This window comes from Cololabis saira, chromosome 7, assembly GCF_033807715.1.
Source record: "Cololabis saira isolate AMF1-May2022 chromosome 7, fColSai1.1, whole genome shotgun sequence".
Lineage (NCBI taxonomy): Eukaryota > Metazoa > Chordata > Actinopteri > Beloniformes > Belonidae > Cololabis > Cololabis saira.
Genome location: NC_084593.1, coordinates 34045040 through 34322912, shown reverse-complemented (window position 1 = coordinate 34322912; position 277873 = coordinate 34045040). Strand labels below are relative to the sequence as shown.

Genomic DNA, 277873 nt, shown 5'->3' with positions numbered 1-277873 from the left:
TCCTTTTACTGAAGACAGAAACGCTTGCAAAGTGTCAGTCAGGCGAAGCCATGTGGCAAACATGCACATCACAGCACAGATGTGTTGTTACTGAACGCGGCTTTATCCATGACCATGAATTGGAAAATGGACATGCGATCCCAGGGGTCAATGATTATACAAATTCAGCAACAAACAATCTATGTGCCCACAAACTACGTTCCCCAACTAATTACAGCCACAGGGAGAAATGTAACACTCCACAGCTCATTGAAAAATTCATGGCTATTTATTACAGTAAGAACATCAGCTTAGCAGTATTATAAATCACTGTGGTGGTGGGGTTCTTGCAGTTGATTAAAAACAGGGCGCTGCTCATTTCATTTTCCAATTTGGTGAGCTTATCATATTGGCAGCATCTCTGTGGAAGAAGCAAAGTGATTTGTTTGGATCATGATAACCGTATGAAACTCCAGGCTGCTCCCTCATTATTGTGGTCACGGCAACCACGAGCACGTACTCGCTGACTGAAAGCCTTGGCAGGTAAACATAGATACATGACTCGTTAATACATATGGCGTTATTGTGGGAAAACCAAGACGCACACTGCTTTTAACAAAGACAAGCAGCCTGGCTTACAACATCAGGCTCCTCTCTATTTCTCTCTCCTCCCAGCTGATTTATTAAGACAGCAGACGTAAATTCAATAACTCAAAACGACTGGAACATACGTAGGTGTGAAGTGAACCGTGTTCCTTCTTAAAGCATGTGAACGAAACTCAGGTCTGCTCTCTGTCATCTTTGCATTCATTAGATTGGATTCAACCATCTAATTTATTGTGTCAGCGTTTGTTTTCCCTACAACCACTGTGGATTATGCTGTTGGTGAGTCAGGTGATTAGTGACAAGGGTAGTTCCCCACAAAGGTTTAGGATGTAATCCAGAAACGATGTATGGATTGAAGAGACAGGGAAACCAGCTTTGGCGTAAGATCAATATTTTACAACCATTAAACACTTAACCATTTGGTAAATTCTTATGGCAAACAGTGCCTTCACAGATGGATAAGATCTTACCCAGGGGTCAACATACTCATGTGATTACATCTTTAACATTAACACTTGGTTTTTATTCATATCAACTAACTTTCTGAGCTCTAGTTGGGGTTGGGAAAGCAACACATTTTCACATTAAATCAGGGCCGTCGTGTTGCAGTTCCAGTTGTCCTTGAGGGTCGCTGTCCCGCATGTTTTAGACGTTTCCTTACTTCAACAAACCTGATTTACTTAGTCAATAATTACAGTAGGTTATCTTCAAGGTCTGAATAAGTCAATAATTAATGACACAGGCATTTGTATCAGGGTGTAAACATCTACAACACACGGAAGAGCGGCCCCTGAGGAATTGGACACCTCTACATTAAATAAACAAAGTACTTACAAAGCATTATCCTAAAAAAAAACTGTCATGAAGTAATGTGGACTGGGAAGCACATTTCATTATTAGCATGATAGTCCACACTGCAAGTTATGACACTGCATGTCTGACAATTGAGTGAAGGTTTAATTTTGCCACAGGCCCCTTTACATTTAAAACAAACATATTCTGTTGTGATTTTCTCTATTTCCATATTTTTCAGCTTTTGAGCATCCTGATGAAGATGACTTTATTACCTAAAATTAGCCTTGTTTCTTGGACTTTAATCAATATGCATCAGTATGTAGCCAAAACCAATATTGTAGTTATTTTTTTTCATAAAAAATTTAAAAAGAAATCCATTGGAGATGACATACTGATCAAGATGATCAACGGTGGCTAACTGGCATCAGTTAGCCACAGTTGAATTTGCCACATAATTGCTATTTAAGCATGTAAAGTATATCACTGAGGGCTCAGAATGATGGGTATATATATTTTTTTCCACAGAACGAATTTAAGAACTCGTTGTAAGCAACAAAATTGTTGCTGTAATAATCTGGCCTAGCAGTAATAGGAACTGCGGGTTACTGAATGAAAATCTCTTTTCAGGTGAACTTCAATCTTCCACAAGTATCACCTCACTTACATTGCTCATTGAGAATCTGCTAAATAGAGCGATTGAGACAGTAGTTATCACCATGCATGATTGTTGAACACTGTGCAACCCAGAAATTGTGTATTCCATTGATCATCTGTCGTAGGACTCCAGTATGATATTTTCTTTCTCTTCCGGGACCCTCTTAGGAATCTAAGGGTTTTGGGACTTTCAGCTTGGTGCCACCGTGTTTGCAAATATAGAGCAGGGCATGGAGAGTGTTCTGTCAGTCTTGACAAGCACACATGTTCATTTTGTGACAGTTAAACCCTATGCATTGTGTTAAAAACGGGGAGGAAAAAACAGGTAAAATACTTCTACACATTCAGTATATCCAGAAAAATACTTGCAATTTCATACAGTTCATTGTCATTCTCTGACATTTTTCTAATACCCTTATGAGTCTTTGCTTTTCTGAGTCATGCCCAGTGGAATGAGTATTGGAGCAATGACATTCAGATGCTACACTTTGTTAATACAAGTGGGATCATTTCTTCTTTCCTAGTGAGCTCTAAATCCTTCAGAAGTGTGTCAAAAATGAACAAACAGGGAGTGTAAACTTAAACATTGATTAACTTGAGCGCAACAAAATACAAGCTATGTTTTGAAGTCTTACATAGTAGTTACCATTTACGGTGAGACCTGACTAAAGATGAGTCTGTTTCAAAACGTTTGGAGTTTTAAAAAAAAAGAGAGCAAGAGAGAAGGGTGGAAGGTACAGGAGCTGAGTCAGTAAGTTTCAGAATCAGCAGCTTCAAAAAGGATAAGGAACTGAAAGGCAGTCGGTCCTGATATGGTACTTATGGAGGTTTAGGAGTGTCTAAGACAAAGGAGTGGAGTATTTAACTAGATTGTTCAACAAAGTCTTGCAGTGTGATAAAATGCCCGATGAGGCATTGAATTGAACATGAGCTAGCATCTACTTTCAAGTGTGAAGGTTTGAAGAAAGTCCATGATAAAGTACTGAGGTAGGAAGTGTGTTATTCAGGAATAAGTCTTGAGTGGCAAGAAAGTATGATAGTGTGATACAGGACTTGTGGACATGACAGCAGTGAGGTGTCAAGTAGGAGTAACGGATGGGTTTCACGTGGAAAAAGAAATACATGAAGGATTGGCCCTAAGCCCCTTCTTGTTTACCATCCTGACGGTTAGGATGACAGATGAGACAGACAGAAGTCTCCATGGACTAGGATGATTGCCGATGACAAAATTATGAACAAAATGGAGGGAAAATCTTCTTATCTCCACGTTGCAACTTATTAATACTTAGTCTTTTTTTTACACGTGGTATAGTAATATTATCCAAAAAAGCATAATATCCTTGTGCTGAGTGAACAAATTTTTGTTTCGTTCACTCAGGAGAGTAACTTTTTCAAATTGGAGGTTTTGCATTTCAGGAAAAAACAAGAGAGGAGACCGCACACTTTTGCTCCCTAGTGCAGATTTATTTAGCACATCAATACATCGTAATGTTTTGAGCGCATTTTCCTCTTCTTCAGACTGATTTTGGATACATTAGACGCCCCATTTTAAGCCTCCCCAGGGGTCACATGGTACAGAAAAAGAAAGAAATTCATTCACAACACCTGGTGTAAAATAAAATATAACATACAAAGTACATGTATCCAGATATCCAAGCATTTTATAACTAGATAAAGGTAACATCAGGCCAGTTGGCCGTCATACATATCTAGAGATAAAAAGAAAAAAAGAAAAAACAAAGGCGCCTCTTAGTTTTAGGATGGCTAAATTTTAAAGTTTGTACAAGGTTATATTTTTTTTTTAATTTAACAAATTTCTGTTAAAAAGACTTACTCATAAATAAGAGTTCAATTCCTTATATCCTTGATATGGACAAAGGACAAATCCACCCATAGGTAATCGACAATAAATCATTATATAGCGGCAACACATGCAAATGATCAATAGGTAAGATCCCCCCATGTGAAACAGAAATCACAACATTAGAGGTAATTACTCTATTGATCATATGCAGGGTAACCAGGAATCCCCTTGTGTAGGGGGAAGCCACAAAAATAATACATACAGATTACCGAAAAATAATGCATACAAATAAGGTTTTGCATTTCAGCCATTGATGGGTGAAAAGGAAACTGACGAAAGTGGAACAGTGTGGATCCAAGGACTTGATTCATGTGAAAATACTTAAATACTTGGATTTAACTGTGCAGAGCAGTGCAGAATGTGGAAAACGGATGAAGAAACAAGGGGCAGGCACTGTTGGAGTAGGTGGGAAAGGGTGTCTGTAGTTGTCACATATACAAGCACTTCTATGTGACTTGGAGACAGCAGCACAGGACAAGGACAGGGAAGATTTGGAGGTGGCATGCATTGGTAAAATTATGCTGCCTGCCAGGTAGTAAAAGGAAAAAAACCAAAGAAAATATTTGTGGATGTGCTGAAGGAGGATATGCAGCTGGTTGTTGACAGAAGGAGATGCAAAAGCTTGGGTAAGATGGAAACAGGTGATCCACTGTGGAAAAGCCTAAAGTGAAAAGCCAAAAGCAGATCTGTAACTAAAGTTGACTTTATTTTTGACTTTCAGCTGTTTAGCTTGAACAAAAAAAAAATATCTTGCTCTGCCTTCAACATTCACTGCATCAACCGCTCAAGTCACATGAAAGAATGTACCTTTGATAGAAATATTCTTTTGATATACACAGTTTCAGGCACTAATCCCCTGCACTCCATACCACGCCAACTTTATTTAGACAGCACTTAAAACAACTACAGCTGAAAAAAAATTGCTGCAAATGGCTGAATACTAAGAACTATAAGAGAATATAAGAAACATAAAATATCAGACATAAATAAAAGAAAAGAAAACATTTAACTAATCCTGAATAGTCTCAGTTGAAGTGATGGACTGTATATGAGCAGAAGTGCTGACCAAGGTAAAACACAGTAATGGTCTCCCCGTTACTGTCTCTAGTTTATATCAAACAGCTCATACTTCATCAGCATCGCCACTGATGGCTCAATTCCAGCTGCAAAATACAATCAGCGCCAACATTGACCAGCTGTCTGTGTGAAAAATATAGTGTTTAAAGGAGCGAGGCCAGTAACGTCCAGTTCCAGAGACTTCCAGAGTTAAATAGCTTACAGAATTTCCATCAAGATCATAAAATTGTTAAAGCGAATGAAATCAACAGCGTTTGAACTCCGGTACATCCCTGTTTACTGGATTCAAACATGTATAGCTGAAGATAACATTGTGATGCGTCTTCCTTGCCGAGCAGGACACAGGGCACAGTTACACACATGTCAACCTCAATCAGAGCAACTGCTCACTCAGAACCAGGTTTTCAGGCTTACTGGTGTATGAAATCCATTTACTTCACACCTCTTCTCAGACTTCATCTTAAATCAGTGGCCATTCAGCTCTGATGGACCGGTGGCATGTGGTTGCCTGCAGCAAATTTAACGGAGAACTCTGCACTCAAGAGGGAAATATTGGCAGAATTAGATGTAACGGTGGAATAAGATGTACTATCTTTGGAATCGAAAGACATTTCGGGACTAGTGTTTTTCTTTGTGTGCAGCAGAGACCAGAAGCTGAGCTTCAGCTTTATCTGCCTGTCCATAAACATTACTTAATTGTTGTTGCTGTTTATGTTTTCTTGTTTGCATTTGTGTTCCACAGTGAGTGCATTTGTTTGTTTTTTTTTTTAATATTTTTATCCACGATTTTTTTTCCCATTTTCATCACCCAGTGCTCCTACCTAAGTGACAGTTCATTGCCACACATTGCACAGTGGGTGCATTTATAACGATTTTAACAGACTGAAAAAATATTTTTCTCCTTTGCTTCTGTCTTTTTTCTGGTGTTGAGTTTTTATTTATAGCTTTTTTTTGTCTGCACAGTAAAACAACTGATTTAGGCAAGATTTGTGGCTGTGTATGAAATTCATAAACTTTTACAAATGTGTGGTTTATTTATTTATTTATTTATTTATTTATTTATTTATTTATTTATTTTAATTATTTATTTTATTTTTATTTTTTTTGCTATTCCCAAAGGAAAATTAATGACGATAACAGCCGGGGGAGGGATGGGGAGAGGGAGGAAAAAAAAAAGGTATGTTCATCTGTTTTGCTCTGTATTGTGGAAACAATCTGCCAGTAAAAACATATATAAAAAAACAAAAAAAACAAATGTGTGGTTATTTAAAAGTGAGCTCCACGTTCACTTAATTAACACACTTAGTCTGTAAAGACAACAGGATGCTGGGACATTTAAACTGAGGCATAGCCACAGCTAACAAATACTAGCACGTATACCTTTTTGGAGTCACGTGATTCTCACACACACATTTGTTCAAGCTGCAAGTATAGTGTCCTTTTTATCTATTACTTGCTGTAAAGCACTTTGGCACACCGAAAGGCTGTTGTTAAGTGCTATATAAATAAAGTACATTACATGTTACATTACATTGTATTGATTACTAAAGAAAATCAATATTAACATGAGAGGGAAAAGTAAGCTTTTATATTGCAGGTTGGAAGAAATGCCTCCCCTGAGTGTTGAGAGATGACAGGCTGATGTTACATCTACTGGGGGATGATGTTTTGAAATCTGTGAAGCCTAGATTGCAAAAAACCCACATTTGGTTTTGACTCGTAGCTTTGCCTCAAAGTGAATGTGGCTGCCTAAACAGGGCCACATCTGAACCAAACATCATTGTTTGGGCCACACCTGCCTCTCACAATATCTGCTGTGTCTCCTGTCAAAACTAGGTCATGAAATTTGGGCCATATTTGGGTCATAAAACACAAGCCAAAATCCAACTTTTGGCCCATTTCATGAGCTTCGTGACACGTCTGGACAACATAACACTTGGGAGTGCCATGACTGAGCCATAAGTGCCAAAATATGTTCCAGATTAATCCCAACTGTCTGCAATCAGGGAAACCAGATCTGATATATCATGCTCCCTAAACAGCTATTGTACAATTAAAGGCAGATCCTTGTCATCTTGGAATGTGAATGTGTCATCGATAAAAAAAAAAAATCTATTGATTAAACCACAACGTGACCAACAAAAGTAAGTTTGGATCATGATAATGATCTACCACTCTACCACTCAGGGCCAAACAGGGCAAATCCTGACTCAGCAAGCCTCATACTTTTTACTCATCCCTCCAGAGTCCAATCTTTGTGCTCCCAAGCAAATTGTTTTTTCTTTTTTCAATTACACTCACTGATAAGTTATTTTCTTATTGCTACGTGGCTATTTGGTTACTTTGAGTTCTCACATTTTCAGAGTGGAAAGGCTCTTACATTCACTAGGAAACAATTTCATGAGTTCTTCTGTTGTTTTGATTTTTTTTAAATTACTTTCAGCAAAAGTTTTAATGGCCTTGGTTCAAGATTTTTTGTCCAAACACATTTCTTCCTTAAAAATGATGCCTCACAACTATTCTTTTAGGTTTTAATTAAGACATTGACCCAATTTTCATAGTTTCGGCCATCCATTCAGTCATCTATCTATTATCTATACATGTTAGTTCCTGTTTAGGGTCACAAGGATCTGCTGGATCCTGTTTCAGTTCTGTTTGGGGAAATGGCAGGGGTACTGGATAGGTCTCCAGTCTGCTGCAAGGCAAGACATAAACAAACTAGAAAATTTCAGGAAATTTTGATATGGGCATGCCCTACCGCCCATTCGTCCCCTCTTGCTGCTTTGGTTTGGGGCTGTATTGGTTGTGTTCGGGGTGGTTCTATGTCCGTTTGAGTTATTTATGGTTGTATTGTATTCATTCCTGTGCTCCCCGCAGGGGGTGATGTTTAGGGTTGTTAATAAACCACAACCCCTGCTTCGGGGTTGTGTGCTTTAGGGTGATTAATAATGGCCAAGAAGTAGTTTAGGGTTGTTAATAAACCATTGGGGATGGGGCCATTTGGCAGGCATTTTGTAAATCACAGCTTCATGAAATTTGAATATGTTTTAGCCCGCAGTGAGGCGAGTTTTGAAACATTTGAATCACGTCCCTACGATAACCTGTTGCCTAACAACAAACGTCCAAAGTCAAATGGACATTTTTCTTTTAATTGAACGTTTAATATCTCAAAAACTGTAATAATTGGCATAATGAGGTTGAAAGATCTTTTGGTCCAACGTGAACCGAGAAAACATTTCAATGATGTCGCTACGATAAAGTTTGGCCGAGCAATAAGCGTCCGAATTTTCACCTTTTTTTTCCCGCTTCTTGGCATCTAGCGTTCCCATGGTAACACTTTTGGCTGAGAAAAGTATTGCCTTTCAAGGCACGATGGATCCACATGTGTTGATGTATGCCATGTGTGGGTGCACGTTGCGGTTCAGGCTACGTTAACGGATTGGTTTTTTTTTCACCATGGTAAAAAAAACCACCCGAATGAATGGGGCCATTTGGCCTGGATTTTGACATAAAATTTCCTTCAATCACAGCTTCATTAAATTTGAATATGTTGAAGTCCACAGCGTGCCGAGTCGGCGAACATTTGTACGATGTCTCTACGATAAACCGTTGCCTAGCAACAAGCGTCCAAAGTCAAATGGATTTTTTTTTTTAATTGAAAGTTAAAGGGGACCTATTATGGCATGTACTGTAATACCTATTTTAAACAGGCCTTGAATGTCCGAAAAACAAGCTTTTGATTGGTTTTGCTAAATAAATTAGAAATTCAGCCTCTGAGCCATGTCTTTATCTTCCCCGTTTCTAACCTCCTTCTCTATGCGGGATTCTTAGTGGGCGGGCGGCTATGATAATGAGCTACTGTGCTGATTGGCTGCCGGTACGAAAAAATGGCGGAAGCTCCGGCCGGCGGAGTTAGTTGTGAGCGTGGTTTCACGCATCGCTCCTGTCGTTACGTATCGACGGGCGCTGAATCTGAACGGCTCGTAGAAGCCACATGACACTGGATGGCTCATCTGGGCGGCTGTACAGACACTGCAGAATTTGGTTGCTTTCCTACTTCTCTGAGTTGGCAGGCTGAGGGGAGACCACTTTATATATGTTAAAGCAAGAGAAAACGTGTTTTTTTATAATAGGTCCCTTTTAAAAACTCCAAACACACTGGTCAGTAATCATAAATTTCCTTTTTCTAATAAATCTCCAGAAATAAGGAAAAGAAGACTAGATTTGGAAGCAACACAATCTAACTGATTACATTTGCATTTAGATACCAGCACTATAATGAATCAACTTAATAGATGATAGATTACTCATCATCAAGTAAGCGGTAAGGCTCCTCTGAATCGAGTTTGCTCTGCAGGTTGTTTTGTCCTCCTCCACCCAGCATCTCCTTGGGGCAAAAGCAATTCTCTACATATACTAACTGGTATTACATTTGGGGGTATGGGATTAATCCAGCAACCTAGCAAACACATGATGTCAGTGAATGCATGCAAAGGGAGGGCTACTTGATGTAAAATACAGTTTTACGATGATAAACTACAGTTGCCTACTTCTATTGATCAAACGGCTACTTTACCAGTTAATTTGCATATGAGGGAGGTGTATTTAACTGTAATTACTATGAAATACTGCAGTTAATCTGACATATATCTAAAGCAATGTTTAACAGGCCATTCTTTTGAGTTATGGTACAATTAGTCTGCTGGTTTTTAAATCTGGTGATTAATATACAACCAAAGTATTTGCTTTTCATGAAATGACAGTGTTCTAACCATGAATATTTACCTATTTGCTGCTATATCCGTAGAAATAGTTGTGGTTCTGTATTTTTTGTGACAGTAAATCATTTTTTTAAACTATTAACCTGGATTCTCTTGGGTCTTTTTTCTGGCTCACTAGTCTCAGAGCTCTACCTTCCAGACAATTAGCCTGGCAATGCTCCATATAGCAATCAAAAGGTAACCATAATATCCAGTGAGATACCAATTATACTGCAGTGCACGAATCTCAACCAGCAGGTTTCACTCCTGTGCACTCCCAAAGTTCATTAATAAAGCTGAGAGGCTCTCACACATTGAAATAGGTCAGAGGTTAGAAGATCAAATAATGCTTTGAAGGTACGGAAATTGAAACTTGTGCTCTGAAGCTGTAAACATAATTTAGTGAAAAATCAAGAGCCTGTGCTCTGCTCCACATATCATGTCATGATTCAGACTGTCACGAGGGGTTTTGCAGAGGTGAAGCTGCTTCTTCTGGTCCCCATATAGACGAACACAGCTTATAAAAAGCAAATTGCCTGAAAGAAAATGGACCCCCCTTATGTTTACAGCTTTTCACGCATGCCAATGCCATTGAGGGTCACCGAGGGGTCAACACGGTGTTTTTGGTAAGTGGAAGTGTCTGCTGGATGCTCACTGTGAAGGACAAAAACCATTTGGGTGGAATGGCTAACAAATGAGACTATAACTATGCTATTCAGACGCTGTCTGCAGGGTTGAGTTTCGTGTATACACCCGGAGGCGGTGAAAACGTTACTCTTCTCAGGTCATGTCTGACGAATATCTGAACCCGGCCTGCTATATACTTAGAGAGAAAACAAAACAGCAGGCAGCAAATATAGAGAGACGCTCTATGAAAATAACTCACATCAATAATATTGACAAAGAGACACATACAGAACATTTGCCTTCAAAAGTAACAAAAAGCACAGTTACAGTTTATCTTTTTAACAAATGCATTCAGATATATATCATGAGTCACCGCCGGGTCACTTATATCTTACCCTTCAATCTTAGAAGCGACTGTAAAAAAAATATGAACGTTGATAAAAAGCTACTGCTGTCAGTGTATGCTGTCTGTCTGCTGATAATCTTTGTGTTTATCTGTCTATAAAATCCATGAGAGCCCAAAATAACTGCTAAATGTATTCGTATTTCCTCCATCAGAAGCTAGTGCAAACACCATCAGCAGCCAGAGAAATTCACTTACATTTATTATAAAATGCTCAAGCAACATAACGAGGAAAGCCAGGTGAGGTGAGCATAGAAATCAGACTAAGACCAATGTTTCTTTACTTATCCTCCATGAATTCTGACCTTTTTTACCACGAAACAATTCGTCTGGAGGGGAGACTTCATTGTGGTTTAATGGGAATAAAAATACAATCTCTTTGATTGAAGGCATATGCAGTATTTGCATGATTTTCAGATCAGATCAGAGAAGAATTATCCAACTTTCAATATATGCTTCAGCTGGCCATGCTGTGTTTGAAGCCTTTAAAGATACAATTAGATTACCCTTTTTAATCATCTGCTTCTCTTATCTTTATCCATTTAAAATGTTCATTAAATGGATTTTGGTTTTGCTTGTTTGTTTAAGAGTCTTTTCGAGATGCTCCTTTTTGAGGACAGGCTTTGCGGTTATTACTTATATTCGGAGACTGAGCCTAAAAATATCTAGTCTCATAAATCCCACTCTTGTATAATTAAAAGAAAACAAATGCACGGATGGTCCTTGTCAGGAATGCAAGTTCAGCAGAGCAAGCAAACGACGCTCCCCTCGCGCCTCTGTGGTGTAACCCTGACAGCATGAAGTCTTCCTGCTGTTTCCTACCAAGATGTTCCTCCCCATCAATTTGAGTTTGGGATGAATCCAAGAAAAGTCGCTCAGGGTTCACTTGATCCCAGGTGTTTGAACCTCAACAGTCTCTTCTGAGCTTCAAAGTGCCTCTGATTCATTGATACTTTACACTGGCTAACTATCAAAAGAAGGTGCTGTGTCGGTCTGTGGAGCATGAGCGTTGCTGCTTTAAATGGAAAGTGGTGGAATTTAATATTCAACAGTGGTTCAATATCAACTGTGTGCAATGTAAGTATTTGGGCAGCGTTCTGCGAGAGAACTTTGGTGCACCCTTTCATAGCAGCAGAATTCCCTCAACCCTGTCGCTTTTTCCACCAGGATAATGCAACATTTCAAAACTTGAACAAAAATGCTTTCTGAAACACAAGTAAGGATTCTAGGTGTGTTTACTTTACCTCTACATTTCCAGTGTGTGAATTTCAATGGAATGTGCTTGAATAGTAACTCATATTAACTCAGGCTTCAAAGCACATCTTTTGGGGTTGATGCATCTGCTTTTAATGTCTTGGAGCTACAGGACACCTTAAAATGTCATGTGGTATTAGTACCTTGATGTTTTGGAGATGTTTTTGCACAGTATTAGGCAAGTGCTTTCAATCTTATGGATGACGTATTTAATAGAGTCTGTAGAGACACAGACATCTGATGTGGGTAAACTTTGCATCATTGAAACTTCTGTGACAAACGCAAAGGGACGAACACTGAACTTGCGACAGACGATCTTTGGTTTCGCCGTCTGAACCATTACAGTTGAGCTTCATCTGCAGACTGACGCAGCAAAGGATAGAAAAATTCCTCCAGATTTCATGAATGATAACACAATATGATGCATGATTTGTCTTTCGCCGCCTTACTAGATCTAAACTGCCTCGCTACCAACTCTTTTTGGAATGTGTTGCAGGCATGAAATGCAAAAATGAATGCGTAGTAACAAATTAAATTAAGTTGATAAAAAACTGTTGTTAGAGCCTGCAAAGAAATAAAGCTCAAAGTAAATCCAAGAATCGCTGGTTAATTTAAAATTGCCATTCCCATATCATCTCAACTATTCCCAATTAGGGGTTGTAAATGGAAAACTTGATTTTAATTTTTTAATTTTCTTTTTTGAGTAATGAGTTCACTCATTCCTCATTAGCGTGTAGTTTTGCTGCATGATCATACAGCATGATGGATGAGGGCAGAGCTTATCTGTAATCCAGAGGCAGTAATTGTAAGATTAGATTGTTTGTTCTGTCTTGCAGCCGGGGCTCATGTTCTGGGTAAGCAGGGGAAGTGATCTTTGTAATTGCTTTAAAAGGAATTTTCGCACAAAAGAAAAAAGGTTTTGCATCTGCGCTGGAGTATTTTCATCCATGTAAATGAAAAGATAAGCGAATGCAGTATATTTCAGCTAGTAAGACTTCTTTTAGTATTTGCCAAGCTGTTTACAGGAAGAATAAAACAGAAGTCGTGTTCACATTGTATGGACCGATCCTTAATTAGAATCTGTGGTATGTATTGGTATGTGATGATATTAGATGTTTTCACATACCAATACATACCACTGATTGTAAAGCCAATTTGTTTATCATCAGAAAAAATGAGCTGAAGTGATGAAGGAGGCATGAGTGCTGGTTTCCCAATGCGCACCGAGGTCATGGTCCCACACAAGCAGGATCAATAAGAGCTTAATGAAGCACAGAACTGCTGATGGGACAGACTCTGACATCTTGTGGTCCACTAGCAAAGACCTTCCACAAACTCAGTATTACACCTATGACCTACTTTGTATTCAGCTCTTGCAGGCCCTGCTATCTCGGCCCGTGCCTTTGCTGGGGTTGGGGCGTGGCCTTGTCTTCCACCTGTTTCCTGGTTGGCTGCGTGGTCTTCTCTCTGCTTCCTGGTCAGGTTGTATGCAGTGGTGGACAGTAACGGAGTAAATTTACTTGAGTACTGTACTTAAGTACATATCCAGAGGATTTGTACTTTACTTGAGTATTAGATTTCTTTGGTACTTATTACTCTTACTTGAATACATTTCCAAAACAAATATTTTTACTTTTACTCGAGTAAATTTCTAGGAAGGCGGAAAAGTACTCGTTACTTTCAGGTCTGCTCTTTTTTCTTCTTCCCTAAAATCCTATTGGACACAAGCTGTTTTTGTCAAAGGAGGAGACCTATCACAGTGCACGCTCTCCACTGGGATGTACATGAAGCGGAAATACAGTACGTCAAGCCTCCTCAAAACGATACCGCCAAAGTAGCCTGCAACAATTAATTTAGAAAGAATATAGTATTAATATAGTAAAAATATAGTAAAATATAGCATTTACTGATGTGGAAAATAAGAAATTTACTCTTACTCTTACTCTTACTTTTACTTTTACTTTTACTTTTACTTGTAAATTTAAAAGCATTTACTTTTGGATACTTAAGTACCTTTAAAAGCAAGTACTTTTCTACTCTTACTCGAGTAATATTTTGACTGAGCTACTTTTACTTGTAACGGAGTAAATTTTGACCAGTAGTATTTGTACTCTTACTCAAGTACTGGGGTCGAGTACTCTGTCCACCTCAGGTTGTATGTTGGTTGGTCTGGTCCTTACGCTGCTCAACTATTCATGTTTGCCCTCTGCATAAACCCCTGCTCTCCAGTCATCTACTGTAGCACGCTCCCGATTTGAGCAGCTTGCCTGTAACTTTTAAAAGCTTTGGCACCTTTGGTTTATACTTGTTGTGTTGTTTTGGGTTGTTCTTAACCATTCAGCAAATTTTTAGCTTTAGTCTCCATTAGTTGTTTCCGTAACCATAGTTTGTATTGGCTGTTTTTTGTAGTTTTTTTTTATATGGAATGCTTTTTACATTCAAACTACTCAATCTGGTACTATTGGTTATACTTCCCCTTTACCTTGAAAAAGCCAGGTTTTAACTCTCTTGTAGCCCGTGTGTATTTCAGCATTTTAAGAAGTCAACAACACATTTTGTCTGGTAGCAATTTCAAAGTCTGTTAACATGATTATATTTCTAGCTGGGAATTGTTTTTAAATAAAAAAAAAAGATTTTTTTCAATAAACTCTCACAACTTGTTTGGTGTGTGACACAAGGGTGAATAGTATCTCCAAGAAATTACATTTTTATACTGTTTGCTTTCTTGATTACAACCGTGGGGGACAGAGTGACTCAATTGTTTCTTCACAGGTAATGGGCAAGAACTGTAAAGCCTGAGAGTGTGTGTGTGTCTGTGACCAGCATTTTTATTTTTTGTATATTGTGAGCTGAATGGTTAACATAGGTGCAAGATAAATTGATAACATTTTCAGCGATTGCACTTTGACTTTCCGAGTTTAATTATCCTAAAGCACATAGTCCTTGAGTTTTCTTTAGGTTCCTGTCTTTATATTTCCATTTCAGAGAAGATGAACGTACACTTCCAAGGAATTTGAGATCTAGACACAGACCACACCACGGCCACGGTTACATGATGTTTTTTAGTTCGGAATTAATTATTCTGAATTAAATAATTCCGAATTAAACTATTTTCCTTCGAGTTTACATGGAAATAGTAATTCCGAATTGAGGTTTACATGGAAAACACGTTTGATCGGCTTTATCCAATTCCCCTTAAGGTCTGGGGGTTGGGAAGGGTTTGTTAGGGGGGGTGGACCGGAAGTTACGTCTACCGGAAGTTACGTCTATCGGAAGAAAAAAAAACGTATTTCCAGGTCCTCCAAGCTATTTATTAAATAAATGGTCTCTGCTCTTGACCCCCGTTTACTGCGTGCTGGCATCTTGAAACTTTGTTTGGAAAACAAGCCCAGCGCAGAAAATAAGCGTCATGGAGACAGACATGAGCAGCGCAGAAAGACCAGGATTAATTTAAAGCGGAATGAGTGTATACATGATCGCGGAATTATTCTATTCGGATTTAAAATTGGAATAAACCAGCCACTTACTTCGCATTAAGTTTAATTCGGAATGGTCATTTTCATTCGGAATTAGGTGTTTACATGGTAATTGTTACTCATTTTAAATCGGATTTAATTTTAATTCTGAATTAAAGAGGAATTAAACTTCCCATGTAAACACACTGAAGGAGACACTTCATTTTATCAAAGCTCTGGTTGACACCATCTGGCAGGAGCTGACTCTGTCTAGCCCTGATTGTTTCAAAAATGGGAAGCGAGTAGGAAGAACAAGGCTGGGAGTAGAAACAGGCCTATCCCTGCTCGGTTACCACAAGCTTGCTATTTTAGCTTAGCTTATCTCATGTTAACCTATGCTGTTAAGTAAATTCATCTGGAATCTTGAATTCTGTTATTTCGCTACTGAAAAGAAAACATGTGAACTACTAGGTTAATTTGGCCACTAGTCGGACCAAGCACAGCTAACTATGGTTGGCCCTTCCTGACCTTCCTGACATGGGAGGGTCCAGGCCGACAAGGTCCACCCAGACTCTTCCAGGTCATCCTAGCTAGTCCAACTTTTACTTGCTAGCAATCTTGTGTTGGACTTTTTATATCAAAAGGCATGTAAACGTATTCAGTAACTAAATCCTTGGAGTTTGCACCATTACTTCAATGTTTCCTGTTGATGAAAAAAGTTAGACTTAGAAAACTTAGACTTACCGGTAATCACTTTTCTTTCTGAATTTAACTCACTTAGTACTATGAAGGAGACAAGGGCTTATCCATGTATTTGTGCCACACTACAAACCAAGAATAGCCCCAGAAGATAAGTTTAACATCTATTGTTCTGTGCAGATATCTAATACGTACTATGACACAGCAAACCAGAATCTCATTTGTCCTGTCTGTCAAGAGTGTACATATTTCCAGGCACTTTTTGATTGCAGCAGCATCCTTCATTGTAAATCTCTCAGTTGCTGATTTTTCAACCACAATTATTTGTTGTTAGAGTATTGTTTGTGTTGGACCACCCCAGTGATCATGTGGACTGTTATAAAGGTTTATGAACATTTTGTGAATGTATACCGTATTCAAACGTTGAAACCCTGGTCAACCCCCCCCGGCCTGAAACTGGCTTTAATGTGCCTCATAAAATGGCGACTGTGCCATGAACTACAATCCCAGCATGCCTTGCGGGATGGGGCGGCGCCTGAGAGCGACACGCACCCAATCCCGAGCGAGGCACTGATGACGTCATCGCAGCGCGCGGAGATACAAAACTCCGTGCTGCACCGAGATTTTTCCTCTTCATCCTTCATTCAACTGGTGGGTCAGGACGTCTTTTTGGCTCCGGGCCAAAGGGACCACGACCCCCCCCCCCCCCCCCCCCCCCCCCCCCCCCAAAGGGGGGGATCTGCGGCGTGGTCTGGTCTGGGATCAGCGAGGACCCGCGGCGCAGACAGCGCCGGCTGCATCTCTTTTCCTTCTCCACTTCATCTCATCGGCACTGGATCTTGGCTCCAGGCCAAAATCTCCTTTTCTCCCCCGGCTGGGGGGAGGGGTAAGGCCCGCATCGGACCGGGCCCGCTCCGTGGGACCCGCGGTTGAAGCGGCGGTTCCCCGGGGAGGCTCCGGCTTCCACTAAAGTTTCTGCAGATCCGAGCTTCCGACGCCCACGCGCTCCCGGCAACCAGATCGGGACACAGCTGCGGCTGAGCGCTCAGACTGCACCCCCCCTCCCCGCTCCGAGCCCCTGTCTGCGAACCGCGCTGGGGATCGGGGACGGACGGCCGGCGTCTCGCCGGCGTGAGCTCTCCCGGGGCCCGGACGGCCGCGCGTCGGCGCCCGGCGCAGGGAAGCACGGCAGGAGAGACCGGTCCCCCGCCGCGCCTAGGAATGCGTGTGAGCCTCCGTTTGGTCCGGAACCACGGCCCGGCACGAGGCGGCCCCGCCGCTGTCTAATCCGTTTCAGGGGAAGGGACGGCCCAGTCACAAAACCCGCAGGCATCCGATCCGGATCCCCGAGGAAACGTGAGCCCGGGAACGGCAGATCAGTAGGACTAAGAACGGTTCAGAACTGTGTGAAGTCGGGATCTCTGTTTATCAGTAACTTAAGAACGTGTTACAGAGCTAAACCTGTGTTCAGAGCTGAGATTACATCATCATTGTTATCATTATAACATATATAACCTTTTCCATCATGGAATGGAACATATGTGAACTATTCCCATGATATGGAATAAATAAAAATGAAATGAAAAAAAAAAAATGAAATTATCATGTTTGATTATTTGGTAGTCGTTGTTTTCTGCCGTAGGCACGTTTTAAATGCTGCGTTCGCCATCCGGTCCGATTGCACGTGGCCCAGAGGAAGCGTCCATGCTTAAATACCACAGAGCTCCGCCATCTTTAAAATACCACCCTTTAAACACTGCAATATTTTAAACTGTACATGTTCGTGATATCATTTTTATTACTGCTTTGATTTCTTTTTTTCATTCCATGCATTTAACTTTAAGTTTCATTTTTATTGATTGTTGTTTTTCTAGTTAATTAATTGTTTTATAATACTTAAGTAGTGTGCCGTCAGGATTTATTGGGTATCTATTCACATCTTCTTTGATACCCGTATGTAAATAAATTCTGATTGATTTTTAACGAGTGGTCGTTGTTATTTCATGCAAGATTTGGTCACAAATTGATTTGTTTAAGCAGAGCCTAGTGTTCGGATATCACGCCTTCACTGTTATTCTGTAAGATATAGTAAGATTTGCTGTTCTGCAGGATAATTCAAATCATAATGAGACTGATTTTCTGCTGTTTAGTTATCACAATTTCCTCCGAAGTAAGGCATCGGGGGTGGTGCCCCTACGAGAATTATCATTTTTGATAATACAATTTGATAAATAGTCCACTTTATTAATTATTAATAATTCTTTAATAGAATTATCATTAGCCTTCGATAACTGGACAGCCAAGCTACCCGAGTTGCACAACATTTGTGTACTTAAAAAACTCAAATATGATGTGGCCCTCAAGCATGCAATTCTCTACGATAGTTGTGTCAAATGGCACTTTTCCACTAGTCTCGGCTCAGCCCGGCTCGGCGCGGCGCGGCTCTTCCCGGCTCCACCCGTTTGTTTTTCCACAGCCAGGGGAGAAGTGGGCAGGTTGGGGTGAACCTGCTGTGACGTACTCGATTGCGCAGCACCTTTGTTTGTGTCGGCGCAGATGAGAAATCAGCTGGAACTGGGAGCGGCTGAGAAGAAAACAGCCCGTCTACATCGCTTTTTAAATTTTTTCTCGACAGCCACCAGGTTTATGAACATCTGCACCTCAGAGTTGGATCACCAAACAGACGTTTTGCGCTTTATAATAAAATCGCTGCGAGCCGTGAGTCGCCTCGCGCTGACTCCCGCTTCCTGATTCAAACGTTTGACGCCCCCCCCCCCGACCAATCAGTGGCGTGGAGGGTGGTGACCTCAGAAATAGTCCCGGCTCAGCCCGCTATAGAACCTCACTAGAATGGTTACAGAAAAAGGTATCGGCTTGGAGCGGCTCTACCCGTCTCAGCCCTAATGCAAAAGCGCAAAACGGGTAGAACCGAGCTGAAGTGATACTAGTGCAAAAGGGCCAATAGATTAAGTGTAATTGGTGGTTAATTATTGAAAACTCTGTCTCAGTGTAGAATTCAATACCCTGAGATAAATTTATGAGCTGATGCCACACAACCCCACACACTACGAAGAAAAATAAAAAGGAGGGACCAAAGGGTTTTCCCTCTGGTGACAACTAAAAGTTAATAAACTGTAATCTATTCACTAATCCTATAATATATGCAACATTCAGCTGTTACATCGTCATTTTGTTGTAACTCTGGATCAGGGTAGCATGACAAACAGAGCAAAACAGATGCAATCAAAGTAAATTACCGGTAACCAAAATGAATAAAGCCAGAAATCAAATATGTCTTATTTCACCAATTAAAAAGGTAATAAACCATTTTATATCTAAAATCTATTCAATCCGTTGTTGTATAGTGAGCTCGCAAGACAACATCACTAAATATGAAATAAGTATCATGGTGCTGTTTGGATATAAGATTTGATGTGCTTGAGGAAGACTTATCCTCCAGCATTTGGTACCAATCAATCATCCGTTCACATCCCCCCGATGTAAACTGCAGAATGAAACTTCAGATGCTCAGTTTAGTAACTCTCAATACAGATGATGATGATGATGATGATGATGATGATGCATCATTGGAATCTTGAATAAAATAGTTGTTGATAAATATGGTTATTTATTTAGTAACATATTTCAGCTTTAAAATGATCACATTGTTTCAACTTTTACCTTGAGTCAGATGTTTTCCCTTTTTCTTAATCAGAATTGTGTTTATATCTTATACAAATTAAACAAATAAAGCCTTTGAGAGGACTTTGAGATAAACATAACATCACTTTGTTCTTTAGCTATGATGCTTTCTTGGTTGGTGCAAGTTAAGATTTTGGACTCATCTCAAAAAGTACCTTTTAAATCCTTTTTTTTATACGTAAGTCAGACGACCCGGGCCATACACGAGCCATCTCAGTCCAGCCCTGCTTACATAAAAATTATAAGACACACACTTTTATATGAAATAAAAGTGCATTTTAGTAAAGATTCCTCAGGTGACTGAAGTGTGCACTTCAGATTGCTATTTAACCACAGCAAACAACGCTGTCTACAATCAGACTAATAATGTCGTCTGCAGATGATGCAGCTGTTTTAGTGAAAGAAACGCTGCCTGGAATGAACTCTTTAGTGAAAAGGATAATGGTGCGGGTTTTAATGTTGGCGCTTTTATCCGCTTGATGGACACATCTGACACATGCTCCATTGTATTTTTTCTCTGTAAAGTTCATGCATCAGCATGAATCAAGTGTTGTTTGTGTAAACACATAACAGGAGAGTCCGAGAATTAGTACATTTTGATTAAATTCTATCTGCATTTGAGGCTGTAAGCGATCAGTGTCTCAGCAAAGATGATGAGAGAGTGTGAAATATACACAAAGGATTCATATTTGTTGATGAAATCCCTCTGAACACTGGCAGCCAAGGCAGAATCTGTTCCAGAGACACACACATATAATCTGTTAATGACTGTAACCTTCTCATCTGAAAACCAGTCAGATGGTTTAATCTGGCTACGATTACCCTGTTCACATGTCTGACTGGGTCCATTTAGTCTGCCCTTGCGAGGAACTCATGAGTTTTTTAATGGGGGATTACACACACTTCATCTCTCAGTGAAGAAAAAAGCTATTATTTCTGCTTAACAATAATCTGGTGTGACGGAGTAAAACATCCTCTGATTTCTTGTAAACACGATCTCATCAGTTCACAAACAGGCCACCACGGTGACTATGATCGAGTGATGGTTATTGGCAAAGTCCAGTCAAGGACAGCTTCTGTTGCTGGGATACTGAACTTTCCATTTGTGTACCATCCTGGACATAATGACATTTGGATGCAGTGCATAAGTCCATGTGCTATGCACTTCAGAACCTACTTGGGAATGCATAAGAGTTGACAATCTAATGAGAAAAGCTGAGGAGGTGACTTGGAAGGAGATCATATGAATGCACGGGGTGCTTATTCTGAATGCAACATACCCTGCTGTAGACATGTCATGCTGTCTTTGCTTAACACCAATTTATTTTGTGGAGGTAATCTCTTTTTCATGTTTCCGCTGGAATGTTTAACCATTAAAACTCTTCCAGCATAACAGAAAATCTACTTAAAAGACTATCTGACAGCTTGCTGTCCACCATTTACCCAATTCATGAAGATTTTCATTTCATCCACTTGAGAACATTTGTAATATATTTCAGCGACAGTGTTAGATAAAAAGATATTTTCCGTGGTTGGCCTGCAAGTATATTGGACAGGGTGCAGTTCTTGTAAAACCTTGTTTCGATTTGCCTTTGTGCACTCATGTGATACATCCAGAAGTCTGATCTTTGGGAACCCCCTATAAGCACGAGCGTAGTTACCTTTTTTGGGAGTCATTTCTCTTGTTGAAAAATGTCTTCTTGTGTAGCAGATTTCAGAGAGAATGCTAAACTAGAACAATATGAATAACTAGCAGGCTTTTGAAACAAACTTATTTCTGTTAGTTGACTGCGAAATTGAACAGGCTAAAAGTAAATGTTATTGATTATAGAATGAATGAATTGGCTACAGCCATGCCCAAATTAAGACAAATGAGGGAATTAAGTTAATTTTCCATTCTTTTTTCTTCATTGGTGTGTCCAGAAAACCCCTGCTCCTCAACACTGACCGCTATGCTTGACAAGCTTAAGCTGCAGCATCGCCTCTAATGGAACCAACTGTTTAAATAGAAAACCCCTGGATTTGTTGTTTCTCTGTTCAGAAGGAAACTGAAGAAGAAAAATAAAAGTGATTTTTTTAATTGATAGGCCCTCCAGAAAAACGTGATTACGCGATCGCATAATTCATTGCATAATCAGCCAAATGGCGCAGATTACGCGGGGATACATTTATTCCTAAAAGGGCGCATATTTCCCGCGATGATTGCATATGTCCTTGCTGAATATGCGAATTATGCGGGGCTTGCTTGATTTCACAATAGCCGCACATTTTCGCATAAAGTTTGGAAAAAGGGGGGAGTGTTGTGAGTGACATGTCGGGACGCCCGGTCGCGACGTGCGGGACCCGCCCGGGGACCTCCGCACCCCTCACAGAAACTGCCACCCCCCCAAACAGCAGCTCTCACCCGCGGGGGTGAGAGGTACAAGGGAGTGCCGTCTCCGTCGAGCCCCGCGCTTGCGCGGTGGGCGCGGCTGCCAGTGGACTCAGGATCCGCGCTGACCGCGTACCACTGCGCCTGCGAAAGCCAGCGGAGGCGGACGCACGCTCCCATCCACTTGGGGACCTTGGCGGCGGACGCGTGGGGTGACGGACTCTGGCTCGTCCCCTCGCCCGCCGGCGCGCCCGGCAATCACCCGAGCACTGAGAGGGAGAGAGACGGCTGGCCTCCGGGCCGCCCCCCCCCCCCCCCCCCCCCCCCCCCCCCCCTCCTCTCCACCCGCGCTCTCCTTTTTTTTTCGCCTACGACCGCAGATCAGACGAGACAGCCTGCTGAATATGCATATTACTAAGCGGAGGAAAAGAAACTAACAAGGATTCCCTCAGTAGCGAAGAGGGAAGAGCTCAGCGCCGAATCCGCAACTTCCTGCATATTTCGCATATTTTGCAACTTTCTGCATATTCCGCAATTTCACCGCATAAAAGCACACAAAAAACCTGCACATTTAATCGCATAATCAATGATTTTAGCCCGCAGAATCAAGGATTTTTGCCTGCGTTTTTCTGGAGGGTCTAAATTGATATTGAATATATATATATTGAGCATAAATTTCTCTCTGATATCTTAAGAACTGTTGATAACCCTGGAGGAGAATTCTCCAGTTTAGGATATCAGAGAGTAAATGCGTACAAATATATAATCCATGATCTCCAATGGTTACAAGATACATGTACAAGAAAAAAAAGACCTAACAATGCCAGAATGACACCCAGCTGCTTTACTTGTAAAGAAAGATAACAGGAAATTTCCAAACGAGAACTTCTGGCTTGCTTAGTGCAGCTGAGGATGTGAGCATCTAATTGCAGCAGCTTGCTATGAACCATCTCACCATCTGGGAGTTGACATGTAAGTGGGACTATTGCTCACTCGAGAATATTAATCACTCATATCATTAAGCATTTACAGATCCCTCAGGTCGGTACTTGAACTGCACTGATTCTGTCTTTCAACTTGAGGGATGTGTCATGGAAAGCTGTCTGTACGTCTTTACGTACGTCTGTAACGCTGAAGAAGCAAAAGGAGCAAATCCTGTTTACCAGTTAGCCCAACATTGAGCAAGCAAACTGAGCAAAATCCATTAGTCGAAGTTGGAAACCCTACAAATCACCACAAGCCTGAGGTAAGGGTGAAGTGTGTGTAATCCCCCACAACAAAATAAGCTTATTAAGGAAGAAATATGGCAGAAGCAACATTAAAGTGACATTTCAGTTGTTTTTTTTTTTTGCATTTTTATGATTGCATCAGAGCCATTTCATCATGTCTTTACTCCATGGTTTAGCACTTGAAATGGTGTGCAAGTATGAAAGATCAGCTATTTAGGTTTATGAGGATTAGGGTGATGATAATATAAACCTTGCAAATCCCTAGCTGAGATGCCAATGACATAATATAAGCAATCTGGACTATATATTTCACTCCTGTGATAAACTGTGAGATGTTAGACCTTTTCATTCATTTAATTTCCAAGATAAGCACATTAGCACCAAATGTTTTATGAGAAATCGAAACAAACCATTGGTATGTTGGACGGGTTTTGCCTCTAGTGGCTACTTTACTAGCAAAGTGGAGGACTTTCAATATTATCAGCAATTTCAACTCACTCATCCTGTAAAAACTGAAAGGGAAGCAAGGATTACATCTTTTATTACATAATTATCCAAAAAAGCTATTGAAAAACCTATATTGGACAGGTTTTTTTGAAGCTTTTACCTTACCCTACCACCCTCGGACCTGAACATCGTCAAAACATTCTATATAGGTGTAAAAACGTTGTGCAAGATGACACAAGATCTCACAGAAAAAGAAACCTTTTATGTGACGAAAGGGGTAACGAAGCTCCCACACAGAGGGCTTTTTTTAACCAGATGTGATATTTGCTATTACTAGGAAAGAAGGTACTAGGAAAACAAACAAAATATGAACCTCTTTTAATGTACTGATAGCTATTTTAAATACTAAATATATTTAATTTCACTAAGCAAGCTTACAGACTTACATAAATGTCCATCCAGTGTAAAATATGCTCCTGGTTAGTGTTACACATGTTCTGCACAAATTAGTCCTTTGTAGTTCCAATGTCATGCAATCCAAGGACAACTCATTCAACTTTATATTTAATTAAATTCAATCACCCCACCATCTAATATTCATTTGAATGTGTATTTATAGTGAATCTAATAAAGAGCCACAGGGGAATAATGACACCTGTAGAAGAGGATACGGACTACTGATATATGCAGAACATCATCTCCTTCCCTTTCTTTTCTTTGAATGAGACAAAAATTAAAAAGGACAAGAGACACCTCTGTATTTCAGGAGGTCAGAAATGCATATATTTGCATAAATAAAACAAATCTACCCCGTGCCTTTCATGTTAAATTGGATGGAGACAAGATATGAACCCATCAGAACCCTAATAGGAATTTCTGAGAGCTTGACTGACCTGTAAATTTACAAACTAATAACGTACAGCTTAATTCTTTGAACTCTAAAATTGAAATAAACAGAAACCGTCAATCAAGAAAAGTGAGGAAAACAAATGGATGATTATAACCATGCTGCTTTAAAGGCACAATTATCGAGAAGGTTCTTGTTGTTCCTTATATTCCTTATACTTTTTTAAGGTTTTTGTGGCACTAGTGGCCTTTTATTGAGAAAGTAGGTAGACAGGAAATGGCTAGAGAGGGGGGGTGGAGGGCCATTGCAGTACCAGACGCCTGGCCGGGACTCGAACCTGCAATGCCTGCAAGAGGACTACAGCCTCTACAAATGGCGCCCGCTCAACCTACTGAGCTCTCCAGGGCCCTTCATTCCTTATTTTCTTAACCTTTATCTTGATCTAGGGAACGTAATCTATGTTGAGCCTGGCTTGGCCTCTCTTTTTTTTTGTTCTTACGGTTGCTCCAAACACGCGAGTGTGTACTGTTGTTAGTACACCCCAAGGACAAAATAGAATACGACAAAAAATGCAACGTAATATACGAAATCCCCTGTCAATCATGCAATAAAACATATATCGGAGAAACGGGAAGGAGCTTCAGCACAAGAAGGAAAGAACATCAAAAGGAGTGTGAGAAGGAGACGGGAAAAATTCCCACAAGAGCAATAAAAGAAAAGGCACTGCAAGAGACCCACAAGTCGGCCATAACGGACCATCGCAAAAGGGAAAATCACATCATGAACTGGGACAAAGCCAGAGTCATCCACACCGAAGAAAACAGACACCAGCGCTGGATTATGGAGGCCATAGAGATTAGGAAACAAGGACAACATACTATCAACCGGGATGAGGGAGCGTACATGCTCTCACACACATGGACCAGCATCTTGGAGCGGCGGGAGGACAGCGGGGGGTGTGACCGACCTGTCAAACCTGACAGGTTGGTTACGCCCTCATAGTAACAACAGCTGATAAGGACGTGTCACATTCCACCATGTGACACTCTCTGAGGAAGGCGGAAGTTCTGCCGAAACTGTCAGTAAAGTTTGAAGGTAAGAACTCGGATCCTTGTCTGAAAAAAAGAAAACCACAACGATAGGGTACTGTTGAGTTTATTTACTGTCACTTGTTTTGCCTCATGCATCCTGCAACAACAAGTCACACAGTACATGATCTGACAGCAATGTAGTCACACAACTGGACTTATTATTGTAAAGCCATGTTTGTTAAAATCATCATGGCAAAAGTGTGTATTTATAAATTAAGTTGGGGAATTGTCAGCAGAGGAGTACAAGCTGCATGAGGTATCATTTGATTCAAACATAGACTTTAAAATACTTCCGTTAGTTTATAATTAACTGAATGGCTTAGGTCCAAAATACATCAAAGACTTGTTGTTGCCATATCAACCATCCAGACCTCTCAGGTGTTCTGGTGCAGGTCTGCTCTGTATCCCCAGAATCAGAACCCAACATGGAGAAGCAGCATTCAGCTTTTATGCTGTGCAGATCTGGAACAAACTTCCAGAAAACTGCAGGAATCCTGACACCCCTTTTTCCTTTTTAAATCAAAGTGGAAAACTAATTTGTTTACCGCTGCATCTGACTGAATTATTTAAGCCATCCTGAGTTTAACTTTAAACAATGCTAATGTCAATACTACACTGTAACTGTAATTTAGGTCCAGCTTTTCTTTATTATGCCTTTGTACTGTAACTCAATCTTTTTTCATCTTCTCTCTTTACGTTTGATGTTTTCAATATGTAAAACCCCTTGAATTGCCCTGTTGCTGAAATGTGCTATACAAATAAATTTGCCATGTCTATAATGAGTAAATGCCCACTGATAGTTTACATTAAACATCCAGAGTGACTTATGTTACTCAATCAGTCATCAAGAGATGTTGCTCTGTTGTCCAGCCTGTCCTGAATTTCAACGATCATTTTTTGTTGGGAAAAAACAAACACCAAAAAGCACTCCATCAGGAATAAAGTGTCACTGTGGGCGTACGCAACAAGATCCGTGTCTCTCTGCTCCGGTTACACCTCCATAACATTTATACTAATGTGATTGACTTCTTTTTTTTTTCATGCTGAGTGACTGTTTGTAATTAGAGCTGAAACCCATCAACAAAATGTGCTGAATGCTGAGATGAAGTACTACTTAGTTTTGTCTGTGTCCATGGAGACGCCAACTATACAGAAATGTATTTCATTGATGAAAAGCGTGTCGCTTGATGGAAATAATAGTCACTGTCATTGAGCAATGGTATTATTGGCACTCAGATTTTATTTTTTGTCAGAGCAGTTTATTAGAAAGATGTTAGTAATATTGTCATTCAAAAGAGAACACACACACACACACACACACACACACACACACACACACACACACACACACACACACACACACACACACACACACACACACACACACACAGACCTCCAACCACACCATACCTCCCCTGCCCAATAAATCATAATAAAAACTGTAAACTTAAAGTAAATTAAGAATGCTCAGATGATAATGTTGATATATATTCAGATAAGTCATTTTCAAGGAAAGGGAGGGTTGGGAAGTGAAAAACAGTTCAGAGAGATTTACAGTATTTTGAGAAAAAAGTCTGATTCTGATATTTTTCAGACGTGTGCATGATAATAATACAGATAGGTATAAATTTGCTGCTGGACTCAGGTTGATATGCTTAATGTTATGCTTAATGTGAGAAAATGTACCTTTGCCTCGTCATACAAAGAGTTGTTTTTCATAACTTGATATCCCCCACACAGTCACAGGCAAGAGTAATAACAATGTTCTGAACTGAGAAGTGGTGACTGTACAAGAACATGAGGGTGAGGCCTAAAGTGTCTGTAACAACTGAACTTATAAAACTGTAATGAAGGGACTGCTCCTTCAACTATTTGTGTGATCAATCCTTGATGTGCTGTGCTCCTTTTGCACTCTTGGAGATTTGTGGTGGATATTTCCAGTGTCAGTGCTTCCTCTTTTTGATGAACAGAAATTTCTGCAATGACTAAGGTACTTTTTAGAATCTTTATAGAAGCTGCCATCTTTTGTTTTAAACCAGTTTATAATCCTATTACTAATTATTATAATAAAAAATCGAACACAACTAACATGTAATGAGCCTAATTTAACACCACTTCTAACATTAAAAAATCCTGCAATGCTACTCTGAGCCGCAATGCAGTTAGACAAAGTAATTTATCTTAGAGATTCACTGTGTTGAATGTGTTAAGTAATTTTCTAAAATCTCAGTTTGCTCATTAGTTACCAGAAATTTCTCCAGAGGTCAAAAGTTAATTCTCTAAAAATGCTGTGTTACACACTGGGCTAAGCCCCAAATGCCTGGCTGATTTAGTGGGTGTTTCATCAATATATATATATATATATATATATATATATATATATATATATATATATATATATATAAAGAGCGGAGCGGTGGGCTGCTACTGCTGCTGTGACAGGAGTTGTTACCATGGTAACAACTCCCCCTCCCAACGGCAGGAAGTGCCGTGTGGCTCTGAGTAGTACGTCCGAATTAATGCATACTACTGATATTTACTCAAAAGTGTGTCGAACTTAAGTATGCATCTTGAGTATATACTGTTTAGTATGGCATTTCGGATGCACCGTCAGTCACCACGTGAATTTGTCAGCCACACACACACACACACACACACACACACACACACACACACACACACACACACACACACACACACACACACACACACACACACACTGACAAACACGTAGATGTAGACGTAGATAACCTGAAGTTTGTTTAATGTTTAGTTAGTGGTTTTTTATGTGTAGTTTAGCATCAGAATTTATCCAAGTATTGTTTCATTATCTTTTAACACTTGTGTAAATAAACTCTGATTCATTTGAATGAGAGAAGTTGTTTGTGTTTATTTTATACATATTTGTCAGAGCTGCTGGTTGCAAAGGTCTGTTATTCTGTAACCCCCCGGCAACAGGCTGGCACTATGGAATAACAGCTACTTTGAGACTGATTTTGCTGTTTAGTTATTTTCCTGAAAAAGTCAGGTGGTGCCCCGTTTTGATTGATTCATTTTGATGATCGTTAGACAATTATAACTCATAACTCTCTAATAACTGAACCCAGACCCCCCCCCCCCCCCCCCCCCCCCCCCCTTTGTGGCACAACATAAATGGTGCCCCGTGTGAGGATTTTAATATACCAGCTTTGTGTCAAGTCTGTGTAAAATAATCCAATATTAAATTTAACTTAGGGTGGTGCAGCAGGTAGTGCAGCCGTCTCACAGCAAGAAGGTCCTGGGTTCAATTCCCGCCGGGGACGCTGTGGGCGGTGAAATGCGTGTTAGTTCCCCCATGACTTCAGTGCCCACACCCTGGGTGGGGTTGGTGAAAGGGTCTTTCTGTGTGGAGTTTGCATGTTCTCCCCGTGTTCCCTTGGGTAGCTAATGTGAGCTACTCTCACAAAAACATGCACACAGTCCTGGGCTACACATGCCCCCTCTGGCCAACCGGGGCGCCAGATGGGGTGGGGAGGATCTGGCCGGAATAACGTGATCCTTCCACGCGCTACGTCCGGCCAGAGAATCCTCACCCTGGTGAAAAGAAGCGGCCTGCTCACTCCTCAGGTTAAGGAGGAGACCTGAGCTCAGTGCAGCAATAAGAAACAAAAAAAAAAAACTGTTACTTTGAGACTGATTTTGCTGTTATTTCCTTATAAAGTCAGGTGGTGCCCCGTTTGGATTGATTCGTTTTGATGAGTCATCTTCTTCATTAATTATAATTAAACATCTTAAACCAGACTGTGACTCAGTTTGAACCTGAGACCAGATCCTGGAGGACGGTGGTTTGAAGTCATCAGGATCATGTGACCGACAGCATCGAGGTCATGTGACCAACCACAGGAAACCAGTGGACGTTTATTAAAACCAACAGGACACAGCTTTTAAAATAACCTTTATATATATATATAATAAACAAGAAAATGCAAAATGCAACTGTTTTTTCTCAGGGTTTGAAAACAACAACAACAACCGTCTCATGTGAGGACAAGAACCTCAGAACATCTGGACACCCAGAGCCTCTTCTAGGAGGACGAGGACAAGGAAGACGAAGATGAAGAGGGCGAGGAGGACGAGGAAGAGGGCGAGGAGGCGGCAATCCTTGGGGCAATAGGGCAGGAATAGCATGGGGAGGAGAGACCAGGGGAGAAACCAGAGGAGAGACCTGAGGAAAGGGAAGAGGAGGAGGGAGATGCTTAATAGGAAGGAGAATTCTACGTCTCTTCCACCTCTCAGGGGGCGGCGCCCTGCTCCCACCAGGGGGGGGCAGCAGTCCCTTGGTCACCCCCTCCTCCTCCTCCTCCTCCTCCTCCTCTTCCTCCTCCTCCTCCTCCTCTTCCTCCTCCTCCTCCTCCTCCGGTGGCTCCCAGTTCTTCCTGGCTCGAGGACTCAGGAACCTGGACAGGGGACAAACACATCAAGGTTCACTTTATTGTCATTCCAAAAGTCCAAATACAAGTGGAACGAAATTTCGTTGCCACTGGCTCAAAGGAAGCAATAAAAACAATAAAAACACTAAAAACTTTAAACACTAAAAGGTAAGGACACTAGGCTAAAAACTAAAACGCTTCATACTCAAAAGTGCATAAGGATATACAGAGATTAAAGAGCTCGGTGCAGTACTGTATACAGACAATGGCCACGGTTACGTGATGTTTTTTAAGATCAGAATTAATTATTCCAAATGAAATAATTCAGAATGAAACTATTTTTCTTCGAGTTTACATGGAAATCTCGTGCGTTTCGCACGAGATTCAGCAATTCAGCAACGTAGATTCAACAGCGGTAACGGACATGAACGCCGCACACACACACACACGCACACACACACAAATAATAATCAATATCTAAACAAATTTGGATGTTCATCTGAGAAAAAGGAGGCTATAATTCTATAGTTCATAACCAAGATCATTCTTTCTTCCATCTTGATCGTCTCTGTTCTACAACAGTGGTCCTCACTCCTGGTCCTCGAGAGCCGCTGTCCTGCATGTTTTTGATGTTTCTCTGCTCCAGTAAACCCTGATACAGATGACTGTGTCACCAACGGCAGCTGTCGCTGGCTTTCCCATTCATTGTGTATGTGCTGCCGCTGCGCAAGGGCGCAGGGCTTTGCGCCGAGGTCGGTGGCGCGCAACAGGGCGCACGCCGCCAGGTTTGAGCGGCGGCATAGGGCGCAAGTGGACGCACGCCGCCGGGTTGCCGCCGGGTTGCCGTCGGGTTGCCGCCGGGTTGCCGCGGCAGCAAGGCGGCAAGACGGTGCAAGACGGCGCAAGCTGCCGTTGCGAATTGAACATTTTTTTATTTCACCGTGCGCCCTGTGACGGCATCTCGGCGGTGTCCAATAGGAGAGAAGGTGCTGGAGGGAGAAAAAAAACTTGCAGCTTGTAGATCAGAGACGATAAAGATGGAAAAAAGAATGATCTTGGTTGGCTGCGAGTCTGTGTGAGGAGCTGTGGGATGAGACTGCAGGCCTATCGTGACATCAATAAAAAGGGACAAAAGTGCAGAGAAATCTCCCAGAATTTGGACATACCTGGGGCCTCATCTATAAAGCTTGCTTGCGCAGAAAAAGCGCCTGAAAGTTGCGGAAGCCGCCTTCTACGCAAATCCTCGGATCTAAAAAGAAAAAACTAACCGAAAAATCTGCTTATCTTTACGGCAACTCGGACCCTCCCGTAAGAATTTACTTAAGACACGGGGAACTGGCGACGCAGGGATTGAGGTGGTGAAATGAAGCCAGATTCATGTCATACTCTTAATAATGTCATCACATATCACAACATATATCAGACTTAAAATAATAAAATAATAAAATAAAATAAAATAGCGCTGATCGTGTTCCTCTGTGTGAAGCTGTCAGTCAGGACTCTGGTGCTGCTGCTGCAGCCTCTTCTTCACCCGCTTTAGGACAGAACAAATGAGGGGCTGCGTTTAGGGAGCCCCACGGAGCCCCTAAAGGGACCCAGATTTTTTTTCATATATATGAGTTTTGCGCGCGCGTGAAACCTTTAGGTGCTGCTTGTATATGGTGCCTAAATTAGGGTCCCGCGTTAAAACGACGCAGAGCCTACGGCGTAGGGTACGCGGCGACGCGCAGCTATGCCGTAGGCTCTGCGTTGGTGACGTGGAACCATAAACCCGCCCTGAGCAGCTCTGAGGGGGAGAGGAGGAGGGGGAGCGGGGGTGAAGCGGGGCTGTGGGGCCGTTCTCGTATCGCTTTCATACAGTGTCTTGATAATTTGCAATTTAAGGCTGAGCCTACCGCTAGTTTTTAAACTGTAAAAAGTGGGGGGGACAAAAACATGATTTTGAAAAGACGGGGGGACGGGTGTCCCCCTGTTGCGCCGGGGAACTCACGGCGTTTAGCGCAGCAACGGCGTGTTGCCACTCACTCGCTTTATTTTATTGTATACTATTCATATAGTTATTCTAACTTTTACTGTGACCACCAAATAATGTGGTTTTCCTGTCCTCCACATCATCTACAACATCTCTGTCTCCATGAAAGTCAGTGTCACGGTGGCTGCTACCTTTCATTCATTCTGACGCACAAACAGGCTGCAGGAAGCCACTGCGCATGCTCAGTAGGCTCATCCATATGCATTTATGGGCGTGTAGAGGGCGGGATTAGAGGCGGATTCAGCTGCGCAGGTCTGTGATTCATAAAGGAACGTTGCGTGCAAATCTGCGTGCACATGGTTTTATTGATCCGGATTTTTTTTTGCGCCCGGCATTTTCGGCTTTTGAGCGTACGTGCACTTTTAGTATGACTCCTACGCAGTCCATTTTAAATGAGGCCCCTGGTGTGTTTAAAAGTGGTAGAAATTTGATATTCTTTTGCTCTTTTAACAATAAAATGTTAATTTAAAATAAAATATAGCATTTCCATGCCTCATATCAGGATCAATTGAATCATTTATCAATATATGGTTATGAAAAGACCACGTGTCAATACTTTTGCAAACTGAAGCACTACATGTCCACTCAGTACAAAATCTAGATGACTGACATGAGCTAAAAAACAACATAGTTCAGAAAGGTTTTTTAATAAAATATGATTCAGCCTGAAGTAAACCTGGCCATCATGGAGCTGTAGCTCCCGAACGAGCCTGTATTCCCCCAAATCCTGTCTTCTCATGAGGATTTCATGGACCCATCCCCTCCTTGCTGCTGCTGCTGCTCGTCTCCTCCTCAGAAGAACTAAAGCCAGGGCTTTTCTTTGAAGCAGGGACAGATGCATTTTGCAAACCGAGCTGTAGCTACTGTACGTCCAAACGAGTGGGAAAATGTCGCCAGACCGGAAAAACTTTTTTTTCGGTCGCCAAGCAACTTGCAACAAATATGTACGTGATGCGCGCAGTCGCGCCCTGCTCTGCTCCCTGCTCTGCGCCCGCTTGCGCCCACCTTGCGCCGTCTCTGCGCCCACATCGGCAGTGTGCGCGGCGCAAACTGCATTCTAGGTGAAAGCCGCTTTGCGCCGTCTTGCGCCCTTGCTGCCGCGCAAACTCAGCGCTGTGCGCCCTGTTGCGCGCCGCCGACCTCGGCGGCAGACCCTGTGCCCTTGCGCGACGGCAGCACATACACAATGAATGGGAAAGCTGTGCGCCCTCTGTGTGAAAACCGCTTTAGCCAATCAGTGATTGTTCACATGGGGGCTCGCCTGCTCGGCTCTCCCCGTGGGTGCTCGGCCATCCCCGTGGGTGCTCGGCCATCTATGTGGGTGCTCGGGCCCCGAAGCACCCACGGTTCCGACGCCTATGTTTCCTACCATCTGTTTGCAGGCAAGCACAATAATAAATGACGACTTTTCATACCCCGTTGTGTGTGGATCTCCACCGCGCGGGTCCCGTCTATCCACCGCGCTGGTTCCGTCTATCACCGCGCGGGTCCCCGTTAACGCCACTGTGTGATTCACCGGCATGTGGAACGTGAGCGGCACCCCGTCCATGTTGGTTATGTGGCTGGGCTGGATGCGTTTGTCGGTGATGTGTCGGCTGCAGAATGAGCGGAAGCTCTCCATCTTTTCCATGTAATGGCTTGCCTTTAGCCCTCCTTCATGCATACTGACTGTTTTACTTGATTAATTGTTTTATCTTTTGTATTGTGTTTTAATGTATTTTTGTGTATTTATATAACTTTGTTTTTCTTCATCTTAGCTCCCTCCCCTTACCCCCCTAGGCTGCACTTGTAAATAAGAAATTTGTTCTTAAATTGCTTGCCTGGTTAAATAAAGGTTAAATTAAAAAAAAGAAAAAAGTAATCTGCCGGGCGCTGCTGCTGCGCTGGCACCGTTTCATGAAGCGAAAGCACCAAGACGGACCTCCATGAAAATGTTCAATTTTCATTTCTTCCACCGGCTCTGTGCTTCACACCCCCCGCCCCCCTTCCCCCTTTAACGTCTGTGGATGGTCTCTATCACGGGTGATAACACGCCCCCTTCTCCCTACCGTTCTCATGGTGGCCGTCCGCCTTACATTACCGTAATACAGGTAATAGATACGACGCACCGTTTCATTGGGCACGCAGCACATTTTTAAAAAGAATTTTATGTGCGCCTTATGGTCGCGAAAATACGGTATATTGCAAAACTTCATTCGTAGTAAATTCAACTAAAGATGAAACAAATATATATTATTTCCCACTACATTGAAAGTGAGATATTTCAAGCCTTTATTTGTTATAATTTTGATGATTATGGCCCACAGTTTATGAAAACCCCAAACAAAAAATCTCAAAAATAGAATATTTTATGAAATCGATAAACAATTCAATCATCAAAATTATAACACATAAAGGCTTAAAATACTGTACTTTGCTTTGCATGTAATGAGACTATGTAATATATTAGTTTCACCTTTTAAGATGAATTATTGAAATAAATTAACTTTTTACATCATATTCTAATTTTCCGACCTTCATAGGCTATATTTATATTTACCTGCATACAGTACCATGTGAAAAAAAATTTTCAGGCCAGTTCATATTCCCCTGCCATCTATGCGCTGCAGCATACTTAAAGGGGACCTATTATGAAAAACACGTTTTTTCTTGTTTTAACATATATAAAGTGGTCTCCCATCACCCTGCCAACACAGAAAAGATGATACCCCATGAAAATCTGCAAGGTCTGCTCGCCCCCGCCTTACAGAGTCCCCCAGTGTCATGTGGTTTCTGTGAGCCGTTTAGATTTGTGCATTTTGACGCGGAACCATAAATCAACGCACACGTGGATGTCGGCGCCAGTGAGTATTTTCACCGGAAATTTTGACCGGAGAGATTATAAAATACCGGACTTCGGCATATTTTACCGGACAAAGTCCGGCAATTACCGGACAACGGAAACCCTGATATATATATATCCGATTCCTGATCGGCTCATAACGTCCGAGTCCGGATCGAGTCTGCAATCACGTGATCGGCCCCGATTTCTGATCACGTGATCGGATCGGGACAACTCTACTATTTAAATACTCGAGACCAATAGCATTTTATAGGAGGAAGGTGATTTTGAGCAGTTTTATTATTGTCAGTTTGCTTTTAATTTATAGTCCACATCAATTGGTGCAGTACTCTCATTAAAGCCTTTGGCCTGTTCTCCTAGATCTGAGTCAACCTGGTAAGCTGCACTTCTTCATCCAGTTTACCGGCTGCTCTGATGTCACTGCATTTGGCAAGGCTTTGGCCAAGGTGATGAAAGCATCCTGGACTGTTTCATGGACAATCAATGATGGTGTTAGTGCAGACAAAGAGATGATGATGTTATTGTTTAGAGGAAGGTTTTTCGAAATCACATCGCGTCAAAACCCCCGTGGGCCTTCGCAATGCTTTGTTTTAATTAAACAGTCGGATTCCCCTGGTCCACACCAGTTCTAAGTCAGCTGCTAGGCGCCAGCCGAGGCGACCCGCCGGGGGTCCCCGACGGGCGCCGCAGCTGGGGAGATCCGCGAAAAGGGCCCAGTGCGCGTCCAGAGTCGCCGCGGCCAACCGTCGTACCCGATCCCCCCCACCGGCCGGACACCGCCCCGCGAAAACCCCCGCCCGACGACACGTCAACGCAACCCTAGTTGTGTCGGTGCTTGTGGGAAGGGGCAGTGCTGATGCTGCTGGTGGGGGTTTAATCCACCGATCAAACGTGTGAGCTGGATTCAGAGGTTTTTCAGTCATCGCTCAACCGACAGATGTTTCAGTTAATTAATCTCCTGACGACATGCGCTTGCACGTTCCAAGCTTGTAACTGGCTGCTGCAGCTCGACAGCTCGTCCCCGTCACGTATAACCGCCCCTTTTCAAAAACATACAAACTCTTAAAGTTTGTGATTCCTGAAAAATGGAGGCCGACTAACCTTTGCACATGTCTATAAATCACAAACTCGGTCTGTTCATTCGTGTGTGTGATCAGGACTCACCTGGGGAACCTCCATGACCGGCTGCTGCGGGAACGTCACATGCCTCTTCATTCTTTACCTGTGAAGTATTTTATAGAAATATATCAATATGTATCAATATATAATATAATATTAACGCTGCCAGCAGCCCAGGTCCCCCCACATTCCTGGGTCAATAATACTATAAAAAGTGCCTTTGCTGTTCACATAAAACTCAACTTATCATCATAAGCATATCAGAAAATAACAACAATCTAAGGTTCTGGAGAAAATGACCAAACATTTGCACACGTGAGGAATTACAACATTTTAAAGCAGTTTCTTTGATTTGGTGTAGGCCCGGGCGATAAACCAAAAAATTAGATACATAAATTCACTGCGATGACTGTCGTCAATTTGCCCATGTTGGTAAATTCTGTGATTTGATGAAAAATAAGCTATTTTCTTTCCCCTTTAAGACAGTGTACACTGTGTGCGTTTCAGGGCTCCAGACTAACTTTTTTCACTAGGAGCACAGTAGCCCCTAACTGAAAATTTTTAGGGGCACAATCAGAAATTTTAGGAGCGCACATCGTTTATCGACACGCTAACCAAATGTTTACATTTCTACTACATTTCAGTGTATTAGTAATACGTATTTCATAATAGATTAATGAATTACCACAATGTGCTGTTTCAAATGCAGTGTTACATTTTATTGTGCATTTTTAAAGATGCCGCAACATAAAGTAAACTGACAGCACCATTGCTGTCATTATATATAAAAAAAACATACATTCACATGATAAAAAAAGTGCTTGGTAACAAAGTGCTTAGTAACCTTTCAGCCATGAATGTAACTGTTAAACACAGTACTTAACAAATGTACAAATATTGGGGGTACTGGCCAATAACATTTCCCTACTTGTGTCTTTACTAAAACCCTGAACTTACACCAGTCGACCAAATTCACTGCCTTCACTCAAATAACTAAGGATCTTACCAAGAAATATTCTTATGTCTAACCTAAAAATGCCATTACACCTGACAACACACATCACTTAAAAGGTTAGGTGTTTTTCCCACGTGTTAAAATTTAACTTTCATTTGTGTCAAGCAAATTTTAAGCAGTGTTCAAAATAAAATTATGAGACCTGCTGTATTGGAGCACATTTTCTTTTAGTTAAAACTGTAGCGGGGACAGATGTTTAGAGAAACCTATGTATGTACCGGGTGAAGGCTGATTTATGGTTCCGCGTTACAACAACGCAGAGCTCTGCGTCGATTTAAGGCGGAACCATAAATCAGGCTTTAGAGGGGGGACATATCGGAGAACAACCAGAAGAATATAGAGTGGATTAAAAATAAAAGTTAAGCACTGAGCTACATGTGTCTCCCGTCTGGGCCATTGCAGACTCATGGCCTGAGCATGATGTTACTAAAACCAAACATACCCGCCGCCTCTTTCTTCTAACTTTATGTGCGCGCCGCGGCGGCAGCGAGTTGTGTCGCATTAAATGTCGTCCGGGCGTAATACCTGCTTTGAGCTGGTGAAATTAAACGAAAAAAAAAAAATAAATAAATAAATAAATAGATCCCCCAACTCATTCCCTTTCACACTCATTGGCCTGCAAATATGGGGGTTCATTGAGGCACTCCTTCCACGTTTAACGTGTAAAAAAAAAAAAAAAAACACTGGCAAATTTACTGGTCGCACGTGTGCGAGTGGACATGAAATTCAGTCGCACATACTCAAATTTTGGTCGCAAAATGCGAGCATTTGGTCGCAGTCTGGAGCCCTGCGTTTAATCACGTGACTCCACCAATCCAGTCTGAACGAGAAGAAAAAAAACAAGAAAATGGCTGCAAATGAAATAACAGGGTTCTCAAAGTGTTATGCATTGAGCCTGAGAGTCAGGCATTTCAACAAGTTCCCACGCTCTCACGCCACACATGGCATTTCTCACGCTGAGAAATTAGACTTGGATTGCAAACATGCACCGAATTTGCACTGATGCACCCGTGGCCCACATGTACAAAACTGAATTTTTTTTGCGGCCCATTAGGTGGCGCTCGCGGCCCAAGTGTGGGCCGCGAGCGCCCTATGGTTAAGAATCACTGCTTTAGAGCACCTTTTATATTAAGACTATTGTAGGTGTAGGGACTGCACTGATTCTATATGTCTACATTAAAACATTCTTGTTCATACTGCATTAATATATACCAATTTCAAACTTTCATGCAAAAAGTGGGAATAAGTCAAATTTACCAAAACTGTATTTATTAAACATTTACTAAGCAGTGAGTGGCACAAACATAAAAAGTGTCATTTCAAAACAGAAAGTGCACGTTGCATCTGTCTGACTCCCCATTTGAAGAACATCTGCTAAGAACATCTTCTGGTCCCGGTTTTACCAGGATGAGCTGCTCTGAGCAGGAGGCCCTTTAGAGCAGGGGTTCTTAACCTTTCTGACCTTGGGGCCCAATTTTTTCAGTACAGAGTGGCCCGGGGCCCATTAAATATTAACACTGTATAGCAGGGGTATTCAACTAAAACTTTAAGAGGTCCATTTAGAGAAAATTTACTCAAGCGAATGTCCAGAACATCATTTTTTTATATATATATATTAGGGGTGTAACGGTATATGTATTTGTATTGAACCGTTCAGTATAGCGTGTTCGGTTCGGAACGGAAGCGTACCGAACGAGTTGACGAACATATCGACGTAGAGCCTACGCCGTAAGGTACGCAGCGACGTGCACCGTACGGCCGCTCGCTGCGTACCCTACGCCGTAGGATCTGCGTTGGTGTAACGCGGAACCATAAATCAGCCTTAACGATGCGAGTACCGCTGCTGAGAGCGCGGGCATATTATTATACATTATGGCATGTATAGAGTTTGTAGCCAGCCAACTATGGCGCCGGCCAAAAAAGAAGAAATATCGCGGGCGACAGACAACATGATATAAAGAAATGTTTCTGCAAGGTACGTGTGTTTGTGTTTGCAAGTGACGCTGCAGGGAAGCATGAAGGAAAACACCGCCCGACGACACACCATGCATCCGCGGGGTCCTAGCGCCAGCACACGTAGAGCCAATTTTGTGTGTGTAATACACAACTAGCACGTTTATATTTTGCATTTTGTTTTCTTACTGTACCGAAAATGAACCGAACCACGACCTCCAAACCGAGGTACGTACCGAACCGAGATTTTTGTGTACCGTTACACCCCTAATATATATATATACTGTATATATATATATGTATATATATATATATACATATATACATATATACATATATACATATATATATATATATATACATACACATATATATATATATATATATATATATATATATATATATATATACTGTATATATATATGTATATATTCAAGTAGCCTCATAGTTGTATCAACATCTGCATCTGACTGTTATATTAAAAAAAGTACATATTTGCCACTTACATTTTATTTTATTTTTCAAATGCTATCTTATTTTATTTCTCTACCAGCAGTTTGAATTTCCCGTTTTCTTTGTTAATTGTCTCAACACATTTTTATAATAAATGAATATGAACATTGGTGAGCCTGGAACGATATTTAGTTTTAATTATGTTCATTGTGGAGAAAGCTGCTTCACAGCTGTATCTGGACCCAAATATGGGCAGGATGTTTTAAGATGGTCAATTTATTTTCTGTGACTTCAGTTCAGACTTCAGTGGATATGTTTGATGAAAAACGTTGTGTTTTGTTTCAGTGGCGTTTCACTTTCGCACTTTGAACGCCACGGTCTCTGAACGTACAGTATGAGACACTGGTTTTGTCCCAGTGGGAAGACTGAACAAGGATGAATCTGTCCATTCCGGGTTGAACTTTCCTTTCCACCTGTTACGCTTCTCATCTCTGTATATAGTCAAGCTAATTACCGTATTTTGACGACCATACGGGCGCCGTGTGGAAAGACGCACCCTCAGTTTTGTGTGTCATTTCTGTAAAACACACACACAGCGCGCCGTGTGGAAAGGCCCCGTCAACACACACGGAGCGCCGCCTTACAACAACACACACAAGCATACAAGTGTGCATATTTAAAAATAGAGCGGGAACAAAACTTAGTTTGATTGTACTTTATTTAAGATATTACATTAATCAGTTGTCAGAGGACTCAGCGCGTCAGGTTTCATCCGAGCCTGATCAGCTGAGACGGCCGGAGCCCGCAGCTCTCTGGCTGCGGAGCAGCCAAGTCTTTCCGATGCTTTTGCGAAAGCCAGAACAGCAGTCCAATCCAGCAGACACGTCAGCCCACGCATCTACATGTACAATCCTTCAGCAGTAAACAACGGAGCCCGCAAGCCCGAGCGGCACCGACCTCCCCGGCCGCGGGGACGCGTCAGGATAAATGATCACGCCGCGCTCGCTCGCTCCCCGTTGGTGGGCGCAGACCAAAGTAATCGATCCCTGATCCTGGCGGATCTAAACGTACTCTGTGCAAAATGAAGGATTTACTCTGTAAATACACACCATTTCTCTTACTATTACACCTAGAGCTAGCTGAGTATCTTCTCCTCATTTGGTCGGGAGTTGCTATGCAGTCCCGCGGCCCCCGTGGCCCACATGTACAAAACTGAATTTTTTTGCGGCCCACTAGGTGGCGCTCGCGGCCCAAGTATGGTTAAGAATCACTGCTTTAGAGCACCTTTTATATTAAGACTATTGTAGGTGTAGGGACTGCAATGTTTCATCCTCTCCTCCTTTACTTTGCATCACTTTCACTTACTTTTAGAAATATGACGTCATATAGTCTTGTTTTACTTTGTTTCTATGATAGTGATTGATTTCATGTGGCCACATTTAAGCAACACTAGGTGACGTTTCTCAGCTCTGGAAGAGAGCTCGGCTCGGCGGCGCGCGCACGCGTGTCGCACTGAGCGGCAGTTGGAGCTGCATCGGCGTGGCGTGCGAGGAGAAAACATTCCCTCCTGTCTTTACTAAACCGTCCCAGTGTGGTTTGAAAAGAGTCCTATATATATATATATATATATATATATATATATATATATATATATATATATATATTTATATATATATACATATATATAAATACAGTATATATACACATATATTGTGTCTTGCAAAATAGCCTACTTATCTTACTCACATGCCAGAATATTTTTTTACTGTTAAGCCTACTATGAATATTAAAATACTCCAAATCAGTGTAGTATTCTGTGACTGACTAAATGCGCTGACACTCAACTGCGCAGCCAGACAGATGACAGAGTGGAGCGGTTGCCCGCTCCAAGATGGCGGCCACACTGAGTTGAGCGGGTGCCCGCCCCAAGATGGCGGCTCGTACGGAGCGCGTCGCCGCGTACCCTACGCCGTAGGCTACGCCGTCTATTTACTGTAACGCGGACCATAAATCAGGCTTAACGGTCGTAACTCCCGCCAACGTCAAGACTTTTTCCTTTACTTTCCTTTAATTTCCTAGAATCTATCGCCCAAATGTATGTTGTAAACACTACAGATGGAATAAACTCTTATGCTATGTCTCTCATTCACAATGATAGATAGATAGATAGATAGATAGATAGATAGATAGATAGATAGATAGATAGATAGATAGATAGATAGATAGATAGATAGATAGATAGATAGATAGATAGATAGATAGATAGATAGATAGATAGATAGATAGATAGATAGATAGATAGATAGATAGATAGATAGATAGATAGATAGATAGATCGATCGATCTTTATTGATCCCCCAAGGGAAATTCAACTGTCCAGCAGCTCCTCAAAACATAAAAATCAACCACACTTCCACTCAGACAATAAAAGTACATTTATATTAAAATAAACATGAAATATAAGGTTTTTTAAAAAATGTAATAGTAAATGTTTGTATTACAAAAATGTTTGTATTACAAACATTTACAATGCCAACTTACCGAAAATGACGATATGATTCTTCAAAACAGGAGAAACGTGAACTTCTCAGTCGTTAGTGGTTGGACTCTAGCTCCCCCTAGCGGCCGTTAGCAGCACCACGTGATGCAGATGGCAGTGCGCGCGCACACACACCCAGAAAACCCCAAAGAGTTGGTGGGCCGTTTGAAATCAGAGCAGTGGATAAAACAGAGTGGCGACACTTCCATAGGACTCTGTTGTAAACCGCACTTCCATTTTAAGTCTCTTTCTGAAATGTCGATGCTAAATGCCTTAAAATGCCTTAGTGTTCCTTTGTATTAACTTTACTTGTCTATCTAATTTTTGTTTATATGTCTCTTGTTTATGCAACCTCCCAAATGTTCTTTTTTCTTATTATATTTCCTCTACTAGCAGTTTGTATAAAGTGTGTTTTTCTTGTTTGAAAAATTGTGTTCAATTAAAAAAAAAAACAAAAAAAAAAAAAACAAATATAAAAGTAAAAAAAAAAAAAAAGCTACAATTCCTGGAACCTTTTGAGTCTGTAATAAAGTAGCTCATTGGCTGATGGCGTTGATCGCGTTGAATCCCGTTGATTTCAGTGGCAGCACGTCGAGAAACTCCAGAGGTAAGGCGATGAAATACCAACCAATTTTAAGTCATTATGTGTAGTTATTATATCGGAGGCGCTTTTTATGTTAAATATGATTTTTTTTTCAATTTTTAAATTCATTCATTCATTTAAATTCATACCAAAATCATAGGCCAAAACATTGCACAGTGGTTTAAACACTGCGGCAGTAGATCACCGGTTACCACTGAATTAATTATATTGTAAGGCTGCGTCCCAATCAGGGGCGGAGCAGGGGTCCCAGCCTAGGGGGGGCGAAGCATTCTAGATGGGCCCTTGTGGCCTAAACATCCCTGTTAGAACATAATCGCTAAAAATGCCACAGATCAGGCCCAACCAACCACAATTCCAACAGCAGCAGCGACACGGTCAGAACCATTCAAATGAGGTTTCAGCACCATGGATTTACCAGTTATGTCAAACCTAATTATAAGCCTAATGCAGACTTTAAGATATAAGTATCAAACTGGAGATAAAAATCAAATGACATCAGTGATGTCTATGGAAGCTCATTTCCGCCAGTAAAACAAAAAAATAAGATGAAATCTTAGCCTTAAAAATAAAAATATCCCCACGGTAAGTCATAATTATGAGAAAAAGTCATCATTTCGACTTTCTATCTCATAATTTCGACTTTTTTATCTCATCAGCCGGTTCTTCACCTTTCAATCACTTTGCTCTTATCAAAGGCGAAGTCCCTCTGGATTGAGAGCAAGGTGAGGTTGCCAGGTTGGGCAGGTTTCAGCCCAATTGGGCTAAAAAATATATATATTTGGGCTGCTTTTCCTGGGTTTTACTAAATATTTAGGAGAAATTATTAACAAAAAAAAAAGCTTCCATTATGGCAGAGAAAAGTAGAAATTTACACAATAAACTCACTGATAATATATTTGCTTTAATCTGCTCCATTTTATTGTAGTTTTTGTTTGGAGCCTGAACTTTTTTTTAGGTTATTTAGTAATGTGAAGATGAAATGTATTATGCATTTAATAATTTATGGTTTTAACAAGAGAATGTAAGATTCGGGCTGGTTTTTCATTATTTCGGTGGGTTTTACGTTGCATTTGGGCTGGAACCTGTCAGATCTGGCAACCTCAGCACTGGATTTCTTAATGAATCGTCTTTTTGGTCACAATAAACTTGCTCTCATCAACGGCGATGTCCCTCTCGATTGAGAGGAAGGTGAGGTTTGGTAGTCTGGCCCCATCCATGCAGCCCGGAGAGAGTTTTTAATCAACTTCAGCTGCTGAAACTCAGCATGAGTTAAGGCTCTTATGCGACAACTGGCTCGACGCATTGCTACGGCGTAGGTTACGCGGCGACGCGCACCCTACGCCGTAGGTTCTGTGTTGGTGTAACGCGGAACCATAAATCCGCCTTAAACAGATGCGCGTGCGAACCCGTGCATGACAGGCAGACACACACGGGGAGAAGGGACTATTTGTTTCATTTTTATTTTTTAAACAACTTTATCCTTATGAACGCAAGTGTTATACAGTCCAACTTTCCTTATTTTATTCAGAACACTTTTTTTTTTTTTTTCCTCTTCGGAGTGGGCCCCCCCGGAGCAGTGGGCCCGGGGCGGCCGCCCCCCCTGCCCCCCCGCCTGCTCCGCTACAGGTCCCAATACTCCCCCTCGCCCTCGTTTTCTTCACTAACCCTAACTTTTGCGCGTTCCCGTGAAGGTAGTGGTGTCCCAATTCCTCTTTTCACCTAGGGGAGGGGGCATAACGAGGGCTAGGGGCTGAGAATAGCCCCTTCACATCGAGGGATTTCAGATGCTGACTTGGCGAGCGAGGGGGTATGAAAATGTCCCAGAATGCTTTTGCCGTAGGCTCTGCGTCGATTTGACTCGCCGACCGAAGGCAAACAGGCAGACTCGTCTCAGAGAAATAGAGAGAAATAATCCTGTGACTCGTCAGATTTGTTTTGGATGTTTCTGATATAATAGTCTTCAGAAACCACAAAGTAATCCAGCTGTTATCTGGGTAATTTAAACACTTTCAGATAAAGTTGACGATCATCACGGCAGAATAAAAGGATTTATGGTTCCGCGTTACACCAACGCAGAGCCTACGGCATAGGTTACGTAACCTACGCCGTAAGGTCTGCGTCGATGTACGCAGACCCAAACTCCGGAGCCGGCAGACAGAAATCTCTAAATTTCGGAGCAAATTTCTTAACAGGCGTAGCTACAACTGTTAGATTTCATCTATTAAACCAACATCTTCCTAAATTATTTATTTCAGCCGGTGTAATTCTCAACAGAGCTGCGTCCCAGAGAGAGTTTCTCTCCTGGGGCGACGCAGCAGCTTGACCCGGCGGACACGTCTGATCTCGGGCTGTGAGCTGAGGCTGCTCCCCGGGGGCCGGTGGCTCTTCTCATCTCCGAAAACATCGGGTCAAATTTCTTAACAGGCGTTATTTGGATAAACTGAGCCCAGGTTGCAGATCTTAAGGTTACCTTTATGCCTGAAAAAATATTAAAACTTAATAAAGTGCCATATTAACAGCGCTACAGCTGAAATTAAAACAGCTTTTGGCTCTCTGCTTCCTGATCAGGTTAGGGATGAAAACGAGGGGGAGTAGGAGAAATGGGACAGGCACCTGGGCCAAGTGCCCTAGATCTCAAGTGCCCTAAAATATCCCCCTTCTTTTTTAGGGGTTAGGGAAGAAAAGAAGTGCGAGTGGAGAAAAGAAGGGCGAGTGAAGGAGAATTGGGATTGGCCCTTAACCTCTGATTTAAAATAAAAATTACATGTTTATATGGGATGTTGAGTTTAATTATTTTAAAGGTAATCCTGAAAGAGCCTTGTGAAGTTTCTGCTGTCAATAGACTCCACAAGTGGGGTAGCTATAAATTACATGAGCAGCAAAATAATTTTGTGGCTGTTCCTTTTATTAGTTGTGTATGCGAGTCATGTTTTCTTGCAGGGTTTGCTGTTCCTAAAGGTATGCCTTCTCCACCTCCAGGAATGGGAACAAAGTGACCACCCTTTTCTGAGTCACTTTTTGATTTAAAAGCATATGTCATCATCTGCTTGTCTTGCTTTTCTCACAGAAAAGCTTGTCTAATTACGCTTTTAGTTGTCATCCAGCCATTCAATACACGTAACTGACATTGATGTATTATGAGTTGTAAATGTAGCCTACCTGTGTACGGATTATTTTAATATTTACCGTTCAAAAGCTCACTGCTGTCTGTCCCATAGACTATTATTAACACGTTATTAACATGACAGCGCTGCTTTGTTTTGGAACTTTCGGGCTTACATGAACCACGTGACCGCTCTGGCGGCGAGAACAAAAGTTGTCGACACTGTTTTAACCACTGCTCTGTTTGAAATGAAACAAAAACAGAATGCAATGATTGGCTGATCTAGTTCACACATTTTATTCCTAATCGAATATAGGCAAGGCAAGTTTATTTGTATTTATGTATTTATGTATGTATGTAATTCAACACAAGGTAATTCAAAGTGCTTTACATCAACATTAAAGGAGCCGTCTGTAAGAAATGGCCAAAACTGGTACTGCAGTCACTTTCAAAATATTGTTGAGCGGCGTGGACCCTCCCCCTCCTCCCCCCGACCAGAGGTTGCCAGGTAGGCTGCAGAATGCAGCAGGAACGTAGGCTGCCATGGCTGCCATAATTAGAGCCGAGCTGGCAACCCGGATGACGAAACAATACTGACTTGGTGATTGGGAGATAGGTGGAGGGTGGAGCTTCAGAAACAATACTGACTTGGTGATTGGGAGATAGGTGGAGGGTGGAGCTTCAGAAACAATACTGACTTTGTGATTGGGAGATAGGTGGAGGGTGGAGCTTCAGGCCAAAACAAAAAATGACAACATAAACATCAGTTGAGGGCTGCAACTCCTCTTTTTAAACTGGAATATCCTGGCTTGAGTGCTGTTGTCAGTGACATAAGTATTTGAAATGAACATGATTTTTAAATGTCTGTTGACATATCGGGGTCATTTTATGATTCGTTTTATTATTGCTCTTACATACAGCTCCTTTAAAAGCAGCAACACACAATTAAAAAGTAAATAACCAATAAAATGATGAGGTAAAATAATAAAAAGCACAAGTTGTTAAAAGGTACGGGCAGTAAAGTACAGCAGGTAAATATTTAATTTAAGAGTACACTTCAGTAAACAGTAATGTTTTTAGGCCTGATTTAAAGAAGCTGACAGTTGGAGCAGACCTCAGGTCTACAGGAAGTTTGTTCCACCGGTGAGGAGCAGAATAACTGAACGCTGCCTCACCTTGCTTGGTTCTGGTTCTTGGGAACCACAACAAACCAGATCCAGATGAACCTCAGGGGTCTGGGAGCTTCATAGGAACTAACAGATCCAGCATGTATTTTGGTCCAAGACCATTCAGGTCTTTGTAGACCAGCAGTAAGATTTTAAACTCTATCCTTTGACTCACTGGAAGCCAGTGTAGTGATTTCATGACCGGTGTGATATGGTCCAGTTTCCTGGTGTTTGTAAGGACTCTGGCAGCAGCGTTCTGGATCAGCTGCAGCTGCCTGATAGATTTCTTGTTCAGGCCTGTAAATATGTCATTGCAATAATCCAACCTACTGAAAATGAATGCATGAATACGTTTTTCCATGTCTTGTTTAGACAGAATCCCCTTAATTCTAGCAACGTTTTTCAGGTGGTAATAGACAGATTTAGTGATAATAAATGACATATCTGATAAATGACACATCAGATGTTGAAACACAGATTTTGCCATATCAAAGAATACAATTAGCCTATTTTAAATTTAATGGCAGTGACGTGTTTCAAAAACGTTGGCGAGGGTTTGTCGCAAATCTGTGTGTCATTCTATCTATTTATTATTGTCAATCACAAAGTAAAAAGTGACGTTTTATTTTGTTTTTCTTCTTTTAATCTAACACAAAAAACTGTCTTGTTATGCATATTTCAATTTTAGACTTAGATAAAAATAAGAAATGGTAAAATCTAGCTCAAGAAAAAAACTTAGATTTTCCTTCCTTTTATTCAATGAACTTAAATAATCAGCTGATGGGCAAGAACCTGTGAATAGTATGTTTTTATTCTGTTCCTATTCAGAAACTATGTACGTCATCTTCATCATCATCACGGTCCAGTCAGAGTCTGTCCCCACAAACTGGTGCTGCTTCAACCCCCGAGGACCATCAGGACACAACTCATCCTGTCTCAGCACAAACACCGTCCTGGTCACTCTCTCCACCTGAAGAGGGAAGAAGAACGAAGAGAGGAGCTAAACGAGTGTTTGCAGAGACTCCTCCATCAGCTGTCAGTCAGTGATGCAGCACATCCAGGACTTCAGGTGTTCAGAGCTGCAGTGGAGCCTGTACATCCTGGAAGGCCGTCAGCTGGAATACGCCTTTATTTCTGGACACATGAACACAAGCACAACACTGGTCTACGACACACATCTGGATCATCTGATCCTGAAGCCTGTCACCATCCTCCTCTCACAGCTTCATGAGGAAAGCAGCCGCTGGGAAGCTGCAGCTTCATTGGAAACACTGGATCTTTGCTCTGATACCAACTGGTTTTAGTAGAAAACTGCTGGAAGCAGCAGGACCGACTCCGACCTCCACTGACCTGAGAGTGAGCAGCTGGTAGTCTGGACTCTCCACCAGATCAGACAGCTGCTCCACATCTGCATCCTGCAGGTTGTTCAGACTCAGGTCCAGAAGTTTCAGATGGAAGGGGTTGGACTTCAGAGCTGAGACCAGAGAAGAGCAGCTGATCTGCAGCTCTTATCAGCGCATGCAATTCCTCCAGAGCACGGACAACCAGGACCTTCTGTGTGTCTGGTGACGGAGACTTTGTGAGGTAGTAGGCAATTGGAGCTTTCCAATGACCTTGTATGCCTACCACCATAAAAACAAGCACCTCCGTGGCTACATCAGTCTCATCCATGCCATTCCCCATATCCAGACATTTTCTGGGTGTAGGAGTTGCACTGGATATGTTTTTTGATAGCCATGGCATCCAACATGAGGGCCACAGAGCCATATTTAGCAAGGTCTTCTTCACGTTTTCTCTGCAACATGTCCAACATCATTGTGTTGAGCCCAGGCTTGCCATCCACTGATTGCATCCACCTTTACAAAAAGAAAATAAAAAGCTATTTAAGTGCTTTAACCCTTGGATCCCTATTTTGGCCACTTTTTCATTTTTTCTAAGATTGTTCTTTTTTCCAAGACTTTCAAAAAATAGGGAAAATAGCACATACACACTCAAAACTTCTACATCAGTTCCCTGTTTGTTGTACATTATGTAGGGCTGAAGTTTTTTATGTATTTTAACAGGTAGGCTATAAAAGGTAAGTAAGGTAATATGTTTAAAACGTGTAATAAAAAAAACATGTACTACACCGTTGCAATGTATGTGGATGTGGCAGGGGAAGATGTAGAGAATCCCTCAGGTAGCTGTATGCTTTCGGACCATGGAGGTGCAGTGTGAGGGCAAACTCTCTCTGGTCCTTCCTGTATTCATGGCCCCGCTTTGAAAAGAGGTCTATCTGAAGATCTGAAATTCAGTTAATACAAACTAGTTAATAAGTTCCTTTCTGACAAAGAGTGTAAACAACATAAAATTCAAGGTTGTATTATCAATTTATTTTACCTGAGTGGAAGTCAAGCCTTGCTTTCAACTCCTCATTTATAAGGTTCTTTTTCTTCAGATCTTCCAGAAGACTCTTTACGGTTTTCTTTGCTCTCCTTTCTCAGGCCTTTGCATTTTTCTTCTCCCGCTCTAGACTCTCCACTCTAGCCAAAGCTTCACTGAGTCTGGCCTTTAGGCGAGTAGGAGAATTGGGCAATGCATAGGAGTGGTCCTAGTAGAAAGAAGGATGAAAATATTTTCAGTGATGTTAATTCGAGACACAGGGACAGTTTCTTCCCCCAAGCGGTTGCTCTGATGAACTCCCACAAATAATAGAGTCTCAGAGTAACCAATCACGTGGAAAAAAAAAATCATCTAGCACCTTCCTTGACAACCATGTCTGCCTCACTCGGCTGCACCCCTCACTGTGTATTTCTTTGTATTTCTTTGTATAATTTGTATAATCTTTTGTATTTTTTTTGTATAATCGCCATGTAAAATTGTAAATAGGTTATGTTTATTTTTATTCAGAACTGTCCCTTTTTCTTTTCTTTTCTCTCTCTACCTCAAACTGCACCTTAAATGTTTATACTGTTTATTCTGTATCATAGAAATACCACATTTGTTTTATTGTTTATTTTATTTTATCACCAAAGAGCGAAATTACCGGAGTCAAATTCCTTGTTGGACAAAGTTCGAACCTGGCCAATAAAGATGATTCTGATTCTGATTCTGATTCTGATATCATACCACTCACAGTTCTTTGGTGCATAGCACAGCATATGTGCAGGAACACATTCTTAATTTCATACCCATAATATCACTGCCAGCACCATGAGTGTGAGAAAGAGAGAAAGGGTGCGTGTGTGTGTGAGAGAGAGAGTTTCAGTGAAAGGGGTGTGTATGTGTTCACTTCACAAGTGTATTTATTTATTTATAACATATAAAAAGTGTATATGTGAGTATGTCTGAAAAGAGTTGCAGAAAGCAAAGGAGAGATTTTGATATGACCAGAGTCATGATGCTCACAGCTGTATGGGACATATCAAATAGCCTACAAATACTCACATCATTGGGCTGAGGTTCACTTTCAGGGAAATGCTGAGAAAGGTCCACTGGTAGGCTCTCTTCAGCTTGAAGTTTTTGTATTTCTTTTCACTACAGGCTAAAAATATAAGAAATGCAATACTTAAAAACAACTTCATTAAAAACACTTGAAAAAATTTTAGTATCCCACACAGTGTAATTTAATACACAATACATCACTAATTCCTAAACATGCAGAAAGAACTAACGGTAAAAAACATGTTTAGAAAAGTGATACTTGTTAGGAGTCCTCCTCCTCTGGCTGGGAGAGCCAGCAGCACAGGTGCTGCTGGCCCTCAGCTGCCACTAATCGCCAGCCCAGGCTTAAAAGAAGACCTGGACCTTCACTCAGTGCTTGATTGTACTGAACCCATGCGGTAACTAAATCAGGCCCTTCGAGAAACTTTCTCTAGCTTTTTTCAGCCCTCGAGTTTGAACCTTTGTGTCGTGCTTACATTAATCCCTCTTTGTTTTTTGTCCCAAGGCTTTTTGTTCCTGTGTCTTCATTGCCTCCCTGGAACCCTCCTCGACGCCTCTGTTCCCCTCGCAGCCATTCTCGTGGATCTCCGTGACCCCCCCCCCCAGCTGCCAACTCACGACTGACCCTGGTCTCCTGGACCCCCCAACCATCGCTCCCCCGTTTCCTCTGCCTTCCCCTCCGGATCAACCCCTGAGTCAGTTTTTTCCCCTTCACCTTAATAAACAGCCATCTGGCTCTTTATTTCAATTGTTTGGTCTCCTGCCTGTTTGTGGTTGGCTACTCGGGTTCACCTCAGGTTTTGGGGTTGGACCCTACAATACTAACTTTTGTTTTACATATGAATCATAGACATCTCTGTTAGCATGTACTGGTAGAGTAAAAATACACTTCCTCTTTGGTGATGAGATGGGAAGTTGAGGACAGATGGGGTTGCACCCTCTCTCAGCCTGACAGTCTGACCCGTCCCGTCAAAATCACCAGGTTTGAAGTGCTCACTACAGAGCTTTGAGGATTCAGTTGCACCAAAACCCTCCCCTCTAATAGCAACTTCCCATCGCCTCCTCAAGCCTGTATCACTGGGAAACCTTTAAAATGTGAAGAAAAACAAACAGCACCAGTACCAGTTCCTGCTGTAATAACGTTACATGTAAGTAACGTTAGTTACGATGATATAATATTATAAATGGTAAAAAAGCCTAAATTATTGTTCAATCTTCCTTGTGAAGTGAAACGTTTACATTTTCTTTTAATTTTGCCATTTTCACTCATGTTAAAATCTGTCAAATCTGCCATTTCTGGGGAAAATCATTGAAAAGGTCGTTTTGAAGCAAATCCATGCTTTTATGATGCAAAACAATCTTTTTAACGCATTTCAGTCTGGATTTCGGCCACACCACAGCAATGAGTCTGTACTCATCAAAGTCTTAAATTATATTGATCTGAATAATGATGACGGTGGAATAAACTTCCTGTAGACCTGAGGTCTGCTCCAACTGTCAGCTCCTTTAAATCAGAATAAAAACATTACTGTTTACTGAAGTGTACTCTTAAATTAAATATTTACCTGCTGTACTCTACTGCCCTTACTTTTTAACAACTTGTGCTTTTTATTATTTTACCTCTTTTCTTATCATTTTATTTCATTTATTTGTTACTCTTAAATCAGCAACTTGTGCTTTTTATTATTTTTCCTTCTTTTCTCATAATTTTATTTCATTTTATTTGTTATTTACTGTCTAATTATGTCTTGCCGCTTTTAATGTTGATGTAAAGCACTTTGAATTACCTTGTGTTGAATTGTGCTATATAAATAAACTTGCCTTGCCATGTGGCTCTCTGGCATTCATGACTGATGACCCCAGATGCATGTTTCTGTCCTTCTCATCTTTAGGAAAGTAAATTGGGTTTCCCATCTTTAGAGATATTAACACGAAGTTTTCGCTTTTTGTGCAAAAATATCTTCTCTCTCGTCGTCACATCCATCCATCTTTGATTTGTTATTTCGAGTTTGCTCCATGGATGTATTAATAGAATAGTTTAGTTTAGTTTAATTAATAGGGTTTGCTCCATGGATGTATTATAGAACGGTTTGCTCCTGTTGTCGCCACTAACCTCGCGAGAACTGACACCCCGGCAACAGCAGGGGGGGCAGTTCTCGCGAGGCTAGTGACAATTCAGTTTGCAGTTTCAAAATTTACGGGAAAATACTAATACGGGAGGACTGTCATTACCCGATGTGAGTCGCTACCCGATTTGAGTCACATATGCGCAAATAAGTTAGGGATATTATTATTTACATGATTGCTTTTCCTATTTGGTCTGAATTTTAATGAAATAAGTAAAAGTTCCCTTTGATATTACTAATGATTTTTTTTCATTAGTTTAATATTACCCCAAAAATTTAGACAATAAAAATAGTCTCTCACAATATCCCTAACTTATTGTGAGTAGTATATATATATATATATATATATATATATGATCATATCTAAACACACACTATATATATATATATATATATATATATATATATATATATATATATATATATATATAGTGTGTGTTTAGATATGATCATATATAGAGAGAGATGCATAGATATGTTCATATTTTTTCAGTTGGGAATGGTATAAACTAACACATTTTTAACATTACATTACAATCATTTACATTCATAGAGCTGGATTTGGATTTGCTATAAAATTTTTGGTGGTGAAAAAAGGCTGTTGAAAAGATGTTGGACGCGACTGCGCATGTGTGACTCAAATCGGGTAGCGACTCACATCGGGTAATGACAAGGACGCCGGGAAAGAGGGGTAAAATATGGTAAGTTTCCCGGCCAAAACGGGAGACGGGTATTATGAGGTGTCCCTTATTTATTTATTTATTTTTCAGGGAGTTGGCAATCATAGTTATGAGCAGTAACAGTTTTCTGAACTTATCAATATGACTCTGTCCTTCACAGGATAAGTAAAATGGATCACTGCAAAAACTCAAAATCTTAACAAGAATATTTGTCTTATTTCTAGTTAAAATGTCCCATTTTAGTAAAAAAAATCTCATTACACTTAAAACAAGAGTCATCACTGGAAAAACAACAATTTTCACCTGTTTCAAGTAGGTTTTCACTTGAAATAAGTAGAAAAATCTGCCAGTTGAACAAGAACAACAAAACAATTTTTTTGCCTGTAATAAGAAGATAAATCTTGTCCCATTGGCAGATTTTCCTATTTATTTCAAGTGAAAATTCACCTGAAACAGGTGAAAATTGTCACATTTTTCTGGTGTTATTTTTCTGGTGATGACTCTAAATGTTGAAATAGCAGTAAAACCACATTCATTGATGAAATGCCATAAGGGATGGAAAGGGGGGATGGCAGTTTTACAGGGGGATGATTTTGACCGTTTTTATTTCAGGGGGGGATGCCATCCCCCCTCATCCCCCCTCAACTCCAATACTGGTTATGAGGCGCCAAAACGAAACTAAAGCCTGATTTATGGTTCCGCGTTAAACCGACGCAGAGCCTACGCCGTAGGGTACGCGGCGACGCACACCGTAACGCGGAACCATAAATCAGCCTCAAACACCGCGCAGAAAGCACGTGGTCCCCTCCCGCTTGCCGTACTTGGCTTCGCCATTGTTTGACAGCACCTCGTTGCTAACCGGAGGGTTCCCTAGTTACCCCTCGCTGCAGCTCCCCGAGCCTCCTCCAGAGCCCTGCAGGTGTTTGTGAGAACTCAGGGAGCACAAGAAAGGGACAAGCGTCTGAAACAGGTACTTTCCCGTCCCGGGGGTCTCCTTCTGTGCGGAGTAACTTCACCAACTAGTTAGGGTTAGCTTGTATCTGCTGCTACAACACCACAACAAGTTTGTAGTAAACTTGTTGTGGTGTTGTGAAACCTTCACAGCCCCCTCGTTCACGAGTATGTTGTGTAAGGATGAATTTGGGTCGGTTACTTATGAAGTTGATCTCCGTGTCCACGTATTTGTGTGGGTGTTGAAGTAAACACAGGAGCAGGAAGTTGAGGCGTTGAAGTGGCTGCAGATGAGGACTGGAGCTCCTGCAACAGCATCTCCTACATCTGTTGGGATGCCTTTCACATCTGCATTCAGTCTTTCCTGTTGTGTTCACAAAAGAAAGCTTGTTTCCTGACGTTTTTAGATATCACTTTTTTGGGGGGCATTTCTGATCTTTGTGTGGCACGGAGTGAGGCTACAATGTGTCTTATAGTATACAGTTTATAGTCCATGGGCCAGACCAGATGTCAGCACCACTCAAGGTGACAAAACCTGCTTATAAGTTTTGAAAATATCTATGTCTGTAGATGATTTTGGTATGATAACCCTCCCTGAGTGGCAGCTGTATCATAGTTTGAGTGACATTTATGTTATCATTCTGTACTTGGTTAACCTTCTTAACACTATCTTAAGTACACACAGAACTTGATAGCCTAAGTATAATCAGATCTTCACATATTCCCATTAATAACTATGTTAATTTTGTTTACAATATTGTTATGTGTATAATGTTGTTTATAAAACTAAGCTGGTTCCTTATCTCATTGTGGTGTCCTTCTATGTTATAGTTTCATAGGAGCTTAATGATGCTCTTCTAGTTTAAGGCTCACAATGACCTGTAACAATGATAAAGTATGGGTATATTATACATTTCCTGAATCCTTATGGTCCTGTGAGTATTCCAGTTTTTGTATTTTGTGTGTATGTTGTTCCTAGGTGACACAGGGCTAAAAGATAGTATATCATTTCGGCGAAAATGGTGTAAAAATGTGTGTTGTTTAGAGTTTAAAGAGCTGCAGTGACCTCTATGTTAGTCACAAAGATTTACATCTTAGCTTGAATGAAAATGCTTAAAAGGTCCCCTTTAAAATGATAAGACAATTACTACTTCATGAGCTGATAACTATGATACAACTGCCACTCAGGAAGGGTTATCATAGGGTTATCATCATCTATAGATGTGGATCTTTTCAGAAATCATAAGTAAGTTTTGTCCCCGTGAGTGGTACTGACCAGTAGGGGTGTAACGGTACACAAAAATCTCGGTTCGGTACGTACCTCGGTTTGGAGGTCACGGTTCGGTTCATTTTCGGTACAGTAAGAAAACAAAATGCAAAATATAAACGTGCTAGTTGTTTATTACACACACACACACACACACACACAAAATAACATTGGCTCAGACTTAAAAAAAAATATCTCCCTGATGTGCAAAATTGAACAGTTGCAACACTGAACACTTTAAAGTTGTTGCTCAGATTAAATAACATTTATAAGGCTCAGACTTATAAACAACAAAATCTTAAATCTTAAAAACAAATCTTTTCTACATCAAATGTGCAAAATTGAACAAATGCAACACTGAACAGTTTAAAGTTGTTGCTCAGATTAAATAACCTTTATAACCCTGCGTTCACACTGAAAGCGTCACGGGCGTCCCGACGCCAGCATCTCGCCGCTTGGTGCATTCACACACAAAGCGCCAGTGCCTGCAGCGGGACGGGGGTGGGCAGGGTTTCAAGCTTCTTAATTTTCCTATTTCACCATAGATCACACTTTGGGACGCCTTCTTTATATTTTAGCGTTATTTCTGCGTAGATAAGAGTGAGTTTGATGCTCCTTAACAAGTTTGGTCCGCGGATCAACATCAACCCAGCGCGCCTTTGCTCCCGGTGGCTGATTTATGGTTCCCCGTCACACCAACGCAGAACCGACGGCGTAGGGTACGCGGCGACGCACACCGCACCGCGACCCTACGCCGTCGGCTACGCCGTCGATTTAACGCGGAACCATAATTCAGGGGAAGCTGCAGTCTGTCTGCGCTGATACTGACACACCGGGTCGGAGCGGATTTGGTCATGATGTTTAACCTGTGTTTTGTGATTAATAAGCACGGGTTATTGCCAATACTAACGGCATTAGCCATGACGTCGGCTACAACTGTTGCTTGTTGTTTCTCGGTGTGAGTGCAACTGCCTATGGATGTGCAGCTGCAGCAGCGCTCTGCTCCACAACGTGCGGTCCTTTTGAATGGTTTGACATAGAGAGTCATGGGTGGTGTCAAATGACTAAGTATCGAGTCCTTGACCTTCATGGGTGCATCCCGCGATCATCCGGCAGTAGTCCGTGGCACTTCAAAATTTCCCGGGAATTTTGTCTAGGTCCGTGTGGAAACTCGTTCGGTACGCCTCCGTTCCGAACCGAACACGCTATACCGAACGGTTCAATACAAATACATGTACCGTTACACCCCTACTGACCAGTGAAATTTTGGGCTCTGGCCCATGGACTACATCTGTTGTGATGCCTTTCCACATCTGCATTCAACCTTTCCTGTTTTATTAACAAAAGAAGGGTTGTTGCCTGACGTTTTTAGATATCACTTTTTTGGGGCCATTTCTGATCTTTGTGTGGCACGAAGTGAGGCTACAATGTTTCTTAATACAGCTTAATACAGGTTGGTATCCAGGTCCTTTCTTAGCTTTTTGGGGGCCCAGTGCAAGATTCAGTGATTTTGTAAAAATATACGATATAGGAAGTTGGATTCATCACTATATACAAGGCTGCAGTTTGTAGAGGGGGCTCAAATGTTGCTAATAATAACATAAACAACGTTATTAAGCATGAAGAAGCCATCACATGAGCAAGCACAAGTTTAAGATAAGATTAGATAATCCTTTATTTCTCCCTCAGTGGGGAAACTCACTTTGTTCAGCAGCAGTACACTTAACACACACATGTAGGGCAGGGGTAAAAAAAAAAAGTTAAAAATATATTTAATTACGAAATATAGACGGTATATACAGTACATTGAAATGGAAATAAAGTAGTGGGAAAGACAAAAAAGACAAAAAACAGTGAAAAAAGAGCAGGTAGAATGTGTGTGAGGTAGACAAACAGATATTGCACATCTAGTTATTGTTATTGCACGTGTTATTGTTATTAAGTTTAATAAAGTAGTAGGAAAGAGGTAAAAACGACAGACACAAAGTCTGGAGAGACCCTGTCAGAAATGAGAGGCAGAAAAAAGGGCAGACACAAGAGTAATGATGGAAACAACCGTAGAATTCACTGTCCTGGATGACCAGTTCTTGTTGTTTGTTGAAAACGTTGAATTTCACTGCATAAATGAACATCTAACAGCTGCTGTACAGCACCAAAGGTAGGAAATACATATACATCTCTAAAACTGCTCTTTTTTTAATTACATCTACATCTACTACTACTACTAATACTACTATTACTACTGTCATTTAGCAGACGCTTTTATCCAAAGAGAGAACAACACAAGCACAAAATCACATAGGAGGGTACAGCTGGATAAGTGCTGGTCAGACTGCTGAGAGTCCAGTTGGACACAAGTGCTGCTTACATTTTTTTTATTTATTTATTTTAATTTTTCTTTTTAATTAGATATTCATTATCTGATTCTAAGCAAAAAAGAAAATTTAATTTATTGTGTTATGCAGCAAAAATAGTGGCATGATCAATACTCTGTATTGGCAGATACCTAAATCCATGTATTGGAATCGGTATCAGAAAGAAAAACAATCAGTATTTAAGCATCTCTAGCAACTATAGAGTGATAATATCACATAAAGGACATGTGGCATACATGAATGTCTTGTATGCAGACAATAGTTAACAGTCGGTCACGGCTGGGTAAGATATTAAACAGGATGTGGGCCCGCATTTCTGAGTGATGTTACATCCAGTGTATACTGAAGCATAGCAACATGCAAAACAAAATAAGGAAACATCTGCAAATAAGAGGAAGATCAACATAAAGCCAAAACTGGGGCAGTGTATTTAACTGCTTTAGCAAAGCCACTTCTTCTTCATTGCAGCCTCCCACTCTGACTCGGCTGGCTCAGTCTCATCTGTGAATGTGTAACACTGGTTATATATAATAAGTCTGTAATTATAAATTGTAAAACTGCATTGCTGAAATTTCTAACATTAAAAAAGGATTAATAACTCCACAGGAAACGCCAGGCAGGCTGTAACAGCAGCTTGAACTGCTGTGGTGGTTCTTTCTATAGATTCTGTGTTGGCCACCCAAGAGCAGCATATTCTCCATAGTCAAGCGAGAGAAGATGATGGAGGAAAAAAAACAGAATTCACTTTGACAAATTCACTACCTTTCACTTTTGGTGGAATCTTGTTGGTTTAGGTAAAATGGTCTCCCCAGGCATGTGGGGTTGCATCAAGAAGGGCATCGGGCGTAAAATGTTTGCAAAATATACTTTTTTGAAGTCATACCTTTTCACATTAGTTTTAAATATAGAGATGACTATCAATGAGAGTGTCATTAAATATTTGCAGTATCGGTATCAATTCAAAACTGTTGACACCCATCCCTTGTAGCAATGCATTCATTTTTTTGCACTTAAAGAAGGAGAATGCTTACATTTATGAATCTAAAGTTTACATAAATGTTGCTAATGTGAGTGGTCTATTTAAGCCATTTGAGAAAAAAATGCATGGCAGGGAATGTGGTAAAATATCTCAAACAAAATTCAGAATTTCTTTATAAACTCACAAATTTGCAAGGGAAAACTCAAAACTTGTGTGTCTATATAAACCCTTTCAGATCATAACACAGAGGGTGTACGTTTAAGCCATAATTTAGGTTATCCAGAGTGACTTACGTAAACATTTTTATTTAGATGGCTACATATATAATAGTATTAATACAAAAAATAATGAACCTTCATCAGCTCATCTAAAAAGCTAAATTTTACCTGCAAATAATGAGTCACTACAAAAAGATTTGTTTTGTGTTTTTTGTGGTAATAAGATGCACATTTATATTTGTGAACCTCCTTTTGTTTTTTTAATAAGTCTGAATAAACCAAGCTCTTGAGAAGCTACTGTGTTCTTCTGCGTGACTGTCATTACTGTTGCATTTCCCAGGAGTGATGCTGTGTTGGGGAGAACAGTAGGAAGACACTTCTAAATGGTGGAGGCTGATCCACGGCAAAACGCCCCCTGATCTCAACAAAACAGGTAGATAGAAACCTATTGAACTGCACCCGCTTGTGTAGGAGAGAGTGTAGACAAGCAGATGGTGAGGAAGTTGGACAGAGACACTCCATCCCCCTTGCCTGTGGAAAGGTGGTTGAGGAAGCATGGCAGAAATGGCTGTTACTGTTTACAACTAATTTAAAATAAACTGCCAGAGTTTTCCACACTAACTAAAGTGGAATGTCATGCTTTATTAACAGCACAAAGTATTTTCTGTGACTTATTCACATAATGATCTCACTCTGTCTCACAAGCATAATTTGTGCTTCAACATTAAATCTACACTGTAATATAAACTGAGGTGCATTTTCCCAGAATTGTAGTCACTCTTCACTCTGACACACAGCAGAGCACTCGTGACTGGTCTGCTTGGCAATATTAACTACTTGTTAGTTATATGTTAGCTTAAAAATATACCATGCTTTGTTTATTCCACCTTACATTAGGGATGCAATGATTAGTTGATGTGGTCGACATAAATTGATAATAAAAAGTTGCAAACAAACTTAATTGTTGACTATTGTCAGCGAAAACTAAATTAAAAAAATCGGAGTGAGGCATCGCCTTCCTATTGTCTGCTGAGAGTTGCACATGCACAATAGTACAAAAGTACAGCGGCAGGTAAACAATATGACGGCGGCCGATGCAACACCACGGGGCTGGCAGAAAAGTTCATTAAAAGATGTAGGTCTGAGGTATTTTGAATTAAATGTCCACCTTTCTTGTCATTTTTTGTTCATCAGCACATCATTTAAACAATGTCATGAAAAATGTAAAAGCTGAGAGCTAAATAAGAGTCATTTGATAATTATGAAATTCATAGTCCGATTAGTCAACTAATCGTTTCAATCGATAACTAATCGACGATCGTAATAGTCGTTAGTTGCAGCCCTACTTTACATGAGGCTACAGTTTATGCAGTGAATTAAAAATGTATGATGAAGAGCTTAAGCTTAAATCAAATTAGAAATGGTGATATTTCTTATAGACTACAGTCCAGAATCAGAAGTTTTGCAAGTAATTATTATTCATCAGAATCCATTATAAATACACTTTAGCAGTGGCTCAACTTTTCCAACCTGCAAGTTACATCTGTGTTTTATATACGATCCTTGATATTTTTTGTGGTGAGTCTGGCAACCCTACCGCGGTGAGAGAGAGGTGGATCAGAGTTAAAGTAAGATTGACACTTTTTTGGGTGGAATAAATGCCATAGTAGTTGGCATCGGGTGCTTATAATGTTTAATTAGGGCCCGAGCACTTCCCTATTGTATCTGTAGGAATTTATTTTTTTTTTCCTCGGTTTATTTTTTTCCTTCCGACGAAATGAGGGCCTTTTTGCCCCCCTAAACGTCCCCCAAAAGTCACCAAATTTTGCACGCAAGCCATGCCTGGCGAAAAATTTGATATTTAATGGTTCGCATTAATGAGGGTGGCCTAATGGCTCAACAGCGCCCCCTAGAAAACTTTGTGAGGAGTGAGATTGAGAAACAAAACGACTGCAGGGTAGAGTGTGCAAACAGATGTGACTCTGTGGGAACTGTATGACCTCTCAAAGCCCAATAAGTTAAAGTATTTAGTAATTATTACTACAAAGTAATCAGTGTTATAAAGCAATTACTTAAATGCAAAGGAAATCTGCTTTTGTCCAGAAGTAGTGTGCCTGTCTCTAAAAATATGGAGCATCATTACCGTAGACGCCTCTTCAAATGGATTAAGTCCCACAAAGGCTCATGATAAGGCACATTTCCATGTAAAGATTTGAGGGATTAATGAGTCATTAATGATAACTTGCTATTATGCCCATAAGATATGGGGCATCATATAGGTCTAAAGATCTAAGTCTACTAATGAGCTAAAGCATGTCTTTAGAGGTATAATCGTACTTTTTTTTTTTCCTCTGAGAGATCTAGCTGATTTAAAAAGAAAATCCCCAGAATTAGTGAATACGGAGCATGACATTTGTTCTTGTCCTGTTATCTAAAATACAACAGAAATCTGGGCAGGAAATGGGGTGTGTGAGTGTTTTAACCATATGTAAAGTTCATATAGGAAAAAGCTTGGCAGTGGCATTAGTTTTTGTGTTCACATTTTGTAACTTGACGCGCAACCATTTCAAAAAGAAAGTAAAAAGTCTTTCAGCTCTAAGATTTAGTAGTAGTAAAAATAATAGTAATTATATTGATCTGGTCATCACACATCACAGCTAGGTCTTCATAAATTGAGCATGTTTAATATACTTATAATATATATCATAAGTTTCTAACAATAACATTTTGAAAAAGATTCAGAAAAATAAAAAAAAAATATAAATAAGAAAAATAGTTTTCTTCGGTGTGTTGGCAAGAGAAAGCATGCCCTCTCTAAAACGAATATTGCAGCACAGCTGCAAGGTTTTCAAAGTTGCATCTGGACAAACCACAACATCTCTTAAATAATGATTTATGGACAAATAAGACCAACGTGGAGATCTTTAGACAAAACTTCAAGTGAGGGTCCTACATTTCCTTCGTAAAGCTTTCTGTAGTATATCCTTGATAATGTGAAGGATTAGGTTCAGAAGTTTACCGGTCTGATTTATTCAAGTAGTGTTGAGAACAGCAGGACCAATATGTAATAGAGATGTCGATATTCGTCATGTCAGCAGACTGTGCGTCATTATTCTGTTTGATTGATCCTGCATCCATGTAGTTCAATGACCTTGCTTTCCACGAATAAGAAATACCCTCATCTCAGTGTTGGGTGATCTACTACTCTGCCGATGGATTTGTTTTTGACAAACTGAAGGCCCAGGACAGAGTTGCATGTACACACAGAATTTGGGAGCATAGGGAGCTGTGACTGTAGCGCTCGCAGCACGAAGGTGTTTGTTTCCATTTGAACCATTAGTGTGAATTCCTACCAGCAACGTGAGCTGATGCAGTTATGCTTCAACTGTTAGAGACATGAATCATCTGTCTTGCATCCTCAAATTACAATGTAAGCACACAAAACGCCTGGTCTGAGAGACTCACCTCAGTGCTGGATGGAACATACAAATCAGTTGCCACAGAGCTCCATTATTCACATTTAATAGCTTTTAATAGCGTTTATGTGTCTTCAGTTTCCATGTCGTTTAACTAGGTTTTAATTTGGCTGTAGCGTGCAGCCAAATGTAGAGCAGTCTCCATCATTCGTCATCTATTATGACTCATATTCCCAACTCACTGAATGGACTTTAATTACTACAGCATCACCTCTTCTCACCTATCAATAACCGTTACCTGGATATTGCAGATGCCAAAGGTAAACCCTAACATTAAATCTACTGATTATGCAGAAATGAATATTTTCACACATAATGTCTTCTTACTGTTGGTGTTGCCGCCTGATCATGGTGTAAGATTCCAGTGTATAACATTACAGCAATCCAAATGTTTTTATTGAAATAGACTTGAAACAATTCTGAAAATCTGAAAATTTTTATTACAAGAGAGTTAAGATTCTGAGTAGATGATTGGGTTGTACTATAAAGTCAGATATGTTCTGACTACAGAGAAGATTTCTTTGGTCACAAATGTGGTTCTCTTTTTCTAAATCACTATGTTCATTTATGTTGAATTTGTGACCTACAAATAACCTGTTTAAATGAGCTTAAATGGCTAACTTGTGGTGACTGTGGTAAGGTGTGCGTGTCTCAGCCAGGCTTGTTTTTTCTGCTCATTTGCCCACTGTTTGGATTAACTGAGGTTGAGCAGAGTCAGCTCAACAGCCAACAATCACATTTTCAATTCAATTCAATTTTATTTGTATAGTGTCTAATACAACAAATGTTGTCTCTAGGCGCTTTCCAGAGACCCAGAACATGATCCCCGAGCAATTATTACATAAACAATGGCAGGTAAAAACTCCCCTAGTGGGAGAAAAGCCTTAAGCCAAACAGTGGGAAAAGAAAAACTGTGAAGAAATCTTGAGCAGGGCCTGGATCATAAGGGGGGAACCTCCTGACCTAGAGCTTAAAAAAACAGTAAAAAATTAAAGCTGCAAGCAGCGATGAACGGGCCCTCGCACTCACGGCAAAAAATAAACATCAGAAATCTATGGGTTTGTCCATCTGCTTCTACACAGACAGCGACAAAGAACAGTCCAAGGCATTATTAAAACTTGTTAGATGATTAACCGTCATCTCTGGAGAGGAAATGTGGTTGGAAAAAACATCAAGTGACTGGAAGCAGGGATCAGATTTGACTCCCAACAGTCACAAAAGTAAAAGTAATCAGGAAATAAATGTTGTGACACATATTCTGTCTTTTGTTCTGAATACCTTGCACAGTCAGGCATGGAGAAGTATTGAGGTCACACTAGTGTTCAAGTTGAAAACATTTAAGGTATTGTTTGAGCAGTCCTGGCAATATTTGCTCTGTTGGCTTGAATCATTTTATTTTTGTCCTTTTTGGTCTGAACTTTTATTTGGTCCACACTTTTAAGTCTACAGTGGAAATGTCAGCATTTTTATGCCGCCTTTGATAATTGCAACCTGCTTCAGACGGAGAGAAAGAGGGGATTCAGTTTGCAAGGGAGTATTAAGGTTTTTAAAACTGAATAGGAAGAGAGGCTCATTACAACTTCTAAATGGCACAATGCACCAAACTTTCTTTTTGCTGGATGTGTTGACTAACACCTCAGGCTATAGATATCTGCATGCCCTGGGGCATCCAGATGTATGTATTTTTTTCTCCTTTGTCAACTCAGGAAAATAAGTTAATGAAGTGTATTCTGTCACAAGGTGTAGGTGTAGTAATCCACTTTCAGCTACTATGGTATGGTAGGCGAGTGGGATCTTTGTCAGATGGGGTTATAGAAGCTCAGAGAAAACAATGGTACATGCCTTCTGATAAAACTCTGAGATTGACAGAAAATAAGCTAATTTGTTGTTTTCTTTGGTTTGTTTCCTCGCCTGGCTCTTTACTATTGTCTTTCCTTTCCTCCAGTTTACATTCTGCACTTTAGAAGTAGTAAAGCAGATTAGTGAAACGATACTTCACTTTGGTATAGAAGCATGAAATTTGGCACAGATAATCTCCAAGATCTACACTTTAGGGAACAGGCGCGTGCCACTCAAAATTCCAAGATGGCGACCCCAAAATCCAAGATGTCCGCCCAAAAATGTGTTTTTTCCTTTATAACTCAAAATGCCTTGGTTTTAAGCCCCATAAATATATTGAAGTTGAATATAAACTTAGGTATTGTGGACATTTTGGTACCAAGTACATGTCTGTATCCATTACGGTTCTTGAGATACATCATATAGAAACTTGTATATACCCGGAAAAGTGAGAATTTTGTAAGATTGTTGTTACGAGAACATGGATTTATGAAAATGTTACTCTCATAACCTTATATTTTCAGTAGGGTTACTTACTTAATCTTAGATATCCCCATGGCCAACCCTCAACCTGGAGGCCCAGGGCGCTGCTTTGTCTGCCTCCTCCCCTTTTACCTATCCGGCTTAGTTAAACTTGCCAGGGATATAAATAAAATAAATAAAATCCCCACCGGCATAGCCCTCAGGATGATTGGAATACTCAAGCCTCTCCACCACGGCAAGGTGCAGCTTACAAAGAGGAAGGGCCACTTGTTTGGAAAATGGCCAGTAAATATTCAGGATGGGACCGTTTTTAAACATGTCTTCCTGTCCTATATTCATTGTCAAAATGCTTAAATATTGATGCAAGCATATATGCTCCAAATATTGTGTTGGCCACTCTTTTTGAAAAAGTGTATAGCCAGTAAAAAATCAAGATGCTGCCTTTTGCAAGATTGCAGGCATACAAAGGGCCACTGTTATCGCAAAATTCAATGACCAGCAAAAATTTAAGATGTTAATGTCCACACTGAATTTGAAAGGTTGTGCATTCGATCCCCTGCCGAGTCAAACAAAAGACCATCTAAAATACTACAGTTCTCCCTGCTTGGCACTCAGTATTATGGGTTGCATCAGGGGCATCATATCAAGGAAGGTGCACTTGTCATCACGGTACTCGATAGGCTCCAGGCCCACCACAAGGTTTTCAGTGTACTTGCTCTATTCACATTTGCAACCGCACAGTGCTGTGCAATTGAAACCCAACTTGAAACATTTGCACCTTCCACAACACTCTGATTTGCAGTTACACTTGGCCAGCTGTTCACAACTTTGAGCAACAGACGCATTTGCCGTCCAGTAGACCTGCCACTGTGCACCGACCTTTGTCCATCCCCAGTCAGCAGGGCTCTCTTCTTGTGGCTTACGCTGGGTTGCCTGACCCCATATGCAGCCTGCCTGATAGGCAGCGCGTTTAGTGTGTTGAAGCAGAGCTGCTCTTGTTGGAGGAATGGCTTCATATGGCCTCTGCTTTCGGGCAAACATATCAAGCCTAGCCTCATCTACACTAACGGCCGTACTCGATCTGTCGTACATGAGGACAACAAACTTCTCCAAGATCTCTAGCTCACCATCAGTCAATACAGGAGGGTATTGACCTAGTTTGCTGAAGATGGGAGAGGCCTCAGGGCAAATGTCCCAGGTTTGCCAGGCAGTCTTTTTGCCTTTGTTCCGAAAGGCTGATACAGTATCGCAACCTGTGAAGGTGTGAAAGAAGAGTATGCCTTTGGTCTTAACAGGCCCAATAGAATGGTACAGGTCATGAACACCAATCCACTTTAGGCTCACACCATGTCCAAATGCAACCCACAGTTGCTGCAGACCAAGTTCTTGGAGGGATGGAAAGATGTTAAGTGCGATAACAAGAATATCGGTGTCATTGGCTTTGATCATTATGGTTTTGCTACCCTCCTCAGTGGCATGTTTGGCATGTACAAAGATGCGGCTATCAGCTTCCTCATGGAAACATTTATCCAGACTGTCTAGACAGGTTTCAGAGGTCACCAGTGTGCCCTGGTTGTGTAGTGACATTCACTCTACTACAGGGGTTCTTAACCTTTCTGACCTTGGGGCCCAATTTTTTCAGTACAGAGTGGCCCGGGGCCCATTAAATATAAACACTGTATAGCAGGGGTATTCAACTTTAAGAGGTCCATTTAGAGAAAATTTACTCAAGCGAAGGTCCAGAACATCATTATATATATATATATATATATATATATATATATATATATATATTCAAGTAGCCTCATAGTTGTATCAACATCTGCATCTGACTGTTATATTAAAAAAAGTACATATTTGCCAATTAACATGTTTAACTTGAATTAAACATATTTTTTTCTCTTAAAAATAAAGTAGATTTTATTTTATTTTTCAAATGCTATCTTATTTTATTTCTCTACCAGCAGTTTGAATTTCCCCTTTTCTTTGTTAATTGTCTTAACACATTTTTATACTAAATTAATATAAACACATCTTAACAATTTAAGGTTCAGGTTCAGGTTCTCATATGCATGTGGAGGTGCTCATTGATGAGCCTGAAACGATATTTAGTTTTAATTATGTTCACTGTGGAGAAAGCTGCTTCACAGCTGTATCTGGACCCAAACATGGGTGTTTTAAGATGCTCAGCTTATTTTTCTGTGACTTCAGTTCAGACTTGAGTGGATATGTTTGATGAAAAACTTGTGTTTTGTTTCAGTGGCGTTTCACTTTCGCACTTTGAACGCCACGGTCTCTGAACGTATGAGACACTGGTTTTGTCCCAGTGGGAAGACTGAACAGGATGAATTTGTCCATTCCGGGTTGCATATTTAAAAATACAGCGAGGACAAAACTTAGTTTGATTTTACTTTAAGTTATTTACATTAATAAGTTGTCAGGACTCAGTGTGTCGGGTTCATCCGAGCCTGATCAGCTGCGACGGGCACAGCCCGCACCGCAGCTCTCTGGTCGCGCTGCAGCAGTTACTTTCCGATGCTTTTTCGAAAGCCCGAACAGTCCAGTCCAGCAGACACGACAGCCCACGCATCTACATCTACCATCCTTCAGCAGTAACGACGGAGCCCACCGCCCGAGCGGCAGCCTCAGCCGACCTCCCCGGCCGCGGGCACGCGCCGGGATAAATGAGCACGCCGCGCTCGCTCGCTCTGGGCGCAGACCCAATTAATCGATCCCTAATCCTGGCGGATCTAAACCTACTCTGTGCAAAATGAAGGATTTTCTCTGTAAAGACACACCATTTCTCTTACTATTACACGTACAGCTAGCTGAGTGTCTTCTTCTCCTCATTTGGTTGGGAGTTGCTATGCAGTCCCGCGGCCCTCGCGGCCCACACGTACAAAACTGAATTTTTTTTGGCGGCCCACTAGATGGCGCTCGCGGCCCAAGTGTGGGCCGCGGCCCTATGGTTAAGAATCACTGCTCTACTATACTCTACTATAATGAGAATTTGATGGCCATCTTGAAAAAAGGGCCGACATCTTTAACTAATAAGACAACCCCCAGGTTGTCTTAATAGTAAGTAACCCTACTGGAAATATCAGGTTGTGAGAGTAACATTTTCATGAATCCATGTTCTCGTAACAACAATCAATCTTACAAAATTCTCACTTTTCCGGGTATATACAAGTTTCTGTATGATGTATCTTAAGAACCGTAATGGATACAGACATGTACTTGGTACCAAAAGGTCCACAATACCCAACTTTATATTCAACTTTAATATATCTATGGGGCTAAAAATCAAGGCATTTTGAGTTATAAAGGAAAAAGCACGTTTTTTGGCGGTGATCTTGGATTTTGGGGCCGCCATCTTGGAATTTTGAGTGGCACGCGCCTGTTCCCTAAAGAGTAGACCTTGGAGAGTATCTGTGCCAAATTTCATGCTTCTATACCAAAGTGAAGTATCGTGTTGATAAAATGAGTTAATCTGCTGCACTAAAGCAAGTTTTGCAGCACTAATGATCATTTGGCTCAAACACAGTGGCCACTGAGGATGCAGTCAAATGAATAAAATGAACCTTTGATGCCAAGAATTTCCATTGATATATTTTTATTTTATTTTTAAGTTGATCGAATTTCTCCAATTGTATTTTCAGCTTGGGCCCTAATGCAAAGAGAGGTGCCCACGATCTGGAGGAGAGAGGTTTCTTTCACTTCAGGTAAAGACATTTCCCATTATACAATATTCACTTGATCCTCAAGGAACCTCACTAAGGTCCAGAATATTCTGGTAATATTGATCGGAGACATCATGTATCAATCATAACCAATATGAGTGTTCTCCACCTTTTGAAATGAAAATCGTCATTATACCAGGAATATTGAGAAAAGTATTCTGCTGTATTACTTATCAAAGGAAATATTACAGTAGTTCTTGTAAGGGGTAATAAGAAAATAGGCTGTTTTTTTTCTCAAGTGAACACACTTGAGTATGCTCACTCAAGTTTCAAACTCATGTGCACTGCAGACTTAGGAAGAGGGAGGGCAACGTTAATGTGCAGATGAAAGTGTTTAGTTGGCAAAGGAACTTCATGACCACCTTCATTGTTGAGGTCTTACGTTACCTCATTTTCCTTATCATCGAATTGCTGTTAGAAATATATCTGTGTCATATGTTTAGACATCACCAACCTTTCAGTAACCAAAATAAATCGGCTTATGTGACAGTATGGAAGCATATGATCCGTTCATCCCAGGAGGCTTAAAAAAACGGAGCAGCAAGCTCACATGCCTGCTGAGTATTAGTATTATCCAGTCTTTGAAAAACATGACTTATTGTGAAGAAAATATTTAATTTTGGGAATGTTGTTAAGGCAGTTTACTTTCACAAATTTGTTTGTGAATTTCTTTCATAAATCATAACTTAATTTAAATACCCCTATCAGAGGTGTTTTTAATATTTGATATGATAGTACATAGAGAAGTGAGATTGGACCCTGGTGGTCCATTTCAACAAAATAATGTATGAAAAGCACTGAAAGAACCCCCTTTGATGTCACTTCAAAGTTTTTCTGAAGAGCGAGTTTAAAATTTTTTTTCCCGCTTTCTCTGCACACCATATTGGAAAGGACTGGCACCTTTCAATCCCTGTTAATCCAAAAATGTACATATAAGTGGGGCAAGCAAGCCTGAAGCTGAAACAGGCTAACCTTATCTCAGTGACCAATGTTTCCAGAAGTCATGCTAATCAATGATTCAAATTAATCTCTGTCTATCCATCCTCCATGTCTCGACCAAAACCTCTTAAATTAGTTCTGCCAACACTGAAATAAGGCTAGAGGGGCTTCCTATCGAGCACCAGTGGGACTATTGGCTATACTGCACTTGGCTAACTGACCATAGCCGTTGCATGATTTGGGATTTTTAGAACTGGGTCCTGACAGGAGTCCAGACAAATCTAGTCAGTCCAAACGTGCCAGCTGTTCTGGCAACTGCCACAGCAACATTTGGCAATGAGCTAGAGGCCGTTCCCTATCCCGGGTTGCAGTCTTTGTCCTTGGACGAAGATAGTTGCTCCCTGCTGCTTTATCAAAACTTTGTCATTGGACCTTTCCAGCCCAACTCACAGCTGGTCTTTTATTACAATTACAAGTACAATCAAGACAGTGCTAATCTCTAAGTGGTTGCACCAGTGTTTCCGCTAGAAAAAATTGGCACCGGACAATGTGACCGGCAGGGTTTCAATTTACCGGACAAATGTTTGAAATTCCGGTCACATAGGCTATATGAATTTATTGAGGTTAAAAATAAATCATATGCAGTAGTACGATATCAATGCAAGTCATTTAATAGTATTTTTATTGAAAAACAGGGTATTTAAAATAAAATAAGTCCCGTCAATTGACTCGCGAGCGTAACCTCAAAAAATAAATAAATATCGCAGAAGCTGCGCGTAACCTACGGCGTAAGGTACGCGGCGACGCGTACTCTACGCCGTAGGCTCTGCGTCGGTGCGACGCGGAACCATAAATCAACGCACACGTGGATGTCGGCGCCGCAGCTCCGCTTCCTCCCTGCTCCCGGCACCGAGGCTCGGCGTGTCCCTCCGCCGGGGCTCGGTGTGTCCCTCCGTGGCACTCCCGGGGACTCTAGTCCCGCAGCACCAGTGAGTATTTTCACCGGACATTTTGACCGGAGAGATTATAAAATACCGGACTTCGGCATATTTTACCGGACAAAGTCCGGCAATTACCGGACAACGGAAACCCTGGGTTGCACCCAGCCATTAACCATAGCCAGGTGTCAAGCAAAAGGCCAGGGCTGAAATTTATTTAAAATTTGTTGCTTCATGTAATTTTTTGGGGATGTGGTACATAACATAGAACACTGTAAATATGTTCATTTGTTATGTATCTTAATTTAGAGACTCAATGGAAACTGCCTCTATTTTGGAGACAGCCTCCAGTGTTCAGTCGAGTTCACTTTAGTGTTTGGTTTAGATTGGCAACCTGGATGTAGTTCTTTGGTTTCCACACACCTGTGATATATTTGATTGTAAGTGGTGGCCAAATGTAAATAATCAATGTTTCTTAACTCCTGTGAGACAGCATTTCATCCAGGTTTTTTTGATTGTTTTTTTTTTTTTTTTTTTGCTCGGAAGAAAAGCCATTAGTTACGCAGGAAATAGGCAAAATGTGATTGAAACAAATCTGTGCAGGGTGTGCCTCTGCCTTTCACCTGAAGAGATCTGGGATAGACTCCAGCAGACCCCTGTGACCCTAATAAAAATAAATAATGGATGGATGGACAAGCAAAGAAGTGATGAATATGAATAATTGCTCATAAACTGGTAACAGATGTGTACTGATCTTTACTGAAGTTCCGACATGCTTATGGACAGAGTGCCACAATTAGTTATGTAAATTAATTGTAGGAGTCGGGTGCGTCTGTTTTCCACTTTGCACGTGGGATATGCCATAGACCTGTACAAGAATTTTGAAGATGCATGAAAACAATGAATTAGTGCCGTACATAAAACTAAATGTAATACTTTGGTTTTAATTTAAAGGAGCTTGAGGCAGGATTGAGGCAGGATTTATGAAAAAAATTCGTATACGTTTTAAGTTTTCTAGTAATAATGTCAGATGAAGCGTTCCAAACCAAAACGAATGAGCCCTCTAGTGTATCTCTCCGTTGCCTTGAACAGGCTGTGTGCTGCAAAATGTGCTACAATTCCGGGCCGGAATTTCCCGCGCTGTTCTGCGGATGTGACGTCACATGACGCTGCATGCACGTTCTCCCCGTCTCCCGTGCCGGCTTCACTGTTGGCTGCAGTACCCCCAACGGCCGTCGTGGCGCTAATGAGTCTCATTTCTTAAAAGTAGCCTCATGCTCCTTTTAAGGGAACACAACACTGCTTGATCATGGGTTCTCTTTTGTTAAAATATCTTTAGTACACCATCTATTTTCTCCTTTGGCAGATTTGAATTGCTGTTTATCAGCCTAACCATTTCTTACAGCATAATTCATCACTCCCTTTCGACAGTCATTTAAGCAATGTGGATTTCAGCTTTAGGCTATATCTCCTCATCAGATCTCAGTGGACACTGATCTTATGTGAAGTGTATGAAAGGTGTGAAGTAAATTCATTTCATACGCGAGTAGGTCTGGAGGCTGTAATGACATTGACAAGTACAGAGCTGATGGATGTGTTTTCAAGTTGATTGGGCAGGCTGGTTTTGTGATCATCATACCGAGCAGGTTCCAGACGTGCTTGACTTTTCTTGTTCACAAGTTGACCAACAAAGTCAACTAATGAACTTTGCTTCTTAGTTGTTATTGGATTATCTGAGGTCCCTAAAGCCTTATGGACATGTAAACTGGTTTAGTAAATGCCAGATTTGAGTAAATGACAGTGAAACGCACCCTTTATCAGGGAAATTTGAAAGTGGGTTTTTGCCTTAGTGATTGAGCTAAATTCCAGATACTAGTGATGACAAAAGATTGCTCAAAACATTGAGACATTGTTGAATATCGTCTTCCATAGTCTGTCTATATCACATCTACATATTTTAAGATCATACGAACTGGACTTGGTCTTCTTCAAGCCTGTGTTGCCTCGGTTCTTCATATTATCCAACCTCTGTTACACCCAGCAATAAAACTACAGCTGTCTGTCAGCCCGACGTCTTTGAGACACTAAAGTTTTGAACCGCTTGCACAACAGAAATGCAGCTTTATCCTGGTAGATTTTGTAAAGACATGCATGGTGCTGGCGCTGCAACTTTTTGATGAAAGATGGCTCTTGATTAGCTGTCAAGACATCTGTCATGGCTCCAGCTCCAAAGTTCAGATACAGTTCTGACTGATCTTTGTGTCTTACACAGCCATCCATATGGATTAATATGCAAAATGATGTGATTAGTTTCTCTCCTTAAGACCAAGTGCTGGAATGAGGTAGTTAACTTGGCCGAAGACCCAGCCATGATTAGAATACTTTTATTATGTACATTTTTTTTTAAATCATTCTCTTGAAGACAGCTCAGTTAAAGTTTGTGTTCTCATCTTTTCATTTTTATCGGTCTTAATCATACAAATTTCTTCTTTTTATCTGTCTTCATGTGTGTTTGGAGAGTTTTCTAATTCAGTAAGGTGTTTACTTCTACCATAGTACACAAACTATGAGTAATGTTGTTTGTCAGCTTTGTTGATGTTTCATTTCTGTTTGTGATCAAATACATTTCCCTCCTTCCTTGAAATACCAGCACTCCATACAAAGATTAGTTAAAGCTATTAAAACATGCTAGGTCTTCTGTGTCCACTGCCTCAGAGATTATGACTGTGTTTTGTAAAACATACATGTAAGCTATATGTATCTTGTAGTGTCCATAAAGGAGCTTAAGTCACTCTGCAGAAAACTGGGAGAAAATAACATCACCAATAAGAGGATATTAAAAGTGTGTATAGTATTGAGGAAAAGACACCCCTCTTGAGCCGAGTAGAAGAAATATATTTTGGTAAATATCAGAGGACTAAAAACTCTTCTTTCCCTAAAGAAGACTAAAAAGCCTCTTTGCCAAGCGACATCAGGAGTTTTACTCTTGCTGTCACCTTGGCTGTGTCTTGTGTGAGCCCTAACCTTCTCACCCGTATGAAAATTGTGCCGGCCTTGGTTTACTTGAGAGATGACGGACAGCTGTTTTGTATGAGAATGAAAAATGACAAAAGCAATTTAAGGCTGGCATACAGCTCAGTCTGACCTTCTGATCAATGTGTTCGTATTTGGAGCTGGCAGGTCTGGGAGCAGCAATCCTTTCCCAGTCTAATGGATATGGCGCAGAGAGTAGCTGCTGGGTGGACCGCCAATACTTTTAACACCCCTATCGATTCTCATTACTCTTAATGGTTTCTCTGCCAGTGTGAGGTGGACATTGAGGAGGCTGTGGGTGGACATGAGCGGAGTTGGAGGTGTGATCAAGAAGAGCAGAGATGCAATTTTATGACTTGATTAGTGTAATTTGTAGAATAGGTGCAAGTTCTCATTGTAGTTCTCATTGTACTGTAACTCCTTGTAGTTCAGTACCTAAAAGCGGACATCAAGTTGAGTCTGACTATTTCATAAACTTCACAGGAAACACAATAATATTTGTAAAATTATAAAAAAAAAAATTCAATTTATTCATCTTATATTCAACTTTTACTGGCAGATAAAAGAAAAAAATGCTGAACTCCATTAAGGCTGCTTTAAGGTTAAAGAGGCATGTCATTTTCATAATAAAATGAAGTATCTGGAAAAAATGCTCCAAATATGTATAAAATGATTGCAGCAAAGAGCCAATTTTCCATAGCTTGGGACAGAGACTATTAGGTTGCCTTTTGTAACAATTTTAGAGGCACTGAGCTACATTTTACAAGGTTTGGAATAAAATCATTTGACTTGTCTTTTTTTGTCATGTGTCTTATGAAATTTGATGACAGAGTGAGATTTTAACATGTCAAAAGAAAAGATTATTCACCCCATGGTCCCACTGGATGCAGAAGCCTCACTTCCCAGCGGTGTCATATAAGCTGTTGTGAACCACTGCTACTGTAATCATTGAAAGAGATCTCACCAGAGGTGCTGCAGTCTTTTGAAAAGCATCTGTGAAGCACCTCTCTGCTCAGCTTCACTACAGATACTGTATGTGCTGAGTCTGTTTCCATTGTTAAGTTGCGGCTACGTTGTGTTGGTTTACACAAGGCAGACGGGCACAAGATTGGCGTAAAGAAAACCAGACAATTTTCAAAACACTCGTGCTGTAACCCGCTTTAGAAGTTAAAAAGCTCAACATGATATTTCTGTCCTTTCTTATTAGGATAAAAGCATAAAGAATAAAGCCTGGCAGTTAACTGCTAGTTTTTGGAGTTGAAGATGACTATGACCTTATAATTACGTTTTGTAATCACACAGTCTTGAAACTTGTTAGAAAAACTTGTAACCTCATGCATCCAACCATAGAGGGAGTTTTCAGAAGCACTTTCTTTTTTTCTTACTGTTTTGTATTAGTGTATTAAAGTAATGTGCAAAATTAGTACTTTCTTTGTATTTTCTTGCTCTTGGAAGTAACACAAGGAGGGTAGATGGCTAATTTTATCTGCTTCAGTAGCAAGCCATTCTCATTTTCATTGCCTTGGATTTGGCAAAAAAGTGATGGATGGTGTTTCCATAGTTTTGAAATCATATTTGAAGTATTGCCTCCTCTGGCAGCTACCCTTCAGAAGCTCATGTTGGATCGCCTTCCTCTGCCAAGCTGTGGTCATCTGTTTTTTTCAGAACCACACAAATTTTTCAAGTAGCCAAATGAATCTTTTTCAGGGGGGAGAAAAGTTCAGCGGATTCATCTCCTTGGGCTATCATCCACAGCTGAGTGACTTCGCACCAGCAGCAGGGGGGTGTTACTTGACCCTGCACATGCCTTGAGGGATTTCTGTACTTTCTGTCTTTGACGAGTCATAACAGCTCATACTGGTGTGACGGACTATTTTGCTGGTTCTAAGAAATTGGCTTTTTAAAACTGCGACCTACCTTGAAACTGACCCACGTCTATTCACTTCCTATGTATCTTTATTTGAGTCTGTGTCGGAGAATCTACATTAAAAATGAAGTGTGTTTTTCTTAATTCCAGAGTGGACTAAATATACAGTATATAGCCATGTTAAAAAGCAAGTGCTCTCTTTAAATTCTGTGGTTTTACTGTTTATGTCAGGAACCAAATTATCAAAACAAAAACTGTTTCTTACTAGGTCTTCAAATTAGGTAAATGCAAATCAGAATTAGGTAGAGCAAGCCTGCTGTTTACTACATATGGTCTCATATAAAAGTCCTCTTCTTTGGTTGTGTACTGATGTGTTTCCCTCAACCTGTATATTACTTCTAGTATTGCTGTGTTTGGGATGTTTTGGGGCTGCAGCCCTTTGCCAGAAGGTATGTTTTCACAAGCTGAAGATGGAGTGTGTGTTTCAGGTCTGTAAAAATTGATCAATACATTTTTTTCATCAGCACCTTTCTTTCTTCTTTCTGCCTGTGCGTATGTCTCTGTTGCAAACACACGGTCATTCAACCGGACAGGTACATTAACTCAGGTGATGTAAGCAAAGATACGGATGTGCAGAATTGCACTGTATATTACTGTGAAACAGCTGTGAATTATTGTTTGTTTGTTTGTTTTGCGTTTCCTATTCACTGCTTTCTTTGCTTATCTTGGCATGTCCACCTCACCCTCTTTGCACAGGGAGAAGGGCCATGTTGGAATGCTCTTTTTGCAATTTGTAGCTGAGAAGTGTTCATTGTGTTATGAAAACCACTTTTGTGTTCTTCTGTTTTGCCCACAATGAGCTTTGCCTCCATTAGGCATCTTATGGCGCTTTTATACTAGTAACTACGCAGCGTGACTCGCCTCGTCTGGCCTCGTACCGCCTCGCCTCCACTCCACTCGCCTTGTCCTCGTTTGTTTCTAGACACCCAGATGAGAAGTGGGCGGGTTGGAGCGAAGCTGCTGTGACGTATTTGATTGTGTGATCTAAACGGAGACACTAAAGATGATGAAGAGAACATGGAGGAGATGATAAATGTGCTGCTTGGTCTGTGACTTGTGTTCAATATCAAGTTAAAAAATGAGAGTGAAAGAAGCTTCAAGCGGTGACACTTTTTTTTTGTTTGTTTGTGTCGGCGCTGTTGAGAAATCAGCTGGAGCCGCGAGCGGCTGAGAAGTGACAGAGCTCCTGGTAGATCTGGTCGTTCCTTATCGCCCGTCTACAGGTAGATCCCTTTTTCTCTCGTCAGCCACCAGGTTTATGAACATCTGCACCTCAGAGTTGGACCACGGAGCAGACTTTTGCGCTGCCGTTGCCTGTGGAATAAAATTGTCGCGAGCCGCTCTCGCGCTGACTCCCGCTTCCTGATTCAAAGTCTGACGGCCCCCCCGACCAATCACTGGCCTGTAGTGTGATGACGTCAGATCCAGGGCCGACTCAGCCGCTTATGCCCCTTTTGCATTAGTCCTTACTCTGCCCGACTCGGCTCGTCACGCCTCTACCCGTTTTGTCCCCGTTTGTTTTTCCACAGCCAGGGGAGAAGTGGGCGGGTTGGGGTGAAGCGGCTGTGACGTACTCGATTGCGCAACCGCTTTGTTCATGTCAGCGCTGATCAGAAATCAGCTGGAGCCGCGAGCGGCTGAGAGTAAAACAGCCCGTCTACATCCCTTTCTTAATTCTCTCCTCAGCCACCAGGTTTATGAACATCTGCACCTCAGAGTTGGATCACCAAACAGACGTTTTGCGCTTTAGAATAAAATCGCAGCGAGTCGCGCTCGCGCTGACTCCCGCTCGCGCTGACTCCCGCTCGCGCTGACTCCCGCTCGCGCTGACTCCCGCTCGCGCTGACTCCCGCTTCCTGATTCAAACGTCTGACGGCCCCGCCCCCCGACCAATCAGTGGCCCGAGGGTGGTGACGTCAGAAATAGTCCCGGCTCAGCCCGGATAAAACCTCGCTAGAATGGTTACAGAAATAGTATCGGCTTGGAGCGGCTCTACCCGTCTCAGCCCCTAGTGCAAAAGCGCAAGACGGGGCCCTGGCGGGTAGAACCGAGGTGAAGCGGGACTAGTGGAAAAGTGCCATAAGAACCTTGGCAGAATAGTTACAGAAAAAGTATCTACTCATAACGCCTCCACCCGCCTCGGCCCGTAGTGTAAAAGCGCAAAACGGGGGCGTGGCGAGTCAGGTCGCGCTGAGTCACCTGACCTTACTAGTGTAAAAGCGCCCTTAGTCCTCAGAAATGGGTGGGGTTTTTTTTCAACTCAAAAAAGCTTCCTTCAACATGCTGACTAATAAGAATTATAGTGGAAAGCACATCATTTTTATATTTAAACATTATAGTTTACGTTCACTAAGAGGAAATCAATGTTCTTAGGTATATATTCTGATATTTTGGAGCGAAACCTATAATAACCTGGCCACGCTGATAGTCTAATGTAGATGGAGCATCCACACTAGATAACTGCAAAATCAATGTCCAGTTGCTTCACATTTTCCTTTTGTTTTTGTTTAGAGCCAGATGTCTCGAGGGGAAGTCAACAGTCCACTGGATATCTTGAACTATCAGTTGATCTTTCTACAACTTTGACAGTAGTGGTGAAAAATGTTAACTGCTGTAGTTCATCTAATAAGGAATCTCAAACTGGATGAAATGCTGTCTCACACATTGATCATTTACATTTGGCCACCACTTACAAATCGAACATATCACAGGTGTGGAAACCAAAGGGCTACATGCAGGTTGCAAACTAATCCAAACACTGAAGCGAAGAAAAATTGCAGCCTCTCAACATTTAATCAGGAAATCAGTTATGGAGAGGGAAAAAAAATCCTGAGCGAAAGGCTGCATTAGTGTCTCGGTTTGGTTAATTTTGTTATGTCATCATAGATTTGTATCATGCTTTTGAGTTAGTCTGCATGAGGCTCCACTTCTGCTTATCAACTGCTATCAACCAAGACTGATTCCGCACATACCTGTCATGTACTTATGGTTTGATGCCTTTGTGTTTTGAGGAGGTTTTGAAGTTCCATCCATCCAGACTCTCTTTCAGGTTTGGGGAGAACATGCAAACTCCACACAGAAAGACCCCAGCTGGGAGCTGTGAGGCAACAGTGCTAACCACTACGCCACTGTGCTGCTCAAGTTTTGAAGTCTTTTCTAATTCAAATTGCAATCACTCTCATGAGGGATGTACGAGAGAGAGACTAAAACAATATTGAAATGATTTTGCTTGCAGGATATCTGCTGTTCTCCAGCCTCTCCTTGAAGCTCAGGTGCTGCTTGCCTCTCACAGGGTATTAATGCTGGAATTCGCCTTGAGATTCAACAGTAGAAAAAAGCAGCAATATCTCATCTAATTGTGTGCTGACTCTGAACTACTAACTACTGGGATTATGGGCCGGATTTATATTAGCCTTCCCAAACTATATTCTCTGTCTGCTTTTGGACTCGAGAACAAAAGTCTGCTACCCTTACATTTACTGTTACATCTGTGTCAAATTTCTTGTCAATTGGGACTTGAGGTGTGGAGCCTTTCAACAATTGTGCCTTTTGGATTTTAGGTACAGCCGGGTGCTGTGCTGTACATTTAAAACTAAAACAAAAACCTTTTTACAAACGTGTCCTTGAGCAAAGTACAGAGCCGACTCATTCCCAAGCACATTACAGTTGAGGACAATATACTGTATAAAAGTTGCAGAGTTGAGCATATCTGCAGACCAGAGTAAATAAAGATTGGTGCTCATTACAACTTTCAATCATTATGGTTATTTAAAACCATTTAAAAATTTAGTTACAGTTCTTGGTTGTGGTAGAAATGCTGTTAGGGGTCCTATTTTATATTGTATTATTAAAATTTAAGAAAAAAGTACATAAAATGTTGATGTAACACCACCAACCTTGTGTCATAATCAATGACAGCAGCCAGTTTAAACTTTACATTTTCGTTGTTTCCTTATAAAGAGAAAAAAATGACCAAAATAATCTCCATTGTTTTTGTTGGGTTTTCATATCCTCTGAGCCCAGAGAGACTTAACAATTTTTAGAAACAGCCATCCTCATTCCTGTTTTCATCGTTATTATATTATTTTTTTTAAATAAGGTTTGATTTCAGTGTACAGTGTAGATACAAAGTTTCAGCCTGCTTCTCGAGGTATTTGCCAAAGTTTCCAGATCAAATATCATGCTATGTATATTTAATTTCACCTGTGACGCTGCCTGTCCTCTAAAGTCAATATTATAAAAGGGTTTTCTGTCCACAAGCTACTCAAGGATAGTTTTTCAAACACTCCTGCTCCAGTTTGGTGTATTTTAAAATCTCACAAGGGTGTTGTCGTTGTTGTAGTTTTAAGTCCTGGTAAGACCTATATGTAATTTTATTTTTTTATTTCGTTTTTGTTAATCATGTCTTGGTGCCCAAAACTTTCCAATTGAAATGGGACGCCATTTCATGTTTATTCTTGCTGTGTCCCCCATCGTCACTCTCACCTCCATCTTCAGCCATTTCCCTTCAGAGATGCCTGCATGTCACCAGCAGTGTTAAACTCTAATAGTCATAGGAACATTTTTTGTGACACCTGCAGTAGGGCTGAACGATTAATTGCATTTGCGATAATATCGCGATGTGATAAAACGAGATTTTCAAACCGCAAAGGCTGCGATTTGACCAGTCACGTGATCTGGTCACGTGATCTGGTCACGTTGCCGGCAGGGAAAAAAAGTCAACAGTGCCGCATGTCCGCCTGTAACCTACTGTTTCTACCATGGCCTCAGTGTTAGGGCTCGGCCAGACAGGGCTTTATAGATATATGGGCTTTATACATTTATTAAATATATGACCGCGGAGTCGGCGTGGCGAGGAGCCGGGCGCCGGCGGACAGTGGAGCCGCGCTGTGAAGCCTGAATTATGGTTCCGCGTTAAATCGACGCAGAGCTTACGCCGTAGGGTACGCGGTAGGCTACGGCGTAGGTGTACGCGGCGTCGCGCGCCGTACGTACTGCGTACCCTGCGTTGGTGTAACGCGGAACCATAAATCAGCTTTAAACCACACCTGCAGCCCGTCGGAGGAGAGCGGGGCTGCGAGTTCATTGCTGGTTGGTTTTGTCAACTCTGAGCTTTGTTGGTTTGTTTGTTAGTTTGCTTGTGGGTTTTTTTCCATGTGATTTTTGAGTTATTTGTGAAGAAGTTCTGAGTTTCCTGTGAGGAAGTTTTTTTGTTCCCTGTGGGAGTTTTTCTGTGTTTTTCTATTAAACTACGCCTCGTTTTGGCTAAAGTTTAACCCGGTTTGGTGTCGTGCGATTGGGTTAGAGGTAAAGCCAGTACTCGAGTTGTAAAAAAAAAAAAATCACGGGGCATGGTGGATTTTATCATATGGGGACAGATAATTTGTGCTGATTACAAATAATATAATATATTACAAATAATAGCAGTGACCAAAACAGCTGCAGAAATACTACAGGAATGACATAGCAGCAGTTAAATGCAGCCTTCTGTAAGCTTTAAATATCCACTGGGCTTACATCAAATACATCAAAACACAACAATAAAAACACTTTTCTGAACTTATCAATATGACTCTGTCCTTCACAGGATAAATAAAATGGATCACTGCAAAAACTCACAATCTTAACAAGAATATTTGTCTTATTTCTAGTTAAAATGTCTAATTTTAGTACAAAAAATCTCATTACACTTAAAACAAGACTCATCACTGGAAAAAACAACAATTTTCACCTGTTTACAGTAGATTTTCAATTAAAATAAGTAGAAAAATCTGCCAGTGGAACAATATTTTTTTTACTTGTAATGAGAAGATAAAAAAAAGATTTTTCTACTTATTTCAAGTGAAAATTTACTTGAAACAGGTGAAAATTGTCAAATAAGTTATTTTTCTGGTAATGACTAAATGTTGAAATAGCAGTAAAACTACATTAATTGATGAAATGACATAAGAGATGGAAAGGGGGGATGGCAGTTTTACAGGGGGGATGATTTGGACCGTTTTTATTTCAGGGGGGATGCCATCCCCCCTCATCCCCCCTCAACTTCAGTACTGGGTAAAGCCACAGATTTGTTTTCTTTATTGTTGTTATCTGTGCTTTAAATAAATCTGACATTGTTTATTATAAAACAGACCAATTTATTGCTTGTGTAGTTGAAAAATACATGAGAACAGGACCTTGAAAAAATAATCGCATATTAAATCGCAATCGCAATATTGAGGAAAAAAATCGCAATTAGATTATTTTCAAAAATCGTTCAGCCCTAACCTGCAGCAAACATGAAGCCTCCCGGGCTCTGGGGTAACAGAGGGAGGTTTATCTGGCATGGCAGTCCTCGCCTCCCCATGTCATGCCACTGGAAACGGCAGCCCATAGAGTGCTCCTTCACAGTCCGATAAGGCCCCCAGACATAGAAACGCTGTGCTACACCACGGTTATTACATTGGAAGAAGGATAATATGATTTGTGAATAATAACCCTTGACACTTTGCTCCAGTTAAATACTTTACTTTTATTCTCTGAGTGACTCATCTGTACTTCGATTTTGAGTGTTGGTTACAAGTGTTAAAGCTCGGGTTATTCAGCTTACAAAACTAAAGTTTGTCAAAGAACTTAACTTGTTGTACACTTTAAATTCTGTTGTGCGTGTGTAGACTTTATTCTCTAATTTTAGAAGACCAGACTCGAGCGAGCCCCAGACGTATTTTCAGCTTATTTTTTTTGTTGTTACAGCTCCATTTCCAAACACAGATAATTTATATTTGTGCGATAAATAATAAAACCTGAGAAATCAGACTTAACATGAACATCAAACTGGCAGGATGTATTCAGGCGTCTGCTGCTTTGGGACTAGTCTTCAGCAGACTCTGTGTGAAGGCAAGATTAAACACTTCTGGTAATTTAAGATCAGAGAAGAATCTGCTGCTCTGTGTATATGTATAAATTTCACTGCAGAAAGTAACTGTCATCCAGTGCCAAGATCTTTATGATTGTATCCATAATGAATTTCCTTTTTTCATTATTGATGAGTTTCCCACAAAATCAGATTTTACTTGTGACACTTATTATTTACATGACAATAGAATCAAAAGAATGCCATCATTTTCCTCACACTGGCATTTATGTCCTTGTTTAACTATCATGTGTTAGAATATTTATCTGCCATAATTCCGTTTACGTTACAGTTCTGCACAGATACAGCTTCTTCTGACTGAAGCACAGCTCTCTTTCACAGTGAATGTACAGATATAAATACAAAACTTGATTCCCTTACAACCAAAAGCTGATTCTTCTCGCTATCTGCATTACAGAATGAATAACAACATAAAGGATATGTGTTGTGGGGACTATCATTGTGTTGAGATGTCAGGGGGTGAAACCTAGCTATAGACCGAGTCACATGCAGAGCCTTTTACACTTGTAAACTCTCTTCAGTACTGAAATGCTGGACATCATACATTGTGGAAGGTATTTTACCTTTTTCTCTTTAGTCATGACCACACTTTGAGCCTCAGACTAGAAAAATATATATATATTTTATACTATGTATGCTAGGCAGTGTTGAATAAACATGTATGGACCATCTATTGTGGTGTTTCACCATTAGCATTAAAAGTGGATTAAAACTCTTTTTTTTTTATGACTGAATTATGCAACTTTTCCTTGGAGATTAGGCGCTTCTTTTTAGCAAATGAAAGAAAATCTGTTTGTATTATTTATTATATTATTCTTTTCTTTTTGGTAGTATTTAAATTAATTTGGTGATCTTCATACATGTCCTTGATGACCTAAAATCCACATCACCATTTGATTATATAGCCAGCTTGTTTTATTTTTTTGTTTATTGTGTGTGTCAGCAAAGATTTTTGTGCTTGCTTGGCAAGAAATTCACTTTGTCACAATGCAGGCAGAAATTGCTGAGCCTAATGTAACACTTTAGGAACAGTGGAGTCATTTTGCTTCAGCAGACCACTTAATAGTTTTGGCTGTTGCAGAGTTTGGAAATCTGTCAGTCAATAGGGCCAGATAAAGAGGAGCAGTCTTAAAAGTCACTGTGTGCTTAGTGTTATTGGAAAGTGGTGGCAAGACTATTAAGCTATTCTCATAAGGATTTTAAAGTCATATAAAAAACATCTGGGAGTTTATTGTTGCTGTTGTTTCATCTTTGAAGTTCATTAACGAGCTACAGATTTGTTTTTACATTTATAGTATCCTTCCATTAAAAACAACCCTTAACCATCTCTCAAATAACTGAAAATGGAAAGTTGGACAGATGTTGTTTATTTAACTGAATACAGGAAAAAAAACGACAAAAAAACTGCATTGACAAAACTGATGCCATCTTCACCTCGATGTTTTGTTGCATAATATTGATCAGCAAGCAAAGTCTTTGGCTTTTAGTTAGGGTTAACAAAGGGTTTTTTGACCCGCTCTTCCTGAGTTAGTTGTTCTGAACAGGTCCTACCGGGTGTGAAATCCATGTTTTATGCTCCAAATGAATGCACATCCTACCGTTACCTGTTTGATTGGATTTATGAGATTACGAGTTCACATGGTATCATGTGAAAGACGCAGAGAAAGAGTGCGTAACACCTACTGAGAGAGGTCCACATGTATGTTATGGAGCGCATGTGGCCTGCATCTGCGTTACCTGAATTGTGGTTCACACTTACGACATAAAATAAGGGAAGTGTAAAGAGGGCTATCAGTCTGGAAAGGAGAGCAAACGAGTTGTTAATAGGGCTGAGACCACCCGATGAGTGCTCAACAGAAGTGTGCCAGATGGAAAATAACTTTTATGCCAGTGAAGAAAATATTTTCTAGAAATAAATTTACCAGAGTAAATTATGCCACACTTTTATGAGGTCTCTGTCATGCTTTTATTTCTCAGCACTACTGTTACAGTCTGTGATATTCACGGCCACAAGTGAGTGAAAGTCCTTGAACTGGCCGTTTGTGAAAGAATAAATCTAAATAAATGATCTGGACTTCCAATTTGAAGTTAACAAACAAACATTTGGATATCCAAGTATTTTGGGCCAGCCCTATCCCACACTGCAGTTTTGAGATATTCCTATAGATGTTTAACAGAGTTAAAGTCATGGTTTTTAGAGGGCTATTTAATGAAAGTGCAGTGTTCTTTTATCTTTCTTAGATGTGTTTAGCAGTGTGTGTATTGTCATCCTGTTGAAGGGTTCGTGACCTATAAGACTGAGATCTTTGTCTCTTGGCTGTTGGCTGTATGTTTAATGCCAGAATGTCTTGACAGACTTTTTTTTTCTTTCCCCTTTACAGATCCAAGACACCTCACGAGACAAAGCAGCAGCTGAACAACACAAGTCTCCCTCTATGTTTCACAGTGGGTATGTTGTTCCTTTTATTTGGCTTGCCAAGGTGCATCTTAGGAAAGTCAAGTGTGTTTGTTTTTTTGTTGAGTCCTCCTGGGTCTTCCTCCATGAGTGTCATTGTTGTTCAAAAGGCAGCAGATGGTGCGGTCAGACAGTGATTTACCTTGGCCTTGGAGTTTAGCTTGATTGTCCCTGGATGTTTTTATTGGCTTTTGTCTACCAGCTGTACTGTCCTTCTAATCCACCTACAGATACATTTTCTCTAGCAGCCATGTGCTGAAAGGTTGACTACAGTCCCAGACATGTTATTCTGTTATGTAATAGTAGTCACAGGAGCAGAAAACTGCTTGATATTGCCTCATAGTCTTTATTTTGATATTTTTTTATAACATTTTTTCAAAACCCATTAATTTCTTCAGCGCCTCTAGTCCAAATCATATAGTGGGAGGTTTTTTTCCCTTGTAAAAATATTGAAGTAATCTGTTACACTAATTCTGATACTATTATACATTTTAGAGGTATTAATAAATCAGTCCAGTCTAATCTTGTAAAATAAGCAATACCATTCGTTTCACACTTTTATTGGTTTACTTTATAACATTCTACAGGCCTGCAGTTATACATGTGACAACTTCTGTTACATTAAGAAACTCAGGAGGAGTGAAACGTTTTTCAAATTAATTAACATCCACACGTTAGATTTTGACATATCTTTTGTGTTTTTTTTTTCAAAAACTCCGTTTTTTTTTATTTGATAATTTTTTACTATGACAAAAATGTGATTTATATGCTGACTGATGAGTGAGTCAACAGGAAAATTGCCTGTTACATTTTTTTCATTTCTATCAAAAGTTTGTCATGGGTTTTTTTTCTGTATGGCATAATGCTAATGAGAATGAAGTAGTTTGTGTGAAAACTTCTGGTTAAATGTAATAGAAAGTAGAGTAAAGCCCTGCAAAATAGTCTTGCTGGGGAAGTGTTGCATGTGAGAAAATTTAAAAGTCCTATTGGCTCCAGAGGGAGCAGTTTGAAATCGAGTAAAGTCCTTGAAGTTATGTCGTTCAAGGCACTGAGTGATGCAACTTTGACCAAGATGAGCGGGGGAAAAAGAAAATCCTTCTTCTATCTATTGCCTGCTTCACATTTTTGCTTTAGGCTGTATTAGCTGCCATAAAACACCTGGTTCCTTACTGAACATCTGGAAACTGTTAGGTAGGGTGTAGTTTAGGCATTTAAATTCTGACTGTGCAGATAGATCCATCACATTGTGCCTTGTAATAACATAGATGATAATTAGAAGTACAAGATTTCAATTTACTAACATTAACGATTTAGAGCTGAATAATCTACATGGTGTATATTATCCAGGAGAATTTGAGCTTTGGACAACCAAAGAGCTCACAAAAAGCAGCTTGTTAAGAGCATAAAACGTCAGTTTTAGATATCACATTTCATAAATTCTGAACAACTTTTGAAAATAATTTGAAAAACACTTTTCCACCTAGGAAGACTTAATTAATAAGTCTTCACTTTGTTCATTTGCCTATGGTTGCTTTTTGAGTGAATTTAAGTCTCATGACTTTATATCATCACTTAAACAGAACATTTTTGCGAAATATAAATCAAAATCCTTCTTATTTCATTTATTTCTCATCATTTGAGTAGGACGGGAGGCAATGTAATACAGTAATGATTACTTTTCAATCTACAAGCCTCCCAGCACACCGTTTCCGCAGTCTCTGCTCGCTGCCTTGACTGGTAGGATTGCAGAAATATTTTTCTACCAGTGAATTACATGACCTTAAATAGCTTAATCAACCATGATGGTGTTACTGGGCAGTATGAAAAAACTGGTATGAAAAGGAATTATTTATATTCTCTTCAAGGTACAGAATAATTTGTTGGAAAATGAAGTGCTTTGGTGGAAAAGGAATGACTACAGAAGAGAACATCATGACTCAGTTAAATTAAATTCACCTTTTTTTTTGTATAGCACAAATTCACTTCAAAAGTCATGTCAAGGCACTTTACACAGAAATTACTCTCTTATATTCCAATAACTCCCCTTTCACTGTTATTAATTTAATCCTTTTCATTTCAATGGTGTTTAGTAGCAAAGTTCATCTTGTGCCAATTCATGAAAACTGTCTCTCTAAGGAACACAATGAAGGAACACAATGTATTGCATCAAATCTTTACTACGGTGCAGTCCCCCTTCCTGTACAAGCACAATGATAGTGGAGACAAAAAAACAAAACAAAAAAAACCCTAATTAAGAGGGCTAACAAACCTTCATCAGAACCGGACTCGGAGCTCGGCTGCGTCCCCCAGTTGTTATTCTGAGAAGATAGAGACTAAGAAACAAAGAAATTAGAATATCTCTGTATGTGACTCAAAAGAGAGCAATGTTCTTACAATAATTATGACATATACCTGTACATATAAACAGAGTGAAGAGAGCAGGAAAGAGCTCGGTGTATTAGTGAAGGTCCCCCAGCAGGCTGGACTTATCACAGGATAAATAAGGGATGTGCAAAGCACCCGACCCAAACGATTTTAGCGTCACAACAGCAGTTTTGTCCAACATTGTAGGTGGTAGATTTGAATGAATTGTAAGTGATTCCATTTTCTTCAGTTAAAACATCTAGTATGAATTATTTTGAGCATAAACAAAACAAATTCTATAATTTAAAAAATTTTTAATTGGATACATAATTGGTAATTGGATTTTTTACATGGAAATGAGATGGCATCAAGACTCGGCCCTGAGCCTGAAATGGAAATTTTTACCCCTAATAACCTCCTATGACATCTCAGAGACAGAACAGCACAGAAAGTATTTTTCAAGCCAAATACAAACTATTTTGGTTTTCAGGAATCGTCCCAGGACTTTATAGCCTGTGAAAGAGCTACAGTAGTTCACAGACAAATTCGCACTGGGTTATAACTCTTCCTTTGTTCATGGAAGACTATGCAGTGCCGCAGGTTTTTGTTGTTCTATTAAAATACGCTGCTGTGTCTGAACAGCTGCCTAATGATGACAGAATAAACTATACCTTAAAATTCAGACAAGTCTAACTCTTCATTTCACTCTCAACAGAAGTTTTAGCCGTCATGGTTTTAGCTTGAGAGATTTATAGAGTTCCACAGAGTTTTCCACAAGCCCTGTTCAGTTTGCCAATGGTGATGAACAGGTTGAAGGAAAAGGCCAGACAATTGTTGCTAATATTTAATGATGTCTGCAGATGATGTTGTGATCTATGATGAGAGTAGGGAGAAGGTGGAAGAAAACTGGCAAGGTACTGTGCCAGTGTTGAGGAATGAAGATCGGTCGCGACAAGACAGAACAAGTATTTAAATAAAATGTAAGCAGTCAGAGTGGTGAGGGTGCAAGTACTACAGGTGAGGAAGGTGCAAGAGTAAAAATGCCAGGGCTGAAATAGTTAATGCATCAGTTGAAGGATGCTGGAGATGAAGCTGCCACACTGGTGAGGAAGGGAAAGACCAAAGACCAGTTTGCTTGATGTGGTGAAAAATGATTTGCAGTTAGTTGGAGGGACAGAGGAAGATACAGAAGACCAGGTATGATGACAACAGGCAATCTGCTGTGGTGAGCTCTTATAGGGAAAATCAGAGAGAAAAAAAAGAAAATGAAGTAATGATATATTACTTTATTTTTTTTTTATACATCAGGCAATACTAGCAGCAACCATAGAAAAGCTATATTACCATGTATTTGGGGGATAAAATGCTTCTTAAGTTAGGCTAATGATATTTTCTCTGTAAGTCCCTTCCATAATATAGATAAGCATAAAACTGCATAGTTTGATAAGTACAATTCTATTGAGGTAGAGAATTCTGGCTTTTAGTTTGTGGCAAACAGCAGTCTTTCATAAAACTTGAAACATAGGGTTTATTCCAGAGATTTTGAAGCTACAGTTTATGGATGAAATCATCTCTTTTTTTTTAGTTATCACCATCAAACCTCTGATTACAAGCTGATTACTTTTGACAATCATTTTTCATCAAAAACCTTTTTCAACTTTTCCTTCATCCGTTCTCAAGGTTATAAGTATCAGCTTGCTGCACACATTTTTGTTACTCAGGCAGTTTATCAAGAGGCCAGGCAGGGTAGTGCAACAGTCCTGCTCAGAATTATTAGCATTATGTGCTGCAAATTATTATTGCTTTAGTAGTTTCATAAATATGTTATTCAGAATAGAAAAAAGATCAATGTAAGTCCATTTTTGTATATGGATGTTTTGATCAAACGTGTTTGAAAAATACATATCAGCAGTGATTTTATACAGTGAGGTAACAAAACCAGATATCACCAACAGTGCACCTGACTTTAAGAGTCAATTGTTTCTTTCTCCTTGTGTCAAAAACAGAAAAGTTGTCTTAGATGATCAGAAAAACAAATGTGTTATGCACTTTCAGTAAACAGTGTTTTAGGTTGTGGTCTATTTATATATACTACAGCACAAAATAACTTGAAACAGAAAGGATGTTCTGTATTTCAACATTTTAATGAAAAACAGAACGGATGCGAGCGGCTTCAAAATGTGGAAGATGTCAACAGTCGGGTCTCTTTTAGTGGGGGTCGAGGGTAAGATTGGAACGCTGGAACTGTGAAAGGGCTAATTCTTCAAGTCTTTTCAGCTCCATTACAGCGATGGAGTCGGAACGACCCATTGACTTAGCAAACATCACCCCATAGCACTTAGTGGCTGTGGTGTATTACTTTTTCTGTTTGAAGCACCAAAAAAGGGAAAAAGAAAGCAAACTAGAATGACAGGGTCAGAGATGGAGAAGCTGAGATGGTTGCTGCGATTCAGTTTTGTGTTTGTGGCCAAACATCATCTCAGATATAAATCAGTCGGTGCTGATTTCTTCAACCCAAGGTAGGCATGTGTTCTGGCCCTGAATAAGTGCTGGGGAATTCTTGTAGATGGCTATTCCTGGTGATGGAGGCATGCACCATGCTTGAGGCCGTTTTCTCACTTGCCCTATTTAATTCAACCCAAAGGAACTCTGCGGATGACTGGTTCATTTGGGGCAGTGTGAACACAACCACTTTCTAGTAAGCATCAAAAGATGTCATGTTTATGGTGAGAAAAAGCTCTGCGATCCCGATCTAACCATTTGCACCCATGTGCAGAACTCAAACATGTCGCCTACTCCACATGTTGGAGCTAAAACACCTTCCATAACAGACTGGACAGTGGGCAGTGCATTGTGGGTTGTAAAGGAGGATAAATAAACATGACAAAAGAAAGTATAAGTATAAATAAGAAAAAAAGGACAGCATTGGGGTCAACATCGTATATGTTGTGTTGCCAAACTTTTCAGCTCTTCCCGTCAGGCTGGTTGTCATGGAAACATGACGGATATTGACCAGTGATAGTACTGGCCGTTATCACGTGTGCTATAGTGTGACATTTGGGCTGTAGTTAAAACATTATATGTAGGGCTGCACGATTAATCGTTAAAAAATTGCGATCTCGATTCATGCTTGAACGCGATCTCATTTCCAAATGACGACGATTTAAAAAAAAAAAAAATAATAATAATTTTTTTTTTTTTTTAAAGATGGCTGCATAAAAAAATGACTAGGCCTTTGTTCTAGGTTGTTGTAGTCCTGTCATGGTCAACTATCATGTTGTCATGTTTGTTATATTTTGTTAATGATTGTGGATTACATTTGGAGAAACATCTACCTTTCTCATCACCTGACACATATTGCACATAAATATTGTTAAAATTGTTATTGTTAAAATTATTTAAAGACAAGAGAGATATTTATTGTTTTTATGTTCAATGTCAGCTGTTACAGCCAAAAGCAGCCAGAGGAATAATTTGTTGCCTCAGAACTATAGGATCTGTTACAAGTCCCCTTTCTGAAAGGGTGTTCAACTCAGGGAGGAACAAATATTGTTAAATTGTTATTATTGTTTAAATTATTTAAAGACAAGAGAGATGTTTATTGTTTTTATGTTCAATGTCAGCTGTTATAAAGTTGATGCCAGTCTTTTATCAGGCACCATCATATTTTTTGTAACGTTTACCTTTCGTATCGGCAGCTTCTTAATAGCAGCAAAAGGCAATGGGGGGTTCATCCCAGCCAGAGGAATAATTTGTTGCCTCAGAACTACAGGATCTGTTACAAGTCCCCTTTCTGAAAGGGTGTTCAACTCAGGGAGGAACAAATATTGTTCAAAATTGTTATTATTGTTTAAATTATTCAAAGGTTTGTGTAAAGAAGACAAGAGATGTTTATTGTTATTATATTTTTGTTCAGCTGTTGCAAAGTTAAAGTAATAAGTGCAATAAATTTTATATTGGAAAAAAAATCGTGAGAGAATCGTGATCTCAATTCTAAGCAAAAAAATTGTGATTCTCATTTTGTCCAGAATCGTGCAGCCCTAATTATATGTGAACATGAACTAAACTAACAAAAAAAATGAAATGCAATCTGGCGTTCAGCTGCATATGTGAAGATAACCTCGGGCCCCATCAAACTACCCTGGACCCCCGCTAATGGCAACCTGCCTATGAAAGGATTGACAGCTCTGACCTCGTCATAGACGGGACACCGCCCTACTGAAATAAGATTCGCCACCATTATAGTCGGGGGTCATTTCTGTAGATCTTCTGAAATATGTCTTTCAGATTAACTGTTGCCAGTTATTCTGATTAGAATTATATTTAGCTACTAGTAGAGGTGCATTACTTTAAAACATTGAAACTTTGGTTTTGAGTCACCTAAGTACATCGAACATGTTAGGATGCCTCGTCATAACTCATACAAGGAAAATATCACATTATCTCATCATTATTACTTTAGTTATAAGTGGTGGCCAAATTTGGATTCTTTAAAGCTGTTGGTCCTTGCCTCATAAAATGGATACTCTAAAGCAATAGACCCCAATTTTTTTAATCCCTTTATTTCTCATGACTTTTTCCTTTGATGTGGAGTATGAAAAGATGTGAAACGGAGTACACCCCACTCGTGTTGTGCCACAGGCAGGAGCAGACTATTAAAAGTGAGACAGCTGCACACTGTGCTTTCGCAGTGCTTTGGAAAGTAATTGAGGGAAATCTGACTATAAACATTTTTCTGTAACATTACATTACTAGTGAATAGGCAAAGTGACAGAGTTAACAGAAATAGAAAATTTAGTTTGGGTACGAGAGAATGCGTTATTTTGCCTTTGGTCATTTATTCACAGCATCCTCTACGTGCATTTTAATAATGCAAGACAACCCCCTCACCAGCAAGTCTGTTTTATTTACCTAAAACCATTTAAAACATTCACATCACTGCCACAATTGGTTGGTGGTAAATGAGGTGGGTTTATTCTGTATTTTTCCAGTTTCAAAGATGCTTCTTGACAAAATTATTCAAACCAGGAGAGGGTTGTTGACAGATATTGAACGTCTTACCGAAGCATTTCGGGTGCAGGAAGAACTATGTCTTGTTGTGGCCCCCAGTCCTTCTCTTTCTGATCTCTACATGGAACTTAGGCCGCCTCCTACATGATGAACCTGATGCAACCACTTGTGACGAGGAGAGCTGAGCCCCGTCTTATCTTTCACATGCAACACTCCTTTTTTTTAAATTGTTGGGTGAATGAAGATTGTTCCTCTTTTCTAGCAGTTGCACATATTGAAACGAGAAAAATATTAAGTACTGATGTTTTATGGGTCCTACCAGGAGGTGGCTTGATGTTTGGTGTGTTTGACGCTTTATGTTGTCCCTTGCTTACGCCTTTTGTCATACCAATCAACCAATTAAAATTCTTCCCACTTCTTACACAAGAAAGCTGGCTGTCTGTCAGGTTTGACACAGCTTTTATTAGAGCTGGGTATCCATTCAAATGTCAAGAATCGATTCCGATTCTTAAGATTCAGAATCGATTATCACCATTTGATTCGATCCGATTCGATATTGATTTGGGTTAGTGTTGCCTGGATTATATGACTGTAAAATAACTATTGAAATAATAATTTCACAATAATTATTGTGAAATAACGAAGAAATAAATAACTCAAATAGGCATTTCAATATCCATTTAAAGTGCAAAAAAAGAAAGAAATTGCAACAGCTCAAGCAGTAAACAAATTATTTTAGCTTGTCTGATTTATTCTGTCACCAGACACACAGCTTGCCATGAAGCACCCGGCATTTTTCAGGTATTTCATGACAAACCGTGTCCGATAACAGAAGAAACCAAACAAGCTATAGTAAATATAGATAATATGATATATTATGATAGTATTAATATACTTCATTGAACTAATATAACATTTAGAAATTTAAGCTGAAATGTCCAGCATTTTCTCTAAAGAAACGTTAATTTAGTTCAGGAGTTTTCAAAACTACTGGGATTAAAGTTCACCAGGCAAAAATGTAATGATGAGGAAAAAAAAATAAATAAATAAATCGATCTTTAGACATACAAATCGATTTTTAGGAATTAATATGAGAATCGATTTAGAATCAGAGAATCGATTTAGAATCAGAAAATCGATTTTTTTCAACACAGGCCTAGCTTTTATACATTTCCTCTGTGATAATAGATGGCATTTTTAGCGTGATGGTGATCAATGTATTGCATAAACAACATACTACCTGTCCGTTTGGGTCCATTCTGTTCATCAGAAACACTGGCAACGGTCAGTATCACAGACTTGTGGGACACCTCTGCTTGGCCGGTTTGCTTCGGATATAAAAGCTAGCTGCTAGTTATCATGCAATGTGGAAAAATAGCCTGTATCCTCAACCACACAAATACAAAACATACCAGATTCACCCACTATCCCTGCCACTTCTCTCCCAGCTTCACTGCTAAGGTTCATTTAATGATATGACCCCAAAGTCCGGGTTATATAACATGAGACTATTAAGGAGTTTTTATTGTCATTTCAGCACATGTGAGACATGAGATGTGACGCAATGCGTTTCCCTGGTCCCGGAGCAAGCCCTGTAAGAAGAGTAACAAAATAGAATAGAAATAAATAATGGAATAAAATATTGAAGCAGTAAAAACAGTAAACAACAGGTAGGAATGGGTGATATTTTACCGTTCACGATAGACCGTCAAAAAAATTCCTCATGATAAGAATTCTTCATCTCGCGGTAAAAACGATAAATTCCCGTTGATGACGTTTTTGTGTAAAGCTGATTTATAGTTCTGCGTTAAATCCACGCTTAACGTACGTGAAGGGAGGGAGGGAGGGAAGGAAGGGAGGGAGGGAGGAAGGAAGGAAGGAAGGAAGGAAGGAAGGAAGGAAGGAAGGAAGGAAGGAAGGAAGGAAGGAAGGAAGGAAGGAAGGAAGGAAGGAAGGAAGGAAGGAAGGAAGGAAGGAAGGAAGGAAGGAAGGAAGGAAGGAAGGAAGGAAGGAAGGAAGGAAGGAAGGAAGGAAGGAAGGAAGGAAGGAAGGAAGGAAGGAAGGAAGGAAGGAAGGAAGGAAGGAAGGAAGGAAGGAAGGAAGGAAGGAAGGAAGGAAGGAAGGAAGGAAGGAAGGAAGGAAGGAAGGGAAAAAAGAAGGAAGGAAGGGAAAAAAGAAGGAAGGGAGAAAAGAGGAAGGGAAGAAGGAAGGGAGGGAAAAAAGAAGGTAGAAAGATAGATAGATAGATTTATAGTTACAAAGACGGAGTTGAATTGGTATTTTTTTTATCGTCATTTTTATCGTTATCGGGATAAATGCCAGAAATTATCGTGATACATTTTTTAGTCCATACCGCCCATCCCTAACAACAGGGTAGTAATGAGGGAAGTGAGGGAACAACTGCATTCTGTGTATTGCAGTGCAAAGTAGCATTGTCTGTTGTTTTTGGAGGTGGGAGGGGGAGATCCGGACAGGTGTGGGGGGGCTACAAGGGTCCTCCAGAGTTCAGCAGTCTCACAGCTTCAGGGCAGAAGCTGTTCCTACGTCTGGAGGTCCTGCTCTTGATGCTTACCAGCCTCCTGCCTGAGGGAAGAGGGACAAACGGGGCACGTACATGAAGGGTGTTCTTCATGATGCAAGAGGACCGTTGCCTGCATCCAGAGGTGTAAATATCCTCTGTGCAGCTTCCACCACCCTCTGCAGAGCTCTCTTCTCTGCTGCAGAGCAGCTGCCGTGCCGCACGGCGACGCAGGAGCACAGGACACTTTCCACCACACCTATGTAGAAGGAGGCCAGGACTGAGCTCCTCAGGAAGCAGAGGTGCTGGTGTGCCTTCCTAATTGGGTTGGAAGTGTTGATGCTCCAGGTGAGGTCGTCAGAAATGTGTACGCCCAGGTACCTGAAGCTGGAGTCCACTTCCAACGCTGTCCCTCCGATGAGGGGAAGGGGGAGATGTCTGCCCCTTCTGAAGTTCACAATCATCTCCTTGGTCTCATCTCCTTCTGCCCGTTATTGGTCTGTCCAGCCTATGATTTGATTGGCTAGCACCTTAGCTGGATAGCTACAGTTTAATATGTTGATGCTTGTGTTGAATCCTGAAAAGTTTGAACTTTTCTCAAAAATGATGCAACAAACCCATAATTCATTTCAGCAACGCTTGATGTCACCCAATTCACAGTCAATGGACAGCAATGCCTCCAACGTTTATTTGTGTGCTTACGGTTACTAAAATGTGTGTTGATCAAAATACCACAGTAATGCACATTTGAAACCATATCTTTACATCAGCAGCTGGATTTAGGGGTTGGAGTTGGGATGCGGGGTGTGCTCCTTTAGAAATGTCCTCATTGGGGATGCTGGGTAATGGTCCTCTTAATCTGGGTCTGTGATGTCACAGACATCACAAATGCCCTCAGTGCAAGGTGTCCAAAAGCAGAGAAAAAATATTGCATTATATTGGAGTTTTTTTTTGTGTATTAGACACTTCAAACACTGATATGTGCTTTCAAAACAAGTAAAAACTGTGTGTTACATTTTTACTCGAGAGAATATAATTTTAATGCCAAAGTTATCAGCATTCATAAAGGTGTTGTGATTGTACAGGATGGATACAGAAGATAATTATTAAGACCTTAAAAGGGGCACGACCTTGTTTCTTCTTATTGGCATGCCTGTTGTTCGGTCATGTACACGAATTATACAAATATATCTCATTGTTATATCTATTAAACATCATAAACTAAAAGCAGGCATTAGCAAATGTTTTTTATTTCTGTTCTCAAAGGGAAATCCACAAAGTAATCATTTAGCCTCCTTAACATTTAGCTCTGCGTCTCCAGCTGATATCAAATCCAATCTCTCTTTTTTTATTTATTTATTTATTTTTTTGAATTTTTTTTTTGTTTGGCTTTTCTTTTTCTTTTTCTCCTTTTTAACCCAAATTTAGTTTCCTTACACACACAACGTGACATCCTGGGCTGTAGCTCTCCGTGTGTGTGAGTGAGTGGAAGAAAATGATTTCCCCAACCTCCTCATCAGCAGTGAATGGGAAGACAGCATGTGTCTACCACTGTTGAACAGCTCTAGCAGGTTCCCAGCCTGCTCGTAAAAGAAGGAAGAATGCCTCTCCGAGGACTGCCTTTAGCGAAACTATTCAGTCACCGTGGCTGTTTCCCATAACCATCACCACAACTGTCAGGTTTGTGGCTCAGAGGCCAGAACTTTGTTCACAAGTTATTAAATAGTATGCAGACTGCGTCAACAGTCTTTTAATGCTTGTATTTTTTTTATAACATTGTCTCAAATAATCCCTTTGGCTCTTAACTATACAATAGTACATTGAATCAAATATGTATCTAAATTCGGTAGGAGTGAATTAATTGATTTGATTTAGATAAAATAGATAATTCATTTTTAAAATTTTTTGTTTCTAAAATAAAGCCCACAAATATGTTTCAATGACATATAACAAGCATGTAACAGCTTTTAACATCTTTTGATCGTGGTTTTGCCACTTATTTGTTTTAGGAACTTATTTAATCTGTTAATTTGATTTTTATTATTTTGATTCTCTCTGCTTTTGCGTGCCTTTAGTTTAGTTTAGTTTGCTTTGCTGTTGCATTAATGGACGTGATTAATGCATGTTCCCGGGCTGGTGTTGATTCTCACCCGGGTCGTGTGAAATCTCAGTGGCTGGACGAAAGGCAACTTGACTTTGTTGTCTCTGTTCCTGATGTGTCACCTTCCATCCAGAAGGCTTTGTCAGCTCATAAGAGGCTGTTGTTACCTGTGTCCCTGCAATCCAGTGATTTCATCTGACTGGAACATATTGATCCCTGGATCATACAGTGGGCTTACCATATTTTCTTTTCAGCCATTGTGAAGACTTATTTGATGTGTACGCTGAAATGACGAAGATCAGAAAGGTGGAAATTAGGGCAGAGTGTCATGGTTTCCCAGTGTAGTTTTTTAGTTTTACTCACTCCCCTGTTTTTCCAGATCCTGCCACCCTAATCAGCCAGAGATCCACTCATTCCCTTCACCTGTGCTTCCCCACCCAGCTCCACACCTGGTTTCCCTCATCAGCAGTTCCCCTCATATACCGGCCCATTTCCACCTTCTTGTTTGCCAGATTGTCGTGTGCTTTTGCCTCGCTTTCCAGCCTTCCTGATTTCTGTCCTGTTCCTGCCTGCCTGCCTGTAACCCTGCATGATTCTTGGTTTTATGGATTTTTGCCTGCCCGTTTTGGTTTTGTTTGCCTGATCTGCCTGACTGCCCGGTTTGACCCCTGCCTGCCTTTTGACAAAGATTAAAGCCTCTTGGACTCTGATCCTGCCTGGTGTTGTGCATTTGGGTTCTCTGTCCTGTCTGAGCCGTGACAGTACAATCTGGCCAAGACTGAACCCAGCCAACATGGACCTACCACGTAAGGAAGAGGATTTGTGGGATTTTTTTTATGGGGACCAAGTGGCGTTCTACCACCGTACGGTGAAGGGGACGGGGACATGTCCCCAGTTCTGGCCTGTTGCTGTTCCCGAGGTGGTCCCAGACCCACCCCAGTCCCTTCCCCCTTTCTGGGGAACACGCCTGGCTCTGGGTGGGCCCAGGAGCCTGCAGGCTCAGGGGAGGCAACGACGAAGGCGTCAGCCCCAGCCCCAGCTTGCTCCAGCCCCAGCTCCTGCTCCGGCTCCTGCTCCAGCTCCTGCTCCGGCTCCTGCTCCAGCTCCTGCTCCGGCTCCTGCTCCAGCTCCTGCTCCGGCTGCTGCTCCGGCTCCTGCTCCGGCTCCTGCTCCAGCTCCAGCTCCTGCTCCAGCTCCTGTTCCGGCCCCCCGCATCCTGTCTGCTCCTGTTCCGGCCCCCCGCATCCTGTCTGCTCCTGTTCCGGCCCCCCGCATCCTGTCTGCTCCTGTTCCGGCCCCCTGCATCCTGTCTGCTCCTGTTCCGGCCCCCCGCATCCTGTCTGCTCCTGTTCCGGCCCCCCGCATCCTGTCTGCTCCTGTTCCGGCCCCCTGCATCCTGTCTGCTCCTGTTCCGGCCCCCCGCATCCTGTCTGCTCCTGTTCCGGCCCCCCGCATCCTGTCTGCTCCGGTTCCGGCCCCCCGCATCCTGTCTGCCCCGGTTCCGGCCCCCCGCATCCTGTCTGCCCCGGTTCTGGCCCCCCGCATCCTGTCTGCCCCGGTTCCGGCCCCCCGCCTCCTGTCAGCCCCGACTCCGGCTCCCCGCCTCCTGTCAGCCCCGACTCTTGTTCCTGAGGCGGTCCCGCAGCCCTCGGTTCCTGAGGCGATCCTGGGTGGATCTGCCGCAGTCCCAGACCGACCCCCTGACCAGTCTGCCGCAGTCCCAGACCGACCCCCTGACCAGTCTGCCGCAGTCCCAGACCGACCCCCTGACCAGTCTGCCGCAGTCCCAGACCGACCCCCTGACCAGCCTACCAAAGTCCCAGACCGACCCCCTGACCGGCCTGCCGCACTCCCAGACCGACCCCCTGACCAGCCTGCCAAAGTCCCAGATCGACCCCCTGACCGGCCTGCCGCACTCCCAGACCGACCCCCTGACCGGCCTGCCGCAGTCCCAGACCGACCCCCTGACCGGTCTGCCGCAGTCCCAGACCGACCCCCTGACCGGTCTGCCGCAGTCCCAGACCGACCCCCTGACCGGTCTGCCGCAGTCCCAGACCGACCCCCTGACCGGTCTGCCGCAGTCCCAGACCGACCCCCTGACCGGTCTGCCGCAGTCCCAGACCGACCCCCTGACCGGTCTGCCGCAGTCCCAGACCGACCCCCTGACCAGCCTGCCAAGCCCCCAGACCGACCCCCTGACCAGTCTGCCGCAGTCCCAGACCAACCCCCTGACCAGCCTGCCAAGCCCCCAGACCGACCCCCTGACCAGCCTGCCGCAGTCCCAGACCGACCCCCTGACCAGCCTGCCGCAGTCCCAGACCGACCCCCTGACCAGCCTGCCGCAGTCCCAGACCGACCCCCTGACCAGCCTGCCAAGCCCCCAGACCGACCCCCTGACCAGTCTGCCGCAGTCCCAGACCGACCCCCTGACCAGCCTGCCAAGCCCCCAGACCGACCCTCTGACCAGCCTGCCGCAGTCCCAGACCAACCCCCTGACCAGCCTGCCGCAGTCCCAGACCGACCCCCTGACCCGCCTGCCAAGCCCCGAGACCGACCCCCGGACCCGCCTGCCAAGCCCCGAGACCGACCCCCTGACCCGCCTGCCATGCCCCAAGACCGACCCCCTGACCCGCCTGCCAAGCCCCGAGACCGACCCCCGGATCCGCCTGTTACGCCCCAAGGGCGACCCCCCGAACTGCCTCACCGGTCTGCCCGGCACCGAGGACGGCCCCCGGAGCTTTGGCCGTTTGTTGGCCGGGGCCCTCCTCCGGACCCCCTCCTCCTGCCCTGGGTGGGGGGTTTTGGGACATCTGGAATCTGTCCCTTGAGGGGGGGGTTCTGTCATGGTTTCCCAGTGTAGTTTTTTAGTTTTACTCACTCCCCTGTTTTTCCAGATCCTGCCACCCTAATCAGCCAGAGATCCACTCATTCCCTTCACCTGTGCTTCCCCACCCAGCTCCACACCTGGTTTCCCTCATCAGCAGTTCCCCTCATATACCGGCCCATTTCCACCTTCTTGTTTGCCAGATTGTCGTGTGCTTTTGCCTCGCTTTCCAGCCTTCCTGATTTCTGTCCTGTTCCTGCCTGCCTGCCTGTAACCCTGCATGATTCTTGGTTTTATGGATTTTTGCCTGCCCGTTTTGGTTTTGTTTGCCTGATCTGCCTGACTGCCCGGTTTGACCCCTGCCTGCCTTTTGACAAAGATTAAAGCCTCTTGGACTCTGATCCTGCCTGGTGTTGTGCATTTGGGTTCTCTGTCCTGTCTGAGCCGTGACACAGAGTCACTGGCTTCATTGCAGCAGCTGCTTTTAGTGCACCTCCCTAAGAAGTAAAGCCCAACCGATGCAGGGTTTTACCGACCGATACCTCGGGCTACACATTATATTGACAATTCGCTGTCACCCACATGGCATATTGTGCTCAAAACAATAATGCATTGATCCTGTGAATGTAAGAGATATTGTTGACCAATAAAATAAACACTCAAGGTCCTATTTAAAAAAAAAAAAAAAAAAATTTTAGAATTATTTTTTTAACCTTTTGGTTAATTCTCCCCGTTACTGCAGAAAATGTCTCAAGCGAGCTGAAGATGTTACAACAAAATTATCAAGGCACTGCATTTTCATGCAGCTAGGTTGGTTCATTAACAATATAGCATTTGCTGGTAGGTGTATTTTTTTAAATATATATTTATATGAATAAAACCAAAATGTCACAATATAAAACATTTTTTGCATAAAATTTTTTTCCTTTAATATTTGAATTGGCTATTGACTGTCTGAGGTCCATGTTATCTGCAACAGAAAGATAGTATGTAACTAGTATTTATTTATGTATTTATTTATTTATTTTCATTTCAATTTAATTAAAAAAAATACTTAATTAATTCCCAAAGGGAAGTTTTATGTTGCAATAGCTGTCATTATTTACATTTTTTCAAAGAGCATTATTGATGGTTATAGCCGTAGGCAAGCAGGATCACCTGAAAGGCAAGTTTACCTGTTGTGTATGCTTCATGTACAAGACAATCAAAGGGCTTTAGATAAAAACATTTAAAAAAAGAGGAGTTTAAAAGCAAAATTAAAGACACACAGACATAAGTTAATAAGAATAGAACAAATGAGATGCAAGAGCGGTCTGTGTTGAAGTGTATCTGACTGAAGACACTGTTATTGAATTACAGTCTTATATTGCAAGTCATATCATCATTCCAATTTTCAGCGATCTTCCAGAAACATGAAACATTACAGATTCCCCTTACACTTATTCCATAAAAAATGCCATATAAAAATAAAGCTGTTTTATTTTCATAACAAATATCATTTGAGCAACAAAATATATAAAATCTCTATTTGTGTAAAGTTTGTGGAGTTTCAAAAAGCATCTTACAGCCAAATCGTTGCAGAGTGGACCAATTATGCAAAACCACACTTATAACATGGTTAAAGGATATTTTATCTCATCTTATCTTTCATTTTTTTATATTAATTTATTGGCCATTTAATGGCCAATATCAATGATACCAGCTGATATCAGAATATCTGCCTGCAAATAAGTTGGTCGGGCTCTAATAACGTGACTGAGATCCACCTCCTGTCATCTGCTGGTCCAAGCAATTATGTTGTTCAGTTGTGTTGTATTTGAGCAGTGATTGCTTGTGCTTCCCATGCTCGAATCACTGAGCACAGAAAATATTAATTCACAGCTGCATCTGAGAGTTTTCTGGTGATTAGTAGGATTCGCGCTCAGGGACATGTCAAGTGATTAAATATAGCTTCAGGTCAGACTTTGGACATCACATCAATCTCAGGGTGAGTAAGTTATTAGCTCAGATCTAAATAAACCTTCATGCCGTCAACCCAGAATCTAATGTGGATGTAAAGTATTTGCAGCATGAATAATTTTAGGAACATTTTTAAAGTGAAAAAATATTTTATGTCATGTTGAACAATACATTTTTGAGGGAGATGAATGATGAATATAGGATATTAAGGCCCTAATAGTCAATGCTCCTTTTAAAGAAATATGTAGAAATCCAGTTAGATCTAGACCCATGACACAACGCAATTCTGAATTTAAAGTTGAACCTTTACTTTAAGACAAAAAGGAAGCTGATAAAAGGTCTCGAGTTGATATCTGTCACTGAGCATTTGGCAGCGGTTGGACCGGACCTACCAAAATGAAGTCAAACATCTCAATCCAACTGAGAGAGGTCATCATTAGGCTACAGAAAGCAACATATCTGACTCTTCGCAGTTAAACATTTTTAATTTACTTCAAAACCTGCATGGCATATTATATTGTGCTTTCTGTAGAATCTCTGTCTTTTAACACCACTGCATAAATGGTTAAGAACAAACTATTACATAAATAGAAAATAAAAATTAATGGACAAGCTGACAGCATGGTAGAAATCTCCAGTAATTTTGTTATTAGCTCAGCAACAACAGAACTGCTGGCATCAAATACAGTGTCTGCAGGTAACCCAGACCAAATGAGACTCCCAACCAGCAGTTCAATATCTGACGTGTAAAAAGATGCACTTTCCCCCTTTTGTGGAGGCTGATGCACCTCATCAAGAGGGTTCAACAGCGTCTGCACTTCCTGAGAGAGCTCAGGAAGAACAACATCAGCCAGAAGCTGCTGACAACCTTCTACGATCCTCTGTTGAGATCATCCTGACCTGCTGCATCCCGGTGTGGTTCTCCCACTGCACAGAGGCAGAACAGAAGAAGCTCCAGAGAGTGGTCAACACGGCACAGAGGATCGTGGCCTTTTTTTTAATTTTTTTAATTTTTTATTTTTTTACATATTTATATTTATATCTTACTTACCTTACTATGCACTGTATTTATATAAGGACCAACACCTGTGATAAGGCACCTGTAATTTGTTGTGTATGAACAAGGACAATAAAGAATCTAAGCATGCAGGCTGAGGGACAGCCAGAGGAGAAAAGAGGCAGAGGAACACTACTTTTGAAATACTGGTCTTTATCAGTCTTTGTGAAGTTGGCCTAGTTAATCAAAGACTGTGACTTATTTCTGTGAATGATTTGGATGGTTCTGCCAGGCTGCTGTGGCCCTGCTGTGGAAAAAAAAGATGAATGAACCTACGTATTATATTATGGGGTGGTATCTCTGTTCTCCATCAGTTTAGAGGCCAGTTGACTGATAATCTTTTCCTCACTGAGGGTGCCCTCTCATCTCTGCCCCAATGCAACCCTGAAAAAGATGAATGCACTCGAGAAAGAATTAAAGTGCGTATAAAAATACATCAATACACACACGGGGTCTGAATGATAAATGTATGTTTGAAGGTTTGCAGCCTAAAATTTAGCATCCAATGACATTTTAAAACTCTTACCTTTCTCTTTGGTTGGTTTACTTTTCGTTGAATGATTGTGCACTGGTGGCAGCCTGTTGCAGTTACTCTTGCAGGAATGACACTCTATCTTGTGTTATTATTGCAAAATGATGCACAATATCACTTTGGATTTTCTACTCACCTTTTTTCAATATTTTTTTTTCTTTTTGAAACAAAAAAATGTTTTCTATGCTGGTTTCAATGCTGTGCTGCTTAAAGAGCTTTGGCTGGAATTCTGGTTCTCTTCAACATCTTTTTTGAGCAGTAACTGTAAAAGTTGTTTTAAATAACTTTCCCATTGTGGTATATGTAAACATCTATGTAAACGGGTTGTTTACATTGGTGAGTAACAGTTCTACACATTACATCTCTCTCATTGTGATGACCATGTCCATTTTTGGTGCAAGCAAACTATTGGCAATAGGAAGAAAACGTGATCAGTACACGGCCAGCAGCTACTGCATAGCATTGTGTTCATCGAATGATCCCAGTTTTCAGTTTTGTTTAGGTCCTCAGAGAGAGGAGGACAGTAAGAGGACAGATTGGTGGCTGCAGGTAATCCCCAGAGAAGATGTAACTGGAACCCAGTCAGCCGTTACAATGACTTTATATGTATGTACAGTTGTGTGAAAAAGTGTTTGCCCCTTCCTGATTTCTTATTTTTTTGCATGTTTGTCGCACTTAAATGTTTCAGATCATCAAGCAAATGTAAATATTAGACAAAGATAACACAAGTAAACACAAAATGCAGTTTTTAAATGAAGGTTTTTATTATTAAGGGGAAACAAAAATCTAAACCTACATGGCCCTGTGTGAAAAACTGATTGCCCACTAAACCTAATAACTGGTTGGGCCCCTTAGCAGCAACAACTGCAATCAAGCGTTAGCGATAACTGGCAATGAGTCTTTTACAGGATCAAGGAGGAATTTTGGCCCACTCTTCTTTGCAGAATTGTTGTCATTCAGCCACATTGGATGGTTTTCAAGCATGAACCGCCTTTTTAAGGTCATGCCACAGCATCTCAATGGGATTCAGGTCAGGACTTTGACTAGGTTTTGATTTAGTTTTTCTTAAGCCATTCAGAGGTGGACTTTCTGGTGTGATTTGGATCATTGTCCTGCTGCACAAACCAAGTGGCTTCAGCTTGAGGTCATGAACAGATGGCCCGACATTCTCCTTCAGGATTATTTGGTAGACGGCAGAATTCATGGTTCCATTTACCACAGCAAGTCTTCCAGGTCCTGAAGCAGCAGAACAGCCCCAGACCATCACACTACCACCACCACCGTGTTTTACTCTTGCTATGATGTTCCTTTTCTGAAATGCCGTGTTACAAAACTGAGACGAGCCTTTATGTTTATGTTCTTTTTGCTCAGCAGTGGTTTTCGTCTTGGAACTCTGCCATGCAGGCCATTCATTGAGGCAAGTGAGGCCTGCAGGTCTCTGGATGTTGTTCTGGGGTCTTTTCTGACTCTTGGATAAGTCGTCGCTGCTCTTGGGGTCATTTTGGTCAGCCGGCCTCCTGGGAAAGTTCACCACTGTTCCATGTTTTCTCCATTTGTAGATAATGGCTCTCACTGTGGTTTGCTGGGGTCCCAAAGCTTTAGAAATGGCTTTGTAACCTTTTCCAGACTGATAGATCTCAATTACTTTGTTTTCTCATTTGTTCCTGAATTTTTTTGGATGGCAGCATGATGTCTAGCTTTTGAGGATCTTTTGGTTTACTTCACTTTGTCTGGCAGGTCCTATTTAATTGATTTCTTGATTGAGAACCAGTGTGACAGTAATCAGGTTTGGGTGTGGGGGGGGATCACTTTTTCGCACTGGGCAGATTTTTTTTTACCCCTTAATAATAAAAACCTTAATTTAAAAACTGCATTTTGTGTTTACTTGTGTTATCTATGTCTAATTTAAACTTGTTTGATGATCTGAAACATTTACTTGTGACAAACATGCAAAAAAAAAAAGAAATCAGGAAGGGGGCAAACACTTTTTCACACAACTGTACTGTATGTGGTAATCTTTTCATCAAAGTCAAATCAAAAAGTGACTTTCAAATTTTCATCAGTCATTAGAACAAGTTTTGATTTCCAACTTTCAATTCCTTTGTGTTATTTTTACTGGTCTTTCATCTGTTTTTCTTTTTTTTTTAAAGGTTTTTTGTGCCTCTTGTGGTCTTTTTTTGTGAAAGTGGTTAGACATGAAGCTTGGGTCGAAATGTTTTAGTCCATTTTCTTTTTTGTTGTTTTGAAGAGAAGTCTCGTAGGACAAGATGTGGAGAGTTACATGAACTATGTTTAGTCAAAAAACACTGTTCAATGGAAACACCGACCCCCTGCAGCGCTACCGTATACACAAATTCAGATATTTGAGTTTCTTTTTGCGCAAAATTCTCATGGAAATGGGACCCGGAAACATGGAAATTCGCAAAAAGCATTTCCATTACGCTTTTACCGAGTGGATTATCCAGTCACCTGGAAAAACTACCTTATAAAAGCGAAAAAGGGTTTACTTGATATTTTTGGGAGTTTTTTTGTTTCAAATTTGTGCCATTTCCATTAAAGGATTTCTTTTTTGAAATGTGGTTTTGCGCAAATCTAGGGTTAATGGACACGGGCCTATTGACTTTTTATAAATTGGACTACTTTGGAACAAGTTGAACTTTACTATTGTTAAAGAGCCTTGAAATGACATGTGTCATGAGTTGCAATATAATGAACTATCAAGTAAGATTTCAAGATATGGTTTCTTTTAAGTTCTTGATAAAGCTTATATTCAGGAATAGTTTTATGATGACACGTATGTACTCTTCCTATATGTGACGGTCATTACTTTTGTCTCCGTTTCTTATCAACTCAGACCCCCAACTGCTCCCTGATTCCGGTTCTGCTGGAGCTTATTCGTTTATAAGCCCAGTTATTTAAGTTTGTACTCTCCACTGTCACATTGTGCTTGCTGAAGATTGGGGATAGCACCAAAGTAAGAGATTCATTGCAATCTGCCCCCCCCTTTTTTTTTTTTTTATGAATTGGCATTATAGGAATTTTGAATCTTGGACACAACTAACATGAACTGAAACTTCTGTCTAGTTCTCTGTCTTGATAGCTATTATTTTCTTTATTTACTTTGTTTACAGACTGTCAATCAACGTTTCAAAGGTCTCCTCACCTCATGTTGGCTTCATTCATAATTATTGGTGTACATATTTGCCCTAAGCCAGCAACCCGAGCTTTTTCAGAGCAGTGGAAAAAGTATCTTAGACTAAGCAGGTGGAAATGAAAAATGCTGGTAATAAATATGACAGGGAGTAAAGGGGGTGCCCTAAGAATGATTAATGCTATTTGTTTTTGTGGCCACAAAAGACCTTAAAATCCGATTTTCTTTGCACTTACCCCATTAAGGGTCCTTTTATTTTCCAAAATGAAAATGGCTTTTATTATTCTCCCAAAGTTATACCCAATGATACTCTGATGGTGACTAAGTAGCTTAATGTTCTTGTGTCACACTGGGAGAGTCACTTGTTGACCTTGATTGTGGTTTGTGATTGTCGTAGGGTGGTGAGTGGTCTGATCTCCAGCTCTGCAGGCTGTTTTACGCTTCCTGTCCAAATGCATGTCAATGCAACAGTGCACAGCACAGGACTACATGTTTGTATGTTGAGATTTATTCATTTCTTAAACCCTTGACTGGATTCTTCTGCCTCTCACCACTTATCCAAGCAGATGTCAGTTGTTTAATTTGAAAAAAAAGACTTGTTTATTTGAAAACATGCACTTCCTCTTTATTAAATCAGTAAAATTTCATTTCATGGATTCATGCTCCCTTAGCAATTTTGGATCTTTTATTATGCTTACAGCGTGTAAAAACATGTTGAAGTGGATCTGTTAAGAGGTGTACAGCTTATCTCTTTTCCCATTAGCACTGTGGCAAATTATTTTTTCAAAACACCAGTTATTTCATTTTTTGTTATTTTTTTGTTCCTTTGCAGATGGGTCTGACCGTACTCTTCTTCAATAAAGCATCTTTTGTAGCTGTTTAAGAAACAAAGTGTCCTGTTGACATACGCCATCATATTTGAGTATGGTCATTTGCATGAACGCTATGGTATCAACAGCACATTTCATTGCTTCACCGCCTGTCTCCTGGGACTCAAAATGAGCTGCACATCTAGGTTTGAGCAATTTGCAGGGATGTACAGGCTGAGCTGCTTACAAAGCAACATGAGAGTGTACTGTGTGCCGAGATCTAATTGCGCTTGTATATGTCAGCATAAATAAAGCAATATATTTTGCAATAAGCATCTTTTCTGTCTGACATGTGGGGTAGAGAATAACTGAAGCTTTGTACTAGACTCCACCTAGACTCCAGCATATAATGGTCCATTAATTTTACTTTATTACACATCCAAGCGAGATTGGTTGTCTTTCATATTTGATGCTCATCATTTATGAGTGTATAACAAGCTCTGAAGCAAACTGAATTGAAGAGGTGAGTAAAATGTCCTTGAACCAAATGTGAAACTCCAAGAATTCAAAGTAATGTCTTCCTCCAAGAACTCAGACATTGCTGTCTGCACTGTGGATTGAGGATTTGGGATCACTTTGACCTTCATAGTGGCATGAGAGTGTGTTTGCACGGCATGACTGATGCAGATTATCATAGCTGGAAAAAGGCAATTACTCTGGTCATCGCTGGTCCTTCAGGATCTCTCTTGCTGGAATGAAATGCATTAAAGAAATCTCTGTACACCCTTCTGGCAGTGTTTCGTAATTCTATGGTGATCCTCCCCGTATGAATGTTAATAGGGCGGTCAATGGGACCCACCCGTGCCTTTACAACCCTCTTTGGCTCAAATGAGCTTCTGCTCCACAAAGCAGGGAGGCTGTGCCGTTTGAAAAAGCAGACAAATTACATCGTCGCCTGTTTGTCCTCTCCCACTAGTCAAGACAAAGCCCTTTTATTTTGGTCCCTTCATTAAAACTTCTTTCAGTCAGTATCCTTGAACAATCACAGAATGAATAAGTTGGGGTTGAAAAGCTGTGGTGTTTTTTTCTTTGCCTTTTTCTTCTCCGTGTGAAATGAATAGGCGGCTGATCAGATCTTTGTTTTGTTTTTGTTGTCTGAAACAGGTTGTCTGAAACAGATTGGCTGCAAGACCAAAAAGCTGAGCTCACAGCCTGCACCGCTGCATCTCCAGGATGTACAAAAAGTACAGATCAAATCAAGTCACAGGTGAGAGGCTTTACTGTGTTATTGCCAGGGTGCAATCAATATCCAAGCTATTTCTTTACTCTGTTGCTTGGCAAAGCTGCAGTGCCAGTTATTTTCATGCAGAAATGTCACATTCTCAGCTATGTTTCCGTTATATGCTACATGCATAGCCAGCAGTCCTTCAAAGGTCATGTTTTATATGTGTGGCCAGTGACATCTTCTTTTTCTTTTTGATTTCATCGACATCAGAGCATCTGTCATATATTCCAGGATGTGAAATGTGCTCCTTTAATTGTGTTTACTCTTTTCCGTGCCGACTTTTCTTTCCGTTCAGACGCCCAAATCGGCTGCTTTCTTTGTCATTACTGCCAGAAACTCTGATTGAAAATATTCATCTCGCTCAAAGTCATTATGTATACAGATCTAAAGCACAGGGGGCAGTTACACACTGGCACAGTCGCAAAAATCACATGAAGGCATAGTTTAGTTTCCAGCCCATATTACGCTACATGCATTCACTTCGAGGATATGCTTATCTCCAGTAACTTGAATCAGTGGGATTAACATGCACATTCAGGGAATTCATAGAAAAAACTCAGTAAGGATCGGGTGCCCGATATACCACAACAAATAAGACTGATTCCTTTGATTTTCACATGGGGTGAGAAAAAAAAAAATAAAGAGATGTAACTAAGGCTGGGTCTTTGGGGCCAATTAATGGCCTTGAGTGGTTGGTGCAGCCACTCATCTTAGTCTTGTCCTTGGAAGTATGTGAAATTTCAAGTAATCAGGGGGCGTTGATTCATTATTACTAACATGAGCCTCCTGCTGTGGCCAGCTTTCTGTACGACCAAATACATCAAGACCATGGTCCCAAATCATGTCATTTACCAGATTGGAAAGATCTAATCTTCTATAAGCCACATCTAATGTTTTTATTTTTCCCAACAAGTTAAATTGCCTTAATTTTTTGTTGTTGTAAGGTTTCATAATTTGCTTTTCTTGTATTGATTATTGATTTATTTATCCGTGTGGTCTGGGAGAAGACACAATACTTGTGGGATGGGAGGGTAGCAGCAGGTGGGAAGTTGCAGACACGACTGAGAGACTGTAATTCTGCATTTATATAAATATTTATATGCATAAATATCTCCAGTTATTTACAGAGCCCAAATCATTTTCTGGATACCACCTATACAACCAGCAGATGAAAGATGATACAGCTAAACTTGTCATCACCAGTGTTGGAACTAACGCGTTATTTAGTAACGCGTTACAGTAACGCCGTTAGTTTTGCGGTAACTAATACTCTAGCGCATTACTTTTTAAATTCAGTAACTCAATTGCCATTACCAAACGGTGCGTTACTCCGTTATTTCTGGCTACAGTGACGTTTTTTTCCCCACATGCAGAGACCAGAGGAAACGTAGTGTGTGTGCATTCAAAAATATGACGGTCATGGCGAGCCAAGAGAAGGCAAGTTTCGCAACGTGGAGATCATTAGAGTAATCCCTGGTTTTTCGCAGGGGTTACGTTCCAAAAATAACCCGTGATAAGTGAAATTATTTTTACAATTATTATAGAAAGCTTCAAATCGCGGAGATCAGCACCGCCTCAGACGTATTCCACTGCTCTTCTGAGCCGCTGCATCCTGACTCTGTAGAGTCTTTTTCTCCTAAAGTCTGTGGTGCAGGTGTGTTTTTTCGAGAGAAGAAAATAGTTATGGGTCGTTGTTTTCGCTCTTTTTTCTTCTGGGCAAAAAGATTCTTAAAATCTATAAACCGACAACCGACACCATCGATTATATCTGAGACTGTAATGAACGATTCATCAAAGGCTCTTGTTCTTGAGCTGCTGCTGAAGCTCATTGGCCGTTCTCACCTTGTTGCTAAGCGACCAACGTTATTGACACAGGAAGTGAAGAAGCGGGGAGACTGTTTAGAATGCAGAACACGATGCACAATGTAAATCCATAGAGGGGCTAGAGGGGCATTAAATGGGAGCATTTAAAATAATGTTTTTATTTAAATTAACTAAAAGTTACTTTTCATAGTAACACATTACTTTTTGGTCTAAGTAACTGAGTTATTAACTGAGTTACTTTTTAATGAAGTAACTAGTAACGGTAACTAGTTACTATTTTTCAGTAACTAGCACAACGCTGGTCATCACTGGTTAGTTTTGGCAGGAGCCAAAGAAAACTACAGGGTCCCAGAGGTTTCAGAGAGGAGGAGGAGCTAGTGAGGTTAACAGGGAGAGACGCAAGTAATGAATTGAATTGGATATCATATGACCATTACTGGACAATAACAAAAACAGAGATGAGCCTCAGCAACAAGTCTCAGAGATTCTTTTGAAACCGTGTTTAAAAATGAAATTGCAGTAGTGGTATGAATGTAGCTTCAGAAGAACCTTCAGGAGACCCACACTTGATAATACATGATAATACTTGATAAGATAATACCAAACTTGGATTTTATCAGCAACTTAGAACGCTGCATTATAAAAACAACAACTTTTAATGGAAAACTGTTATCTGTTGATTTTACCATTACCGGTCCAATTAGTAAGGCAATTGAAAAAAAAATTAAAAAAAATAAAATGTCTCCAGCATTCAGTGTGGGATAATTCCACCCAACAAATATTTACCTAAAAAAGAATGAAACGGTGTCAACAGTTTGGGCAGCCACTGTGTAAACGCTGTAGCCTTTCTTCTGATTGCAGCCTCGACACAGAATTTATTGCAAAGGTTTGGTTCAAAATCAACAAATGCGGTCTTTGACAAGATGTCATTATTTGTTTCAAATATTAAAGCAAGAGACGTTAGGAATGAAATGGTTGTTTGTTCTGAATGACTCCCTTCTCCCCCAGAAAAATCTCCCATCCTGTATCCTCTCGTCTACATGCTATCTAATAATTGCAAAATGCCAACAAAATAACATCTAAAATACAAAAAACACCTGAAAAACCTGATATAGATGTTGGGTTACACTTCCATCAATGGCCTTTTTTGTATCACCACTATCTGGTCCCCATCTGTCAGGCTTCTTTTTTATTTTAATGCTGCTGAACATAATAAACAGGTTTCACAACGGTGGGAGGGGATTAATGATTTCCATTAAATGGATAATTACCTTTTGCATAATTATGTTCATTCTGCTTTACATTTAGCGAGATATTACTATGTTTTCCTCTCAGTTGCTGGTTTTGGAAGCAGTGGGTCTGTTAACGTGGAATGTAACCCTAGTGAGAAACTGGCTGATTGCTTAAGAGAAAGGAACAAGTTGGGGGAAATGAAAAGCCCCTTTATTGCTGCACTTTAGCCGATTAATGTGTCTTTACTTTTTACTTTCTCCCTGCACAAGGTGGAGGTGAGTCAGGTGGTTGTGAATGCTTGGCTTTTCTGCCTCCAGCATGTCTGGTCTGTGCTCTCGTTTATATCTCCTTTCTTTCATCACACTTGTACATTGAACATTCTCTGCAGTTCCTGTGTGTATTTGACTTCCACTGCTTTGGATCTCTATCAGTCAATCTCTTCTTCCTCTGTCCAGGAACATTTTACAATTGAAATCAGTTTTAAAAGGTCAGTTTGTGAGACAGTAAAAGTTCAGTTTTCTTTCTCTTTCCTCATGAACTAAGGAGCCTGACTTTAACCTTCAGGCACTTGCCTGAAAAAAAATGTTGTTTGTTTGTTTGTTTTTTCCAGTTTAAATGGTAAAGAAAGGTTGATGTCCTTTTATTTGAAAATAATTCCTTCACAGTGCACATAGCGAAAGTAACTAATCATAGTTCCTGCAATGTTGCTCTTTCTGCATGAGTATCATGCTTTCAGACACCTCACCAGTACTGGCCTCAAGGTGTCATAATTGATTGAAAAGAACTTTGTAAATTAAATAAAAATCAAAAGATCAATGGAACAGTGACGAGACAAAATTCCCGAAATGCAAATTACAGTCCTTCTTATTTCCTCCAGTTATTTGATCCTGGTGCTTTCGATGTTGCACAAGAGTTTGCTTTTATTCGTCTTGTATTTTTTCTTTGGAAGATCACTATTTGCCTAGCCATTAGTCATAAATGGCTCATAAATCATCACAAATAGTGCACACGAGTTGCATCTGTGAAAAGTGCAGACCAAGGCCCCGTTTACACGTAGCCGGGTATTTACAAAAACGGAGGCGTTTTCATGCGTTTTGGCCGTTCGTTTACACGGAAACGGAGGTCAAAGTCACCAAAAACGATCATTTCTGAAAACTCCGGCCAAAGTGGAGATTTTCAAAAACTCCGTTTTCCCGTTTGCGTCTAAACGGAGGAAAACGGAGGAAAACGGAGATTTAAGCTTCAGAACGTCACATTATGCACCAGAAACTCACCAGCGTCATGTGTGCGACCTGTGTTTACAATTAGTTTGGCCACCGTCAATATTTTCTTGTATTTTACCTGTTTAATATTCTAAAGTCACACTTAAAAGTAACTCCCCCCCCCCCCCCGTCCAGCTTCCTGCTCATTCAAGCCTGTGAGCGCGTCAGCCAGCAGCATGAAGCCTGAATTACGGTTCCGTGTTAAATCGACGGCGTAGGGTACGCGGCGACGCGCAAGGTACGTGCGCGTCGCCGCGTACCTTACGCCGTAGGCTCTGCGTTAATGTAACGCGGAACCATAAATCAGCCTTAACTGGAAGTTACACACGTGTCATTTGTTGATGTTTTTCCAGGATTCTGATTGGCTTGCATGACGTTAAGAGCGTTTTCATGCGGGTCCGTGTAAACGAGGATTTTTTTGAAAACGTAGAGGGGAAAATATCCGTTTTTGTAAATACCCGGCTACGTGTAAACGTGGCCCAAATCTGTTGATTTTAAAAAAGAAAATATATTTTCAAATGGAAAGTCAGTGGAAGACTACTTGAATTTGCACAGGTTCAGCGTTTCATGTGAAACTGAGAGGCTTTGCCACTTCCAGACAACCCAATAGTCCACAGCGACCGTTTCCTCCCATAAGACCTCACTGTACATATAGTGTTTTATTGTTTAATTAATGTTCAATATAAATATGCATTTATCCTCTACAGTCATCAGAGCTGCAGACAGTGTTATTGCCAGTATAACAAGAGAGTCAAACATGTTAGTTGACAAGTAGCGTTTATTTATTACCGTAGGAATTTAGTATGCAGACACTTAATAGACTTTTCTTTTCCTTTATAAACTGACAGAATAAACTCTTTTCTAACTGAAAGCGAATCAGACATCCATCTTATGTTCTCATCCTGCATTCATTTGCATTTTTTTCCCTGCAGTTTGCCGGCTCTAGGGAGCAGCCAAAGGTGTAATTACATGCCTTTACCTACGTTTGTGTTTGCGCTGTCTTCTGTAAACTGAAGTGTTGTGCATGTGTGAGGCCGATTCACCTAGTGCCAGGAATCACAACATGCTTGCTCTATTAAACACCTGCTAAAAGGCTTTGTTGTGCCCGCGAACTCGCATTCACAGATTTAGCTCCAATGATAAGCCTCTCTGCATCTGAATACATTGTACTACGGTTGTACAAACAAGCACAATTTGTGATCACTTCCAACAGAGGCTATTTTTGGGACAGTGTTTGAGTAGTATTCAATTTGAGTATCTGTCTTCAGTGGTGCAGCAGGGTTAATGGTTGTTGTGCTCTCTGTGTGAGACCCGTTTCCATCAATATTCATGCTGAGGAGAAATTCCCCAGAGGAAGCCCTGGCCTCCTTTTGGTTTTAGCCAACGTGCCTACAGTAGCTCTCTTCTCTAATATCTCCATGACAACGTTGGCAAGCGTTGTTCTCTGTCTCAAAACATGTTGGCTCAAGTTACCCGTTATAGGTACCTGTTACTCCAACACAACTCATTAAATTCATTCAAGCAGCAACACCCCCACGCGTGAGCTAGGACAGCGAGAGCTCACCTAATGAACTGTGACATCAACTGGAGAGTCAACTCAGCCTTTCCTGTCCAAATGATGATCCACTCGCAATCAGCAGGGATATGAAGAGAGGAAAAGAAGAGGCTGGTAATTAGAAAAGGGAGGAAAGAGGAAGATAAAGGTAAAAAGAAAAACTAAAACTCCCCGAGAGAAAACAACATTTCTATATTGATTGTCTTAATTTACAAGGGCCAATAGGGACGTGTAACATAAGAAGTTTATCTTTTTTTTTTTTTTTTTTTTTTTTTTTTTTTTTTTTTTTTTGGGGGGGGGGGAGGGGGTGGGGGGGGGGGGTGACGACATCCACTGCCAATCCAGGAAGCAGGAACACACGGAGACACACGTCAAGCACTGGAAATCTGCAACAAAAAAAAAAACCACAAACAAAGCACGAAACCGGCACGGAGCCAACCAAAACACGAACAGCAATCGACCTAAATCTTGAGATCTGATCGCAGTCTGAGCTAAGCTATCGCTACCGCTACCTAAACCCAAAAACTAGAGAGCCAGCATGCAGGTGAACAAGCCAGTGTGTATGTCTATGTGCACATATCTACATAAGAAGTTTATCAATACTGATATTGCTTATTGATATTTGGCGTGCGTGTCACTTGCATGAACAGGCACCATTAAGGGCACAACTGCACTTTTACAAGTTTATTTGTATAGCACAATTCAACACAAGGTAATTCAAAGTGCTTTACATCAACATTAAAAGCGTCAAGACACAATTAAACAGTAAATAACAAATAAAATGAAATAAAATGATAAGAAAAGAGGTAAAATAATAAAAAACACAAGGTACACATCACATTCTTACAATGGCAAGAATTACATTTCTATACGGTCAAAATGTACTAAGACCGGGTCAAATACAGTATTACAAAAGTAATCTGTGTACTCTATCAGTAATCTATCAGTACTCAACACCATCGCTAGAGAGTAGCAAGGGAAATTTACATTTTTCACTCTTGCCTAAGGCTCTTTAAATGTGTGGTCTTTTTGCTGGGCAGCCTTGCCAGATATCACCTTCCTTCCCTCTCCAGGGAGAAGCTGCTGTACCTGAACTCTGTCATTTGACCAAAAAGGGCATATCAATACAGAAATACGAAGCGAGAGCATGACTTTGGAATTTTCTTGATAAATCAATAAAAGCAGAGAACCAATGTTTACATCTCATTGGAAAAATAGTCATAAATATTTAGTGGAAAGTGCAATACTGAATTATAAAAATTGAATCCAACAATCTTTCCTTGTTTGCCAATTACATACACGGTTACATGGGGGATCTTTTTCTGATGCATTTTTTGCTGAATTAACTGAAATTCTGTTTACACATCGATAACAAAAAAAACAACTATATCCAATCATTAAGAGCGGTCCAAGTAAAGTCGTGAAACTACTGGCTTGTCAGTTAAACTCTTAAACAGTGGCCAGGAATTGCCCTATGTTAACTATAGCATTATTTCACTGAAGAAAGTCATCGCAGATTAAACAAAACATCTTTAAAAGTGTTTATGGCTGCCACTCACTCGCGGTTTACTTGCAATGCTCATCCCCAATCCAGATTTTCTTTCTTCACTTTGAAGGTAATTTATTTGACTAAAGATGGCCCCAATGTCTCCAAACACAGCAAACAATGTGGCTTTCATCTGGGGAGGTGGTGCTTAATTTCAAATCAGAGTTTGATTTGAATGTTTTTTCCAGAGTGAGCAGGCCTTACAAAACATTATTGTAAAATAAAGAACAAAATAAAAAAAAATGTAGACATAAGGCCAACATCATTCCCTATGGACAGTGAAATTGAATGAGAACGTGTGCTGGTTGTTTCTCATTACTACTGGCTGACAGGAGTAATTGAATTCTGCCTGGAAAACACTCTTTTCTGTTAAAAATGTGGACACTGTAAAAGCCAGCCATGAGTTATAGCTTTGCTTTTTTTTTATGTTTCTAAAATGAAGACGATAAATTTGAAACTTGTGGCTAATAGAAAGATGTTTGCATCTCTCGATTGTCCACTCTTTATTAGTTCGTCCGGTTCCTGTACAATATTCTCTGTATATTACCTCTTCTGACCTATGTCAGCATGCAGAGATGGAACTTACCTTTCAAATATTTTTCACAGACTACGTTGTTGTCCAGACGTAAGAGGAGCACGGCTACATTTATATTGTGCCGTGTGTCCAGATTAGAATATATTTTGCATAAACCACATTAAACATTTGGGTCACATGCCTCCAAACACTTGAGTTGAACTTTAATAAGACATAAGGATAGTTTGTGAGGGGCTATTTTGAAGTTTTGGCACAAGCTCTTGCAACAATAAACCTGCATACGATAACAAATGGAGTCATAAGCAAAGATGTTACTCCACACTTTTCTTTTTCTGCTGCCAGCAGTTCAGATTCTTGTTAAATTGTTCCTGCAGGGCAGAACTGGATATATAATATGTTATTACGCCATCTTTCACATTTGAGCTGAAACTTGTGGTATCATTGTGAAAACAAAACCAAATGCTTTATTTCTGTAAACAACCCCAGAGGCAGTGTGTGTGTGCACTAAGTACACTCTAACTACTTTTATAGTAGTTAGAGTGTATATTAAAAAAAAAAAAAAAAAAATCTTATCCATGCTGTACCTTCTTTCTGATTTCTTGCTTGTGTTGTTCTCTCAGATGCAAGTCCTTTTGGATAAAACTGTCTTCTAAAGGACAGCGGTAGTAATAATATTAAAGTAATTCTGCAGCAGCTTGTTTTTGTAACCCGATTGGACTTGATTAACAGCAAGCGTAATGACATTAATAAAACCAGAAACCATTGCAGTTTGCAGGTTAGAGACATCCAGGTGTGTAACACAAAACCAGAAAAAGGAAAAAGAAACATCAGCCCAGCACAATCTTGGAGAAGTAATAAATGTTGTCCATCAGTCCAAGTTTGTTTATAAGGCTGTTTTAAACAGTCTGAATTCCTTCATTTTACACAGAAATGTTGGCAAACGTCCACTTGTGAAGACTCTTCCAATGACTAGACTTTCACCCCAAATTCAGATTGTACAAAGTTTATAAGTTGCAAAAAAAAAAAAAACAAGTGCAACCATTCAGGTTTCTGAAGGTATAATTAGAAGAAGGCTTAAAAAGTATGGCTTGGTTGGGAGGGTTGTCAGAAGGAAACGCCCTCTCTCCAAAAAAAGAACACCGCAGCTTAGATTTGCATCCGAACGGACCACGAGACTTTGGACAGACGAGACCAAAGTGGAGAGGTTTGATTATAATGCATAGAACCACTTTCGGAGGTGTGATGATTTGCACTTGATTTGCAGCGACTCCTCCGTCTGTGCAGCAGCTAAAGCTGGTCCAGGTCTGATCATGTGATCACAACAACAAATCTTAAAGAGAATAGCTGATACAGAATCAGGGTGTTACAGTGGTCAAAGTCCAAACCTCAACTTGGTTGACAAGTAGTCGTGAGAACTTCAGCGATTAATAAAGTATCATCTCAAAAGCTATTTAATCATGGAGTTTATTTTTTTATTTTATTTTTCACTTGGCTGTAAAAGCAGACGTTAAACTTTGACAGGGACAGAACTCTACATACCGGTACCTTGAAGGCCTCCAGTAACAACAGCCCCTCTCAGGCAAACAATAGCTTGTGCTATTTCTGGATGAAGGACCTCAGCTATTCTTAATCCTGCCTCTTTTTCAAGATCACCTTCTATATCATTGGTCTGAATTCCTGCAAGGGCCAAAGTATGATCCCAATGAATCAGGACTAATACTCTGATCCCAATTCCTCCCTGGAATGTGGATGCTGAAAGATCTGGAAAGACGGTTCATCTTCTAGCACGTGACATTAACTCCTTGAAACGTCTAAATGTGAGGTTTTGTTTGATAAATAACTGTTATGAGGAGGAAATGTTTGTTGTTCACCTGAGGTTGTATTGACCTCATTTTCAGACCTGGTAAGGGCCAGTTGATTTTTAATCATGTTTAATCAATGCTGGGATAAGCAAACATACTTAAGGATCCTTACGTTTGTTTTCCACATGATTTTATGGCGTTTTGAATGCAGCCCGTGCATTTTACTTTAGCTTCCTCAAATACCTTTGGTCAGGCTAATAAAAAATTTGACTTTGATTTTTGTCTTTACTTTCAGCCTTGGACAGTTTATAGGTGTATTTATGTTATGTTTCTTCATTTTTATGACAGGAACCAGGTGCTAAATAGAGTTCTGGGAGAGATATTTTAGTCCTGAAAACAGCTCTGTTAGAGACGCAGTATTTATTTTTTTTTTTTTAACTAACCCGATCCTGGTGGTTGAGGCAACACTGATCATTTGTGACGGGTTCGGTATTCGCAGCGTTTTATTTCTGCTTTTCCGTCTCTGCTTGCTTCAAGTTGGGCTGCAGAAATAGTTATCACTGTTTTCTTACACAACATTCAAGTCAAACATTGGGGTCAGCTTTAATCCACCGAGAAGACGAACCCCAAGCTGTTTGAGAAGAGAGGGAGCGCTCAACGGGACAAGGAACGCCGTGAAAAACACATTTAAAAAGCAATGCAGTGTTCATCTCAGATTGATTTGTGATTGTGGTATTATAAGGCACAATTAAGACACCAACAACCTTGTAAGAGGGTGTAACATTAACCTTTTTTGAGTTGATATAGAAATGCACTTCATGGTTTCACTGTTTGTTGCTCAAGAACTGAAACTCCAGCAAAGAAAAATGTTCAACATCACAGGGGGGAGTAAATTTGGCTAACCTACCCTTTACCCGCACCTCAGTGAAAATGCAGGAGGTAAAAACTGGTGGGAGATTTTCGGGAGGGGGGGGGGGGGGGGGGGGGGGTATTTAGTCCTTGGTGCATTTAATGTGTTGGTATATTTCACCTTTGCTCAAATCCATCCTTCGTTTAATCAAAGCTGTCACACTCACCAAACATTCACATTTTGAAATCTGACAATAGACATAAAAATGTCTAAAATGAACACCCAGTTTATCACCTTAGTAATAATCATATTAGAAATTTGGTTACTGATAGTTATTGAATGAAATTTTCCAAGTGAGCGTGGGATGTCAGCGTCTTCATCAGCGAGTGGACTCAGCTAGACGCATATACTGATACTTTTTCTGTGTCTACTCTGTACACAGCTTGTGTCTGATTTTGTAAGCATCATAGTGTTTGCTCTGCTGTTTTGCTTGTTTAATTAATCTCTGGACTCCTGATCAAACCCAAACTGTTATTAAGCCTCATTCATTCTGAGCAAACGGATTGTTCACAGCTTGAGAATGACATTAGACAAATATTTGAGTGAAATATTTATTAAGTTTCATCTGCAATGTTAAGGGAAAGAAAGAGGCGAGTATAAATTGATGAAGAGGTGGAAAGGAGAGGTGGATAAATAGATAGAAACAGAAACAGAATGAAATGTAGACTGGCTCATTACATGCTCTTAAAAAAACAGGTACATGAGTTGAATCAGAGGATCTTCTTTCTAGATTTTCCAAAATTATGCTGATCAGGTGCTGCTCTGCCAAATAGAGTCTTTGTATCTTAAGCTTTTTTTAAAGCAGTTTTCCAGTTAAAACTACTAATCTGAAGCATTTTTCCATGCTGGTTTGGATGCCGTCCTCCCTTGGATGATTCCTACTGTGTGACATCCCCGGCAGGTGGGACGGATAAACTTGTAGCACTGGTTAGAAACGGCAGCAGAAGTGTTTTTCCAGATTTGGTTTCTACAGAAGTGGGATAAGGACTACTGCATGTCCTGTTAACAACAGATCCTGAACATGTCACTGTGAAGGATCTACTCTGCACCTCCGATGTTGAACTGTTGAGTATCTGGCAGCTTCTTATCCCATGTTTATTTTAGTTCATACACAGCAACATCATTTCCTTTTTGGTGATTAAAAAAAAAAAGAAAGACGTGTGCTCCAAGTGGAACATCTGCTGTCGTATTGTATTTATTACAGATAGCAGAGTGTGTTTTGAGCCTATAAGCCCCGGCAGGAGGGCCTGTCATCATTGTGTATGTTAATCCTGCTGGGGAAACAATCATCTGCATGCTTCTCCTCCTCCAACTGGCAGCCTGCAGAATGACACCTCCACAGCACTGTCAAAAAGTTTGGGATAAATCGCCCGGTTTGTTATTTTGCATTCAAATTCAAAAAGCACAAATTCGCACAAAAACGCAGCTCTTCTTCCCGAATCCGCGTGTTATTTCTGTCACGACCGCGTTGCGCGGCCGTGGGGAGGCGGACACGGCATCCTCTCCTGACAGAGTAAAGGCTGATTTATGGTTCCACGTTACACCGACGCAGAGCATACGCCGTAAAGTACGCGTCGCCGCGTAACCTACGGCGTAGGCTCTGCGTCGATTTAACGCGAAACCATAAATCCGTCCATCCACTCCAGATAAAGCGAGCAGCCACTCGCTCCCACGGACATCCTCCGGAGCGCGGAGCCGCGGAGTGGCTGCTGTTTTGGGGCGGGCTAAAAAAGCTCCCGCGTCGACTGGGCTGCTCTCATTTGTGCAGTCCGCTCCGCCGAGCGAACAGCCCCGTCTCTCCATTCAAGGATTAGTTTGATTCTTCTCTTGTTTTTGAACCTCGCACACTTTGAGCCCTGCGGCTCGGGACCGACGGGACCGCACTCTGCTCTTCTCCAGGACCATGTTTCTCTTGCAGTACACAGGTACATCTAAGTTTGGTGGTGTTGACCGCAGGAGAGGCTCGTTCTGCGTCTCCTGCACGCCGCTTTTATTCTGCCACTCAACCATTTTACATCTCATCGCTGTCATTTCTACCAACTTATAATAACAGCGGGGTTTAAAAGCAAGACTGTGCAGAAATGTCGGGCGTATAAGCAGCTGTGACTGCGGTGTACAAAGCCTGGCTGCCGTGTAGCAATTTATTGTAATTTATTACATTTTTAGGTGGGTCTTTTTTTTTTTCAATTTAATACTTGACAGATAATGTAATATCTAGGCTATGTTCATTTTCAGTCCAGAGCTCTACATTCTGTGTTTTAAGAATCTAAGAATGTTATATACACTGGATTTGAAACACTAGAATGACTATTGGGTTAAATTGCAGACTTTGAGTACCATGTAATAAATGATAGGGTGCTACATGCCGCTCACCAGTGAGGCAGCCAGCTTTATTCTAGTGTCTCGGCTTTTCTTGTAGATTGGTGTCGCTTTTTTTGTGGGAAATGATCACATTTTTTTTGCATCTGCTTTACACTTGTTGTCGGGTATGAACAGGATCTGATATGTTGACTATAACCCGCCTGCTGATGCTGAGTGAGGGTGGAAGTTTGCACAGCAGATGTCTCATCACTTAGAAAATAGAGCAAATGTTTATGTCCCTTTCTGATGGGTTGTATTTGTAATTTACCATGCACTGGTATGTCTAGCAGAGGTTGTAAGTTCTTTGTTCCTCATATATGGTTGCACTTTTCCCCATAGCTGCGGTATGGAGGTTTTGGGATTGATGTAGTTTATATGGGATATTTTCTTTACACTTTCAGGATGTAATTAAACCAGACGTTTAACTCTCACTTTGTTCTCCAGCTCTCTCCTGTTTATAGTCATGGCAAATTGACCTCATATGTTCCACAGCCTTTAATTTTGTTTTTGTTTCTCTGTTTGTTTGAACTCACAAAGCACGAACTTGACAAATATGAGTCTTGAAGCACATATTTGCTATTTTTCACTGCACCTCCCACCTTTTATCAAGACTGAATTTAAATATAAATGAGCTTTAATGGGATTTAATGGGATCTTTAGTGATTAGACAGTGGATAATTGATTGTTTCAACTGTAGCAAGAGGTTTCCTAAAAGAAGTTTAAGATAAACTTTGCTTTTTGACCTGAAAGCTGTTGACTTTAATGCACTATGTGAAGATGTGTTTCTGGTTCAGTCCTGTTTTGATAGTTTCCCTCTCTCTGTAGCACGCTGTTAATCTTGTATGGACAGACAAGATCAGTTTTCTTCTCTTCTATTTCCTGCCTTCCAGAGGCACAAACATGCTTTGAATCAAATTGAGTGAGTGGAGGTTGAGTGCCTCCCTATGACCACTGGGAGAAGAAAAAGTGCATCAGCCTTTGTGACAGCTATATACCTCCACCCCGTTGTTCTCTCTGATCAACTGGCAGAGCATCCTTTCACCGCTTTTAGTGGAGAGAGGGAGGGAGAGAGGAAGGGAGGGCGATCCTTTGCTGAGATCTGACAGAGTGATGAGATTTAAAGGTTGGACATGGAGTACTTGAGAAGGATCTTAAATATTTCAGTGCTTATTGGCGTAAGACGATAGTGCTGCAGGACAGATTCAGACTGAATTCAGACCCTTAATTGAGTAAACCTGGGATGTTCCTGGAAATTTGCACATTTGATGACTTTGTGTGGTTACGAAGCAGGTTTCTGCCCTTAGAGGCATTTGAGGTAAAGAAAACAATAGTGATGAAGGGAAAAATGAGTCATGCATTCACCATAATCGTTGGATTTTTTTGCGACTAAGCTGAAATGTACATGTATGGATCGTTTTTTTTAAATATAGTCCGTCATTACTGTGAAACCCAACAGACTGGATCCAAAACCAGACGGATGCTACAATCAGCACAGAAGTATTCAACTCTGTTAGATGACATTTAAATAATAGGGTTGGTTTTTGAATTAGTCAAAGCTGAACAGCAGTGATACATTTATCCTGGACCTGAACCACTAAATGTACCAACCAAACCCAGACTAGGAAATTCCTTCATCTTCATGCCACAAAGACAAGTTATTTCCAGTCTGTGTCTGCTCTTCTGTCTCCTGCTATGTTGCTGTCAGCTGACTGCCCAAAGCTTTTCTGCCAGTCAGGTAGAAAACTCCTTCAGATCACCGATGTGGCAGCTTTTACATTCAGAAGTGTTGAGCTGGCGATGTGTTGGTTATTATCTTTTAGTCATGCAAAGCTTGTCAAGGAAGTACTGCTCTGGCACACATGTGAAGCATGTGAAATATGAGTTGAAATATGAATATTTCGGTGTATGTTGGGTACTGGATCATTTGTAATTTTTCATTAGATTACAGCCATACTCAGATCTTCCTCTCCCCGGTCATCTTCTCCCGCCCTTCTGGGGTAATATGAAGGTGTTTTCCAGCCATCCAAGATGTATAATCTCTCCAGCGTGTGCCAGGTCGATCCCTAAACGCCTAACCAGGGTGGTGTCCAGGTGGCATCCAAACCAGACGCCTGAATCACCTCAACTGGCTCCTCTTGATGTGGAGGAGCAGGAACTCTACTCTCACACTCACTCCTGAATGTCAGAATGTATCACCCTGTATCTGAAGGAGAGTCCTGCTGCCCTGTGGAGGGAATTCATTTCAGTCGCTTTTAGGCTGCAGTGTCGTTTAATTGATCACTACCATCAGTTTGTGAACACAGATGAGCGTCAGATCATGGATCATCTGGTAAGCAGGCAGCCTTGCCTCTTGTTCTCTCTTCACCAATACAGACTCTCAGGATCTTAGTGATCACGTGCAGCTCACCGCCAGGCTGCAAGTTCTGCGTTTAGTTTTTTCTTTTTTTTTGAGCTTTTGAGCAGTGCAACCAAATTTTGTGAGCAGGTGCACAAGCATAGCTTCACAAAATGTACCCGGGTTTTATTCAATCTTAAGCGACACTGTGAGGGAGAACAATGTCAGCAGGTCGTGATTTATCTGTGTTTGTTTTGTAAGCATCCTCCTCCCATTTTTTTTTTTATGGTCTTTGAACTATGATTTCCTTTTTCCAAATTTCATTCAGGCCCTCCTGTGACTCAGCCGTCTGATGAAAAAGAAATGTGGAATCAGCAGTTGATCTCAGTTTGACAAAGATAAAACCCGACTCCTCCCTCCCACTCTTCCCAACAAATCCTTGTCACTTTTTTTGTTTGTTTTTGCTAAAGATATTGAAAAGAAGAACACGTATTTTCAGAAAGGTTTGTCAGCTCAAACTTAACATGAAACGTAAATGTCAACACCAGTGTGAACTATTAAGTATGTAAGAACAGATGAGCTGCAGCTCTTCCAACCAGGAACGCATTAAACGCACGCACGCACGCACGCACAGTCGCACACGCACACACACACACGCAAGTCTGCAGAAGAGACTGAAGTGTCAATAAAATTCTGCTTATTTGTAACTACAAACAAAGCTATTTGATTTTTCCCCTCCCTCTTAAACCAATCTTCCACTCATGTTATTTTCCACTTAACATAAAAGAGAAGTTTTTCTTTTTTGTTTTTTTCAATATCCTGAAGTGGTTACTTGTACATTTGGAGCTTGTGCTCCTTGAATTTTCAGTTCGGAGTGGGAAGCCCAGGATGTGAGGAAAAGGGAGTTTTCTCGCTTGGGGGAGGAGTTTCTGTTAACACTCTTCAGTGGTATTTTGCCACAATTTTGTGACAAAGTATTTTGTGATGTGCATTTCTCCTTTTTCAGGGCACCCTTTGTCTTGTTGTTTCATCAAAGTTTTAATGAGCATCCATATTTAATATATCAGCCGATGCTTCTTCCACAACTGACATGTGTAGATTTCACCACAAAACGTAGGAAATCTCCAAGCCTCTGGGTTTTTGTTATTGTTTTTAGATTCTTTACTGATTAAATGTGGTGACAGTATCTGGCTTATGAAGCTGCAATAAAGTCTTGCCCCCCCCCCTTTTTTAACCATCTCAGGTTGTTTCATGTTATGTTGAAGTGACGTTTGATTCTTCAGCTGCGTAGTTCTTTGTTCAGGCTTTTATACCGTCTCTTACGGCCACTAATGATGTAACTGCTGAACCTAGCGGTGCAGCTTTCTGTTGCTGGAAGGATGATCGTTTTAAACAAGGAAGCTAAAAAGCGTTTGTTGGTTGTGGTAGAAGTTTTAGAGTGTTGTTTTTTTCTTGTTAAAGAACTCCTTTGTTCAACTTTTAGAAAACTGAATACAAGAGTCTGCAAGTGTCATTATTCTGTCACCAACATAATTTGATCATCAACTCTGTTATGAAACGTTTCACTTCCTTCATTATAAAACACTTAACAAAGCTGTTAATGGGGAGTATGATTTTCATACCTCCGCCTGTCATTTAGTAAAAGATGCTTGGCTGTTTTTGTCGAGTCATTCTCCTTCATCTGCTGCCATCACTCCATCACACCATCTGTTAGGTTGTTTAAAACTGTTGGTGTAATAACTTGATAGTTGGCTGCTTCACCGCTGGACCTAAATCTGTGCAGCAGCCTCATGTAGGGTAATGATTGTTAATTCTTGTATCTTATGTTTTCTCGTATGTGAGCTCAGGAAAAATCTGAACCGATTTTGTTTAGTTTCTAAGCACTTGAATCACAATAGCTTTGTTAAAGACTGTTCAGGTTTGGGGAAAAAAAGTATACTGGCTCATGTGGAAGATCCCTGTGAAGATCAACAGTGTTGGCAACAGCTACAGTTGAACCTGCCATCTAGTATTGAGTATCCGAGAGACCTCAGAAGCCTGAAGCAAAACAAACTCTGGGACTCCCAACAGATCCCTGAGAGCTCTTCATTTCTAATCACTTCATGGTAAGCCAACACACGGTGAACCTTGATATTAGAGGTAAGGACTTTGTAACAGCAAGTTCAGTTCTGTATGACAGATGAAGGAAGTAGTCAGGCCCTTATTCTGCATTTGCTTTATTTGAGGACGTGTGCGAGACAGGATTACGTCAGCAGCCCCGCTGCTGTGTTAAACCCAGGTGACAGCCTCTTTGAGCAGAGAGACACATCTTGGTGAAGCTGGATTATGCTGAGCACCAGGGGGTTGCTGTAGACATTTTCTCCTGTTCATTTTCATAACTCGCCTTAAAAACATCACAATCCAACCAACCAACCAACCAACCAGCATCAGCTTTATGTATTTCAGTAGAATTGGGATATTTTTAGATCAAAAATAGTATTTAGAGGCAAGTGTCGTATATGTAATAAACCCAGATTGTTTCATGTTTCTTTGAAAGCAACACAAAGGACCTTTTGTCATTGTGAAATATCAGTTTCATGTACATTTGAAGGGATATTTTCTTACATTTATAATGCGTTGTCCAGCTCCCGCGATCTCCCGTCCCAACTGTGTCCTGCAACAAATACGTATCCCTTTATGATACTATGTACATGTCAGCAGAGATGACGGTAGCTCACAGAGCTAAAGTTGATGTTGCGTCAGTGGCAACTGAAAGGGTCAAGGGAGTAATGATTGGAGAGAAAACAAGAAAGTGAAACATAAATAAGTACATAATGTACTTATTAATCATAAGTACATCATAAGTTAATTATGCTGAATCAGTGTAAGTCCAGTCTGGTCCCATTCATCCCCTTTAGGAAGCAAGTAGTGGAGCATGTTCTCTAACAGAGTGGGGGCTTCATGTGATGGCACATCAAAACCTCTTTAAAACAACAGAGATGGTGACAGGATTTTCTAGTAACACCTTGATTCAACCATTTTTTCATATCTGGCTTCCAGACCTGTGCGACTCCAGCACTTGGTGACAGCATCCTGACTCGGTTGCATATGTGGTGTTTAAGTACATGTTTTTAGCAATGAGAATACCAAATACAGGTGCAGCAGGTAAAATTGTTGTTATAATGTGTAGAGTGTATGCCAGCACTTGGGGAAACAAAAGGCAGCTGCACTTGAAACAGTCAAAACAATATCACACTGACAAGGAAGTGTTTAGAGACATAGTCATTCTGAGTTTTTGTTGTTGTACTTTTATTTTTCCTTTATCCAGCCCATGAGAGGCACTTGAAAGCAGTAAAACATATGGATCACCAGAGGAATGTAGGGCAATCCTACTATTCGTCTCTGAAATTGTTTATTCATTGTATTTTTTGTAGACATTGTTGATGAATGGTGTCCCTTTTATGTGTTTTTTTTGTGCTCTACAAAAGCTTTTAATATTGAAATCAGCTGCTGACATACTGAGGATTCATTTGTGACAAAATCCAAATTTGTAAGGCATTTATTTAGACGTTAAAGCCATTTGCTGGTATCTTGTTAACCCCGTTGGCCAGTATGCCCCCAACCCCCTCATAGCTGATAGCTTGATTCAGTGATTTGGACCAGAGAAGAGCGGTGTCCAGAGATCGCTTGTCTGGAAAGCAGCCATCATTCTACGGTAATAGAGACTCGGAGCACAGATTTATACGGCTCCTACTTTAGGAGAAAGGAATTGCTTGAGGGAGGAAAGTGGCTTGAAAACAAAATGGTTCCAAAATGGATGAAAAGAATGCAACCAAGAATGCATTATTAATATGGGTAGCAGAGGTTCTTTGTATGCTGTCCGTCTTGTTGGGACATTTTTGCCTCTGAGTGAAAGTCCAGATGAATACAGATGCAGCTTTCATGGCTAGGTAAAGTAGTCCAGTTATGCTATGAACGTATTAATTCAAATCCTGTTTACATGTATCTTAGCTCTCTGAGGAAATGTGGTTGCAAGAGTTTGGTAAACCCCAAAACTTTCCACTCACAACAGACCATATTTTGAGGTGTTTTTTTTTTTTTTCTTTGGGGGTATTTTTTTCCATTTTTTGCATCAACAAACTCACAGATTCCCACTGTGAAGGTCCTTTTCATAGCCCCGGAGGGGAAAGAAAACATCTAAAAAGTCACCAGGAGAGCTCTGAAAACTGTGATGTTTGAACTAAAAGGAAGCCCTGTATGAGCTGCTGCTGCCGGATAAATGTAATGTTTTTGTTTGTTTGTTTGTTTTTTTTTTTTTAACTACTCTTGGCATATCTTATTGAGCAGTTTTAGCTCTGTGGCCCTTTTCTTCTGCCTCTCTTTGAGGAATGAGAGATCAGCATTTACAGAAGGACGACACAACACAAGTCTTACATTTTTCGCAGTGGAATGAGGTGTAATTTTGTCTCAGGTTCTTCAAATTATAGCTCTGTCTATTTTAAACAATTGGAATGCAGCTTGAGGTCAACATTTGGTCAAACTTCAGGGCTCTCAGTCTAACATGACAGCAGCGAGTTGACTTGGAGTAGGTGCCTAGAAGGTCCTACTAGTCTATTTTAAGTTAGGTTTAACATTATTATAGTTACTACATTTGAAAAAGAGCAATGTTTTGATGATATATTTTTGTTCCAGAGGTTAAAAACTGTAGTTATCATAGGGCTGGGCGATATGGACCAAAAGTCATATCTCGATATTTTCTAGCTAAATGGCGACACTCGATATATATCTCGATATTTTTTCTGTGCCTTAATTGGGGTTTCCCCCAAAGCATTATAGCATAGCATCTCTGTTAGCTTCATTTTTTTCCTGAGGCAAACCCTTAAAAAAACAGTCAGTTTTAATACAAAGCCTCGTGCCAAATGTCACACAGGTACTTTTGTTAACAGAGGTCTGCACAATATCAAAATGTATAAAACAAATGAAATAAAAATAAACTGCCTGCATATATAGAATAAAAATGCTTCTTGAATAAAATAAAACAAATATCCCTTTCCTGCATAACAATTAAATTAAAATACACTGTGCAATTAATACAATGTAGACAGTAACAGGCAGACTTTTCCACTGAGGTTGACAGTTGTGCAAATAACAAAACATTTGTGCAAATCTCAAATAAAACATTCAAGTCAATTTGTCACAAAATAAGCTATATCAAAATCATAAAAAAAAAAAAATGTAAAAAAAATAAAATACATTTATTTATTTATTTTTTTTTTTAAACCGATATAAACGACATTGTCTCGTACCATATCGTGTTTGAAAATATATCGATATATATTAAAATCTCGATATATCGCCCAGCCCTAAGTTATCATAAGGCATGCTTCTGATGTCAAGTATCATTCCCATGTTGCCAAATCACAGGTATGACATGCAGCACATTGTCCTCATTGTCATGTCAGTTCTTTTGTATCATCTGTTTTCATGATTCTTTCACAACAGCCATCTTTCATCTGAGACAGCCAAAGGCGTGCAGTGTGTGGGAGCCTTGAGAGATTGTGGTCTCAAGATGCACTGGCGGTGATCCCCTCTTCATTCCTCCCCCACTCTCCTGCTGAGCATTCGCAGTGATCCCACCAGGCTCCCACAGCCATTCCCTTCCCAGTGAGCTTTGACAAAGCATAACTGCGTGATGGAATAGGGAGACGGTCACTGTCCTCGTTCAGTCCTTAATGCCTCTGATCACAGGCTGCTCCAGTCAGTCAGTGCAGATTAAAGGCCAATCCGATACATTTATAGATTACAGTGAAAATGTTACATTATTCCACCTTAATTTCTTTCACATAGTACGTCATATTGGAATAAAGGCGCTACAGATGCAGAACGAACAGGCAGTGTGATGTCATCTGCAAATGTCCCCCTGATCCATCTTTATACCCGTGACACAAAGCATAGTCTGGGGGAATACAAATGTAACAGTTTCACTGTAAACAGACCTGCAAACGAGGCTGTAGACTGCTGTTTGAATGGATATTTTTCTAGTTTTTATAAACATTTCCCTCTCCCAGAGTTTCTCAGTGTGTTCCTTCAGTATATGATTAGTTTTGTTTTCATTATAAACATGACAACACTCATGGCTATGGCTAAAGCTCAAAATATGCAGCTAATCCTCAGGCAAGTGTCAGGCAAGTGCAATTTGTAAAGATAATGAGAAACAGCAGTCTGATGAGACAGTGAGGCAGCTGATGATTGCTACTCTACCTATTTGGCTTCACTTTGAGTTCCCATTCCTGACACAAAAAGTCATTTCATGAAACGCAAAGGAAAATGAAACACTTTTCAGTACGCAGCACAGAACACAGTGTGTTTCTCAACAGTGTAGGAGGCATCTGCATGTGATATAGTGAACTAAAGAAAGGATTTACTTGAGGCTCCATTATGTTTTAACTACTTCAAAATGCTACTATAGTATAACTCTTGAGGGTTTCTAACTGACAACACATAGTTAAATTTATTCCTTCTTTCTTTTTTTGCTTAGTCAAAAAGAGGGCTGATATAAAAGCTGTCTTTTCAGTTTCTGTCCTTCAAATTCTGGTCAAAGACTTTGCTTTATGGCACACCCATCCTTGTTCCCTTTCTATAAAGTTTTCAGTTTCATGGCAAAAATACTCCCCGATATCCCTGGAAAAAAGCTCAACTCGGCACATGATCAATATTTATCTGGATACGAGTTAAAATTGATATTTATGAGGGCAGGTAAACTTTGAATATAAATAATCAATATAACCAAGGATACATAAAAGTAACAGCTGGTATTGAGATGTCTGCTGATGTTTGCATCGTTTAATCAGAGTACAGTATAACATTTTTGACATGTTTATTTTAGATGTCCTTCTACAGATATACAGTGGTAGGACTGCACATCTTAAAATGCCTGTTCTTTCTTTCTTTTTAAGTTAATCAAATATCTGTCAGCCTCAACCCATCCATCATCCTGCACTGCTTTACATCAAGATATTTACTGATATGATGAGGAGTGGATGCTGCGTTAAGTCCGTGGCCTTAACAGCATATGCTGACAACTGCTGACTGAACACGGTGGCACTGAACATAGCCATTACCGACCGGGATGTAATTGGATTCACAAATCAGCTGTGGCCCCAGGTTTATCGTGGCACTGGCCTTTACGGGTCATATTTCAGTCTCCTGGGCAGAGCAGGCTTGTGTGAAGTGAAACTGCTGAATAGAAAACTGTACGAGGGGGATCTCAACATGCTCTTTCCATCGGAGAAAGTGAAAAGTGGATCCAGAAAACTGTGTTTTCCAATGAGATATTGTCAAATAGTATATCTGAGGAATGACCCCGTTTTTTTGGCTGAAATAGTTTCTTTCACCCTGTTGACCTTGCTCTCTTGTAACCATTTTCTTTTCTATTACACTGCTCCCTTTTCTTCAGTTCATGTGGAACCTATTCTGCTAAACTATTCCTATAATTATCTGTTGTTTCCCCAATGTGGTTGTATCTCCTCTTGACAAATAACATTGTTCCTACATTTCCTAAAGTATATGTTTGTGAGAGTGGGTGGGAGGATGGCAGCGTAGAATCTTCCTGCGATCATCCCCCCAGCAATCTGAACCGTACAGCAGGTTCTCAATCATTCTCTCTGAGCTTGTCCCGACAGAAGTCAGGGAGGTGGATCGATATGAAGATTAATTATTGTGTCCAAGTTGACGGTCGCAGCAACAACCTGCAATTTCTCAAGCCTCTAGTGACCGCCCAAATGCTTCTCCTGACGAGCTTTGAGCTTTGGCTTGTTAGTGTGGTCTCTGGACCAAAGCTGCCCTGGGAATTAATAGGAGAGGGCTCCCGGGGTATCACACCGATGCTCAGAGCAACCCCACTCGGCTCCACCAACAGACAAACAAGAAGTCCCACAGCTTTTTGCGGGTTTAATGTAAGCACCTGGAAATTGGTTATAAGATTAACTTTTCTCCGAGGCGTTGCAGGTGGAAGGGAATTCTGTAGGCTGCAGTGAAGCAATACATGTCTCATCAACTTCCTGCCTTCAAGTTACACATTTCCTCCCTTAATCTGCACAAGTTGTCAGAGTCATAGGAAACACCGTTACACCGTTACGTATACAAATGTGTGGAAATATAAATGGCCATGACTCCCTATACATACTGCCAGCTTGTCTGCATAGAGATTATTCAATGTGTTTGTCATTTATCAACGTGTCTCAAAGGAAGCTTCTTTATAGATTGTGTCTTGAATAGGGGTGGGTATTGGGAAGGACCTCACGATACGCATCACGATACTTGAGCCACGATACGATACACATTGCGATATCCCGATTATTATATTCTACATAGTTCACCGAAAAATTTAAAAATGCATTACACATCTTAAAATCCAAGTTGTATATATGTACATCAGATGATAGTGATGGATCTTAAAATCCGAGTTGCACGTTCATCAGATTATAGTGACAATTCATGGGACAAACTGAGTCAAAACAATGTTTTATTATAACTATACAAGCTAAAGTTACAACATATTTGTATATGTTTTTCATATTATTTACATCATATGAAATTAACATTAAATTTAGTATGAGGTTGCTTTAATTATGTGGCAAATGATAATAAACACAAGAAAGATGGGTACTAAAACCAAGGACAGGCACAGTAATCAGTCAGTATAGATATAAATCCATAAATAAATAAACCTCTGTCCATTATTTTTCATTTTTTAAGGACAGACAATTGTGTTATATAAAAAATAAATTATAAAATGAAATAAAACGTGAAATAAAACCTGAGCTCAGTGCAGGGCCCTCCCAGGGTTGGTAGAGAGTGGCAATGCCCAGGACTGTCACTTAGGTAGGAGCATTGGGTGATATAATGGGAAAAAGATCGGGGATAAAAAAAAAAAAAAAATTGATATTCAAATTTTGAATATCGATATTGAATCGGCTGGAAAAGTATCGCGATATATTGCCATATCGATATTTTTACCCACCCCTAGTCTTGAAAACTCCATTGTGTCATGGCAATAAATCAGTGCTGTTTGTTTAGTTTGGGGGCTGAACTGGAAAGATAGTACAAATTCGCCAACATCAGTTTGATACATTTCACTCCTGACGGCCACGGGAGGTTTTAGTTAGTTGAAGAATTTTCAAAATCATCATCAGCGCTCGAATCTAGCTCTACAAGGTGTCACTAGCAGCTTTAAAGGGTTATAATCGCTCTAAACCCTTGGTGTCATCCAAAAGGATGATAATTAAAATTGTCAAGGCAGGCTGTCTCTCTTGGCTGAGACCCCCGCCAAGAAAAAGATTCACCTTTAAATCAGTCTTTCAAGACTCCAAGTATCCAGTCAAGTGAAAAGAAAGTGGATTCTCTTTTTGTTATGAGGTTTTACTTACAAGGACATAATAAAAAGTAATCTCGTCCTTACCTGGGCTTAAAATTGGCTAAATAGGTCCTCAAATGAACAACAAATGACACTTAACTCTGTGTCATTAATAAACTAGCAATAATTAAGCCAAAATGCAGCATTATTTTAGTATATTTAAAGATTTGAGAATTCCTCACATTTAATTTTACTAGAAAACTCTAGGCAGGCACTGTGGTGGTGGGCACGGCCGTCTCACAGATAAGAGGTTTCAAGTAGAAATCTCAAAGCATACATGCTTGGGTATTACATCATGTAAGACGTGACTGTGAGCGAGCATGCTTGCTTGCTTGCTTGCTTTGTTCTTCTCATTGTGGTCCGGTCATGTACTGGGATTTTGTCCCATTTGTATTTGCATCCTGCCTCTCACCCAATTAGAGCTGGGACAAGCTCCAGCCCACCACGACCAGCAGGAAATACCACTATATATGCAGCTGGAATAAAAAACCTGGGTATTTGCTCTAAACTGATAGTTACAGCTTGTCTTTGTTTGCACTGCCCTTTAAAGTATAGCTTTTATCAGGACGAAAGACTAGAAAAATCATGTAATGATGAAATATATGTAATCACACACAACCCATTCAAAAAAATTGGGATTTTCACTCTCATCCATCCTTTACTACTACCGGTACTAGTTTTCAGGCTGAAAGTTACTCATCTAAGCACAAAGAACATGCTAAAAGCAGAACAGCCATTAATAAATGAACATCACTGAGATGATCGATCACAGATTTTTCAGGCTTAAACTTCTTTTGATCCCCCCTCCCCTTTTTCCTCCCTCATCACTTCAACCATTGACTACAGTGGGAAGTAAGTCCCCAGTTTGTTTTGCCCAATGGGGACATTTAAAAACCTCACTGGAGCAGAGCCAGACGATTATATCATTGTTTCTGGGAGTCCCCTGTTATATGATCTATGAAGCTTAATTTGTTTGTGCTGTTTTGGTAATTAAACAAGAGGAGGCCCACTCAGTGAACTGTGGCGGTTGACTTCTCTGCCCTGGCCTTCCCACAAGACCAGATAATTAACGTTAGGATGGAGGAGACCCAGGTCCGTCTGTTTATAAAGCTCATTACTTACATTTGTGATACTTGCTCCAAGCTTGGTCGGGGTCTCATGACTGTGCTGGTAAAAGACACGTATATGTTGCATCTGTCTTGTTCTGATGCAGATGGGAATATCGTCAGCTCCTATCCTGTGCTCATCTTTCTTTTCTGACTTTACAATCTTTAAATCACTTAACTGTGTTCATTATGAATAGTTTTACAAAAGGACCAAAATTAGTTTAGAACCAACTTTTGATGTCACAATTTACTTAAGACATTAGAAATATTGTGTTTTATATTTACATTTTTTTTTTCATTATTTTACCCTGAACATTCCTTTTAATAAGAGATTTTTTTTTTTTTGATACAAAATGAAGCACAGCATTGGTTTTCCTAAACGTAAGGGTGTGCCGTGCTTCTTGCCTGAAAACAGCTGGGATTTGCTCCAGCAGACCCCTGCAGTGCTGCAAAGGGTTCAGCGGGTTTAGATCACGGGTCTTGAACTCTAATCTTTGAGGTCCGCTGTCCTGCGTGTTTTAAATACCTCCTTGAATCAACACACCAGATTCATCATCATTAACTTGTCATCAAGATCTGCATAGTGTTACAGTCATTTATATGAACGTGTTGGAGCAGGGAATCATCTTAAAACATGCAGGACACTGGGCCTCGAGGACTGGAGTTTGAGACTCCTGGTTTAGATCATTGATGAATGGGTGGAATATACCGGTACATAAAAACATTTATTGTGTGGTGTCACTCATGCATTTGCAGAGCTAGATGCTTCTCTGATGGAACTGTCCAAGGTGTACTTTTGCCTTTCATCTGCAAAGGTGGGATAGGCTCCAGCAGACCCCTGTAACCTGAATAGGAAGAATAATGGATGGATGGATGGTGCTTTTTTGTTTTTGCAATATATGACATTTGTCCTAGAAGATCAAAATCCCCACATACATAAATAACCCACAGCCTCCTTTAAGTCTTTGTAAACTGTTCATTTCCTGCCTCTGGATTTCCTGCTGCTCCCTGTGACCAAAGGCTAAAGCCTTTTATCTTAATCCAATCCCTTTTATTGACAAGTGTCATACTGAATCTGGGCTGCCACTAATACGTCAAGGTAGACATGTAGCCTGCAGGTAAATGGATATTTGGAAATGGGAGCGATATTCCTGCTTGAACTATTACTGCGGTCAGCTCGAGCCGCTCGAGTACCTTTTTGTGACAAAGGCTTTCAGACAGCTGAGTTACCAGCATCTGCTACCTGACCAGACCTTCATTACTTCACGCCAGCACCAACAGACGAGATGGAGAGGATTCTTCAGCAGCACTTAAGAGAAAATACCTTACCAACTGCAAAAGCTGCTCATTTAATTCAGGAGTACCGTAGATGTTCATGGTGGGGAAAAAAAAAAGTGGGCAGCACTTGTGAAGGGGGATTTTTCTTTGAGTGATTTGTCACAGAAAGTTTCACGAATGTAGATCCAAAGAAAATCCTCAAGCGGTAACAGAGCAGTATGGGGAGGAGATCGCCTCATGGTAGACTTGAATTTAATTCTGCTTTTAGGAGTCTGAGCAGCGTCTGCCTTCAAAGCAGTTATTTGTCTATGAATGATATCTAGACCTGCGGGGCCCTGGAGAAGTGCTTCCCTGATTATCAAAATTAAATATGTGGCCTCTTTTTACCTTGATATTCTGTCACTGAGACTTTGGCTAATGAGTTTAAACATTTGGAGTATTACTTTTAAATACCTGAATGTACAGCATGTGATGGTTATTAACTTCTTTAACCAGAAAACTCAGCATGACATTTTTGGAGTTGATTAAATACGGAGTATTATGCCTTTTAGTGTTCTTGTAATAAAAGATTTTGAAAAAATAAAATATTGACAGGGTATTGACACCTTTATGTATTTTGTTGTTCACCTGCTTGTGAGGAAATCAAATGAACCCCTTCATATTAAAAATTAGACATGCTATATATTTTTTTTATTTCCTTTTTAAAATATCTTGAGGGTTTAAAAAACATTTCTGAGAACTTTATATTGTGAATTATGTATAGAAGTCAGTCACTAAATTATGAGGACCCCATTTATCTAGAAAGTCCCCAACTACATTACAAAGATGGTAAGGTTCACATCACCTTTGAATAATTAAGGGATTTTTCAGCATGTTTTTGAAGATGAACTTTTCAGATTTTTCAACATCTATATTCCCGGGATGAAGTAACATCAGTATTCTTCAATGACCTTACTTTGGCCCTTGCAGGATGTCAGATGTCGAAGTTAAATGAATGTATTAATGTATTTTTAAAAATGGAAAGAATTAAGGTTCAACCTGGCGCCATCATCCAGAAATAGCACAAGGTTTCAGCCTATCTTCAGCTGTTGGACAGATAGATTCACATTTGACTCTCGATACTTTGTGTACAGAGGAGTTACTAAGCTTGCAGAGGTCCTGTCCCTGCAAAACAAGCCCAAATAATGCCTTTTATTGAGAAAGAGAATCAGCTTTCACTGTTCAGCCATCACTAACAAGCCATACTTGTGCCGTCGTCTTCTTATCGTACCATCATGAACGTAAGCATTAAACATGTCAACAGAGGTTTGTAGAGACTGAGATCTTAGATCATTCTGACTGTAGAGTGATGAACACCAAGTCGTTTCACCTTGTAACCCTCTCTTGACTGATGGGCAGTGACAGTAGCGTCCCTGCTGACGTGATGTCACCCTTATAGTTCTAGTACCATATTAAAGTTTTATTTTCAGTTGTAAGTGCATGCTAGTGGCCAGTCCTCAACTAAAGTTCACTTTCATCTGCTCAGGCAAATATATAACTATTGTCACTGAATCAAGGAAGTGCTGCACTTTGCTTCATGTACCAGAAGACTTGCATCTGCTATTACATTTGTTCAATGCATTCGATCTCTTAATGGATCTTTCCTTCAAATGGAAGTGCTTCTCTTTATTCATTATGTTGGCTGACCAGCCTCTGTTGCTTGCTTGCTTGGTTGCCTCCTCAAGAGCTGCATAAGTGGGATCTATAAAGTGCTTGATTGCTTTTGTCCCGATCTCTTCCATGACAGCCCATTTAGTGTCTGCAAAGATCATTTCCTGTCCTATTTCTGAAGTATTCATCAGGGAGACTTAGCCACTGCAAAACAAAATATTATAGATGACATTGGTGCCGATATAATGTTTTGTTTGTCAGTCAAATTATCAAAAGCATCCCTTGAGAAACTGTATGGTATGTGCAAACAGCTGGGAATGCACAACCGATGGTTGTCTGAGTGCGTCATTTATCAAGGATGACCGGGACATTTTTGCAGATCAGCTCTTATAATAGGACAGAATGAGACTGTGAATGAGCTGTGGAGATCTCCCTGGAGAGCTGGAACTTGGCAAGAAAAGCAGGCCACAGTATCAGTGCATTTCTAGTCATATTCTGTGTACTATACGAGTGAGTTGAGTCCAATGTATGTAAAATATAGGCATTATCTGTACTACCATTTTCAATTGTACAGTTTTTCATTTTGTTTTTGTTTTACTTAACCTTTGGAGGGACAAGAAAAAGTTATCAGTTAATCACAATAATGCCATGATTAGCAGGGGCATCCATAATTCAAGTTAAATGAAAAGGAAAAAAGAACTGCCAATCCCAATGAGACAAGGCTAAAGCAAAGTGAATATTTTGTGTAGCTAAAACCAGGAGTTTAAATCTATGTAGAATTTGAAATGGCTTATGAATTATTTTGAATACTTACTGCTCCTCGCGGTAGGAGCGTAGTGTGTATTTAAGTGGATCAAAGTGTACGTGTTCTTGGTCCTCCTCAGTTGAACTCAACCACAGCTGATGAAATCTATTTAATGAACACCGTTTGCCCCTGAATATGTAATACTGAAACACAATGCGATAAAAATACTCGACTATCTGACTGGAGTTTTAATAAACGCTTTACGCATTTGAGATATGCCAAGGCATTTGAGGAAATCAAATAAATCTGTGCTCTTAAGTGGGTGTTTACTTAACTGAGTGGAGCTGATTGTGACCTCAACCTTGCAGGCTCCCAAAAGTATAACAAAGATATTGTTTTTTTTTGCTAATTTGGCCCACTTTGTCTTTTTTTTTTTTCTTAATTTATTATTAATTTCAGTATGGCAGCTTCTGTAATGGATCTTCTCATGTGTTATCTGGCCTCGATAGAAAAAAGTGCCTCTTGGGTCACTGAATAATTCCTTCTTGCACACTAAAGCCTCACGAACACCTTTCCTACCATTTTCCAGTGACATCAGGGAGACCTTGAACAATGAATGCTGACGTTCTTTTTTTTGCCACGGTGCCCATTAGCACTCTTGTGTGATTAAATATTGTTTTTTTTACTGACAGTTCCAGATGTCCACATGTCCTCACTTGGTAAGAGAAAAAGCAAGCAGGGGGGGAAAAAAAATGATATGCGATCACAGGCTTATCCCAATTCCCACCCCCCACTGTTATTGAGCCATATGTGTTGAGGAAATGAAACATTAATCATCCACCCAGTCACTGTTTACTGCTTAACCGGGTCTGGGTTGCAGACGCAACTGCTTGATCAGGGATCCCCGGACCTCTCTCCCCTCAGCAAGGCTTTCCAGCTTTACTCGGGGAACACCGCAGTGGTCCCATGATGACGGAGAAACGCAATCTCTCCAGTGAGTACTGGGTTTGCGCCAAGGCCTTTCTCCAACAGGACTTTGGCTTAAACATCTTCCCTGGAATGCATTTTCAAGCACCATAACCAGATTCTCAAACTGCCTTGACTGGCTCTATTCTTGGTGGAGGAGCAGTAATTGCATCTCCATTACCTCTAGATTTGCACACAACCTAAATATTGCAAAGAAAAACCTGGCAATGTCTACAGTATAATTTGAAAAAACTGCCAAATATTCACAAAAACCATTTCACGCTGTCACAAGATGGTTTGTCAGAAATGTCCATAATCCAGTTTATTGCAAATGTGCAATGGAAACACTTTGCACATTTCTGGTATCATTGGATATTCACATAGCTGGTCATTCAAAGTCATTCAAATCTAGTTACCAGTGGTTTTTTTAGTGCTACAACACTGCTTGATCATTATCCATAACTGCATTACATTACATTACAAGGACTTTGCCTCTGAATAATCATGCACATTTTCTGTTAAATATTTTGGCAGCAGTGGTAGTGGTAGTTGCAATAGTTTGTCCAAAACTAAAGATGTTTTTGTCCACCTTCTTTGAAGTTGATAACTCCTTTTTCTTTGTTTTGAAAAGATGTCACACAGGACGAGATACAATTTATGGCGATATGGAGAGAACTAGGAGAGTTGCACTCATGAAAATCAAAACACCATTCAATGGAAACACTGACCCCACCCCCCGCAGGGGTGCCTTTGTTGCAAATTCAGAGTTTCACTTTTGTTTTGGGAAAAGTGTAATGGAAATCCACCTTGTGACCACTCTGAGTCAGCTTATTGTGCGAGAGGGGATTGCATGCCCCAGTGACCCCCGTTAGTCCCTGATAGTGTTGCAGGGCAAGATGGTACTGGGAGAGGGGCCAGATAAAGTGAGATAAAGAAAACCGTGAGCAATGAGGCAATGAGGACCTTTTATAAATCAATGCTGATCTAAGGAATTACACAATTAACTTTCATCATGTGGCACAGATGAGATTTTGGATCTATGTCTCTAACTACAAATAACATAACCTTTCAAATAACTGCAAACGACATCCAGCTTATCTCAGTCCAAAATGTTAGTGGTCCTGTAAGTCTTGAGAAAAACGACCTTCACCAAGGTTTCAGCAGCCATGTTCAAACTGTTGATGGCCGTTTTAGTTGGACGCCAAGACTTGTGTCGTCGAGGCCCATAACAAACTGAACTGCTAAAATAAGCATGATGAGAAAATATCTTTCCAGGAAGGTATTTATGATGCTAAACTTAGTTTAGCAAGCAGTAAATAAATAAATAAAACAACTGACACAAGCAGTTCTGTGAACAATGAATAAAGAGAAAAGGAGAATTGGTTTTTTTCCACAAATCTATTGTTAAACCTCGTGTTTGTTCTTTGAATCTATTTTTAAGGTTTCAATACTCTGAGATCTAAGTGAGTGTTTTTGTGGCCTAACAGCTGATTACCAGAGCCTCTAAAATGATCAAGCTGTTGATTCTTTTGAAATCATTCTTTTCTAAAAAATGAATTGGAGATGTTTTCTGTTGGTCTTTTTTTTGTTCCCTCTTTCCCTGGTGCAAAACTTCTGATTCTACTCCAAAAGCTAAAAAATGGCCACTGGGACCTTTTTATATACAAGTTGTGACAAGTGAAATCAAATGACACTATTTGGCTTCAGGTCATTGATCACTAGACCTGCCTTTCGGCATTTCAACAGCAATTCTGGTGGAAAAGAAAAGCAAAAAAAAACACCAGCAGTGCTGGCACTATTCACTTACATGATTCAACTGCTATATTAGGGGCCGTGTGTCCCCCTGTTACATGATGATCACAGGTAGGAGACTTCAGTATGCTGGACCAGAGTTCACAACTCAGACCCTTGGAGAATGACAAGTGGCCACCTGGTTATTCTCTGCTTCAGACCTGCATGATGGCTTCATCCGAAAATAGGATCAAAGACACAATTGTCTTTTGAAAATGGGTTACTGCATCTAGAACATGATAAATCTCAACTGAATTTTCACTCAGGGGGTCTGCTACATTTAGATACAGATAGTGTCACTCACAGTTCTGTTTCCTCGTGGGGAAGATGAGGGAAGTTGGATCCGGACAAAAACAAACAACGAAGGGGAACTTTTTAACGATATTAATTGTCACACAAGGGATTAAAGCTTCTTATCACGTCTCCTTGAAACTAAGCGCAGCATCTGTTTGGAAGCATGCTAACAAGGTGTGGAAAACCTCTTCAAAATCAACTTCAAACATGGTTTACAAAGAGATCTGGGAAGTCAAGAAAACAATTACAGGACTTTTTGATGGGACTTTAATGATACTCATTCAAGCATCCCTGGCTGCTGCACCCAACCTCCCACATTTGTCTTGAACAAGTAGTTTTTCTTTTAACTTCTTTCCTGTGAAAGTGTATATCAACCAGAATTTGATAAATTAACAGCATTATTAAAATAAAAGTGCTGTTTTAATAGCAGTTATAAAAGTTCAGTTGTAGAGTTAAGTTAAACATTGGAATTGAGACGTTGGACATTGAATGACTCAGTTAAACTCACTTGCAGAAACCAAATAGATAAATGAGGTAGATGATAACATAAGTGGAAAAAAGTGAGTTATAGAAAGTACTCGATTTAGAATTACAGACCTCATTGCAAAAACCCTTTTCCTTCTGATTATTCCTTTCCTTTTCTAATATACTATTCATTTTCTTTAAAATGTTATATATTAAACAATAGCTTACTTTTGAATACAACTCAAGGCGTGCAATGCCTCAAAGTGCATCTCATATACTTGTACAACATTTTTAAAATTTTTTATTATACAAAGAGAGTCCGACTCCTGCGAAATCTTGCTGCTTTTAAAAGCGCTTGTCAATGATGGCAGCTGGCGTCATAAATCTCGTAGGCGGTGTGTTTCAGTCCATTCCCTCACAAGTGAACAACACTTGTACTTTGAAACTTATGGTTCACTTGGGATTTCAGCGCAGACATGAAATAACAAAATTAAATGACGCTACTCACTTCAAGGATGGAATTAGCATTTTCAAGAAAAGAAAGATGGGAGATCAATACATGGTGGTAAATAAAAGGGAGTTCCATGGATAATGGAGATTTAAAGCCCTAACTTAGCATGCAGTCCCCTCTCTTAATCAATACTGGTCCTCTTCAGTAAATGACTGGATCATTATTTTTAGGAAGCTCACACTTAAAAGTAAATTACTTAGTCCACATTCTTATTTTGAAGTGTTTCTCTGCTTAAAGACCTGCTGGATTCCCTTTACTTTGCCAGAGTTTTGGCAGCGATGCGTAATCACGTTTTAGAAAGTCAGGTTTAAAGCGAGCCTGCTGATGTGCTGGACTCTCCCGAGCCAAGTTTGTTTTAAAGCTGGCCGCCGACAGCCGTTGGTGTTGGCATCCGCGCTCCGGCACCGGCACACAGCTCTCTCTGTGTGTCGTTGCTGAAGTGTGTTGGAGCCAGTGAACGTCTCATTAACCGGGTCTCTGGAGTACAAAAACACATCAACACAGGCCGAATGTTTGTCTGACACGCTGCAAAAGGTTTCACCATCTATTTAAGGGAGCATTAAGCATTTCCAAAGTGATTAGCCTGAGAAGTAGCGCCAATCATAGCTAATGCTGCTCTGTAGTAATGATGCAGGAAAGGCCCACATAGTCAAGTATCCTTGGTACTGTTGATGGCTGGATGTAACCGTACCCCGCATACATTATAGTATCCTGCCTTTCAAAGAAGAAAACAGATGGTCAGAGCGGAGGCTTTTTCTTGCCTTGAGGACAGAAGAGAAGAATAGGCCTCCTGGGAAGAGCCTACATTTTAACTTTTAGTACCTCCCACGAGGGCTTTGTACACTTATTAGTCCAATGTTATGCATCGCTCTCAAAGGACATTGTGCATGAATGCGTAAGCTAACATGACCTTATCAAGTGCTGTGTTGTCACACAGACACAGTTGTTCTCTTACTTCATGGGAGAAAGGGTTTGAACCTTGAGCAGATTAGAGTACAAACCAGGGATTCTAGGTGAGTTCAGATGAAGAAGGAGGTATAAATTGGAGATTTAGAAGAATTAGCATTCATTGAATACTTTGAGATATGGAGAAATGATGTAGGAGGTCTGAGGAGGAATTATGTCACTGATGTAATGAATGATCAAGGTATCATAATGAAAATCTGCTCATGTTAACCTGAGATTGTGCCTGGAACTTGCCCGGGGATCATTGGAGGTACGCAGGAGAAATGCCCGAGAAATGTATCGCCCTCCCTTCATATTAAAATTCCTTTGCGTCAAGTGCTTCTGCAAAGTGTGCTCCAGCTCCATATGCCAGTGTATTGGTAGATGTCATGTGGCACGCAGACCAGTAAATGTTTAAATGAATATCGAGCTACTCCAATGCTAGTATCATTTCAAAATGTCAGTGTAACATCAGGGAATAGATTAACCTTTCACAAACTCCCATACGTAAAAAAAATAAATCTTTCTGCTCTGGTATCGTGATATTAATCCTGATTAGTGTTGCTGGCATTAAAAAATTCAGGAAGTGAAGTATTCTGGGTGTTATTCTCACCCCGGATCAGAAGGTAGTAACCATGTAATTAGGTCTGGTTGAAATTTTACGAGAGAATTTCAATGAATAGTCTGTGTCTCAGTATTTTCCAAGGGAATTAGAAAACAAGTGCATAAGAATAGGAACTGTTTGGAGTGCACTTCTTAATATCAATCCTCGTCTGATCAATCGGTCATCTTTACTCTTAAGAGGTGACGCCAACATGTGACTACATTTTTGGCTACGTTCATAAATCCTCGTCTACATATTTAAACTCTTTAACAAAACAATAAGGTTTGTTTTGTCTTTGATAAGGGAAAAGTTTCATCTTTGTATGATTACATATCAGGCGAAGGATCAGATATCCTGGTCAGTGTGTTGTAAGTTCACGTAGGACGGAGAAATCATCTGCTTGCTGTTCAGCCCGCTGCGAGGAGCACGCCAGCCTTGCTTTTTGTGAAAATGACAGTTTGACTGAACCAGGATGACGTCTGTCAGTCTTTTTGAGGAGCTTGAACAGGTGCCATAAAAAGTACTCAAGTCTTGACGATGATTAACTTAAATGTTCCTCAAAGCTTCATGAAACCCCTTTACAAAATAAAGTCAACGCTAGAAAGCCTATCTTTCAGTAATGTACAGTTTGGCATCATCTCTAATATGTGTAAATCTGTGTTGGCTTTCTTTAAAAGGATACAGTATTATAAGCCAGAGGCAGTAAAAATAAGCATTATGTTCTCAACTATACATTTTATTAAGAGATGAGCTTAACTAAACGATGTACTTACACAGACACTGATTCTGTCCTCGTGTTTGAAGTGCCTGTGCTTCTAACAGCTTTTTCTCTTCCTATAAATACATGGAAAGTGAAAAGCTTCACTATTAGTCTCTTGAAAATGCCACAGCGGCCTGGCATTCTTCACCATCCTTTGCTAAGCCACATTAATCGCACACCTTGTTTTTGCATCTGCTAGGGGCCAACCCTGACTTCACTATAGGTTACCTTATTAGATAGCTGCTGGATGGCGTCCACAGTGACATCTCATTCTACTGTGGTGAACAGAAACCTTTTTAATGATGGCTAATACAGGTCCTGTCACTTGAAACCTGGCAGGTTGCCGGCCTGCCACAAAGCAGGATCCCACATTACTGAAAGCTAAATTTGGATCTGGATCGTACCAGTTGCTACCGGACAGTAGGCTACCCAGAGTTATAGCCTGTGATTGACCCACAAGCCAAATGTTTAATAGCTGCAATGCACGTCATCATGAATCTCCTTTTTCAGACTTCAACCGATGTACCACAGAACTTACTCTGTCATTGTGCCGCATTGTCACGCATCAGTTTAACAATCGTTAGCATTCCCGGGTTCAGAGTTATTAAATATGAGCATAACAGACTTTGTTTTACGTAGATGAAGAAAATGGGCTTTTGAGAGAGCAGGGTAATCAGTGATTAGACTCTGGTAAACAATTACAATTTTGAAATTAAAGCATTTGAAATTAAATTAAAATAAAAGCAATTAGGATCTGCAACATCCAAAATGTCGCATAGTCCGTCTGAAAAAGTCTTTGCAGCTCTGATTAAATGGTTTGCTCACGGCAAATTCTTGGCATAGGCCTGCAGTATAGCCCATCTCTATTTCTATAGTTTTTTTTTTAAATTTTTTTGTCTTTTGAGTAACACAGATGTGGACTGCACTGTATAGAAGAGGGAAAAATAACACAAGTTATGAATGACTTCCTCCTTGTAATAAGATAGCGACTCTGGGAATTTTTGCTCCCAGTTCTCTTGCCTGAGTTAAATTTGAGTGTCATGGGTACATTTTCATATTTACAACTTAAATCCTTCGATTGCTTCCAGCTGTTCATAACTTTGTAAAACTGAAGCAGTCTTTGTTGAAGCTTTTTGTGTGGCCCTTTGTGCATATCTGTTCTCCCTTGTATGTTTGACCAGAATAATTAAAGAAATCCGTTGGATGTGAACATTTAAACATGGTCATGGACATCGTCATGAGGTCTGTAATATTAAAAACATGCAGCAGTCTCTCCGTGTGCACCATTTTTTATATTGCTCAGCTGGAAAAGTTCGTCTTCAACTTTTGGTTGTAATAGGTTCTCAATCAATTCTTCCTGATTGTTGATGCACATCAGTGGAGCAGGAAGGTCATTTTACAGACAGAGAGGGTTTAGTAATAAAGGAGAGGTCCGAAAATCTGATTTATTTCTGCCGTTTGGAATGTGTGAATTCACCATTTTTACCACCTCGCTCAGATGAATGAACACAGTAATCTCTGGGGCCCGTGTGGTTCTCACTTCTGTTTTCTAGTTCACTGTTCAGGCCATCTCCCAATGCTCTTCATCAAGGGATTAAGCACATGCAGATTTCCTTACGGTATCTGATATTAAAACTATAGTATTGTGTTGTTTTGGCTGTTAAGTTATATACGAAGCATGCAGGAGAACTAAATACGTTGGTAAAAATATGAAATAAAAATACTGTTCCAGCTGGCTCCCTGACTGACGGGTCATATTTCTGCCAGTAAGTGAAAGGCATTAAAAGCTAATTATAGAGTCATTATTTAATGGGTCTCATTTCATAATTCAGTGTTGGGGTTACCTGTTTACAAATATGCTCTGAAACTGCTGCGTCTTGTGTGGCATTGAAGTGAGCCGTGATTTGCAACATTTGTTTTAGGGGGCTTTAGAGTTTAATTACACTCAACAGGATCTTTTTTTGGTTTTGATTAAATAATAAATAGCACTTTCACTGCTGTGATTGTTCAGGTGCTTGTTTACGGATTAAGGTTCTAATGTGTAGGATTTAGTGATATTTAACGGTGAAATAACAGATTTCACCCCACTTAGTAGGTGGCTGTCAGTTATCCAAAAGGCCGTCTCTAGAGCTTGTTTGGTACATCGGCTCTGGGATAGTGGATCAATTAGGTGCTACGATATGGCAATCGATGGCCGATAAAAATGATGTACTTTATGCCTGTAGATTCTCAGTTTTATTCATGTCTACGGTAGTGAAAATAAAGTTATTAGTACGATGTTGCATTTCTAAGCTTACAAATTATGCAAAGATAACACTCTGGAACTTAAGGTGCTTCTATCTTAAAAAACCCCCCCATCATATTTGAAAAATACCATTGTCCCAAAAATTTCTATGGGAATTCACAATGTACACTCCAAAGTGTGTATGTATTGATGACCCGTTCCCTGATGATCAGTCAGCTGAAGTTGTCAGTCAGTCAAATATATGGACATTTTAATTGACGAGTCGACCACTGAGCCACAGGTTAAAGGGATTGTGACATGAAAAACACATTTTTCTTGATTTTTTGTGTTTTGTTGGGTGTCTTGACACCAATTACACCCAAAAAACAACAAACTTTTAACATTCAGTGTATTGTGTGCTTTCTGGGATTTTCCGCATAACTATGCAAAAACGGCGCATGTGGTTTGGTGGCGGATCGTTACATAACGGCCCGCTAAATCACCGCCCCCTCCACCCAGCTCCCTGTCTCCTCTCCTCTCCAGCGCACCATAAAGGCTGATTTATGGTTCCGCGTTACACCGACGCAGAGCTACGGCGTAGGGTTACGCGGCGACGCGCTCCATACGCTGAACCCTACGGCGTAGGCTCTGCGTCGATTTAACGCGGAACCATAAATGAGGCTTAACACGGAGCTGTTAGAGCCTCTTTTGTTCTAATCACCGGAGGAAAACTGCTAAGAAGACCCGCGGCCACTGACTGGACTTAAGATAAGGGGACAGTGCTGCTTGCATGCCTTTATTTTTATGATTGTTTGCTGTGGTTCGCCCTCCTGCTTTTCCGTGCATGCTTCGCCTGTCGCTCCTTAACTCTCCGACGCCGCTGTGAGCGTATGGTTGGAGGAGGAGGAGGTTTGGAGGAGGAGCGGAGAAATGATTGACAGGAAAGGGGGAAAGGAAGCATTTTTCACGGCGCAAAAAAACACTGTAATAAAAAGCCAGGAAAAGAGTACTAGAGTGAATATTTTCTTGTTACACTCTTTTAGACACATTTGAGGGATGTTGGCCAAGACTTTTAATAGTGTTAAAAGCATGTTAAAAATGATGTCACAATACCTTTAATGCTAGAATGCAAAAAAAGTACATCAGTGTCCATGTCCATATTTTAATCCTAAACTTTACATTTTAATTTAATTGATGATCTTTACATGAAAGGGACTTATTCATGTTTTATTGAGTCTGTGGTTACTTTTTAATTTTTCTCATGGTAGGGATTAATCAATGACAATGACCAATCCGAATGACCCGTACAAAGTCAGAACCTTGGAGAGAGCCTGTTCTGTCCCGGTCCATCAACACCATCCACGTTTTTTAGAGATTTTGCTGCTTCCCTGCAGTAGTAGATATAACGTGTGAGAGTGCAGCACTAATAGGGGAAGAACTCATTTGTTGCTGTTGCTGCCGTCCGTCTAAATACCGCAATTCTTTTTTTATTTTTTTTTAATTCTTATTCTTTTTGCACTTATCCTGTTTCTTACTATTGTCTTGATCAATGCACTTTTACACTTATACAGCTGGCTCTCCTGAGAACACTAAAGCTATTTCTGCTGTATTCTTGATTCCACTGCAGATGTATGGCTTGTTAACCACCGTGTTATGAATGCATCCTTGATCTTAGAGATCTTGGAGATGAGAATCATTCAGGAGGTTTCTTGTATTTCTTTCTCGAGCGATGAAGTTAGTCACTCACTTCAGCAGCGTAATGCTCTTACTTACGGAGCAACTCCATTCCCAGCTTCCAGGTATTTCTTTCCCTCCTCCCACGGGGAGTGATCCTCATTAATATCGCTCCTCCCCTGTAGCCAGATGTTGAAATTTAAACAGACCACTGATACATCCGCAGCAGCGAGACGGGACCGATGACCCGTCTGAGACATCAGGGTTACACTCACACAAATACACACATGCAGGATTCAATCCAATAGCTTTTTTTCTGTCCTTTATTTTTAAATCAGCATAAAATGCAGCATAAAATGCAGAGAACCAAGTATCTAAAGTGTGATAAATAGTACTTATATTCTTTTTCATAACACTGCCCTGACACTATTACTTTAGAGCCAGATGAGATCCTGACTATCACCTAACATTTATTTATCTATTAATTTGAGTTTTTACCTTTTTTTGGTCTTCATTCATCTTTGATTCAGTACTTAAGCTTTGTGCTACGATTAATTAGTCTTCCTTATTCCTTACAGACAAGATTTTGTGAAATCTTTTGAGTAAGTACTCCAACCCCAAGCAAAAGTGAACTTTCTGACCTTCTGCTTGAGCTGTAATGACACAATAATTTCTGAGGCTAAGTGTTATTTCCTTTCCAGCTGTTCAGTTTTGTCTCACTCTTTCCGTGACTTCTCTTTGCCTCTCTTGCTGTGAACCCTTCATGCTGTTCGTGACTGAAAGGCTGCTGTCCCCTTGAATGTAAACTCTAGCTGTTGACTGCTGACAGACTCGGACTTGGCAGAGAAATGGATTTCTTATACCTGAGAGAATTGTCGTTATCTATAAAGAGGTGTGTTACAGACGGATTTTCAGTAGAGATGGACATTAGATGTCTGTCTGTGAGCCCAGACAGAAGGTCTATTTCAACGGAGTTTGGAGCAAATGCAGACCCAACACATCCACTACTCACACTTGTATTGTACTTTAAACGTCTTATTCTCAAAGTGCTTGATCATTATCCTAATTTAGCCTCTTCTAAGAGAATCATTCATAAGACTTGAAAATATGTTTCCTCCAAAACTGCAGCATAACAATGACTACGTTTACGTGCAGTCAAAATTCGGGTTACGGTCAATATTCCGGTTACTGAAACATTCGGAATAATTGGGATATTTGGGATATCTGGATCAAACCAGCGACGTGCGGAGAACATCATGACGCAATTCCCGTCACTTCCGCTTCTTCTTTCTGTATCCAAATTCAAAACAACTGTGGCGGACACAATTACGGACCTCTTACCCATCAGGATTGTTTGGAAGGGGGGCTGGTCATGAGGAGATTTATGCTTAATTACACGTCTTCTCTGACAGTTGTCAGTTGTTATTCCGTTGTCTGGAATAAAGGCTTGACCAACCTCTGGAGTCGTGCTTCATCCTGCCACACAACAACAACAACAGCAGCACGGCGGATAATGAACAGCCCGGTAGAATTCGTCTTCTTTTGCACTTTGGCGCTGGTACTGACCCACCACCAGGACTTAACACAATTCCTCATCGCCTTCTTCATTAAGGGAAGGTGAGAACGTGAAGAAATGGCAAATGGAGCCGGAGCTGTGCCATCCATATCCACGCTACCCGTTTCCACCAGAGCACCCCGGACACTTTGGATGAAGGTGCAGTCAGAACTGGTGGGAACGGGGAGTAATGATGGAGTTCACCCACGCCGACTGGCTTGAGAATTTCCGTATGTCGCGTCGATCCTATACTAAGCTATCCCGGTACTTCCTACCGTCTACAAATGCCAAAATGTTCATATCTTTCCTTACATTCATAAAACGATTAGTCTCCTCCTCACTCCAAAAGTGTGGCGTGGTCTTGCGTTTCTCCGTGTTTATAAGAACTTCCTGGACTCAGAAGACCAGGATTCCTTGCGAACAGAGCATGCGCAGAAAACAAATTCCTGTTCCTTTTGATGGGGATATTCCGTTAGGCGTTTACATGACCAAATATTCGGATTAGAAAAGGAGTAACCCAGGGGTCATATTCGGGTTTTTAAAAACCGGAAAATGAGCAAATTCCGGTTATACAAAGGGGTTATCGGTGTTTACATGGCCGTGCAAAACCGGGTTATTGCTAATATTCCGGTTTTAAAAGGGTTATTGACTGCATGTAAACGCAGTCAGTTTAGTGAAAATATTCTTTCATAAGAAAGGAAATGAAGGCTTTTACTTCATAATGATTATATGGTTGATGTTTAGAGCTCGGTCTGAACTATATACAGATTGACTGGATTCCTCAGGCCTTTGATTGAGCTCCAGTGAAGTGGGGCTTCTGATCTGTTGTGCTGTGAGAGGAAAAGCAAATCTGGCCAGAAAGAAGTGTGATACATTTTTCATGAACGTACGATGATTCTCCAGGACCCTGCTCTGAATTATAAACAAATGTATGCCAAAAAAAAGCACACAAAAGCTGAAGTTCAGTGTTAAATCATTAATTACGACTAAAGGGCAGTCCCTGTCTCGTTTTTGTTTCATTTGCCATTCATGTCGATGTAAGTGTCCTCATTGTCTTATATTTATTCTTTAAATAAAACTACGATATAATAAAACCTTGCTTCCAGCTGAATGTGCGATGAATTAACCTCATTGAACAAAAGAGTCTTCATCTTTCATTCATCATGACATAATTAACATGATTTCTCCTGGCTGTCTGAGAAGATTCACTGTCTTTTTTAACACATGGAATAATACACTGTTATTATTTATGTAACACAAAGAAAACCAAAATACAAAAGCAGCGTGAAGGACCAAAGACACCCAATGGATCGATTCCTTGTAGAAATACCTTTTGGCATCAATAATTTGGAAGTAGCTTGTTTCTTTATTGTTTTATCAACCTTTCTCATGACCGTAAAAGGACTTTACAGTTTTTGTGGTGTTTCAGGCATGTGTTTACGCTTGGCTTTCCTAAGATCTTGCCACAGCATTGGGACTGGGTTGAGGTCTGGACTAAGGCCAGCCCATTGCTTCAGCGTGATTTACTTTTATTTTCCAACCATTCTGTGGTTGATTTGCTGATGAACTTGATTATCCTGTTGCATGAAACGTTTTAGGCCCAGCTTAAGCTGTCACATAGATTGATGCTCACTCCATTGTAGTGACTAGTTCAGTAAACCGAGGTGGTCGTGCTTGACTCGTCTTGATTGATTTTTTCACTGTGAAAGGGGCTTTGTTCCTGAAGTTTTTTGGTTTGTGAAGGTGCAGCTTTGCAAACTGAAGTTGTTTTAGCTGCGGGGTCAGTAGCCTAAACAAGGAAGGCCAGCCACTTCTCCGGGTCCTCCGGGAAGACACCAAAGCATTGCCTGGACAGCTGAGCATCCTGGGTCGTCTCTCGGCCAGTTTTGCCCGAAAAACCTCCTCATTGTGGAGTCCAGTTAAAGGCATCTTAGCAGATGCCAGATCGCCTCAGTTTGCTCCTTTCAATGTGGAGGAGCAAACTGTCCCTCCCATGACTGTACTTCTTACTCTTCTTAACCTACTTCTATCCCTAAAAGTCCAGAAACTCTGGAGGGAAACATATTTTAGTCGCCTACATTTGCAATCTCATTCAATTGGTCAGTACCTACGGTATAATCTGTGATGACAAGTGAGGGTAGGATCATAGACGATCTGGTAAACAAAGTCTCAACTCTCTACTCCGTTCATCCTTCGTTCATGGACAAGAGCCTGAGATATCTGAACTCCTTCCACTTGAGGCGCTTCTGTACCTCACTCCCAACACGCTTATTGTGACCTTCTGCTTCTCAGTTTGGTCCTAGACTCACCTTTCCAGTGGGTGATGATCATTTCCTGGCTCTCCTCACCTGCCCGCCACTCCCACCTCACCAGTGCAACCAGCTTAACCTGTGCTGCCTCACCAGATATATACCCACTCCTTCCACTCAGTCCTTGCCTGATTGTCTTAGCAAAGCCGTCTAGCAGTTTTCTCTGGATTGTCTTGTTGGTTTCACACACCCTTAATGTTTTGACTTACAATTTTTGGTTGCCTCATAAGGCCCAAAGTCAAATTTGTCTTTCAGATATCCTTCCAAGTAGCTGTTCAGGAAATGTCAGAAAACCTCAGTGTCAAACGAGAGCAGTCTGAGAGTATGAAATGCTGTATTGCTGTTAGGGATGAGGAAATTAGATCAACATCAAGTAATTACTTCTAAACTGAGCTGTGACTTAACTCTGGTAAAAACTGTCACACAAGTTTTGTATGTGTTTTGGATAAACCTGGTAAGAAGCTGTAATATCCTGGATGCTGCAGAACTTTTAATTAAATGTCATAATCTATAGCAGATTGATTTTTGTGTGTAATTAAACCACAATTGGACGTCCTTTTCATTTTATGTAGAGTTTTCTGTCTTTGTTATTCATCACTACTTCATTTAAACTAACGTTGTGTTGTTTGTGGTCTTGTTTCCAGGACTTAACCCTCTTCCCTTTGACCCGGCGACCAACAACGACCCTCTCCAGTTCAGCGGTTCCAGCGGGCCTCTGGTGACCGACTGTCCTCCCTTGGAAAACACAGCTGAAAACAACAAGAAGAGGAAAAGAGCCAGCCTCGCTCAAGGTACTGACAGCTACCTCACAAGTTTAGACCCAGCGCCGCAGGGTCGCGCCGTTATCTGAAATCGTCGCCACCTTCCTTCACGGCCGCATCGAGTTAAAAGTGTGAGAGTCTAAAACCACACGCGGAGATTGCCGAAACAACTGTGATATAACAGCTACATTTCCTACCCTGCTATTCCTGTCCTTTTCCACTGCCAACATGAAAGGACTTTAAAGGCAACTGTGGCATAATCCCACTTTTCGGTGGCACTTTGGACAAAAAGTAGCTTATTTCAGTCTTTGCTGTTTTCCATTACCTTACCATGTCCTGAGGCTATGCTTGTTTGGTGTGTTTAGAGGTCAGACAGCTGCAGCACCAAACTGCTCCATTGAGGTGTGTGTGTGCGTATACTAGTCTGTTACTATGGCAACACTGCCTGCCAATCACAGCTCTAGCACACCTTCAGTTGCTCACACAAACGCTGACCTGTCTCACACAGGAAACATGTCCTCGCGTTTATGTGAGCGCACGAATTAGACAGTAATTTGAGTAAAGGGGACGTCACCCGGTAATGTGTCATGCCACATAAAGGCTTTCTTATTAAAGAGTTAAAGAAGTACTGACTAATTAATAGCTTTATCAGTAGAGATATGATGGCCCTTCAGACAGAGAGATGTTCACTATTCTGTGCTGCCTTGGAGATGCTAATTGGTCTGGATTAATAGCCTTTATTAGCTCGGCTCTAATTGACTGTTCATCTTTTTTCACATCTTTACATGGATGAGTTCACAACTTGATGAGTTTAATTTGATTTTAATTTACCCACCTAGTTTAAGTGTACTTGGGCAGTGTATCACAGATGACTCTCAAACAAAGAACAGCACACAGCATTTGTCAGACTTTCACAATTTACCAAAACCCGTTTTTGTTTGTACATCCAGTGCGTGGACTCTTCTTTCCATGTTTTTTTTAGGGGAAATTAAAAGAGCAAAGGAAATTTGAATAGTAAGGGGTCAGCACTGTGCTAAAGTGCAATGTTTCAGTCAATGTTGTTAATATTGAAATGTTACATTTCTGCTCCAAACTTTTCCATTTGACAAATACTTGCTCCCCCGACAAGGACGACATCCAATCCACGTAATCATACAGCATTGCAATCAGTAACTTTAAGTGTCTGCTGTTTTTTCAACAAATCCCTGAACGTCATATACATCGATGTGTTGCAGTCGTTCCCAAACTCTTCCCGCCACATTGGTTCAGTTTGCAACTAACTTTGCGTAACGTGCATTTGCATAACGCGTGCACAAGTTAAAAAAGCAGCAAAAAATTACTCTTAGAGGGAAAAGCTGGGTGAGATCACATTAAAGTGTTAGGTTTAGCACCAGATTTTTTTTTCTATGTTCTGATAAGCAAATCTATAGAAATGACACTTCTATATATCTTTCCTTTTTCACCATTGGCATGTTGTATTTTCTCTCAACATTTTAATCCAATTCAGATGATTTTCTATATATACCAAAACTGGACTTGCCAAGATGGACAAGGGCTAATCGAGTGTTTCATTGTTCTCCATAACAACAATGACCCTGACATGTGTCTGCTGGCTCAGGATTCGACAAAGAATCTTAAAATTGGAGTTCTGTAGCTGGTGTTTGCTTCTGAAAGCAAACATGAGGCGTCCTACACGTACTGTGGTGATAAAAGATTTTTGGACTTGGTCTGTTGTGATCAAAGAGTCTGCCTTTGGTTATTGCTTCTTGCTTTAACCCTCTCAGGGATTGGCAGGTAAGTGGAGCTCCAAAGCAAATGAAGCAGTGAATTTATTGGAATATGAGGTCTGATTCTATTAAGCTTTTGACTGTCATCAAGCTCTCTTAAACAAACATATTGATTAAGTGCCACTAATCAATGCTAATGGATGGATTTGTTTTCTTTGCAGTTGCTTACGCTTCATGATCCCCTTCATGAACGTGTGCAAACATCCATCACAACACTTTAACATCAAACAGCTGCTTCTTCCAGGAACTAATACAAACTCTTCAGAGGGTAACAAACAAAGCTGCCTGTATGATGTGGTCCGTGAGGAATTTAAGTCATTCCAAGATTAATTCCCTCATAATTATTATGGGATTGTAAGGGATCATGGATGACTCTTATCCAAACCATTCTCAAATCCACTGCTTTTTTTTTTTTCTTCCCCGAAACCTGTGACAGATTATCTTTAAATTGCCCCACTAATACCAAACACGAAGAATTGATAAAGTAATTGTGACCAGTCTCGTCCAAACTCAGAAAGCATGATGAAATATCTCATTCCTGCAGGTGAAGTTACAGCCAGCCAAGGCTGCTAGGTTGGATATATTTGCTTTTTTGTGACCAAAAGAGGATCAGTGTTGTACTTTTCTGTGCGAGTTCTGTTTTTTTTATATATATATATATATATATATATATACATACAGTATATATACATACATACAGTACAGACCAAAAGTTTGGACACACCTTCTCATTCAAACAAATGGGGAAATGTGCCCAAACTTTTGGTCTGTGCTATGTATTTATTTATATATATATATATATATATATATATATATATATATATATATATATATATAATGTGTATATATATATATACACACATATATATATACACACACATATATATACACACATCAGACGCTGTGCTTTTCTCAAGCTGTACCCTCTAAATAGGCGACAGAATCAGCCACGGTCCTGTGTTTACGTGCACTCTGCATGTGCATGTCTGTGACGCTGTCTGTAGTTGCCTTTTAACAATCCACAATAAGTGGGGCCTTGGGGCGGCAGGCACACTGTTTCTTATCAGTTTTCCAGCACAGCCAGAGATGGATACTTTCCCCCTCAAGTCCTGCTGCAAATGGAGAGCAGTGTGAGCTTTAGAAATGATGTTCACGTTTTTAGGGAGGCAGTGCAGTGAATAAGAAATGCTACTCCGGAAGCAAACTGTCAAACTGGATTTCGTTATCTCACACTTGTTGTGTTAATGTTGGACTGATAATGTTTATATGTGGTTTTCAAAAATAAGTTAATGTGATTTACAGTTCATAGTAGGAATACGGAAGAATAAAAGAGGTCACTTGTCAAAGCGAAAATAAAAGTTTGATAAGTTCTCAAAGAACTTCTGGAAAAGTTTCTGAGATTTAAGAGCGGTGGTCATTTTTCAGGCCTGAGAGCAGGGGTAATACTGCAGCTGTGGGAGGTCCTGTCAGCTTTAGTAACTAGGAGCTTTTACTCACTGCACACAGACTGAGCTTGCAGCACTCTGTATTTCACATCCTGCACATATCGCTCTTTGATGGGTCAGTGACGGTGCAGCATTGCTTTCCTTCTTAAATAGCATCACATCGCCGCAACATGATCAGCATTAGTTTAACATAAGTCTGTCTTCCTGTGCAATAACAAATATCTTGGTGACGACTTGGCCATTGTCTAAATGAGTTTCATCAACCCTTGTAAAAAGGTAGCAAGACAAAAAAATTGAGCTTTGATGTCTTTTAAGACCCAAATCTGTATTTTGGATTCAACCGATCCATTTCCAATAGCAGCATTAAGTTTATGCAAATCAGTTAAATTTGAACACACATGCCAGCTCACAGACATCAGTATAGCCAATAAATAATTGTTCTTCGCCAATCAAATCTTTTATTCATTAACGTTTTATTGGGAGCACGGAGAGAGGAAGTGAATTAAACGCTATTGATTCTGCAAGCGTGTCATTGTAGCCGCGCCAGACAAGAACACATGTCGGACAGACAACTACTGTGATGCAACAAGGCATGTTGGTGTTTCTAGCATATGTATTTGCTCAACCCAGTTAGAGAATGCTGTAATGGCAATGGAAACAATGTTGTTCCTCCGTGAACTTTGTAAGCGGCCTTTTTTTTTGTATTCAATAATGCAAACCAGAACGCTTTCATGCCTCAGCGAATCTTGAGTCAGTGTTAAATACATCGTACATCTCACTGTACTCTTTAAACTCCATTCAAAGCCAGAATATGTCAGTACATTTAGGAAATACTGTCATACACCCAGTGGGACATTAACTCTATTTCACAATGTTTTTTGGTTTGTTTTTATGTTAAAACACATGGTGTTGCTCTCATACGCCCAGGAGGCCTGGTGGTTCAAATGTTTTGGCTGTGTAGTGTATCAAACCTTTTCCTGTAATTACTTAGTTTTGTTGTGTGGTTCTTGTCGTTAGTTTGAAATACAAATTGCAGTTGCATGGCCGCAAGGGTGCATGTGATGTAAAATTCATCTGCTTGCGTCCACAAAAGGTCGACATGGCCAGAAGTATGAAACAGTGTTCACCAAGAGAACAGATTAAAAGCTAACTCTGCATTCAGCTAATGTGGCATAAACAGAACTGCTCTTATGAGACACTGTATCTAAATTAGAACCACATTTAGATGCAATACAAACCTTTTGTATTTATCATTGCAATTGCCGTGACTTGTTGGTACAAACCACTGGGTGGGTTTTAGCATCTGATAAACACATTTTACAGGTGAGACCTGTGAGGGGAAATCTGTGCATTTAGTTTTTATTAGAAATTGTCAAAGCTATTTTACCAGTGAAAGCTCTGTGAGAGTGTATAGTTCATACCCTGTCTTGTCAGTCGGCCCGCCCTGTGATAAATGGTTTTCAGCATGAATGAGTTTTTCTTTTGCGGAGCATAAAACTCCAAAAAGCTCCTTCAGTGAAAGGAGTGTGGGTACACGTTTTAGACAGTAGGGGATAATGGCTTTCTGTATCACATGCACCAGTGTTCCTTTTGTGTACCCCCTTATTGTAAAGTATCTGAGCCCTAAACAATGTAACGTGATGTAATTCATCCATGACGAGCAGGTAAAGAGCCATGGAAAAGTAATTAATGTAACAAGCTAAGAAAACTGTCAAGAATGACAATCCGCCGAGTGTCATTGTTTCACAGTAGAAGTAAATGCAGTGTCATGATTGGTGAGGCTGAGGATCCACAGCTGGAATTTAGTCATCGCGACGCAGGAGGCCCCAAGAGACCAAAAGATATAAAATGATGCTGACGGATGAGTGGCGCAAAATTAAAGACTGGCTTTAGAAATGAACTCATTAGCTAACGGACTGGATGGCTGAAAGCAAGTGAAGCGTTGCACTTTAACTCAAGGACAGAATTGCATTAAAAAAAATGCACGAGGTCGAACCTGTTTAACCATCGAGGCTGCAACTCTGTCAGAGATGAAGACACGATGCCCTTGTTTCTATGAACAGTGTGTGATCACTGTACTTGTGCAATTAGGATGGCCTTCACTCCAGGTCAAAGTGTGGATATCAGCTCCTTTATGCTTAATCATGAAGTGAGGAAATTAAATTGGAATTCGTCCTTTAACCCGTCACCTGTTTGTCCTCGGTATATTGCTTTCGGTTCAATTGTGCCGTCTCCCTTCTTGACACTTTTCTTTATTTTGCAGTGGTCAGGAATTTAGAGCCATTTCACCTGGCCTTGCACAGCATACAGATGCAAGATCTAAATGATTCCTTCCCTAAAGGCCCTTCTCTTTGGTGTATCTTCAGGCTTGAACTAAAACTGAAGCACATCAGTCTTTTCAGAGCTCAAGCCACACTTAATATCTATTTTATTTTAATCGTTTTTTCTTTTTTATAATGAGCAATCAGCAAGGTTCTGCGTTGCCTCCTTCTACTTGTGTTTCATGTTAAGGAGTTTTCTGCCGTATTCCTAAGTTTCTGGTTTTGGTTAGTTTGCTCAGTTTTTATCTTCACATTTGCTGTATTTGGTTAATAATCAGCACATATCTTGGGGGTTAGATGTTGCAATCTGGCAGTGTTCGTACTGTTGTTCCACAAGATTTTAACCAATACAAGTTTATTAAATCCACAATATGTAGTTAATTTGCCAGTCATAGCTAGTCATGAACAAAAGTCTGTGCCCCTTCTTTTCATTTTTTTATTTTTGTATGAAAACATATAAATCACCTGATTGTACATGCCTTCCATGCTTCCATCTGATGAAATTACTCATCTTTAATAAATTACTATTAAACATAATAAATAAGTGAAAAGTATGCAAGAAATGTGCCTGTCTTCCTGGCACATTTACTGTGTAAAGACATCTCAGACCCTTCAGGACTTGACACCACAGTCAGTCAGATTGAACAAATACTGTCGTTTAGAAGGCTGGTAGGAGAAAGCCTCTTCTGTCTGACAAAAATACAGTAAATTTGCAAAATAAACAATCCACAAGAATCCCTGAACAACGTCCAATGGACAAATGTGACAGGGGAGTTCTTCAGCCCTAATACCTGATGGTCGTCATTGGGAAAACACCAAACACAGCAATTGAGCAGAAAACCCTCATACTCGTTGTCCAGCAAATTGCCAAATTGCAGTCATCAAGTCAACCATCAGCTCCTCTACAGCGAGTATTCAAGGGCAAATGTCAACCCATCTAGCTGAAATTAAAGCTTGCAACAGGAGAAGAACAAGAGTGAACTAAAACTTGTTAATTGAACCATCTTACTGAGAAGAATATACATACTAGTACGTTCATCAACTAGTAACAGTTAGTATCACTTACATTTGATATGAAAATATCACATTCATTGTTGGTGAAGTTAAAGCTAAAACCCCTATACATAGAAGAGTTGTAATCCTTTGTGTCTCAGGCTTCCAACCCCCATCCTTGTTTAGTTGAAAGGAGAAGCCTGATGCAAGCTCCAAGGGCTCAGCTGCTTCCATTACAAATCCAAGAGTTATTGAGAGGTTTTTATGTACACTGTTTTTCATCAAGTCACGAACAAATCTCAGAAATCAACCTGTCTGAAACTCCCCTAAACGCCGAAGAATCAAAACCGTCTCAGATTGGTTGAACTATTTTTATTTTAAGGTAGCAAAATAACCTTTTTTTTCCCCCCATTGAAGTTCTTTTTTTCTTTGCTATTTTGGATGGCAGGGGTTGTTGGCACAGTCAACTTTCTCTTTCTGCTTTGTCAGGTAGTTGTTTGTCAGGTTGTTTACCCAAACAAAAACTTTTAACATTTCCATTTTGTTCTTTATCACTTGTCCTCTGGCATCAGTTATCTCTATGAATCTCCAGGAATGTCCCTAGTTTTCAGCAGAATCAATCTCAATTCTTATTTCTTTTGAACTCTTCTATCCTGAGCTTTTTATTTTTTACTTCATAGTCTTCATTTCTTACTCTGAGGCGTCTCTCTGATGGGCATCAGAGTCACAACCCGCTCGCAACGACTGCCAAGACAATCTTAAAATTACATCATCTTTTATTCTGCACATATAGCAGAGTGGTAGAAGAGAAGAAAGTCCTCTACAGTCCTGGATATGTCTCTCTTTTTCCTTTCCCTTTCCCATGGTCTCATAGACATGTTAAAAAAACATAATTTATTTGATCACTTCCAGTGGTATTCTTACAATAATATTACATAGGCTGCTGATATGGGTCTCATTCTGTATATGGGAAATAAAGAGGACAGAGTGTACCTTTGTATTAAAGTATATCCTTGCATTTTTCATGTTTATCATGAATAATAAAACTGATCAAATAAGAAACACAAGACTTCCAGTCTCAGAGGAAGTTGGATATTATTGCATGATGGCAATGTGTTTTAAACCACCCCGAGAATGTCTCCTGCTTTGCCCAAGTTCTTCATCACATCGGGTCTTGGTTTTAGAGTCCATTCATATGGAAGCCAATACACCAGATGATTAGCAAAATTACCAAAGAGACCCCAGGTGACAGAACAATTAGATTTTCTTCAGATTTCATATTCATATGAAAGTGAATTTCCAGAGAATTCCTTGAAGATGGAGCAGAAAACACTTGGTCTTTTCTTCCAGGGTCTGTGGGCATCAGGTGCACGCAGCAGAAATGTCTCATGATCTCAGCTTACGCCTGCAAAATAAACAGCGCAAAATCACGTTGCAGTGAGACGATGGGAACTTTCCCAGAGTGGTTTTGTAAATGTAAATATCAAAAAGAGTCCATCATTGTATTGAATGGAGTGGACAGATATCACAGCATATTGAGACATGGCAGCTTTTCCTTGTTCAATACAGAGTATCATTGTTCGAACCCATAATTCCCGGGAGGGGTCATGTCATGCCATCATACTGCACAAGATGTCTTTGCTGAAATGCTGTTGCTATTCCAAGCCCGATGAAAAAGGGTTTACTGGATACTGATGTTTTGCTTTGCCTTAAGCTGAAGCTTTCCTGCTATTGAACCTTTCTTTTTGTTTTTCAATTCAATTGGTCGAACTGCACTATATTGTCAACAATGCTGCTCTGATAGAAAAGATGATCCAATGAAATAACTGCAATGACCTTCATGCATGTGGATCTGCCAAAGGAGGCACCAAACTGTGAGTCAGGCTTTCATTTAGTATTTCCCCAAGTAAGTTGTGGCCATAGCCTGCTAGTGTCTTGTAGTGACCTTAAGAGCAAGTTCATGCTAAAATGCCGCTCCATTACATTTCATGTCCAATGACGCAAATGATAACGGCATGTGACAGAAATGTGCCTGTCTGCATTTAGAGCCACTGGAGTGACACTAAAAGCATCATGTAGTGATATTTCCTCTTACGTTTCTCCAGTTTTGACTACGTCTTGCTTAGCAATAGGAAAATTTCATTACGTAAGGTGTCGTAAAATCAAAGAAACCCTACAATATGCAGAAACTCAGAACTGGTGCATTTGTTCTGGTTATGGATCTTCAGCTGCTTTGGTGAAGAGTTTCATGAGCGTGTCATCGATTCCTCTTTGGAGATTGTTACACATCTGCAAAGAGAGGTGCTGTACAGTATCTGGCTGTCATCCTTGTGAAGAGAATACAATCTTTTCAGGTGTAAAAATCTGAGAAACCTGTCCCTTGTCGTTCCACTGTGTTTCATCTAGTCCTTGTCACGGCTGTGGAGGCAGCTGTATTCATCCTGATATATACGGAACGTTTGGTTCAGAATGATACTTTCTGTTCAGTAGAGATTTGTTTTTCTCGTCTGAATAGATTGACACGCTTCATACTTGAACATATTTCTGTTGACAGCTTTTTACATTCTGGCTGTTTTACCATTTTTCTCAGAATGGTGTCCAAACGGTCACTTTCAAAGGTTTTCATTTTTCAAGAGGTGACAAAAAACGTGATAACTACCTGTTATTTTCTGTGTGGGACCACAAACTTTAGGTGCAACCAAGCTAGTCACCCCATTTGTACAAATTTATGTTTCGGCACATTTCAGTATTCAGTTGAGACACGGACCCGGCAAGAGTTGAAACTGAGAGAATTTTTTAGGATTCAAGTCATCAGCTGTCAAACGCTTCTTTATAACAGAAGAAAAAGGCACTTTTCAGGAAGTGGGGAGTTTTTTTTTTGAAAGCTTGCTCTTCTGAAATCTTTCTAGTCGCAACATTGCTCTGACAGTTGTTACTACACAGACTCAGGAATAGCTTCCTGGATGAGGAGGCGTGGCCTGATAAGAGCGCAAGCAAGTTCACAGAGCTGTTGACATTTACTCGCAGCAACTCCCCTGGTTCTAATTGGCTGATAAGATTGCTGTTTGCAATTGGCAGCCCCTGATAAGAGGATGTCATCTGCCACGGTGGTAAGGAGTTTGGTGAGATGACAGCAAGTCGGCAGTAACTGGGCCAAATCCAGGGAGATTGCAAAAAGAAACATACTCATAATATTAACTTAAACTTTTAATATGTAATTGGGGAACTTTTTGGTCTTGACTGATAGGTGCAAGTTGTCTTCTGTTGTTCGTCAACTGATGGTAAGTGTTTCTCTGTTGACCATTTCATCACCTCTGTCTTTTCAATGCTGCTTTCAGACTACAGGATTTGTAAATCCTCAGGGTAGGCAGCACAAAAACCCTTAGTTGGAGGGAAATCGAGGGGCAGGAGGTGCTCAAGAGCCAACCCACAATCATTATGTGTGAACTACTAACAGGCGCATCAAAGAGGCTCAGTGACACTTCACCGAGCCGTCTCCACCACCAGACAGATATCTGGCAGATTAAGTAACTGGAGCCATCCAAGACTCCACATCTGAGGCTCATCTAAAAGGAAAGAAACGTATAGGGTAACATTTGTGTGAAGGAGGAAAGCCCTGAAGCAGACATTGTTCACGAAGGCTCAACAATACAAAGTTGCTTCTTTCAGATTTTCCCTTTTGTAGGAGTTGCCAAAGTGGATAATTGTGCTCCACATATTGATTTGGCATTGTTTTGTTTTGCTTTGGAGGCTCTTGCTGACACAAATCTCCCCATTTATCAGAGTTGAGACCAGCGCTTTGAGTGTCCGTCTGAGCAATCTGGGGTTCAGTTTCCTGCCCAGAGACACGTTGGCACATGGCAGAGCTGGGAACAGACCGGGACACCTTCTGGTTGCAGGATGGAGTGGAAAACTACCCATTATCACATTGTCTTTTCCTTTGTCGTAAATCATCAAAACAAATGGCTAATTTCTTCTCTAGGTGTGTTTTCAAAGGAACAATTTGTTTCGCCCATTAAACACATTTTTTGCATCACTTCTCACTCTTGTTGACCAACCATAGATGAGTAGGATTAGTTGTAGTTTAGGTGATTATGGTGGCGTCTTTATTCTCTTGTGTAAAATGTCACAACTTTGGGGGCGTTATCATATTACAAGTAAAAGCCAGGACTTTTCTTTTCCATTGAAATTTTAGTCCTTTTGGTCATGTTTCAGCCATACTTGTATATTTAGCAGATGTTTTTGCTGGCAAAAGTAACCAGATCCCTCTGGGTAGTACGACCTGGAATCGCTGATGAAGACATTTTTGTTCCATTGTGTCCTCGGTCTATGAAGTCAGTTAATACACTCAAGTCCTTTCTTTTTACCCAAACCTTCCTTCCTCTGCCCACCTTGAACTGCACCATTCCTTAATGTCCATATCTTTTTTTTGTTTTTTGTTTTTTTGTCTTATTGATCCCAAGGAAGTAATTATGCTTCTGTTTTCAGTTAATGGAATCCACAAAAGTCTTGCCTGGCAGTCAAACCACTTGATGTGAAACTTGCTTCGTTCCCCCGAGTCTTTCTAATGGAAGGATGTGGGTGTGTGAGTTGGATGAAAAGGATATGAGACCGACGGTTTTATCCACACTTAGCACTGAGAGTCGGGGAGGAAAACCTGAGTAGCTCAGGAGTGTCAGTGTCATGCTCTCGGCGGGGGGAGCATGCAGCCTCGTTCAGGTTTACTTGCTGAGAACCTTTCATTTTCACACGCACAAGTTTATATATTTTTCCAAAGTTAGAAGTTGTGGGAGTTTTTTTTAAATGTGATGTAACAGATCGTACGAATCCCAATTAAAAGTTTACTTTACTTTAAATGTTATTCACTAGACATCCACTTTGCTTTCAAGAGTTTGAATTTTTGGGAAAAGCAGTGGATGTCAGACTTGTTGTTTTTTAACTGTTTGCTTGATTAAGCGTGACGATCTGAGATGTTTTCTCTCCCAGCACAGACTCGTATAACAAGCTATGAGTAAAATGAATGTTGTTACCAGAACAAAGAATGACAATCCCACATCTTTTTTTTTCTTATTTTTTTCTGAGGCCCAAGTTTCTTGACAATTTAGGCTTCAAAGAAAACAGAAAACAGATTTTTTAAAAAGCATTCATGCTTGCTTTTCCTCCCAGACTCTGTCGAACTGTTTTTCAGGCATCAGTAGGCACCTCCTGACACCTTGTGACTCCAGTACCAAACAAGAGATTTGCTTGTTAGAGATTTACTTTTGAGACAACAAGCTCTTTCGAGGTTGCAAACCAGATGTTAGCTGTCTCGGGAAAAAAAGAAAGAGCTTGTGGTGCTGAAGTATCTTCTGATATATCGGTGTTTAAGGGTTCAGGGTTAATTACTGAATTGTGTTATACATGCTAATAATTACTTAGTAAATCCCTATCAGCTCGGGACTCCGTATTTTGTAATGATTGCCCCTTTTACATGTTATGTATGCTATGTATACGTCTTAACCTTCACTTAAGTCACAATAAAAGATCTCCCTCTAGTTAACTGTAGATTTCTTTATATTATATCACCAGCTTCATGTGCTGTTTGTTTATATCACATCAATATTTATATAAATCCTGGCTTATTATTTATTTATAGATTTCATTTAATCTTGGTTTTATTCCGGCACTACTGAAGAAGAAAATTAATCAGCCCCTCTGAATTTGCTCCCTGCGAATCATGAGTTTAAAAAGCTGAGCATTTGTGTGATACTCCTTTTTTCTTTTGTACTGTAAGTGTCCCTCAAATTATGGAAAAATTAATCTCAAAAGCTGTCTTCAAGCTCTCAGCTTCTGTCATTAGTATAAACCTAGTTTAAGGACAAATTTAAGGCTTGTCGGGTGAAGTTGGGTAAATGTTGCTAGAAGGGTTGTGAACACTGGTGTGAAGCATGTTCACTTCTGTCTGAGAAGAAGACACACGCACGGCTGTTAAAGAGTGGGAAACTCAAGAAACCGGGGGAAGGATGTGAATGTGAAATGAAGCTTCCTTTGCCAGATTAAATTTCATTTTGTAATTGCGACTATTAGTGAGACAGTTGAAGTTAATGAAGGTTAGAACTACACCTATGATTGACTTCTTATTTGGCGCTTGACTAGTTTTGTCCTTGACAACACATGTGGGATCACTTATCCTGCACAGCTGTCGGGTTAGACATAAGGTTCAACCAGATTTTAACCGCAGGTAATGTTACAGTTTGGATCTTATGTGTTTTCCCCTTCAAACGTCTGGCTCCTCTTTCCTTTTCTTCCTCCAAATCATCATCTGATCCATCGTCAGTTGGCCAGCGGAGTGTGCAGCATTTTTACTGATCCATTGTTGGATCTTTTGCCACTAATTTTTGTTCATTAGAATCTTTTTTGGAAATACTATAGAATGCTGAACCAACTGGGAAAATGAAAGGCCCAAGATCAGTTGTACAAAGTATATAAACAAAGAAAATGATGCCCGCTTTAAATTATAAGGCTTTATGTGTCAGGACTTACTCATAAAAATCACATCTGGTCCTTTCTACGACTGAAAAAAAGCAAATACAACCGCAGATAGCAAGACATTACATATTACACCATGTACCAGATTAGACCTCTATAAAGATGAGTTTTGTCAGTTTTATTGTTGGTAAGTATCCAGTTCTAGGATAGTTCTTCTTGGGAATAGACATCCCCGCAAAACCTTAGACTCTACATCCCCAGGTAGCATGTCAAATGTTAATGTTCATGAAAATAAAATTGGGAAAAGACTTAAAATGTACAACGCTTTTGGAAGAGTTGCCAGGCGAAGCATCTTCTTTGTTAAAAAGGGAATTCAAACAAGTCTTTGCTCGGATAGGTGCAAGCAAGCAAGCCACAAAACCTGCCATGTATGGCAGATACCAAACAGAACACATCTACACAAACAGTCAAGCACAGCGGTGGAGGAGTTATGGTTGGGATCTTTGTTTTTTTTTTTTTTTGCACCATGGGATCGGGGCATCATAATCGTTAAACATTTTTATTCCTGTACATCAACTAATAAAGTGATGATTTTACTTCAGATTCTGGTTGTGAAAATGAAATCTTTTCTTCTTTGTTTTCTCTCTTTTCTTCATCTTTCCTTTTTTGTAATTTTGTTAAACAAATAGTTAATAGAAATTAAATTGTAGCTGGTTAATTTTTTGTAGTTTATGGCTTAAACCCTTTAGTACGACGAATAAACTCTGTACTATAGTTATTCCATTATAAATGCTTATAAGGTTGAAAAAGCCAGTTCAAACTTAATCTCCGTAAAACTGTCTAATAAAGCTGACAGGATGCTCTCAATAACCCTGCTTGGCTGTACTTTGAGTGCAAGCAGGATAAAGCAAAGTTCATCAAGTTGGAGCAGTGTTTTTTTTGTTTTTTTCTAAAATATCACTTAGCTTTCACATAAATTGCTGGCTCAGGTCCCGCAGGAGTCACTTTCATTCTTTTCCCCTTTGCTCTGTCTGAGATGATCAAATAGCCTATTACATCTCCCCTCTTTCGATTGATGTCTCAGCTATAGTCTCTTTCTTTACATCTCTGCCATCAGATTGACTTCTCACATGTCACAATTTAATGACGTGACAGCTTGTCTCGCCTTAAGAAATATTTTATAATTGTAGTGTCTTCCCCCAGATGCTCATCTCCTACTTCCCGTACAGAGGAATTGGTACTGAACATCATTTGCACTTTAAAATTATAACTTACTTTTTCAACTCAGTAATGGGATCTGTTGGACGTGTTATTAATTGTCGCATTGAAATTACGAGATGGGCACTCATGTTACTCATGCATGGCTGCTCTGTCTGATTATCCATGTTTTAATTAAAAAGCCACCAATTTCATATCATATAGTGCCACAATGGTTCATCGTTCGTGTTTAAATAAGTCAGCAGCTTCAAAAGTGCTGAAGCCCTCCTCGCATCTTCAGTGTTTATCTCCAGATGTCACGGCTCTGGTGTGTCTTTCTCCCAGATGTTGCAAAACAACGGGAACGTGTAGTAATCTGCTCTGCCTTAATTGGCCAAATCTTTAGTGCTGTCAGTGCAAACAGAAGGATGTTTGGCTTGTTGTCCAACGTGTTCAGCAACACGTTCACTTCCTGTCTCTGGGAGCTCATCATTCCCACAGATTAGCAGCAGATGTTTTCTGACATTCTTAGGTGGGTTTGCTCCCGCATCCTGTCAGATGAGCAGCGCAATATTGAGGGGTGTTTTCACTTGTAATGGCATTCAGATGAATTTTTAATGTTTTTAGGCGAAAGCTTAAAATCACATTGCACTATATGTTTTGTTTTAGGAAAAAAAAAAATTCTCCTCCTATATTTTATAGCTGCATACAGCAGAAGTGGCCCTTCCTGTGGATTCAGCCCAGCGAAGCTGAAGTCAGTGTTGCTCGGAAATTAGGAGTTGTTTACACAGTTGTTTTGGCCAAGGAAATTGATCGATCGTACCATGTAGAAATTCTAGCACTTCACCCAAAGGATGAATATGCTCTGTTAAACCAGAGCTGGAGACTTGGCTGCTTATGCATCCTCACAATCTGGCCACACTCAAACTTTGGCATCAGACTGTTAACCGGGCAGAGAGGCAGGACCTCCCCAAGTTCCTCACCCAACACCGGCTTTTCAGACATCTGACACTTCATATGACAGTTTAAAAAATGAGACCCCTCACATTTTTCAGAACGCTTCAGCGGTATTGTTGTGGTGATTTTATAGCTCTTATTGCAATCTGTTTTCCATGCTTTTCTCTCTCATGCCTCCTCCCACCCCCAGATATCAAATTCATCTGTTCTTGTCTGTCATCTCTCTCAGTCTGGTGAGGCCAGGAAGTGTCATGCCCCTTTTCAGCAGCAGATGTTCTTCCTTCACAGAACTGAACACTCACGCCTCTGCTTCATTTTTTTTTTTTTTTATAGAAAATGACTCTTAATAAGGCAGTAAAAACCAAGGTTGTTTACTCTAAACCATCTGCCTATTGGGGAACTTTTAGTGAGATAAATGCTGATGTCCACTGTGCATGATTATCTCTTTTTTCCACTGTATCTGCTTTATTGTCGTATCAGACTTTTATGGCTGTGTAGCCGCACAAGTGCACTAGGGTGACATCTTTGGTTCATAGTGGAGTCCAATCATGCGGTTGCATTATTGAGCCATTTCAAATCCAGAGATGAAATTCATTTAGGGAGCTGGAACTGGGAACTATCTGTACTTTCTGGACAAAGGTTGTTTGAGTCATGAACAATACATTCGTTGTTCTGTTGTATTAGCGTCGTTATCCAGTCTCCCTCGGTGTAGATGTCGGGATGCACCAAAGTAAAGATGATTTTTATCAGTTTAATGTGAGCATTGCTGAATGTGGAGCAGCTAAACTGAGAACCTTGGATCAGTGGTAGAACTTTGTACCTGCGTCCTCCTTGAATTAAGACATTAAAGTGTGATAACATGTTTACGCATGGGTCATTACGGGGTCAGGAATCACTTCACTGCTGTAGTCCCTAAAAACAACATGGAACATAAAAGCTTTCATCGAAAGGTCTCAATGCTGTACTACATGCTTAGCTTTCAGTTTAATTATTTTCTTTGTGCAATGTGACCAATGAATGTGGCTGATAAATAATGATTTTCAGACTGATGTAATCTATACAGCTATGGTTCGCAATTAGATTTATTAATAATCATGTGGAAAATTGCACTGATCACATTCTGATGAGGCTCTGGCGCACAAATTGGTAAATGATTACATACAAAGTAGGATTTGGTGCTGTTTGAGTATGGATTGATTGTAACAAGCAGCTGATCTGCATTAGATATGCATTAGTCCCAACTCCAATGCCAACTCGATTCTGTAATTTGACAACCCTTGTTCCCACAACAGCACAAAAACTGTGGTCACAACCTTGGATGCAAGTGCAGCACCTTCACTGTTTGCCATCACATTGAAAAAGAAGCAGTTTTATGGCTTATTGACTGTTGACTGAGATCATTTGCCTCCTGGTTGTTTTGTGTCCCTTTGATTCGTCGGCATTCATTGGAGATTTTGCATAATGTTTGGATTTTAAGGCAGAAAAACAACTCAAGCAACCTATTCCTGTTCAAATTGTCTGAGCAGTCAGATGCCTAGGTTCCCCCCTCATACAGGTATAGTGAGAATTTTCTTTCATTCTCCTTCAGTCATGAAGTTTCAGTAATGACATAATACAATAAGTTACTGCGCAGACAGCTTCAATAGCTTCACCTGATTTGCCTTTGTGAACTATTTTTGTTGCAAAATGAAATGAAATATCCCCTATATCCTTTGATCTTTAACAATATCTGTGGATAAGTTTTACCATTAAAAGAACAACACTTTTAAATTAAATAAAAAATCGATTGGAACAAAAACCCTATGTAGAGACTGAGCTGGCAGGGTGACCATGGGGGAGTAGCAGGAGATCAGTCCTGCTACACTTTACAGGTGTTGTGAAAGTGTGTAAATGGAGGCAGGGATTTCAGTAATCCAGTCTGAAAGCTCAAAACGTACAAGAATAAATGAATAAAAAGCCCTGGCTGTCAACCATAAAACCAACCCCTCGAAAAATGCATTTTTTTGCCAATGTAGTGGCTCAAAACTGGTAGTAATGACCTTAATCATCAGAATACAGCGTGGTCATTGAAAGAGAAGCAGCGGGGAGACTCTACCTCGGTCCGTTTTCCCCATGTGGTCGGACCTCCTTCAGGCCTCCACTCACGGTCTTACATCTCCAATTTGTCCCTTTTTTTTTTTTTTTTTTTTATCCTTATTGAGACGTATTGTAGTATAACACTCAGGGCGCTCTTGACTGCGCCACCGCTAATCACCAGACCCCAAGCAGCTTTATCATAATTAACAGATCAAAAGAGTGAACGGAAGGGCAGTCATACATTATTAAACAGAAACTGTGTGAGTGTGTGTATGTTAGGGACGTAAGTAATGGAAAAAAAACCACAAAAGTGATCATCTTTTTGAACATTCTTTATATCTGTTTTGAGCGTCTTTTATTATTCATTAGAGATGTCCTTCAAGCAAGATTTTCTACTCTCATGTATGTTCTTATGATGTAAAATTCTACAAAATATGTGTAAGATGAACTTTTGACCTTCCTAAGTGCTATAAAACACATGCTTACATGCAAACCTGCGTTTAGGAAAAGATGAAGGTCAAAAATGTATCATCTTTCAGAGTGATTCTCCGTTCTATTCATTTCTGCTGGCTTGGGTCAACAATATTCACAATTTTATTTTTTTATTTGGATAGAGGGCTGATATTTAAAATTAATTGTGTCCTGCAACAGAAGGCCCATAATGTTTAAAGTGGCCTTATTATACTCATTTCCGGCTACACCTAGCATAAGTGCAAAAGGCCGTAGTTCGGGGTGTCTGTCACAGATTCAGTTAACCTTAGTGCAGATGTGTCACATCAGCTGTGGCTGAAATCAATCCGGACTTACTATGTAGTGCACTCCATAGTGCAGTCGCTGTTTTCTAGTGCTGTCTAAATATGTAGTGAGAATTGTTATACCCTGAATAGTGCACAACTGATGGCGATCTGTTACGTCATCTGTGCGACAGGAATGACGCAGGGAAATGCAGTGATAAAAATAACACAAGCACAAAGTTCATTGTGCTGATCAGTTCACTTCATTGTTCCCTTCATAAAAGTACATAGCGATCATGGATTATTGGATTGCACACTTGGACAAAGCCCAAGTGTCTTTTGATTGCTCAAATTCCTGTAGATACAGTATGAGAACTGCCTGGGAGAAATTCAATTCACAATATTGGTCCTTTAAGCGCTCAGAAAACAAGTTCAATACAGTGAAATTAAGTACAATCCAATCTAGTTCCTGTACTTTCCAATTCAGTCAAATTGGTTGTTATTCAGTAACTCTTTCCAAAAGAGTCCATATTCAAAATTCATACAATGCCAATTCATTAAAAAAAAAAAATAGCCTCATTGAGGAAATGTTCATCAAATCTTCACCATCAGAACCAGACTTGTGAAGGGGGGGCGTCTTCCTGGTCCAGCTGGGGGTCTGAGATAACAGGAAAGAAAGACTAACAAACACGGAGAGTTTAGTCCAAGGGTATCTGCCTATGACACAAAAGAGAACGATGGTAATTGCAATAATAAGTACATATGCATACAAAAATGGTAAAGAGAGCAGAGTGATGAAAGAGCCAAGAGCATCATGGGAGGTCTGTCTGACTCTATAGAAGCAGAACTAAAAGGATGTTTCAGGGAACCTGAGCCAGCTCTTTACTATGAGCTTTATCACGAGAGGAAAGTTTTAAGCCCGACCTCAAAGGTGGCGCGGGTCTCTGCACCCCGAACATTGATCTTATCGTGCTATAGCTCACTAGGTTGAGCGAGCACCCCATATACGGAGCCGACCATCCATGTGCAGCCAGCCCTTTTTTTGTTGCCCTTTGCTACATTTCCCACAATCCCACTATCCCACTCCCTCCGACTCGCTCCCACTCCTTCCCTGCTCTATTTCTTTTCATTCCACTTTCAATTAAGGCCACTAGAGCCACAAAAGGGGAATAAAATCCACTGAGTATCCCGCAAATCCTGCGAGGCTCTGCAATTACATACTTTCAACTCAGTTTTTGCACCCCAGTCACAAGTAAGACAATAATTAATCATTATAACATAAGTCAGATAAGTCAGAAAACATGGAACAAGCTAAAATGGTCTCTTCAATAATAAATTGTTTCACAAAGGCAAAACTATTTCAGCAAAAAGTGCTGAAGAGGTGTTTTTAAGTGATAAAATTAAAAAGCCATAACATATCAAAGTAATGACACATGAGGACTTTTAAGTGACATTAACCAAACGAGCAGTCCTCAGTGCACCGCAGCGGGATGAACTTGGCCTCCTCAGACATGTGGGCACAACAGTGTCAGATGACAGATTAGTGTATGCGGATTTCCATGCCACTCATTCCACTCTCCTGCCACAGGACAATCGCCAGAAGCTGCCTTTGCTGAACTCTCAACTCAGCTGTCTTCCATTTCTGAGCCGGTCGAAATGTTTCACTAGTGATGTTTGATCTGGCTGCTTGGGCTGGCAGACTGGAGGACACAGGAGGCAAAGAGGGTTTACAAGGTTTCAACACTTAATCTAGTCCCACTGCTGCCATTTTCAACACTTAGGAATGAATGCATGAATGAATGAATGCATGCATGAATAAAAATAGACCTGCAGCAAGAATCGGTGGGTCTGCTGAATGTTCTTTCTGCACATATTTCTTGACATCATGAAATCTGTGTCCACTTGGGGCAACAAATTATGCAGTTACTCTCATAATAGTGCTGTGCTTCACTGGAGTTCAGTTTAAGATGCAGTCAGGAACAGAAAGTTTTCACTTCTTAGGTTGTACATGTCACGCCATAATTAAAAAAGGGGGGAAAAGTGTTAATATAAGGCAAATACAATTTCATATAAAAATAGAAATAGCCTTTATTATCATTATACTGGTACAATGAGATTAGGCAGCAGCTCTGTAAAAGTGCACACATGCAAAGACTATAAACAAGTCTTGTAAACAAAGACTGTGTAAACAACAAAATGAGAAACAGGAAACATAAATATATATATACACTATGAAAATGAGTGAATGAGAGAATAATAATGCACATGAATAGATGGAAGAATATTGCACTTGAATGGATGGAAGAATATTGCACATAAGATAAGATAACATAAGAACAACAACGCACCATATTAAGTACTATGTATACATTTAAACAAGAAAATGTAAAACAAATGATAAAATGCTGTGATTGTGTCTGTAGAGGAAAAACAACCGTGATAGTAATTAAGAAGGTAAAGTTTGCTGCTCTGGAGCGTGTTGCAGCGTGTGGTAACACAATGCCAAGAAATAAAGACCTGAGCAGTAATCTTAGAGAAGTGATTGTTTTGTCAACTCAGTCTAACCTACAGTTAAAAAACATGTTGTGTATAATGTCATCCTTGGTTGTTCGTCTGAACATGATTTTACAACAGCCCTGATAAGGACCAGATTTATATAATGTGCCGCCCTCCCTGTCCTAAAACACTGAAATGCTTTCATAATACAAGCCACATTCACCCATCCCCATAGCACAATTACACACCAATGAAAACATCGGAGCTAATCAAAGGTTCAGCCTTTTGCCCAAAGGCAAGTTCAGCATGCAGACTTGTGTGCCCAAGCCTTTAATTACCAACTTTCCAGTCGGCAGACAACTGCTGTAGCTCCCAAGACCTGCACTTTCCTTTTCATGGGAGTGTAACAACCACTTCCTACTTCTTTCTTTTCATTTTGTCTTATCAGCATCAACATCACCTATTCTTTCTCTTTGAATCGCCATTCCTCATCTCTCGAGCTCCCACTTGAATGTACACTCTAGGGGCTGTAATAAGCCTGTGGTTAGCAGTCAAAACCTTGCATATTTTAGACTAAATGGCCCCAAGTGTCTCTGCTTGCTGTTGGGGCTTCCGGCCAATGGGCCCTTAAATGACTTAATTTCCTATCTGCCTCCTGGGGGAGCTTTTAGAGAAGCTAAAAGCTGGTCACAGCCTGAAGAGAATGAAGGAAAGCCTTGGGCTGATTGGACTCTCGCTGAATCAAAATAACTCATCACTTTAATTGCCTCGGGCAATCCAGCGTATGTCTCATGATGAGGGTTAGACCTGCACACGGTGTGGTCTCTCAGTTAGTGTTTGCAAATTCATAATCAATTTTTCACTCAAATCAATTCTTTTAGACTTATTGTGATCTGTGAGTTCATTTCTGTGTGTGTGTGTCTAATTAGAACTCAGAATAAGAGTGTCACGTTTGAAAACAGTGATGGCTCATCTCACAACAACAGACTAATGTTACCTCTGTACCTCTGTGTAAATCCTGCCAAGCTTAGTTGGATTTATCACTAAAGTTCACGTCTTTAAACCTCTAATCTTTATTCTCCTTGTCACGGGGTCTCAACTGCACATGCTAAAAATAATTATGATCTTCTCTTCCTTCAGGCTACTACTCATCTTTACTTTATCCAACAGTTTGACCTTGAGGTTAACACTTCAGTTAGTACAAATTTTTAAAGAAAAATCTATTTTATGGTTATTAACCTCGTGAAAACGTGCCTTTTTCTTTTTAAACATTTTTTCAACATCTCTTTAAAGATAACGATAAAGATATACTGTATTGATCGCTCAGGGGGAATTCCCGTATCACAGCAGCATGCAAGGGGATACCTTGTTTATTGAGAGTTGGCGCCTCGCTCCTGTTTCTCCGTTCTGGCAAGGTTATCTTATGGGCTTCGTGTTCGTCCGTGTTTCCTCGCTTGTGTGGTCCTTCTGTTAAAGTTTCAGCTCCTGTTTGTTATTCCTCCCCAAGCTCCACATAATCGATGTGATAGTGTTGTGTGGCACATTTAGCAGGATCAAAGTCCAGTCTGGCCCTCAAGGACATATTGTCTTACCTAAATCAAATGTCCCGAGTGACTGGCATATAGAGGTGCATGTCTGAGATGTCAAATTGATTTATAGTGTAGGAGAAAGACCGTGTACATATGAGTGTGTGTTTTGGGAAAACGAAGACAGCGGAAGCCAGGATGCGTCTGAAGTGGATCCACGACACAGAACAGAAGCAGAGGTTTTAATAAAGAATAAGGAAAAAGTGGCGTGAAACTGAGGATACTTAATGGGTGCGGCTGCACAAACAGATGAATGGTGAAGGCTAAGATTATCAAATCCAGACTATTTGTCAGCAGCTGCCTTAGTGGGAATAAATCCACCTGCACTTGAAGAACACTTGAACTCCTGTGAGCCAGCAAGTTGTATACGTGGGGCTTTTAAGGTGAGCTGTTCCAGCAGCGAGTGTCCTTTCCTTTCCAGAGGAACACAAATGGATTCTGGTCGTCTTTTCATTTATATCAGTACCGTATCTTCTGCACCATAAGATGCATCGTATTAAAAGGTGCACCTTCAATAAATGGCCCATTTTAAAACTCTCTTCATATATAAGGTGCACTGCATTATAAGGAGCATGGAATATACAGTAAGATACTGTACTGTAGTGGCTGGGGGTGAGTTATATATCTACCTGATGGAGATGCGCTACAGGGAATAAAAAAAGAAAAGTAATGTAAGTCAAACTTTATCAACAAAATAAAAACCAGCTTTCTGAAAACTTGGTTCACTCCCAAAACAAACGCAGAGAGGAACTTTTTCAGTTTATCCCCGAATCCCTGGAATTCTTCTTCCTCTGTGTCGGAATAGAACAGCATCCAACGGTCCTGGCTCCATCAACATTATGAGAGTCAGCGTCGCTGCTGTTGTCTTGAACGTCTATGACGATTCCTGCCTTTGTGAAACCGCTGTTACTGCCGTTTTTAGTGGCGTTACTGCGGCGATTTTTGAGAAAATTAAAGGCTTTTTAGGTGCGCCTTATATTGCGAAAAATACGGTAAATTAGATGAGTCGAAAAATTCATAGACCATTTTAATTTTTTATTTTTATAGCGGACAAAAATGCTAATTTCAGTTACAGCACAGTTTTATTTTGCTATATAACTTGAACAAATTTTTATTACAGTATTTCTGTCTGTGCTGCCTTGAAGTGCTCATGTTTGAAGGATGATTTTGCTGTAATTTAGTAATTGAGTTCATTTCTGACTGAGCTAAGAGACTGAATTGGACTAAGGACTCCAGCAGTTAAACCCCGAGTGGGTGTACTCATCAGCTCTGCAGGGGCAGCAGTGATTTTACTGTAAACTGTAATAAAACTGTTGTAAAATAGCTCGTCCCACATTGTAATTCTGGGAAAGTGTCCCCGGTTCATGGGGTTTTGTTAGTTAACAAGCCTGTGAAGTCTTCGTCAGCATCATTATCACAGCGACGTACAGACACACTGGGTTTTATCAGGCCTCTCTGTGGCGGTGACAGCAGACGTCGATGCAATTACCGGCTCGGAGAGGCAGGCGACGAGGCACACGGCGTTATTACACGTTCCCAGCTGTCTCTGAGCACCAGGAATACCAGCATACTTGTCCTTTTTCAGAAAGACACACGTCCAAGTATGCATGATGGCGCCACGGTCCGTTGTGCCTCAAGACCGTCTGTGGTGTGTGAAGTATGAGCACGGTGTCCCTCTTCTCATTATGAACAGCAGAGTTGGCTCGGGCACTGCAGACGAGGGCAGCTTCACTCAGCCGGCACTCAGAGTAATTTACAGGTCTGTCTGACAGAAAGAGGTCGACCAGAGGCGAGAATGTAAAAGCATTTAGTGCTGTGAAATAGGCCGTAGATGGGAGGAAACAAGCTGCCAGTTGATGTATGTAATGTTCATGTTGACCTTACTGCAGGGTTTTATTGGGCGCTCCTAAATATATTTGCTTTATTGTGCAACACTTGAAAGTGGAAAAGTCTGGGGGTGTCAGTTTAATATGATGTATGAATATTTATTGGGCTGAAAAAAAAGTTTTTCAAGGTTTAGTAGCAGACTGTCTGACAAACGTCTGATAGGATGAGAATTTATGCTTAATGCCACAATAATCCTATTTTACACTTTATTTTCTTGCTCAGGCTTTTAAGTAAAAACTGTGACACTCCACTGGAGTCCTGACTGGTGTACAGTTTATGTAGATATATTAGTAATAGGGCGATTCTTAAGATTCAGAATCGATTATCACGCTTTGATTCGATCCAATTCAATATTGATTTGGGTTACTGTTAATAAAACTGTTTTTTCAGCTGTTGCATGAATTATATGACTGTCTAGTTATGCAACATATTAATACTAGTATTATATTGAGATCCAGCAGCAAGTATTGGCAGCTAATGATGCTGTAAGGACCAATCAGCTCCCAGAATGCTGATAGAACTGCTTTCAGAAACATTGTGGGTCAGAATTACCAAACAGATCCAGGGCAGCTCACAGAGACGGATGAAATCGGTTTTATTTTTTCCCCATTTATGAGAATTTGGTTTTTAACATTTATGCAAATGTAACCCCAAGACAGTATATAAAGCAAAGAAATATAGACAATTTATGCAATTATAACTGAAAACTTTAAAGTTTTCATACCTTTAAACATATTTAAAGGAAAGGATTCTTGGATATAAACAAAGAAGTACCAAAAGTTGTAATGTAATGATGAAAAAAAAAAAATGTTTTTTTTTTTTTTTAAATCGATCTTTAGACATATGAATCGATTTTTAGGAATTAATATGAGAATTGATTTAAAATCGGAGAATCGATCTTTTCAACACAGGCCTAATTCGTAATCTAAATCCATTTGTCAATATTGGCGCTACAAGCCAAAATATTCAAGTTTTGCCCTTATTTTTTCTCAGCGCTACAGCCTCATTTCCAGTGGGCTCTTAGCACAGGTCACGGAGACAGGAAGTGGCAAAAGGTTGAGGAAACCAAGCAAACAACAAAACCAAGATGAATAGATTCTCTGTGACAGGCCTTTTTGAAATCAGTGTAGTGTGAGACAGACTGCAGGGTGACAATACTCCCCTCCCTCTCCCCTGCTCTCCCCTCGGAGAGAAAACACACCAAAGAACAATTTGTTCAAAGGAACCTGCCAGAGATACCAAGGCAACGCCACGCTGCCACTTTGGGATCCCACCATGCGAAACACAACTTCTCATCTTCACGGTTTCAGACCACTGGAGGCTGGATCAGAAGTGCCAGCTCTATTTACCCAAAAACTATCCCAAATTTAAGTCTTTAGATGTGTTACTGGGTTTAAAGTGTAAGAGACAAGAAAATTAGAGTTGCAAATTAATTTAATATTTGATGTCAGCAACAGTTTTCAAATGTTCGAGAGGTAGGAAAAACTGAAAAGTTTGCACGCTACAGTTCTGAAAGATTATACTATCACCAGATCAATTGGTGACGGATTCGAATGTAGGAATTGAGTATAAAAGGAGCATCTCCTAAATATTGATGGCTCTTTCAAAGTGGGGGATTTTAGGCACAATTTTGCCAATTGTGTGGCTCATTCATGCATCGGTGGCAAATTATTTGGAGATCGGCAGTTGGCACAAAGATTTAACAAAAACGGCAAGTCATTACCGGCGCCCGACAGATTTTAATCAAGCAAAAGGAATTCCACTGGAGGAACACGTGTTTGAGCTACAGCCAAGAGTGAGCAAGGCATTTGATGAGTTCACCTTAATCACAAATGGAGAAATCAGCGAAGCAAGGCAGGGCGTGCAGTTGTGCCAATCCATTCCTTTGCAGGTGTTCTTTGCACTTTTCTGTTTGTGTTCTGAACAAATCTTAGCACAAACCCCTTGCATTGTTTGTGTCCTCCCTCAGAACATTTTCAGATAATCAGACATGTTTTCCGTGTGGTTATGCCTCCTTTCCTCATCGATATAATGTGGTTTTAGAGACCAGTCGGGTCACAGAGTTGTTCTCAAATCCTGTAGTGCATCTGCAACTAGTCATCTAATGTGAAAAGGAAACAGCGAGTCATGTAATCTGAACAGGCCAATGATCAGCTGACTGAAAATCAAAGTCTGAAAGCAGCTTAATTGCTTCCGGTTGGCGTACCATTTTGCGCCGACCTCTTCCAGAGAACCCTTGGTCAGATGAGTCAATGTTTGCATTTATTTTGGGAAAAGCAGACCCAGGTTCTACAATACATTACAAAGATGAGAACAAATATCCAGCTTGCTATCACCTTAAGATGAGAAGGGCAGTGTCTTGCTTGTGTGTGGGTGACTCAGTGATATGAATGATGTACATATGCGTGAAGGTGCTACAGAAAATTGGATTTTTGGAGAGACATGCTGCCATCAACACTATGTGATTTACCGTGACGGTTCTGTGTGACTTACAAAGAAGTTGCCTATTTAAATGGACGATGTAACATCCATCTGAAAATCTATTTTTAGCAGAAATGGCCCATAACCCCTTGCAAAGCTGCATCAATTGTTACGGTTCATGCATCTTATTTCAGTAATAGAAAAGGCCCAGAAGTTCACAGGAATAACGTTAACCCTTCTCACAATACATTGTTGTGTGTTTTCTTTTCTGCAGAAAGTATCTGCAACATGACAATGGACTCCAACTCGATGACGATGCCAATGTCTGATCCCAATCCCTGGGCCACAGCCATGAACAACCTGGGGATGCCTCCCATGGGAATGACTGGACAGCCCCTCATGCCAGGTACCGCGTCGCCCACACTTCATCTGCATCTTCCATTTTCATCCACATGTCACATTTGATATCTGTGATCTGATACTGAGCATCTTCTCTAAACTACATTTTGGTATCAGAGTTATTTATTGCATACTTGATGTTGATATAGGTTGTTTTTTTTCCACGGTTGTCACTTTATATTTGTCAAGACAATTAGTGGACTTTCAATCTGAATGAGGGAGGACTTTGAAATCTGGCATGTGAATTGATCGTGCTACACTCAGGTCATCTTCGCATTGCTGTTGTCTTGAAGGGTGATAAAGTGTGTTGTGACGTTTGGCTGTGCTGGTCATTTAGAATAATCATGCAGGAATAAATAAGGCGAGCTGACTCACCGAGACAGAAATGCAAGCTGGTTTCACAGACAAGCAGCCTCAGACTAGGGCTGTTCGATTAATCGATTTTAAATCGTAATCGCGATTATGTAATTAGAACGATGTTAAAACGTGAAAATCGTAAAATCGATTTTTCACTTTTTTTTTAAAATTTTTTTTTTTACCTTGTCTGCACACATATTAATGATTGATACCACATTAATGATTGTTGGAAATACCTCTCAATACCTGCGTCAAGTGCCCCCTCGAAGAGGCCCTTTTGCTGATTTTTCTTTTTCAGAGATAAAACTTTATATTTTATTATATTTTTTAAAACTTTTTTTCAACTTATTTTACAGAGTTTTGCACTTTATTCATTCATTTTTGGTTTAATAAGAGCAAAGTTTGCACTTAAAGCCCAATGGGGCAAATGTGCAATAAAAAAACAGCATATTTGAAATCATTTCTTTGCCTTTTGTCAATTCACAAAATAATCGTAATCGAAAATCGGATTTTGAGAGAAAAAAATCGAGATTTTATTTTAGGGTAAAATCGAACAGCCCTACCTCAGACTGACACGAGTCAGTCAAGAAGGGATCGGTTCAAAAAGGGAAGAATAAAATACTATGGCTTTTTTCAATATTTAAACTTAGAAACATAGAAATTGGCCCGATGGTCTGTGCTGTGCCTTTCTCTGTTAATGAACTGTCTGTTGTTGTTTTTTTTAATTAGATGACAGAAAAGGCTGAGAGAAGTTACTTGTTCTTTTTTAGTAAAATGGAGATTCATTATTTCTGTATACCGTGACAGTGAATAACAATTGCATATTTTGTGTTCAGCGGCTGATATCAGTATGCTTAAACTTAGATTTATGTAATATTTTTCGACCTTCTAACTGTAATAAGCCTTTCATCGGTTTTAGAGCAACTAAGGAGCAGTTTGAAACAAATCACCTGTTTGAAACAAATCCTTGTGCTCACACGGTAGAGCTTCTTTATCCTGATCTGCCTGTGCAATATCCAGCCTTATTGATTGCGGTTCTATCTATAATATCAGCTCCAGCTGATTTCCCAGTCTCCATTTCCAGCAGTTATACGGCGGTCTGTTCTCGCTGCTTGCTGGAAGCCTTTCCATAAAGCCGTTTTTATAAATCACTTCCCACTTCTTGGCTGAAAGGCAGCTTCATATTTGAAATATGCCAGTGTGTAGATACGCGTGTGCCTGCGCACACTTGGAGATGAACAGTATTGCAAACGCAATCCTCAAAAATTATTAGGAGAAACACACACTCATAAGCACAAGCGTGACATATTTCACAGATTGTAAATAAAAGCCCTTCCACTAAGGAATAAACAATGCATGCACAGAGGGGAGCTGGAGTCTTTCAGCAAATCTAAGTTTCAGGCCTGTCCCAGCCTCCAAATCTTTGTAAATCTGTGTTTTCCTTGGCTGAGTGTGTTCTTTGCACACACTCAGCCTAAATTCAGTCCTGCGAAAGCTTCTGCTTTGCTTTAGAAAATGAGCACAATCAAATCAAATGTCCACAGGGCAATAGTCATGATTCCTCATCCAAGTACTTCACTTTTCACTCAGATCGAGGTTGGATACAGTTACACGCAGGTTCTCATGTGGGCTTCAACATGACCATTTTACTCAGAATCAAGAAACGATGACAGTACTTGGATGTGTCCAAACAAATCAGGCCAAAGGAAACACAAACAAAGGTAAACAAAACAAGTCTTAAACTGACCTGTGCCTAACATTACATATCATTCCTCGAGTCCGCATTTCAGATGAAATTCGATGGAAGCTGGGATCTTCCTTTTAAACTTTATTCACAGCTGTCGAAGACCTTCACACAGCACTTCCTTAACTTCATAGCAGGAGAACACAGATGTAACTTAAACCACTAATGAAGGCCTCGCCATTGACTCAGCAGGCACAATGTCAGGCCAGTGAAACAGGTACGCTTGAATTAAATGCAGCAATTAGTGATGTTATTAGTGCCCGTGTTTACTAAGTCAAGATGTCTGCTGTGAAGAAGGTCAATTAAACTGTTCTTCCACCTAATCAGGTATTCTCACGGTACTAGCTGCATATACAAGGTGTTGTGAGAAGGAACAGTTATTAAGACACCCTGGTGTGTGTGTGTGAGACAGAGGAGCTTAAAGCTCTGCAGTCTTACACAGATGTTTTCCCTTATTCTGCCTCGTTAGAGATACAGCATGTCCACATCTCACAAATATATGTATATATGATTAATGAAGACAACAGAAGAGAAAAAACTTGTTTAATCAGCGTGTCAGCGTGTGAGGTGTGTTGATCACATGAGTCAAAGTGTGAATGGTTGTGAAACTGCCCGGGAAGAAGAGCCAAGTGACTTTATATTGTTGGACGGGTGAAACCTGAGCCCCCCCCCTTAATGCTGCTTTCAGCCAAATAGCTGAGTCCACTAACTTGAAAGTACCGATGGCTGCTCATACCGAGGACAAAATTCCTTGGCAGATCGGTTACACTCAGTACGTTTACATGCACTAACAGAAGGTCCAACTGTTGCCTTAATCCAACCGATTTAAAATTTGTAAAAGTCAATTATACACCTTAGCTGGTCCGAATTGAAGCTCTTGAGATTGAGCTTTTAGTGCCAGATAATGCGGCCCTAATTCGATATGTTCCAGCATGTAAACGCAACCCACTCTTAACCGAGCTACCGACTGCCCCGGGGCTCCCCCTTCCGGAAGTGACGAGCATCACTGCATCACAACAACACGGGAACAGAAGAAGAAGAGGGAGACTTTGTGTGCATCTTACCTGCAACATGATCAGGCTTAGTGTGTACGAAATATACAGAGCTGCTGCATCATTAGCGTCCATATTTTTGCATGTTCTTGTCCTCCTTCGCGCTTGTTTACCAATTTTACCGGAAGAATTGATAGTCCTCTCGCGCATGTATACTTGGATTTCTCTGAACCTCCAGTTTAATCCTAACATAGATAGATTTCCTCTCTAGCTGTGTTGCAAACTGACGAATGTGTCTGACAGCAAAAATAGATGGATTCTGCTACGACTTGGACAAGACTGTCATTCAAAAGTCCAAAACTGGTAGCAAAATTGTGTCCAACGCGACACCTATCTGGTATAACAGATGTAAATGTGTAGCTTTTCCCAACAGGCACATTGAACCAACAGCACAGTCAGATAGATATCAGGCGAGGCCCAACAGTTCATCCCACACACTGACGAGTGCCCTAATGAGAGCTCTTCACTAGGATCGGGGGATGCAGGTTCTCCACAGGTGTCCAGGCCTTTAAGTACCAGCTACGATGACTCAGCATCAGATGCTCCACGGGGAGTCAAAAAGATATCTGGAAAGGAAATAAGTGATAAGGCAAGAGGAGCTGCAACACAAGTGGACAGCTGTGACCTGGTAGATCAAGCAGTTATCCACCTTTTTCTTTCTTCATTTGCTATATTTCCTTATTTCATCTGTATTAGTCACTTCAGTTCTGAACCACATCATCAAACATGCTGTTAATCCTCCCTCACTTCAACCCTTAACACATGTCCGAGAATATCCTCACAACCGGTGAATGTTATAGTGATGTCTCAATAATAGGACTGACAGCACATTTGAAAAGAAAGTAAAGTTCTGATCTCCTAAATCAACGGTAAAAACAAAAAAGATATGTCAGTTACACAAGTTTGCTGATGTTTTATTATCTATATCCACCAAAGGGAATTTTCTTTTATTCAACAGGGCCGCTCAAGGCCAAACCACTCATTTATCACTTGCGTAAAAAAAAGCTTCACCATATTAAATACATTAGTGGGAAGACTTTGTGTTCTAACCTTATTTCATTTCACAGTTTAAAACAACCTGTGAAGGCAAAATAGCTCAGGGTTTAATTCTACACATAAACCTCATCTGTGACGTTGTATTTAATAAACGGTTGACTTTTGCGTATTGGAGCATGCCGAATGTAAGTTTCCATGGATGTCTGCAGCTCAGTGTGAGCTGAGTGTTAAGCCTTGGATGGGATCTGGGAACATGAAGCTCTCAGCACATTCACAGTCAAACACACACGGACATTTACATGATGTCACAAACTCCAGCACCGGCCTGACAGGCACAGTTTGTTCCCATGGCGCCCTTGGCTTTGAAGGAGCCCTGGTGGATTAGCTAATGGTTCTCTGTCATGACATTGTGTCGTTTTGTTCTTTTATTTTATTTCAAACAATGAACAAGGATGGATTGATGCTATTTTTTTCATTTATTTACTTTTTCATTATAAGCATGTGCACACCGTCAGGTTTTGTGCCTGCATTGTTTGCATCGGGGAGACTTCAGAGAGTTTGTTTTGTCTTTTTTTTTAATGATGAATAAAGATGCATGGCTTTAATTAAATGTGTCTATTTTTCGACTATTGCAATAACATTGTCCATGACTTTGTGGTGTCTGCAGTCTGGTGAGTAAAGTATCTCCTGCAGCATCAACTGAATCAGCAGGAATCAGCATCTGGTTTCCACATTTTTGAGTGATGACAGAGAAACAAAAAATCCTCCGGCACTGTTCGCCATGTATTTCCCCAACTGCCATAAGTGTTTTCTCTTGCACATCCAGGTCATAAGTAGAACCAGATGTATAGCGGTAGAGTTCTTTCTCAAAATGTCGACCTCTTGACATGGTTATCCAGGAGTGAATATTGTGTAACGGCTCTTTTATATACAGTAAGCATCTTGTCAAACCAATCCTCTATAGAACAGTCTAACAAATCATCCTCGAGTGATTTACTCCTCTACAAATAAGCTAAACATCCCTGCCTTTCGTCATGACACAATAGACATTAAGGTGAGAAACAAAGTAACACAGTATATGTTTGCTCTAGTGTTATGATGCATGAAAGTTATGCTTTATTTCGGTTTCAGAAAACCTTGTCACTGATTCTTCCAACGCTTAAATCATTGTAGCAAACATAATGCACGAGAAAAGAGCAGTGTTTGCAAAATCATTGTCAGACTGGGATGCAGCACCTCAGCGTTTTTCATCAGCACCTAAGCTGAATGAACATAAAATGAAATATGCTGAGAGATGTTTTGCTGTCATTTCTGGTATCTCTGCTTATGCCCTGTCATTATGGTCAGCTCCTGTCTTGCACATCGCAAGCAAATGGCAACTATAAAGAGGCTGTGAGGAAGTCGGACACAGCCAAGTGCCTACGAAAAGTAAGGCAGGTCCTGAAAAGCCATTGGAAGAACAACATCTAGACCATAACCACATATGCCCTTTCAGTAATTAGGATATTCTGCATAACAGGGCTGGGGATCGATTCAAATGTCAAGATTCGATTCCGATTCTTAAGATTCAGAATCGATTATCAGGATTTGGTTCAATCCGATTCGATTCCGATATTGATTTGGGTTAGTGTTATTAAAACAGTTTTTTGAGCTGTTGCATGAATTATATGACTGTAGTTTTGCAACATATTAGTACTAGTATTATATTGAGATTAAACAGCAAGTATTGGCAGCTAATGATGCTGTAAGGACCAATCACCTCCCAGAATGCTGATATAACTGCTTTCAGAAACATCGTGTGGGGCAGAATTACCAAACAGATCCAGGGCAGCAAACAGAGGACATATGAAATCGCTTTTATTTTTTCCCAGATTCCGGTTTAATTTTTTTCCATTTTCGGTCTTTTTCAGGTTTTACATTTTTTAGAATTTGGTTTTTAGCATTTTATGCAAATGTAACCCCAAGACAGTATATAAAGTAATGAAATATAGACAATTTATGCAAATATAACTAAAAAACTTTAATGTTTCCATACTTTTAAACATATGTAAAGGCAGAAACATTGTGTCCAACAAAACATCCTTTTTTGGGCATAAACACAAATATACCAAAAGTTGTAATGTAATGATTGGAAAAAAAAAATAAAAAAAAAATATCGATCTTTAGACATACGAATCGATTTTTAGGAATTAATATGAGAATCAATTTAGAATCGGAAAATCGATTGTTTCAACACAGGCTTACCGCTGAATGTAGTAACCTAGCCACAGGAGGAGATGGAAACCGCTGATGTGAAGACAGGAAACCTCCTCATATTGCATGGAGGGGTTCAACCCAAGTCCAGCGCCACGAGACGGAACACCAAACGGAAGATTGGTGAACACCAAAACCACCATCCATGCAGTCCTAACTGAATGTCCCAGTCATGAAGAAAACCCACAAAAGATGCATCTGCATCCACGTGCCATCAGGAGCCTGAAGAAGCAGCTGATATGTTTATGTTCATGTTCTGGATCTCTGGAAAGCGTCTAGAGATAACATCCGTTGTATTAGACGCTATATAAATAAAATTGAATTGAATTGAATTGATATCAAGAAGTCCTAGCAGTGACTGGAGGCTGATCTGAATCCTCACACGAGGCATTAGTTATAAGCAGCACAAGAACAGAGAGGCTGCGGTTCGTCTCACCAGACAAGTTTCCTGCTATAGGCAGGATGGACATAACAGCAGGATGTAAGATGCAGGCAGGTGTGGCATACAGAATAGTGTATAGGAACATCTGTGAGGAATATGGGTTAGATCCCAGAATAAAGACAGGAGATACCTCTAAGTGTGGTGGCATATGAAAGAATAAAAACCCTGTGGGATTTAGAAATCCAGACTGATAAATTGGAGGAAATAACCAGCAGCGTAGCAGTGATGGACGTAGCAATCCCAAGCAACAGCAGCATGAGGAATAAGGAACACAAAAAGTCTGAAAAACACTCAGGGTTAAAAGAGGAAAGATGTGGAAATTGAATGCAGTGGTCATAAGGTCACATAGGGACAAGGGCAATATAAACATATATCAAGATAAGCAATACATTTAATCTTGCAAACATCTGCAAATTTGTCAGTTAATTTAGATTCACAATCAAAACACAAACACTTCTTCCTCTGCTGCATCCTGCCAGCCTTCATCTGTTTCCAACAGCAGCTATAGACTCATCACTGTGCACACAGAGGAGCAGATGAAATCATGGTGTCACGCCTTGCTACATACTCAGCCAGCCCTCCTTATCTGATCCGATGGTAGCAAATAAATGAGTGCTCTCATTCTTAGGTGTTTGCTCACCTGGATTAACATAAGGGAAAACATTAGAGGACACTCATTCCTTTGCCATAAGCGGTTTCCAAGTGTTGGACTGAGAGCAGCGTTCCCGTCTGCTCTGGTACAGAGCCAGAGGTTTCTGGCAGCGTGTAGGCGGGGACCGTGGATTTCCTTACCGTGGGCATGTTGTGTGTGAGGAAATAAATGGAGCAGCCGTTGTGTGGCTGTTCGTATAAGTGTTCTCCTCCGTTTATGGCAGGTATATATTTTTCCCAGTGTTGGCTTGATTTGTTATGGAAATTTTTGTACGGCTGTGTCTGATGAAGGTGATGGATTCTGCTAGGCAACGTACTGATTCTTATTTCATTGTTATGAAATTGGGAGCTGGATAAATATTTACAGACAGAAAAGGAGTTTGTTTTTTGTTGGGTTTTTTTTTTTTTTACTCCTTTTGCAGTACTCAGAAAATGTTGCAACGAAAGAAATTAAGTTAGAGATGTTCACATGAAGAAGCACAGACAGAAAAAGGAGACTCTTGGTAATGGTGGAGAAAGACTGCGGCTGCTGGGGTTCCAGGTGGCATGTCTGGCTCGCCTCATTAAAGAAATATTATCCAGCTTGCCTTATGACAACTGTCTGCATCAGCCTCCCACCCACCCACGCTGCTAGAAGGGACATTCACCCTGGAAAGATGAAAAGGGAGGGGGGGCTATCACAATCATTCACACTAAAATTCAACAACTAACAAACATAAATAGGAAGAAGGGGTTGAACATGAACAATACGTGTATTAATCTTGGAAGCCCACCTTGTGTGCACCGTATGTGCACATTACTGTACGGTTCTACAACGAGGCATTGGCAAAATGATGCTTTTCAATTCCATTCCTCAAACATGACAGGAAAGCTCTTAGACAAGCACAGTTAAAGAGGATCATACAAAAGTGTGACCATGTGTGGGTGGACTCAGCTGTAGGTTTCTTTTGTTGGCCATCTTCAAGAAGAGCCTTGAACTCTCAGCCTCTCTGTGGAGTATCATCTGAGGCAGACGGGCTTATCCTTCCTCTGGTCCTCTTGAGTGCACCGAGTCCTGGCTAACGGTGCGGCTCTCACCTGAGCTGAACCGCTGAATGGGCATTCATTATGTCAGCCTGCAAATATTTGCTAATCTGCTCATTACCTATGTTTGGATCATTACTGATTCCTAGCAGACTGAACACCAAGTTAATAAGCAGACCGTTTAAGCCACTTACTGTATACTATTTTTATTGTTGTCCGACGAAAAGAGTCAGCAAGTTAAATGATACTATTTTTTGGTGTGTGTGTCTGTGTGTCTGTGTCTGCACGACTAATTGCTTTAAACCAGTATATATAATTGCGGGACTGTCTCCATAGAAGTTTAGGTGTCCATCTAAGCTTTTCCAGCATGTTATGTTGAGAACTAAAGATGCATTTAACTGTTGGCAGGGCCCCTTTTAACACCAGTAGCAGTATTATATATGAAAAAGGCATGAAAGATGGAGGTTCTGTGCCACTGTGGACTTTTTTTTGGATTTGCTCTAGTTTTAACTTAAAAGACTGGGAGCCTGAGTACATCTATGAGTCACTCATTCCTTTAATGTTTTATGGTGAGTGAGTTTCCTGTCTGTTTGTCCCTTCATATTCATGGAAGTGGGCGCTGTAATTTAGTGGCAGCAGCTGCCTTTTGCCTCATTCAGCTCTCACACAATCAGTCATAAAAGAAATTTCAACATTGATTTTTAAAATCTTATTAATCTCCTGTAATACAGCTATGTTTCTTTCCAACTCGGATGGTTACTGTTACTGTGTAAAACTGTAAATGGTGTCAGGGAACAAATGGCCCAGGTCAAATCAAGTGCTGGACAGGGCTATTACATGAAATCTACAGTAGTGACAGGAGTGATGTAGTAATTTTAACCAGTTTAAGAAGGATTCTGCTGCTATCCACCCCCTGTACATGACTGCTGTTTATTGAAAATGTTTTGCTTTATTACAGCGGAAGTAATATGTTGACATTTCAAGTGTAAAGTCCTGCTGTCATCATTTCTGCTCTGTAACTGGCACTGATGGACATGAGTGGACATGGTCTGACTGCAGTGTTCCCTCTAGTGGACAGTAATGGCGCTTTTCCTCTAGTACCTACTCGGCTCGACTCAAATTGGCCTAGTTTCTTTTCCATTACTATCCACTACCCAGAGCAGAAGTAGGTGGGGTTGGAGCGGAGCTGCTGTGACGTACTTTTGAGTGTGTGAACCAAACGCAGAAGAAGAAAACGACACCAAAGATGTATAACTTGTAGGAGATGGTATATGTGTTGCTGGGTCTGTGATAGGGCTGGGCGATATATCGAGATTTTAATATATATCGATATATTTTCAAACACGATATGGCACGAGACAATATCGTTTATATCGATTTAAATTTTTTTTATTTTTTTTTATTTTTTTTATGATTTTGATATAGCTTATTTTGTGACAAATTGACTTGAATGTTTTATTTGAGATTTGCACAACTGTCAACCTCAGTGGAAAAGTCTGCCTGTTACTGTCTACATTGTATTAATTGCACAGTGTATTTTAATTTAATTGTTATGCAGGAAAGGGATATTTGTTTTATTCAAGAAGCATTTTTATTCTATATATGCAGGCAGTTTATATTTATTTCATTTGTTTCATACATTTTGATATTGTGCAGACCTCTGTTAATAAAGCAACCTGTGTGACATTTGGCACGAGGCTTTGTATTAAAACTGACTGTTTTTTTAAGGGTTTGCCTCAGAAAAAATGAAGCTAACAGAGATGCTATGCTATAATGCTTTGGGGGAAACCCCAATTATGTCACAGAAAAAATATCGATATATATCGAGTATCGCCATTCAGCTAGAAAATATCGAGATATGACTTTTGGTCCATATCGCCCAGCCCTAGTCTGTGACTTGTGTTCGATATCAATTTTAAAAAATTAGAGTGAGAGAAGGCTTCAAGCGGCAAGGCTTTTTAAAAATGTTTTTAGCTCGTCTCGGCGCTGCTGAAAAGACCGTTGGTGGCCGTGAGCAGCTATGGAGTGAAAAAACATCTGGTAGTTCCTTATCGCACCATCCGGATCCCATTGAATTCTCCCCTCAGCCACCAGGAGTTGCACCACGGAGCAGACTTTTGCGCTGCCATTGCTCGTCCAACAGAGTCGCTCTTCAACTGACGTCCACATCCTGACTCAGACGTCTGACTGGCCAACCCTCTGACCAATCAGCTTGGATTTCCCTCCACAACACCACAACAAATCCAAAGTGGAGTCAAATGTTGAGATTTAGGAATTAGACATTCGTCTGTGTCCACTTACAGCAAACATTACGATGAGTCACTCTAATGAAGGAAACAAATAACCCTTCAGTGGGGAAACATGTGTTTTGAGATATTTGGTTAAATATTTTGAGGGCTGGTCTTTGCTTAACTTACCAGTAGCTGTAATAGCCCACTTCAACTCTGTCAAGATGATTGTAGTCCCGTGATCTGTTTTGGTGGATGCCACTCTTCCCCCATCAGTCCTAAGCTAGATGGCTACATTTTGGAATTTATCTGAAATGAAAAGGTCGCTAGGTTGTGGAAACAATATTGGCAAAGATGTTGGCCGTTGAGAGGGCTGGTGTTAAAAAATGTAATGTTTGTTTCACTATCTGGGTTCCAATATCAGGATTCTTGGGTACCTGCTTTCCTATGAAACCTTTGATCTTCCCCCAGCGTGGTTGGTTATGGAAGCCAGTTCCACCAAACCAGTGATGCTCAAGGCTCTGGTTCAACTTTTCCTATAAACGTTAAAGCCTCACTCAAGATCTGGGTCCAGTTTTAGCACTTGCAGCTAACCAAGCTTTCCCTCCCTCCCTGGTGGACAGGGATTTCTTGCGGTAGACGGATCTTGGTATTAATCATTTTAAGGACTTGTATGTTGATAATGTTTTGCCTCTTTCCAACAACTCGAAAGTTTGTAGTTTTATTACACATTTCCTATGTTTCCCAGATTACTCAATGATGCACCTTTTAGATGATTTTCTGACACCACTTTCTAGTCGTAAGGGCTCGATTGCATACATTTCTAAATAGATTAATCTTCTATGTCCAGAACTTTTAAAGTCTATAAGGTCTCTGTGAGAGGAAGATTCGGGAATGGTGGTATCGAGTATATAAGTTTAAAGTGGTACTCCAGACTTTTTTTAACCAAGGCCCGGCTAACCAGGATTCATGAGAGGATATCCAAGACTTTCATTAAATGTCAGTGATCTCCTCCAAACCTTATACAATTGATATTTGATACCTTGTCAGATGTAATTCGGGGGGGAAAAAGAACCAAATGCTCTTTGTGCGTTGTTTGGGGTTGCCGCTCATTTACCCTCCCTCTCCAAATCCAAAACAGACACCTGCTGGGTTTGAGATGTTCTTTATTTTCTTAAACTGGAGAAAAAATCAGGTTGTCATGGTGGCTGTTGTAATAACTTTAGAGCATTACGAGGTCTGATTCTTCAATTTGTCATGAGAACAGCTCTCCAACTTTTCCCTGCCTGAAGTAACTGAGGACGCCTGGCGAAAGAGTAATATTTCTCCAGGTATGGAGTGGGTCTGATTACTGATGTTTATGGCTGTATTACCACTAGCAGACTGATGTTTGCTGATTGGTATGTTGTTCAAGTTGTTTGGGTGTGCAACATGTCCTGGACCTTCTATACTGTTGGTTGTTTTTTATTCCATGAGAATGTGGTCTGTATCAAAGTTGTTAAAAGAAATTGAGATGAGAGAACGCTGGTGAAGCTGGAAATTCTTCTGGAAGAAGTAAATCTGCTTTATTACTGTATGTAGAGCCCTGGTGCGCGTTCGCCTCAGGTCTCGGGCTTTTAATGGCTGAAGATTAATGCACAGATGAACACACATGCACACACACACCCATGACCTCTGTAGCGGGAATATGAGCACTGCAGTGAAACGGCTCTCTAATGTAACAAGATCGTTTTCCTCGTGTGGGTTGTAATCTAGTTTTCTTTGCATCAACATTATTCATATATGTCCTTTTTCTACCAATTAACCGAAGAAAAACACGTGTGATTTCCGATGTATATTCACACTTCCCACAACACCGGATCTCTATTTTGTACATTTTGCATTCAGGTCAGACGTTCAGCTTAGATGCATCTTATTTCATCTACCATTTCTTGTCTTCTTTCATGCTCTTCATCATTCCATTTTCTCATTATGCGGAAGAACTAATCAATCGCCTGGGATCAACGGTGCTTTCATCCATTTCCTCTCACTCTGACACCTGGTTAGAGACTAATGGTCAGGTTCTCATCAGATACAGTTTTCATCCATTTTCTTTTAAGATAAAATGATACACTTCTTTTTAGTACTTTATGTCCTTTATTTTTCCTCCCTAAATGTTATCCTTTCAGATAGTTTTATTGCTCGGTTATATTTATTAAACACTTTCTTGCTCTCCAGGATTTATTCCATGTCTTAGATGATGCACATATGTTCTCCTTCATTTAGGGTCATTTATTTTATCTACTTTTTCTGTTAGTGTATTAATAGACAATTCCTCTTGAGAAAATGTTCCTTTATCCACCCAACTCCACTTAACACTGCACAAAAAACTATATAAACTATATCAAATATAATTTCTTTGCTTAAATAGGTCCACACAGTCTTTGCTGGTTTCTGTTGTACTGAACATGATTATTAAAGTTCAGATGGAAAAATCAAGCTGAGGCAAAAAAACTGAATTGAAACTTGTTGGTAATGCAATAAATTAAGAAAACAATCTCACTATGTGGTTCTATTACCAGAAAGTAATGACTCCAAACTGTCGTTGGGGACCAATACAACGTGAATCAAATCAGTTCTGAGTTAAACAGAAACACGCGTTTCCAGCGTAATAGCTGTTAACGTTGGCCCCGAGGGCGGGTAGCGACGTCAGGATTAATTGCTATTTTAAGCTACTGACAAGACATTAAAATGTCAGCCCACCTAAGTGAAACTGTTGATTGGGTCGCCTCTGATGAGCCAAAGTAATTTTAACTTTGTGTGTTCAGAAGAGGTGTCGGAGAAGGACTGTTCATACAATTAATGTTCTTCTGTCTGCTGCTGTTGTCGTACGTTTGTGCAGTCACTGCCGATCTTACTCAAAGTAGACGCAAAAAGGAAGTGCGTTCATAGCCTCTCCTTCTAATGCTTAACTGTTTTGTCATAAATATAGAAGAACTCATCCAGTTCTACGGACGGAGAGGCCATGAACTCTCCTCCCTCTGCATCTATCAGTAATCAACTTCTACAAATTTATGACAACATAGCAATGAATCAGAATGACATTTGTGTGCAAATAGTCCTCCTTTTTATATATATTTTGTCCTCATACCGAGCTAAAACCACCCTGTACCTGCTGTGCAGGCCATCAGAAATGTGGGGCTAACGCCATCTGGACCTGCAGGCTTGTTTTGGTTCAGACTCTCACGTTACCTGGCTGCTGTGAACAGACGGCAGAGGGAGAGACGGACGAGGTACCAGGATCTCCCAGTGTTGGAGACGGTGATGGAGTAGCACCAAGACGAGACAAGATGAGACGCTTGAGATGTGACAAGGAAGCTGTGGGTCCACTGAGGATGGGAGATCTGTTCGACGGGGGGCAAGAGCTTGTTCTTTTCACTGGCTCTGTCCAAACTTCCATCTATTTGGTCCTTCTTCTGCTTGAGCTTGTGATCTTTGTCAACCATTGGCTGCAGATCTTTAATGCTGTTCTGCAGGAGTTTTCTGTAGATGTCCTCCTTCTGTTTAGTCCAGGGGTCGGCAACCCGCGGCTCTAGAGCCGCACGCAGCTCTTTAGCGCCGCCCTAGTGGCTCCCTGGAGCTTTTTTTAAAAAATGTTTGAAATTGGAAATAGATGGGGGAGGGAAATATATTTTTTGTTTTCATATGGTTTCTGTAAGAAGACAAACATGACACCAACATTCTGAACGTTTTCCAATGCTGCAAAAGTGTCTAGAATAAATATAACATTTCAACATTTCTGTTAACAAAGATTTGTAGGGAAGTGTCAGAGGCCTCGACATTCTCAAATATTTTTTCTCCTGCACGGCCCTGATACTCTTCCGTAGAGGATTCACCGTTTCTTGGAGCGAATCATTTGCATTCATTGCCTGAATGTTTGCTCTGTAGCGAGAAGTTGTCCGATAACAAAAAGAGTCATGTGAAAGACATTAGCAGCTACATTTGCAGCTGAGTACCCAGTTCTAACTAATACAGATATGTGCAGCATGTGCTGCCTTCATTCTAAGGCTTATACAAGACTTTTCTTTTTTTGCGGCTCCAGACATTTGTTTTTTGTGTTTTTGGTCCAATATGGCTCTTTCAACATTTTGGGTTGCCGACCCCTCGTCTAGTCTGTCTCCCTCCCTGGGGAGCTCTCTCTTTCTTGTTGAGCAGCTCTTTACTGGTGATCCAGGGTTTGTTTGTGTAGACACACTTCACTGTTCTGGTGCAGATGATGTTTTCCAGCTACAAGTTCATACAGTCCGTCACATTGATGTCATCTCCATGTGGAGAACAGAGTTCCCCCCCGATACGTAGCCTCAAAACACCCTGCAGAGTTTCTTCTGTCTCCCATGACCACCTCCTCACTGTCCCTTTGGTCTGAGGTTGCCTATGAACATGGGTTTATAGACTGGAGAGGAAGGCAGGATTATAATGGGCTTCACAGGTTGTGCAGAGGAGCTTTATGCATCTCTGACATTGCAAAGAACAAGTCCAACATTTGGTATCAGAGAATTGTGTGGTAGGAATCATCAGATGTCGCTATGAAACCACAGGGGTGTTGTCTGTAACTCAGCAATAACTGAGCTGATGATGCCGGACTGCGTCTGCACCAGCTGATGGCAAGATACACACTGCAACTAAAACAACACAGAAGAACTGTCTCTGTGGAGAGATACTAGTTTAATATCAGGGTTGCAGAGTTTGACGTTAATGTGTCGTGGATTACAACATCTGTTGTTGACAAGCAGTGCAATTCTACCACCCTTAATGTTTTTCACTCCTCTTCAGATCTCCTTTCTCCCGACTCATCTGAATGCCGGACAGAGACACGACGGAGTCAGGAATATGATCCTGCAGCCACATTTCAGTGAAATACATAATACTGCTGTCCCGGGTCCTCATTAGCTCTCCAAGCTCGTCCATCCTATTTGCGAGAGATCTTGTTGCCCATTTTGAACGAGGGAGGAACTGTTCTAACCTTTCCCTCGACGTTTTGCTCCTGCTCCACATCCACAACGTCTCTTCCTCATTGAAGATTAAGATTTGGGTCTCAGTCTGGGCATTACCTGAAATCTTGATCAGCGTCTCCCGCTGAGAAACCACTCCGTCGCTGGTTGTTCATTATAACAGGTGTAAAAGTGTCGGAAGTACGTCATGAAAAAGTAAAAACTGTCTTTTCAGTAAAGGGGAAAATGTGAGAACGCTGTTAATATGACATGAGCTACTACAACAATGCACAATGCCTTTTCGGATTTCTGGAGGTTAAATCTGGGAATGATGGCGCTCCAAGTCGTCAGAGCGCCCCCGTAGCCCGCTCAAAATCAAGACCTCATCCAAAATTAAATGTGTGGCAGCTTATTTAGAGCAGTGCAAAAGTAATTTCCCAGCAAACCTGAATGAACTGACACAATGTCAGTAGGACTGGGACAAATGTCCTCCAGAATTACAGGAGATTCATGTGATTGCTTCAAATAAACTTTAAGTTATTGCAGCTCGTAGGTGTACAAGCTGCTTGTAGTAGTAGTTTCTTGTGAAGGATTTGTTTTAGTGAGCACAATCTAGTATATTCATACACGGGTGCATAAGCATTAAACACTCAGGTCCGACTCACACACTGTGTTCAAGCTCCTACTATTTTCTGCTCCACACATAAACATGGACTCAAAGGCACATAGAAATGTGTTAAATAAGGATTCCAGTGTTGCTTGTTTGGTACTGGGTCGATGTTTTCCCCACTCGCGGTGCAAGTCAATATTTCACACAAATCAATATATCTGTAAGTTCATCATTCAAACAGCAGGTGTGACAGAAAAAAGTGCAACTTGGTAAAAAACTTCCTAAAATATGCATGTTGTTTAAGAGATTATTTATTTATGAATTCATTCCAGTATGTGTGAGCTGTTGTTGTGTCACTGATGTTGACAGAAGAATCAGAGCGAGTAAACTCATACGATGAAAAGCAGCTTAATATACGATGTTTAGACTGAGATTATAGCTGACCAAAGTCAAATGGTACTCCACAATTTGCTACTTGTCTGCTACACAAAGGAGCCACACTTCAAGCTCATTTTGCTTTTCTCCTTCATGCAGATTTTGACCCCAACCTTGGCATGATGGCTGGAATTACCCCCATGAACCCCATGAACCCCATGATGCCGGGGCTGGGTATGATGTCCCAGGACCTGCCAGTGGTGAAGGAGATCATCCACTGCAAGAGCTGCACCCTGTTCCCCGCCAACCCCAGTAAGTCAGAATGGGATCCCCCAACTACCTCAGCATCCACTTTTACCGGCACATTACCTAAAAAGAATATCAGCGTTATGGGATCCAGCGTGTTAGTAACAGATTGATCAGAAAATATTAAATAAAAACAAGGTCCAACTGTATCAACTTTATTTGTGTTGTTGAAGTTTGTTTGAGCATTTTTACCCGAGTTGGTAATTCACAATTTATTATGTGAAGAGAAAATCCGAAGTGCTCAGGGAATTGTTCAGAAAAAATCTTGAAGGTGCTCTTTGGTGTTGGGGAAAAAAACAAAATCTTGTCAAAAAAGGGAGTCCAAGGCACTCTTCTTGTGGAAAAATATTAAAAAGCCTTTATTGAAACATGGCTAATAAGTTAAAAACATGGGAAAACATGTTTTTAAACTTATTAGCCATGTTTCAAACAGGCTTTTTAATATTTTTCCACAAGAAGAGTGCCTTGGACTCCCTTTTTTCACAATTTATTATGTTCATAATTAATTTGCATAGTAGTTATTGTCTGTATAAGATTATTTATTAATCAAAAGCTGGTCTATAAACTATAAAAATCAAATAAAAAGATTTTTATATGATCATAGCTCACTAGCCTGCGGTGGATTAGGTCTGGTACCCCTCTAGTTTACAAGGCTTTATGCCAATGCTGCTCTACTTTAAATGCCTTAACAATCATATTGAAACAACCGCAGTCATTCAGCGATGCTCCTACTCCACTTCACACCATACTGCATATATTTGTTGATTCTGGCCCGGTTGTCGCTCTGTCACATGGCTCATGTATCTGACCCATCTAATGGCATTCAGCTGGACTTCCTTCTGCGTCCGTTGGTACTGTCCTCTGGAAATCAAAGATGAATCCAGAGGAACCACACTTATTCCTGGTACGAAAGAGTGAAAGAATGAAGATCGCTGGTCGGCTGGCTGGAGGCAACTTTTGATCACAAGACAACTGCTTCCTTTGAAGCTCTGAACTCGTTGGAACATCCACTCATGCCAACATTTAGTCTTGACTACTTAATTCTTGTACTTCAATGCTGCTTCTTTCTCAACGTAAAATGATGGGCTTCTGTTCTGAAAGTTCTGAACACGGCTTTGTAATATTTCAAAGAATGATGGACATATACAGGCAGTTGTTACTGAAGTTAATTTGTTCACCGTGCACGACGTATAAAATAGCTCCTGTTTTTGCAGAGGCGGTTACTTGCTGTAAGATGAATTATTGAAGAACATTTGATTACTGCACAAAGAGGATGTCTGCCTCCTCTTCACTAGATAAAATAAATAAAATATAGAAATGACAGTCTGAATTATTACAGATCACCATATGTGTTTGTTGGAGCCGTTCGTCTCTGAGGAGTTTTGAGGTTATATCGAGGGTATGTATTTGTAAATGTCACATTTTAGACTATAATCAAAATTTAATGTGGACTTTTTCTGTACCGACAATTTTACAAAGGAATGTCGGAAATGAAGGGTGGAGGGTGGAGGGGGGGGGGTCCTTTGATCCATCCATCTTTGTGTCTGAGATTTTACTCTGAAACGTTTACGTCTGAAACCTTTTCATCACCTTCTAGGTGAATTGAAATAAAAGCTCATCACCACGGTTGCATTTGGGAGTTAAAACAAAACAAACACACACACACATTCTGTAAGGCAAACTTTTTTTTTTTTTTTTAGTCTTACCTTTGAAACCTTTTTCTGAGATGTTCTGTATCTACTTGCGTGTGAGCGGCGGCAGCGGCGGCTCCGAATAAACTGTCACAATATAATGCAGTCATGAAGCTGACTGAAAGTTGAACTTCACCTGCAAACATTTTTCCTGTGAGCACTCGGGAGCAAAGAGAAAAATGAACTGTTGAAGAGCACTTAAACACCCCGAGGCTAGATGAAGGATGAGCTTGTCAAGAAACTCTCAACAACTATAAAAACCTGTCACTATCGCTCTCACACCAGTCAAACTTTTGTGTGTGTGTCTTCATCATAATGCCTGATTTGAAAAAAAATGACTTCAAAAATGTTTATGACTGAAGTGTGGATGTTTCTGATCTTTATCTTTATTAACGTTTCACTTTCCTGTTTCTATTCTGCTCCATTCGGCCTTTGTAAGATCTTCAACTGCAGTGGGGATCAAACTATAGAACAGTCATCATCTAGTTGACTGTAAAAGGTATCTAATCGCACGGCCAGTATAGACGAGCGGAAACTAGTCACCTGGATTCCGCTCACCAACGCAGCGCTACCCCGGGGGTAACCAGCTGCCAGGGTTAATGCCCCCAGGCAGCTGTCATCTAATATAAATGAGAGAGGTGGCTTGTATGTTGCATCGTTGGGGTCTGAACCTCCCAAGTCAGACATAAATAAATAACTAAAGACAAACAGTGATCAGGTGATTGCATGTATGGAGTATAGCTCCTAGTTCTTTGCACTAAAGGAGCGAGGATCAAGTGATTTATTAGTATTTTCTCATGTTCTGCTATGTGTAATCAGTGCCAGGAGGACATTGAGAAGCTGTCTGAATCGTTCGTAGCCAGTTTCACCAGTCAGCTCGGAGAATTAATTAGCTGTCACCTATTTCCTCCTCTAATTATCAGCCATAGAGGTTTTTAAATGAATTGACCTCTAAGTCAAGACAGCCTTACGTTGCAAAACACGGGAGCAGATCACGTAGTTACTGCACAGATTAAATGTCCCACCGAGACTGAAATCATCGCATGCGCCGTAACCTCTGCAGCCACATTGATCCTGAGCTATAAATCGCTGACTGTAAACGGGTATTCACGCTCCACTGAAAATATGTCCTTGGTGTTTTTAGTTAAATTACTGTGAAATCACTCGTTTAACCCATTTATTTCAAACTGCTGCTCTGAAGCATTGCTGTGTTACTGTTACATAAGTTATCGTTTTAAACTGTGTGAGCAGCAAACATTAATGGGGAACAAGCTCTGAAATTTGGCTGCTTTAAGGCTTTTCCTAAAGATCACTGCTGTCCTCACAGGCAGTTTGCATATGGTGTCCATCACCGATGGTCGTTACCCCGTGGCTGCACGCTTTCAACCTGACACCACGTTCATCCTCTCCCGCTGACCTTTTAGCTGAGAAACGACTGCCCCCCTCAGCTCACTCCTCTCTTACTCTCTCCCTCTCTTCCATCCTCTGCATGTGAACAATCCTCACACACCCTACTGTGCATCCTCAACAAGCTCTTTTTTTTTATCTCGACCTCCCTTTTTCTTCAAAGCATCCACATTCAGCTGCGTCTACGTAGTCACCTTTTTCTTTCTGAAGTCTACGGATTCACTTTGTCAAACCCGTACCAGAAGCACCTTTTTATTCAAAGCTTAAAAACATTCTGCTCCTTAGTTTTTATCTAACACATAGAGAATATTGACACCACTCAACTGGCAGCCTGTCGCAGTGGCTTTTATCTAATTGTCTGCCCTTTTGAGATTTTTTCTTCTTTTTTTTGAAATGTCTTTTGTTGCTTTGGGTGCTTTTGAGAAACAGGCTTCAGATACAGATGAGTTGAAAATGAGAAGTCAAAGATGTTGAGCATGGAAGTAATAGAGATAACATCCATGAGAGGTGGGATGGATGAGTTTGTAGCGCTGATAGGGAACAGGAGGAGCGGCTGCAGGAGCAGGTTCTGCTCTCCAGCATCTCCACATGGAGTTTAGACGATGCAGGTGGACTAAAGACTTCAGAGTGCTTGCGGTGTCTGTTAACAACAGATGGTGTAATCCTGGACACGTGGCTTTGCAGGAGCAGCTCTGTACTCCAGATGTTGCACAGTTGTGAGCTTCCGTCCATGCTGTCTCACCTGCATTACCTGCCGATGCTGCGTGTGATGTCGTCAATACAGTTGCTGACAGAAGATTTGATGATCTCTTTTTTTACTTTCGTATAAACATTGCTAAGTAATCACTGCTATAATGTCACGTCCCCTTCTGAATTAATACGTTTTAATCAGTTGAATTGAATTTACTTTAATGGGAACACTGTCTCAAAACCAGGGGCAACACATTTAATGACAAACGGCTTGATTCAGCGACTATTCTGGACATAAAAGCAGTCTTAATCTTGGTTTTAGTTTCTTTATCGGGTTCAGAATTCAATTTTAAAGCCTTATTTTTTCCTTTGAGAGCTTTGCATGATTACTGCATATGTGAAAGACTTGCTGCAGGATTCTCCGGTCCCTGCAGCATCTCCAACCACTCGTCTTTAAACTGGCTCTTGTGTGCAGCTTTTTCATCCTCCCATTGCCTGTGTCTGGTTGATTGAGTTGAATACGTTTCTCTTTTTTAGTTGTTTTTTTTATATTGTTTACTTGGTAAATTGCTTTTGGCATTTGTTTTTAAAAGCTGCTATTTATATATAATCAACTATTTTTGTCCATTGAGCAATACGCAGCAACGACAAGCGTACCAGACACAAACCATTGATTTTCCTAAGCAAAGCTTTATCTTTTTTCACTGTCTGAGGGTTTAGTTTGTGATTGTTTCTCGCATTAAGTTCTACGGTACAATTAATAAAAGTGAATTTATTTCTTCACAAACTGTAGTGAGGATTGAGAATGAGATCCGCTGAGAAAAAGACGATGACAGCAGCTTCATAAACTTCATAAGCTCCCTGTTGTACGCAGTCAAATGAGACTGGAGTAACTTTACAAAAAATAAAGAAGAACCAGATACATCAACAATGAATACTTAAAAACTATTAACAAATTGGTTTTGTCAGTCCGTTCGACCGTGAAACAGATGTGCATGTTGTGTTACGGGTCCTCGTGTGCCCCGGTGAGGACTTTATAATTGTTCATGTAAGACATGAATGAATTAAACATGTTTACTTGAGTGGGAGTGAATGTAGTTTATCAGTCAGTAGATGGTTGATGGCTCCCTGCTGTGTCATTCCCTGAGAGCAAGAGAAGGAGTTCATCCAGTCCGTGGGGTGTTTGTGTAGCCGGGGTCCCACAAGCCGCAGATCCGTGATGCAGAGATTCCTTTCCATATTCATCTGAATTTACAGGAGCACATCGGCCCGCTTATTATTCAGCAATCAGACCATCTCCTTTCAGCTTTCCCGTCTAGGGGTCGCCACAGCGGCTCATCGTGTTCTGCATAATGATTTTGGCAAAGTTAAAATATTGTTTTTTTGGGTTGTTTTTTTTACATGGGATGCCCTTTCTGACAACCCTCATATTTACCAGGGCTCGGGAGAACTCTTGTGACCTCCTCCAGGCTCAGGCAGTCGCTGCACATAGACACCTCGCTGATCAATCTACCGTTATGTAGATTTCATGCTGACCTTCCTCAATTTAACCCACACTGTAACTGTTTGTGTGAAATAGACTATCCTATGGGATTGTTTTATTTAAAAACAGTGGCATGTGTATTTTTGAAGCTTGTTGAGGATGCAGTATTTACATTATAGAAATTCTCAAGTGAAAACTGTTACAGATGTTTCTTCCTCCTCTTTCTTACTTTCTTTTTACCTGTTTATTAACTCTCCACGGAAACACAGTAAACTGGACTGTTCACAAATGCTTCCGTACCCCGTATTATGCAGTTTCTGTTATTGTAGTCTGGAAATTATGACGGCTCATAGTTCATCCTGACGTTGTTTCTGGTGTATTTGCATCAAATTGGCCATAAACATTTGGATTCAGCACAGTTAGTGTCGCTTAATTTTAGCAGCTACAAACTCATTACCGGATGAAACTGCCAAAAACTTTTCATGGCTAATTAGGATGATGCTGCTGCGATGCCTTTTTTTTTTTTTTTTCCCCCTTGCTTTGTCCTCCCTGCTCTTGTCAGCCACTCGTCGACCGTAAAGGTCAGTTAACTTGGAGGGCTTTCTTGCCACGCAAGCCTTTTTGTGAAGGATCTTTACCTTTTCTGTCCATCCATCAAAGGTAGTTTAACCCGCCATCTCAGGTTCAAGGCGTGAAACGGCCGTCTCCGGTTTTGCTTCTACAGTCACATTTAGAGAAAAGAGGAAGCGGAAGGATGGATGATAGGTCTGTGTGTGACGGAGTGAGAGATACAGAAATGGTTGAAAGGAAAGGACAAAGTTTGGGGAGATATTTTGCTGCAGCTGTGAGCTGCATGCAAGTGCAAGCAGTTCTGATAATCCTTTTATATTTGTCTCTTACTTTCTTTTCTCTCTTTTTTTGTAGATAAATTGCAGCATTAGATCATTCATCCCAGTTGTATCATTATAATAAATACGACTTCAAATGTATTATTTATTTACAACAAAGTGTTCCTTATTGCTCCTAACCAGAGCTTTAAAATGCTTGGTAGACGTGTCAATTATATTAAAGCTGTTCCCCCTACTTGCGTTAAAATCCTGCTCTAGTCTGTGCTTTCAGCTCATAAATCTCAAAACTAACCATCTTACAAAGAGCCCCAAGACTGCTAAATGTGAACTTGGTCATATCCGCTCGGTGAACTCTGAGTCTTCCCATCCATCCATCCATCCATCCATCCATCCATCCATCCATCCATCTTCTATATCCACTTTATCCTGTGCAGGGTCACGGGGGTCTGCTGGAGCCGATCCCAGCTCATTACAGGCGAAAGGCAGGGGTCTCTGGATCTGTTACCAGCCTTGGCACAGAAAACAAACATCGTTTAGTTTATTCAACTGCAGTTCAGGCGTTGTGATCAATAATTTACACATATATAAACTCCTTGCCCCTTTCGGGCTCAGGCCTTGGGAACGTGAGGGTTCTGTGTTGTTTCTCAGCTGTTCCCAGGACCGCCTAGATCTGGAAAAATCCAGATCTCTCGGATGTAGTTCCCAAAATCTGATTAATAATAATAATATAACTTGAGTAATGAAGCTAAAATAGCAGCACCAGCTTTGGAAATCGGAACTATACATGAATTTAAATGAAATAATACCGTTAAGGCAGTTAGAAATGTTCCATATTGTGAATATACTTTCATATCACTTTTTTTTTATTTATTTTTTTCTTTTGGATGCAAGAGCAGTGTGTAAATAATTGTCTGACAGTGTGATTTCTCTTTTGAAGGATGACTTCAAAGAGGGAGAATATGATGCAAAAACTGAATATCTGCAGTCAACATACTGCTAATAAATGTTTGAATCTTGATTTCACTTGCATAAAAAAAGAGCTATAGACGTCAAAATAATTCCACTCGGCCCCCATGTTCCTTGTTGTATCCTCAAGGTATGAAGCAGAATTAAAGACAGTCTCTGACTTCAGCGACAACGATGACCAGACATGCAAGGTTTTTCTCAGACACGTAGATGAGCAGCATCCTCAGCGTTCCACTGATGAATCAGTTCACTCCTCACAGACCCCACTAATCACATTCATCATGGATGAGGAGCTCGATCTATTGGAGATTAGATCAGTCAACATTCATCTGTGTTGAGGAAGGGATTTCTGCAGCGCAGGAGACCTTCCACATGACAGGACCTGCAAACGCTCGGCGGCCAAAAGGATTTCATTTTTATGGCTGGAATGCTTTGGTTTTTGAATTGTGCCAAAAACTAATCTGAGCATATTGCTCTGCATCATTATGATATTTGCATTACATTTTAGTCATTTGTAAGACAGAAAACCAGGTTTCACTGTGCATGAGATGGTTTTGCAAGATCTATCTCTGTTGTGAAGCGACCTCAATCTCCCTGTAGAGGGTGTTTGGTTTTGGTTGCATTTGTGTCGTGTACATTGTGCTGTATGCATAGTCTTTCTGGATCAATCTTTGGGGATTGGTGTTTTTTTTTAGGGTTTGGTCTTTTCATGGGTGTCAGACTCTGTTTCCCTTTGGTTGTATTTCACTTTTCAAACAAATTGAACAGTTTTTGCACCTGTAAAATACCAGTGCTGCTGGTTGGCTCCTATTTCGGTTGGTTTTCTGTTTTAAATTTTCTGTTCGGATAACGAACCACTGGTGCTGTGATTGTTCCTGTGCTTACATGTAGAGCGTGGTTGATTTCTTCTTTAGTAAAATAGACAGGATGTCCAACTTGATCCTCTTGTTTTTTTAAATGCAGAACCAAAAAAATTATAGCTTTTGTCCCTGCTGTTTTCAGTTTCTCAACAAGCATAATTTCAAGTTTCTCTCAGCTGAGTTGTTTCTAAGTCGTGTGTTTTATATTTATGTAGACACATTAAAACTGAAAGACTTCAAAATGCAACCAGAGTTTCAGACCTACTGGTCGGCTCTGCTCGGTGCTCTGGTTTCCACCTGCAGATCAAAGACAAGGGGGCTGAATTCCTCAAAATAAAGCAGATGTAGCTAAAGGATGTATGGATGATGATTTGGACTCTGAGTAACTCTTCATCCTCATTTTCGCCCTGAACAGACCTTCCCCCTCCAGCCACCAGAGACCGCCCACCAGGATGTAAAACTGTGTTTGTTGGGGGTCTGCCGGAGAACGCCAACGAGCAAACCATCGTGGAAGTCTTTGGACAATGTGGCGAAATCACTGCAATACGCAAAAGCAAAAAGAACTTCTGCCACATCAGATTTGCTGAGGAGTTCACAGTGGACAAGGCCCTCTTCCTGTCAGGTAAGTTGTCATTAGGACTGGAAAACTCCAGGATTTTTCAGTTTCAAACTTTCTGTGGGAATTAACAGTAAATGTGGGAATTGGAGGGAATAAACTGAACATTTCCAATACTGCAGGTTACTCTACAATAGGAGACATAGATGTGGTGCATTCCTCCATCACAGGTGTAGATGATGTGTAGCATCATAATGCACAAAACACCGGGACTATTGAAGCCACGCCCCCTCAAGTCAAATGTGCTTACACAGTAACTTTCTCACCAATAAATCAGATGTAATAAATGGAAATATGGTAAATGGAAACTCGCTAACATCATCATTGACTATTAAAGCAGTTATCTGCCCCATTACTGGGATGTTTCTTCAGACTTCTGTGAGCCAGATTCCTGTTATCAGACAGCTCATCTTTTCATCTCCTCCCTTTTTACTAATTTGTGCAGCATCTTATGTAAAGTATTTCAGCCATGGCGGAATCTTACAACGTTTGTTCCTATTCATTTAGTTTTCACCTCTTTACAACCCTAGCTGTCATGGCGTTTTACAGTATTTCAGTGATTTAGTGTCATTTTGTCGGTGTGTCACTGACTGAGTGAAAGGTGGAGACTCAGACTAATTGTTGTACAGCCCACAGGTTGCTTTAACTGTTGAATGAATATCAGCTTTAGTGGTTCCTTGTTCCTTTTTTATCCCATAATGATAAAGCTTTTGAAGCTTTTGTATGCTTTTTTCTGAGAAGCAACTCTTGCTGAGCCTCATCACAGAGATTGTATTACTTATAACTGTCCACATTCAAGAAATAAGATTTCTCCAAAATCAAAGCTGAGATGATTCCACCTGACAGTAACTCACAAAGATGAATCCTAAATTGTTTATGGCGTTTCTTTGTCATGGAGGTCATTATAAGAATGTTTTCAAATGGAAATTCCGATCAGAAAACACACAAAGATTTTGCCCAATCTGAACTCTGTTTATCTTTTAAGTCACTGAACCAAAACCACAAGTAATAAAATCAGGAAACAAAACAGATAAAAGGCTTCTAAGTTTTCAAAAAGCATCCCTACAAACACAAAACAGCTTGTGTGTTTTTATCTAACCTTTATTCAAGCTGAAGCTTGCGGAAACCAGAAATCATTGATCTCTGTACAAATTGATGCCAAAACATTCATCATTGAAAACAAAAAAATCTGTTAATATCACAAGTCATTTCAGTATTATTTCCACCATTGAATTTGTAGATGGATATGTGTGTGGGCGTGGAAGAATACGTTTGAATGAGAGATCTCTTGATTTCAGCAAGCTCGGTGTTTACAGTGAGATGTGGAAGCAGAGGTTCATGCATTAGAGTGATGACAGAGCTGTCTAGTTTCCCCATAAATAATAACACACACACACACACACACACACACACACACACACACACACACACACACACACACACACACACACACACACACACACACACACACACAGCCTGTGCAAACAACAGCCACATCTCCTCATATGAAATATTGAAGCGGCGGTAGATTGAGTGCCTGAAGCCCAGAGAGCAGGCCGAAGCAGGAACCCCTGAACTGCTCATTTCTTTTCCTGTTTGTGTTGGCATCCTCCACTCTCTGCCCACTCACTCTTCTCTGTATCCAAACACTCTCTGGGCACACTTTATGACCAATTAAATCACAAAATGCGAAAGATTTCAGTTCAGTCAGAAACAAACCACTAGAGGAGATTTAATAAGGAGGATGAAGTGAGGATAAGAGTGAAATGGAGGGGAAACGGGGGGTTAATGAGGGATGTTGTGGTCTTTGTGTCACTAGAGAAGTAATTGGCTTCCCTAAGTCTCTGTGGTGTTTTGACAACATAATGCAGACTCTCTGTTGGACACAAACCTGTAGCTGCAATAAATATTTAAAACATTTGGAGAAAAATGAAGATGCCAAGACAGACCTGGACAGTCAGGTGTATCCCAACAAACAGTCTTTAACTTTGTAGTTGTTATCGCTGTGTAATAGTGAAGTGTGGCACAAAGAGAAGTTCACAACAGCTAATTTGAGTATCTTTTTAGTCTTCAGCTCCTTTTTTTGCCACAATATGTTGCGATTCTGGTCAATCTTATTCATGCCTTAAGTACTTATTTTTTCATCTGCTGCCACACAAATCACAGTGTTCCTAATTAATTTATTGTGTATGTGCATTGCTCAAAGTAACAGTATGGAAAATGTAAGGCAATATGCAGGTTCTATTTTATTCTATTCTATTGTCTTCTGTCAGATCAACTCTGAACTCTTGAGTGAGTGAAAAATGTTTGAAGCTGTGATCGAGCTGCTACCAAGCAAGTACACTGCAAAAACAGAAATAATTCTAATAGCACACAAATCTAGTCAAAATCGTATCATTTTCAGCAAAAATATCTTTGCCAGTGGGGTGAGAAAAATGTTTTTGTCTAGAATCCTTAACACCAGCAAAATAACCTTAAATTATTCTTCTCTTTTTCCTGAAATTAGGCTTTTTTTACTTTCCTAGAATAGCTTTTTGCAGTGTAGTGGTATGAAGCCAAACAGCTCTCTTATATGAAAATGCAGTCTTTTTTAAACAGACACATCCCTTTGCAAACGTTTAAAATATCCAAATAGAAAACAAAGATAGAAACAATGTTTCTATCTGTTTTTGGTAAATGTAAAAGTGGCACACAAGACTGAATCATTTTACTTTCTCATTTTAAAGTTATGAAAGTACACTGTTTAAGTCATTGGTGGGAAATTAGCTAGACTATAGTTTCTGTTTTTGATGTTGTCTGTCTTGATAAAGCTTTTTTGGGGTCTCCAGAAACATTTGCTGCTGCATATTAAAGCATCTGGAAAACAATGAAAATGTGATCTTTAAGTACATTTCTATTATCCTAGAAAATTGTGCAATTTGGAATTTTTTTATTGGTTCAAAAATCAAACAAAATAATGATAAAATATAAATAGTAATTTGCAAAACTGCACTGGAAACACCTTTGTGTTGCAGACATCTGTGTATTTTTTTTTTCGAAGTAAACTTAAAACATCTATCTTTCCCCAGGATATCGAATTCGTTTAGGCTCCAGCACGGACAAAAAGGACACAGGTCGACTTCACGTGGACTTCGCCCAGGCCAGAGACGACCTGTACGAGTGGGAGTGCTACCAGCGGATGTTGGCCAGAGAGGAGCGTCACAGACGCAAGATAGAGGAGGATCTCCTCCGGCCGCCATCCCCTCCGCCGATTGTCCACTACTCTGAGCACGAGTGCGGCCAGCTGGGAGACAAGATCAAAGGTTAATATAAATGCTGGCAACTCGTGAAGCTCAGACAATGAGATAGAAAACATAAAAGACTGAGTAAGAAAAGTATTTTCCTTCATTGCATTATAGCTGGGACAATACACATAACATGGATCTTAATGAACAAAAGTAGTTTAAAGGGGACCTATTATGGCATCTAATACCTATTTTAAACAGGCCTTGAATGTCTTAAAAACAAGCTTTTGATTGTTTTTGCTAAATAAATTAGAAATTCAGCCTCTCAGCCATGTCTTTATCTTCTCAGTCTCTAACCTCATCCGGGCGGCTGTACAGACACTGCAGAATTTGGTTGCTTTCCTCCTTCTCTGAGTTGGCAGGCTGAGGGGAGACCACTTTATATATGTTAAAGAAAAAGAAAAAACATGTTTTTCATAATAGGTCCTCTTTAAATGGGTGCGAATGTTGAGGAACCAAGTGCAGATCTGGAAGAGCCCTGAGCTGCAGCTCGTGATTCTGATCTTCAAACACACTGGGTTTTATTTCCTCAAAAGATACAGTATATAACTGCACTCTGCCCTCAGCACATGCTCTGTTCTTATCTCGGCCCTCCTCCTCTCTGCTCATCCTTGTTCCATTTTCCCTCCTTCGCTCCCCTTTCTCCCCGTTTCCCTGCTTTCAGCGTTCTGATGGCTTTCTGGCTCAGTAAACTTGTTTCACTAATGAGCAGTGGCACTTCCAGGTCTCAGTCACCGTTGCCTGATAGCAACATGGCTTTGTCTTTCAGCCTCTCTAACGTCTGCCTGTGTCTTTCCCAGATCACCTTTCCCAGCCCTTGGTGAAAACAACTCCAACACTGGGCTGATTTTTGTCAAAACAATAATTCCTGATTACATTTGGCTGCTGTTTCTAACAATCTCAGATTTTACTTCAGATTTTAGTTTATTTTTTCTTGAACGTTTTACTGATGGCTGTGTCTTTCCAAGCTCAGTTTCACCCTTCACATGGGTTTTATGCTCTTTGGCTTCCATTGTGGTCCATTATGATGTCATGTTATCAAAGATATCGTTCCACAGTTGTCATTTAACCCCTTGATGCCTGATTTTAAAGAAACCCCTCTGAGACCGCTGCACCAGAGTTATTATTAATTAACAAAACTAGGACTTAAACTAACAGTGAAAAAAATAATGCTGTTAACTAAAAAAGAAATAAAAACGAAGGTTTTATGAAACAAAAACCAAATAAGAACTTAAACTAACAAATCGAAATTAACTAATGGAAGTGACTTTTTCATTTTTGTTTTGTACCTTGTTTTTTCGGGGGGGGTTTTCAAATTACTTGAAGGAACAATAAAGGATTATTGTTCAGTATGGTATTGCTGATAGGATTATTTCATCCTTCTTGTTTTTGTCAGTATCTCAATGCCTTAAAAAGTTAAACCAAACCAATTTTTCAAAGCTAAGACTCCTGGTTTCCTTGTTTAAACTAACTAAAGCGAAACTGAAGTTATCAAGCAAACTGAAAAACAGAATGAATATAAAAACAATTAAAACATGTAGAACTATTATAACTATTATTACCAGATACAAAGATACAAAATAATTCTTAATAATAAAAAACACAAAATAAGAGGTGTTTTCAATTTGATGTATAATTAACATTTCAAAATGGGCATCGAGGGTTTAAAATTCCATTTGTAATTTTTTTATACAAATTTGAACACGTTTTTACTCCTACTACTGTCATTTAGCAGACGCTTTTATCCAAAGCGCCTTACATCGATTGTACCTCATCTTGCTCACTAAACCTCCTTTTGGTCCGTTTTTCCCTCAATAAGAATGTTACTATGTGATCTTCAGATCTGGAATAGAAGACAACATGACATCTTTATTTTACCTGAGATAACTAATACACAAGGTGTAAAAACAGCCTTGTACAAAAAGTACAAAGTACAAAATGGCGTGTTTTTTCACAGTATTTTTCAATATTGCTTGCTTGTGCAACCTTTGATGACATGAGCAGAGGCAAGAGTGTTTTCCTGACTTTGTTTTTCGCCGTGTCCTCACCTCACAGAGGAGGGCAAGTTTCCAGAAGCGGTGCACGTGCTCTTGACCTGGCTGGAGCGAGGGGAAGTCAACCGCAGGAACGCCAACAACTTCTACTCCATGATCCAGTCTTCCAACAGCCACATCCGCCAGCTGATGACTGAGAAGAGTCAGCACGAGAAGGAGATGGAGGAGGCCAAAGAAAAGTTCAAGACGGCTCTGCATGGGATCCTGGTTCAATGTGAGTCCTCCCGGGTCAAACTGACCACGGATCCGGATGCATGATGCAACATGCAGTCCCGGTTCTGCTAATAAAGTTTAGATTAGAGTAAAGTAACAACGGCAGCACTACTTGTTCACTACATGTGCATGGATAGAAGAGGATGGGGAAGAGATGAGCCAAATCATTTCTGTGTCTTTTTTCTTTTCTTTTTCCCCCCAAATCAAGACTCTTGAGCCTGCAGCACTGAAAAGTACTCAGATTTAAATACGGTATTGTTCACAACCTAGTGTATTGTGTTTGTGTGCACTTTTCCACTAAAACATATAAAGGTTTGTATGTAAAAGTCACAAAAGCCAACATATCTTCATGGAATTTGAGGTGTTGATGGTAAGTTAAAGTTGCCTCCTGGTTCTCTTAACCACGTTGCTGTTGAGGCGGTAAAGATGGGATTACTGTATCATTTCCGTTGCAAGAAGAGACATCTGGAGTGGATGATTATTAAGTTTGCCTTCACATGAAAACTGTAAGTAGCCCAACAAGTTGGTTTAAGCTCTTGGATGGCCAAGGGCGAAGCGTCTTTCTCCTGCAGGAGCCACTGACAGCCTTGGCTCTGCAGCTGCTGCTTCACACCACACCCTGCGGCACTTTCTCACCACGTACCCCACCGTATAAATGTTACATCACACCTCAGCGTCCTTGAAGTCACTCGTCACCTGTTGTTCCACAAATTGTTAATTAGATCAGTAAAAGATGTTGACCTCTCAGCTGGCCGTGTATTTCTTTGCACAAACCAACCTGCTGTGGACCTGCCTTCCTCGTGTTGGCCCATCCTTTTTCTGTCCTTTTGGTTATTTATATCCTGCAACGGAGAAATTGGGCTCACACAGGAGGTTTTACAGGTCTGACCCGGGTACAGCTCCCTGGCATAATAAGCACAGTTTATGTATGCTCTTGCCGTCCAGGTGGGTATATGTATGTGATTTATCATTTAGAGAGTAAGTTCACCCATGTCACAGAAACATTTGATCCCAAGTGGTGTCTGGTTTAGCATATATTGTACAATGTATGTGTAATACACCTGAGTGGGAATGCGAAGAATTGAATCTGTGGTCCATCATCCTTGTGATGAAGCATTTCTACCTGTGCTTTTTAAACAGTGTGTAAAGTTGGAGCAATGCTGTAATATAAATATAATTGCATGCGATATAAATTGATATAAACAGGGTGCTGGGAAGATGATATTGATCTCTGAACTGTGCTGTCACTCAGCAATCTGTGAACACACACAGGTGCACTTAGCAGGGATCTCATTGACTTTCGTGTGCACACATTAGGACCTCAGAAACACACGTTTCTCCACCACCCACAATAGGGTTTAGATAGCTGAATAGGGAACTTATTTGTGAATGCACATCAGCGAAGATAAAAGCTTACCCAGAGAAAATCACAGCACAAGTTGGATCAGTGAGGACCTTGGAGATGAAGGTTTTTGTTTTAATCAGACAGTTTGACCCAAAGAAGCTCACTTAGCTGAGTCCAGGCTTAAGTTTCTATGCGGTATCTGACTCTACTTTCAACTGTGCAGAGGGTTTAAGTAGCTAGGCTTGAAATGTACTTACTTTTTCTTTTAATAGAAAAGTAGCACCTGCACGGGGTGAAATCATCACAAACATTGAATTGCTGCAGTAAGGGCGAGTCTTGGTTAAGACTCAGCAGTACAGCTATCAGCGGGGGAGGACCGGGAATCTGATACATCTGACTTGCAGTGAAAATGAGTAACAAAAGACATCTGGGCTTAAAATTGACAAAAATCTGTTTTCTGAGACCTTAAAATTGGTCAAAATATGACAGAGATGCAGTACAACAGCACCCTTTTCAACCATGTTGCTACACTTCTCTTGATAGCAGCTGGTTGGAGGGGTTGGAGTTTGCTGCTGAACCTTTGTCCTCCTGCACAACCTGCTTCAGAGCAGGTGATGCAAGATGTGAAATTAGTTAGTCCTCCTCTCGGGGTCTGTGATGTCACAGATTAAATTTTTTCAGACTGTGGTGGCCCTAAATAAACCAAGTAACGTTAAACTCATTGTTTTGACTTGGTAGTTAGGGCCTGTTCCAATACTCCCACTACCCCTCGTTTTCATCCCTACCCCTAAATTTTGCGCTTTCCCGTGAGGGGAGTGGTGTCCCAATTCCTCTTTCCACCTAGGGGTAGTGAAGAAAAGTAGTGTAGTTCGGATGCTAGTTTGATCTAGGGACAAAATTTCCCAGAATGCTTTTTGTCGTCATTTGCGGACTAAATCCCCAAAAAAAACCATGGCGGACATTTCTTATTTTTTAGTGAATAAAATCAATATTTTGAGTTAGTTTCTGCATAAAATTTTATCTTCCTAAATGATTTATTTCAGCCAGTGGTAATTCTCCACAGTGCTGCAGGTTTCTCCCCGGGACGACGGCGCAGGTTGACCCGGCGATCACGTCTGTACGTGAGCTACTGCTGCTGCTCTTCTCATCTCCGAAAACATCAGATCAAATTTCTTAACAGACGTTATTTGGATAAACTGAGCCCAGGTTGGGGATCTTAACGGTTACTTTTACGCCTGAAAAAATATTAAAACTTAATAAAGTGGCATATTAATGGCGCTACAGCTGAAATTAAAACAGCTTTTGGCTCTCAGCTTCCTTTTTAGGGGTGGTGCTGAAAGTAGGGGTAGTGGGAGTATTGAGACAGGCCCCTGGGAAGATTTCAAATGATTGAAAGTAGGGCTAGTGAAAGAAAGTAGGGGGATTATTGGGATTGGGCCTTAGTTCAAATATTCAAACATGCATAATTTGCTCCATTTGAGATATTTAAGATGGTGCAAACAGTGTCCGCAGTGCAGGTAAGAGGACAGAGTCTCAAGGCACGGGGGAATGGCCACACCAGATTCCATAATCTCATTAATCTGTAACTCTGTAGCTTCTTTGGTTCACTCTGAGGTGTCAACCAGCAGCTGTGGAGCTAAGCTGTCTCCGTCTGAAAACAGTCATTTACGCCGGCACGCAGTGTAAACCAACAATAAAGCAGAAGCAAAGCTTTGCTCTGCTTGATACCAGTTTATCTTAGATAATGTAAATTAGCTGAATGAATGTATGATTTATTGACGTGTTAAAGTGTGGAAACTCTGTCCGACCTACCCAACGACGATGCGGTGGTGTCCGCTGGTAAGGAGAAACACACACTTGCACACACGCAAAGACACACGGAGTTCTTTACATCCCTAGTTTGACTCCACTTTGTCACTCCTCTGCTCCTTCCCACCTGCCCTCTGTCTTTCTGTCTCCGTCTCTGTCTGGATGGTCTCTGGTCCTTCCCTGCGTCCCGCCACAGTTGAACAGATTGTGTCTGTATTCCAAGCCGCTTCCAAACAAAAGGCATGGGACCATTTCTCCAAAGCTCAGCGCAAGAACCTGGACATGTGGCGCAAGCAAGCAGAGGTTGGTACACTTTGATTTCATTCTGCTGATCACATGCATCTTGGATCCATATATGCCTCATGCTAAAGCTCTATTTTTATGAAATGGAATAGGAAGTGGTGGTAATAAATAATAATAATACTGAAGAGCCAGAGGTTAAAACCCCTGCCCCCGTCCTCCTCCCCTCCCTCCATCCTGGTCCTTCCCACTAAAGGAATACAAGTGTCTGGATGAGTTTGGTGTCCCGTACGCAGGTAAATCTGTTACCCCCCTCCCCTCCCTCGCACCAATATATTTGTTATTTAAGTTAATAATGAGGAGACACATCTTGAGACCTGAAAACATATGTATTTTCACGTTTCTTTTTGTCAAAATTGTTTTTTTAATTTTCTTTCACTGGCAAATGGAACGTTGATTTGGGACAGTGGTGGTTGTATGTTGTAAAGAGTCTGGAGATGTGTTGCAGTCCTGGGTCTAATGGACAGTTTAAGGTCTTATGTTGCTTGGTAAGTGTATCTGAAACATGTTGATTGGTAAGTGTATCTGAAACGGTAAACTACTGATTTAGAAAGTAATGTACCTTCTTAAGCTGTGCATGGACGGTAACAGGATATGACACGGCAGAAGCAGCCGTCATCTTGTACAAAAGCCTCTCTCTTTTTCAAAGGTAGGTGTCGGACAGCCAAGTTCTCACGCTCACATTTAGTCAGCTTAAAGTATTACTCACCCACAATAGCTGTCTTAGAAATTGTGCTTGATGATGCTTTTGTGAAACTCTTATGGCTCACGCTGGATGAGTGAGCTGGAGGATAGATGACACATGTTTATATGAATATACTTCAGCAAAGACCACTTGAGTGACGTCCATGGCTTCTTAGGGATGTACCGTCGGGGGAATCACTCTCTTACATAAATGTATATGCACCATATACTGTATCAAGGTGTTTTAAGCACTATTATGTTTTGTAAAAGGGTATTTGTGAAGTTGCTTCGTCCAAGCAGCAAATATCAGGGAATATGTAAAGACTACATTTGCATAAGTCAGTTACATCCAAACACCAGAAATGTTTTTCAAGGGTAAATATCTTCTAAAACAACAATCTAATTCAAACCGATTCTGTCATTTTTTGCTTTTCCCGCCTGGTTCACACTTAATGATGGTGAGGGGAATAGACTTTTATTTACAGATGCTCATAATGTTGTGTGTCTCGCAGTGAGAAACAAGCAGTGTTCACGCTGGTTCAGCCTTCGCCAGCCTCTTCCTCTTAGTCTAAGGAAAGTTTACCTGCAGTTAATAGTAAAGTTAAGTCCTTGCAAAGTGACTCAGCATTTAAAAAATCAGTCATCCATCCATCTTTTAACTTGCACTTATGCATGTTGGGGGTCAACAGGGGCAGCAGCCTGAGCAGGCTTCAGGTGGATCTACATCACCCCAGCCACCTCCTCTAGGTGTGCTTTGAGTCTCTTTCCAGTAGAAACCTCCCATTCCCCTTTTTTATTTCTTAGAAAAAAAGAAAAGAAGAAACAATTTAATGACTACCTGTATGCAAAAGAGCTCCTGTGAAGTGATGAACACAGATATCACTTTCTACAAATGCAGTTCTTCCAAACACACCAGAGTCTTCTTTCTTTGTTTTTTTTTTGTTCGTTCTCTCTGTTTGGTATAATTTTTGCTGCAAAATGCAGCTGTTTCAGAGAATAGCTCTAAAAACAGAGAACGGTACCTGCTAAGTTACACATTTGTTCACATTCATAGCAATCAGAATTGTTCTAAACTGAGTTCAACATAATTGTCCTCTGTGGGATTGACGTGCTGATTTCTTTCTTATGCAAATAGTTTAAAGCCAATATACTTTCGCTTCCAGCTTTGTTTGGTTTTCTTTTTTTGTTTCATATGTGTTTCACCTGATTGAGTTTCTTCACCAACTTTAAAGCAGCTCTTTGTCTTTTGTTTCTGGGAGCGCCCTATCTGTAGAAATATGGCAGTTTGGATTTTCTAAAAGGAGGTAATAATAATAAACACACACTCTGTTTGACAGTCAGAGACCATAAAAATGTACTTTCAGTGTCAAAAAGCTGCTTGGAGCCAGAGACGAGGGTGCCACAACATTTAGTTGGGTTCAGTTTCAACTCAGAAATGTCTCTTCTCACATTGATCATATAAACCAGGTGAGTAAATTCCGGTTTTCATCATCAAAAGGGATCCCAGATTGACTCTCAGTCTAATTATTTATTCAGTGACATTTTCTGGCAAGAAAAAGGGGAATGTGGAGGAGCAGGCAGCGCTGGGGCTAAATCTGACAGCAGCTTCCCCCGTTTATAAGAGCTTTTATCTGCCGTGTGTGTTTCTGATTGTGTCTGTGGGTGAAGACTACCTGCTTTGGTTGATGCTGATATATGATTGATTGGTTTATTTACTTTTGAGCGGATCCGGGGGACTTCAGCTTTTTAGAAATAGTTTTCAGCCCGTCTTTATTTCCCTTTCATGCTTTTCAAACACTCATGTACATGCAGTGCTGGAAGTGTAAACTGTGAGTGTCCAAAAATGCAGTGGTAAAACAATAAAACCGAAAGCGCCGCCTTTTCAGTTCCGCTCAGGAACCTTTTATATCTATATCCGTAAGTTTCGTGTTTGAATTATATTTGGACAAAAAAAGAGGTCAACAACTTTCAAGGGATATACTTATTTTATCCACAGCCGTGTTCATTTCTGCCTGAATGTGGTGTTTTTCTTTACAAATGTTAGTGAATAGAAAACATGATGGCGATGTCACTTTGCGCTGCCTCATTTGCTTCATCTCTTGCCGGAGGAGGAACGTAGGTCCAGGAGGTGACGGTTGTCCGTCCCGTGCTGTTATGTTAAACGTATTCCTCATCGCTCATGCTGATGTTGCGTTTGTTCTCCTTCTACCTCGGCGACCGCTCGGCTGTAAAAGCCCTGGAGTCTTCACTCCTCCCATGTTCTGTGTGTTTTGCAGGAGATCAGAAATATGCACAACGAGCAGCTGATGGGCATCAGGAGAGAGGAAGAGATGGAGATGTCTGATGATGATATGGAGGACAACCCTAACAGCAAGGACTCCGAGGACTCGGGTATGCATATGCATGACCGTTCTACACAGTTCAACACTTCCCTCATCTTGACGGGACACATACCAGTCCAGGTCTCCAGAGGGAGAACGTGCTGATTGTGAAATTAGCGAGGGAGACGGTTGTTTGACGGACAAGGCAGTGACAATTGCCCCGAGCGTCTGACAGCCATCATACAACTCTGCATGAATGGCAAACAAAAAACAAAAAAACATGCTCAGTACGTGGGGATCCTGACACCGTCACACTTTACTGAGCTGATGCTGAATTTAAACTTCAGCTGACTTTTTGAGTTTGCTGAAGCTTAATAGAAACTATTTACAATCTCACAACCAGCAGGACAACATGTACGGTCATCTGTCATCCTGTGTTTCATACCTCGATAAATATATCCTTTCTTTGTTTTTCCTAACTTTTAATGAGTCACCTCCCTTTGCTCATATACAGTAACTACATCTTTAACTGGCTTGTAAATATGCGTAAATGCATTAATCGGCCAAGCTGCCTCTCTTTTGCAGCAGTGCTATTTAACTTGAGACAATAGCCTTATTAAAAACTTGCCATTTTGCTCGATGCTGCTGTACCTGCAGAGGTGTAAAAGTGACACATCTTGGTATTTGTGTCAACCGGCTGAGTGTTGCACATGTCAAGACGCCAGCCATCCCATCCCATAAAACCCCCCTGTGTTATCAGTGCAGCTGCAGAAAGTTCAGGCCTGGCAGATGTGCGTGACTGAAACCCTGAAGACGCGTGAGTGCCTTCAGCCTCGCAGGTAACTGTAGGTCGATAGCACTCCCTGTTCTGTAACAGAATCTGGCCAAGCGGTTGACATCTCCTCACGCCAAGCTGATGAGGCTTCCAGATCAATACCCTTCTCACCTCGGACCTCCATTCTGCTTCCAGAGCAGTACATTGAAACCCAGTGTGGACGCACACTCACCCAGCAAGAGTTCATTACCACTGCAATGGTCCTTCATGAGAGACTGCTGGCAGCACTCATGAACACGACACATCACCTAACAGCCCCGTTCACACACACGGGATGGGCCTTATCTCCTTTTAAGTTCGTTTATTGCTTTTTCTCAGACAGCTTCCTCTCAAACTTTGCAGCAGTGTTAGGAGCTGATAATACTGGACATCCGTGGTGCTGAAGAGGTGTCATAGTAAAGCCGCTCCGGTCAATAGGTCAGGTCAGATGTCTATCAGGCAGCTTTTAGGAAAACAATATGGTGTTATTAAAGCTTTAAGTCATTCTCAGTATACCCAAGGTTGTTTTTTTTATTATTATCTGTCATGGAGTAAATATAGGATCAACAATGATCCTCTAGCTTTACTGGTGATGTGAGATTGTAAGAACCGATCCGAAACCTTGTGGGCACGGATCACACCCCACTACTCTCCTTGAATTGGTGGTAACTCTTAAAACGTAGAGTATGAGCTTTGACGTGATGATGTGACCTCAAAGAAATGATAACACAAATAATAACATTTTATGAGAGGACTCATTCAGAAACGCAACAAAATTGTAAAAAGCAGAAGACATGAAACTAGAATGACAATAAGATCCAGGAACTGCTGCTTGCTTGAGCCAATGGGAGTCATTTCTCTGAGTATTGATGATGCTGATGTGGAGTTATATCATCGTTGATGAAACTGTAGCTGCAGCTTTGTGAGCAGTTTGGACCTAGAATTAGGACTGAAGGGACAGGAAGGTGACGGAGCAGCAAGTCTGCTTCAGAACAGACTAAATGCTCTTAAATATCCCATTTAGCACAATGAGTCTGGATGTACCTCCGAGGAGAACTAATCAATACTCCAAGTCTTTTATTTCTGCCACCGGGCTATTATACGCAGACAGTTGTTATTATAAATTGTATTTTTAATGATGGTTCTCTTAAATCATTGCTTCTGTTGTATATTATTTAACTTTGCTGTCTTCTACCAACCTCTGTTCCCACACTGAAGTAGGTTTGGGAGTTTATAGTAGTGGTAAACTATGGATGGTTTTTCATTCTTTGGCTTAATAAAGTTGTTTAAATCTAAATCTGAATGTCAGCTGTCTGAGTGATTATCACATTTTCTCCTTCTGCCATGTTGAAAGCTGATCTTAGTTTTAAAAATGGTCTTGTGTCTGAAAGCAGTATTTCAGAGATTGACGCTGTGTCTTTTCACCACTGCAGTCGCATTGTGATTCAGGCTGAGTCGTGCGTGGGCTCAAATTTAAGTCGAAGACTTGATGGTTTGGTTGCTTTCAAACCCAGTGCAGGTCCTGACTGTTAAGCAGAGTTCCTGAAAATGCATTAAGGCAACTGAATTAACTGAACATCTCCAACATACTCGGTTAGCTTTCATTTCTAATCTCAAAAATGATCAATATTTGATTTATGATATACTATCATTGATACCCTACAGCTGGGAGTGTTTGAAGTGTCTGAATCTTTTTCTGATCGTATTCTACTGAGGTTTTTGACGGACATCTATCAAACCGATTTGTGTTATTCTGAGTTTGAGGATTTAGTGTACAGTAGTTTAATGTCCCCTCACTTTTACACTGATGAGCACAACTGTAAATGCTGTGCTGTTTTGTTGACATAAGTGTACTCTCATACGTGGCCAGGTCCGTCAAAAGCACCTGAAGACGACATTAGAAGCTGCTCGTTAATTCAGTTAACTGAGACCATAATCTGTGTTTCATGTACGTAGCTGTTTCTCAAGCCGAAGCTTTACGGGAGGAGAACGACTCCCTGCGCTGCCAGCTGGACGGCTACAGAAACGAGGTGGAGCTGCTGAAGCAGGAGCAAGGCAAGAACCAACCAATGAGGAGCGAGGAGGACAACACTCACTCCCAGCAGCTCAGCTTCTTACAGCAGGCTCTCCAAGGCATGCAGAAGGTAACGTTTCCCAAACACACACGCACAAAGGCATGCAGATCACTGAGCTTCATCCGCAACGATGCACCAGGTTCTTTTGTTGGATAAAGGGATCCCACTGAATTTACCGTGCGAGATTAAAACCTTGACGGCGCTTTATTTATGACCCTGCGCTTTGATTAAAATCTACATGCTCTCAGGGAAATAAAGGGAAAAGTGCATCTATCCGGAGCAGCAAAGGTGTAGTATTTCCACATTTACTGCAGATTAAAGGAAGAAGATAAATTACAGAGTAGAATCCTGTCAAGAAGAAGTGATGGTGAGAAATCGTCATCAATCAAGACATCAAGACACTGATTTCCTGAGTTAATCAAACTGGATCCTGAATGTAATATTAAGACTGATCACGGGACATGTGTGTCTCTGGGTTAATGCAAGCAAGTAACCTGAAAGTAGAAAAGACCTTTTTGACATTAAAAACACAATAAAGCACACATTTGATATCTTCTGTTATTCTAGACAATTGACGTTACACAGCGTGTCTTTTTACGGAGATTTCAAGTTCATTCCTGAAAGCAGCACCTTGGCCGGGAGTCTCATTTGGTGAATTGCACACAATTAAAAGATAAATGTGTCAAACCCTCAGTGTCAACAGGTTAAAGGGCATCTGCTGCACATGATGAAAAGCTCGTTGACTGTAATGATAAAGATCTCTGGGCTGCTAGGTACCCAGAGCGTTGGACTGCCTCATCCCAAGCCTTCCAATGTCCCTTTAAGATGATAAAGAAGAACTTGAGTCATTAAGAATCTGGGGAATCCATCAAGGCTTTGCTGTTCACTTCTGCTTGCAGACAGTAATTACTTTTCCAGCTTAAGTCTGACATTGTGGGCCCGTGAAAAGATAAGCTGAGCATATTAAATGAGCTGGGAGACATGGAAATTGAACACCTCTCACGTGTTGTCACTGCAGCCTCTTACATCTGCAAGAAAATGTCAGAGTTAACTGTAACCGCTCGCGTCAATGAGGATGATTCCTAAGCAAATGTAGATCTCTCAGGCGTCTCTGTACACTGGTTCTTATGCATGGGTCGGGAGAGCAGTAAAAAAGAGCCTGCTGTCGCCATAACAACACCTACTGCATTGACTGACGTTTACCTGTGTCGTATCAGTGAGCAGATTCCTGTCATTCCAACTTCTCACAGTAATTTCACCTGTGGACTTGTTGACTGACCCTTTGGTCCAACGATACTCGCTAGACCACACATTTAGAGCATGAGACACTCGTGCAGCCAAACACCTGCAGGAACAGATTCCCCTAGTGAACTGCAGAGTGTCTACCAGCAGCGCTTGAAAAGCAGGAATCAGCTAATCCGTCTTCAGAGGAGATCGAATGGAAAACAAAAGCAGAATTGATCCGGTTGTTGTGGATTCGACTTTCATTTCCAGAGGGCAGTGGCAGCAGACGCAGAAGAAAATTGCCTCTGTACACCAGCAATAAAACCAATCAGAGAAATGAAGCATGTGATGAAGGCGGAGCATCAACCAGACTAGGATCAACAAAAGATATCTAGGTTGTGGTCGGTGGAGTGGTAATGCTGGTGAAAACATCTGTCAGGTTTCCAGTAAAGACTCTGATGGATTTAGCAATTCTGCATTCATTTTGCTGTTTTTGAGCATTTGCTCTTGGACTTTACCCTTCCCCTTTGTGATTGGTCCGGTACGTTCTGTACCGGTGGAAAAAGATACTAGCCCTATTTCAGAAGAGACAATTTTCATGAAATACCTACATCCGTAGGGCCATATTTTTAATTAAAGTGAAAAAAACAGCTTTGTCCAGTCATTTCTGACTGAGATGTGGTGCGTGCAGATAAATGAAAGTGACACTGATTTGTCAGTCAGTTAACTGAGTCAACGTGTAGCTCAGCTCACTATTTATTGCACTTTAATGGCATTATTGATAGATGTTCTGGTAGCTGGGGCGGTCAGAGCAGAGCAGTCAGCTGTCGTTTACCATTTAATGACTGAAAATGTAGGCTACAGAAATACTGGGCTGTTTGTATTGTTAAGGAATTGATCCGCATTTAGAGATTTAGGGATTTACACCTTTTTCGCAAGGCTATATTTTGTGGCTGCCTGAGACGTTTTTCCTTTAAAATCAAATATAAGCGTGGTCATTTCTGCCAACTACACATTTCCATATAATTTCTTTAGGTTTTATTGAAGTATTCACGAAGACACTGTTGATGCATTAAAAATGGTGCTTCTAAAGTTTTCGCTTTCCATTCTTTTCTTTTTTTTTATTTCTTTTTTTTATCACTCAGTTTGTTTGGAGCTCTGTATGAAACCCAGATTTATGTTACTGTTTTCATCCTGCTTGTTGACCATAATGACTGCAATTTGTAATTTCTGGCTCTTGACAAGCAAAGAATTTGGCAAATGACTTCTCTCATCCACTCACAGGAAAACAGAACCATGATTGAATACGTTCATATTTTTTCTCCCTGAAAAGTGTTCATAAATATGCTATTCAAGTCTTATTGTTGTTTTTTTGTTTGTTTTTTTCATTTTGCACCAAGCTAAAGGTCTAATTACGCTGGTGGGAGTAACCTGCAAAATAATAATGCAGCACATGGCTGATTGTTGTTCCACTTTTACAGCAGCTGAAGTGCGGTCGGTGATCGCAGCAACACCAGGGGCTTAATGTTTTCACTTTGTTTTGATGCAGCAACTGTTGAAAATGAGGGAAGAAGTGAAGCAACGGGACGATGAATTGCAAAAGAGCATTGAGGACAAACAGCAGCTGCAGACACAAGTCCAGACCCTGAAGGAAGGACTGGAGAACCTGAAAAACACACCAATAGTGCAGGTCAGTGGGAAGAAAACGCTGGTTTTCTCAGGGCACAGACGGGGCAGCTGGGCTGTTTGTTTTGGTATCAGAGATCATCTGAGGGTTAATGTCTGAAAGAGAACACGTCCTAATCTCCACTTTCATCAAAGGCATATTAGTTCAGGCCATTCAAGAAGATTAAACCCAATAAAAGAAATTAAAGAAATAAATCATCAGAGAGCAAAAAGGCTGAAACGCAACTGGAATATTTAGTTTCTGGTTGAGAAAATGGCCCAATAAATCATCCTGGTTTAAATCCTTGTTTTAATCTCCTCAGATATCCCAAAATAGTTTCTTTGTAGGCATCTCCGTGACATAGAAACCGCAAGAAAAGGCTGAGAACAGTGCAGCAGATTATTTCTGTCTTCATTTCCTACTCCGGAGTCCTCATTCTCATTTTCCTCCCCAGAACTTATTAAATGAAGCTGTTTGTTGTGTTGTAGTCAGTTGTTTTGTTTTGTTTTTAACTGGGACTCATTTATTCATTTATTCATAATTGTCCCCGAAAAAAGTTCAGATGAGAGATTTCAAGTTTTAAGTGTCTACTTAAAATGATAATTTAATCGTTTACTTAGCTTTCATTATGTCACAAGGGCCTCATTTTTAAAGAAAAATATTTTCATCAATCATGTGTTAATCATGTGTACTACTTTTTATCTCTTTTTCATGTGCATAAATGTTTCAACAATTTTTTCTATCCTTTGTATTTAGAAAAAAAAATGCCTAACAGACCTTTTAAAGCCAAACCTTAAAAATTAAAGTATAAAAGACCAAAAAGAGAATTCAACTTTTTATACCCGGTGTCATAATGTGAGACATAGCCAGGACAGAAAATTCATGTGAAAATAACTTTATCTGAAAGTGATGAGATCTAGCCCCATCAAGAGTCTTATCTCAGCACGAATCCTGAAAGAGAATCTCCTCCAGCAAGTTGAGATGTTTTTCTTCTCCACCTTTTACTGTTAATTCAGGGGATCCGGCAAAAAGCTGCACGAAACAGAAAAACTCAAGCGCCTGGACGATGGTTATTCAGTACCAGGTTAAGTAATGAACCCTGACGTCTCAGAGCTAATTCAGAAAGCTAAATCATCAGTTGTACCCACTTATGCTATTAAACTCATTTGTCAAATGTATTGCTCATGATGGGGCACATTTCCCCGCCTAACTCCATCTAATACTGATTAATTCCCTTCTACATGACTGTGGTACACAGTTTGATACACCCTATTTGATCTTGTAAACAATTTACAGTTTCAAGGGTCATTTTTCTCAGTTATCCATGTCATTTTTACTGATGTTTTAGGTGTTGTCCCATATTTCCAACATTTAGAGGCTTGTGTTTGTTAATGTGCCCTCTAGCTCGGTATAATGAAAGCAATGGCCGTCATTAAAATGGGCCTCAGTTAAATCACCTTTTAAATTGGGTAATAAAAAATAGTAAAGACTCTTGAACCATATGGAGAGTGTTTCCTTGTGTATCTACTCTGGGATTATTATGATTTGGTGCAACTCAGAGCTGAATTAGTTATGTATTCCCTCTCTTCTTCAGAGGGACACTTGTAAATGGCTGGTTAACTGTGATGGGTCTGATCAGAAATCTGTCCCTACGACCGCAAGCACATGGAAATATGCTAATTAAATTTCTCCGTACAGGCAAACATGAATCATGAGAGACAATCTCATTACAGGGGGAAAAAGAAATCAATGCTCGGGTGCGGGTTTGTCTGAAGATTAGCATTCATTGTGGGATGGTTTGTCATGTTGAGGAGATTTCTCTGTGGCATCAATTCTCCTCCACTGGTCCAATCATCATCCCTGCTGTCACAACACTCCACTGCAGGTCACTGGAGAGATTAACCTTACCATTATTATTATTATCATTATTATTATAATCACATCAAATGTGTTTATCATTTATGTCGTATAGCATCGCCACTCCTGACACTTATTTTACAGTCTTATTGATCTCTTCTTAATTCTCCTGATTAAAGTGGAAGTCCATTCATTCTGTCCATTACTTTCAGTAAAGTTAAAGTTGAGAAATCACATGCCGAGTCCCAAATATAAGCGTAAGAGTAATAAGATAAGATAAGATAAGAGTAACTGCTTCCACTCAGTCAGTTTTGACTAACCTTGTGTTTGTCTGCGTTCTCATATGAGCAGTACACCGGCCCAGACTGTTGACTCATGCAGGATGGATCCGTGCTGTCATGTTTTCAAATGCCTTAGCCGAAACCAAGGCTTATCAGTCCAGACAACATTTCTGCTGAGTGCAAAGTCAGCACAATATTTCTAACAGACACGGTCATTTTGATGGTGTTTTTTTGTTGTTGTTGGGTTTTTTCCTCTCCAAAATTGCAGGATGTGAAAAGTGTCAGAATTTTGTACAGAATCAAACTAGAAAAGAAAAAGAAGCAGAGGACTAAACAAATCGTTATAAAGGATTGGTGCCCCGAGGCGATGGAGAAGCCTGTATGGGTCATTGAGATTTTGAAAAGACAGTTGAAAAGTACAACCTCCTTCGTTTAGTCCTCACAAACGCGGTGAGTCTGACAGACAAGCCGCGGTTTTTCTTGCGTCTCATTGGGTGGTGTTTTAGAGGCCCGTCGCTTCCACAGGTGATTACCCAGATAGCAAAAGATGTTAAATCAATGTTGAATTATGGTCAAAAAGGTTGATCTTTGGTTAAGGTCGACAATTGATGGTGGATCAATCATCAATCAATCATCCAATTCTAATGCCAATGTGTAATCAATGTTGAATCAACATATTCTGTTTGTCGCTGACATGGCTTCAACATCAACGTTGATTCACTCATGTTTTCCTATCAGGGTAGTACTTTTTGTTTTGATATAAAATATACAGGACTGTCTCAGAAAATTAGAATATTGTGATAAAGTTCTTTGTTTTCTGTAATGCAATTAAAAAAACAAAAATGTCATACATTCTGGATTCATTACAAATCAACTGAAATATTGCAAGCCTTTTATTATTTTAATATTGCTGATTATGGTTTACAGTTTAAGATTAAGATTCCCAGAATATTCTAATTTTTTGAGATAGGATAGTTGAGTTTTCTTAAGCTGTAAACCATGATCAGCGATATTAAAATAATAAAAGGCTTGCAATATTTCAGTTGATTTGTAATGAATCCAGAATGTATGACATTTTGTTTTGGTAATTGCATTACAGAAAATCACAATATTCTAATTTTCTGAGACAGTCCTGTGTGTGTGTGTATGTATATATATATATATATATATATATATATATATATATATATATATATATATATATATATATATATATATATATATATATATATATATATATATATATATATATGGATTATTTTATGTCAGTGTATAGACAGAATTACAAGTAATGTATTTGCTACCCAACCTTTAACTCTGCAGCAGTGAAGATCCTTCTAATGATGAGTTTGCTCTTGGTTGCTAAAATATATTCTGAGAAATCAGGACACAAACACTTAAATATTTAATATATGACTTGTTTGTGCCAATTTTGACTACAAACTGATAAGTAGTACCCATATGGATTAAACTTTTTCAGTTTTGCTCATTTTTTAATGCTGTTCTCCAAATAAGTCGGCGCTTGAATGTCTTATTCTCTGTGGCGTGTCCTTGTGTGAGACCACGCTCCTCATTATTGCATCATTGTGCAATATTCTGATTCTGATGTTCTGCAGCTGGAGCTGGAGGTGCCAACGCAAGATGACGGAGGCATCGAGGAGATTGCTATTGAACCCAGCGTAAGTGTAAAAAGCTCTAAGCTCTCCTCACTCCCCAACACGGATGTGTGTGGATGTATTGTTGCTCTCACCACTGCTTTAGGATCATCACAGGCCGAATGTCACTGTAACAGCGTTTGTTATTGAATAAATCACCCAGACACAACCAGGCTCGGCTATAAAGGACGCATAAAGTCCAACTGTTCTGCACATGTGCACATGCCTACACTCCCACACACTGACACATGCCTGCACTGTGTTATGAATAGATTGCCAGCTGAAAAACAGGCCACCAGGAGAGGAAACGCTACACAGATTACTATGTAGGACAGCAAACGCAGGCAAAAAAATGCCTGCTGTTAAAGCTGTGAAATAAACAGCTTCATCTTCTTGTTCGCTCCAAACTCCTCTATTTTCTGTATCGTGTGTGTATGACGAGCATCGCCCTCCATCTCTGTCCCCTTTATCCTTATTGCATCTGTGGATTTAGGTGTTTGTTGTTGAGGTCTTTCACGTGTTTTTGTGTGATGCTTCTGATTATGTTTGGCATGCATGGCCTAAAGCTGCTGTTGGCAGATTATTTAGTGGTAACTTCTCACCCGTACTTTGCAGGAGGAAGTTTGCACGGCATCTAAGGTGGTGTCCTGCAGTCAGGAGAAGGAAGGTCCATCGGAGCAGCTCCTGCAGAGTCCTGTCCACTCGGAGAGAGAAGCTGTGCTCGTCGGTAAGCTGAGCGGCTACGCTCTCGTCTGCACACACAAACACTGAGTGCACGTTGCTTCGGCAAAATATCTTTTTTCTTGCGTTGAACATAAAAAGTACAGCAAAGTCCCTTTTATTGGGTGAATTTCAGGCCAATAAATCACCTCCCGGTTTTGACTTGTTATTCCCGAACGCGTCAATAGGCTCGAATTCAGTGGACCGGCTCCAGGCCCGGCTGGTTGTTTGTGCTCAAATATTGATTGACCTCCTGCAGGTGACAAATGTAAACTCTTGGAGTAGCATTTTCCTCTTAAAAAGCCTCAAGTGACCGTCGTGTTTTTGCTCAGCGGGGTGAGCTTTGCAGCTTTAACCGTGCATGTGTTTGTCTGTGATGTTGCTCTAGGCTGTTAGTAACCATGGGTGGAGAATCGCTTCTCCCCTGCTCCGTACGGCGAGCTGAAAGCAGATGGTTTGCCGGAGCTGGGGGAGAGTTTGGCTTTGATGAGAGACAACGGCATCAAAGCCGTCATTAAACACTCCTTCTAATCTGGAGACACAACATGCACGAAGCGCTTAACAGTAAAGGGGCACTGGGAGAAGCCTCTTGAAACTGGTGCTCCACTTAGGCAGGGATTTGAGGAGCAGTGGGACAAACTGAGGGTCTGAAACTAGAGGTGTGTGATGTGGCTTTGTGTTTACATCTTCCCGTGACTTGTTTGTTCTTCCTCAGGGATCATTTCCACCTTCCTGCACGTCCACCCGTTCGGAGCGAGCATCGAGTACATCTGCTCCTACCTGCAGCGTTTGGACACCAAGGTAACACGCCGGCATGAATCAGAGTTCAACCACGCTGGCCCTCTGTACTACGAGAGATTACACACGCCACAAATCACAAACCAATTCAAAGGATAAACACGGGTCAGGAAATTACCTTATATGTCAACAGATGCTGAAAATGTGACTTTTTTTAAGCAGTTTAGGCAGTATTTAGCATATAAAATGTGACAGTATTAAATGGTAAGTTATCACAAAGTCAAATTATTACATTTGAGTATAAAAGCAGAAATATTGATTCATGACTCATTTTATGTTAAAAAAAAACAAAACAGTTAGGTGTTTTCTTCAGGGTTCTTGGTCAGAAACAGATGTTTTCAGATGGTGCCCGATCTTCCTTGAGTGTTTCCACCCCCCGACAGGAGCCACTGTGGAGCCGTGGAAAGTCTGTGAAAGCCACACAACTGTGTGGAGCTGCAGCTTCCTTCTATAAGACCTGCAAAAACTCAAAATCTTACCAGGAATATTTGTCTTATTCTAGTTGAAATGTCTCATTTTTAGTCAAAAAATCGTATTACACTTAAAACAAGAGTCATCACCAGAAAAATGACTTGTTATTTGACAATTTTCACCTGTTTCAAGTAAATTTTCACTTGAAATAAGTAGAAAAATCTGCCAGTGGAACAAGATTTATCTTCTCATTACGAGCAAAAAAATCTTGTTCCACTGGCAGATTTTTCTACTTATTTTAAGTGAAAATCTACTTGAAACAGGTGAAAATTGTTGTATTTTCCAGTGATGAGTCTTGTTTTAAGTGTAATGAGATTTTTTTTTAACTAAAAATGAGACATTTTAACTAGATATAACACAAATATTCTTGTTAAGATTTTGAGTTTTTGCAGTGCAGCTTGCAGGGAGTTGAATTTTGCTGTCGTCTTGCTATGGAAGAGCTTATCTCTCACCTTGATTAAATCAGGCTAAATATATGTTGTTATATTTGTTACATTTTTATATTGGAACAATAGTTTTTTTATTCCTCCTTTTGAGTGTTTCAGTCCTCCATACTTGAGGCTGAAGTACGGTCTTGTCGTACGTCAGGGTCCTCCTGTGCACTTGAACTGAATATTAGTGGGGTTTCTGCAGAGAGACATGGATTTAGGATGAGCACTCAGGCAAAAACACTTTAAATGAAGGCTTTTTACACTTTTGAAAAGTATACATAGCTGCCCTCATCTTGACAGGTGGATGATGGGACTGAAAGCACCGCTACTTAGAGCTGTCATTCAGCTCCCGTCTGGTATCTCTGCAGCTCAGGAACACTTATTCATATTGAAATGTGGCACCATTGTCTCAGCAGACGAGGTGCGTTCAGGGGTCGCTGGGTAAACTGGAGGTCAGGGAGCGTTTCAGCACCAACCAGAACTAAAACACTTCAGTCCAGTCTTTGGTCCTCAAAACTCTGGAAGTCTTTCTACCCGAGATCACCATAGCGGGTTAAAGCAACACTAAATGTTCAGAGATCAGAACCGCCCGAGCAGATCCTCACCGTTCTGCTGGTTCACACCTGCCTTCCCAAAGATGCTTCACTCGTGGTATCGGCTGAAATCTGTTTCCCTGGTGGACGCGTCGACTACGTAGATGGTCAGGGATGGAGGTCACACATGACTGACGTGTTCAGTCAGTCTACAGCGTTCTTGTAATGCCAGCTGCCCGCTGGCTCTTCTGCTTCTCTGTGGTCTTGCAAACGCGGCAGTGCACAGATCTTTTGGGGGGGGGTTAGTCTTACTTTTTGCTAGTTTTAAAAATTCTAGTCAGGAACATTTTTCTTTCCCCATTGCTGGAGAGGTTTTTGCTTAAAAGGGACCTATTATGGCATTTAATACCTATTTTAAACAGGCCTTGAATGTCTTAAAAACAAGCTTTAGATTTGTTTTGCTAAATAAATGAGAAATTCAGCCTCTGAGCCATGTCTTTATCTTCCCAGTCTCTAACCTCATTATCTATGCAGGATTCTGAGTGGGCGGGGCTATGATAATGAGGCTCTGTGCTGATTGGCTGCCTGAATGACGCGATACACCGCTACGAAAAAATGGTGGAAGCTCCCGCCGGCGGAGTTAGATGTGGGCGTGGTTTCACGCATCGCTCCCGTTGTTACGTAACAACAGGAGCAGAATCTTATTGGCTCGTAGAAGCCACACTGGCTCATCCGGGCGGCTGTACAGACACTGCAGAATTTGGTTGCTTTCCTCCTTCTCTGAGTTGGCAGGCTGAGGGGAGACCACTTTATATATGTTAAAGCAAGAGAAAACCTGTTTTTCATAATAGGTCCCCTTTAATAAAAGACAATATGACTAGATTTAGGAGTATTAAGGTTTTTTCTAGGGGGCCTGTGTTGCAGTGCAGCTCAGCTTGTAAAGAAGTCACAATTGTTTTGTGGCGTAAGCCGCTGATGAACAACGTAACGGATTATGATTCGATGTGTTGGATGGTTCTTTCAGTGAAAAAGCAAAGCCATTTGTTTTTAACAGAATGCAGATTTCTTGCAACTTCTGAAGTGTTTTTTACTTCCCATGAATATGTTTAGTCCAAAACTAAATCTGAAACACTTTTAAAGTGCAATTTCTAAAACAGTTTTCCTCACTTTTGTATGGCTTTTTTATGTGTTTAGATATTTCTGCGTTGCTGTGTTATTTGTCCTCATAGGAAGATACGTGAAAAACAGCAAACACAATGAACATCTGGCACGAAACCTCCAGATGTCAGACGGTCCTTTGTTGCAAATTAGGGAGAAAATTCATTAGTCATCTGTAAAAAATGTATCTCCGCCAGTCCCACAAAACCGCCAGTGGAAATGCCTCCGGCAGCTCTGTGAATTTCCCCCACCATGACTCATCCTCACACGCGACGTGAATGCGACGCTCTTCTCCCTCGTGTTTTTTGTTTTTCTCCTACTGCGTGTTCCTGCGTTGTCTCGTGTGCCCACCCTTTTCCTTCTACATGTATGACTCTTCCTGTGCGTCCGTTGTTCCTACGCCGACTCTCCACCGCGCGCTGCAAACAGCCCACAGAGTGTTTTCAATATTGCTGGCTTGTTCTCCTCTTCTTATCTAGCGGTTCCACACGCGCCGATTCAATGTAGAGAGACTCCCCCACCCCGTCTCCGTGGAGGGGCAGCAGATCTCTGCAATATCCGCTGGGATTTCCATTGATCGGCTGATCCTCAGCACAACCAGCTGAGATAATGGTCTGTGAGTGCAGGGGTCGTGAGGAGTCAGTAAGAGATGAAATTATGGATGTATGAGCAACACACACACTGTCACTGGAAGGGGAGGAAAAAAACATTTTCACGACTTTTCATGGTTAAAGCCTTTTTAAAGCATTTTCCACGACTATCAGAGCCATTTACTCAACAGACTGTCAGTGTTCACTTTTCAAAGGAGTTACCGGGAACAAAACACTCAGACACATGACTGTACAGCATGAAAACAGCTGTTTACCGTCCGATATGGCCGAGGCGAGTGCGATTAGTTTTTGAAGTCTTGAGATGAGTCATAATTATGAGGTGCAGAAGTCATAATGAGATGAACTTATCAAACTAACATGAGGTTATCAGAAGTTTCTTATCTCGGTGGTTCAAACGGCAAAAGCCAGGATTTGAGGATCACTTGGAGGCCACGCTGTATTTATGTTCCTACAAGGTTATCTAGGTGCAGATTTAATCCAGATCTCACAAAGCTTTAAAAGCCAAATGTAAAATCTGAAAATGTGCAGAGAATAAGCCTTTGAGGGACAGCGAGGACTGCGGCACGGCTCTTCACCAGCTGGTGTCGATGTTTACCTAAAGTTGGGAAAAAAACTCACTTTAAAGAGAGACCTTCACAAGTCTGAGTGCAGCAGAAAAGACCCGGGGCCTCGAGCACAAGAGGGGATTTCATCCTTGATCCCTGTGTAGAAATCTCTCCAACTCAAAATAAACATTCTGATGTTCAAAACTGTGCTTACGCTCGCATCCACGCATGTTTTCTTTGAACGTCACAATCAACGTGAAATTGAAGGCACATGCAGGAACACGCCACCCTGTCTCCTCCCTCAAGTAGAGTCATTTGAATATGATGATGCGAATAAACCGTCATGGGAAATCACTCAACCAGACGATGGAAATGGCAAAAGCAAGCGTAAAAAACAGAAAGTATCCGGACCGTGAGGTGGAGACACTCCTGTCAGAAGTGGAGGCAGGAAAGCATCTCATTTGGTTCCCTGTGCTCTGGAGTTGGCAGTAATGGCCCTTTTGCACTAGTATCGCTTCTCCTCGGTTCTACCCGCCACGGCCCCATTTTGCGCTTTTGCATTTGGGCTGAGACGGGTAGAGCCGCTCCAAGCCGATACTATTTCTGTAACCATTTCAGCGAGGTTCTAGCAGGGCTGAGCAGGGACTATTTCCGACATCATCACCCTCCACGCCTCTGATTGGTCGGGGGGCGGGGCCGTCAGACGTTTGAATCAGGAAGCGGGAGTCAGCGCGAGAGCGACCCGCGGCTCGCAGCGATTTTATTATACAGCGCAAACGTCTGTTTGGTGATCCAACTCTGAGGTGCAGATGTTCATAAACCTGGTGGCTGACGAGAGAATTAAAAAAGGGATGTAGACGGGCTGTTTTACTCTCAGCCGCTCGCGGCTCCAGCTGATTTCTGATCAGCGGCGACATGAACAAAGCGGTTGCGCAATCGAGTACGTCACAGCAGCTTCACCCCAACCTGCCCACTTCTCCCCTGGCTGTGGAAAAACACACGGGTAGAGGCGGGTAAAGGCGTGACGAGCCGAGTCGGGCCGAGTAAGTCCTAGTGCAAAAGTGCCATAAGAGTGTGGTGACGCTCTCAACCCGCTCCTCCTGAAGAACCCTGCACCTCCGGCCCAGTCCTGAGGTCCGGCCGAATTCAGAAGAATTCAGTTAGTTGCTTGAAACTCATCAGCATAAAGCAAACATTAAAGGATATTTTTTTTAAATGAACTTCCCCACAGTTTTCCGTGTGTCTCAACTAGAGTTGTCCCGATCAGGATTTTTTAGCTCCCGATCACTTGAGTTTGAGTATCTGCCGATCCCGATTTTTCCCGATCCGATCACTTTTTTTGGCTCCCGATACATTTCCGATACTTTTTCCCAATCAGATACATTTTGGCAATGAATTTAAGAAAAAAAAAAAAAAAAAAAAAGGACTTAAACTCAAATTATCCCAAGTTTCTTGTATTTTCCATTGGAGAACAACATGGACATATATTTCAACAAAGCGTATCAGCACTGGCGCCACAAAATGTAAAAACATGAAATTGTAAACTAAAACAAAAAGTGCAGAATAGTGCAATAACGCCGTGCCATGCCCTTCGCTCGTGGTAGTGAACTCATTGTTGACGTCACGTTTCCTCACGTTTTGGACTTCACTGCATCTCCACTGAGTGTCGCCAAGGGACAAAACCATAGAAATGTAGTCACGCCAACCTTGGTATGTGCGTGAAGGACAGCAGTTGTCATTTTTTGTGTTCAATAAATGGAGAGGAGACATGGAGCGTGTCTATCACTTCAGCAGTATATGAACATCCGACCGTGAGCGTGTAAAGTGGCGTACGCACTTTTTGTACACGAGGCCCCTTGTCTCAGCCGTGAGTCCCAGCTGGTTCAGTCAGAGCTCAGCAACAACAAGCCTGAGGAGAACCAGACGTTCAGGCTTCAAAAAGCAGGTATAATATATTAACTCTGTCTCCACTGAACAACTCCAGCTGATTGATGATTCTCTGACAGAGTTGGGCACAAGGTGGTGAGTGATAACATCCTTACTTGAGAAGTGTAAACCTCTTGTACCAGTCCTGACACCTCACCTGTCATGTTTGAGTATGTGAGTGAGAATAGGAGAGACCACATGTGTTTTCATGCGTCATGAACTCATTTCCTTTAAGTGAATTAATTTTATTTATTGATAGACCAAGTTTTACATCTCTCCCAAATAAAACTTTTTTCCCCTCATATTGACATTATGTTGCAGGCATTAATAGTTTTCATCATGCTCTTTTATGAAAAACATTTTTAAAATGTTTGGTAGAAAATAATTCTTCTTGTACAAGATTTTGGAAGCCAAAGCTAAATTTGGACCAATTTTAAACACAGTTTTCATTTCTCAGACAAAATAACTTCATTTTAATGTGCAGGAAATTGGAAAAATGAAACAAAAACTGTTATTATTAGTAGATTAGAGGATTTATTTTGGTTTCAGATACACATAATTCTGAAATCTATACAGTTCCCTTGTGCCAGTTCAGTCCTTTTCTATTTTGTTATTAACTTTACAGTTTAGAAGTTTAATTCATTTGCAGTTTCAGTTAGTTTATTGAAATATTTGCTCAAAAACTTTCATCAATATCCAAATTTGTAAGTATTTTGATAAATACTGCTGAATTGTTTAAGAGGTACAGAATGAATGAATTGGTTTGATTCTTATTCTGATTAAGTTCGACTCGTCCTGTAATTCCTAAAACCTCTAAACTCGTGTAAAAGTGATGGTGATGTTTTATGAACCAGGACATAATTTTAAAGTTACTGCTTCTTGTTTCAAATATATTTATCAGTGACCGAGCCAGTCAATAATGGAATTAACAATCAACAGTCACGTTTAAGTAAGAAAGTAAGACAAATAGATGACAGTTCCATACACAAGTACAAACATGAATAGTAGACAGACAGAAACAAGCACCAACAGAGCAAAGCCACCCGACCCATCCATCCCTCCCTGGGAGTGCACTTAACAAATCAGTCAGATTCTCTTTCAGCATGAGAGACGAAAGGCTGCCAGATTTGATCAGAGTCCTTCCATTTCAATTCAATTTGTTTTTCCAGAATAAATCTAATTCTTTCCAAGTCTAAGTTCCTTGTCAAGTCAGTCAACCAATGCCTGAAGGAGGGCACCTTGTTGAGGCGCATTTTGTAATAACGGTGCATTTTGTAATAAACGTCCATAATATAATAACTTTTTCATTTCATTTTGTAATAAAGCCGCATTTTGTAATAAACTGCCCAATTTTGTTATACATTGTTATTGCATTTTGAGAAGATTATTATAAAATGCACTTGCAACTTTTTTATTTTCTAGGAAATGTAATAACATGGTTTATTATGTAATAATACCTATTATTATTATTATTATTATTATTATTATTATTATTGTTTGTTTAACAATGAATTTATACAAGAATGACTTTTGTTGTTTTTTATGCAATTTCCCTTAGAGCTATGTAGCCCAATAAATCTATGTATAATACTCCAAATATAACTTTAGTTGCCTATTTGAAGTTTGGAATTATACAGGCCAATAACAAACAAATAAACTATGCTTTATAATTGTTATTACATAAAGCACCATGTTATTACATTTTCTAGAGATTAAAAAAGTTGCAAGTGCATTTTGTAATAATCTTCTCAAAATTTAATAACTTGTTACATAATGCGGCAAAATGTATTACAAAATGTGTTGGGGTAGTTTATTACAAAATGCGGCTTTATTATAAAATCAAATGAAGAAGTTATTACATTTTGGACGTTTATTACAGAATGCGGCTCAACACAACTCTTTGTTTTCCCAGTAAAGCCAGATCAGTTTTTCCGCTGTTAAGACCCTATACCCCTCAGAAGACGCTGTTGTGCAAGCTTCAGTTCCCTAAACTGTTTTGAAGTTCCCAAAATGACCATGATAGCATCTGGATCTAGTTAAACCCCCAGGATCAATGAAAAGAAATGAAATATTTCCTGCCAGTAGCTTTGAAGTTTAGGGCAAAGAGCGTAGCTGAGTAACAAGGTAACTCCACAGACTCACATTTCTACATCATCAAACCTGCGTCACCATGCTTGCTGACTTCTCCACTTTGGTCTTATTCTTGCGTAGTCATTTTCTAGTTCTACTATCATGGACTTTAACTAATCTAACTTGCGATTACAGGCCTGAAGAGTCAGACCTTTGGTTAGATTGGGAAAGTTGTCCATTCTTGAGAAGATCAGCAGTGATCTTGATTGTTTTTTCTCTTGTGAATAATCTTTCTCACTGCCCAATAAAGGGTTTCACATTGTTTGGAAATGGTTTTCCAACGAGTCCCAGATTGATGGGTAAAAATTAAAGCCCATGGGAACACGTTCCACAGTCTGTCAATCAAAGTTAGCTGTGGACGAAATACAGCAGCTGCAGAGCTGCCGGCAGACTTTTAATGTGGAATATCCCAATTCACAAAAATCAAAAGCTACTGCTGCATTTAGCAGAATTGACTCCCATTTTAACATGGAAGTTAATATAGATTGAGTTGGAGCCGTCTCAAGCGGCTAGCCGGTTTCGGGGGCGAATGAGACTCAACCTGCAAGAAACTTGGTGCTTGGATGAAGCAGAGCGGTTTCCCAGTACCGTTTTGATCTTGTATGCCGTTTTTCTTGTTTTTTTTCCAACTCTGTTTTGCGTTCTTCTTCTATTAATTGGAAGTTGGCAAACAGTGAAAGTGGCTCACTACCACCACCAGGTGGTATAAATTGGGAGTTTTCCAAGTCTGTGGATCCTACTGGGATCAACCCTGTAAATGGAGACTGCTGAAAGGATGGAGGAGGAGGTCAGTTATTACAGTTCCAGCCTGCTGGGTTTTATACTGGAACCCACAAATGAAAATACACAGATTCAGTCTCCCCTTCTCTCCTACGACGTCCACACCAGCTCTGTGCACGACTGTCTTTGTTGCTGATGTATGACGTGCTGCTCTATAGCTATGCAGAGTTGTCCTAACAGACGTCTCTTTGGGAGACCAAAGTTGTTTTTTTTGCCAATAGTAGTGAGAGAAGACTGCTAAAAACAATCCAGTATTGCTTCAAATGGAAATAAAATTGATATTTCAAAATGAAAAGTTCTTTGGTGTCACTTTAAAATTGGAAGAGGGTGTTTTTGTTGTTTCTTATGGTTGTATATACATATATTGTTTACATGCCTGTCACCTCAGACAATTCCTTCTCACTACATTTGGGATCATCATCATGGTTAAGGAGGGAATGGTGCTATTTGTTGCTCAAAGTGTACAAAAGTGTCTAATGAAGAGATTTTATTGCAGCAGATGCAGACCACGCTTTTCATTTTCATCTTCACATGATATTGGAAGGCAATTCTTTGACTAATCATTTGACATTTTGGTTGTTGACACACTGACGAAGCGACATTCTGCAGTAATAACACACTCTCCATCATCACTTCACTTTTAAATTAAGCAGCCAGTAGTGTAATTGGCTGGTCGTGTCATGCTCGAACATCCTTTAGTCTTTTTCACATTCAAGCTTTCCAGTTACTGCTTACAGTTTGTATGACTAAAAGAAGAAAAAACGGCTCTAGTGTGAGCAGGCGACCACCTTTGACAGTTTTGGTGCTTCTTCAAGATGTTGCATCCTCTGTCAGTCACAAGAGTAGATATGAAACGTGCAGGTTTAGTGTAATTATTGTCCAAAGGTACTTTAAGCACACAGAATGCTGTTTTTATCTGTGTAATTCCCTGAAGGCCGTGTGTTGAGCCGTGTGCGTCTGTGCTGTCTCTGTGTCTGCAGATCAACACCAGCGAGGTGGAGGCTCTTCTGTCCCGGCTCCCCTGCACCTTCAAGCAGGAGCTGACGGGAGTCGGAGCCAGTCTGGAGAAACGCTGGAACTTCTGCGGTTTCCAAGGCATCAAGAGCACATAGACCTGCTGGAGACGCTTCTGGGACGTGGAAGAGACGACAGGCAAACACGACGACAGGGACGGTGTAGCGACGTGAAAGACAAGACCAACAAATATCAAGGACCCAGGACCGTACCTGACGGTACACGGACACGGAGGACTGATCTCAGATCAAGAAGGAGCGTTATATAAGCGTTTCAGGCACTCTGCGTAGGCGGCAGAGACTTAAAAACTTAGCATCGCCATGGTAACGGGGGTTTTGATGCCAAGCACCAGGGATGGAGTCCTCAGGAGTTCCAACTGAGCCTCTCTGTGTCTGCTGAATATGTTCAGACCCGGTGGCTCCGTGGGAGTCCCAGAAGAGCAGCGTCTCCTCCGGCCGCTGGAGCCCACGGAGGGCAGGATCTGGTGGTTTTTTACCTGCTCTCGGCTCTGTCTGGTCTCAACGTGGGTCCACAGGGCTAATCAGGGGAGATACCGGGGTCTGCCCGGACACTCGGCCTCCCCCTCTTCTCTTTTATCCGTGCCCAGTTTGTAACATACATCGAAAAATGGATATATTTCTTCATTTTCTGTAAAGGCTGTTAAAAGTTGCATAGAATCACTTGTTGTAATACACTGTAAATGCTTGGATGATATTTTTGACTAAAAAAGATGTTTTAGTAATTAAAAACAAAAAAGTGTTTTGAGTGTCTTTTTCTTTGTTGTTTATGTGCCGCACAGAGAGGCTGCTGGTGAAATAATTACGTGAGTTGCACGCAGTATTTCAAACATCTTTAAAGCTGCCAGACCTCGTGCCTGCACCTCCACAGCTCACGTGGGTGATCCAGGTTTCTGCTCACTCGTGCTTCAAGGGATTTATTTCACTAGTTCTTACTGAAACTCTTCTGAGCTTTCTATCAGGACATGTGTGTCTTTCAAAGGCCAATTAAGTAGGGCTGGGGATCGATTCAAATGTCAAGAATCGATTCGATTCCGATTCTTCAGATTCAGAATCGATTATCAAGATTTGATTCGATCCGATTTGATTCCGATATTGATTTGGGTTAGTGTTATTAAAACAGTTTTTTGAGCTGTTGCATGAATTATATGATTGTAGTTATGCAAAATATTACTACTAGTATTATATTGACATTAAACAGCAAGTATTGGCAGCTAATGATGCTGTAAGGACCAATCAGCTCCCAGAATGCTGATAGAACTGCTTTCAGAAACATCATGTGGGTCAGAATTACCAAACAGATCCAGGGGGGAAAATTTTTTCCCACATTCCGTTTTTATTTGTTCCATTTTCGTTCTATTTTGGTTTTTAATTTTTGAGCATTTGGTTTTTATCATTTTTGCAAATGTAACCCCAAGACAGTATATAAAGTAATGAAATATAGACAATTTATGCAATTATAATCTAACACTTTAATGTTTTCATACCTTTAAACATATTTAAAGGCAAAAACATGGCACCAGTTATTTTCGTGTTCAACAAAACATTCGTTTTTTGGGGATAAATGAAAAAATAACCAAAAATGTAATGTAATGGAAAAAAAAAATCGATCTTTAGACATATGAATCGATTTTTAGGAATTAATATGAGAATCGATTTAGAATTGGGTAATCGATTTTTTCAACACAGGCCTACAATTAAGTCTGGCCATTAGGAACAGTGCTTTCACATCAAACTTCCCTGAAGGATCATGTCAATGTTGTTTAATTGGTGAGAGCCAGTGTTGGTGCAGAGTTGTTTGTTTGTTTGTTTTTGGCATGAAGCATCAACAAAATATTTGTGAACTGGTTGTCCGGATCTATGTATTAAACGCTTATGCAACGCTTTACAAAGTGGAGGTTTCCCCCCCAAAAGCCCAGCAAAGCTTTCCTAACACACTTCCCAGTGCACTCTCCTCCCCCGCTGCTCTGGGAAACAAAGGTTTATTATTATGCATGATTTACTCTCATTTGGCCATCTCAATCTCCTACGGCCCCTGCTTTTGAAAAATTAGCGCTCATATATTTCTTAGCTACTATTCTTGCAGCTGAATAATAAGTAATGAGTGTGTTCTGCCCAACAGGCCCCTTGTTCACTATGCATGTAACCATTTGGCTGAGCAGCGATTTTTATTATTTTTTTCCCTTTTTTTTTAAGGAAATGGTACATGCTTTTAAGTTAACTGTGTAACTAAAGGATGAAGAAGCATAAATTCAGGCCCCTGTTCCTCCCGACAGCCCACTTGGGATCTGGCACACGACTGTGCATCACTGCACTTTCTTTTCCACGCTGTAGTTTGATCTCCAGAGAACATCCAGCCTCCTCTCTGACTCCATGCGTCCCTCCTGCTCTGCCCGACAAAAACACCACACTAATGTGGTGGATTCTTCTCTGTCAGAAGCTGCTCCGTGTCTACAGTTTCCTCCCAGCTGAGCTGGTAGCTGATAGACTGCCGGCACTCCGTTTATCTCGTTTACAGCGGTTTGTGTCGGAGGTTTTGCAGCTTCAAGGTTCTCGGGGCATCACTTGAGGAGGTTAACGCACACTAATTAAATCCAGCTGCAGTCCCTGCAGAACCACGCTCTCCATTCTCCCTTACCTTCTCGTTGCTGTCACATAGTGACGTTTCATTAATTCATTTCAAGGTTTTTGCAAACGAAAGCATGCAGTTCACATCCCTGAGAGCGATTATGCCTGAGGATGAGTTGTGGATTGTAAAGTGGCTGGGGGGAGACGTTAGAGGATGTCCTTGGATATTTGCTGACGTCAAACTAAGCTAATTAACTAAATTTGAAGGCCTTTTTGACATTCAGTGGGTGATTTCTTGGACGTGTTTCATTTATCAGTTGGTTTTAAGATGAATGTAACTTGAAGTGAGGAGATATGCTGCCCGTGTGGCTTCATTACACGTACTAGAGATTGATTATCCCCTGAGCACGCAGCCGAGCGGTTCTCCGTCCAAACCAAGATAAACATTTATCCCAGTAGGGTTTCACTCCTCAGCTTCCTTACATCAGAGTCATGGACCTACAGGTTTGGTATTCGGAGATTCTGAACACTTGCAGATATCACAGCCCTGCTGCTGCTGCTGCTTTGGTGTAACCAGATGAATGACTGGAGGCTCAGACGGCTCTGTGATGGAGGAGACGATGCAACAGCGCCCCCCGTTGAGCTCAGCTGCAACTACACCTCTGCAACGTTCCTGACGGGGAATGGTTTGTATTGACAGCAGGAATATGACCACAGTGCTGAGAGGGATGCTAATGAATGTGTCTCTCTCAGTCAACCTTGCACAGACCTCTTTCCTTTAATGTGTGCATAAAAGATCAGGTCTAAGTATTTCCAGGGTTTCAGTGGAGCCGTGCATCTCCAGAACCGTTTCTCAGCAACATCTCAGGGTAACAACAGAAACCAGGCTGTCAGCTCTGTGAATTATTTCTGCTCAAGTGGTATCCTCTTGTAGTTGTTCATCCCCTCTGGAGATTTCTTTACAGAGGTTCTGTTTTTCCCCGTTGAAACTATGATTCGTGGCACATTTTGGATGAGCGTGAGGAGACAGCAGGGTGTTGTGGGTACGTGTCTGCAGAGGCAGGTCCTGCACTCCAGCATGTCTCCTCATTGATCCTGGAGGATGCAGGTGGAGAACAGAGGTGGGGTAGGGATGCTTGTAGTGCTTGCTACCAATAAATGATGTAATCCTGCGTATGTGACTGCGAAGAAACACTTCTGCCCACCAGATATTGAACTGTTGACTGTGGGCTTCCTCCCATGGAGTCTACAGAGAGAATGTACCTGAAGATGCTGCATGTGTTGTTGACAGGTGAAGAACACAGCCCTGTCATGAAATCATCATGAAGTCTGAAGATTTGTGCCACTGCTATCCATCTTTCTCACCTGATGTTAATTGTAATTTGATCTTATTTATTAATTAATTTCATTTATATATTACTAAGTAACAATATAAATTGCCTTTGGGGATTATTGAAGTATAACTCATTTCAACTCAGCTCAAGTATCTTAAAGGGGACCTATTATGGCATCTAATACCTATTTTAAACAGGCCTTGAATGTCTTAAAAACAAGCTTTTGATTGTTTTTGCTAAATAAATTAGAAATTCAGTCTCTAAGCCATGTCTTTATCTTTCCATTCTCTAACCTCCTTCTCTATGCAGGATTCTGAGTGGGCGGGTCTATGATAATGAGGCACTGTGCTGATTGGCTGCCTGAATGACGCGATACACCGCTACGAAAAAATGGCGGAAGCTCCGGCCGGCAGAGTTAGTTGTGAGCGTGGTGTCACGCATCAGAGGCCAAACTATGTAAATCGCTCCCGTCGTTACGTAACGAAATGGAGCAGAATCTGAACGGCTCGTAGATCCACATCACACTGGATGGATCATCCGGGCGGCTGTACAGACACTGCAGAATTTGGTTGCTTTCCTCCTTCTCTGAGTTGGCAGGCTGAGGGGAGACCACTTTATATATGGTAAAGCGTGTTTTTCATAATAGGTCCCCTTTAAATCAGGACTTTTGCAGGTGTCTGAGTTCAGTGGAGTTTATTGCAGGAGGAAACTCACTTTTTCTAACCACGCGTATCAACTTCAACATCCCTGAGCCGCTCTCTCCTGCAGCATCCTTTAGTCGGTGAAATCAATAGCCCTTGAGTGTTTGATCTGAACGCCTGCACAGACCGACTCCTGCCACCGTCAGGTCGGCTGCTCCCCCACCGAGCAGCAGCCACTCACGCCGTTATGAATCCAGTGACCTTTAGCAAAGCTAAATGGCTTTGCACCAACAGTAATTATCTGCGCAGTGGCCATTCATCCAAGGGAAGTTTATTTATAGAAATGAGAAGCGGTTAGGTTGGCCCAGTGCTCTGACACATCGTTCCGGCACACTGGTCCCGTCCTTAAACACAGTTTTAAGCATTTGTTATGTTTGGCAGCACAGCTGGGAAAGCATTCTCATGGTGTTTGGGGTTAAATGGTTTAGAGATTTTCATCAGGTCTTTAATAACCGCAGGCGGCTGTCGGGGCGGGATTGCAGCCCCTCTTACCGAGCAGCTGGAGCTGATGAATGCTGAAAGTGAAGAGGAGCAGCTGAACACATCGGGGTGGAAGTAAAAATGTCAGTTAGAAGCTGCTAAGAAAAGTGTGTTGGGTTTTTTTCAGCTGCTGTTGACTAAAGTGACATTGCAGGTAAATAACTTGATCGATATTCAAAGATAATGTGAGTTAAAGAGCATGTATTGTACATATAACCTACATAAATAGGAGAGAACATTTGGCCCATACTTGGTAAAAGATTGAAAGTTTCTCTGTCTCATATTTAAGTAAAGTGTAGCTGCTTTAACTCTGACACATACAGGACTGTCTCGGAAAATTAGAATATTGTGATAAAGTCCTTTTTATTTTCTGTAATTCAAAAATGTCATACATTCTGGATTCATTACAAATCAACTGAAATATTGCAAGCCTTTTATTATTTTAATATTGCTGATCATGGCTTACAGCTTAAGAAAACTCAAATATCCTATCTCAAAAAATTTGAATATTCTGTGAATCTTAATCTTAAACTGTAAACCATAATCAGCAATATTAAAATAATAAAAGGCTTGCAATATTTCAGTTGATTTGTAATGAATCCAGAATGTATGACATTTTTGTTTTTTTAATTGCATTACAGAAAATAAAGAACTTTATCACAATATTCTAATTTTCTGAGACAGTCCATGTCTTTTATGAAATTTGTGCCACATGTGGGTCAAAAAAGCCCTTCCAAAACCCACGTTTGGCACAGTTCCTGACCTTTAGGATGTGTCCGAGTCTTAGCTGAGCCATAAGAACCAAAAGGAGACCAGATTGGGCCTGAGTTGCGACGCAGGTTCGCTCTTCTGTTGGATTCTTTCACAAGCACATTCACGATCAATCAAAACTTTATTTATAAAGCGCTTCAACATGCTTTAACAAGGCAACCAAAGTGCTGTACAGGTGAATAGAAATACAACAAATAAAACCATAAGATACATATAAAAGCAGTAAGCAAAGTCCCTAAAATAAACAATGAGACAATGCAAGGACTGGCCTACTGATCGTGTTCGCTGGAGTTAAAAGCCAGTGTGGGGAAAAAAAAGGGTTCTAAGAGATTTTTTTCCCCAAAATCCCACTTGTATGCAGAAATAGTATCAGCATCAATCAAACGATTACATCAAAAATACACTGAAATAAAGAAATATATGAATCAAATGATCTGCAGCTATCAGTGGCCTCATTTTAGAGAGGTAAGTTTGTTTTGAGCTCTAGTTCCTCCTGTGTCCAACAAAGTGTCCCTGAGCAAGACACTGAACCCCCGGTTGCTGCCGGTTGTCGGCCAGCACCGTTAGACGCTGCTCTGCCCACAACCGCTGTATGAATTGGTGAATATCTGCAGTGTAAAGCCCTTTGGGGCTGTAGGAGTACAGCTGGAAAGAGCTATACAAGTGTAAGCCATTTACTGTCTTGGTTTTAGAAAGAAAAAATTAATTCTAATGATCAGTAAAAAAAGACACTTTTAATGATGGCAGATTAACTCCTAGTCTAAATGAGCTGCATGTCTCTTGCCAATGTTCAGATTATGCACCTCTTTTCTTTAAACACTGCAATTGCTGTTTTTTTTTTTTTTTTAAACCAAGCAGTTCTTCAACACCAGAGCTCATCGTAGTCGTCTCTGAATCTTTTTTTTAAATCCTGCTGAACCCAACTTGATCTTCATTTATACTAATAACAATCTTTTCCTTTGTCACTGATCAAAGTCTTTGTCATGAGCAACATTTTCTCATTCTTTAAAACAGAGCAGATAATATAATGACTAGAGCTGAGATAATGAGCAGAAATCTAGTTTTTAGTTTTGTTTTGCACACTGCTGCAAATAATAATAATAATAATAATAATAAGTGTCTGGGCCTGTTTTGAACATGACTCATGGTGAAAACTGGAATAAACAAGAACGGATGACACATGAAAACCCCAGCACAGAGCCGGCCTGTCTCATCCATGAGCTCCCACAAAGATGTTACTAGCCATGAACGCCTCTGTCCTTGCAGAAAAGAAGGCCACTCTTGCAATATTTGCATTATTAAGAAAAGAAAAAAAGCAAAGGCCAAGTAATTATAGTGTGCACTGCTACTTAATGATTTATCAATATAAAAGAAGCACATGGACCAAGGGCATAATCTGAGCTCTGCATTTATCTGCTTGAACATGTATGGTGTCATCAAGGAGAAGAATTGGCCAGAAATAAAACACTATTAAAACATGTACTGCACGATTACTTTCTTCCTCCAGAGGACGAATGATCAGATAACCCAACGTGGTGCGATAACGGTACTTTCCCAGTGCAACTATGCTGCAATTGCAGAATTTTCCCCGGCAGCCACCACTGATGAATATGTTTATTATTCTCTCTCATTCAGAAACATTAGTAAGATCTGTGTTTTTTTTTTGTCCTTTAATTTTTCACATAGGACGAGCGTGGTAAACCACTGCAAAACAGAACATCAAATAAGACGTCCTCTATTAAATATACATTTTAGGCAGTCATGGGTTTAGATGGAGTCATTTTTCCCACCTAAAATAACCTTGTAAACCGAAGGGGAAAAAAACAAAACAATTGGTGTTCATTTCAGAGAACACATTCATTAGCAACAGTATAATGCCTCTTAAATCTTCCAGTACTGGTGGGAAAGAGGAAATAGGGGGATTAAACGGTGCGGCAGACTCCACTGTGGCAGAGCTGTTATGTTAACAGCTTTGCCACAGGATCTCAGGATCTTGATGGCCAAGTCCACATTCAGAGCTTTGATTGCACATGGAAATGTCTCCGCTCAGTAAAATGAGACTCCAGCACTGATTGTCTTTGCTGTGTCATATATAGCTTTTTTTCCTGTATGTCAGCTGGACTAAAAGGACCAAAAGATCCCGGGCCTATACGTTGTTTTACAGAGCTAAAGTAATTTTTATATACCGGTCCATGTGTGTTTTTATTTTAAGTAATTGTTTAATAGGATGCAACTTTCCAAATTTGTCTCCAATTAAAGCTTAGATGCAGATAAATTAAAATGGGTTAAACCACCTTGAATCAAAGGCTATCCAAACTGATATACATCCTTATTTTATTTACCCTTGTTCATGTTAATATTGATTACTTAGAAGGAGACACAATTTGCAAAGAGTCTAACAAACATTATCACTTTACAGGTTGCTGCATATGTAGCCAGTGGCTCTGGCAGCATGACATGCTGTACTATCATGGTGTAAATTTGCTGCACACACAGATGTTTATGCAGGAAAGCCTGTGCACTAGTGATACAGGATTTATTCCCGGGGGAAACGGTTGTGTGCACAGATGCTGCTCCCATGTGTCCTCATTTGATATGTCTAAATGCATTCTGTGTTGACCAGGAGGAGAGATCTGTATAAACAGGAAATGTAAGTTTGCATTCTTGGATTTGAGCATCATCGCTTTTAGTACCATTGCCGGTCCAAAATTTAACTGAAAGATATTGTGACTGTTCACTGTTCTCCTTTTCTGAGTTTTAATTTAGTCTGGTCAGTCAATGGAAGTCTATAAGTCACATCACAGACTCATCCAGTCAGAATTACGTGAGAGACAAATGTATCGTCTGCGCCGTCACCCGTGGTCCAAGAATCTCTTCCACACACTTACAATGATTGAAGTCATCTCTGTTGTAACTCGTTCATTCCTTCTTTTCTCTTTAATGATTTTACAAAATGTACACAACCAGAAGTGCTATCTCCATATGCCCAGCATGGAAGGAGGTCTTTGTTGTCCATCCATTCATTTTCTACCCAGAGGGAACCCACGCAAGCACGAGGAGAACATGCAAACCCACACAGAGAGAACTATGAGCCAATCTATGCATGTCACCTTGCAAGTTTGGGATCATTTTCTGCTGAACTAAAGCAACTGCGTTCCGTATTGCTTCAATACGAAACGCAATTACGTAACAATTACGTATTTCCAGGGACGGGTGGCAAGTGAAGCCAGGTGGGTTATAATGATGAAGAATATCAAGGCTGAGCTTCACTGCATGTGCGGTCAGTCTCATCGCCCCTAGTCTGTCATTGTTATTTGATCTGGCTCTGTTGGCTGAATCTGCATCATTTTGTTTCTGTGCCACATTCAAGGGAGGGGTTAGTATTCAAATGGAGTGGAAAGCAATTTTTCCTTCAAATTAAGATTTAAAGGGCTAAAATAAAGAGATAAAACGTTTTCTATCAAATCAGAGGACAAAAGAGCCGGCGCTTGAACGAGCTTGTCTGTGCATGTACCTGCTCTCCAGTGTTAGCTCTCACAAACCATTCCAGCGGTCTGCGAGTTCCCCTTCCTCGTCTTCTAGCGCGGCCCAGCAACCAGTGTACTGCCTGGAGCTGAGGGTTAACAGCCATCACATTTCTACCTGCTGGTTCCAGTGGGACACACAGCAACGCTGGCCTGGGTTTGGGGTTTCAGGTGTTTCTACGGCTCCAGGGACAAACGCAGCTCCGCCTCATCCTGGGATTCCTCCAGGCCAATAAATAAAAAGGTTTGCTGAGTCTTTAATGTTTTTGTTTCTCTGCAGCGTCTTTAGCTTGCTTGTAGGCTTTGTCCCTTTTTTTTGGCCCTACTGTTAAAGTCCTAAAGCCTTCTGGGTAGATGTTCTTACTTTCCCCATCCCTAAGCTGTGCTGACAGATTTCCTTCTCCGTGAATCCCGGAAAAGGAAATATTGCCAGAAAAGCAATCTAAAGAGAAACCTCTAGCATGACTAAAACATGCTTAAGCATGTTTTAGTCATGCTAAGCAAAGTGATCAAGAGTTCCTGAACTAAAGGATGTCAGAAAAAACAAAATGCCTTGTTTGCTCTAATAAAACCGCACCATGTGGAGCACTTTGACTATTAACAGTTAGTTTTGCTTGCATACAGAACCTCTATGTGGTTTAGGCTGATGAAATCAGGAAGAATGAGTGAAGTCTTGACGTGGTGAGCTTATAGTCTGGACGATGCTGACGTAAGTTCTTGAAGAGGAAATGTGACGTTTGTTTGGTTTCCTTTAAATCGCGCTATCAGATGTTGGAGACTTAAGTCCACGTTGTTACTGATGCAGGATCTGTAAATGAAGTTATGATTTGATCACATATTGTTGGGTTGGTTTTGTCTGACCTGTACCTGCTCTTGTAGAGTAGAGACGGGTCAGAGAGCAGAGAGGAGAATTTCCCAGAATGTTACAGGTTAAGGGCAGATGTCCATCCTGAAAGACGGCCACACCGCTGGTCCGTTGGTCACCTACCAAAGGACATGGCCAAGCCCAAGCCAGCACAGAACCAGCGCTGTGGTCTAAAGCTGGGCTCAGGTAATCGAATAAAAGACTTCTGTGGTTTATGTTCAACAGATTTGCCCTAAACAAGGAAATAGTGACAAGGATGACTCGTTAGAGAACAGGAGTTATGCATGTGTGGTACACCAGCAATGTGTGACGGTCCATCCAAACCATCAGTCGTACAGCCGTCACCACTTCTGGACAAAGGTAGCAAGGCTTTGTTTATCGTACAGATTTATGTGATGTTTGTGAAATAACAAATTTAGATCTGTATTACTGTGCTCTACAAAGACTAGTAACCCCTTGTCCTTGTGGTTATAGATGTGCAGAAGTTTATAATCCTGATTTATTTCTTTGTGAGAAAAAAAAAACACAATGGAACTCATCTAAAGGTAGCGGGATGTGGTGTATGTAACTTTCTGCCATTGTTGTATCAAAAGTGAATTAAAAGGGGCATGGTGGCGCAGAAACCCCACCCTGTCTGGTCACACGCTGGAAGTGGTTGTTTGTGGTTGTCATCAAGGTGTGCCCAACTCTGTTACAGGTATAATTTATACCAGGATGTACTGAAGCAGGGAGCTTGCGTTCTTGGGGGTCAGAATTTGGGAAATAGGAATCAGTAGGACGTACTGGAGGACACGAGGACGCGTCTCTGCTACTGTGTCTCCATGATGTCATTGCATTGTACACACTTTATTGGTTATTTATAACTTTACCACAAATATGAGGTTCCAGTTGCTGTGAGGGATTTCAGCAGGTCTTCAGATCTCTCCGAGCTGCTGAAGGAATGAAGGAGGCTGTGATGGAGGGATCCCATCCCTCCATGTCACATGGTCAAACCTACTTCTAACCAATCATAAGTGGTGCATTAACCTAACCAAACCTTAACCAGAGCGTCATCCAGCCACAAAATATCATTTTCAATGGCTTTTGAACCAGGAAGTGGAGACAGGCGATATTTAAATTAATTGTTTTAACCATTCTCCCAATTCGTCACCACAGGGAATTCCCTCTGGACGTCCCCTCTACGTCATAGAGTGACGAGTAGAGCTGCAACTAGTCGACTATTTTAATAGTCGACTAGTCACCGACTATTGAAACGATTAGTCGACTAATCGGATAATTAGTAATTTTTTTTTTAAATTTAGTCTGAGGTTGCTTTAATTAAGTGGCAAATGATAATAAACACAAGAAAGATGGTACTAGAGCCCTGCTATAGCAGGACTGTTTTCTTCATCCATTTCGCGCTGCATCAATTATGATTGAGGTTATATCAATGAGAGTAGGCTGTGAGTGGCTCAAATAATACTAATAAATAACATAAAATAAACTAAGTTAACAATTAAACGAATTAATTTAACAAATGAATCGCTTGGCCATTACATTGCTGTGGAGGAAGAGAATGTTGCTGACCGACTGAGGTCCCAATCCCTGCATCTCTCTTCCAAGATGCTCCACAGACCAGTGGCGGAGTTAAGACGTGATAAGGAAAAAAAGAGGGAGAGAACGAAAGAAATTGAGTTTATGTCTTTGCTGAAGCTTTATTGTTTTGCTTATATTAAACAATGAGACGTGTTTTTCTCTGTTCACTTATTGGCATAAATAAATCTTCACACCTCGCTCACCTCACAAATTCAGCACATTGGACAGCACAGCGCACCTGACTGTCGCAACCATTACTCGCTTATGAGGTTCATTCATAAAGTTGGTGATTTGCAAGTGGGGTTGGGTAGTATAGAACAGATACTGAAATGTCAGACAAATTGAACATTTTAAAGTTTTGTGCTTCCCCACATAAACGCAATCATAACATAAGAAATTAAATATGTTGTGCTTTTGAATGGTAAATATTAAAATAAACCGTACACAGGTACATTTACAACTTATATTGAGTCACTGTGAATACATCAATGTCATTTACATGACGTTAAATAAACTATCCTAAATAAACAAACATATTTACAATTCCTTAACATACATCATCTCTATAAAATGTAGTTACTAATTCAGATGCACTACATAATACATAATACAACTGATATGTTGTTTAAAACGTTTTTATTCGTTAGGGTTAGGGTTACTGTAGGTTTAACCCAAACCAATGTGACTACAAATATGGCGCTGATTAGCATAAAGCTGTATAGCATGACTCTAGGGAAATGTAGTTCTTAGCAAATATTTCTTTTCACAGAAATGGAGGTTGTTAATACTAAAATAAGAGTGCACATAGTAGTTTAAGGGCATGATATACACATTTGTGTAAATATATTTTAAATATATAATTGTTAAATGTGTGAAAATTAATTTTAACCATGTTTTACCCTTATATTATAGCGCCACCTAGTGATGAATGATCATCAAAATGAAATCAAAATGAGGCACCACCTGACTTTTTCAGGAAAATAACTAAACAGCAAAATCAGTCTCAAAGTAGCTGTTATTCCACAGTGCCAGCCTGTTGCCGGGGGGTTACAGAATAACAGACCTTTGCAACCAGCAGCTCTGACAAATATGTATAAAATAAACACAAACAACTTCTCTCATTCAAATGAATCAGTTTATTTACACAAGTGTTAAAAGATAATGAAACAAGACTTGGATAAATTCTGATGCTAAACTACACATAAAAAACTAAGCATTAAACAAACTTTGTAGCCACGTATGAGGATTTTAATATACCAGCTTTGTGTCAAGTATGTGTAAAATAATCCAATATTAATTTTAACTTAAAAAAAACCCCAAACTGTTACTTTGAGACTGATTTTGCTGTTATTTCCTTATAAAGTCAGGTGGTGCCCCGTTTGGATTGATTCGTTTTGATGAGTCATCTTCTTCATTAATTATAATTAAACATCTTAAACCAGACTGTGACTCAGTTTGAACCTGAGACCAGATCCTGGAGGACGGTGGTTTGAAGTCATCAGGATCATGTGACCGACAGCATCGAGGTCATGTGACCAACCACAGGAAACCAGTGGTGATGAAACTTCCTAAACCAGAACACGGACCGCCGACATCTGACAATCAGACGTTTATTAAAACCAACAGGACACAGCTTTTAAAATAACCTTTATATATATATATATAATAAACAAGAAAATGCAAAATGCAACTGTTTTTTCTCAGGGTTTGAAAACAACGACGACAACCGTCTCATGTGAGGACAAGAACATCAATTCAATTCAAATCACTTTATTTATTGCCTAGGTGCAATTTTAAAGGCATGACAGCAGCTTAAGGACATACAAACAAACAAAATTGCACATAACAGACTTTCAACGTTTAAATATGTGTGTTTTAAAGTGCAATAAGTTTTCTGGGGTCTAAAAAAGGTTAAGATGAGTAAAAAAAAAAAACAAACAAAAAACAATAAATAGATTGATGATAAAATAGATTAAGAACATCAGAACATCTGGACACCTAGAGAACCTGGAGGACACCCAGAAGTCTCTTCTAGGGGAGGATGAAGAGTCCTCCTCCTCCTCCCCCTACCAGTTCTTCCTGGCTCGAGGACTCAGGAACCTGGACAGGACACTGCTTTTAAAAGAACCTTTATACTGTATATATCCATCCATTATCTATACCTGCTTTATACTTTGCAGCGTCACGGGGGTCTGCTGGATCCTATCTCCTTTTCATATATATATATATATATATATATATATATAGCCTATATATATATATATATATATATATATATATATATATATATATATATATATATAAAAATAATAAAGAAAAGGGAGGAGACCCCGGGGAAGACCCAGGACACGCTGGAGAGACTATGGGCTGTGTCTCAATTCAGGGGCGCTAGTGAAATGAGACGGTCTAGCCTGCGGGGGATTTCCTGGTCGCTGTTCCCGCCCTTGTCCTACGTCACCAAACAAAGTAGAAAGAAAGAAAGATAGACAGAAAGAAAGAAAGAAAACACGATAGAAAAGAAAGAAAGAACCCCCCCCCCAAAAAAGAAAAAGAAATGGAGCCAGAAGTTTTTTTTTTTTTTTTTATTTTCATTTTGTTGGAGGAGGAAGAGAGGCGTGTCCGCCGGCGCCGGCGGGTGCTGTACTATGTGCGGCTGATGGAGGACCAAAGACAGGTAAAGCTGTGTTCAATTTAACCAAAGTAACAGTTACTGGTAATTAGCATATCTATACATTACGTTAATCACTGTGAATTGACATAAACGCTAGACATTATTATGTGTGTGTGCGTTATTGTCAATTATATAGATTATTATACAGACATATAAATATAGCTTAGTTTATATGGTTAATGTCATTTAATTTTGATAATTCATTCATATTTAAAATAACCCTCACCTTAAATTAAAATAAATCTTCTCCTTTTCTTCTCTTACCCTATCCAGCCCAGACCCCTGTACTGCAGGATAAACCTGGCAGTTCCTGTGCTGGACAGGTTTTTTGGCCAGGAGGACACAAGGCCAGATTTGAGGCTGAGCAGAGAGTCCCTGGCCGTGCTGCTGGACCTGCTCCACCAGGAGTGGAGACACGGATGGGGTGTCACAATTGAGGCCTTGGTGTTCCTCTTCTGGCTGGCAAGTGGGGCATCATACAGGGTGGTCTCCACTTCATCCTTGCAGACGGCGGGTACCCGTGCCTCCAACATCCACTCCCCCTCATCCCTCCCTACAAACGACCGGTAGAAGGTGTGGGAGCCCAGCGCTTCAACAGCCGTCATTCCAGGGCACGCTCCATTATAGAGCGTGCCTATGGAATGATGAAGACCAGGTTCAGGGCCATCTTCCTCCAAGCGCTGGAGGTTCACCACACCTTTGTACCTCTGGTATGTCATCACACAACAGGATTGATTTATTTTTTTTACAATACTGAACAAGAGTAAATTAAACATAATGAACTATTTTTTCATTTCAGGTCATAACAGCATGTGCCGTCCTCCACAACATCTGCCTTGGGGCCGGTGACATCATGGCCCTGGAGGACGAGCCTGTGGAGGATGAGGGAGAGGATGAGGGGGAGAATGGGTTGCAGGGTCAGCGGTGCTCCGTGGCGGGACCAGCTGTCTGCAGAGGTGTCTGCCCTGGAGGAGTTGCCATGTGACCATGATTACCTTTAGAAGGCAGGTGAAATAATAGTAAAGCTATTATTCCTATTTAAACTGTTTTGTAGACAGATTTGTTTGTTGAAATAATTTGTGATGGGATTTCTTTTATGTAAATAAGGTTGTGAAATAGTATTTTGTATGCACGGTCTTTAATTCTCGCCTCTTTCTGAAAAAAATCTCAGTGACATGGCAGCCGTCGATTGCGTCAGCCCTGCAAACCCAGTTGATGGACGATGCGGTGGACAGTGGAGACATGCACCCCCAAACACTCTGGAGACCACCCCAGATGATGTCCCACTGCAAGCAGAAGAAGACACCAGTTCATTGTGGCCTCCCATCAAGCCCAGCAGCGCTGTCACGGACTCCTGCTCAGCAACAACATTCACATTTTCTATATTCATTTTCTTTATATATTATTTTTTTGTATTTGTATTAATTCATTATATTCGTTTTTTTTTTTAGCTGTAAATAGTTGTTTTAATAGTACTTTTGTAAATAGTTGTGAATGTTCAGACAAATCTAATCAAACAAAGTAAATCTATTGTTAATTGTAAATAGTTGATCTCTACTGTTGTGCTTTATCTGTAAATACTAACAAATAAAGTGTACAATTATATTTTTAACAACAATATTTTTATTCAATAAACACAGTAAACTTCTCTTAAATCTCTTAAAAGGTAATAACTTAAATTGGAAAAATAAAATTCTTATATAAAAACTATGTACAAAATTAACATGTAAAAAGTGAACAGTATGATTAACAAATTAACAACCTAACAATTATCAACAAATTAACATTTACAACAAAAAACAATTATTTATTTACAAATCTCTGGAGCAGGGAAAAGAGTCTGTCCATCCTTTCCCTGCTCTCCTGCGCTCTCCTCTCTTCTGCCTCCCTCTGGAACCTCATGTCCTCTTTGATGAGATTTAACAATTCCTCATCCCTACCCCTCTTCCTCCCTGCTGCTGCTGCTGCTGGCCCTGGCCGGCTATCCTCCTCATCCTCTTCCTCTTCCTGGTCACCCACCGCTGCACTTGGCCCCGGTGTGTCCTCATGGATGGAGGCCATTAGGACAGGGGGGGCCACAGAAGCCTCTGTCCCAATACCTCATCCATGAGGTCAAACAAGGGCCAAGTTGCAGCGGTGGGTTTCCCACCCACTCCCTCACCTGTCCCTGGACACTTGCAATCCTAATATGGAGAACAACATCATCATATGAACAACAGCAAAACTTTTCAGCAAAGTGTTTATTAACTTGCATGGGTAAAACAAATAATTAAATTTCCAGATCTCATGTACATACTTTATATATTTTTTTAAGGTTGTCCCACTTCTTCTTTGCCTGCAGGGGAGTCACCTTCCCCTGCAGGCCCATTTTCTCCAGGATTGTCCTCAACACAGAGAGAAACGAGAAAAAAAGGGAAACACAAATCAATCATGTTAACACAAGGACACAAATATTGGAAAAGGTGACAGCAAGACAGACACAAAATCCCCCAAATAATCATTGGATGTGTTTTTTTCCCTAATGGATTGTCTTTTTATTTTAGCCTTTGTATAGGATTAGAATCATTAGAATAACTTTTAAATACAAGATGTAAATATTTGTTTATTGTCTTACCTCCATGCCACACTGGCACTGTTCTTTGCCCCCGTGAACATGTTTTCATGCACCGCTCTGAGCCTGATGAACTTCTCCGTATGCTCCTTGCTCCCTAACACAAAATTGAAATGTTCAGGTTTTGTTGTTGTTTCATGTCAACAGACAAGATGGTTCTTCAACAGCAAAATAATACTAATAATCCTCAGGTTAGCAATGTAATCAATACAAACATTTTACAGATTTACAGATACTCAGCAGTCAACCAGGGTTCACAACCTAAATGTATTCATCTTGGTCCATTTATGTACATAATATTAAGGATAAAAAATAATAACAGTCCACAGTAACGATAAAATATATGTCAATCTCTTAAATGCTGTGACGAATTTGGAGGCAGCAGAGCTTCTCAACTAGTTAGCTCCGTTTTGTTATGTTAGAGTTCAGTTTATGTTATTGATTGGACGCAGCTTTTTTTTTGACGCTGCAGCTGAACGGACCGTCACATCGCTGCAGTTTCATGACGGAGAGAAGACAGATTACAGATTAAACTCATGCTTCACTGTGATGTTGTGAAAGTCCGTTCAGCTGCAGCGACCAAAAAAAAGCTGCGTGTCCTCTAACAACATCTAACATACCCCCCGCCCCCGCCCGAAACGAATAGAGAAAAGAGAAAAGAGTTTTCCACTCACTGTTTTAATTCCCAATTTCGATTTTCAAACACATCAATGAAATCGGAAAACGGATAATGGATAACGATCCCTTTTTCATTATCAAAACAAAAGATGGGGAAACGGATTATTTTGGATTATTTCTCTATTTTTATTTTGTCATTTCAAAACAACAAACGGATGGCCGCGAAATACACGGACCTAGATGGTTATCAGCAAAACGAATGCCACGTATTTGAACTGATTTATGTTTTAAAGTCCCTTAAAGTTTAACATATCTACCATTACCTATTAGAGCGATGTGAAACCCAATACTTACATTTAAAAGTGTAGTTGTCTCCGCTCTCTCTTCCTGCTTCGTCTCTGCCATTGTTAAATAGCTGTGTGCGCAATGCATCTTGGGATATGGTGGGCCGCGAAGGATACACCGATGCATCCTTCTAACAGCCTTCAAACGGGGGGAGAAGAAGGCTGCATCTGTAGGCTGCATCTGAAGCAGCCTTCCAAATGGGACAGCCTTCGGCGCGCCGCCGTGACGTAATCGGCCTTCAAATGCAGCCTTCGAAGGACGCAGCCCCTCAATTGGGACACAGCCTATGTCTCTCGGCTGGCCTGGGAACGTCTCGGACTCCCCTCGGAAGAGCTGGAGGAGGAGCTGGAGGAAGTGTCTGGGGTGAGGGAAGTCTGGGCATCCCTGCTGAGGCTGCTGACCCCGCGACCCGGGAACGGATAAGCGGGAGAAGATGAGTGAGTGAGTGAGTGAGTGATAAAGAAAATGCAAAATGCAGCTGTTTTTTCTGGCGGAACAGCATGAGGAGAGGCGAGAAGAGGAGGACGGAGAGGAGGGTCACTAGTGCAAGCGAAACTTCTCCTTCTGCTCCTGGTCACAGGAGCAGGGGGCGGCGCCCTGCTCCCCCAAGGGGGGGACAGCAGCAGTCCCTTGGTCACCTCCTCCTCCGGGGACTCCCCAGGTGGACCTCAGCTGGGGGAGGGACGACGGCGCCGCCTCCAACAGGAAGTACATGTGTGACATCATCGCAGCCTCGGTGGACCGAGGTCCTCGCAGCTCCAGGACTCAGGAACCTGGACAGGAGACAAACACGTCAAGGTTCACTTTATTGTCATTCCAAAAGTCCAAGTACAAGTGGAACGAAATTTCGTTGCCACTGGCTGGAAGACTTAAAATAATAAGTTTGTCTTGTTTTATGCATAAGAAATCCTGAGCGGCGCATCAGAAGGAAGTTAATTTCTCAATTAACCAGCTCTTTTTGCAGCGCAATACCGTCGTTAACATTATGTTACAGAAGGGCATCAAGAGTAGCATATTTCGTTTCCAAAGCTTCCAATTTGGCAGCACGTTCTTTGTTTAACGTCAAAGCATATAGAGTGGTATTACTTGCTTCCCACAGTATTCTCGGGTCGGACACAGAGCCAACATTAAAATCCAAAAATTCATTCAAATTGGTCTCAAACTGAGCTTTGAATCTTTCATCTTGCAATAAAGAAGAATTAAACCGCCATCTAGGAGCTTTATTTAGAGAACTACGAGCAACGACCGAACAATATATTGGTTTATGGTCAGATCAGGTAACTGGTATATAATGAGCCTTTTGAATATTCTGGAGTAAACCTTTTGAAGTAAAGATGAAATCTAATCTTGAAAAGGATTTGTCTCTTCCAGAATAAAATGAAAAATCTGTTAAAAAAGAGTTTAACATACGCCAGATGTCAATCATGCCTGTGTCTGTCGCCCACTGGCGCAGTGGCTCCGTCACAAGACGTTGGTCCCTGCTCAGCTCCACCTGTTCTGTCCATGCTGCCGTCCCATACTGCATTGCAGTCAGCACCTACGATTAAGGAAAATCCTGTAAGATCAAGCAAAGTTTTAGTTAATATATCATAAAAAGCAGAGTCGAAAGCATTGGGGGCGTAAGCAGAAATGAGCGCAAAGCTATTTATTTATTTTTTTCTTTTAGACATTTTTATTGGTTATACATTAAACAATATACATATGTTCACAGCATTAAAGGTTATAGAGAATAAAGAATACAAGCATAGCGTGGCTGTAACATTCAAATATTTACAAGTATACAAGATCCCTCACCCAGCTATCCCTCCCCCGCCCACTACCCACCCCAACCCTCCCCATTGTCCCTTTGATTCCAGATGCACATAAAAATGATTGTCCTTTACTCCAGTGTAAAAAATACATTTTTTAAATTTTAAAATGAAAAAAAAAGAAAGAAAGAAAAAGGAAAGGGGGGGGTGTACTATTAAATTGCAAAAATAATAATGAGGGATATTATGAGGGAAAGCCGCCGCCTCACTCTAAGAATAATATTTTAGTTATCATTCAGTGGTGTTTGTAAATTCTCATACCGTATTGGCCTGAATATAAGACGGTGTTTTTTGCATTGAAATAAGACTGTGGGGGTCGTCTTACATTCGGGGTCTAGACATTATACCCATTCACAACGCTAGATGGCGCCAGATATCTTTAAAGCGAATGCTGAACTTAAAGGTATTCTCCCTGATGTGGAAGAGCTAGCAAGAATTTTGAAAGAGGCACCTCTAAGCCTCTTTCCTCTAAGCCATTCGGTCCGAATGATATGGATTGGTCCAGGTCCAGGAAGGGAAAGAACCAATCAGATGCCTTCATTTCAAACCACGCCCCCCCCGCCCTGTCCCATGCGCGCACTCGCTTCCAGCCCCCCCTGTCCACTTCCCACGGGTCCTCCTGGGCTCACAGTGTCCCGGTGTAACCCCTCTCCCTCCCCTCTGCCACGGAGCCCAGTAGTTATTTCCAGAGCGGGTCGGTCCCATCGTGTGTGTGAGAGCGGGGAGCAGAGCCGTTAGCCTTCCGGGCTGCTGCTGCAGGACTCTCTGCCCAGCAGCAGCTCCTGCAGCAGCAGCCCGCGGGGACACGTGAACAGCCGCAGCAGCTCCGGCTCGGAAGCTGTATGGGGGTCCGTGGGGATGTAGGCGTCTCCATCACGGCGAGAGCGGAGAGCGCCGGTGCGGCTGGCGGAGCGCTGCGGTGTCGTGCAGACTCTGTTGCCACAGCTACGCCGTAGCCGTGGCTCTAGAGCCTGCACGGCACCGCAGCGTTCCGCCAGCCGCACCGGCGCTCTCCGGGATGGAGACGCCGGTGGGCAGGATGCACGTTTGGGTGGGCACAGCCCCCCCCTGACCCCCCTAAAACCGGCCTCTCTTACAGGTGAATGAGACATGGGGTAGTTTTGCTGTAAATGTGCTGTCCAAAATGTTTAATAATGCGCGTTCGTGTTTGTGGGGGCGTGGCTTTGGACGGAGCGCTCGTGGGTGGGGGCGGGGCTTAGAGGAGGTGCCACTTTCAAATCTTGCTAGCTCTCAGAAGTTGCATAGAATAACTTTAACTCCCCAGGCCAAAGCCAACCCCTGTCACGAAGAAGAAAAATAAAAAATAGTATAAGAAAGAAAAGAGAAGAAAATAAGAGAAGAGATAACAGAAAGTGGAGAAATGTAGCGACAATCTGGAGAAAAGTGGGTGGAAGTTCGGCAGGTAAACCGGCAGCTGAGGAGAAGTTATGATGCAAACTTCAAGATAACGATTTCAATGAGGCAAAATGTTTTTTCTCTCGAATATATTGTTATAATCATTTGTTTCAGATGTACTGTAATTATTTTCTGTATAAAAATTGAATTTGGTGTTCAAAAAGTCTTTCTTGAAACTTGAGTCTTGAAAAAGAGGGGGTCGTCTTATATTCGGGACAATACGGTAATACTCCAAAAAGGGGGCCCAAATTTTCCTAAACTTTTGTGAGGAACCTTTAAGGGTGTATCTCATTTTCTCCAGCTTCAAAAAATGCATAACATCTCTAATCCACCTGGTGAAGTTAGGTGGAGCTTGTTGGATGAGACGTCTGGCAATCAAGGAGGAAAAAGCTATAATTACCTGAGCTTTGCCTTTAAAAAGGTGTGCATTTCAGGAGTGAGTCCAAATAGGGCACATACAGGATTGGGGTTGATAACTTTTTGAAATATCGTGGAATAGGCGTTAAAAATGTTGGTCCAGAATGTGTTAAGTTTGGGGCAGGACCAGAACATGTGGATAGAATCTGCTAGTTGACCTTTACAGCGAGGGCATGAAGGGTCAACAGTAGGGAAGATTTGGGCTAGTCTTGCCTTGGTCAGGTGTTCCCTCAAAACAATTTAAAGTTGTATCACGCTGTGCCTGGCGCAAGGGGAAGAGGTTTATACCAGGCCAAGTGCTGCCTCCCATCGACCGTCTGTCCTTTCCTCAGCAAGGTCAGTCTCCCAAAGTCTCCTAACATCCTGCAGAAAATGAGGGGTGATATCACATATAGCGTTATAGAGAGCAGAAATTACAGCCTTGCGGGAAGGGGAAAATGACAGAATATTATCATTTGTGTTGTTTGCTGGAAGATTTGGAAAGGAAGTGATATTTTTCTGAACAAAATGTTTAATTTGTAGGAATCAAAAGAAGTGGGATTTTGGAAGAGTTGCGCGAAAGATCCAAACTTGCCATCCACAAACAGATTAGAAATAGACTTAATGCCCTTTGTGGACCAAGTACTGAAGGTAGAATCAGAGAGAGAGGTATTTATTAAATAAATTTCCGTACCCACTGTGTACCCCCCGTGCATCTCCAACCCCCCTCCCCTCACCCACCCTCTGCAGGAGCAGAGCCGGCCGCTGGTTCTCCTCCTCCTGCCGGTGTCTCAGTCGGAGCTCCGCCTCCCAGGGGGCGGCGCCCTGCTCCCCCGAGGGGGGGACAGCAGCAGTCGCTTGGTCACCACTTCCTCCTCCTCCTCCTCCTCCTCCTCCTCCGGTGACTCCCCAGGTGGACCTCAGCTGGGGGAGGGACGACGGCGCCACCTTCAACAGGAAGTACATGTGTGACATCATCGCAGCCTCGGCGGACCGAGGTCCTCGCAGCTCGAGGACTCAGGAACCTGGACAGGAGACAAACACACAAAGGTTCACTTTATTGTCATTCCAAAAGTCCAAGTACAAGTGGAACGAAATTTTGTTGCCACTGGCTCAAAGCAAGCAATAAAAACAATCAAAACACTAAAAACCTTAAACACTAAAAGATAAGGACGCTAGGCTAAAAACTAAAACGCTTCGTATTCAAAAGTGCATAAGGATATACAGAGATTAAAGAGCTTGGTGCAGTACTGTAGACAGACATGATGTTTTTTAATTCAGAATTAATTATTCAAAATTAAATAATTCAAAATTAAACTATTTTCCCCTCGACTTTACATGGAAATAGTAATTCCGAATTGAGGTTTACATGGAAAACACGTTTGATCGGCTTTATCCAATTCCTCTTAAGGTCTGGGGGTTGGGAAGGTTCTGGGAGGCAGATGTCTTTACGTCTACCGGAAGAAAAACAAACTTAGCTGCTTAGCCACTACAACTTTGAAAAGCTCACAATTTTGATGTTTCCTGCCATCTGTTCTTTTAATTATTTCCAGGTCCCCAAGCTATCTATTAAATAAATAGTCTCTGCTCTTGACCACCGTTTACTGCGTGCTGCATCTTGAAACTTTGTTTGGAAAACAAGCCCAGCGCGGAATATAAGAGTCATGGCGACAGACGGGCGAGGGAACGAGCAGCGCAGAAAGACCAGGATTAATTTAAAGGGGACCTATTATGAAAAACAATTTTTTTCTTGCTTTAACATATATAAAGTGGTCTCCCCTCAGCCTAACAACTCAGCGATTTACATAGGTTGGCCTCCTATGCGTGAAGCCACGCCCACAACCAACTCCGCTGGAACAACTCCGCCATTTTTTCGTAGCGGTGTATCGTGATGGCGTCTGTTCGAGTTAGACATGCAAATTGCTCTGTTGTTGGTTGTAAAAACAAACAAATGTCTGGGATATTCCAGAAAAGCGGGTTTTGTGAAAACTCTGAGTTTGTTAACCCTGAGATGAGGGAAACCCGGAGTTTTCTGTTCCAGAAAGCGATGTACCTCAAACTCTGAGTCAGTTACCATGGCAACTGACCCTGTGAACCTAACCTGCTCGCTAGCAGGTTTTCTTCAATAAACCTGAGTTTCTCTCTGTCTCCTCCCTCCTGCTGAGGCTGAAGCAGCTTTCCTCGGGAATCCAATTGACATCGAAGTCGAATTAATTTGCAATGCCTTACGTCAGGAGAGGATGTTTAGATCAAGATTAGATATACTTTCATTCCCTGATGAGTACCTTACAGAATGTTACCGTTTTTCCATTTTTTATGTTATTTATATTTGTCTACAAGTATGAGCTTTGCATGGGCTAAGTATTTAGCTTAGCTCCGGTGTTACCCGTTCGGTAACAACATCTGTATATGGACTGAATATGGACTGAAGTTTTTTCAGTCAGTACACAGTGTAACGTGAGACATGTACATAAACGATTGTGTAACTGTGGGTCCGTTTCTCTACAGAGTACAGGACTGTGTCAGAAAATTAGAATATTGTGATTTTCTGTATTGCAATTACAAAAACAATTAAAGCTGCAAGCAGCGATGAACGGGCCCTCGCACTCACGTCCACCGCCCCCATAAGCATATCAGAAATGACACCACCCACGACTTCCTATGTCAAACCATTCAAAAGATATCGCAGAAAAAAGGGACAACCAATCAAAAGAAGGGGCGGGGCTAATTCAGGCCAATGAAGGTCAAGGACTCCATACAGAATCTGATGACACCAACCACGACTCTCTATGTCAAACCATTCAAAAGTTATAGCAGAAAATCGGGACGACCAATCAGAAGAAGGGGCGGGGCTAATTTTCACCAATTATGGTCAAGGACTCAATACTGAGTCCCATGACACCACCCACGACTCTTTATGTCAAACCATTCAAAAGTTATGGCAGAGAAAAGTATTCTAGGGGGCGCTGTTGAGCCGTTAGGCAACGCCCATTAATGCAAACCATGAAATATCAAATTTATCACCAGGCCTGGCTTGCATGCAAAATTTGGTGACATTTGGAGATCTATCAAATATGGACCAATCAGAAGAAGGGGACGAGCGCTTTTTCGCGTCTAGCGTCGCCACGGTAACACTTTTGAAAGAGAAAAGTAATGTGCGTCGTTGCAGGACAGAGACGCACATTTTGATGTAAAAAAAAAAACACAAAAATTGCTGACAAAAGTTTCGGGAAGCCAGGCTCGAACTCCCGACCTCTGGCACCAAAGACCGCTATGATCTGGCTGAGCTACGTCTCAGCCATTGCTTTTGCTTTGACTTACTGGCTTAAGAGAGACCAACAGAGCAATAAAATGTCTGGAACTTTTTTTCATAATTTTTTAAATATTTGTAAGGTATAAATATTAGTAAAACACTACTATTTCATTTATTACTCTTTCTGTAAGCATTCTACCGAGGTTCTAACCGGGCTGAGCACGGGACTATTTCTGACATCACCACATTACAACAGCTGATCGGTCGGGGGGCGGGGCCGTCATCACCCTACTCGCCACTGATTGGTCGGGGGGCGGGGCCGTCATCACCCTACTCGCCACTGATTGGTCGGGGGGCGGGGCCGGCAGACGTTTGAATAAGAAAGCGGGAGTCAAACCATTAAAAAGTTACAGCAGAAAAAAGGGACAACCAATCAGAAGAAGGGGCGGGGCTAATTAAGGCCAACGAAGCTTAAGGACTCATTACAGAGTCCCATGACACCACCCACAACTTCCTATGTCAAACCATTCAAAAGTTATGGCAGAGAAAAGTATTCTAGGGGGCGCTGTTGAGCCGTTAGGCCACGCCCATTAATGCAAACCATGAAATATCACATTTATCGCCAAGTCTGGCTTGCATGCAAAATTTGGTGACTTTTGGAGAACTATCAAATATGGACCAATCACATGAAGGGGGGGCGCGCCTTTTGGCGTCTAGCGTCGCCACGGTAACACTTTTGAAAGAGAAAAGTAATGCGTGGTGTCGCAGGATGTAGACGCACATTTTGATGTATAACACACCTGGGTGCACGTTACGGTTCGGGCTGAATTAACTGCCGAAGGAATGGCATAAATTTCGCCAAAATGACACAATTTATTCAAAATGGCCGACGTCCTGTTCGGTTTCGGCCATGGCTCCAAGAGACTTTTCTTTAAGTTGTGCCATGATACAGGTGTGTAGCGATTTTCGTGCATGTACGTCAAACCGTATTGTGGGGCTTGAGGCACAAAGTTTTCCGGGGGGCGCTGTTGAGCCATTTTGCCACGCCCATTAATGCAAACCATGAAATATCAAATTTATCGCCAGGCCTGGCTTGCATGCCAAATTTGGTGCCTTTTGGGGAACTATCAAATATGGACCAATCAGATGAAGGGGGGGTGCGCTTGTTGGCGTCTAGCGTCGCCACGGTAACACTTTTGAAAGAGAAAAGTAATGCGCGTAGTCGCAGTATGGAGACGCACATTTTGATGTATAACACATCTGGGTTCACGATACGGTTCTGGCTGAATTAACTCTCGAAGGAATGGCATATATTGCTCGAAAATTACGCAATTAATTCAGAATGTTCAAAATGGCCGACTTCCTGTTCGGTTTCGGCCATGGCGCCAATAGACTTTTCTTTTAGTTGCGACATGATACAGGAGTGTACCAATTTTTGTTCATGTACGTCAAACCGTATTATGGGGCTTGAGGCGCAAAGTATTTTCTGTCTGAACCAACAAGATGAAGGGTGGGCACGCTTTTTGGCGTCTAGCGTCGCCACGGTAACGCTTTTGAAAGAGAAAAGTAATGCGTGTGGTCGCAGGAGGGAGACGCACATTTTGATGTATAACACACCTGGGTGCACGTTACGGTTCGTGCTGAATTAACTGCCGAAGGAATGGCATACATTTCGCCAAAATGACACGATTAATTCAAAATGGCCGACATCCGGTTCGGTTTCGGGCATGACGCCAAGAGACTTTTCTTTAAGTTGCCCCATGATACAGGTGTGTACCGATTTTCGTGCATGTACGTCAAACCGTATCGTGGGGCTTGAGGCACAAAGTTTTCAAGGGGGCGCTGTTGAGCCATTTTACCACGCCCATTAATGCAAACCATTAAATATCAAATTTTTCGCCAGGCCTGACTTAGGTGCAAAATTTGGTGACTTTTTAGGCATGTTAAGGGGGGCAAAAAGGCCATCACTTTGTCAGAAGAAAAATAATAATAATACTAGAAAATTTCTGGAAATTTTGATATGGGCATGCCCTACTGCCCATTCGTCCCCTCTCGCTGCTTTGGTTTGGGGCTGTAGTGTTTGTGTTCGGGGTGGTTTTATGTCAGTTTGAGGTGTTTACGGTTGTATTGCATTCATTCCTGTGCTCCCAATAGCTATTAATTGGGCGCGCTTTTTGCCGTCTAGCGTCCCCACTGTAACGCTTTTGACTGAGAAAAGTAATGCCCATCGAGGCACGATGGAGAAGCATCTAACGGTGTATGCCGTGCATGGGTGCACGTTCCGGTTCAGACTACGTTAACGGATAGGGTTTTTTTCCACCATGGTAAAAAAAAACCATCCAAATGAATGGGGCCATTTGGCATGGATTTTACATTAAAGCTTCCTTAAGACACAGCTTCATGAAATTTGAATATGTTGAAGATCACAGCTTGCCGAGTCGGGGAACATTTGTATCATGTCTCTACGATAATCTGTTGCCTAGCAACAAGCATCCAAAGTCAAACGGAAATTAAAAAAAAAAAGAAAGGTCAATATCGCAAAAACTTTAAAAGTTGGCATAATGAGGTTCTAGGGTCCGTTAGTGCCAATCAGGCCGAGTGTTTGAAAGTTTGAACGATGTCTCTACGATAAAGTCCGGCCGAGCAATAAGCGTCTGAATTTTCGCCTTTTTTTTTGCTTTTTGGCATCTAGCGTTGCCACGGTAACACTTTTGACTGAGAAAAGTAATGCCCATCGAGGCACGATGGAGACGCATCCAACGATATATGCCATGCATGGGTGCACATTGCGGTCCGAGCAGCATTAACAGATTGTTTATTCACATGCTCCCCCATCCAAATGCATAGGTTTTTGTTGCCATGGTAACAAGCCCCATAGGATAGAATGGGACAATTTAGCTTCAATATCTCAAAAGCTGTAAACGACAGCGTAATGAGACCTCAGTATGTTGTAGTCCACATCAAGCTGAGTCTTTTAACGTTGGAACCAAGTCTCTACGATACTGCGTTGCCGCACAACAAGCATCCGAAGTTCCGTTAGCATCAAAATGAGAAGAGTGAAATATCTCAAAAACCGTAATAGCAAGCATGACGAGACTAAAATATGTTGCAGTACAAAGCGTCCCGAGTTGGTGAATGTTGTAATGATGTCTGTACGATAAACCGTTGCCTAGCAACAAGCGTCCAAAATAAAAGTGATTTTTTTTTTAAATTGAAAGTTAAATATCGCAAAAACCGTAATAACTAGCATGATGAAGTTGTATGGTCCTTTAAAGACTATCGGGCCGAGTGTTTCAAAGTTTGAACGATGTCTCTACGATAAAGTTCGGCCGAGCAATAAGCGCGGGAATTTTCGCCTTTTTTTTTGCTTTTTGGCAACTAGCGTTGCCATGGTAACCCCTATTACTGAGAAAAGTAATACCCATCGAATCACGATGGAGACGCATCCAACGATTTATGCCATGCATGGGTGCACGTTGCGGTTCGGGCCGTATTAACGGACGAAAAAAAGTGCGGAATAATAAGAATAAGAAAAGGGAAACCTTTTCTAGATACTAATATATCGCCTTCATTTTCATGTTTTTCCTCATTTTTTCGGGCGTGTTTTATTTTTTGGGGATTTTTTTTTTCCACATCCGAGCGGGGTCATGCTGTACACCCGCTGGTGTGACGTGGGACTTTTGCGACTTTAGCTTGTTAGCAACATTGCACTTTGGGCCATTCTGGACGATTGCAATATGGTCATGCCATTACTTGGCATGCCCATAATTAATAATAAAAATTCCTGCAAATACAATAGGGCCTTCGCACTGCAAGTGCTCGGGCCCTAAAAATGTCATACATTCTGGATTCATTACAAATCAACTGAAATATTGCAAGCCTTTTATTATTTTAATATTGCTGATCATGGCTTACAGCTTAAGAAAACTCTAATATCCTATCTCAAAAAATTTGAATATTCTGGGAATCTTAATCTTAAGCTCTTAGGTTACCTGTTGTATCTCTCTGCAACAGACGTTTTCTACCTCTGTGGGCAGCGTGGCACAGTTCCCACATGAGCACCTGAAGAAAAGAATAAGAATTACATAGTAACTTCCAGTACAAGATTACGTAACGTTATAACATATAATGACAGTGAAAAAAGTCGAGCTGTAACGTTAACCACTAGGCAACTCAGATCGTGTTTGGTTAAACTAAGAGCAATTCATAATCTAGTTCAATTCAATTCAATTTTATTTGTATAGCGTCTAATACAACAGATGTTGTCTCTAAACCAGGGGTTTTCAATTCCGGTCCTCAGGCCTCCCTGCCTTTCTTGTTTTAGATGCTACCCTGCTTTCAGCACACCATGATACAAGGAGCTGTGTCATCAACAGAGTTGTACACATAGACATATATACATAGACGCCGCATTGACTGACGCTTCCTATTGGGGCCGACGTCGGGCGTGGCCGCCATCTTGGATCGGTGTCGCTTTGACTCCAGTGCGTTCACTTCTATTGAGGAAGGAGGTGTATGCATAAGTAAAATAACTATAACTCACTTAATTTTCAACCGATTTTCACGCGGTTTGCTTTGTTACAAATGGCAGACATGTAGCTATCATACAGGATGCTTGATGTACGTTAAGAATGCAGGCTTTCATGCTAAAATACGTTCTGCAGGTAGTCACACTACTGGTTATGCTATTCAGGTACACACACACACACACACACACACACACACACACACACACACACACACACACACACACACACACACACACACACACACACACACACACACACACACACACACACACACACACACACACACACACACACACACACACACACACACACACACACACACACACACACACACACACACACACACACACACACACACACACACACACACACACACACACACACACACACAGTGTACATACATCTACTACTGATGCCCCGGTGTGTCCTCAGGGATGGAGGCCATTAGGACAGGGGGGGCCACAGAAGCCTCTGTCCCAATACGTCATCCATGACTTCAAACCAGGGCCAAGTTGCAGCGGTGGGTTTCCCACTCACACCCTTACCTGTCCCTGGACACTTGCAATCCTAATACGGGGAACAACATCATCATGTGAACAACAGCAAAACTTTTCAGCAAAGTGTTTATTAACTTGCATGGGTAAAACAAATAATTAAATTTCCAGATCACATGTACATACTTTATATTTCTTTTTTAGATTGTCCCACTTCTTCTTTGCCTGCAGGGGAGTCACCTTCCCCTGCAGGCCCATTTTCTCCAGAATTGTCCGAAACACAGAGAGAAACGAGAAAAAAAGGGAAACACAAGTCAATCATGTTAACACAAGGACACAAATATTGGAAAAGGTGACAGCAAGACAGACACAAAATCCCCCAAATAATCATTGGATGCGTTTTTTTCTCTACTGGATTCTCTTTTTATTTTAGCCTTTGTATAGGATTCGGGCTAATTAAACTAACTTTTAAATACAAGATGTAAATATTTTTTTATTGTCTTACCTCCATGCCACATTTGCACTGTTCCTGGCCCCCGTAAACATGGTGTCATGCACCGCTCTGAGCCGGATAAACCGCTCTCTATGCTCCTTGCTCCCTAAAACAAAATTGAAATGTTCAGGTTTTGTTGTTGTTAGCAATGTAATCAATACAAACATTTTACTGGACTTAGAGATACTCAACAGTCAACCAAGGTTCACAACCTAAATTTATTCATCTTGGTCCATTTATGTACATAATATTAAGGATAAAAAATAATAATAAAAGTCCACAGTAACGATAAAATATATGTCAATCTCTTAAATGCTGTGACGAATGTGGAGGCAGCAGAGCCTCTCAACTAGTTAGCTAGATGGTTATCGGCAAAATTAACGCCACGTATTTGAACTGATTTTTTTATGTTTAAAGTCCCTTAGACTTTAATATATCTACCGTTACCTATTCGAGCAATGTGAAACCCAATACCTCATCATTAAATACCCTAAATACTTGTTCCAGTTCTTACTGCACCGACTTGCACTTTTAACTTACTCTGCACTGTACGCACTACTGTTTAATTTTTTCTAAACTTTTATATTTTTAAACTTTACTTTTTTTTTTTTTAACTGTCGCTATTTATACTCCGTAATGAGATTATGGTAATTCAAGTAACCTATTAGAACGCTAGGATCTGATATGATGTTGATTGTTATTTTATACCTTTCCCTTTATTTAAACTGCACTTGCTGCTTGCCTTATTATTGATGTAAAGCCCTTTGAGCTACAATTCTTGTATGAAATGTGCTATACAAATAAAGTTTTATTATATTATTATTACATTTAAAAGTATTTTTTATTTATTAATTTTCTCCGCTTCTCCCGCTTCCCCGTCAGCCATTGTTAAATATTTTTCTGACACAATGCATCTTGGGATAAGGTGGGCCGCGGAGGATACAACCGATGGATCCTTCAAACAGCGGGAAAAGAAGGCTGCATTTGTGGGCTGCATTTGAAGGAGCCTTCGAAATGGGACAGCCTTCGGCGCGCCGCCGTGACGTAATCGGCCTTCAAATCCAGCCCTCGAAGGACGCAGCCCCTGAATTGGGACACAGCTTATGTATATATGTCTATGGTTGTACAGACCTCGATGACAAACTAATGAGGGCCATTAATTATCTACATCCCATAATAACCTTATCAGTCTGACTACATCCCATAATAACCTTATCAGGACTCGAGTGGCGGGAACACCAGCAGTCATTTCAGTGAAAATGTTATCTTGTTCCATTGGCAGTTTTTTTTTTTTTTACTTTTTATTTTTGGTAAGATTGAGTTTTTATATTTGCATTCATATTTTTATGTTAATAAAATAATGCTTTAACATGATAATTGTTATATTTTTTTATCATATTAGAACTCCAAAAATACAAAATATCTTTTTGAAGGCACGGTTTACCCGCACGCGTGTGTTCAGGATGGTGCCGGTGTGGGTACCAGATTGTATCGGGCTGCAATATTTTCCCCGGAAGTGTGCATTTTTTCCCCGCGATGGTATTTTAGTCAGAAGCAGCAGATCATAGTGGAGGTAAAAGGGAGAAGAAACACAAGGAATTATCAGAATTATAAGTGATCTTACTGACATAGGCTAAAAAAATATTAGAGTTAAAATATTTATTAGGGACTATTTTCATTAGATAATTGGAGATTCATCAGTGAGCTGAAACAATAATAGCCTACTATGTACAGTACAGGGTAAACAATCTTTTGCTTGCTGCATAGCAGTAAGCAGTTAAATATTTTGATCTTAATAGACATTTTAAGTTATCGATTTGCTTTATTAATCATCAGTTTTCACAAGACGGAACGTCATCAAAAACGTCATCACGTACGGTCAAAAGCCAATCACAAGACGAAACGTCATCACGTACGGGGAGCCGGTAAAAAAAAGCAGGTGGGAAAAAAAAGCACCGACACCGGTGTTCTGCCAATCTTTGCTACCTGCCAGAAAATGTGTTGTTCTGCGCATGCGCACAGTGGATTTTTAAAGTTTGATTGACATGCCAATCATTTCTTGCACGATGTAAAATTAATATGGGATGTTGAGTATTTGATCCTTCAAAATACACTACCCAAGATATGAATTGCATTACACTTGAACATTATACGATAAAGAGGGGAAAAAAAATCAACTCTATCACTTTATTTGATATTCATTTAGTCATTCAAAACCATTAGGTAGCATTTTTTGGCAAAGCAGCAGAAATTGTCAGAACACCACTTCGGCCTCAATTAGAGCCAGGAAAAACCCTGGGGGATATCTAAACCACTCACATACATCTGAAATGTGTCATTCAAAAACGGCCAAGTCCCAAACAGAATGAAAATAGCCAAAATCATACCCATCTTCAAAGATGGTGCAAATCCCACTTCACAAATTACAGACCTGTCTCTCTTCTACCACAACTCAGAAAAAATCCCAGAAAAAGTCTTCATGTAGCCTCTCTAGGGAACGTCGAAGCCTAAAACAAAATGGCGGCTTCACCGTGAAATGGCGAGAAAAGAAAAAAGGTACCTTGCCCCCAAGTGTCGGGTTCAGTATGCCAGCACACGACCATCACCACATCGACTTTTTAAGAGTCCTGGTCGAACTGCTGTCCGATTCTGGTGAAACAACATAAAACTCGACAGACTTTTTTCCAAAACTGTCCACCACGTTGTTCTCGTCTCCCGCCCACAGTCATTCCTCCGCTCTGTCTCCTCTCATCTCTCCTGTGTCTCGTCTCGACCCGACACACATCCGTACCCCTCTTTTCAAAATAAAATACATCAATCAACACGTGTTTCTTTCTGTACCTTCAACATCAGCCAAACACCCCAATAACATCCACAATCATGAAATAAAAATCATAACAAATGCACTTTTTAAAACACAAATAAACATTTGACATAACATTAACCACAAACACTTTTTTTTTCCTTTCCAACCTCAATGGCTATTTATTTTGAAAAGAACTTATGCACGTTAATTAATGCCTTTTTAACCCTCAAATTTGAGAAGGGTATGGCTGCAGACCATGGATCTGACGTCAGCCGTGACGTCACGCCCAGAAAGAGACTTTTCTTTGACTTTTCTGGCCGTTATAAAACATTTTTGACGGATATAAAGTCCATGACTTAAAAATATAGAATACAAGGATTAGTAATTGCCGGGGATTACAGCTGGAGGTGTCCTGTGAACAGTTTTAGAGGCTTCTCTTTTACTATTGCGGTCTATGGGAAAAAAGCTTTCTGGGCCGCATGGGATTTTTGGTTGCAGTACCGCGGCTGGCCACTGGAAAAAATCGGCGCGCCTTCTGAGTGCCAGACCCGGGGGCTGCTGCAGACCCGGAGGCAGCAGATCTGAGCAGCAGATCTGAACCGCAGTTCTAGGCGTCATAGAGCCCCCTACTGGATTACTTTATAACTGCAACTAAATCAACAGTTCAGATCGAGACTTCTCGTTTTTTTCCGGCAGCGTGCTCTTTTCTCCTTTTCTCAAGATGGATGACGACGGGAGTGTGAGTATTACCGTGAATCACATTTTTTGTGTATTCTTTTCAAGATATATTGGCACTTAATTGATCTGCAAAAGTGATTTAATCAATCAGTGAAATGCCTAACATGATCCACAAACTATATTGTTAAGTTAAATTTGACAGAGAAATTAACGTTAATGACTCTATTTGCAATATATATTTTTAATTTATTATGTGCAATAAGAACATGATCTCTGGTATATTACCAATCATTACCAAGATTAATCTTGTAAATAATGTCATGGTTATTATATTGATTATATATTTGTACTATTATTGTTAGGGTTGTTATTTTTTTCGTCCCAATAATTCCTTGTTCATATATTGTTTGTTATTGCTACTCTTCAATCAACTGTGCAGTTGCTGCTGTAACTGTGGATTTCCCCATTGTGGGACAATTGAAGGAATATCTTAACTTATCTTTTTATTCATATTATACATTATGTGTGTTTATATAACTATTCACATTTATATCACTATATAGCCTATATTTAGATATTTTGTGGACCAGTAATCCAGTGCATAAGATGAAAATGTATATTTGTCCGTTATTAGGTTTTGGCCCAGTTTTGTCTGTAAAACAGTGTAATAATATTAACTTGGACTAATTGAACACTCTTTTTTAGGTACACATAACAATCCAGAAAGGAAGGGCCTTGCCCCAACTTCACAGATGCACATCATGCTGCAATAACTACCACTGCCCATTCTGCAGCCCTACAGTTTACTACCCCTCCCCGTTGAACAAATGTCAGATACACATGGATCTTCATTTTAACAGAGCTGTTAGCCATGAAGGTAAAGTTTGAAAACATTCTCCCTGTGTGTGTGCATGTAGTGCATGCTGGAACTTCATTGTTGATGCAGGATTTGTATTTTTAAGTGACAATTTGTAATGGAAAACTGATTATATAATAATATTTATATCTATGTGCTTATGTTTAAGAATACACCATAGGAGGCTACAGAGGCAGATGAAAAAGGAAGGGGCACTATTCAAATGGTAGGTAATGCTGTTAATGTCAATATAATGAATTTGCTATGCTCCAGAATCGTAAGTATTTCAGTGTTGATTGTGATTTGTATTGAGTGTTTTTTCAGCTGTTTTTTTTCTCTGCAGATCTCCTTAATGTGGGATGTGACTGCACCTGCACTGAAAATATATTATATACTGTACATTTCATCAAGATGAGACAATTGTTTACCCCAAGTTATATTGTTAAATAAATGTTATATTGTTCTGTTTGGGAATTTGGGACTTAATACTACCATACTTACCATTTCAGTATATCAAAGTGTTTTTATTTCTAATTGTTTACCCCAAGTTATATTGTTAAATAAATGTTATATTGTTCTGTTTGGGAATTTTGGACTTAATACTACCATACTTACCATTTAAGTATATCAAAGTGTTTTTATTTCTTTATTTCTTTTTTTAACAATTACTACAACAAAAGTGAGGACTTGACACCCAAATACACTATGTTGTAGTGGGTTTGATCAATGCTGTTCAAGTTTTGGGGGTAATATATCCCACTAAACGCCACATCTTAGTCCTCTCTGTCAGTGGCAAGACAGTTGTCATCTTCTCTGTCCCAGTCTCTTTTCATATTCACGCAATTGCAACACCTTTATAATTCTGTGCATATAACAGTCCTGCAGAGACATGGTAAAATACCAAGCCTCAATCACGACATTATCTATGATGTTTATGGTTGCTCAGTTTTTAAATATATATTTATTGTCATTAGGCTAAAAACAAGTAAAGACTCATTTTTGTATATTGCCTCATTCATGATTTAAAGAAATAATTTAAAATTTCACCTTAATTTGATAACAGTCTTAACTGCACCTACTGGTGCTGCCTATGATCTAAATCTCTTGCCACAAAAAAAAGAGCCTACCAGCAAAGACCTATGCTCTACAAATGACATCTGAAATAGTGCTGAATGAGCTACAAATCCCTGCCGTTTACCCTGGAAGTAAGTTCTTTAATTATAAGCTCCATCCTCATTATCAATTAAATCTTCATATATTGAGCCTCATTATCAATTAAATCTTCATATTTAAGCTCCATGCCTCATTATCAATTAAATCTTCATATATTTATTAAGGTGGAACGCTGATTTAGTTGCAGTGCAGTTCTACTAGTTGCAGTTCTACAGTCATCCAGTAGGGGGCTCTGTGACGTCTAGAACTGCGGTTCAGATCTGCTGCTCAGATCTGCTGCCTCCGGGTCTGCAGCCGTATACTATTGTCAAATTTCCACAGGGCTACAAACAGATTATGTAACTTCATAGACAAACGCAAATTACTCTCCGATAGTCAGTACGGTTTCCGTTCAAACAGATCAACTTCATTAGCTTTAATAGAACTCACTGAAAAAATAACTAATTCTATGGATAAAAAGAAATTTGCTGTTGGTGTGTTCATAGATTTAAAAAAAGCCTTCGAAACAATAAATCACAAAATACTAATCAAAAAATTGGAACGATATGGGATACGGGGTTGGTGTTGAATTGGGTGGAAAGTTATTTGAAGTTGGATGACGATAAATCAAAATGTGCTGACACTGTGTGTGGTGTCCCCCAAGGGTCAGTATTAGGGCCGATATTATTTAATTTATACATAAATGATATATGTAAAGTGTATGATATATTGAAATGTGTATTGTTTGTTGATACTAATATCTTGGGAACAAGGGAGAACTTGCAGCTACTTTTGGACTTGATGACCTCAGAAATGAACAAAATAAAAAAATGGTTTGACCAAAATAAATTATCATTAAACACAAGTAAGACCAAATTTATGGTATTTGGAAATTACAAATAAAACAGTCAAATTCAAATAGATGGAGTCCAAATAGAAAGAGTTAAGAAAATAAAATTCCTGGGTGTAATCATTGAAGAAAAAGTTAGCTGGAAGCAGAGGCAGATCTAGGGAGTGGCTACTTGGGCTCAAGCCCTGAATGTTTTTCCAAAAGCTCTGGATCTGAAAAATCATCTGCCTTGTTCGAGCCTTATTAGCGACAGGTTCAGTTGAACGCTTTTACACAGCTTCTGGAACTAATGATGCAGGTAGAGCTGGTATTGTGTTTCACCAAAATATCCTCCCTGATCATATATAGACTGAATTGCACTCACCCATACCATGTAATGATACTGCTGAATGAATAATACACTATAAGTATGTGTTTTTCTCGGTTGTTTTTACCAGTTTTTACCTGTAAGCTGCATACATAGGGAGTTAATACAGGAAAACCGAACTTAACATGATGGGACAAGGAGGAAAAAGGATCTTTGTTGTGTGTTTGCTGTGTTTGGACTGGCCATGCACCCATTAGTTCATTTGTTTTAATTAGACTCAACCTACCATCACATGTTGGTTTTATGTCCGTCCAATAGCGTCCAAAGTCAGTTGTTTTATTTTTTTCTGGCATTCGAAAGTCTCAAAGAGGCTGTTATTTGCAAAGTAGGTTAAACTTAAGGTCTTGTCTTTCCTACAAGGAGAATTTCTAGGAACCATGTAGCGGGAGAAGGAAAAGTAACCAATCACAGTTAGCAAAGTGAACATCTTTCAGTCATTAATAACATTTTTATGAGCACAAGTGGCACAGCGTTATCATTTTCTAGTTGCCAGAACATTAAAAAAAAACACTAAATTTTTCAGTGTTTCTGTTTCTCTTCATAATTTTGAGTCTGTGTGTTGTTGGATTTTCACTGGTATGTAACCACTTTGAAATTTACATGAATTATTATTTGATTCCATTATAGAAGTAAACACGTGTATAGTGAGAGATAAGGAAATGTATCTTTCACTTGGTCATAGATGCATTTAATATTCATAAAGATTTAACAATAGTAAAAAGAAGAAGAATTTAGATTAATGTCTGGCTGGATTGTTTTTTGTTCGACATTATTCACAGTTTCCTGCCTGAATATCATTTGGGTTAGGGTTAGCCCTACTATCATTCCTTAATCCTGCAGAGTTTTTACTGTGGCACCGATTTTAACAAGTATATTCAATGAAATAGCAATGGGTTGGGCAGTGATTTAAAAAAAAAAATCTTCAGCCTGAAAGGGTTGAACTCACTCATCCTCAGTGTTAGCCAACCATACCATTATCCCTTCTCTGCCACGCGGCTTCCTGACTCAAAGTGGTGTCAAATATTTGATTTTAGGAGAGCCGGGATTGAGTCGAATAGTTTGTCCATCATAGGAGAAGAAGTAGAGGTGGAGGAGTATAAATACCTCAGTGTTCACTTGGACAGTAGACTGGACTGTATATATATATAACACTGATGCTGTTTACAGTATAAGAAAGGAAAGAGCAGACTTTATTTCTCAAGGAAGCTTAGGTCCTTCAGCATTTGCAGCAAGATGTTGAATACTATTTATAAGTCTGTCGTGGACATTGCAATCACATTTACTATCAGTTGGCGGAGCAGCATCAGGACCAAAGACTTACAGGAACTGAACAACCTGATAAAGAAGGCTGGCTCTGTTCTGGGGACTGTTTTGGAGCCTGATGTGCAAAGGAGGATACGTCATTAAAATGAAGATCATCCTATTCAAGTACAGTGATTCAGCAACAGAGTGTCTTCCGTCAGAGGCTTCTTCGGCTCTGCTGCAACACAGATCGCTACAGGAGATCCTTCCTGCCCACAGTAATAACCCTCTGACTGTTTAAAGAGACTTAAATCATGACTATTGCAAGAATTCCTTTTCCATCAGGGCTTAATCTTTTTTACCCTTTTTTTAACTTTTTTTGTGTCCACGAGTGATTGACCCCTTATCTGCTCCATCAAAAGTTGCTCTAGCTGGATTTGTCCACAAACACTAGCTGTTTTTTTTCAAGTTATTCTTGACTTTATCATGGTGGTTTAGCGAGTTACGTGTGTGTTTCAACATCCTTTGTAGCTGCACTTTAAGTGCCCTTGGACACTAATGTGTACTGTGTTTTCACACTTTTTAAAATAATTGCATTTTTATTTCTGACTGACCTTGTAAAAATTATATTCAAAGTTGTTCAAATAGTTTCATTTCCAGCAGCTAATATGATGTTGACACTCTGATGGTTCAGGCAATAGGACAGTCTGCACACCACTTTTATTCATTTATCTATTGCTTACTGAATGTTGACATTACAATAACACCAGACGAATCAGGTGCATTGTTTGAGCATTTTAGCACATCTGATATAATAAAATAAAGAAGAAAAAAAACTGTGTACAATAACATTATAACAGTAAACGAGAGGCAGCTTTGCAGATTAAATGCATACATAAACTACAAAGCAAACTTGGTGTGGCAGGTTCCTTATAATAAAATGTAATTTGCTGTAAATACTCAAACATTTTCACTCCGGTGGTGTTTGTAATGCAGTATACCTTTCCTTGACTATTTTTACACTCCTGTATGTTAAATTTAATAAACAAGCTGTAAACTTTTACAATCGGTGTTATATAACTTATGTGTTTTGAGGGTAAACAAACCAGTGGTTACTCTATCAACTGTTGGTTTAAACGTGCGTTCTCATTCATATGAGAAAGAAGACACTTAGTTATAAATAAAGACAAACAACTTCTCTTAATTAAAGTTTTTCTTATTGGAGATTTAAAGCAAACTTACACACTGACCTTTTCTGTTCCGCAAACAACCTCCCAGAAAAGCCCACATCTAAGAATGTGGATAATTATTTTCGTTTCCTTGATCGGTCCCAATCACTCGGCTCTCTTCATCTTCTTTCGCCCCCAAACGTTGTGCATTTTGGCTTGTACTCAAGTAACCACTCATGGTTGTCTCCCCTTCATCGCTGTTTTCCCGAGATAAGGGAGCTACTTTAAGTGATTACGAGTTCATCTACGTAAGTCTGTGTGATACTTGACCTTCATATGATACAGATTTTGCCTGCATAAGAGTGTGAGCAATGTCACAAACTCTGAA

The 277873-nt window shown here is 40.7% G+C and overlaps 1 protein-coding gene and 1 pseudogene across 4 annotated transcripts; one reads left to right on the top strand and one right to left on the bottom strand.

Moving 5' to 3' along the window:
• Window positions 1–48021: 48021 nt before the first annotated feature.
• LOC133447386 (THAP domain-containing protein 6-like) lies at window positions 48022–92290 on the bottom strand (annotated as a pseudogene).
• Window positions 54155–238621, top strand: enox2 (ecto-NOX disulfide-thiol exchanger 2). 4 transcript variants are annotated; one of them, XM_061725726.1, is made up of 18 exons: window positions 54155–54294; window positions 68572–68634; window positions 84784–84851; window positions 108347–108449; window positions 152746–152892; window positions 179505–179636; window positions 196490–196642; window positions 204997–205203; window positions 208266–208499; window positions 210537–210749; window positions 214099–214205; window positions 217163–217277; window positions 219978–220165; window positions 222870–223010; window positions 226741–226803; window positions 227395–227506; window positions 228215–228300; window positions 237863–238621. In XM_061725726.1, exons 4-18 carry the CDS (start codon window positions 108416–108418, stop codon window positions 237992–237994), a joined length of 2064 nt encoding a protein of 687 aa, XP_061581710.1. In that variant the 5' UTR covers window positions 54155–54294; window positions 68572–68634; window positions 84784–84851; window positions 108347–108415; the 3' UTR covers window positions 237995–238621. The 4 variants fall into 4 exon arrangements, with proteins under 4 accessions (XP_061581710.1, XP_061581709.1, XP_061581712.1 ...); XM_061725725.1 differs by lacking the exon at window positions 54155–54294 and adding an exon at window positions 59452–59547; XM_061725728.1 differs by lacking the exons at window positions 54155–54294; window positions 68572–68634; window positions 84784–84851; window positions 108347–108449 and adding an exon at window positions 120874–121059.
• Window positions 238622–277873: the final 39252 nt, after the last annotated feature.

Excerpts from the sequence above, each read along its gene's own strand:
- enox2 (XM_061725726.1), top strand. The coding sequence starts at position 108,416 with ATGTACAAAAAGTACAGATCAAATCAAGTCACAG. Across the intron at positions 152,893-179,504 it reads AAGAGCCAGCCTCGCTCAAG|AAAGTATCTGCAACATGACA; the intron begins GTACTGACAGCT and ends TCTTTTCTGCAG. Across the intron at positions 179,637-196,489 it reads TGGACAGCCCCTCATGCCAG|ATTTTGACCCCAACCTTGGC; the intron begins GTACCGCGTCGC and ends TCCTTCATGCAG.